The 240,699-nt window shown below is 41.6% G+C and overlaps 1 protein-coding gene and 1 long non-coding RNA gene across 6 annotated transcripts; one reads left to right on the forward strand and one right to left on the reverse strand.

Moving 5' to 3' along the window:
* Positions 1 to 4,917: 4,917 nt before the first annotated feature.
* PHEX (phosphate regulating endopeptidase X-linked) lies at positions 4,918 to 215,042 on the reverse strand. Of its 5 annotated transcripts, none has more exons than XM_072818316.1 (23): positions 214,832 to 215,042; positions 211,797 to 212,084; positions 206,532 to 206,600; positions 197,865 to 198,026; positions 170,262 to 170,348; positions 168,968 to 169,194; positions 160,356 to 160,424; positions 157,503 to 157,619; positions 154,673 to 154,756; positions 153,361 to 153,506; positions 146,675 to 146,768; positions 144,232 to 144,360; positions 111,917 to 112,018; positions 73,712 to 73,789; positions 64,873 to 64,976; positions 56,867 to 56,925; positions 31,677 to 31,731; positions 26,104 to 26,171; positions 22,460 to 22,590; positions 16,148 to 16,213; positions 15,043 to 15,147; positions 10,799 to 10,875; positions 4,918 to 8,264 (listed from the first exon to the last, which is right to left on the reverse strand). In XM_072818316.1, the coding sequence occupies exons 2-23, from the start codon at positions 211,912 to 211,914 to the stop codon at positions 8,162 to 8,164; spliced, it is 2,250 nt and encodes a 749-aa protein (XP_072674417.1). In that variant the 5' UTR covers positions 211,915 to 212,084; positions 214,832 to 215,042; the 3' UTR covers positions 4,918 to 8,161. The 5 variants fall into 5 exon arrangements, with proteins under 5 accessions (XP_072674417.1, XP_072674416.1, XP_072674415.1 ...); XM_072818315.1 differs by having other exon boundaries at positions 211,797 to 212,137; positions 214,832 to 215,038; XM_072818314.1 differs by lacking the exon at positions 214,832 to 215,042 and adding an exon at positions 213,266 to 213,562.
* LOC140628796 (uncharacterized) lies at positions 213,650 to 217,257 on the forward strand. Its single transcript, XR_012026757.1, has 3 exons — positions 213,650 to 213,856; positions 216,189 to 216,361; positions 217,030 to 217,257. It is a non-coding gene; the product is annotated as an uncharacterized lncRNA (long non-coding RNA).
* The last annotated feature ends 23,442 nt before the right edge of the window (positions 217,258 to 240,699 follow it).

Below are 240,699 nucleotides of genomic sequence, written 5' to 3' on the forward strand. Positions count from 1 at the left end.
AGCATCTTCATTATTGGTAGTATTTGTAGAGTAGGTTTAACATGCTGAATGCTTTAAAATGGTTTCATTCAATACTTACAATAAAATTGAGGCACTGAGCTTTCAGTTCCTGAAGAACCATTTATGCTTAAAAAGGCTTTTATTTCTTCCCAACAAACTATGTGCATTAACTCAAACTCAGTCTGCACCATGCCTGTGTGTGTGTGTGTGCAAATGAGAGTTAAAATGTGAATCTCCAAGGACCGAGCTTGGCCCTTGTTGATAAGTAAAAATTTCCTCTGGAACATTCATGACAAATCCACTCTAGCATTCTCCTAAACATATTCCTAGGCAACTCTGGAAGGTGGACAGAGATACATTCCTCTCATCTCAAATGAATTCTCCAAAGACTAAGTTATATGTCTTCAGGAGAAATGGAAAATACCAAATGTTCATGATGCTTGTTTTATTAAAATAACTGTGAAAAAGTAGAACTGGTTTCTGCATAAAACAAAACCTCCCAATATTTAGCAGTTTAAAAAAGAAGCTGTAGGCTCTTTAGTTACAGATATTGCTGGGTAAAGACAATAATTCAGTATAGAACTGTATCTATAGCAGCATTTCTTTCAAAATAAATTTTTGTTATGTTTTCCCATTAGAAAGCAAAATGTAGACTTCCAGTTACTCAGATATCGATCTATACTCCCTCTCACAAAAAAGACACTAAAAATATAAAAAAGGTATAAGCCCACATGGGCAAAAATAATAGATGCCCCTACTAAAAGCAAGTTAAAGCAGCCTGTAGAATACCACAGGCCTCAAGCCTTGGAAGCTCCAAATAAGAGTGAAGGTCAGTAAGCATGATAGGGTTAAAGACAAGGCGACTGCTTGGAAGTCAGTAACTGAAGTCCCATGCTCTCAACTACCCACAGGCAGGGTCACAGAGGCTTTGTTCTCTGGAGAAAGTGACCGGTGGACATTCTGGTTTTAGAAGACTGAACAGAGAGGGCATGGGCAGTCACAGGACTGAACACAGGTAAATTTAGGGAAAATCTATCAACTGAAATGGGGGGATAGCTCAGCCCAGAAATCCAGGACTTAGGGTCATCAAGGTTATATGTTTGCCTAAGGGAGCACTTGGATAAACCTGGATTCAAATCTGGCCCTGCTACTTGCTAGCTAAATACGATCATGGGCAAGTCATTAACTTATAGGTTCCCTTACCTCTAAAATGGGGACAATAGGTATCTGAATGGTTGTAATGATTAGAAAATGAAAATAAATAAAGCATTTAGTGCATACGTGGCACGTGGTACATGTTCGCTGAATGGTGGCTGGCATTATCCATGAAGAGCAGGTTGTAGAGAGCTTTCTGGAGGTCTCAAGATGGAACTACCGTCAAGTACAAACACCTGTAAACTGACTGACTCCTTTCTTCACATTATTTTCTAACAGATGACTCTGGAACATAACGTGAATTCTTTGGTAAGTCACAAGGCAAAATCATGTTTGTGAACATTGTTCCATATGCCCAGTAGAGCATCAGAGAATGGGCTCTGAAGTCAGACAAAACTGACGTTTTTTCTGACTCCTCTAATTACTAATGTGGTGAGTCACATAAGTATTCCTCGCCTGTGAAGTAGAAACAGCAACAATTCTGTGCAAGACTGCTGCGAGGATTGGCTGTAAAGCACGTAAGAGCCTAGTAGAGCACCTAGGATGTGGGGGTTCTCAGGAAATGGAGTCTGTTTTCATCATGAAAGATTACTAGGCCACCCCCCCCCCCCACACACACACACAAATCATTTATAAATGTCAATTGAAAATCTGGTCAATTTTTAAATAAATTAGCTCTGGGCTTATTTTTTTCATTCATCAAATGTCAATGGGGTAGGAGGATTGTGTGACTGTAAGCAAGGTACTGATTCCACTAACTCCTGAATCAGTTTGGAAATTGGCAGGGTGTACTTCTAAATGGTAAACTAGATGTCTCTTCTTGCTTAGGACATCTGCAGACATTTCAGCCCACCTGCCAGCATAAATGATACTGTCTTTCAGGTAGCTTTTACATTGGGGATTGCAACTTAATCACTCAGTTCTTCGTTCTCTGTAAAATGGATCTCAAGCCAGAATTGAGATCGTGGCTCATATTTGGGCACTCGTCTTTGTTTCTTGGACTCTGAGCCTCAATTTGTCTTTCAAGTGGAGAAAGCATAAAATAAGAATATGAAGAATAACTTCTCATCTCATGATGGAAAAGTAAAACAATTTTCATCTAAATTCTCTAAAAATACTAGAAAACAGCACAAGATTTGATTTCATAGGATATTTTATTTACTGTCTCAATGGGATATACTTTAAAAGCTTAGAACATTTGTCTATCTATAGCATAGCCACACAATCTTATATTCTGTTATCTTCCTAATTGAGGCAATTAACAAAACAAAATACACATTCAAATGAAACATGTATCTAAGCCATTCAGAAATAATTAAGATTATAGATCAGGTTTTCTTTCACTGATCACAAATTATGGTAATGCTTTTGTGGTGCTCATTTCCGGGCTCACTTTGGTGTGTTTATTAAAGCACGGTATTGTCAGATCACAGGGAGTATCTCATTTTCATTTTCATATCTCCAATTCTAAAGGGGATTAAATTATCCAATTAAGCTGTTAATTAAAAAGACTCCTACAGAATAAACTGCAGGCTACCGATGGCATTTTAAAATTTTCATTGTGCTGTGCCCAAAAGCAATTTCCCAGAATTCAGATGACCTCAAAGTTACTGTCCCGTATTTCACTTTAGAAGGTGCAGCCAGGATTGCCAGCTGACAGCAAAACCCATTTCCTCTTCTTTCCAGGCACACAGCTGGCCTATCTATCCCAGCTTCCCTGCAGTTAGGTTTAGCCACATGACTGAGCTCTAGCCAATGGAGTATGAGCAGAGGTGACATAGACAATTCCTGGGACCAGACCAAACCTTCCACTCAGGATCTTCCATGGCCTCTTCCCCTCCACCAGCTTCTTGTCAGATGAGCCTGTATTCGATCATGTTGAAAATGGCTGAATCACATGTGGAAGGAACCTGGGTCCCTAAATCACCAACTGGAAGAGAGAGGCTCACTGACCATTAATACCCATTTTGTATGCAATGAAAACAAGAAATAAACTTAAATTGGGTTAAGCCATTAAGATAATGTTTCAACAGCTAGTGTGATCTTAATTTACAAAACACTGAACTTGAGGGACGTGCAAATACCTCAGACCTAACAGGAAATATTCGCCTTCATCAAATTTTGATCAGGTCCACTTAGATATATACCTAACAATTGAATCAGACTCATACTTCTTGTGTCTCATAAAATCTATCATACAGACCATAGCGTGAGAAATTCTAGACCCCTTGGCTCCATTTCCCCAAAGTCCCTCCTTCGTGTCCGCACCCCGGAGCTCGCTCATAAACTGCCATTTCTGTACATCTTTCCTTCTGTCACTGCCCCCTACGTAAGAATTTTTATTTCGAGAATCAGCTCAGAAACTAGAGCAAACTCTCTAAGAGGAATGCTAACAGGCCACACTCAGTCACTTATTACCCACCAATTCTGTAACCCGTCTGGTAGCCATCTCCTTCCTGTACATAGTCCCTACGGCACACCAGCTACAAACCAGTACTTCTCCGGATCTTAGAACATATCAGTGTGGTTCCTTTTTAAGATTTTATTTATTCATTCATCACACACACACACACAGAGAGAGAGAGAGAGAGAGAGAGGCAGAGACACAGGCAGAGGGAGAAGCAGGCTCCATGCAGGGGGCCTGACATGGGACTCGATCCTGAGACCCCAGGATCAGGCCCTGGGCTGAAGGCGGCACTGAACTGCTGAGCCACCTGGGCTGTCCCAGAAAAGATGTTTAAGGTTATCAATAGGGGACTCTACTTACCCTACCAGCCTAACCTCAAGATGCTCCCATAGAATAGTATGAATTCTGTGGTATGCCTCTAGATCTGTCTGGACTCAGGCAAGACAGACAGGCTTGCATTGTCGTGCATCACTCATTGTCCAAAGGTCACTGGGGGATACAAAATCCCAGGCTGCTGCAGTTCTCTAAGTGTGCCTGGGGCAAAGAGGCTCCAGCAGCATGAGCGCAGCTATCCTAGAGAGCCATGGCCACTTAGAGAAGCACACAGAAGGTGAGGTTAGGGTGCTCAGGAAAGGGGACTAGCTGGGATTTGGACAGAGAGAGAGAGCACAGACAGCATCCACCATCCACCAAAGGAGAGTCGAGCAATTCCTTTTCTATGCACCAAACCATAACCCAATCTCCTTGATACCACCACACTTGCCACAAAGCAGGGTGATTCCAACAGTTTATGTATCTGTCTCCCACGTAAGACCAGACTGCTCACGGAGGCCCAGGGACAGCATATAATGTGCTTAAATACAGCTAGTTCCATGATATAATCGAAAAGGTGTTCAGTTATGCTGTGTTGATTGAGTGACTGACTATAAATGGACGAGGTTGTTAAAGAAAGGTGAGAGCGCACAGAGATTCTTTGGCCTGATACTAACTGTAATGCTCACTGTCACTTTTATAAGACCAGCCCTATTGTGGCTGATAATTCCTTCAGAAGCCTCCCTTTTCCTCAAGAGTAATATTCCTGCATAAGCAATAAACCACATCTGCTGACTCATATTCTGGAAGAAAATACAATGACCACCTCGCAAATCTCTCAGTGTCTACAAAGTCACTGCATTCAAATCCCACTTTCCTAAACCAAGGAACCAGGGGTGCGGTGCGTTGTGTACTTTTTGGACAAATAGCACTGTCTAAAACACAACTGAGCATGTTAACAGATACGATCGATTCTAATATTTTTTTTTAAAAGAGAGGAAACATACATACGTACGTACATAAAAATAAAAAGAGAAGAAACAAAATCTTCAACCTTTTATTGTCCTTAAAATGGTTATTCACATTGTTTCACAAGTAGGAGAAGAAAATATAATGACCGTTTAGATAGAAAACGCATCACGCAAGAACACCTTTCTTCAAACCAGTGGGGGCACTGCCACTGGTGATGACAATGTCGCCGCATGACACAATCATATTCTTCCCTCACTTAGTATGCAACTGCGACATTATGTTAAAAATATCAGAGATGAAGCCTATCAAATGCTAAGTGATTATAGAAATACCAAGAGAATAAATGTACTTAGACATGGGGTTGATCTAAGGGATGAAGGTTAATGCAGAGCTCAGCAGCCCAAAGAACAAAGACGCTGCCTTTCCTGATTCTGGGATACTTGACAAAGCAATTTCAAACCTCTCTCCACTTCTCTGGCATGAGCATCACCCGTGTGGTGAGCCATCATTCCTTGTTGCTTTCTAGCGATGCTCCAGGGCTAAAGAAGATAAAATTTATGTGCTATGCTTTAAGCTCCATTGAGGAAAGGCACTGAATAAACTTCAGGATAATTTACGAATCCCGAGGCTGCATTAGTCATGTCCAAGTCTGTCTCATAAAAGGGAAAAAATGGGAATAGGAGGCCAGTGCTGTGTGGTTGGTGAAAAGCTGAACAAACTTGGGGCAATGGTGATCAGCTCAAATAATAACACTTAATAGACCTAAAATCCTTGACTAATCTGGAGAATTTTCCAAAAAAACCTACTCCTTCCAACACCCAGACAAGAGTTCACTGGCGGAACATCTGGTATGTGAATCAGAGAAGTGTGTTATTGGCAGTCCTGGTCTGTGATCCAATACCCCATTTCCGTTTAATTTACCATAATTATTTTTGTAAGACTTTATGGCTCTGCTCCAGGGAATGTGCTGAGCAAGCGCTGCCCAAATCCTGTTTTCTCTCCAGCGGCATATTGAGGCCAGCTTCTCCCTACTTTTGTACCTCTCCTTCCACTGGCATTTCACCTTCTTCCCTCCACCACTTAATCAGCGACTGCTTCCTTTAGCCATCAGTGTGGAAGGAACATGAGTGTCATCTGAAATTTAAACATGAGATGTATTTGGAAATCCCAACCCCACCAGAAAATTGTTCTAGCTAGTAGCAATGATTTGGGCTTATTTTGTGTCGATAATGGCCATTGTATCTTATCTACAACTTTCAGGGTAACTGACTTCGGTCAAGTAAAGTTAATCAGGACAAGGTAGCCACATCATTCAGAAACTACAGGGCCCCAGCTGATCATCAACCAGCTGTCCTCAACCAACAACCGAGTGACTCCCATTTCCAGAGCCCTAATTAGATGCTTGTATCAAACACTTTCTCTGACCTGCAGGAATGTGTTTATTTGGAGTTTAGAAAGAGAAATCTAGAAGGAAAATGCCATTCAAATAAGCATAAGAAAGCGCAGCTGGTTTTGACTGTCCAAGTGCCAGGATAAAACAAGGAGTATCTTGTATGTCTCAACCAAATCAGGATGATTCTTTCAGAGAAAAAGCATGTACACTCCCAGCAGCTCAACCCTAATTCCACTTGCTTTTAAAAACACGAATGAAGGTTGCATTAAGCCTTTGTTTAAAAAAAGGAGGAAAACTGTAGCTGCCCTTTAAAAGTTTGCTCGTTTGGATAGGACGGAGTCCAGGGGAAAATCGCTCTCCTCTAAAGCAGTGTGACTGCTGTCTTCATGATGGGACCCCTGCATTTTTCTCCCTTTCAAAGTTCCCATGGTTACAAAGGACATGGCACACACTTACCTTTAACAAAATAAAATAAAAAAGGACAACAAATCACAGGGGTGCAAAACAGCCTCCTATGGTTAGTCTGCATTTGTCCTTTCACTTTTGAGATTTTCCTATCGGCCCACTTAACCCAAACCGCATATGTGATGAATAATGCAGAGGGAGGACAGCTATTTTAAGAAACTGGAAATGCCAGGTAACCACTTTCAGGCCATTACGATTTTATCCTACACACACACTAATGAGAGATGGAGGAGGTCACTTGAAAGCATAAAGTCCTGAGGATCAAAACCCTAGTCCTGCTCTTCCTTACAGACCCTTTACAAGGCTCGGACAGTGAAAATTATGTTTCTTTGGACTATGCAGGGAATTTTTAATTTAATCAATAGATTTGAAAATATCCTCAATCCAGAAATTTTTCAAAAAGCTTTTTTCCAAAGAGAAGTAGCATTAGCTGAGCCAAAACACAAGGGTACTTTGCATCCACCTCAACATGGTATTTGTTCCTTGGCGCTAAAGGGGAATGAAAGCCATACATCCCTAACGGAGAATTAGAATTTCACTTTCTCAATGCCCGCTTATTTCAGAAACAGAAGAATGCACATATATCAGGGTAATGAGACAAGTAAGAATTGAACTAAAGAAAAGTGTCTGGCAGACAGAATCACTGAGGCTTGGGAAGAAGAGATCAAATGGTGGAGATTTCATCTTCTAGGGTCCCTACCATTGCGTGACTAGAAGTTTTGACTCCTTCTGGCCTTAAAGACACATCCTTTTTCCTTTTTTCTACTTGATAAACAGAAACCCTTCCTCAAGGGCCCTTTTGGCCAGCTTTGTTCATGCTGACTTGAACAGGGCAATCAGCTACATCAGATACAAGCTGTGAGATGCACTTTCATCCCAACAGACTGCAAAACCAAAGGCAAAAAATTGTAAAACGAAACTCCAACACATTTCTAACTTAACTACCACAGAGTGAATAAACACTGGGAATGACGATCCATAAAACCTCGCATTGCGTTCTGCAGAGCGGTAAGGCCTACCAGGTACCCAGGAACACGTCTTCATCACCGACAGGTACAGATTTAATAGACTCAGTTTTGTTCTGGATACATTCTACTTAGGGCCCTTGCAAAGCTGTGGCTTAAAATGGTCTGTACCACTTCACTGTCTACACACTAAAAATGGACAAGAGAAACAATTCAGCAGATAATGTTCTAACAAAAGTAGCCTAGGGATTTATTTTTGTTGGTTTGGTTTTGTGAAGAAACATACTTGCTTGGTTCACTTCTTATATTCCATTTCTTAAGCCCTACCATTTGAGTATATTGTTTAAACCCAACCAACACCCAAATAATGGAAGATGCACTGAAAACAGGAGTCCTCGGAGGAATAGAGGCTGAAGGTAGTGGTGATGAGGGCTCAGTGTGGCCTCTACTGGCACCATACGGCTCTCTGGATGGCATAAACCAGCGGTCCGGCTACCAGAGTCGGCAGGAGTCCATGCCTCTGTTCATCGTGGAATTAGATGGACAGTTAAAGGCTTTCTGGAATTCTTCAAAGTTGCTAACTGCACCATTGACCCTGAAAAAGATAGGTCACAGCCCATGTCATTTAATTCTTCTATATCAACAGGTTCTGGATAAAACTGTAGCAGCCTATTGCTCACAGGGATGTTGCATTCATTTCATCTGTTTATAGGAGAGACAACTGAAGCCAAAAATGGAGAAGTAAATTTCCAAAGAAATTCACAGAGCTGAGATTAGAACCAGCCCTTCCTGAATGCCTGGCATTTGCTCTTATTAATCTTCCCTACACCCTCAAATTCCTATATACAGTAGGACTTACAATTCTTATAAGTCATGTATATGATTGCATAGTCTTGTAAATTTACAGATTCCTATAAAATGTAGGATTAACCAATATTTAGGCTTTCTCATTTTTTTTACTTTTTATGGAAGGTATGACTGATATAAGTGCACACACTTGAAATGTAAGGCTCATCAATTTCGTTCATGTGTATATATCCATGTTACCACCACCCAGATCAAGACATGGGATATTTCTAGCACCTAGAAGGCTCCACTGTGTGCCCTACGAGTAGGACCTCCAAGGATAACTACTAGTCTGACCTCCATTGCCAGAGATTAGTTTTGCCTGTTTTTGAACTTCATATGAATGGAATCACACAGTATAGTATGCACACTCTGTCGTTTCTGGCTTCTTTCACTCAATATTTTATGTTTGTAAGATTCATGCATGCTCTTGCTATCTTTATCTTTCAAGACCTCATTCGATCTACAAAAACACTTTTGCTTAATTCCTATTATGTTTAAAGATTCACATTTACCTAGAATTTGGTCCACACAACAAACTAATGAATGGTGTGTACTCGTTATTGATGAGTAATGCTTTACTGCAGTTAGTTCCAAATTCTGGTGTTCTTGCAAGTTCCCTGACTGCAGTAAAGACTGTGGATTCCTACTCAGCACTTTAATTGGCAGTGGTATTTCCATTGTGTGATTCCTACTGTACTCAAAATCTATAGTTACTGCAGACATCACTAACAAGCCAGCAAAAACTGCCCCCTCATCTATTTCTTATTCAACTGCATGTTCAAAGGTTTGACTAGAGACTCAGCATTCTTAGTTACTATTTCTTCCCTAATGACTTTGTCACCCATGGGCATTTGAAGGAATACACTGGCCTGTATTCAAACCTCTTGGGTTTTAGCTGGGATGTATGAGTAGGAATGCATATTTCATAGCGTGATTCACCCTGGGCAAATGTTAAAGAGAATTTAGCTGATAATTAGTTAAGTACATTCTGCAAATTATCAGCTAAAATCCAACATTCCAGGCAACTAGTCAGTAAGAGGAAATTAGTTTCTAAAATCTTATCTGTTACGTAATTAATCTACTGTGTGGTTTCATCTGCACCAGTCACTGGTGGGAGCATATCTGGGTCCATTAGAGACTGTCAGCACTTTTTTGACAGTTTAGCCCAGTGGGGGAGAATTTTCTAACACAGTGATTAGGTTTTTATGCTATTGGGTAATTTAGAGCCAGTATCTGAAGCATTTCTAAAGCAAGGTTTTAGGAATAAGATTTTTAAATATAGGAGAAATTTTAGATGATTTTCCTGCACTGTGCTGATGGATTCAATAAACATAAAGCTATCCAGATATAACATGTTCAAAGCAAAGAATCAATCAATAAAAATTATTACAGTTCTTGTATTTCCCATTATAATTCTCTCTGACCCCAACTGTAAAAAATCTCCCTCAAACTGTGCTAGGAACCTAGCACTGGGTAAGTATACTAACCTTAATTTTATTTTTACTTATTATTTTGTACATTCTGACAATTACATAAGATTGTAATTCATAATCCTTTTCCCTTCACATGAAGTAACTGTTGCAAAAAATGATTCAAACTAAAGGCTAAAACACAGTTTTGACTTCAGATACGAATTCTAATAGCTAAATATCACCATACATCCTCTTTTGTGTTCAGAGCTATTCAGAAAGCAGTACTCATTCATGTCTGCCAGTTGGCTGCATGAAAGAACAAGAGGCATTAAATAGGATATTCTATAACACAAAATAAACCAGAGCTCTATGTGTTTTAAGGCACAGTATGTGAGCTCTCATCCTTGTCTAAGGAAAGAGACAATTTTGGCCTCCACACTAAAAGTAGGTGTTTGGATAAATCAAATATTTCAGTTTACTGAGCACCCATGGACTGGTGCCTTTCAAAAACTGGAAGATAATAAATGCGAATTAATACTAAAGCTATCATTTGGATTCTAAACTACCTTTGGAGTCTTATACTATCTCATGGATCCCTTGAGATAACACTGGACTAGAGGTATGCATGAATGTCTACTGCAGAAATTTTTTTGAGAGAATTCTGACTAAACTAGCTTCCTACTAATGAAAGAAAAGATGCTCTGTTTCTGTTTGGCCAGATACTTCTGTCTGCAAAATGGAGATATCGCTGTTCACAATACAGGCTTTTGTTCAGATCTCCTATCTAGTATAGCACTGGGATGGCTGAGTCGGGGAGGAGGTGGGAGATGCATAGGTAAAAATTAGGGTCACCATTCTGCCCATTTACCTAAACTGCGGGGGGCTGTGAGCACCAATTTGGATTTGTTCTCGGGCAGCTTCTGGTCTGTAGGAATTGCACCTCACCTAGAAGAGAAAAGCATCCCAATAATTATGTTTCCTTTTCAGTTACACACTTTCTACCACTTTAACTCCTGCAAATTATATCGAAGAGTAATTTTAGACTCAGTGGATGACAAACAGTTTTGGTAGATCAGATAAAACCTTCATCAGTAGCAACATCTATTATTCTAATCCCCAGGGCAGAAGGTTTTATTGTTGTGCATAATTCCACAATTTGAGTAAATCAGGAAGGTTTCCAGGCAAATTTCTTTAATCTAGAGAATAGTGTATATGCCCAGGAATCAGACAATGTATTAACCCAAATGATATAATGCTTGGAATATATTGCCCTTATCAAAGTCAATCATACTCACTCGAACAGGAAAAACCGAATTGAGGATAGTCATGAGAAGTTAGTATTCTGCAACCTAAGTGCCTTGTTTGCCTCACCCTAAGAAGTGATAGATGGCACATTCTTGTGGAAGTTTTAAAAACCTAGCAGAAGTTTCAAGTGTCTTAAGAACAATCTAAGATGCCACAGGAAGGTCCACTGGACATTTCCTTATCTCACTTTCCTCCTCTGATGGTGAACATGTAAACACGTGCTGAGATAAAGGCTCCAGCACCCAAGTCCTTGAGAAATAACCACGAGTGGAGCTCCACCGTCAACTGGCCAGACAGGGAGCAGAACCACAAAAGAAACTGTCCGTGTATTGTTTGTTCCTGCCCTGGAACTGACTTAATCCTGACTTAAAATGTGTCTGGAAACATGCGAAATGCGAAAAGAACTAGGAGACACGAGATGATGGGGGGAATTCCAAGTGCAGGAGAACATGGATGGAAAGACCTATCTGAGGGCAGCCTGGGTGGCTCAGTGATTTAGCGCCGCCTTCAGCCCAGGGTATGATCCTGGAGTCCCGGGATCGAGTCCCGCGTCAAGCTCCCTGCATGGGGCCTGCTTCTCCCTCTGCCTGTGTCTCTGCCTCTCTCTCTCCCTCTCTCTCTCTCTCTCATAAATAAATAAGATCTTTTAAAAAAACAAAGACCTATCTGAGAGAGAAGAAAAAGCAAGGCATTCAGTGTGGCTGGACTGTGGGGTGCGTAATGGGCAGCAATGGCAGACCAGCGGGGAGAGAGGATGGTGCCAGAGTTCTGAAGCCTTGAGCAACAAGCTAAAGAACTTAAACTATATTTAAACATGCTGTTTGAGCAAGAAAATGATAAAATCCTGTTTTTAAAAGAATCATCTGGCAGGGGTGCATAGAGGAAATAAGAGGCTAGTTTGAAGAGTATTTATGGGGCCTCAGGAAGGTTCTCAATGAGTGGCCACTAAATAGATATAAACAGGAATGGAGAGAAGTAGGATAAGGAGAATATTCTGAGGGAAAAAATTAACAGGTCATGGAAACTATGGGGACATACAAAGCAGAAAAGGTGATATAATGCTACTGCTTTTGATGAAGATAAACCATCGAAGTGGGACTGTGAAGATGCTTTTGTAATGTGATTCCTTCATTTCCTCAGAAGCTAGTAGCCAAGATGAAGTTGTTTCTGGCATTTGTTATTACCTCGTTTTTTCTTGTGTTATTTCTTCTTATATTCCTACGTGATTATAAAGTATTGTTATAGTACTGTCTTTGCTTCATAAATCATTTAAGAGACTTCTGAAAACACACTCTGGTTATGACTATTTTCTTAGTATCTTCTCAGGAGGGAAAATAACTTTACTCCCTATAGGCAGACTTATTCCAATGACCAAAAGACTGAAAATCCCCTTCTTCTGTCTGTAGGAAAACCTTCAAGATAAATTTCTCATTAGTAACATAAAATAGATTTCCATTTTTTCCCAAATCTCTTTGTTTTAAAATAAATCAGATATGCTTAGGAATTTTATTTGAAGACATTTCAAAAACTATGAAGGTAATGTTGCTACCAGTTAGTCTACTTTACTAAAGTACAAAAAGATTTTGTGGACTAGGATATAACTAAGATGAGCTTTGATTAAGTAAAAAACAACGGACATTGTACTTTGTCCTCTAAATCAAGGGTCAGCAAACTTTTTCTGTCAAAGGGCACACATTAAGTATTTTAGGCTTTGCAGATCAGAAGGTCTCTGTGTCAACTACTCAATTCTGCCCGTAGCACAAAACTGGCCACCTGTAACACAAAGGAAAGAGCATGGCTTTTTTCCAATAAAATAGTTTTTTACAAAAATGGACAGGAGACCATATTTGGCCCATGGGTCTTGGTTTGCCAACCCCTGCTCTAGAAAATTCTAACTATATTATGTTTGTTTGTTTGTTTGAGTTATCTGGCCCGGTACTGACTGCCTCCCCCCAAAAGTCTCCTTAACTGAAACTGTTCCTTAGTCTTATCCTTTTGAAGCAATTCATCTAAAAATGTCAAGTGTCTTCAGTGTACCCAGCCTCTCTGCTGGATGCTATGGAGATACATAAGAAATATAAGGATCCAGAAGATGAGCTATGGAGATAAGAGTCCTCAACATTTTTAGAATAATCAAGGACTCAACTGCATAGTAATGAAGAGAAGTGAAAAGGAGTTGGAGATTCAAAAAAGAGAGAGAAAGAAAGAACCTGAGTCCTTGGGGAAGTTTGTGGAAAATGTGGAGGAGGGGGAACTTGAGATGGAGCCTGAAAGACAGATAGGATTAAATAATCTGAGGGGGAGGAGTATGAAGGAGGTCACATTATACAAGGAAAATCAAAAGCAAAGCCCCAGGATAGTAATAGGCATAACACTGCAGGGTGGACGTGAGGACACCTGCCTGGCTAAGGGCGAGTCTGGTAGAACTGCAGCAACTCAGAGCTGGTTGCATAGACTCGGATAAGACTGGACGGAACTATGAGAGCCAGCTGCACATGTTTGGCCTCGATGTGATAGGCACTTGGGAGTCACTGCAGTTCCCTCAGCAGGTCAGTTATGAAATAAGAGTGGTATTTCAGGGGCATGTAAGACAGTGGTGGAAAGATGCCAAAGTCAGAAAAACATGCCCTCAGGCTGTTGGGATAATACAGAGTAGAAGAGATTTAAGAGCTAGTCTACAGACAATTAAGGGAATGAGGAAGAAGAGAAGATGAATTTAAAGAGAGGTTAAAAGGATGAAACACCTAGCTTTGGGAACCCATGTCATAAAAATAAGGATAAACAAATGAAGTAAGACCAAAGAATCTAGATATTCTAACCAGGAAGACCCAAAGACCAGGGATGTGTTGACAGCAACAGGAAAACTAAAAAAGAAGGTCATTTTGGTGACTCCAGTTTCACTGATGTCATGTTGATAAATCATTGATTTAGTGTTGTCATATCAGCTTTAAAAAAGAAAAGATCTCAGAAAGGTGAGAATCCTTTAGCCAGACTCAACCAAAGATATGGGAAGGAATCAACTTATCGAGGAGCCAATGCAAAGACTGAGCAAAGGAAGGTTGTGCTGGTAACAACCATGGTCTTATAGATACACCTTTGCCCGCTATGAAGCCATGCATTAGAACCTTCTTTGAACCATCCCTGGCTGCTTTGAAAATGAGGCCTTCACATTGGTGACATAAGCCAGTGCAATAACCAATAGCAACAAAGAATTAGCACTTGCCTCATTAGCCAGAGACTTGAGCTCAGAATTATATCTTTTTGAGTATACATCCTTTTTCAATTTCTGCTCAGAAAACCCATTAAACTCACAAAAGGGTGATACAATTCTCCTTGCTTTTGTTGTTTTCATCTTTCACAGTCTTCACATACTCATTTGGCCATGAAAAACACAGCCTTTAGGGCCCCCCCCCAGGTTGAAAGTGGTGGGATAGTATTTTGCAAAATAAAGGTGAAAAACAGCAAAAGGCAAGGCCATGAGAGCCAAAGAACAAATTGCTAGAAATGGTTATAAAGTGTAATACATACTTTAAGAAGTCAGCATAAATTAAAGAAATATCAAGTGGGTTATGGTAGGGCTTGTAACCCACTTGATAAACAACATCAATAAACCCTGACTTAATCAGTTAATTAATTATGTTCCATAGAACATTAAGAAGGTGAAAAGTATCCTCAAGATAAGCAGCAAGATAAAATTTTAGCTACAATCAAAGTTATACCACTAACCTTCTGTTCTAAACCTTTGACCATGGGAGCAAGCCAAAGTCCCACATTTCATCTCTGATGCCCCTTCATTGGTTTACTCACATGAGCATAACTCAGGAAGAAGAGCTGGTTGTTGTTGAAGATGATGCCCGGTAGGAGAGGCTCCTCAACTCCCTGCCTCTTGTCATTTATCCATTTCCGGTAAGCCTGGTGAGAGAAGCAGAAGGGATGATCCTCTGCAATGATTGTTTTCCTCTTTTCTCACCCAGAGCAGAGATCCTAAATACATCCTCCACCATGTATAAAATGCATCCTGTCACGTTTTCCTTTAACAAAACCAACCCCTGGAAATGCAAATCAATGTTGTGTTGCTTAACAGTGAGGCAGGTTCACCTGCAAAAAGATTTTTACACTCAATAGATACAAAAGCAGCTGGGCCAAAGCATTCACACGTTAAACTACCCCCCCCAAAAAAGCTGTTTGTTTTCTAACACAATAGCAAGAACTATGGAAATAAATTTTGGGGTCAATATATTGGGGCCAATTTTTTATTTTTCCAAATAAAAGGGAGAACTATCATCTTCAATCACCATCATTTTATGAAATGTGTGTTAACCAGAATACAGAAGGAGGTAACCTCAGAACAACAGCCTGGTCTTTACATTAAATGCATTTACCTTTATGAAAATCTGTCCACATCATCCTCATTTCTTGTTTAACCAAGGACCAGAGGATGATGAAAACTTTACTATGGACTCTTACCTGGCCCGCTATATGAGAACCACCTGCCTCTGGCCACAATTGAGAAGTTTGGTATTTTAAGAGAAAATTGCAAGGGCTATCGAGACAGAGTACTCCAGGAAAACTCATATGAACGTAGCCCCAAGGAGATTTCTGTAGCATGCTTTGATATTACTGTGAATGCATCTACTGGAAACTATCCTTTAAATACATGATTCTTAACAACAAATATTATTCTTTAAGGTGACTTTATACCCCAAAAAGAGAAAAAAGAAAAAAATGCAGCTCTATTCATATAATACAGTATGACAGAGTCAATGTGAAAATATAATTCTATTTACAGAAATTCACAGAATTGACAGAAATCTAACTCCTCAAGAATATGTCTGCAGTGTAAATTGAGGTGCACCCACATGGCATTCTATAGTTTAATTTTAAAAATCACAGCAAATGCTGCAGTGCATACCCTAAAAGCTTCCCGTAGACCTCCATTATCAGCAATATTTTCTCCCAGGGTCCGCTTCCCCTTCACCTAACAAGAAGAAAAAGAAAGAGTGTTTTTCAGCCAACTATCATTCAGCAAGAGACATAAATATGATAGCAAGAAAAAGTGCCATATTTTAAAGAGAAAATTACATTCAATAAATCACAGGTAGTCATAATATATTGTGAGATGGCAAACGAACTCCAGCAAGGTGCTCCTGAATATAATAATTTCTATTTTATTATGCTACGCATTTCTTTCTCACCCACCTCTGTATTCTCACCAATTTAGCCAGCTCCAATAAAATGTTAACAATATTCTGAGTGACGCTGGTTTAATGGAGAAAAAGTAGAAATGTCAATACACAGATTACTTTCTCTGATTAATTCATATAATTTGAGTATTCTTTTCAGTGTGCTTGTATTTCCAGACATTTACCATCCACACAGGAACAAAACTTCACCAACCATCAACATTTTACCTTCAGCAACTTCCATAAAAAATTAAAAGGAGGATAGTTCTCATGGGAGACAAAAATCAGACAGAAGTAGCACAGGCCACAAGGTCAAGGTCTGCAATGTGTAGGATAACCAGCCAAGCATGGTGAAGAAATTCCTCTAAACACCTAAAGATTGTTTCTGAAATCCCTAAATAGGCTGGGACAAAAAATACTCCAAACCAATATAGCCCACAAGCCAGAATCAACCTGCTACTTGTTTTAATACAGGATATAGAGTGAAACTGGACTTTACATTTTTCAATGGCTGGGGTGGGGGGATCAAAAGAAGGGAAATATTTTGTGGTATATGGAAATCACATGAAATTCAAATTCGGTGTCCATAATTCAAGTTTGAGGGCAATACAGCCATGCCCGTTCATGTACATATTGTCTGTGGCTGCTCTCTTGCTACAGCAGCAGAGCTGAGGAGTTGCCACAAAGACCTATGGCCCACAAAACCGAAACTCCATATAGTCTGGCCCTCTGAAGACAAAGTTTGTCAATCCCTACATAAGAGGCAGAATAATGCCCACCCCTCAAACCTATCAAAGATATCCTAAATTCCTAGATGTCCTAAATTCCTGGAACCCATGGAAAGGTTATCTTATGTGGCAAAGGAATTCTTAAAATATGATTAAGTAAAGGACCCTGAGACTTTAGCCTGCCTTATCCAGGTGGGTCCAATGTAACTAGAAAGGTCCACGTAAATAGAGGAAAAGGAGGTCAAGAGAGGGTGTCAGAGTGATGCAATGTGAGCTGTGACCAGCCATTGCTGGCTCTGAAGAAAGAAGGGGCCATGAGCCAAGGCATGTGGCCAGCCTCTAAAAGCTAGGGATAGCAACAAAATAGATTCTCCCCTAGAGCAGCTAGTAAAAAAAAAAGCAGCTCTGCTTACACCTTGACTTTAGCCCATTGAGACCTGAGTGCGACACACAGAACTGTATAAATCAGTGTTTGTGGGACACCTGGGTAGCTCAGCGGTTGAACGTCTGTCTTTGGCTCAGGTCATGATCCTGGGGTCCTGAGATTGAGTGCCACGCCAGGTTCCCCGCAGGGAGCCTGCCTCTCTCTCTCTCTCTCTCTCTCTCTCTCTCTCTCTCTCTCTCATGAATAAATAAATAAAATCTTTTTTAAAAAACAGTGTTTGTGTTCTTTCAAGTCATTAATTTTGTGGTGATTTGTGATAGCAGCAACATGAAATCTATACACTCTGCTCTAAACTTTAAATCCATGGATCCTACCTACCCACTCTTGACTTTTAAACTAGCCCAAGTATCAAGTAATACCACAAGTAATATCACCCAGGTATCAAGTAATACCAATGGATAAAAACAAAGTGATTGCAAAAAACATTTCTTTCTGCAATCACCCAGAATGCTTCTGTCCCCCAAAGTTCCCACTCCTGCTCTCACATACATTCTTTCTTTTATGACAATCCCACAAGGTAAGTGCTGTTACCACCACCCTTGTCTAACAAAGTGGGAAAGAAAAGCTCAGAGAGTGGAACAGATGTTGTCAGTATTACACCAGAACCCTTTTTTCCACCAACACTGAGCACCTATTACTATGACTGCTGCAAGCTCAAAAGATTAAGCTTAGCTTAGGGGAGCTGCGTCACCGAAGATTCCTGGGAGGTGATCCCCTACCTACCTCTCAGCAACTGACCAATGTGCACTTAGAATTGTCTAGCCTCTTACTCACCACAATTACTGTGGTGCGATTCAGGCTCCAAAACCTTCTATGGGATCAGGCCGAGGCTAAACTCCTGAAACCAGCATGTTTTCCTCATCCTCTTATAGGTTTCTCCTGAAACTGCTTCCTAAATAAGTCACCTAAGGAACCCCTTCTTGGGTTTTGCTTCCAGTGAACCTTCCCTAAGAGTGATTAAATGAAGCACCCACATTTCACAGGGATTCAAACCCAAGCAGTTTGTCTCCAGAGTCTGGTAATATGCTAGCTTCTCAAGTCAAGACTGCTCTTGACTCCTGTGCTTCTATTTATATCCACTCACACTCGAATTTAATCTCCTTCCTGGTTCCTCTAAGCTTTATCAAAATTGGAGGTTTGGAGAATAGCCTCGCCCCTCTGGGTCCTCCCACTCTAGAGCACCTCAGTAGACCATATTGGCCATAGGTTTGCCTCTCAAGACTCAGGAGCTGCTAACAGTCTGCTGTGGCACTCTACTGGAGCTCTCTCCAGTTCACTGCAAAGGATTCAGGCATAGAGGACCAACATCCCCAAACAGAGCCAGAAAATAAAGCACAGTCCTTTATATCCACAAAGGAAGCCACTCTCTTTTCTCTGGGAACAAGACTAAAGCTGTTTTCTGACAGTTGATTGGATTGATGCCAACACAGGCATCCCCTTTCTATCATCCTTGTGACAAAGCACACATTTGCTGGTAGTTTCGGTATCTGACATTTTAGCTCAAATGGATGCTGTAGAATAGTCTTCCCACCAACACACCATCTAGGAGTAAAATGAACTTAAAATAAGAGAATGACAGCATGATATGGAGGGAAGAATATAGATCTTGGAGTCACACCAATCTAAATTCTAATCTAGACTCTACTATGGGTTTTATCTCTTTGAGCCTCAGTTTTCTTATACATAAATGGGCCAGCAATATGTACACCTTTGAGAACCAGTATGAGGATTAAATTTGTTTCAGATAACTGAAAAGTCTACCGCCCAAGTCTGCATATAACAATCATCAGGAAATATGCATTCCCTTCATCCAAGAAAACTGTTCTAATAGTGCTTTTTGTTCGGTTTGTTTTTTTCCAGCCCCAAAGTCTTTGGCTTTGTTTTTCCCTAGGATGGGGTGCCTTTGAGTATACCACAAAGAAGTAATAATATTAGCTATAATGCATTGCATGTCAGACATTATGATGCTGGTCCTGTACCCAATTTCAGTCATTTAATTCTTTAAACAAATGACTGAGTTCAGAAAGAGTGACCTATTTCACAGATGAAGACTCTGAGATTCAGGAATGTTAAGCAACTGTCCCAAATTCACAAAACTTGTAATTGGTTGAATCAAGATTTGAACCTCTGTCTGACTCTAGAACCCCTCCTCTATGCTTTTCTTGAAGCAAAATATATTCAAGATGTATTTTCACAATTTGATAGTCTTTGAATTGAAAACAGATAAGCAGAAGCACCTATTTCAGGTCTTCTCATGACATAGTTGTAGATCTTTTAAAAATATATGGGTAGAGACATGACTTTCCAGAACAGTGATGAAAGAGCTAGAGATACTATTCAAGGATATAGCCTCTGGTTTCTCTGCCTGGACAAGGAGTGGTGTTCCTGGTGTTCAATATGGTTGAAGAATCAGGAAGACCGTCAGTTCTATGTGGTCTCTTGCTTCTTTTTTTTTTAATTTTTATTTATTTATGATAGTCACAGAGAGAGAGAGAGAGAGAGGCAGAGACATAGGCAGAGGGAGAAGCAGGCTCCATGCACCGGGAGCCCGATGTGGGATTTGATCCCAGGTCTCCAGGATCGCGCCCTGGGCCAAAGGCAGGCGCCAAACCGCTGTGCCACCCAGGGATCCCCAGGTCTCTTGCTTCTGTTACATGCTGTCCCCTTGACTACACAAATTAGGAGCATAGTGTGTGCCTGTGTATTTTAGAGTAAAGGCTTCCTGCAGATCCATATCCTACCAACAATTCTTCATTATTGCTCTCTTATTGTCAGATCCAACAAGAGAAATCTACTTCTATTTTTAAGATTTTATTCATTCATTCATTCATTCATTCATTCATGAGAGACATAGAGAGAGAGGCAGAGATATAGGCAGAGGGAGAAGGAGACTCCCTGTGGGGAGCCTGATGTGGGACTCCATCCCAGGACCCCAGGATCACGACCTGAGCGAAAGGCAGAGCTCAACTAGTGAGCCACCCAGTTCCTAAGACATCTATTTCTTGTAATTATGAAAGCAGGGGCAGCAAATGCAATAAAAAAAGAACTACAAGAAAATATTAATAGTAGGGAGAGGGCATGAAAACCTGATCAAACCAACAAAATAAGGAAAACAAAAAAGAAGTAAAAATAATTTGCAGGAAATAAAATATATAGTGAAAACTATACAATTGTATTGGAAAACTTAAAATGAGCCAAACAGATAAAAAGACATACCATGTTCTTGAACAAGAAGACTATATCATAAAAATGCCAATTCCATACACTGAATATTATTTACCTTAGAATCCCAATGGGATTTTCTTTGGGGGACAGGGTGATAATAGGTAATATGATCTTGGACCATATACAGAAGTATATTTGCCTGAGAATGGCCAAGCACATAAAGGAAGAAAAGTGAGGGAAAGCTTGTATTGACAGATACCAGAACAATCCATATATCCATGGTAATGAGACCTTGGTGTAGAAACCAACAAACAGACCAGCAGAATAGAATACACAATCTAAAAATGGATGTCAATATATAGGAGATTTCTAAAATTTGACAAACATTCAATTCAGTGAGAAAAAATGTCTTTTAGTCAATGATATTGGATCAATTGGCTATCCTTTTGGAAGAAAAGTGAACTCTCACATTAAACCCCATAAAAAAATGTTTTACATGCAGGAAGATTCAAATGTAAAATAACAACAAAAACCTTTCCAGAAGAGCCAAGAGGCTATATATATGATATAGAATGGAAATGCAGAAACTATTTTTTAAGAGAAATAGGTATCTTTGGCTCTATAGAAATGTTTACTTTTCGTATGTCAAAAGATGCCATACATAAAGTCCAATGGATGCATAATATATCTGGGAGAAAACACTGTAATGTGAAGGACAAAATTTTAACATCTGTAATATTTTTTAAAGTTCTCATATATTGGTGAGAAAATAACTGAATAAGTAAATGCTCCTTCATGTATCACTGGTGGGAATATGAATATAGTAACTTGTTGGTGACAGGAGGAATTTCTCCTTGGTGGACATAAAGGATATGTACATAATGAGAGTTACAGCAGCACTTGCTGTGGGAAAAGAAGTGGAGACAAAGTGTGACCTCTCTCAATAAGAGGTTAGGTGACTATGTTAGAGTATGTTCCCACTGTGGACTTCTAGGCAGCCACTGAAAACCATTAGCTAAAGGAGTTTGTGGTGTGTGTCTTTTTCTGGGTGAGCACGGAAAGAGTGTAGCAAGGTGATTCAGATGAATGACAGGTAGGGAAGAAAAGAGTGCCAAGAGGGGGTGAAGGCAAGGCAAGAAAGGAACAAAATTTAATGCACACAAATGGCGTGTAAAAAATTTCATTCTTGCCTTCATGGAAATGTATGCATGTAAATATAATAGAAAATAAACATTTTAAAAGTACATTTCTTTTGTTCAAAGTTCTATAACATCTCTTAACCGATTCAGTCATTAATTCAAATTAGTGAGATTTATTTCAATGAGTTAAACTTAAGTAGTAATTTGGAAGGAAATTTTTAAAAATGATAGGGAGTATAGATTCATAAGAATGTTATTGTTTATGTTTACTGCAATATTTTTTACATTTATCTAAATCTAGGAAAACAAACTAATGTTTAGGCCTGTGATACTCAAATTTGAGCTTGTATCAGAGTCAAGTCACCTGAGGGCTTATGAAAAGACAGACTGCCTGAAGACCAGTGCCCCGCTCCCTCCCTCCAGGATTCTGGGTCAAGAGGGCTGAAGTAAGCCTCAAGAATTTGCATTTCATTTTTTTTTAGATTTTATTTATTTATTTGAAGAGAGAGAGAGAGGGAGAGAACAAGCAGGAGGAGCAGCAGAGGGAGGGAGAGAAGTACTTACATTTAAGCCAGCTTTCCTCCAATAATAGTTGCTATATTGGTTAACCATGCACTTGGTTTTTTCTTTAAACTTTTCTTCTGAGTCAGTAGACCACCAAGGATCCAGGTTTCCATTTTTATCATATTTTCTACCTAGCCAAAAGGAAAGTTAAAAGATATTTGTATTACTTGCGTTCTAGGATTTTTATGGTTTCTGGTCTCATATTTAGATCTTTAATCCATTTTTAATTTATTTTTATGTATGCTGTAAGAAAGCAGTCCAGTTTCTTTCTTTTTCATGTTGCTCTTCAGTTTTCCCAGCACCATTTGTTGAAGAGACTGTCTTTTTCCCACTGGATACTCGTTCCTGCTTTGTCAAAGATTAATTGGCCATATATTTGTGGAATCATTTCCGGGTTTTCTATTCTGTTCCATTGATCTATGTGTTTATTTTTGTGACAGTATCATACTGTTTTGATGACTAAAGCTTTGTACTATAGCTTAAAGTCTGGAATTGTGATGCCTCTGCTTTGCTTTTCTTTTTCAAGATTGCTTTGGCTATTCAGGGTTTTTTGTGGTTCCATACAAATTTTAGGATTCTTTGCTCTAGCTCTGTGAAAAATGCTGGTGATATTTTGATAGGGTTTACACCATCTTTCCAAAAACGACATCTACATGCCCAACAGACACATGAAAAGATGCTCAACATCACTCATCATCAGGGAAACGAAAATCAAAACTCCAATGAGCTATCACCTCACACCTGTCAGAATGGCTAGTATCAAAAAGACAAGCAATAGCAAGTGTTGGTGAGGATGTGGAGAAAAAGGAACACTCCTGCACTGTTGGTGGGAATGCAAACTGGTGCAGCCACTGTGGAAAACAGTAGGGAGGTTCCTCAAAATGTTAAAAATAGAGCTACCCCACAATCCAGCAACCACACTCCTGGGTATTTACCCAAAGAATACAAGAACACTAATTCGAAGGGATACATGTTTATAGCAGCATTGTTTAATGTTTATAGCAGCATTATCTACAATAGCCAAATTATGGAAGCAGCCCAAGTGTCCATCGACAGATGAATGGAATGAATGGATAAAGAAGTGGTGTGTGTGTGTGTGTGTGTGTGTGTGTGTGTGTATTATTACTCGGCCATGAAAAAGAATGAGATCTTGCCATTTGCAATGACAGAGATAGAGCTAGGGAGTATATGCTAAGTGAAATAAGTCAGAGGAAAACAAATATCGTGTGATTTCACTCATATGTGGAATTTAAGAAACAAATGAGCAAAGGGGGGTTGAAGAGAGGCAAATCAAGAAACAGATGCTTAACTCTAGAGAACAACCAGATGGTTACCAGAGAAGAGGGGCTGGTTGCATGGGTGAAATAGGTGATGGAGATTAAGGAGTGCACCTGGGATGAGCAGAGGCTGATATAAGGAGTGTTGAATCACTGTATTGTATACCTGAAACTAACATTACACTATATGTTAACTAACTGGAATTTAAATAAAAACTTTTAAAAAGAAATCTGTACTATTTATGGAAACTAATTTCTTCATTTTCCCTTTCCCTCAATTCAACAGACCTTGAAAAAGCAGTCCCAGTAGCAAGGGTCACTCCTGGAAGCAGCTCCCACCTCCTCACCACTGTCACAAGTTAATTGTAAAAGGCAGTGTGGAGGGGAGAAAGAGGTTTAAAGAAGTTCTTTCCTTCTAAGCAACAAAGAACATTCTAAAAATAAGATTCATCAACTTATGGCATGTACACTGTGAACCAATCTTGAATTCTTTATTTTCACCTGATATGACCGAAAATGTTCTCTAGATTATGAAATGAAATGGTTTCATTCAGAAAGCCCATGGAGGGAGGTGGAGCACCACTACCAGTGAAATTCCAAACGATCCATAGGCCCAGCCCAGTGAGTCATTCACACTGTGAGACCACAGCCCCTGACTCAGCCTTATAGGAACGTATTTCCTCCACAGTGCTAGGAGCTGAGAGACACATAAAACCTCTGTTATGAATCATCCCACAGCCACCAGTGTGCATAGAAGGCCCATCTGTCCTGCTGTGACAAGGAAGGTTGCTCCAAAAAAGAGAACTTGGAACCAGAATGGAAATCTCCAAAACATAATGGAAAAAAAGATTAATTCTACATGTTGTTTTTTGCTACAGGCTCACTCTCTGTTTTGTCTATACCCTTCAAAAAAAGTTTGAGTAGATTTGGACTATCGTTTATATTCAAGATTACTATTGGTTTAAATTTAATTATGCAAAGAACTCTTCACTGGGCTTATACAAAAGTCCACAAAGCAAATTGAAATAATCCAAAGCTCTTTGGCAAGGGTGGATGCCACTACCAACACCCCAAGGAGAGCATGGAGTCACTGTCCTCCACACACTATCCAACCAATCATTAAACAGTTACTAGGTATGTAGTTAACCATGTAACTCTCTGTTCTAAGTATTGGTTACAGAATGCAATTGCCATCATTAGATCATGTCCTCTGAGAATGGCTCCAGAAGGCCTCCAAAAGATTCAGGAGGAGAACTGTACTTCATATTTCCCAGGAAGAAGGCCCCAGAACCGAGAGATCACTACTGGGTTATGTTTCTTAGCTAATATCCTCATCTTAGATAAACATGCAAAGATAGAAAGTGTAGCTCTGGAGATTGTGATGACTATAAAGCAGCTACGTTTTAATAGGGAGGGGAGACACCAGAGAAATAGAAACCCTAAGTGACTCAGGAAGGGCTGCTGGGAGCACAGGAAGAACTGTCCAGAAGGAGAAGAACCAAAAGAGTCTGGCCCTGGTGTAGGCATCCAGGAAAGGATGTTGGAGACCCCACAAGCTTGGAAGAAAGAGGTCCCTCTACACAACCTTGCCTTGTGCCAGCCAGCTTCTTGAATCTGCCATACAATCATAATTGTAATTTGTGGCTAATTCATAAATTTTAGACATTTCATGTGACTCTCAATAATGCTCAAAGGTAAAGGCGAAAGGAGTGTTGATGAAAAATGATGACTCTCAAAGGGTGCTAATTTCAGTAGTTTATGTCATACTCTGTTCTTGTGCTTAAATGTCATCAGGATACATAGCATATTCTTATATATTATACATTATTAGGAAAGTGTAGCCTTTTAACAAAATTCTGAATATATGCCAGGATAGAGAAAAACAGAGCTTAAGCATTGCATAATCCTTGCAATAGTATAATGGGATAAGGCAGCCAAGCTCCAGAGTCCTAACTGGGTGAGTCCTAACTTGGCAGCATTTATAATCATCTTGGGAGCAGAGCTCACACCTCCAGGGACAGCATCTCAAGATGGTGAATAAAAAAATGACAAAGGGGAGAAGCTATGAAGCAATTCGTGTAACACTCGTGGCAGCTATAGCAATCTGATCTAAATGCAAAGCTAATTTCACTGAAATTACAAGGTCTTTTTTTTCATGCTAGCCCATCACCAATGGGAACAATTATTTATTTATGGCAAGCTATCACAGCAAGACATGGGAGAAAGTTTTCAATCAGCAATCATACTACTTTGGATAATCTTCAGTCTATGATGATGCCACTATGCAAAGATAATAGCAACAATTAACATCCATATCATCAACATTATCATAAAAGTGGCAGCTTATACAACGGAACCAGTACTTACCATTATTATCAAATCCGTGTGTAAATTCATGTCCAACAATTACTCCTATAGCTCCATAACTCAGAGATCTATGGTGTAAATATGTAATTTGGAGAAAATTACAAGCATGAATCTCAGAGTATAATCCTTTGATTTTCTTCAGTGAAAGCCAAGATAATCTGTTTTCTAGTAACCACAGTAATAACAACTTAATAACCACACCCACAAAATTATTTTTTAAAAAATCTAAACACACCCTTCTTTCTCATTGAAATGGGCAAAGAAAATAAATTCTAATACTGTCACTATGATCCTATGTAGGATTTTAGGGATATGAAAGAGAAAATTTCTAAAGTCCCTTCCAGCCCTAAGGTTTCCTATGATTCTGTATCTGCTCTAGCCAGTTTATATCTATAAACATTCAAAGCAACAGCAGGGTTTGAAAAGATCCTGCCAGTAAACATACCATTTATTTTTTTTATCTGAGAACCTGTTGAAAAATCACTATAGGGGCACCTGGGTGGCTCAGTTGGTTAAGCAGCTGCCATCAGCTCAGGTCATGACCCCAGAGTCCTAGGATCCAGCCCCACGTTGAGTCCCACATTGGGGGGGGGCGGTTCTTGCTCAGCAGGGAACCTGCTTCTCCCTCTGCCACTCACCCTGCTTGTGCTTGCTCTCTCTCTCTCTCTCTCTCTCTCTCGTCAAATAATAAATAAAATCTTTAAGAAAATCACTGTAGACTCAGAAGTTAGAAGTTAGTTTCCCAAATGTAATCTTAAAAAAGTAACAGATTGAAAGGGATCACTGCTTTCAAAGGTAGTTGCATCCCCTTGCTTCTGTGACAGACAAGCTCACAAGTGAATGGCAATGATCCTTAAGCCTTAACCAGGTTTGGAAATTGCAGAATTGTGAGCCAAGAGTGGTTGTTCGGTAGCACTTGGTCAGGTAGCCATACATAACTGAAACAGAGTATATAAAGGATAAATGAAGAAATCCATAAGGAGGCTTCTGGATGTGCGTGTGTGTCTGAGACCCTCTCTCTCAACTACAAGTTCCATGAAGGCCAAACCCTTATCTACTTGATCACTGCTAAATTCTCTGTACCTAGTATACAGTAAGAAAGCAACAATGATTTAACTAATCAGTTAATTAACTTTACCATTTCAAGGAAGTGATAGGTCTACATGTAACTTATTTTAGTTATTTAACATGTAGATGAGAATTAAAGACAATTTAAAATCCTTGTTATGAGGATTCTTTCTGAGATTCGCAATTATGCTAAAAATATTTCACAGTTGGCGCCTGACAAGTGACATCAAAGTCACCCGGGCAAATGGAAAGGACCCATAAGTGGGAAGAACGAAAATTTTTGAAGCAACATGTTATTACAGGACATAATGATCCTTAACATGCTAATTGTTTGTCTCAACTATACCCAAGGAAGTGCTGGAAGATTTAATTTTTCCCCTTGGTGGCAATTCTTCCCTTTGTTATTTCTTTCCTGCAAGGTAATTTGCATTTGAAAAAACGCTTCCTACTGTTTTTACATCATTGCAAACCTTCATTAAGGAAGTAAGAGTAAAATTATGCATTTCAATCATGGAGCTCTCATGGCAGTGTGGGACAAACTTATAATTTTACATAGTGCTGGTTTCTGCAGCAGGAGCTATCACTATGCAGCCTGTAACATTGCCCCTTTTTTATGCCTTTCAGCCCTGGGCAGAGTACTCAGTCCTCTACAACCCCTGGTCAATGCTGGTGACTGGACAGACCTAGGGAATGAACAATGGAAGCTTATAGCAACTGCTCTGCAATAAATGTCCCTTAACAGGGGCTGCTCCAATGAGCTTCCTATTTGCAAAGGGTAATAAAGAATTCAGAAAATGACTGAATCACTGTAAGTTCCAATTCTCAGTCTCATAATCATGATCCTTTGGACAGGGGACAAGAAAAAGTAATTTTATGTGACTGAGCCTTAGAATGATAATGTTTCATAATGCTGAAGTCACATCTTCCATTTCGTCAATGGACATTACTAAATGAGCATGCCATAAAAATAAATAAATAAACTCAAATGCCGTTTAAAATGTGACTGGCTGGCCAGAAACAAGAAGACTGTTGCAGAGAAAAATCGAGCCTTTCAAAAGTGAAATGGAAAAAATGACAATTTTTCCACCTACTCAATCTCTCTCGTGTTCTCACTACCCCATGGGTTTAACGTATGCACTGGATTTTGCTGTCAACAAGAGGACAGCCAGGCCGCTGCCTGCAGCAACCATGATTTCACGCTGTCAACAAGTAAGGGCTACTCTGTGCCTGATTCAGAAATTCATTAAAATCTCTGATTTGAAAGCGGCTTTCAGGTTATCTACTTCGACTCCTTAGCAGAGGCATGGGCTTCCTTTATAAAAATCCATTCCAATAGTCATAGGACTTCTCCTGGGATTTCCAATGACCAGGAGCTCACGAGGAGGACCATTTCCTTTTCAGATGGTTCTAAATAAAACAGCTCTCCCTAACACTGATCTGCAGTCTCCTTCCTTTGTCTTCTACCTACTGGTCGCCGATAGTCTCTATCTGAATACCCTCTGACCACACCCCACCACCCCCACCGAACACAGTAAATTGTCTGCTGCCTTAACTCTCCTTCAAAAATGTGAAGACACTTATAGGGTTCCCCCCCTTCAAGTGTCCTCAAGTTCTTTCAATTGTTTTTCTTCAACTGTGAATTCTAGACCAGCATTTTCCAAAACACAAGGAAAGGGGAGACTTCAGGAACCTCTGGCTTAAACACATCTAAGTGTTTCTTTCTTACAGAGAACTGCTTGCACATTTTTATGCTGCTGAGTATTGTAATTCTCCAAAACAAAAGGGAGGATGACTTACCTCTGTTACTACTTCGTGGAACACACAATTTGGGATGTTGTCTTAGGCTACTTATGATCCTGATCCTTTCTTCTAGAAACAATGTAGCTTGTCCTTGTCCCCATAATTAGACTCAACAATCAGGGAAGGACTAAGCTAACCAGTGAGAACACAAAGGATACCTACTCCCTGGGTCTGGAGGCTATCCATCCAAAACAGATGTATGGGAAGCCATCTGACTGGACTGTGATTCTCATGTCTTCAGCATCTCCATCTTTCCAATGCCACATACCCCAAAGATGCTTAATAATTATTCATTAAGCAGCTATCATAATAGAGGATGGAAGGCTTCAGTGAGGACACAGAACTTCTTTAGGGAAAAAATACAAATCTCTCTCTCCCACTCAAGTATCAAACATGGCTCAGCATAGGGCTGCACTCATAGACACTAATATTATTTCCGAGGTTTCTATGATTTTGACTTTTAGATCAGAAAATCATGTTCACAGACCCAATAAACACATTCACTGAATCAGTAACTTTAAAACCTAATCAGACTATTTCCAAGTCTCTAGGTGCATAACCACAATAACGGAAGCTCAGTTGAACTGCTAAAGACAAGCAGAATCAAAGAATCCTAGGACATGTTTAGTTTGAAGGAAACCTAGAGGATATTTAACCTAGATCTTTAGTTTTCTAGAAATATATGTAAATTTTTAATCTGAATGATAGGGAAAATCAATTCCAACTATCTGAACGCTAATAAAAAAAACTTTGCAGCTGAGGTTTGGGATGATATTAATGGATTTGGTTAATACAAACAAAGAATTCTCATTTTCGCTAATAGAGTGCTTCCCTAAAGCTTTACTGATGCCAGCTCCTGGTCGCGTCGGCACTCACCGTGTATGAGCACACCAATCCAACAGCTTCCAATTGCTAACACCTGAAACTAGCTGTCTGAGGATTTGTTCTGGCTACCAGAGCCCTCTTGGTTGGGATTAGGCAATGCCAGAGACTTAATACACTTGGTGGCAGCCCTCAAATCAATGTGGGAAGGTGAGCTGGATGCTAAACAACCCGGCTCCCCAGCCACTGAGGTGGGATTATGCTGAAGCCTGTTGTACAGTTCCCCAGCAGCACCGAGCCCCAGCTGCTCACAGTGATAACAGACTGGGAAATACATAGGTCGTAGGTAGAATAATGGCACCCAACGATGTCTGCATGCTAATCCCCAGAAGCCATGAATATGTTATGACATAGCAAAAGGGAATTAAGGTTGCTGATACTCTGAGTTTAAGATAGGGAGATTACCCAGGATTATCTGGGTACACCCAATATACTCACCGGGGTCCTTCAAAGTGGAGGAGAAGCCAGAAGAGGACAGTCAGAAGGAGAGGTGACTACGGATCTATGGTCAGGGCAATGCAACGTTGCTAGTTTGGAAGATGGAAGAAAGGCCATGAACCAAGGAATGGGGGCCAACTCTAGAGGCTAGAAAAGGCAAGGAAATAAATTCTTCCCTACAGTTTACAGAAAGGAATGCAGCTGTGCCGACATCTTGTGTTTAGCCCAGCGAGACCCAGGGTGGACTTCTGACCTACCGAACTATAAGCTAATGAATTGGTTTTGTGTTAAGCCATTAAGTTTGTCCTAATTCTGGAAGCCATAGAAAACTCATACAACACAATTTATTGGCTTCCTTCCCTCCCTGTCTGCCATCTCTGCTCCCCTGCTGGTGTTTTCTGCTGTCACCTCTCATAAGAACTCCTTGAACTCAAATCCTTGTCATAGGGTCTGCTCTTGGGGAAGTCCAAATCAAAATATTGCTACCACATCTCTCGTATGTTTATATGTATGTGATCCCATATGTTTTTAACCTATAAAATATCTCAACTGTCATTTGTCCAAACCGAAACACAAGACCCTAAACTTCTAAAAGCAAGACTAAATTTTCTGCATATTAAAGCACCAGAGCATACAAAGCACATAATAAAAGTGGTGATATTACCAACAATTAATATTATCAGAATTCCCACTATGTAAATTCTTAATTACCTAAGTCCACAATCTGTTGGTATTAATGACCTTTAATATCTCTAACTCCAGAGACTGTCAATTTTTGACCTATTGTATAACTACCCAGATTATATTTCTAAAGACAAATTTGATTATCTTTATTTGTTCAAAACCTTCTATATTTTCTACTGCTTGTTAATGTCCAGGCTCCCTACCTGGCACTCACAGCCCTCCAATATCAAATATCAAACTTCTTTCCCAGATGTCTTTTCCACTACTTCCCTTCATATACTACTTGGACCAGACAAACCAAAATCTTTGCTATTCTGTACACACTTTTCTTTTCTCTTCTTACATGATTTCTTCCATTTCTTCCATGGGTTAGACCCCGCACCATCAACTCAAGTCCCAACAATCCTTGAAGGTCCAAATATTTGTACCATGAGTCAATGCACAAGTGAATAAATGCATAAGAATGAAAGCTCCATGTGTAGAAGTTGCCTCTCCTATCCAGTCATACACTCTGATAAAAAGAACAGGAAAACAAATACCTAAACGACAAAAGCAGGACTGACCCACACCTGGTTCTGCACCATCTCTGTGCTGAACAACCACTGGCTTTGTTTGTTTTTGTGACTTTATATCCTATTCTCTGCCAAACCAGCACGTCTCCCTTACTTATCAATAACTGGCTTCTTCACTCATTTACTTACCGAGGATATTCTGTTCCCCAAAAAAAAGGTTTCTGGAGCTCTCCTGCTGGAAACCCTGGGAGAAAGACAAAATTGTAAGGGATACAGAGATTGATTCAACAATGAGCACCTGGTTCAAGCTTTAGTCTGGAGGTTTCAAAGGCCCATCTGAAAGGTCCTCCTTGTGGAACTGGGAGCACTTTTCACAGATTCAACTGTTGCCAAAATTATATTAATTCAACGGAGTTTGAAATAAGTGCATCACATTAGTTTCGAGGAAACCACTTTGCATGAATACACTACTGGCACTGTCCAGCCTGCTGTGAACTGGGCTCCTTCATACAGTATGTGCAGGAGACTTCCGGCTATCCAGACGCTTCCCCCGATACTGAAAGGGCCAGCTACATGGATATGCAGCCTATGCTGTCAAAGGGGCCCCCCTAGGTGCCCCATTTGCCTGCAGCATTCTTGATACTACCCAGAAACACAGAACTCCCCTAGGCCCACAATGTAAGTTCAGTGAGACTCAAAATGAGTACAAGGTAAGCATGTCACATCTAGGATTGAGTAGATGGAGCCTTGGATAGCCCCAAAAGGGCTCTTTCCATTGGGACCAGGATTTGCTTTGATCACCAAAAGAAAGGCAATGGCATTCTAAGCAACATGAATGACCAGGGCCTTATCATACCCTTTCTTATTTTTGTTACTTTCCTGTATTAACTGAAAATTACATAGAAGGAAAGGGAAAGACAAGGCGACCCCTAGTTCCTTTCCCTTTCAGTCTTCCCTTACTCATCAGCAAGCCAGAAGTAGCAAGGGTGAATAGAATGTATGTGCATTAAGAAATAACATAAAAGCAGGCAGGTTAGCTTCGTGCAGCGTTTCCACTGTCCTGGTGAGAACAAAGTATATGTGCATGTTTAAGCTACAAAATACAAACTGTATAATTTTGGTGATTTGGTGATTCCACACGCATGTCAAAAGCTCTTATATTTTAATTTAAAACTAACATTGTACAGGTGAACAGTAAAATTATGCTGAGGACTTAGAATTTTTATTTTTCTTACAACTTACAATGACATTAAATTGCAAATAAAATTGACAAGTCTAGAGAAAGAGAGGTCATGGAAGGCAGGCCAAAGCTTCATACCTGAGCACCTTTAACTGCTCTTCTTCTTGCTTTCTGAACAGGGGGCCCCATATTTTCATTTGGCATTGGGCCTTACAAATTATGCAGCTGGCTTTGTGCAGACGAGTGGGAGAAATGCTTTGCTTTGGTATTGCAGCTCACCACCAAATTTTGCACCCTGGACTGATCCTAAGAGCTACATTCATAAATCCTAACAATCAGGAAAGAAGACACAACAGAGAGGGAGAGAGGGAGAGAGAGCAAGCACAGCCTTCTGCAGTGTCCTTGCCTGCTTCAGAGCCACTGCTCTAGCTCCCGTGAGACTGAAAGCTCTTTTATGAGTTAAAATGTTTTCTCTTCACTCTCCCTCTCAACATTCTACCTCCTTGCCATGAGAGGATACTATGACACTAGGAGGAGAAGTGAGGGCAGGAAAGCAAGTTCTTAATTTAGAAGTGAAATGTTAATTCTATATACCTATTCTTTATATTTTCTTAATATCAGTTTGAGATTTCAAGGTACAAAAACCTCACTGCAAAACAGAGAAGGATCCAGCTAGTGGTTCTCTGTCTTCCTGCTGCTTTCATATAGAGGAAGACGCATGACTCTGAAGGGGCAACATCATATTAATCTTCATAATTTTTAAACTTCCTTATATTTTTTTTGCATCTTGACATCAATATTCCATCCTCTTTTTCGGTGATCACTTTTAGTAAGTCATTCTAACTTGGAGATATATATGCAAGTACATATTATATATATATGCAAATCACAGTGTTTATACGAAAGTCTCTTCTCACACAATAAATCGTCAAAAGCCAATGATATTTCCTAATAAGAACAATGATCATAAACCAATGTGATCTAATTATGAAATCATTATGGCTTTCCTGCCTGGTACTGTGCCCAGCTGGAAGCATTTATGTCCACTGCCAACCTCTTTACAGGAAGACATCTGACACCTGCATGTGCCTCCATTTCTGCGGCTTTTGCTGCGAGAGGCCCCACACTCGCAGGCCACAGCCATCACACGCCTCTGATCAGCTGTGTCTACTCAGCTTGTCGGGGCCATGGAACCCTACACTGATCAACACAAGAATCTGATGCCCTCAGGGCTGTTTTGCTGAAGAATGGCTTCACAGTGTAAGCTGCAGTTCTGGAGGTGTCAACTGGCCAGAGTGATAGATCAAAGCCCAACAAGGCCAACTCAGCATCTTATCTCATGAAGTGGATACACTGTATTTGCCAAAGGTAGAAAAAGAAAAAATAACTAAATAAACAGAAAGGGAATTTTCTCTTCTCTCCCTTTTAAATAGGCTTTTCTTGTTTGTTTGTTATTTTTTTTTGGCAAATCTATTTTATTTCCTTTTCCACCCATCTCAGCCTCTGCTTCACCAGTTTCACACTTTTAAAGCTTTTTTTCTTTTTAAGCTCCTTTTTCTATCAGTTTATTTATGGGAGGCATCCTCACAATGTAAATGAGTGTCTATACACATACATATGCCTATATCCATATTACATATTACATACAGACACGTTATGCATACAAACATACAGATACATATACATCTGAGAGGAGAGAGGGAGGGAGAGGAAAAAGAAATGTAACTATTAGATTGGCAAAAATTAGTAAATTTAGTAATACGTAATGCTGGCCAGGGTGTAGGAAGCATGTTGGTGTGAGCATAAATTGTTGCAAGCATTTTAATGAGCAATTTAGTCATATCTTAATGCTTTAAATGCCACTTTTAAAAAATGAGTAACTACGTGACAACATGGAAAAAATATCTAAAAGATAATATGGAGTGAAAAAATATTCAGTGAAAAACCAGCATTTAGTTGTGTACATGGTCCTTTTCTGCATAATGTATCTATAAACACATGTATAGGTATGTACAGTCAGTTCTGCTCTAACACTTATATTGAAAAGGCAAATTTACTCTAAGGTGATTGACACACTGGGGGAAAAAATTGGGGCCTAAATGCAATTTCATGTTTGCTCATGTGTAATTTCGTCCTCAAGAAATGCAAAGCAAAAAATGGACCAAATGAACTGAGCCACACAGGAGTACACAAAACTCACACATCCCAACATGGACCAGTTAGTTACCTCAGTTCACCACATGTGTTAGAAACCATAGCCACCCACATCTGGTGTTAAAATTTTCCTTCTAACTTCCGATCACCCTCCTTCAACCACTATACAATAACTCATAAGCTACAAGCCTCCCAATACCCACTCCCACAAGCAAACTTCAGGTCTTTTCAACTGAATATGCCATATTCACTCTAATATTTATGTATTTACTCATTTAATAACATGCATAAGACTGTGCTATCATTTTTCTTAAGATTTCATTTATTTTTAGAGAAAGAGAAGGCAGGCAACAGTGCGAACAGGGGCAGAGGGAGAGGGAGAGAAGCAGATTCCCCACTGAGCAAGGAGCCTGTGCTATCATTTTTATTAGGCTCCTGGCTTTTGTTTTCATGTGTCATAGATAACATTTGATTGTTGTGTCCCTAACCCCATTTTTCTCATAAGCCTGTGGCTTTTATTGCACAATTTTGTATAACACAGTGATGTTTAGGAACAGATATGTCACATTGCAGCAGAGCTAACTGTATATGTACATGTGCACATCTATGTGTATATGGACACATATAGATTCCTGCCAGTGGTCCTCAAATTTTATCATGCATCAGAATTACCTAGAGGGCTTATTGAACAGATCGCTGGGCCCCACACTCGGGGTTTCTGAATTAGTAAGTCTGGAGTGGAGGCTAAGAATTTTCATCTTTAACCAGTCCCCCTGTGACGCTGAAGCTGCTGGTCTGGGAGCCACAGGTCAAGAGCCACGGCCCAATCCCTGCTTCATGTGTACTGTGGAGTCATGGCTACATATGTTCACTGCTGCATCACTATAATTGAGAAAAGTGTGCAACAAACCAGATGTCCAACAGGAGAAAATGACTTAATTATGGCATAACCTACTATGGACTGCTCTGTAGCAAATGAAAAGAGGTAGGTCTTAATATTCTAGTATGGAAAAAATCTCCAAGACGTGTTGGAAGAAAGCAAGGCACAGATACAAATGTATAAATACCATTCCTATTTTTTTTAGATAAGTACCATATCAGTGTAGCACATGAATGCAAATGCACAGTAAAGGTCTGTAAAATACATATCAAAGAGATCATAGTGGCTGCTTCTTGGAGCTAACAGGGACTTGGGGGTAGTGACTGGTTAAAGGGATTTTGGACATAAATGTATGTTGTAAATTTTAACTAGTCAAAGGTAACCAACTTGTGTAATAAAAATCAATTCTTTTAGAAATAAACATGTATATATTATAGAAAATTCTTCTGAAGGTTATACAAAAATTGTTTACAGTTCACTAAGCTTACATAGTAGCATTCTGCTCTTACATTTGTCAACACCAGCAAATTTCATTCCTATTTCAAGCAAAAATACAAATTGTGGTTATGTAATTCAAAGACTAAAATTCGAACAAAAGATAATATTATTTTCTGGATGTTGTAATTAGCCCCATTATTTGTTAGTTCTCTTTTTCAGATCTGCGCCTGAAGCACAGGCCTGCTTTTGGCTTTCTATTTGTGTCAAACCTTCCTTTTTTGCTGGGGTCTCCCCACAATTCCCACATTAGCGAACAACGACGAACTAACCTCGAGGGTTTTCGTTTACAGGACAGACACGTTCACCAAGCAACTGACCATACTCAGTGGGCAACTAACCCAGGCAGGTTCAACTATTTGACCTTTGAAGTCACAAAGTTATATCCTAACTGTAGCTACAGCTTTCCAAGAAAACTTAAGTGCCTCGACATGTTTTCCCCAATAGACTCTCAATCGAAATGTAGATTTTAACAAAATGAAAATCCCTGTCCAGCTCCATGCACGTTCCATTACCCCTGTGTACTCTTAGCCCTCCCTACTGCCGAGGAATAAAGTAGCATATACTCCCTTTCCATGGTAGTGACACATGCTGAAAAGAGAAATCAGATAAAATGCTGGTTTAGATTGGAGTCCTTTGGTCCTAACACTCCTGAATGAATATATTCTCTTTTCCCTATATTCTTTGCATGCTTTCCTGTAACTGCCACATTAAGTTTCATACCCACAGAGGTGTATGATTCAGGAAAGTTATCACATAGCAAATACTTTAAAAGCATTACTTTCCAAAGTTTTACATTACGAGGAAGTTTGAGGGATTTATATATATATATATATATATTGACACTTACAAATGGGGTTATTGTAGGACCATTCTGGCCAGTCTCACACATCTTTTCCTGTTGTATCCACATTTGGTCAGATTTAACAAAATGAGAGGCCTCCAACTTTCACTTGTCAGACTTCAAAACCCAGACTGCTTCTTCCCTTTCTCTGTAGCAAACTTTTGTAAATATACTAACACAACGGAAGACAACTCAGACTCGACTAAATTTGGAAGCAGTTCATTCTTAAATTCAATCTATCTTTTGACTTCTTTAGAGGAACTAGTATTAGTGAATGTGTTCACTTAGGATCCCTCCAGGAGCCTCTGAGGCAGAAGTGGCACATCCAGAGCCAAATGATAAAGGTCAGTTCAAAAGAAGGTGAGAGGGATGGTGAGGGGGTGGGGAGGGCAGGATTCTAAAGGAGAATGTGTGGGCCAAAGTACATACTGACCTCTTTAATTCAATCTATTTCCATACTTGCTATAGCTGCTTTCTCCAGAGATGTACTTGAATTTTCCATTGAGTGCATATCTGTGTCTGTTTTTTTTTTTTTCCACTGTGGGTGTTTGCGGTATTTTTGCTAAGGGGCTGACTGTATCAATACAATGTATTATTATTTTGTCAAATAATAGGATGTTTAGTCTTTTGCATGAATTTATTGATGTACTAACATGGCTTTATTCTAGTACATGTTATGACAGTTATTTTCAAAAGTCTTAAGTGTATGCTTATACTACTGAGCTAATCCTCATATCAATCCACATTTCAGGATTTACTATTGATGTATCATCTTAGCAACACTATTATACTTCTTGGTGAGATTCACTAGTTACTTCTGCTGAGTTGATTATTTTACTTGTCCTATGTAATAATAGGGAGTTCTATAGCTCATAAAATGAACATATTTTAGGACTCTGTTTTTGAAGATGTTAATATATTTAAATATCATGATAAAAACAACCAGGAATAGTTGGGTTTGGTTATGATGATGTAATTTCTATACATAATCATTGACCACTGACATTTACTAAGCACCTATGATATTCCAAGCTTCATAGGGAAGCTCTCAACAATACAAATGTCCCTAAAGGACCTACCATTTAGTGAAGGAAAACGGATATATCAAAAGAAAACTATCTATATTGCAATATCTAAAAAGGTGAACTGATACTATAGCTCTCTAAAGTGTATTTTTTAATTGAAATATGTTTTAAATTCAGTAAAGATGCATAGAGGTATTTGGGGAGAGGGGATAGCTATACACATGTCTACAATAACGAGTAAAAGATATGATCTATGAAATCAGTTGAAGTTTGAGGTAAGAATGGTTTAAAACAATGGTACTCAGTATGTGGTCAAGGTCCAGCAACATCAACATCACCTGGACACTTGTTTCTAACAAATTATAGGGGCCCACCTCAGACCTGCTGAATCAAGAACTCTGGAAATGGGGTCCAGAGTTTTCAGCAGGTCCCCCAGGTTATTCTGGTGCATGCTAGTTGAGATCTACTGGTTTAGGTCAGGACAAGGATTTTCAATCCCAACTGTACATCAGAATACCTTGGGAAGCTTTTAAGAAGTAGACCCATGTCAAAGCCCCTGCCCAGACCTTCTGAGCCATAATCTTTGGGATGGAGCCTTGAACATGAGTATGTTTTAAAAAGCACCTCAGGTGGGACACCCAGGTGGCTCAGTTGGTTAAGTGTCTGCCTTTGGCTTAGGTCATGACCCAGGGTCCTGGGATTGAGCCCCATGTTGGGCTCCCTGCTCAGCGGGTAGACTCTTCTCCCTTCCCCCTCTGCCCCTTTCCCTGCTTGTGCTCTCTCTCTCTCTCTCTCAAATAAATAAGGTCTTAAAAAAATAAAAAGCACTTCAGGTGATTCTAATATACCAAGAAATTCAGAACTCTTGGTTTAGGAAAAATAAGGCACTGCTGATACTTTTAACTGATGTATATAAATCAGCCCTCTTGTCTCATTCTCTCTTCACCACTCCTCAACACTGTGCTTATAACATATAATTAGACATTTTTCTTATAATTTTGCAGACTATACTTTCAAAACTGATACTTTACATGGCTAACAAATTATCATTGTACAAAGGACAGAAATAGTTTTAATTGCAATTGCTTTGGAAAATCCGGAATGAATGCTCACTCTGAGGGAATGAATGTTACATCTTATTCCGGCTTAGTTCTCATAATCAGATAAGCCGGATACCATTCTTCTAGAATCTAGGGGACTCTCAGTTGGGACATGGAAATTGCTGCAATTACAAAGCACTTCTGGTTATATTTTCTGCTGTAAAGGGATTTCATTGTCATCACTGCTAAGATTAATAGTGGCTTTTTTTTCAATTTGGCATCTTGCAGTAGTTTGGTGAATGCCAACCTACCCCTTTCCAGAAAGTATCAAGTACTAACAGCTGTGACTCATGTCAAGGGATTCAGCAAGATGCCTTAGCCATCTGCTGGCTTCCTACAGGTAACCTCCTGCCACTCTATCTATCAGCCTAGAACTGACAAGCAGAAAGCAGCTTCTAAAATCTGTCCTCCATCTTGAAACTTCCTCTTCTGGCCCTTCTGTTCTTTTTCTGCCATAATTACCTTGAGGCTGCAACAAAGAGAACCTCCTCTCCTTTACCAGGGTGACCAACCATCCCTGTTTGCCCAAGTCTGTGGAAGCTCCTGGGATACAGAACTTTCAGTGTTAAAACTAGGACAAGTCCAGGCAATCAGAACTACCTTTATGTAATCACATTGACCTCTTTTGCATTTGCTGCATTTTTATACCTCAGTGGTTCTCAAACTTCAGCATCTAGCAGACATCTGATGGTTAAAATCTTAAAATATAAATTGCTGGGGCCACATCCAGAGTTTGATTCTATAGGTCACGGGTGGGATTAGGTAATGCTCATTTATCACAAGGGATGCTGATGCTGATGATGCAGGAACAATATTTTGAGAACCACTGCTACAATTCAACATCTGGCAGAAAAAAAAATTTCCCCCCACTATAATGCTCAGTATCTCATATTCTACTCTTATTCCAATAGGTAATTTCATACACACAATTGCTGTCCTTAGGTATTCAAAACTGGCACTAAAGGCAGGGATGTTTAGCCCAGGACTGGGATTATAATAGATGTTCAGCAAATGCCTGTCTGGGTTCAATGATCCATAGCTGGGGTTGAGATAATGGTCTTCAAAATGAAAATATGACTAACATTTCCCCTTATGTCAATTCAACAAAAAAAAGTCCCTTTCATCTCCTCCGACAGCATCTTTACAATGCAAAACTCAGTGAAAGAAAACCATCTCATCTATTGTTAATGGAAATATAAATTGGTACCACTTTTCTCAAGAGAAGTCGGGTAAGATGTATTTTAAAATCCTAAAATGGACATACCATTTGATTCAGCAATTCCTCCACACCTAGGAATTTACTCTAAAGAAATAGACAGATTTGCATAAAAACATAGACACAAAACTTATCACTGAGTCCTGTTCTTAAATAGGAAAACAAACAACCCAAGCATCTACTGACAGGAAATTAACTAAAGAAATCAAGGTGCTTATAGTTGGTGAAATACTATGCATGATAACTTAGAATTACATGTAATAAATGGAAGCAATATTCATGTTACAATGTTCAGTAGGGGAAAAAGCAGGATTATTGGATAAGTGCATATTTAGTTTCAATTTTTTTAAAGATGTATTTATTTACTTCACAGACAGAAAGCATAAGTGGGAGTGGCAGAAAGAGAGAGAATCTCAAGGAGACTCTGTGCCAAGCACAAAGCCCAACATGGGGCTTGATCTCATAACCCTGGGATCATGACCTGAGCTGGAAGCAAGAGTTGGACACCTAAGCGACTGTACCACTCAGGGGCCCCTAGTTTCAATCTTTAAATGTGTAGATAAACAGAAGTTTGAGAGGTATTCAATAAAATCTTTAAATGATGACACGAACTTTAACATTTTTTAGCTTAAAATTTTGAAAGACAAAGGATTAGAGAAAATCTTCAGAAACAATCACAAAACACGTAATAAAACGGCAATAAGTACACATCTATCAACAGTCATCTTGAATATAAATGGACTAAATGCTCCAGTCAAAAGGCATAAGGTGTCAGACTGGATAAAAAAAAAAAAAAACTCAGACCCATCTCATCTGTATGTTGCCTACAAGGGCACATAGGTCTTTATTTTAGACCTAAAAACACATGCAGATTGAAAGTGAGAGGATGGGGAAACGTGCAAATGAAAGCCAGAGGAGCAAGTCACTCCTATTGGATAAAATAGACTTTAAAACAAAGACTGAAAAAAATAAATAAAATAAAACAAAGACTGTAACAAGAGACAAAGAAGAGCATTATATAATACTAAAGGGGACAACACAACAAGAAGATATAACTATGGTAAATATGCAACCAACATAGGAGCACCTGAATACATAAAACAGTTAAAAACAAACAAAAAGGAACTAATTGATAATAAACTGTTAATAGTAGAGGACTTAAACACCGCACTTACATCAATAAACAGATTATTTAAACAGAAAATTCACAAGAAAACAATGGCTTTGAATTTCGCACTGGAACAGATGGACTTAACAGATATATTCAGAACACTCCACCCTAAAACAGCAGAATACACATTCTTTTCAAGTGCACACAGAACATTCTCCAGAATAGATCACATATTAGCCCACGAAACCATCCTCAACAAATTCAAGAAGATCCAAGTCATACCATGCATCTTTTCTGACAACAACACTATGAAACTAGAAGTCAACCACAAGAAAAAAATCTAGAAAGACCACAAATACATGGAGGTTAAACAACATGCACTAAACGATGGATGGGTCAATCAAGAAATAAAAGAAAAAAATACATGGAAACAAATGAAAATAAAAACACAACAGTCTAAAGTCTTTGAGAGGTAGCAAAAGCAGTCCTAATAGGTAAGATAGGATGTGAGGGCGATCTGGCTGCGACATCTGTCACCCCATTGATCGCCAGGGTTGATTCGGCTGATCTGGCTGGCTAGGCGGGTGTCCCCTTCCTCCCTCACCGCTCCATGTGCGTCCCTCCCGAAGCTGCGCGCTCGGTCGAAGAGGACAACCATCCCCGATAGAGGAGGACCGTTCTTCGGTCAAGGGTATACGAGTAGCTGCGCTCCCCTGCTAGAACCTCCAAACAAGCTCTCTAATAGGTAAGATACAGCAATACAGGCCTACCTCAAAAATCAAGGAAAATCTCAAATAAATAATGTGACCTTACACCTAAAGGAGCTAGAAAAAGAAGAATAAAACCTAAAACCAGCAGAAGGAAGGAGATAATAAAGATAGAGCAGAAATAAATGATACAGAAATTTTAAAAACAATAAAACGCCAATGAAACCAGAAGCCGGTTCTTTGAAAAAAAAAAATCAATGAAATTGATAAATCTCTACCCAGACTTATCAAGAAAAAAAGAGAAAGGACTCAAATAAATAAAATCACAAACGAGAGAGGAGAAACAACAATCAATACCACAGGTATACAAACAATCATTAGATAATATTATGAAAAACTATATGTCAACAAACTGAGCAAACTAGAAGAAATGGATAAATTCCTAGAAACACATAAACTACCAAAAATGTCACAGGAAGAAATAGAAAATTTTGACAGTTTGATAAACAGCAAAGAAATTGAATGAGTAAACAAACAAAAACAAACAAAAAAACTCCCAACAAACAAAAGTCCAGGACCAGGTGGCTTCACAGGAAAATTCTACCAAACATTTAAAGAAGAACGAATTAAAAAGAAGAAGAAGAAGAAGAAGAACGAACTATTCTTCTCAAACTATTCCAAAAAATAGAAAAGGTAGGAAAACTTCCAAATTCATTCTATGAAGCCAGCATTATCCTAATACCAAAACCAGATAAAGACACCACTAAAAAAAAAAGAGAACTGCAGGCCAATATCCCTGATGAACACAGATACAAAAATCTTCAATAAAATACTAGCAAACTGAATTCAACAATAAACAAAAAATAATTCACTGGGATCCCTGCGTGGCGCAGCGGTTTGGCGCCTGCCTTTGGCCCAGGGCACGATCCTGGAGACCCGGGATCGAATCCCACGTCGGGCTCCCGGTGCATGGAGCCTGCTTCTCCCTCTGCCTGTGTCTCTGCCTCTCTCTCTCTCTCTGTGTGTGTGACTATCATAAATTAAAAAAATAATAATAATAATTCACCATGATCAAGTGAATTATTTCTGGGTTACAAGGGTGTTTCAATATTTGCAAATCAGCATGATACATCACATCAATAAGAGAAAGGATAAGCAGCATATGATCATTTTAATAGATACAAAGAAAGCATTTGACAAAGCACAACATCCATTCATGATAAAAATCCTCAACAAAAGTAAATTTGGAAGAAACACACCTCAACATAATAAAGGCCATCTATGAAAAACCAATAGCTATCATCCTTCTTAATGGTAAGAAACTGAGAGCTTTTTGCTAAAGATCAGAACCACGACAGGGATGTCCACTCTCACCACTTCTATTTAACATAGTACTGGAAGTCCTAGCCTCAGCAATCAGACAACAAAAAGAAATAAAAGGCATCCATATTGGTAAGGAGAAGTAAAATGTTCACTGTTTGCAGATGACATGATACTCTACATAGAAAACGTGAAAGACTCCACCAAAAAACTGCTAGAACTGATAAACAAATTTAGTAAAGTTGCAGAATACAAATTCAATGTACAGAAATCCATTGCATTTCAATATGACAATAATGGAGCAGCAGAAAGAGAAATTAAGAAAACAATCTCATTTACAATTGCACCAAAAATAATAAGTTCCCTAGAAATAAACCTAACTGAAGAGGTGTAAGACCTGTACTCTGAAAACTGTAAAACTCTGATGAAAGAAACTGAAGAGGACACAAAGAAATGGAAAGACAGCCCATGCTCATGGATTGGAAGAACAAATATTGTTAAAATGTCTATGCTCCCCAAAGCAGTCTACACATTGAATGTAATCTCTATGAAAATACCATCAGCATTTTTCACAAAGCTATAAAAACCCACCCTACGATCGGTATGGGACCACAAAAGACCCCGAATAGCCACAGGAATCTGGGGGGAGGGAGAAGCAAACCTGGAGGCATCACAATTCCAGACTTGAAGTTATATTACAAAGCTGTAGTCATCAAAACAGTATGGTACTGGCACAAAAACAGAAACGTAGATCAGTGGAACAGAATAGAAAATCCAGAAATAAATCCACAACTATATGGCTAATTAACCTCTGACACAGCGGGGCAGAAGATGCAATGGGAAAGGACAGCCTATTCAACAAATGGTTCTGGGAAAACTGGACAGCTACATGCAAAAGAAGGAAACTGGGCCACTTTCGTACATCATACACAAAAATAAATTCAAAATGGATGAAAGACCTAAAGGTGAGACCTGCAACCAGAAAAATCCTAGAAGAGAGCACAGGCAGGCAGTAACCTCTCTGACATCAGCCATTACAAGTTCTTTCTACATATGTCTCCTGAGGCAAGAGATGTAAAAGCAAAAATAAACTACTGGGACATCAAAATAAAAGAGCTCCTGCACAGCAAAGGAAACAATCAACCAAACTAAAAGACAACCTATGGGATGGGAGAAGATATTTACAAATGACATAGCTGATCAAAGGTTTGGATTCAAAATCTATAAAGAATTTACACAACTCAACACCCGAAAAACAAATCATCCAATTAAAAAATGGGCAGAAGACATGAACAGACATTTCTCCAAAGAAGACACCCAGGTGGCCAACAGACACATGAAAAGATGCTCAACATCACTGACCAGGGAAATACAAATCAAAACTATAATGACCTATCACCTCACACGTGTCAGAATGGCTAAAATCAACAAGACAAGAAACAATAGGTGTTGGTGAGGATACAGAGAAAAAGGAATCCTGACGCACTGTTGGTGGGAATGTAAACTGGTGCAGCCACTGTGGAACACAGTATGGAGGTTCCTCAAAAAGTTAAAAATAGAGCTACCCTACGATCCGGCAATTGCACTACTGGGGATTTATCCAAAGGATACAAAAATACTGATTTGAAGGTGTGCATGCACCCTGATGTCTACAGCAGCATTATCTACAACAGCCAAATTATGGCAACAGCCCAAATGTCCATCAGCTGATTAAATGGGTAAAGAAGAGGTGATATATATATGATATATAGTGGAATATTATCCAGCCATAAAAAGAATGAAATCTTGCCACTTGCAATGACGTGGATAGAGCCAGAGAGTATAATGCTAAGTGAAATAAGTCATTGAGAGAAAAGACAAAGACCATATGATTTCACTCATATGTGGAATTTAAGAAACAAAGCAAATGAGCAAAGGAAAAAAATAAGAGAGGGAGGCCAACTAAGAAACAGACTCTCAGCTCTAGAGAACAAACTGCTGGTCAGCAGAGGGGAGGGAGTGGGGAGGATGGGTGAAACAAGTGAGGGGATGAAGGAGGGCACTTGTCCTAATGAGCACCAGGTGATGTATGGAAGTACAGAATCACTATATTGTACACCTGAAACTAATAGTACACTGTATGTGAACTAACTGGAATTAGAATAAAAACAATATTTTTGCTGGGAAAAAAATTTTAGCTAAAAATTTTCTAGATTTTTCTACAATAAATATTAACTACTTTTGTAATAAGGGTAAAAGACTACTGTTTCTTTCAAGAGAAGACAAGTGAGATTGTGAGCACCAAGATAAATTAGTGAACTTTCTCCCTGGCTTCCCATCCCCCATCAGCATGGCACTGTGCCAGCTGCCCGGGGCCTCACTCTGGCTCAGAGCCAGGTCACCTGCAGGGAGCGTCCCACTCACACCCCACCTCTTTCATCAGACTGCCCCTGACAACCATGCCATGCTTTCTGCTACCAGCCCTACAGGGAAGCTGCAGTCCTGTGTCTGGAAGCAGCATTTGTCCTGCCCCATAAGTATGTTTTCAGAAGTTCTCTGCAGGTGGCAAATGTGTCTCCCTCTAGGCATTGGTCCTGGGACTCACCACAGTAACAGGAACGCCATGAGATTGCAGGGCTTTCCAGGTGAGGGCACCTTTGTCCTCCAGTGCCAGTACCCAGAATGCCATTCTTAGCTGCCTCCTTGGTCAGGCCTCAGTGCCAGGGCTGAGGGTGGGGTAGGGGGTGGCTGAGAACAGACTATCTTAGGAACTCCAGAGTCCTTGACTAGACCAGGGCGAGAACGTCTTAAAATAATTGTAGCAGGTGTCCCACAACCTTGCTAATTGCATCACCTGGCAATTTTGCAACCTATTCTAAGTTTGTTTATGGCAACTTTGGCTCATTTAACCAAACTTCTTAAATCTCATAGTAAATTTTATGAAGTAAAACCTTTTTGGAGTACATGTAAATATTCTTTTTAAGGTAGCTTATGGCGTCTCTTAAATAACACCTGTTCCACTCTACCCAAATCCAAGGATGCACAGAGATTATGGGCACAGCTAAAGGGCCTGCAGAGAGCAGCCGCCTTTGAGGCACTGGTAATAAACTGCTGCTCCAAGGCCACAGCCCATTGGGACGTGGCATTGGCAGGACCTGGGAACCATCTGACCCTCACTTCCTAGCTGTCCTCACATCTTGTAGTGTCTTATACTCTCATACTAGACGGAAACAATCTTCCCACCACATGGGTGAGGGTATGACATAATGAGGATATACCTCTAACATATCTATTATGCTCTTACCCTTTTCAGAGTGTGTTCACATGTCTCATTTCATGTAATTCTCACTTTTCTTATGTAGTACCAAATAGCATGGGGTGAAGATTAAGAACATGCAATCACAGACACTGGGTTATATTCCCAACTCTGCCATTTACTAGTTGTGTGGTCTCTGGGAAGTTACTTAGCCTGTCTGAGCCTTAATTTCCTTTTCTTTTTTTTTTTTAATTTCCTTTTCTGTAAAATGGGCCCACAAGGCCAAGCTTATGGAGCTACTGTGAAGATTGGAGGTAACATATGTTAAAGTCTCTATCACAAGGCTTGGCATATTAACAGCTCTTGGTGAAGAGGAACTGCAGAGAACAATCATAGTCTCCATTTTATGGGAGTCCTTGCAAGCATCGACGGATAAGTTAGGAAACCAGCCCCTGTATTACTGCCACATGGTTACCGGAAGCAATCTTTTGGGATTTAACTTATCCACTCCCTACTCTCATCATTGTCACTGCCTAAATTTAGACCCTCTCCATCCTTCTCTTGAACTATCTGCCAAAATCCTAAGCAGTCTAAGTGATCTCAATCTTTTCCCTCTCCAAAGGATGCCATGAGATTTAAGACAAAGGAAACAAAATTTAAATGTCTTGCTTCCCAAAGAAGATGAGACTAGCTCCCTGTGGCCTGTTTCTCAGAGTGGCTTACAAGGCCCTCGTCTACCTCTTCCATGTGTCATCTCCCACCATCTTCTCCCCCATATGCAGCCTATACCCCAGCATCTGTGCCCATCTCACCATCCTAGGGATCTTCTTTGCCAGGCTGGGCTGTCACCTTTGCACCACCAGCCCTCCTTCCTGCGTGGCCCAACCTCCCTTATTTGCCTAGAAAATGTCTTTTTTTCCTTTCAATACCTATTCAAACGTCATTGTCAAGGGATTGTAAAGGGATCTCAACTCCCCCAGATTAGTTACCCCTCCTCTGCGGCTCCCACAACAGCAGAAGGCACACCCTTCTGCTGTACACTCACCATGTCTTATAAATGACTGGCCACACTTCTGTCTCTCCCAATTTCTTGAAAGTAAGGACTCTTAACAGCTAAGATTTATTAAATACCTACTAAAAACCAGCCTTTCACTTACTGTATATCCATTATCTCCTTTCATCTTTATGACAACTCTACATGACAGTCACTTCACTACTATTACCTCTATTTTACAGGTAATTATACTGAGGCTTAAAGATGTTAAGTCACTTGCTGAAGGTTGCAAGTTATTAGTGGCCAAGCCAGGATTCAAAATCATAGTCCACACTCTTAACTACCACAGTATACTACAGCATACAACCTAGCAGCAAACTCAGGATCTAGCAAGTTGTAGTGTCTCTGTTAGTTCTCTCTTGATGAATAACAAAATATTCCAAAACATAGTGGCTCCAAACAACAAACACTATCTCACAGTTTCTCAGACTCAGGAATTTAAAAACATCTTATATGGGTGATCCATCTCAGGGGTTCTCATGAAGTTGTTGTCAAGATGCCAGCTTTGGCTGTGGTCGTCTGAAGGCTTGGCTGGGCTGGAGAATCTGCTTCCAAGATGGTGTGCATACATGGTACTGGTTATGGGCAGGAGGCCTCCGGTTCTTCACCTGTGGACCTCTCCACCAGCTTCTTGAGCAACCTCATGACATCCTTGCTGGCTTCCTTCCAGGGTGACCCATCCAAGAGAGCAAGGCAGAGGCCACAATGTCTTTTATGAGCCAGCCTCGAAAGTCAGACTCCATCATTTCCACAGTATCCTATTAGTTACAAGAGTCAGCTTTATTCAGTGTTAGAGGGGACTACTCAATATTGTGAATGTCAAGAAGAAGAATCATTGTGGGATCCACAAATACTAAGGGAATAAACGGGAAAAATTCCTAAGAATTGCTATGAGTGTCAGAGTCTCTTCCAGATAATGCGAAATTTGGATTCGTTGATTACTTCAGTTTCCTCCCTTTTACCTCCAAAACCATGGAAGATTATTCCCAAATTGTCCCCAAACAGAGTGTCAAATGGATTCAAGGCTTCTCTTTCATTAAATTCTGCTAGAGGCCACGGTGAGTATTTGCTAACTTGGCTTCTACTTGATGGTTTTAGGCAGAGTCAACAGAGTATAAGAAATTCTCTTAGTTTGAAATATAATCATTTCCTTAACAGCAAAACAAATCTATGTTTGATTTCAGGATTAAAACTATAGTTTGATGCCAGCATAAGCCCAGCCTCTGGTCAAAGGCTTATCTTCTTCAGCAGAATGTCTGTGATTAAACTCGGAGTAACCAAATCCCTTGTGTATTACAACAAAGATAATAGTATCATTGGTTTTAGCCCTTAGTCCTTGCTTGTTTTCAAGCCAAGATTTTATTTGCTTAAAATAATTCCTTAATATGATTTAAGACATATGAAGATAAAAACTAACATTGAAATGAAGCATTTTACAGATACACATTGATACTGAATACAACAAATGAATTTTATTCAAAAGACCAGTCTGTGTTAGTAGAAATGAAAGCCAAACAAGAGCTGTTCACTCTACCACCCTTTCACCCCTAGTACCACAACCTGATTCGATCCAAAGTAGTTTGTAAACTGGGTCAGAATACTCTTCAAGTCTCCCTGGATGCCAAGTACTTGCAGTGCTCTACACCAGGGGCTGGCAAACTACAGCCCATGTAAATAGTTTTACTAAAAACACAGCCATGACTATTTGTTTATGAACCATCTATGGCTGCAGTGGCAAAGGTGAGAACTGACAATAGAGAATGTATGGCTTGCAAAGGCAAAAACATTTACTATTTGGCCCTTTACAGAAAAAGTTCACCAATCCCTGGTCTACACCTCTGGAGGTTTGGCCTGATGTAAGCTATTATAAGCCCAAAAAAGTGTACGCATGTTATACGTTGTTATAAAAATTTCTATGGGGGGAGTGAGTGTTACTGTTTACATATCATATCCATATAGTAATAGCACAAATTTTAATGGTGGAACACAATGAGACTCTACACTTGTATCACCCCTGCGACCACCAATCGCACATTTCCCAAATCAGGAAAATGTTTCCGGTGCCCCCTCACAGCCAATATCCCCAACAGGGGCAACTATTGTTTTCAATTCCATCACTTAGATTCAGTTGCCTCTTCCTGAACTTTTTATGACTGGAACCATACAGTGTTTCGCTGAGCATTAAGTCAGCGGCATTCTTACAGATTGTAGCATGGAGCAGTTTACTCTTCCTTGCTGTGTAATATTCAATCATATGAATATACCACAATCTATCTACCTATTCTTTTCATGGACATTAGGCTCTTTCCAGGTTTTTGCTATTATGAACAAAGCCCCTATGAACACTCGATGTTCACGTGCTTTGGTGGGCACCCAGATTGACATACTTTATGAAGAGTGGAATTTCGGGGTAACAGGAAGTATCAACAAACTGCCAAACAGGTTTCCACATTGGTTGTACTTTTAAAAATACATATAAAATACTGCCTGAATTTAAAAGTCCTTTGAGAGGGGCACCTGGGTGGCTCAGTGGTTGAGCACCTGCCTTCGGCTCAGGGCGTGATCCTGGAGTCCCGGGATCAAGTCCCACAATGGGCTCCCTGCATGCACCCTGCTTCTCCCTCTGCCTGTGTCTCTCATGAATAAATAAATAAAACTTTTTAAAAAATAAAATAAAATAAAAGTCCTTTGAGAGCCCAAGTCCAAAATCTGCACCACCACCATCACCACCCCCCGCCAGTTTTCACAGCTGTTCATCCTAGGGATTCTGGGCGTGCTGGTTTTATTTATTTATTTATTTATTTATTTATTTATTTATTTATTTATTCATTCATTCATTCATTCATTCATTCATTCATTCATTTATGCATGCTGGTTTTGGATACACAAACCCTCACCCCAGTGATGTGCTAGCACTTTTCAAATTCATCTTGTTCCATCCTCACCAAAAATGCTAGGTAACCTCAGTGTCGGGCAGAAGAGGATAACAAGGGCCAGGGCCATACAAGTAAGTCAACGGCACACAAGGTTGGCCCTGTTTCCCCACAGTGAGTAGGAAGACCACTCGTGCAGTTATCACAAAGCTGGGAAAGCACAAGCCTAGGCGACAATAACCCCAGATCCTTGTTGTCCTCTTTAACCACCTTATTGGTTCAAACATTAAATTCTGCAACAGCTCCTCTGCAGAACTCCTCCTGTAGCGGGGCTGAGGTCATTATTATGTTACACCGCACTCTGTGTCTGAAGACACTGCTACCCAGCTTGACGAGGGTAGAAAAATAAGAAGCTCCACCACCCTGCAAAATTCGAACACTGAAATATGGCCACAGGTCATAGGGTTTCAGACAAAGGCATGAGTTTGCAAGCAAACAAAAACCAAACAAAACCAAAACCAAACCTATAGGCTCTTGTATTTCCTACTCAAGTCTCTACTGTGAGCGGAAGCAGACGTAAGTGGCATAAATCAGAAAATGATAACGGGAACTGAATGAAATTCTCATAAATCACGTTACTAAGTATAGTTACATCTTAGATGTGAAACTCAATTAAACAGATGGCCACATGCTGTCAGAATCAGCCCCTAATCAATAAAGATGTTCATTTCAGAAAATTACCTCAATTTTTCACTTCTTCAGTGAAGGAAAAAGAAGGCAGTTGGGGGTGTGGGCAGGGCCGGGGTGGGGGCGGATAGTGCCAGGAAACCCAGTGGGGAAATGTCTAAAAAGGAACTCCACCTGTCTTAATTTGTAGTCCAGAAAATCAGAGGGGAGAGAGAGAGAGAGAGAGAGAGAGAGAGAGAGAGAGAGTCACCCAAAGGATTCCTTGTCATCTTGGCTGGGAATGTAATTTACAATGAGAGCAAGCACTGGTCATTAGGAAAATAGAAACAGCTTGAATCTCTTAATTAAAACACTGCTTTAAATTGTTCATTTCAAACCCCTCTGTTCATGAGCTTTCCAGAAACCACTGGGTTACCCTGAAAGGGCTACTTCTACAGTAAATCTGTGATAGGATCAGCTCTTTCCAGACAAGAAAAAGGCTGAGCAGGGGTGAATTCCAGAGGCAGAATATTTTTAGGGATACTTAAATCCCCAAAGCAGCCATAAGCATTCACTGACATTAGAAAGTGAGTGTGGGAAGAATCTGTGAACAATCTATCTCGATGCCACTAGATTGGGGAAACAAAGTCTACCAATGCCAAGAGGTGATAAAAATAAGAGATGATGAAAACACTCCTGTACTCTGGAATACTCTTTGCCACCCATCCAGTGTTATCTGCTAAAGTTGAGCATTTGCATGCCCTACAGGCCGGTAATTCCACTCCTAGTATATACACCATAAACATTCGTCTCAGGGGACATGTACAAGAATATTCACAGCAGCAACACACTCTTCATAATAGCAAAACCCTGGGTGGGAGAACACATAGGTCTGTCGACAGATAAAGTCTGTAGTATAGGTAAATAATCTGAGGTACAGTCAAGCAATGGAACATTATACAGCAGGGAAAATGAAGATCCCATTGCCACATGCTACATGGTTGAATCTTAACAACATGTAGATTAAAAAAATGAAGTTGCTTTAGATTGCATGCAGTATGATAACATTTTATTATGCTATAAAAATAAGTAAAAATAAACTAATGGTTTAACACTTATTTTAAAAAGAAAAAACCATAAACATGATGATCAGAAAAGTAGTTACCTCTATGGTGAACAAGATGAATGGGATAGGGAGAAGCATGGACAGATGCAGCGATTTTGGGAATGTTCTAGTTCTTGGCTGGGTGGTAGGTTCAGAGGAATATAATTTATATGTTTTAACATGTTATATATATTCTTCGGCATGTACCAAATATTACATAATAAGACATTTTCTTTTAAAGTAGATAAGCACTGAGGGGGGCACTTGACGGGATGAGTACTGGGTGTTATGCTATATGTTGGCAAATCGAACTCCAATAAAAAATATACAAAAATAAATTAAATAAATAAATAAATAAACCCATAGGAGCCAGTCTAGTTGAAAAAATAAAATAAAATAATAAAATAAAATAAAATAAAATAAAATAAAATAAAATAAAATAAAACAAAATAAAATAAAATAGATAATCTAGTCCAAATCCAGGAAGCTTCTGGACCCAGTTCTACGTTGGGCCCAATTTGACTCCTGCTGGTTTCTAGACTCTGTCTGGAAGACAGCCCCTAACAGAAAAGCTGGGGAGCTGAGATTCAGGCTAAGAGACAGACTTATCCATCAGCTCCAGAAACAGAGAGAACACATTAGCTCAAGGAGCTCAGCAGGCATCGGCTTCAATAATGAAAAGCAAGTTGAGGAGCAGGGTGATGCAAGATTCTGGCAGCAAACCCACAAGAGCTCCTCATGGTCAAAGCTGAACACGTTGAGCAACGAAATAGAAGATGATAGCATTGGATTAGAATCCACAGAATAAAATAAATATCCACGAGTAAATGGACAGTCCCTTCCTTACAACAGAATTCACATTAATATAAATGGAAGGAAAGAAATGGAAATCTACAGTGAGCAAACAGTGCAGGGACACTTGCTACATACAAGTTTTACTAATGGATGCTCAAATCAGTGAGTGAAAGACTGGGGAGAAACAGGATACAAATGGTCTCAGAGACATAGTTCCCAAGATATTTGCCACCTAATCAGTCCAGGGGAATAGCAACTTTATGGTGGGGCAACCCAGCAGAAACCACCTTCTCCACGTGATCAAGGGTAACATCACATCACCAGCACTAAGACACACAGCATAAACCTGATGATATTGATGCACAGTGGAGGGCACAACGTCACTTCCGCGACATTCATGCCCCAAATGTATTAATAAACTCCAGTCCAATCATGCAAAAACACTAGACAGGCACAAATTAAGGGACCTCCCACAAAATAACTGACCAGTACTCTTCAAAGCTGTCAAAGTCGTGAAAGACAAGAAAGACTAGAGAAATATTTTACTCTGTAGGAGGCTAAGAAGAAATGACTAAATGTAATGTGGGATCTTGATAGGATTCTGAAACCAAAAAAGAACATGAGTGCAAAACTAGTGGCATTTCAGTAAGGCCTTGAGTGTAGTTAATGGCGTTATACCAACGTTAGTTTTCTGGTTCTGATGTTGCTCTAGAGTTATATGTTGTTGGGGTGGTTGGCTGAAGGATATGTGAAAACTCTGTGTTCTAGTTTTGTCACTTTTTAGTAAGTTTAAAGGAATTTAAAATAAAAAATGGGGGAGGGGGCGCCTGGGGGAGGTCGGTCCATTAAACATCTGCCTTTGGCTCAGGTCACGATCCCAGGGTGTTGAGATGGAGCCCTACATCGGGCTCCCTGCTCAGTAGGGAGTCTGCTTCTCCCTTTGCCCCTCCCCCCCACTCACGTGTACTCTTTCTCTCAAATAAATAAATAAAATCTTTCAAAAGTAAAATAAATAAAAAGTGGGGGTTTTTAAGAGAAAAGGACAATCTAAAGAATCTTCTATTCCTCAATAGATTATTCCAACTAATATTATAATTCATATATAATTTTTATTATAAATAACAGTTAAAATTAAAATCTCAAATATCTTGAGGCACCTGGGTGGCTCAGTCAGTTAAGCACCTGATTCTTGATTTCATCTCAGGTCATGATCTCAGGGTTGTGAGATTGAGCCTTGTGTTGGGCTCAGTGCTGGAAATGAAACCTGCTTAAGATTTTCTCTCTCTCCCTCTCTCTCTATCCCTCCCTCCCCCATTCATTCTCTCTCTCTTTAAAAAAATAAAATAAAATCTCAAATATCTTAAGTTCTTATGTAACATATGCAGCTTAGTTCACATTTTATAACTACATCAAAACATCATGGTGCACATGTTAAATATACACACTGTCAATTAGACCTCAATAAAGCTGGAGGAGAAAATAAAGCAATGGTATTTTCATGATAATAATGAGTAATTCTATAGTAAGGAGTGACACTAAAAATATCCAAAATATGTAACAATGGATTTGGTTATACAAATTAATGTAAAAATCAAAAATTACCACCATCTGCTTGTTTTTCTTCTCTTCCTTATGCTCTCAGACCAGTCCTTCAGAGACTGCCTTTCTCAAAAGTGGCCACAGGAGGGCGACTCTAACGAGCTACGCCTGCTGGGAGTTGGCAGCCACAGCTCTGAAGCTGTCCTCTGTGGCCTGGGAGTCCTGCTAGGATGAGGGCCAGCAGAGAGGCTCTATGGAGGGTAAGGCAGGGTGCCTCACTGAGAAGGTTGCATTCAAGCCAAGATCTAAAGGATATAGGAGCACGAACCATGCAGATCACTTGGGGAATTTTTGAAGGCAGAGAGCCCCTGGTATAAATGCTTGGAGACAAGAATCTCATGTCCAAGAACAGGCAAGAAGCCAGTGTGGCTGGAACAGAGGTCAGATCTGCAGCAGTAAGAGGCCTAAGGGCCATTACAAGTGATCTGGCTTTTATTCTGAATGAGAAGGGAAGCTCATAACTGGTTCTGAGCAATGGGGGGAACTGACATGATTGTAAATCAACTTAAAATGGCTGCAATATTCTTATATTTAGAACAGATTGAAGGGGAATTGGGACAGAAGCAGGGAGGCCAGCGAGGAAGCTCTGACAGGTAACCAGTGAGGAGGATGGGGGCCTGTGGCCAAGGGTGGCAAGTCATAATTTATAAGTTCCATCACCCACATTCAATGAAGTGCACTGAGATAGGCTTAAAACCATGAGATTAGAACATCATCCCCAAGCAAGGGAGTGAAGATCAAGACCAGAAGAGGTGCAGGAGGGACAAGAAGCCAGCAAGGACTGGAGCAGGGGCGGCACACTCACCCCACCACAGGTCACTGCCAACCTGAACTCAAATGTTTGTCGTTCCCATGAATGTCTTCGTACTTTCACTACAATAGGATACACCTCTAGACAATATATACAAGTGTTTTGCACGCTCTTCCACTTCTGAATACGGTATCACACTCGGCATCTTTTCCCCAGTTGTTTTTTTCCCCACGCAACCAATATTTGTGAACTTTATCTGTGTAAATACATATTGCTCCAGGTCATTCATTATTCACAGCTATCTGGAATTCCTTTGGGTGAACACGGCACATTTGAGTCACATTCCGGCAGAGGGACACATAGGTTAGCCCCCTTGTTCTGCCATTATAAACAATAGTCTTATGAGCATTCTCACGTGGGCCTCCTCAGGTGAGACCTCTAGGGCAGCGGTTCTCAGGCTATGTCAGCCACCCGGAAGCCTTAATAAAATAGATTTCTGAGCCTCATGTCCAGGGTTTGCGAGCAACAGATCTAAGATAGAGCCCAAGAATTTGCATTCATAACAAGTTCCCCTATGATGCCATTGCTATTGGTCCCAAGACCACACTGAGAGGCACAGCACTAAGACATATGCCAGGAGTGCAAATGATAGTCACAGACACGCATGGACATCCCCAGCTTTTCTAGGTACTGCCGACTGCTCTGCAAAGCAGGTGAGCCAATTTACATTTCCACCAGCGTAAGTACGTGCTGCCAACACTTGGTGCTGCCAGATGTTTAATTTAATCTGATCTTTAATCCTTTTTTAAATTTATCATGGCATTTATAACTATCTACTCAACACAAGTAAATAAAAGTAACTTAAGACTCTCCTAGGGTCAATCGGAACATTTCCAAGCTTTTCTTTATAGACAGTCCCTCGGGTTCTGTCGTGAGCCCAGCGGTACCCACTTATTTTTCCCATCAATCCGAGAAACAGACAAATCATTTGGACAAAATCATTAAGACCATGATGAAAGAAAAGTGGAAACTTGCTCCTCTTCAGTGCCAACTGCAATGTGGTTTTATTTATTTGTAGTTTTTTTGTTTGTTTGTTTGTTTGCTCAATAAGATGAAGGGAATGAGGAAAATCAGGCATATGGGGAAAGACACTGAAACTTCCCTCATCAACATAGCTGATCACTTATGGAGGGAAATAAAGAAATCATAGTCAGGGAAGGGTTCCTTCTATTTGTACCAGGTTAACAAGGAGACAAGCCGGGTACTCACGAATCTGGTTGGTGGAGGCGCTGTAGAAGGCATTGACAGTCGTTGGATTCGTAAACCACCTGTAGAAAGAGAAGCAAATACCACCAGGCAATCATCATTATCTAGGCAGGAGAGCAGCAAGAATGAACACAATGTGGCAGGATTTATTAGCAAATAACCAGGGAACAATGGGGAAGTGGGGCACATGGCCAAATTATCACCTCAGTTTAGGGTTATTGCTCTGTTCAATGAACAATCCCATCCTAAATTGAACAGGGTTCAATGAGAATATATTAACGTGCCTGGTCATTCACTGTTACTAACTTAATGGAAAAAGTATCAGTGCTTCTGAAATAGCTTTAATGAGAAATTCTAGACTCTGAAGGGCTCTCCCCATAGACGGAAGCAGCAACAAGCTGATGTTCAGCAGACCCTGGTCAAGGAATCCATGGGACAGCTAAGTTTCTATGCTGCATCACCTCTGAACTGTCCGTTACAAGTTTTAGATTGATGACAACACAGAAGCCCATGTCAAGAGACATGATTAAAGCATAACCATGCTACCCAGGGGATGTGTCTGCTCCAGTAGAGTGTTCACTAATTTAAGCACCAAAAGATGTCATGGCTCATCCTTGCCTCTATCACTAAGTAGCTGGGTTGTGTTGGAATAGTTGCCCACCTTCTGGGGGTTTGGTTTTAGCTCTAAAATCAAGGTACTGCATTAAGAGATCTTGGGAGTACCTTCCAGCTATCAAGAGTCTACATTCCATTTGAAATGCAGAGATTACTTATATCAGGGCTTGGCAAATTTTTTTCTGTAAAGAGTCAGATGGTAAACATTTAGGCATTTTGCAGGCAAAGAAGCAAAAAATCAAAGATGTTACGTAGGTACTTGTACAGTAAGAGAAAAGCTTCCACAAAATGTTATTAATGAAATTTAAAATGTAATAACCGAGTAGAATTTTTTTAAGACAGCCTGTTAATGAGAAGAGTGGAATTCTTTTGAGGCAGAATAACATTCTGCTTAATTGGGATTTAAAGTTAGTGCTTCCTGTCTTAAATCAACTGCAAACATTTATCTCTAAAATTCACCCTGAGCTCACGGGCCGTACAAAAACAGGCATCAGCCAAGATTCAGTCCAGAAACTGCAGCATGCTGGCCCCTGACTTAGGTGCCTGTGAGTTTCCACCCTTTGTGATAAAACCCAAGTAAACTGTCTTAAGCTAAATTATTCAAAAGAAATGCATATAAATCCCCTTTCAGAACAATCCTTTTACTAGTCTATATCTAATAAAAGAAGTATGACAAGCTAATAATTTATGTCAGGCTAATATGAAATTGGTAGGAAATCCAGGTGTTGATTCTTGTTGACCCGCACATACCATCTCCCTATAAAGAAGTCTATGAATAGGTCATTCTGTTATTATCATTAGTAGTAGTAGAGGCAGCAAACATTCACTGAGCATTCACGATGCCCTAAGGACACCTTATTCCTAGGGTTTTCTTCCCCAAAGCAAATATAAGGAATTACTAACCTATCTCATGGATGAGGACAGTGAGACTTAACAAGCCTTATATACCTGTACAAGTTCTGGTCTGAACTTCAAACCCAGTTCTCTTCAGCATTATATTATACTGGAGACATTACTGGAAATCAAGAAAACAAGTGACTCCCCTAGTCTAGACTAAAACTTATACTCCTTTCCATAGATTGTGTACTCTTTTCCTTCAGATTTAGGAACAGTATTTCAATAATCCCTAATGTTTAGCAAACAAACCTGCCACCTGGTCTACTTTCTTGAGGAAACAAGTGGAGGGGAAAGCACCTCTACTGTCCTAATGTAAGGTTAAAGCTTAAAATAGGGAGATTATCCTGGATATCCAGGTGGGCCCAATCTAATCACTAGTCCTTAAATAAGCAGAGAACCTTTCTTCTGTGGCTAGAATCCCAGAGATCCAATGGAAGAAATCAGATTCCAAGAATCAAAAGGATTTGACACATTGTTGCTGGCTGAGAGGTAGGGACCATGGAGCAAGGACCAGAGAGAAACCTCGAGAAGGGAACAGTGGCTCCCAACCGACAGCCAGCAAGGAAGTAGGGATGTCAGTTCTGAAACTACCAGGTAGTGGAGCTGCCAACAGCTCAATGAGCTTGGAACAGGATTCTTCCCAGAGCGTCCAGCTATGAGCCCCGCCAGCTGACACCTTGATTCCAGCCTTATGAAACCCAGATCTGAGGTTCCAGCCAAGCCATCCTGTATTTCTGACCTACAGAACTGTGAGATAATACATTTGTGTTTTGAGTTGCTAACATGGTAATTTGTTAGAGCAACAACAGAAAATTAACACATTACCCAAAGAACCCAGTATTTCTATGTCTGAAGTTTGAGTCAAGAGGGGAGAATCCAGGTGCCTCTCAACTTGGCTTCTAAATGACCCCGGACTGAAGCATAATATTGAAAAGATGATGTGTATTCCTAGAGCTCATTCCTTTTCTTCCCCTCCCTCCCACCTCCTCCCTCCCTTTAGCAAAGAATGAACTAGGATAAGGGTCCCTGCGGGAAAAATGCTTCTAACCGCTGATGGACAAAGGTGGACAAAACAAATCAGATGGGGCCTGAAGGGGCCTCTGGAGCTTCAGCGATAATACCTAAAACATCTTCTGTCAGACACAGGATCTCACCTTTCCTGACTTCCCAGAGCTCTTGCTGCCTCTAAGGTATGTTTGGAGGCTTGATTATACCCAGAGCTGATATTAAGTGTCTGCACCAGTAGATCCTACCACTTGTGGGTGCTCATTATTTCTTCTTATTGGTCAGTGCCCATGCCAAGCTGGCCTTTAATATTTTGTCTGTCTCCCTCATTATATCCAAGTTTATTCTATATTTGGTTTTACTATTCTCTAATACAAAGCTACCTACTCCAGTTTTAATATGTGTTTGCAATTTTTTTATACTCCTCCCATTAAGAAGTGGAGTCTAAATCCCCTTCCTCTGGATTATGGGCTAGCCTTAGTGACCTGGCTCTACAACATAAAATGCATTGGAAATGACACCAAGGGACTTCCTATGCTAGACAATTAAAGGCAGTACAACCTCCCCCCAGTGTACAGACATGCTCCCTTCCCCCCTTTTTCTCAGGAACTTACTCTTTGCAGCAATTCTTGTTTTACGCCTGTAAATCTTGGAGTGTTTTGTTACGGGGCAGTAAATAAATGAAACACTGAAGACTTCGTTGTCCATAGATTAAGTTGTAACCACTGGGTGTATTGCTATATATACATCTACTTGAATAAACAAAGAGTGTCACTCGAGTGCTTTAAATTCTTCTTACCATGACTTTAGGGGGTTTCTGCGGTCTGTGTTTGGGGAAGGATTTAGTGGACAGGGTATGAAGAGGCCTCATATAAATTTCAAAAGAAAAATATATGGGGTTGTAATTATACTGGACACAGAATACACAAAAGGAGTCTAATAGTAATAATGAAATACAATTGTCTAAAGACAAAGACACTGGTACCCTGATTTCTATGGAACATACAGAATAGATATACATCAGGCTAAAGTTTTACATTTTACCTATCAACTCTTAAAGATAGTTGCAGGAATATGGAATGGCAAAACCAAAGAATATTTATTACTTTATTTCTAATATCATATAGATTATATCCTTCCCATTCCAGGCTATAGATAATGCTTTTGCAAATAAAAATAATGGGCAAAACCATAATTTGTGTTAGATATCTGTTATATTTGTACATATTTTTAAATATTTATTTATTTTTATTTATTTTAGAGAGAGAGAGAGAGCAGGGGGAGGGGCAGAGGGAGAGAGAATCCTGAAGCAGACTTCCTGCTGAGCATGGAGCCCGACTCAGGGCTCATTCCAGGACCCTGAGATCAAATCTGAGCCAGGATCAAGAGTCAGCCACTCAACCAACTGAGCCACCTAGGCACCCCATATTTTTTACATATTTTTTAAAAGATAGAGAAAGAAGATCCAGACATGTTTGGTCACAACCAAATGAGAGTGAGTTAATAGGGAAGCTGATTTAAAGTCATTTCCATAAAAAAGGAGATCCTAAGGGGAAAAAATTTTTGACTCAAGCCAAGCAATAGACTAAATCCTCTATTTTTAAGCAAGCTGATGAAGTGACAATTCTTAGAACTAACCCTAAGTGTGTACCTTCAGGGATGACCATCCAATTAATCCCATTCTTGCTAACATTTCCCAGTGCATTAGAAACTTCTTAATGCACATTAGTTCAGCTGAAATGGATTCCATGAGAATGAAAGATAAACGGTATTTATCTCCTATACCCACAAAGAAGCAAAATGTTATTTCAGGGCTTCATAGAAATATAATCACGATGTGCTATTCAAAGTAAACTAGTGTAGTGGAGCTACTCCAGAATCATTCCCACTAGATTAACTCATCAATTTTCAAAACGAAAGATGTGAATTAAAGCCAATGGATATCATGAAGCTAAAATTTCCTACGATGCCTGAAAAGGAGTGGCCCAAAATTTCTTTTAAAAAGTTGACTATCCTATCACTTTACGACACAAAGAGGACCTTAAATTTTTTAATGTTGCTATCTCTGGAATATATATATAATCTGAAGAAATAAGAATTAGTACTATTGAGGGGCATCTGAGTGGCTCAGTCAGTTAAGCATCCAACTCTCAATTTTGGCTCAGGTCATGATCTCAGGGTTGTGAGATCAAGCCCTGGGTTGGGCTCTGAGCTCGGTGGGGTCTCTGCTTGAGATTCTCTCTCTCTCTCTCTCTCTCTCTCTCTCTCCCTCCCTCCCTCCTTCTGCCCCCCCTTGCTTGCATGCACGTGTGCACGCTCTCTCTAAAATAATTTTTTTAAGGAAAATTATTAGTACTATTGCACTGATTTTCATTCCTGGGTAACTTTTCCAGAAACATTAACCAATTTAATGTCCTTCTGAAAGAAGTATTTTGACAGAGAAGAAAACTAAACAAAATCACACAGTTCACCTAAGCCCACAAAGTTAGCCAGCATTTTTCCAAGCATAAATAAAATATTAGAAATAGTCAAGGCCCTTAGGCCTAACAGTCCATCAGTATTTTATGATATTAAAGAGGACACACTTAGGGATTTTTCAGTTAGCAACCCACACCTTGCTATGCACCCAAATGAAAAACATTTTGAAATTAAAGAATTACCTTGACAGCACCTCTAATATTGAGAAGCCCAAACCCTGAAAATTCTGAAAAATACAAGTGACAAAAATACCTTGAATTTTCTACAAATTGCAAGAAGAGTTTGAAACGATGTAAAGTAGGTCTGAGAAACAACAGGATGATTCACACAGATCTGTGACTATCATACTACATGTAGATGGCTCATCAGGATATTGGAAAGTGTTTGCTGAAGTCGTCAGATTCAAGAACCTACTTTTAGAACCCTAAATCTAAACTTCCTATTGAATAACTGAGGTTAGGAATGAAGCGAAAGGAATGGGCTGAGAGATACTGTGATGACAGCAGAGAACCACGGACAGGGAACACAGAGCTTTAACACAGTTATCTGGCATTTCCAAAGAAGTTTGAAAACCTTCTAGCCTTCTGTGTTCTTTTGATTGGGGTCAGGGATGGGGCAGGGGAATAGCTCACCTTCGGCCTACTCCTTAAAGTCAAGCACACGTAACTAACTTTGCGAGTGTGTGTTAGAGGAAGGTTAGAAGGGCAAAGGGCAGATGGGAGCCATGGGTAAAAGGGAGAGGCAGTAATCACAGTGTAAGCCAAAGGCTGGTACAGGGCCGAGAATTTCTAGAGTCTAGAACAGAGCAGGGAGTTGGAATGGAGAGTAACAAGAGACCCAGAGAACATAAAAAGAGCCAGCCAAAGATCTGGAGACCAGAATATCAAGCCAAGGTTAAAAAGTGGGCCATAAAAAAAAAGTGGGCCACAGAATCCAGGCTTCCAGCTAGGAGGATATGAAAAAGTTAGCAAATCCTTTTCACAACAATCAAGTAGAAAACTGGGCAAGATCATCAACAAACAACCATTTTAGGGCCCTGGGAACTGATCATCAAAGCCAAACAACAGACTGAAAATGTTTAATTTTGGAAAATCACTAGAGCCTGGGATTAAGCAGACCAGGAGTCTGTAGCCTTCTCACCAGGGACCATTCCCCTCCCTTCCGGGCCAGGTCAGTGAAAACTTGGTTTTATCAGGATACGCAGGGCTGGCTGGAAAATCAGCAGCTTTGCTGCCACAGGGGGTGAGCTCAATTGGGAGGGGAGGTGAAAACCTGCAGCCCTGTCAGCTACAAGTGGCAAACTTGGTGGAAAACAAACAAGGAATACCCATAGCTCTGCTTGCTTGAAGTTACAGCTCCCACTGGGAAGACTGAGAGATGAGCTGGAAATGTAAAGGGGAGATCTTGGAAATGGAGGAGTCGAGGAAGGGTGAGATAAGCTCTCTACACGTGCCTGGCTGACTGGGACCCTAGGCACGTATATGGGGGAGACTCCCAGGCCCATGGAGAAATGTCTTCCCCGCCCGCACACAGATCAGCTGGCAGAGAGCAGAGGCCCTACACACTCGAGGTGTTTGACCCCAAGGTCTGCCCCAGTCCCTGGCCGAGCACGAAGCTATGCAGACAGAGGGGCAACCGCGAGCAAGACAGGCTAAAAAATAAAAATAAGATTTTAAAAAATGAGCAGAGACATCCCTGGCCACATCCTATGGGGGAGAGAGATTCTGCTGTCTAAATGGAGGAAAGTTGCTTTTTAAAAAGCCTCAAGAAAATAAATCAGAATCCACAGTTGCTACAGTATATTATCTAAAATGCCATTTTCAACAACAAAAAGGAGGAAAAGAAGGAGGGAGGGAGGGAGGGAGGAAAAGGAAGGAAGAAACAAGGAAGAAAGAAAGAAAATCACAACAGAGAAACAGAAACTAAAAAACAACCAAATGGAAATTCTGAAATTGCAAAGTACAATAACCAAAATGAAAAATTTGTTACATGGGTCAAAAGCAAATTTGAGAATACGGAAGAAACGATCAATGAATGTGAAGACAGAGCAATAGAAATTATCCAATCTGGAGAACAGGGAGAAAAACGGGCGAGGTGGGCCCCAGCAGAACCCTGTCAATAGCAGGCAGAGCAAAAAGTAATCCAGACCTTGTATGTAACACTGCATCTAGTGTACTGTCAAGGAATCACATTTTTAAAAATGGAATCTAAAGGTGAGCTGAAGAATTTCTCAATTGTAAGCCTCTCATTCATTTGTTAAATGGGGATGGTGCTATTTATTAATAGCACCTACACCTCACAGAAATGACGAGAGGATAAAATTAGTGGTAACAGGTGAAGCACTTCCAGGCACACTGTGAACATAATCCTTGTTAGCTGCTATCAGTATCATCATCATACACATTTTGCTAGGGAAGGAAATCATGGCTGGCCCTGGCCCAAAAAGATCCTAGGGAAACTTTCCTACCTATAGGGATAGTTCCTATGGGCAGCTGGGAAGAAGGAGAATAAATCATAACCACTACGGGAGAAAAGTAATGGAGCCATCAGTTCTTTGACATTTATTACTTTGACACAATCTTCTAGTTACTTTTAAATTATACAGTTACTTCTACATTTGTAACCATACTTTATTTTTTAAGCATTTGTTCTTTTTTAAGATCTTCGAAAGTTTCTACCTGAGTGTGAAATTCTAGGGAAATTTGTTTTCCATATACATATATTCATAACTACATCTAGAAATGACTTGAACGTATGCATCCTAATAAGCCTCCTTGCAACGTTTTGGTGCCAGGAGTGGGGCAGCCATTCTTAGAATGAAGAACTGATTCATATGATACCTGAAAGAAGAGTTATCAAAACCTAACATGGGTTTGGCCAAACCCAGGTAACTGGCCAGCCAGCTACTCTGACCAGAGGGGAATTACAAAATTTGACCTAATGAGACTTCACTACCCACCAGCATATCTATTTCTTTTCATTTTTGGGTTTTTGTTGTTGTTGTTTTTACTCACTCTGTTTTTGGAACCGCTTTTCGCAGCCAGAAGAAATCAGACTGTGCTAAATACTTGCGGGTTTGCAGGACATTGCCGAAGTAGTCAGATTCTGAAAACTTGATCTGAATAAAACAAACCACAACCATCATTGTTCTAAGTGCAGACAGAAGAGGGCTATGAAAAAAGCCTTCAGCACACAAATGAGCAACCAAAGGAGAAGCTGCACTCCTCAGGACACCTCTTAGCGGTCACCAGTTAACCCAGTATCCACAGAGCCATGAAATTTGATCTCAGTGATTTTCTTTTAAAATAAAAAGCCCCCAAATCGATATGATTATTTCTGCATCACAGTTAAAAAAAAAAAAACAAAAAACAAACAAAAAAAAAAAAACAAGAGAAGCTGTAGTAATTTATGATGCATTTCATTTGCTTTATAATTGAAAAATCTACTTCAACCTTTGCAGGACTTATTCTCTTAGGTTTGAAATTTCTTGGCTCACATGAGTCCTTGATCTTTTATAAAATGTGTACTTTATTTATTTGTCACATAGGTTCTTCTAATAACATTCAGTTTAGTCAGCTAAAACCTCATTTAGCTTATACATGATGATTTAGTCAAATGTTAAAATCCAATTTAATGTAATCAGCATTTGTTCATGAAGGGAAAACAATGAAAGTGATTCAGAGACTTATTTCCCCCGCTAAGCACAATGGAGTCACTAGAATTATTTCATTATTAACAGAATTTGTCTAATACCACTCAAAAAAATTCTCTGGTCTCTAAAAATTAATGAAATTACAGAGGCAAATCATAGATTACAGCTTGCATAGAAAAACAGAAAGTTGATACGTCATGACAATTTGTGTATTAAAATAGGGAAACAGACATAAATGATTCTTGAGTTCTTTTCCTTTTTTGGAAGGAGAACGGCAAACACTTTGTTCCTATAGGCATCAATCTACAAAACTAGCAGTACTTAACCTAAATACTGTAAATAATATCTGTGCAACAGTAAAAGCAATGGTACGTAGTGATGTCTAATTCTTTGATCTGAAAATGTATTACTGTGGCAAATAAAATAAGAAAAATACATGTTTGAATAAGCAAATAACCCAGAGTAATCAAATTCTTACTAGGCATAATTTCTTGGTAAGTTTAAACCATACTCTTTTAAAAGCAAAAATTAAAATATAACAAATGCATGTATGTGAAATCCACAGGCATTACTTTATACATTCTGAATATACACACACAATTTGTTGGTTATAGATTTGACAGTCACCTATTTGTCGGCCAACCCCCCGCTCACATTTATCTCTTCCCTAACATCCAGTGGATACTCAGTATGTCTGCAGAGTAACTTTTGTTAATGATTCATCTTGCTCTTTCCAAGGGATCAGGCCAAAATATAAGGGAAGGAGCAAAATAACTAAAAGCACAGGGAGAAAGGCAGGCAGGAAAGTATCGATTCCTGGCATTTTGGTGTTGACCAACCAGTTATAAAGATATGACTTTAAGTTGTCCCTCCTTCAAGCTTCTTAGTGGGGGGTGGCTGATAAATAAATTGTGGTACAGTCCCATGATGGAAAACAACACAGCAGGTTAAAAGAATGGTATATAGGCATGAACGTGAAATAATCTCAAAAGCAATGCTGAGTGAATAAGGCAAGTGGTACGTATGAGCAAATTTAAAGTTGTAAATCATGTGAAATGATACTGTATGTTGTTTATGGATATGTACCTATAGAGCAAAAGCATAAAGAAATGCATGGGAATAACAAACACTGAATTCCAGATAGTGTTTATTCATAGGGAAGGAGGCAGGCAGGAAGAAAGGACATTAGGTCAAGGCAGATTATCAGATGAGTTTCCAGTGTATCTACTTTCTCCATCCATTTCAGATGGATATGTGCATCATAAAGCTAACACAGCAACATTTAGTATTTGTGAAAGCTAGAGATGTTCGAAAAAGGACTTTACATACTTTCCCAATGTTTGAGGTACTTCAAAATAAAATCTTACAATTAATTGTATTTAAAAATAGAAGTTTATACTCAACCTCAGAGGAAAGAGAGTAAGCTCCTTGTTTTCACAAGCAACCTTAACCAGCATCCTAATGCATCCCTGGGTCATGCAGTTAAAAGATGTGTCCGCTTTTCAACCCTTAGCCTTTTTTTAGCTCTTGGTCCCAAGACAGCTCTGCCAGGACCTTCAGAATATGATTGTAACTGATGAAAAATTCAGATAGGCTCTTGGGTTCACACCACTTTCTGGGAAATTCTCTCAAAGGAATTCCCTTCAAAAATACTAACTTTTCTTTTTGGTAACATCAGTGGGGTCAGTTGTTACTTTTGGAAGAGTTGACTAATTGGGATACTTTCCTGTTCCTTTTGGGAAAAAACCCGAAACCTTGATATTCAGGTTATTCTACAGACATTAAATGGAACGCCATCCAAAAAATTTCCTAAAAAAGGAGAGCCCCAAGTAAAAAAATAATAATAATAACAAATAAAAACAGTAAAATAAATAAGGTTTTATCATTGCCATAAAAATAATCATGGGGAGCAAAACTCAGAGGCAAGTAATTACAATTTGCCAACAGCTTATCTAAATTTAGGATAATTTTTAAATTGCTTTAATAATTAAACAGAATATTTGCTATTTCTTGGCCTAGTTTAACTGAACTATTCCATTCATTTAATGGAAATAAATAAAGGGGTAGAGGTAGAGGGGGACAAAATTTTACTTTTTCCTGTGACACAGGTTCAGTGTTTGGGGGAAGGGAAGGGCCAGCCTGTTACCCCCAAATGACAGATGGGGGAGAGAGCTGAAGAGATTATGTAACTTGCCAAAGCCATATCGTTCAAATCAAGAGGCTCCTAATTTCAATGTTCTCCTTGGTCCTAATAAGAAAACTGGTGATTGAACAGAAACAGTACAGGGAATGAGGAGACGAAGGTAAGAATTAAAGAGTGGAAGAGGCAGTGATTAAATAGGTGATGAAATAAGTGATTAAACAGTTTACTTAACATCATGCAGCTGTTAAAATAATGCTAATTAGGCTAGGGAAGACAAGGCCAAAACAAAGGGTTAATGGTAAAGCTCAGCATACAAAATTACCCAGAAGCATCAATCTCAGCAATGCAAAAACAGAAAGACAAAATAACATGTGGCAACAAAAGCATGTATTATTATGTTCCGGTACCAATATTATGGGTGCTTTCTCATTCCTTTTCTCCAGTTCCCAAATCTTCCACCAGGTGATAATACTTTGATAGGTATACATATTTCAACAGGCCCTTGAGTGAAAGGGGAAACAAATATGAAACCTAGCTACCCCTGGGAAAGTTCCGCTCGTAGAGAGAGAGAGCAACAAGGACAAATGCACACGAATATTTGAAAAGCACTTGCAATCTTCAAAACAAAAATGTTTAAACTCTGCAAGGGACAAAGATTTGCTCAGATGCCTCTTGTGCTATCCATTACTGGTGAAAACATAGGTCGGGGGATCCCTGGTGGCGCAGCGGTTTGGCGCCTGCCTTTGGCCCAGGGCGTGATCCTGGAGACTCAGGATCGAATCCCACGTCGGGCTCCCAGTGCATGGAGCCTGCTTCTCCCTCTGCCTGTGTCTCTGCCTCTCTCTCTCTCTCTCTCTCTCTCTCTCTCTGACTATCATAAATAAATAAAAATTAAAAAAAAAAAAACATAGGTCGGTCAGGTTGACCATTACGTCTCCTGAGTTTTCTATTGGGCGGTCTTTGGGAAACTAATTGGGGCTCTTGTGTCATTTCCTAAGAGTGGCTCTCCAGATCCTAAAATTCAGGAGAATCTGAATTTCTCTTCCTGGAAATCCAATCCGGGGTACCAAGCATCAAGTGTCACAGACAAAAGGGATAAAGCTGTTACCACCCCTTGAAGGTGAGGAACACGTAGTGAGGGCAGAACAAGGAAATGAGTTCAGCTTCTCGGTAGGATAGGTACATGTTGATAAGACACTACAGGAGCCAACAGGATGAATAGATTCTAGAACACTTTTTAAGTTAAATCCATCTCAAGATACTCAGAGATATATCCAAATATCTTCAAGACAGATTTTATGTTAGGCACCCACAGAATTTTCTAAAAACTTAATGAAATTCAGATTTTATACTTATGTTTTCTCTTATTTATAGCAAAGTAATATGCAAGATTGCTGCATTTAGACAGCTTTGTCCATAAGTATTATGTGTGTATACATATATACACACCTACACAGAGACAATGTTCAAAATGCTTAACAACTTACATATAGGGTACACTGTGGATGAGGCAGTACCCACAAGCAGCCACCTCAGGGTGACTCTGAGAAGTGCCAGCTAGCATGCCACCAAGGAACCAGGTGCCCTGCAGCTACCACATGGAGAGAGGGGAGGACTCGGTCTCCTCTTGTGAAGGGGACACTCAAGATGCAGGCTAGTGTGTGGGGGTTACGGAAGATTGGCTCAAGGCTGGTAGGTACCAGGGCACTCCCCTCCAGCGCCCACTCTTGGCTCTTCTGAGCCATGGTGGTCAGAGATAACTTGATAGAACTTAGGGCAATGTTCTATTTTGTTTCTTTACCTATTGAACAGAATTGCTTCAATATTTTAGCAACCTGTTTTTCTGGGGCATATGAGCTAAATATCATCTCACTCTTGCACAGTGGCAGTAGCACTCTCTGTCACTGATACACACACACACACACACACACACACACACACACACACTCCACTGGCTAGAGCAGACCAAGACCCACCTCAGATAATATCATGCAGGTTCACATGTCTGAATATCTCTACATGCGTATCGATATGTATGTATGTGTTTATCACTCACCAGAAACATTGATCTTCTGTGAAAAAGTACCCAGATCCAATTCTCCTAAGTAAATAGAGGCCAGCTGGGACTCTGACTTCACTCTTACTCCAATTCTCCATTGGCTTTCACAAGAATGAAATACCTAGGGGAGCTGGTTATTTACCCACTGTCTCTCGGCTACATGCCCACCCTTTTACTCTGTTCTAGAATGATGGGGCTGGGAATCTGAAAACTTGATTTCCCAGGCCTGAGTGCCAGTTGGCTTCCTGCCAACAGGAGGCGCTGGGAGGCACTGGGGGAAACCAGCAGGTGGCAGGAAGGGAAAGGATGCTGTGTTTGTTCACTTTCATTCTCTCTCCTCTTTCTTCCGACAACGATTCTAGAAGAATCTTTAGCTCCTCTTCCTATTAAATCTCCCCTCTCTGAAATACCTAGTGCCCTTCTGGCCTTCCCGATTAATACAGCAACCTTTCTACAACTGGCATCAATTTGATCTTGAGTCTATTTTCATCAAGGACCAGTGAAGGAACACTTTGAAAGGCTAATCTGAAAATGGACTGATGCCTATATGTTTAAGCCAACCAGCAGGCTCTCCCGCATGCTACCAGCGCTTGACATAAAGGGCATTTCCTCTCTCCCTGCTCTTTTCAAAGACTGAAGTAAGATTGTTGTTCAGAAATACTTGGCCAGGTATCTCGGTTTACCTTGTCAATCTGGGGTGGGGGTCAGGTTTCTTCTCTAATTCTTCACATTTGCCTCCAAGTTCTTTTCCATTTGCCTTTGTCTCCACATGAGCCCAACTTCAGTCTTCAGCCTTTCTCCTTGACCTTCATCTGATCCGTCACCTAATCTCTATCCTCTTTCCTTTTGCCTTTCTGCCTGATGAAGCATATCTTCACTTGTGTCAAATAAAGTAAGCTGTTTGTCATTTCTAACAGCCTCTCGTGCTCAGAGCTTGTATTACCAGAAATTTCTCACAGACCCTATAGTAGTCCTTATCTACATGTTTCTCAAAACTGAAAACACAGCCTTATTGTATGCCAGGAACACTTTAATCCTACTGCTGTTCACCTTGGCGACACTATTACTGTCTATCACATCAAGCATCCTTTACCTACATTCAGGTTGGGTTTTATTCATTTTTTTCTATCTATTTCTGAATACAAATGTATTTTTATGTCAGTATTGGGATGTTTTTTCACCGTCTGTTTTTTGAAAACTGTTACAAACTCTTGGGTGCAACTGTGTCTGCTCTGGCAGTGAGTCAAACAAAAGCCATTTCTTGACAAAAGTGCCTAAAAATTCTGGTGTGTAATGGCTTCAGTTCAGACCTTGGAGAAACAAGGAAACCTACCTAATACTGCAGGCTGCCTGGCATCTGGCTTCTTCTCACAAAAGATACTGCATTCAGCGAGTATGTACATTTTGGGCACTCACTTTAGACAAGAGCAGACTGCCAACGAAACCTGATCAACTCAATGTTGTGAGTGAGCCCTGAATGCTATCCTATTTGATTAAAGCTTGAGACTGTTCCATCCGTACAGCCTTTTAAATCAATTTAGGGCACCTGGATCCTGCATGAGGCAATTCATAATGACTTTTCCACGCCAAAATAATCTATAGTACATACAAATTGAAGATGTCATAACTGATGCTTATATTGCGCTTACTGCGTGCCAGGGTAGGTTTTAAACATGCTAAACATGTTAACTTATCTGATCTTCACAGCAGCCTTATAAGGGAGGGATTATCCTTCTCAGCTTCATTCTAACATGAGGAATCTGAGGCACAGAGAAGCTATATAACCTACACTAGGTCACACAGCCAGAAAATGGCAGCCTAAGGATTTAACTCCAGGCGCCTTGATCCCAGGGTCCGTGTTCAGAACCACAACACCAAAATGCCTCTCGCACCTTCTCATCTGCATCCTTGACTTGGAATAGTTGCCAGGCTCATCCAGGCTCCCCTTCCAAGGCATTCTGTGCTGGTGATGCTCTTCTCAGCAGCAACGGTGCTCATAGTGATCTACAAAGTTAACAACTACCACTCACAGGGAACCTACTTATGTGCCTGAACATTATGCTAGGTGCTTTTACATTTACATACTATCATTTAATCCTCCCTGACAATACCGAGACTTGCTTATTATTATTTCTAGCACCCAGTGTTTGGGAAGGTCTTTGAAGACTTGACTACAACTCAACCTGTGAGCTGGACCTGAGCAACTAGAGGCCCCCCACCCCCTCTCCTGGGAATGCAGGTTCTGCTTGCCTTTCTCGATCCCAGGGGCTGCCCCAAGGACACAGCCCTGAGACAGGGATGTGGTGTTGAGCACACCTGCATGGTATACATGACAGAATTTAGTTATGGCCTCTATACAAACTTTTAAAATCTGGTAGGCAGGTGCAAGGAGGGATCCACTCATCTTGCTGACTTTGTATGAAGTTCCCTTGGCTTATGAAACCCACCACCTACCACCCCAGAGTGGTCTGCTCCTTTCTCCAGTCTCTCCCTGCTCTCTAAGTACAGGGAATGGTTCCAGATTACCCCCAGGGAGCTCCTGAGGAGCTTCTAAACCAACACCCAACAACCCAAGGGAAGCAACTAATCGTGCACAAGATCAGACAACTAGTAAGTGGAAGAGGAAGAAGCACTCTAAGGCCTGTGTTCTTAACTGCTTGACAATATGGCTTCCCCTCCCCTTTTCTCCCCTTCGGACCAGCTCTGGGAAAGCAGCCCCCACCAACTCTTCAAACTCACTGCTCTTCCTCCTAGGTAGGTACCTGACAAGGACCTTGCAGAACCCCTTCTCTGATTACAGGGAGAACTTTCTGGGCTCAGATTTCAGTGCTGGCTCTGGCACTCTGCAGGACACTGAGGAAATCACTTAACATCCTTGAGTCTCTACATCCTTTTCTGAAAAATGGGGATAACCACCATTTACTTCAGAGGATTACTGTGGGGCTTACAATATAATATACTTAATGTGTCAAGTGTGTCGATATATTTTTGGGGTTTTTTTTCGATATTTTTAATAATCATAATAATACTGAGATTTTTCAGCATCGAAACATACAAGATGGGTTAAAGCAAAATTATTTTCCCTACAGAACAACTGGAGCAATACTTTGGAAGGCTGTATCTTGGAGCCTCATGGAGAAACTCTGTAATTAAAGCTTTCTCTCTCTTTTGAATAACATTATAAAACTCTAATGTTCGTCTACAAAGCTAGGACTGCTTTTAGATGTGTGACTTGTCAAACCACAATTTTAGGAAAGACCTACACCTCAGAACTTTCCTTATTAAACTCTAAGAAACCACTTTTTCAAAAAAAAATGTAGTGAATGGTAAAAACAGGAGGTTCTGTGAGGAAGAAAAGTTTTTTATTAGAACTATTTGTAGGAAAGGAAGTAACAGTGGCTGTGATTAGAAAGGCCTATAATGAATGTATCTACTGAAAAATACATGCCCCCAAATATTAGAATACAAAAGAATTATTGCTATTCCTCCATCAGTAACTTACTGCAAATATACAGTCCAACTCACAATAAATTATAGACTCATATGTATGTGCATTTAATCTGCCAAAACACTCATAAAGTTAAATGAAGTTAACTCCCAGCAGGCAGATTTATTACTAGTCATTTAATATGAATGAAGCACATAAAGAATGTGTAACAACAAACATCATGCGTTTTACATTAGAACATGCCCACTAATTGTAAAGTACTCAGTTTGCTTAATTCTTTCCTTTATGATTAAATCACACCAAATGTAGGTCCATTTGCTTTATGGCACCCACTCAGCTATGCCTTCTTTCTGACACTTCCTTTATTTTGAATCTTCTCTAAATCTTGTGATACGCCTGGCATACTGAGGCTCCTATCTAGCCAAGGGATGAATCAAAAGTTGCTGCTTTCTGGCACTACCTGGTTTAAGTGCTTGCACTTGGGCTAGTTGAAAGACACGAGGCCAGTAAAAGTTGCCAAAAACCAAAAATACAGTATATTTAGCACTTACTGCTTTGAGGTCTTCATTAACATAAGTATCATTCATTATGAACTCAGGATAGCCAACTTTTGCCAAAACAGCTCTTGCCTATAAAAAGGAAAGAGAAAAACGACATCAGTACTTGTATCGTTAATAATCACACAACATAGGACACAATGCTCATCTGAAAACTCTCTTTACAGAGTGCCTAGTATATGCAACCCACTGTGAAAAAAAAAACACAAATTTTTTTTAATTTAGTCCCTGCCCTCAATATATTTACAATACAGTGAGTGTAGCAAACAATATACAGTAAAAATAAACAAAAGAAAATGTTTCAAAAGAAAGACGATATGGTTATCAAATTCCACCGCAGAGACTAATTCCTCATGAGAAAAATATTTAACATAAGTGACCAAACGGAGTCTTAGAGGATGGCTGGGATTTCCACACGCAGAGGTGAGAGGAAGGACGTTGCAGGGGAGCACAAGTGCAAAACCAGGGAGCAGCAAATGAAGGTCATGGCCCAGGGAGGGTAGTAGCTTGCTGTAGCTGCGCTAGAAATTCTAGCATGAGGAAGGGAGAGCAGAGAACAACATAGGAAAACTGGTTTGGGCCAGTTCCTAGGGAATTCCTGAATGCCATGCGGAGAGTCTGTATTTTATTTTACAGAGAGGAGAGAATGAAATGTCTTTAGCACAAGTGAAATGAGATGAGTCACCCTTCAGCAAGATTATCATATAACCTTGAGAATGATGGCCAGAATGCCAGAAAGATTGGAAGTAGGGGGTCCAGACAAACTTAGATGTGCCATAACCATCCTTTTGACAGACTGATGACTCCCTGTGTTCTGTAGCACAAAGGGAATGGAGGGGTACACGGGAGCTTAGCTTGCATAGCAGGGCCTGGCCAACTATGGCTCCTGAGCCAAATCTACTGTCCCCTCTCTTCCCCACCCCACCTCCGTTTCTGTAACATTCGTACTGGAACACAGCCAAGACCACTCAGTTGCAGGTCATCTATGGCTGCTTTTGCACCACAATGGCAGAGTTAAGGAGTGGGAACCGAAACCCTGTGGCCCCAAAACCTCCAACAATTACTATCCGGCCCTTTACAGAAAACGTGTGCTAACTCTTGCTCTAGAGCAACTTCATGGTTCCATATGAAAAAGAGTCTCTTTCCTCTCCCCAGATTCTGGGTTTCATAAAAACAAAAGAGTGGCTTACTCAAAGAATAAGTGCATGGTAGGGAGGATCTGCCTACCCCCACCCACCTCACAAGCCAGGATCCCCTTTATTGCTTCTGTACAGCCTTCCCCAGCATCTAATGTTCTTTTTCTTTTCTAATGGCCGGTGCTTGAGACTCTTAGAAGGCCTGCTCTAGGGTTACTGGAGCCCCTTGCTGGCACGAAATAGTTCCTGGGTGTTTGCCTTCGATCCCATCCCCACCCCTACCCATACCAGCAGCCTTCAGCCAATGACCCACTGCAGCAGAGTCGGAAAACTCCCCTCCTCGGCCTCAATTAAGGACAAACTATGAGGTCTACTTTGCACTCCAGAATTCCCCTGACTGCTCTTGTCTATGGCTTCCCCAGAACTCTCACCCTCGCCTGTCTCTTACCCTTCCCTGGCTGGCCTCCCCTGTTCCCTGCCTGGGCTCTCTTGGGAACACTTGCTGAACAAATCCTAAGCAACCTGCACACACATCCTCACCTCCAGCTTGGCCTTCAGGAAGCCCCAACAGAAGACACCCAGGCAACCCCAAACACATCAGTTTTATTCCAGCACAGCAAAACCAGGGACCTGCTCTTGGTAACGAGTTTTTTCCTTTAGACCCTTTCAATTTTCCTCACCCAATAAATAAATAGAACAAGCTAGTGCATTTTCCTTATCTTCGTTGAGATAATGCAAATATTAAGTATCAGCATAAACCTGAAACTCAAGACTCAGAGAGGATTTTACAAGTGCCGTAGGACACAGTCATAATGGGTTTTGCTGTTCCAGACTCAAATATAGCACAGATCAAATTCTGCCTTCAAAACCCTGCAAGTTACAGTGAAAGCCTGATGTGACCTAGATAACAGATAACTAGCACTTAGGACTCTCCCCCAACACCTGAATACCTCCTAAGTCTCTAAGTTACCTTGTTTCAAGACTGATGTATCATTTCCCTTATTGTACTTAATTCCTCGTCATATTTTATGAGCTAACCCAAGTCACCCGCATAACACAGAGCAAATAAAGAGCTCCAGATAGTTACCCCCCAAACGAAGAAATATATAAGCTGAGTCATCCCCAGTTGTTTTCTGAACACCGGCCTTTCTGGAGCATTCTGATGAATTATGCATTGTTTTTCAAACCTCACGCTCTGGGACCCCCACTGCACGATGGAACTTCACAGAATGTATTACCTTCTACACTGTACATACAGGTCACTGAATCCTCTTTTATTATTTATTTAGCCATACCATGACTTGAAGAGAGCCAGAAGAGAGATACAAAGAAGCCCTAATTCATCTCCCAAGGACACATGGATAGGATAAGGTAATAATACTAGTAGCAACACTGCCAACGTCAAACAGTGCTCCTCTTCCCCAAATGTGCCCTGTACATATGCCTCCATTCAAACTCAAGTGGTCCTTCTGTCAGACGGTCTGTTGTCAATTCCACATCATCCCACCCCACGCCATTCTACATTCTTCCCTGAAGAAGCTTCAGAATGCCATCTCCAGAAATCCCCAGGGGCCTGGCTCCAGGTCTGAATCTGTCAATGAGAAGCACTCACAGGAGACTGGAGAGGGAGAAGAGGAGACACCATTTATTCGCTTGCCATTGGCAGCTACAGGCAGACACAGAGGCATATGCAGACAGCAGACCGAGCTGCCAGCAGCTGCCAGGCAGTCTTCTGAGAAGATCCCTTTTGTATGCGGGCAGCAGTTCACGGGGTGGGGGGGGTGCCCTTCATTCTCCCACCCTCCCAATGATTGCATAAACCTCTGATTCCCCGTATTAAACGTCTTCCTACTTGATACACTTAGAAGGGCATTCACTTACCTGCATGAACTCTAATGCACCCTTTAAGGCAGATAGTGATTGCATCACTTTTTAACTTCTCATGAACGAAATGAGAGAAGCACCAAGAGTTTGGTGGCTTGTTGAAGGGTAAAAGAATTGGTGAGACAGGCCTGGAATTAATTACCCCATGGGCTGGTTACAGGGACAAGAAGGAAAGGCAAGTCCCACGGCAAATACTGAGAGAAGAGTGGCATCAACAGGTAACAGACTGCATACTATGTTCTGCAAGAAATATTTCCTAGGCTGCTTGTGGCTGATTAAGAACTCCAGAGTTTTCTGTAACCGCTGCATGCATCTCCATCTCTTATTCACACAAACTTCAGGAAAGGGACTGCACATGACAACCAAACCTCCTTCCTCAAGGGAAGAGGCTCGAGCCACTGCTGATCTTCATTACCTCTGTGACCTTGGGCGAAGTACTTACTTTTCTGAAGCAAATACTGCCTACTGTCTACTCAGGATCCATCCTCCTTTCTTTCTCTTTAGTATCAGACTCCAATTCTGCTCAGGGTGACAATGGAGCAAATGAAAAAGCTGCATCACCCAGCTTCCTTTCCAACTAGGACTGGCGATGGAAGGAGTCTGGCCAATGGCATATAAGAAACTCCCTGTTCCACTTCCAGGAATCCATGTTTTAGAAAGGACATATTTGGCTGGCATATGCTTTCTGCCCTTAGTCCAGGGCTTCTCAATCTCTGCACTGTGGACATTCTGGACCAGGTAACTGTTGTTGTGGGAAGTGTTCTGTAGACTGTAGGCTGTTGAGTGGCATCTTTGGTTTCTTCTACACACCAGTTGCCAGAAAAACACTCAAGCCCAAGTCTGGACAACCAAAATTGTCTCCAGTTATTTCCACATGGCCCCCAAGGGCCAAAGTGCCCCAAAGCAAGAACTACTTTAGCTTTTCCTCTTCTTCTCTCCTATAATGCTGACTCAATGCCAGAGGTAGAGCAGGCACCTTGTACCCACAAGGCACCAAACGAGAAATAAATCTCCATGCTAAAGATGCAGGAATGAGGAGCTGATGGCATGTGGAGCCCCTCGTATCAGCCCTGAACTGCCTCCCTTTCCCCTCCATGACAGGAGGAAAGCAAACCCCTTACTGAAGGCATTATATATCATGTTTTCCATTAGCTGTAGCTGAATGTAATTCTAATATAGCATCCTTTTTCATCAGATGCAGTCTGAGAAAAATATAGTACCTAGTTTAGAGGGTCGTGTGAGGATTCAGAATGACATAGGGATTCAGAATGACACAGCATGTAACGCACTTTCTTATGCCTGATGAGAATATGATGAAGAAATGCTGACTGCAGACTACACAGAGAAAATAGAAACATGACTACTTCTTCCAAGGATTTGGAGTTACTGTCACGTGCCTGTGTAGAGGGTCTTTTAAGTAAGTTCAGGCCAGATTACACCCTTAACCAAATGCCTAAAACTCCCTTGTGGAAGAATGTTACTCTTTGGGGCCACACAAAGTGATGAGAGAGAAGGGCTGCTGAAGCAACCCTGTGATCAATGTGGAGACAGATGTTCCCATGAGATTCTTGGGGCATGGTGGAAGACTGCCCAAGCAAAGCCCAACTCTAAGCATGAGCCAGGAGAACCCAGGCTATTCACCCCTCCAAAAAGGTCCAAGGACTCTTTAAAGGACCACTATTTGCAAACCTCAGAAAATGGACACAAGAACCACTGTAAAAGCTAATTCTAGAAAAGATCAAAGAAAAAGGCCACCTTTCGTATTTGTCATATTGGTTTCTGCCTTCCCTTCCTTTCTTTTTCCTGTATCTACTCCTCCCAACACCTAGCAGGCGCTGGGGGTGTTCATACCACTTGTTCCCTGATCATACCCAAGGTGCCTTTTCCTAGCAATACACTGGCTCCAAAGTCATCTCCCCCTTCCCTCTTCATCCATCAAAACCATTATTCCCTCAAGGCAGCTAATCCATTAGCTGTCACTTGGGCCTTAAGCTAATTTATAATAAAATGTGAGTGACTAATAGCAATCTAATGTATTAACCTTGCAGAAATATCTGTATTTAAAAGAGTAGTTCATTAACCAAAGGGATAAATCCAATTATAAAGGAGGTCTTTATAGCTGAGAGAACCTTCTTTCTGCTATTACTCAAATTAAGCCAATGGCCTATTACATGTAATCACCATTGTGTTCCCCACATGCAACACAATGGCAGGCACATAGCAAGTGATCGATGCTCAATAAATATTGATCCATATAATGAATAAGGTGGTTGATAAACCCACTCTGACCAATGTCAATAAATTATTAGAAAATATGAAAGGTTACAGGTTAACACATGACCAAGAACATCATTTAATGCTGCTAATATCAAGGCACATTTCCATATTAATGAATCTTACCATCAATGAAAAAAAGTGGAGGATAAAAGAGACTTTGTGAGAACCTAGGAAACTTTCTAGAAAATGGACCAATGTTTAAAATCTATTGGAATTGGGGTGTCTGGGTGGCTCAGTTGGTTAAGCATCTGCCTTTGGCTTAGGTCATGATCCTAGGGTCCTGGGATCAAGCCCTGAGGCAGACTCCTTGCTCAGCAGGGAGTCTGCTTCTCCTTCTCCCTCTGCCTCTTGTTCCCTCTGCTTGTACTCTCTGTGTGCTCTCTCTCAAACAAATAAAATCTTTTTTAAAATACTATAAAATCCATTGGAATTGATTTGATAACCAAAATTGTTTTAATATAAGGTATTCCAATCAATTAACAAATACTTATTGAGAAAGCACTTCTAAGCTCAGGATTTTCCTTAGCTAAAGGAACATAAAAATATATAAAGTGTATTTTAAATACTTGGTCCACAGTCTCACTTTGTATAAAGTAAACTGAGGAAAAACATTATATGATAACTTGCCATTACTGCTAGTAGAAACTAACAGCAGTGCCTTAATTTTCTGAATCTCTGTTTTCTCATCTGTAAAATGTGGATACGTTTACTTCTAATACAAATACAATGAAAGAAAGAGTTGACAGACATATTTTAATAATTAAAGAACCAGGAAAGGAAAAGTTGGTTGCATCACCTAGATCAAGGGTGAGCAAACTTTCTCTGTAAATGACCACATAGTAAATATTCTCAGCTTTGCCAGCCATATGGTCTTTAATGCAACTACCCAACTCTGCTGTTGTAACCCAACTCTGCTGTTGTACCTAGGAAAGCAGCTGTAGATAACATAAATGAATGGCTGTGTCTGTGTTCCAATCCGACTTTACTATGACACTAAAATTTGAATCTCATATAACTTTTACATATCATGATATATTCTTTTTTATTTCTTTAAACCATTTAAAACTGATAAACCCACTCTTAGCTTGTGGGCCATACAAAAATAAGCAGCATGTGAAATACAGCCCAAAAGCCATACGTAGTTTGCTAGGCTGATGTAGATAATTCATTGAGAATGGGTTGTTCATTGAGTTGCCTCAATTGGTGGCACAAGGCCTAATACACAGTAAGTGTTCAACAATGCTTGCCAAATTGATTGATTCATGCTGAATGATGCAGGGGAGTGAGCATGTATGCGCATGTGCAAGCATTTTTAGCTGCTTTTTGGTTTGGTTTTGTTCTAACACTAACATATACATACAACAAATCTTAATTGCTTAGGAGTTTATTCCCTGCCCTAAAGTCTTAAGGCTAGAGCTCTAAAAAATTACAATTAATTCTATAGAGACAACAGAGAGTTCATAAAGTGAGAATTATTACATTGAAAGAGAGAGAATAACTACCACAAATGAACTCAGAAAACAAGGAGCAGGGCAGCCTGGGTGGCTTAGCGGTTTAGCGCTGCCTTCAGCCCAGGGTGTGATCCTGGAGACCCAGGATCAAGTCCTGCGTCGGGCTCCCTGTGTGGAGCCTGCTTCTCCCTCTGCCTGTGTCTGTGCCTCTCTCTCTCTTTCTGTGTGTCTCTCGTGAATAAATAAGTAAAATCTTAAAAAAAAGAACAAAAAGAAAAAAGGAAACAAGGAGCTTCAGAAATTTAAAACACAATGTGACTTCAACACTCAAGTCACCCCTCCTTCTCAGAATCTTCCACAAGGTACACTACGACTTGATAGTGCTGGTGGGAAGCAGGGAACCAAACATAATTTTCCCTTATTTGGCTGTGGCAGTGAAACAGCATCTAATTTTGACACAGATGACCAAACTGATTTGAAGTCTGGTTATGATGACGGCTTTATTCCTGAATTTTCAAAGCCACTTAGTCTTAAACTGATTGGCAGAAAGCAAGATGGAAAGCTCATTTGTTTTAATCCCCCAGTGACTTGGCTGTTTAGGAGAGTCAGGTAAATTCTCAAATGTCTTGCATGTATTACATCAAAGGAATCACTTTAATCACTTAATTAAACAGCTTTGTGTTTCTGCTACCTAGTTAAGTCTCTTAGCATATTTTTTCTTTTTTATTATTTAACCAACATAAGAAAAAAAGAAAACTGATGATCAATTGCCCTTCTACAAACAATTTATAGCATGACTTTCTTAAGCTTGCAATGGCTTTGAAAGCTTCAGTCAGGCTTCATCACACTGAGGCCTCATTTTCTCTGATGAGTTCTGTAATAACTATTAAACATCAATCCAAATTCTGAGCTTTAAGCATCTGAAAGTTCAGGAGACTGTACATGAATTACACTATCCTTCAAAACAATGGCAGTTTTCATAATACCAAACAAATGATTGACTAGTGTAGATGCCTTGGCTGGAGATACGATCCTAAGCAGAGCTGATGGTATTGATGAAAATTAGCCTGGGGAACAGGCTTTAATATCCTCTAGGGCTATCTGGATCCCACAAATAATAACAATGCATTTATCTGAAAAATCAAATTTTATCTTCTCAGTAAGAATGGCACTGATTTATTACAAGTCATGGAAAACTTTAATTCTGCAAATTGCTTTTGGGTGTGGTTCACAGGCTCATGCATCATGCTGGTGTGGAGGATGAATTAAGCGCCCCCATGAATCAGAGGGCTTTATGAGTGTAAGTCACAGTTGTGATTTTACAAGAGCTGGAAGACAGGAATGCTCAGATTTCAGCTCTTCCATCCTAAATCCTGCCTGAGTAATGTCCTAGTATAGCAGACAATCCCCATTTCTCGCCAAACACGGACAACATTCTAGGCAGCATTCCAAATCACAAACCAGCTCCATCCATCCCTCTTCTTTTCTTGACAACACCAACTCCATGTATCTTGGAGGTGGGCAGTTTTTCCAGTCTGAAAAAAGGAAACTACACAGGCATGGGTAAGCTGTAATTTAGCCAAACTGGCACTAAATATTTCCCCGGTGTCTTTGGGATGGTCCTCTCACTTGGATGAGCACCACACGCAACAGAGTTAAAGAAAGAAACCAAAAAAAAAAAAAGAAAGAAAAGAAAGAAACCAACATTTGGGTTTTCTTAGTAAATAAATGGAGCAGGGAACAGCAACAGAGTTAAGAACCCAAAACCATCCTATCATTAATCCATACAACAACATCTCCCCCTCAGGGTAGGTAGGTGCAATAGTGCCTTAAAAACAGACTCAAGTCTCATGTACTCCTTTTAAAAGAAACAGTCCACAAAACTAAAAGACAACCTACAGAATGGGAGAAGATATTTGCAAATGACATATCAGATAAAGGGCTAGTATCCAAGATCTATAAAGAACTTATTAAACTCAACAGCGAAGAAACAAACAATCCAATCATGAAATGGGCAAAAGACATGAATAGAAATCTCACAGAGGAAGACATGGACATGGCCAACAAGCACATGAGAAAATGCTCCACATCACTGGCCATCAGGGAAATACAAATCAAAACCACAATGAGATACCACCTCACACCAGTGAGAATGGGGAAAATGGACAAGACAGGAAGCAACACATGTTGGAGAGGATGTGGAGAAAGGGGAACCCTCTTGCACTGTTGGTGGGAATGTGAACTGGGGCAGCCACTCTGGAAAACTGTGTGGAGGCTCCTCAAAGAGTTAAAAATAGATCTGCCCTACGACCCAGCAATTGCACTGCTGGGGATTTACCCCAAAGATACAGATGCAGTGAAACACCGGGACACCTGCACCCCAATGTTTCTAGCAGCAATGTCCACAGTAGCCAAACTGTGGAAGGAGCCTCGGTGTCCATGGAAAGATGAATGGATAAAGAAGCTGTGGTCTATGTATACAATGGAATATTCCTCAGCCATTAGAAACGACAAATACCCACCATTTGCTTCGACGTGGATGGAACTGGAGGGTATGATGCTGAGTGAAATAAGTCAATCAGAGAAGGACAAACATTATATGGTCTCATTCATTTGGGGAATATAAAAATTAGTGAAAGGGAATAAAGGGAAAGGAGAGAAAATGAGTGAAAATATCAGTGAGGGTGACAAAACATGAGAGACACCTAACTCTGGGAAACGAACAAGGGGTAGTGGAAGGGGAAGTGGGCGGGGGGTTGGGGTGACTGGGTGATGGGCAATGAGGGGAGCACTTGGTGGGATGAGCACTGGGTGTTATGCTATATGTTGGCAAATTGAACTCTAATAAAAAAATTTTTTAAATAAATAAATAAAACTGAATAGGAGAGTAACTAGATCATATAATTTAAAAAAATCAATGTCTTTCTGTACTTTCAATCACATATAGTAAGATGCTCAAAAACTTTTTATAAATAGAACAGCTGCTAGATCTTCTCAAAGGAATATCCTAAGTCTCAATTAGCTAAATCCATTTGCCAAGATGATAAAAGCCCAAGAGCTGGAATAATCGTATATTGTAGTTAGGCTTTTATATGGGCTAAAGTAAATGAGATTTTTCTCTGTCTCTCTCATACAGGGCTCTACATCAGGTCGGCAAACTAGAGCCCACAGGCCAAAAGCAGTCCACCACCTGTTTTTGTAAATAGTTTAACTGGAACCCAGTGAAGGGGCCCAGAATATGCCACCAAGTCCTAAGAATTATTTTGAACTGAAGGCATTTGAGACTCAACAGATAGAAGAGGCTTTCTCTGCACGTCCCTTACTTGCCTAAAAGCAGAGCCATCTAAAAGAATTCCATGGTCATAAATCCCCTTCAATGGAGGCTTCCTATACCAGAGGAATGACTCCCCTAACCAGAGATAAGAAATCACATAAATAGACCTTACTAAAACAAACTTTACTTTCCATTAGTTTCCCCCATATATTTCTCAGTCATTTCCTATCATTTACTGTTCCTTGAAATCCTAACCCACTCCCCTTGTTCAGATGGTATATAAGCCCTAAATTGTCAATGGCGTTTTGAACTACATTTTGAGCTACACTTTCTGTAAGCTCCCAGCTACTTAAGGGAATAAACTTTGTCTTTTTTTCTTGCTGACCTGCCTTTTGTTAGTTTAATTCTCAGGCCCCCAAATACTGGGCCCCAAAGGGTAGAGGAAAAGTTCCTCCTCTACAACAGCTGAGCTTATTTATTTGTCTCTGTCCACTGCCATGCTGTACCTGCGGAGCCGAATAACCACAAAAGAGACTGCAGGGCCTGCAGAGCCTAAAATACTTCCCATTTGACTTGTGGCTGTAGTAGTTTGCCAACACCTCTTCAAGATAACAGGTTCCCAGATTTTTCAAAACAGTAAAGACAGTAAGGGAAAATAAGGGACAAAGTGTTAGTTTTGGACAGTTTCATCACGATATAAACATGTGACTCAACTTATAATGCTTCATCTTTTGTTCAGGTAGATGCTTGAATTTCAAAACAGAGCCAGCATAAAAAATATTAACCCAAAGCAGGAGCTAATATCATGGAAAAACCGAAGAAAAATGCAAATAAATTATTAAAAATTATTTTCAAATGTCAAGATCAAGGGACTTAGAAATGCACATGCAACATCTAGTCCCTAACACCTGAACATTTCTCGGGTAAATTTAATCAGCTATTTAATCCTCCTTCAATTGTTGAATTACTTATTTAAATGGGAGGCAAACTGCAGATTAACTTAAATAAACATATCCTATTCTTTCATCAACAGTTCAACTGAGGGGGAATTTGTGGTCATTCTTTCCATTAAGGTTTGCCTTGGACATAAACCATTTTTCACCAGAGTAAAAAACTTTTCAAGCACCTCCCTCATAATGTGGGAGCAAAGATCAAATGAGATAACCTTAAGGAACAATTAAATTAGACCAATGTGAATTGTCATGTAGTTTTTCTATAAGAGGGGGATGCTATAGGGCCAATGTCCATACATATGGCTCATTCCCTCAACACTGCAGCCCTGCAACACGGCTTCTTACAAGGCTGGGTCCTTGGACTGGCAGCAGCAGCAGCAGAACTTGGCAGCCTGTTACAAATACAAATTCATGGACCCACCTCAGACCTACTAAGTCACAATATTTCTGGGTTGCAACCAGGAATCAGTGCGACCAGAAGGCAGGGTTTCTCAACCTGGGCACCAATGACATTTGGGCCAAACTATTCTCATTTGTGGGGTCCTGTCCTGTGTGGGATGTTTAGCAGCATCCCTGCTCTCAATCTAGTAGATATCAGTAACTCTCCCCACCTCCACTTCGTAGTTATGACCATAGATGTCCCCAGACCTTGACAAACGTTCCCTGGGGGTACAATATCACCCTGGGTTAAGAACCAGTGTGGTAGGGGACTCTCTCAAGTTCGTGCTAGACTGCTAGATGCCCTAGATGTGGTACTTACCAAGGCTTCCAGACCCACCTCTGAGAACCCCTGACATTGTATTATCCATCCAGTCCTTCAGGATTCCTTAGGCATCTCCCTAGCGGTCACCACTATCATGCTCACGGCAGTACTTTATGAAGAAAACACCATGATCTTTCCCAACGATTTCTGAACATGCCTCAGGCACTTGCAGTTCTACCTAATTTCCGGCCAGTGCCACCTAAATCCCCAGATAACAAGGGCAGACAATTAACCGGCCACTGGAAAATGCTTTGCACCTCCAAGTCAGGATACGAATATACCCTCAAGATCTCAGAGATGTTTAGATTAAAAGTTCTAATAACTTTTCTCTCAGTAACTTGGCAAAAATCTATTTTAAGTACTTCGAAGCATCTAAAAAGCCACGTTAATACAATTACAGTTCACTGAAAAATTAGCATGCAATTTCAGCTTGAAAGCTAAAATCAGTCATAGCAGGGTAATATTCCATTTAATTATAAAGATTAATTCAACCTTCATTTATTTGTGCATGTGTTTGGTCTTTTCATTTTTCAAAGAACACCCAAGATTCAAATGCCATCTGGCAGAGCTGCTGCACAATCGTCAGTAGCATCTATTAGACTCGTGGATTTCGCTGCAAAGCAGGACTGATGAAAGGACAAGGGGAGGGAGAGAGAAGAGGGAGGTGGAAGCAGTAGACACTCGATTTAAAAATGAGTGTTGGGATCCCCAGGGGGCCCGGCGGTTTAGCGCCACCTTCAGCCCAGGGCCTGATCCTGGAGTCCCAGGATCGAGTCCCACGTCGGGCTCCCTGCATGGAGCCTGCTTCTCCCTCTGTCTGTGTCTCTGCCTCTCTCTCTCTCTCTCTCTATCTCTCTCTCTGTATGTGTGTGTGTGTGTCTCTCATGAATAAATAAATAAAATATTTTTTAAAAAAATGAGGGTTTTCACCACTCTGACAGGACTGCATCACCCCACTCTCTTTTGTTACCCGCCATGCTACCTGCACAAACGGTCCCCAATAACAAGTCCTGCTATCCCTACTTTTTGTATTTTCTGTAACAGCCAGGTGAAGATTCGAGCAGTGCTGTGAATAACAGCACAAACTCCCATTATGACATCCACTGTGTTTTTCAAAATGTATGTTACGACTGCCTTAAAATTTGGCCATAGTCCTATGGTGATTAAGACTGACCACGTTTTTCACCGTAACATCCACTCAATAGCCAGTCTTTTATGGGATGATTAAAGTCGCTAAATAAGTGCTGTAGATTGGAAAACGCCTTTCTCCATTTTTACTGAGCTGTAACACACACAAAGTACACAAAGATTAGGTGGACAAATGAAAAACAAGTTTTAAGTGCACACACAGGCCTGTGTTAGCAGCTCCAAGACAAGATTTAAGACATTTATAAACACCCAGAAGGTTCCTTTGGGTGCCCTGTCTGTCAACAACCCCTAAACCCCTAAGATAACCACTCTTCTAACCTCATCTCCACAAATTAGCTTTGCCTGTTCTTGAGCTTCAAGAAAAGTGTATACTCCTGGTGTCTGGCTTCCTTCACTCAACAGTACACCTGTGAAATTCATCCACATTGTTGTGTATAGCAGGAGCTGAGATACATAGTTTAACAAATTACATCCCTGTCCTCAAGGAGTTCATGGTTGATCATATATGGAGAACAAAATGCAAAAGGGAGGGAGGGAGGGAGGGAGGGAGTGAGGAAAGGATGGATAGGAGGGAGAGAAGGATGGAAAAAGGGAGGGAAGAAAAAAACACTAGCAGAATGTAGAGGATGGGATGGGAAGGGATAGGGAGAGAAAACCTTGTGAAAAAAGGTCAACTTCAAAGAGGAGATCTCAGAGCCAAGATGAATTAGTAACAACAGAAATAACATTTTTAATAATAACAGAAGTAATGTTCTTTGCTGAACCCTTACTACGGACCAGGTACTGGGTTAAAGGCTTCACTTCTTCATCAGATTTAAATTTTACCTCAACTCCACCAGGTAGGTACAAATCATCTCCATGTCACCACTCAGGGAGCTGAGGCTGAGAACGGTCTTGAAGGTCTCCCCAAGGTCCTCTCCTGAGGACATTTCAGAGCCAAAACCAGTCTCTTAACCCAGATTGATTTAGTTCTCATCTGACTTCAAAAAGTCCATGTTTCCCCATCATAATCTTTTGAGGGATGAAAAATAATACTCTATTATATGAATACTATTCACTTTTATAAATCCAAATGAAATGGATAATGTGTAATGTACAGACCACCTCTGCACCAGTAACCATATTCAACACGCCCAGATAAATGGCCTTTTAAGTTATAAGAATGACAAGACACATGCAGACAGAGTTTAAGAAGTTTCTATCCCTTTCTGAAATTATAGCACTGAGCTTTTGGTTCTGGACACCAATGGAAATAACTTTCACTGAGAGCCCCTGACAGACCAAGAGTTGGCCAAGAGGGGAGGTCAAGACAGAAAAGGAAAGGCAAGAAAGCATTTATAGTCTAGAAATATCAGAGCATCTATTTTTTAGACCAGTCAAGGTAATGAGATAAAGATTTCACTAGTAGAAGGAAGGTTCCAGGGAATGGGGTCTCAGGGAGAGAAAGATATCAATCTCATGAAGGAGATCCCCTGGAAAACCAGCCTGAGAAATGGACTCTAGCATGAGCATTCCTGGCCCAAAAAATTCTGGCCTTTGTCTTCCCATTTGTAAAGAGAAGCAACATCTGTCCCTTAGGGATTTAAACACTGTCATAAAGGTAAATGAGAGCCAGTTTCATAAATGGAACCAATTAAACTTAAAGCTTTCCTAAAGCGAGGCACCTGGGTAGCTCAGGTGGTTAAGCTTCTGGCTCTCCATCTCAGCTCAGGTCTCGACATCAGGGTTGTGAGTTCAAGCCCCATGTTTGGCTCCACGCTGGGCATAGAGTCTCCACAAAAAAAAAAAAAAAAAAAAAAAAAACAAAGACAAAAACAAAACTGCTATAACACTCAAACCTAACTAGCTTTGGGGTTAAAAATGAAAAATGCACCATTAGCAACAGACCAGGAATATTTGGACCTTACCCCAAAAGCCTATGGGATGGAACATGGGCCTTCTGAGCAGAGTACTTGGTTCCAAATTTGGGTTGCCCAAAACTCACAATTTTGTCCTGCATTGTCTGTTTGTGAGGATATATCATCAGCAACATGTAGCTTTCTGCTGCCAGCATAGCCAGAACTATGAGCATGACATATGTCAATGTGAACTGTGAGAGTCCACATCCCTTGTTGTTCTCTACCTCTCAGAAAGCCATAATAGCAGCCTCCATCCCCTCAGACCAGACTCCAGGGTAAGCGGTGGAAGACAGATAAAGGGAATGCAACCCAAATCTACCATAGTTGCTCTACCTCCACAGCTCAGCCATGCTTATTTATTCTGGGATGCCCATGGGTCACATTGTGGAACAAATCTTAGCTCTGTTTTGATCTACCTCTGAAAAGGCAGTCCAGGGAAGGAAATCAGAAAGGCCACCTATCCTCAAGGAAAAACAATGAGCCACAGCCAAGGGACAATGTGGGCTATTTGTAAACAGCAGCCTAAATGTCATCATCAATTATTCATCATTGGACAAAGCAAATGAGTAACCTCTTATAAAACCACTTAATTCGTACTCAAGATTTGGCCCAACAAAAGAGGAAAGCAGCAAGGTGTTGCTCAAAAACTTGAGACTAAGAAAACTTCAAACCAGGTCGGCAAGCCATGGCCCACATGCCAAATTCTGACTGCTGTCTAGCTTTGTAAATAAAGTTTTATAGACACAGTCACATCCATCTGTCCATTTATTGTCTATGGCTGTATCATGCTACAAGAATAGACCTGACATGCACTACAAAGCCCCAAATGTTTGCTCTCTGGTCTTTTATATGGAAAGTTTGCCAACCCCTGCTCTATACTCTCAGTACTCAAAGTGTGGTCCATGGTCCAGGGGCATTGGCCTCACCTTGGAGCTTACTAGAAACACAGGATCTCAGGCTCCACTCCAAACTTACTAAAAATCTGCATTTTAACAAGGTCCCTAGGAGACTGGTGTGCACATTCAAGTTTGAGCAGTACTATTCTAATAGGGCTCTGCTTCCCAAACTTGACTGCCTCATTATTTGTAATAACCAAGACATGGAAACAAAGTAAGTGTCTATTTATGGATGAATGGATAAAGAATTTGTGGTATATATATACACAGGGAGATATTATCAGACTTATAGTTACCATTAGCAAGGGGTGGAGGCAGGAGGAATTGGAGGAAGGTAGTCAAAAGGTACAAACTTCCAGCTATAAGATAAATAAGTACTAGGGATGTAATGTACAGCGTGCTGACTGTAGCTAACACTGTTGTATGATATGCAGGATAGTGGGATGCCTGGGTGGCTCAGTGGTTGAGCCTCTGCCGTCAGCTCAGGGCGTGATCCCGGGGTCCTGGGATCGAGTCCTACATTGGGCTCCCTGCAAGGAGCCTGCTTCTCCCTCTGCCTGTGTCTCTGCCTCTCTCTCTGTGTGTGTCTCTCATGAATGAATGAGTAAATAAATAAATAAATAAATAAACAAACAGGAAAGCTGTTAAGACAGTAAATCCTAAGAGTTCTCATCATAAGCAAAGATTTTCTTTCTCTCTTTTTTTTAATTGTACCTATATGAGATAATGGATGTTAACTAAACTTATTGTGGTAATCATTTCCCAGTATGTGTAAGTTGAACCATTAGGCTATACACCTTCAACATATATACAGTGAGGTATGTCAACGATAGCTCAATTAAACTGGAAATTTAAAAAACCCTTGGCTGCTTATTGTGTTCACCTGGGGAGTTACTTTTTAACTACTGATGGCCTGGGTCTGAGGTGACCCAAGCCAGAAAGTTTGCAGGAGCTTCCAACATCTCACAAGGTCACCCCGCACAACTCTCAATGTCATTAGATGCTAAGAGGGGACACTCAAATAAGCAAGTAATGGTTAGGGAGGGAGGAAGACTTGGTAAGAGAGGAGGAGGAAAGAGACTTTTTCCTCTTCTATCCCATGGTTTCCTCATTTTAAAAATGTTCTCTCTGTCTTTTGAATGATTTTTAATGAAAATCAGAGGTTGCTTAGAACCAACCAGAGGACTTCACTAAAACACAACTTATTACAGATCTATACAAACTGCTTTGCCAAACTGTAGCTTGCATTTTCAAAAGCCTAGAAGAACTAGTCAAATTATTCCATAAACCTGCAAATTCATTTTTGTAACTAAACAGCACAATTAAACAAAGGCTCTGTTCTGTGGCCCCAAAGGACACAACTTCAGGATCATCCTCCACTTGACTCTGCTCTGGGACAGGTACATTCAGCTCATTAACTTAATCTTTACAAACTCCTGGGAGAAAACTCTCATTAGCCTACATGGTTACGTCAATGCTAGGAACACTAGAATATACCAAAGGCAAAAGATCAGCCCCCTTTACCTTAGGTCACCAAGGACATGGAGTGAAGCATGGCCCTTGCTAATACCAAGAATCTTTGGTTATGGAATACAGGAAGTCAGTGTAGGGGATGTCTATGCTGAAAATTAATTTTATTTACTAAGGAACTCAATGTCAAACTGAAAAAAATATTTGTCTATTAGGATGGGGTTGAGTTCCTTGAGATTTAGTCCAACTCTGGCCTCCAAAATCTAATAGGAACTTCTTATATCTATGAAGGAAGATCTCACAGACTGAGGCTGGGTCCTTTCTCCATCACAGTTCAATAACTAGATTACTCAAATTATTCTGTGAGTCAATATGTATATACTGGCCTGGAGCTAAGGAAAAGAAACCAGTCAATAATAAGAAACAAACCAACCAAACAGAAAAATAGCCAAAATAATAATAATAATAATAATAATAATAATAATAATAATAATGACACTCAGTGGTCAGGTGTTAAAGACAGAAGGTAAAAATAATTCCAAATTCTCTAATGTAAATAACGAGAAAAGAGAGGCAAAGGACACTGATTGCAGGTAGGTAGTTTCCAAATGTGGTTGCCAACAGCAGCTCATGCCTCTGTATGCTCACATTTCCCCCTCAAGCCAAGAGATGAAGTCTTCCTTCTGCCCTTGAATAGGAACTGGCCTTGTTCTCAGCCTTGACCAAGAGAAGAGATAGCAAAAGAAACCTGGGACTTTGGAGCCCAGATGTTAGAAAGACTGACAACTTTGGCTTCCTCCCTCTTGGACCTTTAGCCTCCCTTTAAGAGTATCATGCCACCCTGCTGGAGAAAAAAAGCCAGAGGAGGAACACTGAGGTGCTAGATATGAGTGAAGAAGCCACTTCAGATGGCCAGCCATAGCCAACATGTGAATACAACTGCATGAGACACTCCAGGTGATGCCAGGAGAAGAGCCATCCATTTCAGCTCCAGCCAATCCACAGAATCATGAGAAATAATAAGGTATCTTCCACTTGATGCCAGAAAGTTTTGGGGTGATATGGTACACAGCAATAGATAACCCAAACACGGAGCACTGCAGTAGGTAAGTCATTCTACCTGCATGAAGAAAGATAAAACCTGCTCTCTTCCCTCTGGCAACTGACAGATCCAGATTTAAAACAAATAGTACACAACTCCAAAATCTTCTATGAGGAATCAATCCTTCCATCAATTCATTTTCTTAAAAAAAAAAAAGGAATTTTGTTCATTTGAAACACCAAGAATGATAATATTTAAAATCCAAATAACTTTTGTTTTGCAAAGTTATCAGAGCTTCTGTCCAAATACTTTGGTCATGCCATTTTTTTTCCTAACACTGCTTCCCCAGACGTTTCTAACCACCAATCTTTACCTTTTTTCCCCAGTTTTGTTCATCCTTTTTTCTCTTGGTGTTGGGTTGTTTCTCTGGCTCATAAGTGAGATTCTGTGAGAAGTGGATTTGCTGTCACGCCCTCAGACTGCTTTTACCCAGCTATGCTAGGGTCTAGAAAATGACAACTCAGAACACCAGGTTAAATACAATTTCTTTCTCTTCACCCATTTTCCACTATCTGCCTGTACGGTCCTTGGGTTATTAATGGAACTGACATTCCCGTACAACTGACTGAGCAGGACTAGCAGCCAGATAAGAAGGGAGCCGCTGACAGCAGCAGACGCCACCCCAGAGATAGCAGATAAGCAGATGCGTCACGGCTATTAGTTTCATCTTGGGCCAGAGAGGAGCATCACAAGATGTACACAAAGAACTTGAATATTCCTAATGAACTCTTTTCCCATTAAAGTAAAAATCAATATATCAAGATGGATTCTTTTTCACTATGTTGTACACATGAAACTAATGTAATATCGTGTGTCCAATATACTTCAATTCAAAAATACTAATTTAAAAAAGTTTTTTAAGTGATTCTTCTTTTATCAAATCAAATTAAACATACATTTCTAAGTAAATTCCTAACATACTCAATTTGTATTTGGACCAAAAAAGAATAAACACAGGCATTAAATTTCTCCCATTCATCTCCCAAGAATAAAAGTAACAAAGATTTCCCATAGTATTTAAAATGCAGCTCTATGCTTTGGGCCTCTGGAATTTCATTCTGAGGCTATCATGGCCTTTTCCCAACTGCTTTCAAAGTCCTACAACCAACCAATCCCTCAACCTAAAATAATAACTAATAAATTCTTAAAAACTAAATACTTTTACAGCACTGTATTCAAACTGTTACAGGTTGCTGATATTGTCAAAATCCTTAATTTTTAAATACTTACTACTCCTACTTTGGTCTTTTAATATAGTTCCGTTGTTCCACAATGCTCAAATCAGTTCTATTCCTTGACACTACCATAATTTTTTCATATATAACTAATATAAATATATACTTACTTATATTCTTGATGAACAGAGAATACAGTGATTAAGAAATTATCAAAACCACACAATAAGTATTACATGTATGTCCACTTACATGAGTTAGTGCCCCTTACAAATGATAATTCACATAAATTTCTAACTCCTATTTCTGCTGATGTGTTTATTACTGAAACTCAGTATTTCAAGTTAGTAAGGAGTCTTTCCTCCACCAAGACAAAAAAAAAATCAATATATTGCTCATTGGTAGAAGTACTAATTAAGGCAATGATTTATAATTGTTCAAAATAGTTTGTGGTTAAACAGAGCTTGAGCATTAAAGAAGATATCTTATCATGCCAGGAAGCAAAGACACTGTCAGAAACAGTGTTTCAGGAGTCACCTGAAAATTCCCTAACAGGAAAGCTTCAGGCTGGCCAGCATGGGACAATTTGTGCTAAAAAAGAAAAATGATTAAACAAATCAAATACATAAAACTCCCTGAGTTTATCACGATACTTAAAAAAAAAAAAAACAAAACAAAAAACTGCTTTGGACTTCCTGGGAAGATGGCAGAGTAGGAGGAGACTAAGCTTACCTCATCCCACTGATACAACGAGATAACACCCACACCAGTGTAAATAACCCTGAAAATGACTAGCAGAATAGACTCTCCACAGCTAAATGTAGAGAAAAGGCCACACCAGAGACAAGAGGGATGGAGATGCCCTTGGGAACTAAACAGACCCATGGGACTGTCTGCAGGAAGAAGGGACAATGTGGCACAGAGAGAAGAGAGAAACATACCCTCACACAAGAAACTCCAGGCAAGGGAAACCCACATGGGGAAGACAAATCCCCAAAACACGTGAACCACAGTAATAGGGTTCACACAACACAACACACATACAAAACACCCCTACAGAGTCAGGCTCTGGTGAACAGGGAACATTGCACTGCAGGGCACTACAGCACCTCTTCTTCATAAGGCCACTACTTTCAAGAGCAGGAGACATAGCTGATTTTCCTAAAACATAAAAACAGAGAGTTTGACAAAACAAGGAGACAGAGGAATATGTCTTAATATTAATATGTCTTAAATGAAATAAAAGAACAAAAATCACACCAAGAGAGCTAAATGAAACCCCAATAAATAATATATATGCCTGATAGAGAATTTAAAGTAATGGTGATAAAGATACTTGACTTGAGAAAAAAGTGGAGGACCTCGTGAGACCCTCAATAAAGAGACAGAAAACATAAAAAAGAACCAATCAGAGATTAATTCAGTAACTAAAATAAAAAATATACTTAGGGGCACCTGGGTGGGTCAGTTGGTTAAATGTCTGCCTTTGGCTCAGGTCATGATCCCAGAGTCCTGGGACAGAGCCCTGCATTGGGCTCCCTGCTCCATGGGGAGCCTACTTCTCCCTCTCCCTTTGCTGTTCCCCTGGCTTGTGCTTTCTCTGTCAAATAGGTAAATAAAATCTTTAAAAATATACATACTAGATAGAATAAATAGTAGACTAGAGGAAGCAGAAGAGCAGATCTATGACCTAGAAGACAGAAAAATGGGAAGCAATCAAGCTGAACAGGAAAGAGAGAAAAAAATAAAACATGAAAAGTGCCTTAGGGAAAGGAGCAATACCATGAAGTATAAAAACATTCACATTAGTAGGGATTTCAGAAGAAGATAAAGGGGGGCAGAAAAATTCATTTGAAGAAATATTACCTGAAAACTTCCCTAATCTGAGGAAAGAAACAGAAATCCAGATCCAGGAGGCCCAGAGAAATCAACCCATGGAGGTCCACAACAAGACACATAATAATTAAAATGGCAAAAACTAGTGATAAAGAGAATTTTAAAAGCAGCAAGACGGGTGCCTGGGTGGCATAGTTGGTTGAACATCCAACTTTTGGTTTCAATTCAGGTCATGATCTCAAGGTTGTGAGATTGAGCTCCATGCCAGGCTTCGCACTCAGTGCAAAGTCTGCTTGAGATTCACTGTCCCTCTGCCCCTCCTGCTCATGCTCTTTCTCTCTCTAAAATAAACAGATTTAATTAATAAATAAATAAACGCATCAAGAAAAAAGAAAACAGTTACATACAAGACAATCCCCATTAGGCTATCAGTGGATCTTTCAACAGAAATTTTGCAGCCAGAAGTAAGTGGCATGATATATTCAGAGTGCAAAAAGGAAAAATTCTGTAGTCAAGATCATTCTATCCAGCAAGGTTATCATTCAGAATAGAGGGAAAGATAAAGAGTTTCCCAGATAAATAAAAGTTAAAGGAATTCATGACCACTAAACCAACCTTACAAGAAATCTTAAAGGGGAGTCTTGGAGTGGAAAGGAAAGACCATAAATAAAAGAAAAGTAGGAAACACAAAAGCAGTAAAATTAAATAGATCTATAAACATGGGCAGCCCCGGTGGCTCAGCGGTTTAGCGCCACCTTCAGCACAGGGCGTGATCCTGGAGACCCGGGATCGAGTCCCATGTCGGGCTCCCTGCGTGGAGCCTGCTTCTCCCTCTGCCTGTGTCTCTGCCTCTCTATCTCTCTCTCTCTGTGTCTCTGAATGAATAAATTTTTAAAAATCTTTAAAAAAAAGATCTATAAACATAAACAAACATAAAGGAAGTAATCAACAGTAATACAATAATAGAAAGGAACTTTAACACCCTACTTATATCAATGGATAGATCATCCAAACGGAAAATCAACAAGGAAACAGTAGCTTTGAACGACACATTGGACCAGATGGATATAACAGATATATTCAGAATATCCCAAGCCAAAACAGCAGAACACACATTCTTTTCAAGTGCACATGGAACATTCCTCAGAATAGATCACATTTTAGGCCACAAATGAAATGAAAACACAACAGTCCAAAATCTTAGGGATGAAACAAAGGCTATTCTAAGAGGGAAGTTTCTATCAACAGGCTTATCTCAAGAAGCAAAAAAAATCTCAAGTAAACAACCTAACCTTACACCTAAAGAAGCTACTAAAAGGACAAAGCTCAAAACCAGTAGAAGGAAGAAAATAATAAAGATTAGAACAGAAATAAATGAAATATAAACTCAAAAACAACAGAAACAGATCAATGAAAACAGGAGCTGGTTCTTCGAAAAGATCAACAAAGTTAATAAGCCATTAGCTAGAGTGCCTGGGTGGCTCAGTCAGTTAAGCATCTGCCTTCAGCTCAGGTCATGATCCTGAGGTCCTGGGATTGAGTCCCACATCAGGCTCCCTGCTTCTCCCTCTTCCTCTGCCTGCTGTTCCCCCAATGTGTGCTCACTCTCTTCCCCCACAATATTCTGTTAAATAAATAAATAAAATCTTAAAAAAAAAATAAGCCATTAGCCAGGCTCATAAAAGGTGGAGGGGGGGGGGGAGAAAAGAGAGAACTCAGACAATATCAGAAATAAAAAAAGAAAAATAACAACACCACAAATAGACAAAGGATTATAAGAGAATATTATGAAAAATTGATGCCAACACACTGGACAACCCAGAAGAAATGGATATCCTAGAAACCTATAACCTCCTAAAACTGAATCAGGAAGAAACATTTTTTAAAGATTTTATTTATTCATGACAGACAGAGAGAGAGAGAGGCAGAGACACAGGCAGAGGGAGAAGCAGGCTCCATGCAGGGAGCCCGACGACGTGGGACTCAATCCCAGGTCTCCAGGATCATACCCCGGGCTGAAGGTGGCGCCACACCACTGAGCCATTGGGGCTGCCCGAAACAAAATTTAACAGACCAATTACAAGCAATAAAATTAAAGCAGTAATTTAAAAAGTCCTAACAAACAAAATTCTAGGATCAGAGAGCTTCACAGGCAGATTTTACCCAACATTTAAAGAAGAGTTAATACCTATACTCAAACTATTCCAACAAATAGAAAAAGGAAGAAAAGATTCCAAATTCATTCTATGAGGCCAGCTTTACCCTGATACCAAAACCAGACACAAACACTACAGAAAGGGGCACCTGGGTGGTTCAGTCAGTTGAGCATCTGACTCTTGGTCTGGGCTCAGGTCATGATCTCAGGGTTGTGGGATTGAGCCCTGTGTTGGGCTCTGCACTGGGTGTGGATCCTGCTTGGGATTCTCTCTCTCCCTCTACTCCTCCCTCTCTCTAAAAATAAACAAATATATAAAAAGAATGTAAAAAAAAAAAGAGAACTACAGGCTATGGTAATAAAAAACAGTATGGTATGGACAAAGAAAAAAAAAACACATAGATTTGTGTAACAGCATAGAGCCCAGAAATAAAGCCATATTTATATGGTCAATTAATCGTTGACAAAGGAGGCAAGAATATACAATGGGAAAAAGATGGTCTCTTCAACAATTGGTGTTGGGAAATCTGCCTGGACAGCTATATGGGGAAGAATGGTACTGGACAACTTTCTTACACCATACACAAAAATAACAAACTCAAAATGGACATGCCTGGGTGGCTCAGTGGTTAAACATCTGCCTTTGGCTCAGGTTATGATCCCAGGGTCCTGGGATCAAGTCCCACATCAGGCTCCCCGCAGGGAGCCTGCTTCTCCCTCTGCCTATGTCTCTGCCACTCTGTCTCTCTCATGAATAAATAAATAAAATCTTAAAAACTCAACTTAAAAAAAACTCAAAATGGATTAAGGACCTAAACATGAGATCCAAAACCATAAAATTCCTAGAGGAGAGCACAGGCAGTAACCTCTCTGATATTAGCCATAGCAACTTCTTTCTAGATATGTCTCCTGAGGCAAGGGATACAAAAGCAAAAATAAACTACTGAAACGTCAAAATAAAAAGCTTCTGCACAGCAAAGGAAACAATCAACAAAACAAAAGACAATTTACAGAATGGGAGAAGATATTTGCAAACAACATACCTGATAAGGGATTAGGATCCAAAATCTATAAAGAATTTACACATCTCAACACCCCAAAAACAAATCATCCAATTAAAAAATGGGCAGAAGACACAGACATTTCTCCAAAGAAGACACCCAGATGGCCACCAGACACATGAAAAGATGCTCAACATCACTGACCATCAGGGAAATGCAAATCAAAACTACAATGAGATATCACCTCACACCTGTCAGAATGGCTAAAATCAACATAAGAGACAATAGGTGTTGGTGAGGATACGGAGAAAAAGGAATCCTGACACATTGCTGGTGGGAATGGAAACTGGTACATACCATAGAAAACAGTACAGAGGTTCCTCAAGAAATTCAAAATAGGGGCACCTGGGTGACTCAATCAGTTAAGCCACAGACTCCTGTTTTCATGCTTCAGGATTCTCTCTCCCCCTCTGCATCTCCCCGTACCACTCGCCCGTGGTCACTCTCTCTCTCTCTTTCTCTCCCTCTTCTCAAATAAATAAATCTTTTTTAAAAATTCTTAAGATAATTACTACAGGTAGGATCCAGTAATTTCCACTACTAGGCATTTACCCAAAGAATACAAAAACACTAATTCAAAGATATATGTACCCCTATGTTTACTGATTATTCACAATAGCCAAATAATGGAAGCAGCCCAAGTGTCCATTGATAGGTGAATGGATAAAAACGAAGTGGTATACACACACACACACACACACACACACACACACACACAGTGGAATATCATTCAGCCATAAAAAAAGAATGAAATCTTGCCATTCGCAACAACATGGATAGATCTAGAGAGTATTATACTAAGTGAAATAAGTCAGAGAAAGGCAAATACAATATGATTTCAATCATATATGGAATATAAGAAGCAAAACCAAGAAAAAAAAGACAAACCAAGAAACAGACTCTTTTTTTTTTTTTTTTTTTTTATTTATTTATGATAGTCAGAGAGAGAGAGAGAGAGAGAGAGAGAGAGAGAGAGGCAGAGACACAGGCAGAGGGAGAAGCAGGCTCCATGCACTGGGAGCCTGACGTGGGATTCGATCCCGGGTCTCCAGGATCGCGCCCTGGGCCAAAGGCAGGCGCTAAACCGCTGCGCCACCCAGGGATCCCAGAAACAGACTCTTAACTGTAGAGGACAAACTGATGGTTACCAGAGGAGGGGGTGTGTGTGAAACAGGTGACAGGGATTAAGGTGGGCACTTGTCATCATGAGCACTGGGTATTGTATGGAAGTGTTGACTCACTATATTGCAAACTTGAAACTAATCTAACGCTGTATGTTAACTATACTGGGATTTTTTTTAAGGATTTTATTTATTTATTCATGAGAGACACAGAGAGAGAGAGGCAGAGACACAGGCAGAGGGAGAAGCAGGCTCCATGCAGGGAGCCCGACGTGGGACTCGATCCCAGGTCTCCAGGATCACACCCCAGGCTGCAGGCGGCACTAAACCGCTGCGCCACCGGGGCTGCCTGGGATTTTTTTTTAAATCTGCTCTGGCACCTTTAGAGATATTAAAGGACTAACTCATTATATAAATCAATAAAGACAGACATTTTTGGTGCCTTCCAGCAGTTTATGTCAGTATAAACTTTGCATCAGCATATTCAAGTTGTGGATAAGAGAAAATCTTTTCTATAGAACAATTCCAGCAGACAGAATGACAGAACTTGAAAATCACTAGTTGCAACACTTAATGAACTCATGTACCTATGCAATATTATCAGTGACCATGAAAATAATTAGGACAGTGGTTTTCAACCCTGGATGCACATTCGTATCTCCTGAGGAACTTAAAGAAATGCTGATACCCCAGGGAGTCTGGCTGCCATTGTCTCTGGGGTGCCACATCAGCGTTAGGATTTTCTTAAAAGCTTCCTAGGTGATCCTAAGACACGGTGGAGAAAGAAGATCACTGCGTGAGGTGACAGGTTGATGGGTAAGTTAAAATGGAAGAATCAGGCTAACAACACCCAAACCCACTGATCAAGCTCCTCAGAGGAAGTGGGGAAGCCCATCATCACCAGCCTCTGCACGGTAGGCTGCAAGGGAAAGCACACAGCAGGGCCCGCCACGTCCTCCTGCCAAAAGAAAATTGAACCTGAATCTCATCAAACCTCTAGATTCAATTAACAGGAAATGTAAAGGACAGAAGAACATGTTAAAAGAAAACACTAGGATATAATCAGCCAAATCAAGATTGCTGAAAACTCTACCAAATGATGCAATTTTTTTAAGAAATAAAACTCCCAGATAAAACAGGAGTGGAAGCTCTTAAAGTTTTTGAAGCCTTGAAAGATGGACCTATTAACTGCAATATGTGCACTCTGGATAGTAATTTGAACCAACTTTTTTAAAAAAAGAAACATTTTTTTAGATAATTACAGAAAACTGCATAAGGACAGGCTACTAATTAGTGAGTTTTTATTAATATTGGCAGGTATGTTCACAGTACTGCACTTAGGTAAAAAAGAATCCTTACCTCTTGGAGATATATAATGAAGTGTTTATAGTAAAATGATGTCAGGGATTAGCTTTTGAATTCTCAAGCATCCAAACAGGTGGGGTGGGGGAGTGTATGAAGTCAGAATGACAAACACTGGTGAGAGGCTGGTGGAGGTGGCTGAGGAGGACCTGGGGATTTGTTAGGTACACTTCTGTGCACATCAAAAAATGTAATAAGATGTTTAAAAATTTTTAACAAAGTCAGTAAAAGTCCACTTTGTACCTCCACCCCCAAAGAAAACAATCTAATTGGCATCAGCTTCTCTTTCCCAATTTTAGGACACTGTAATGGCACATCACATTATTTGGTGAGGAGGAAATAAAAAAGCAACTCAAGGGAAAAAAATGAAAATGTCATCTTACTAATACTGAGCATTTGTTCTCTGCCAGTCACTGTACATACCTTACTTATTTAATCCTCCCAAGCACTCTGTGAAAATGATAGTATCTCTGTTCTCATTTCATGGCTGAAGAAACCACGTCCTCAAAAGATGTGCTTCTTGTCTATGTGTTTGGTGGAGCCATGATCCTTACCAACGCCTGCCCAGGGGCCACAGAAGGGCATGCCAGGCCATGTTACGTTCTGAGCTTGTAAAAATCAACCAGCCAGCCATAATTCTTCCCTTACAGGGGTCACTTCCACTCAGTAATCTCTATTTTAGAGTTTTTTTAGTCATAAATAAACATACGATGCTATTTCAAAAGTTCAGAGAAGACACGAAAGACTTCACTATCCAAAATGTTAAAAAAAAGTATATTCCGTTATTCTCTTTCCAAGACTATAAATGAGGAAATGGATTAAAAAGGATGAGAAGATATATGTTACAACATGGGTGAACCTATAAACATTATGTTGAGTAAAAGAAGCCAGACATAAGGGACGCCTGGGTGGCTCAGTGATTGAGCGTCTGCCTTTGGCTCAGGGTGTGATCCTGGAGTTCCGGGATCAAGTCCCACATTGGGCTCCCTACATGGAGCCTGCTTCTCCCTCTGCCTGTGTCTCTGCCTCTCTCTCTGTGTCTCTCCCGAGTAAATAAATAAAATCTTTAAAAAAGAAAAAAAATAAAGATAAAAAAGGAAGCCAGACATAAGAGGCCACATATTCTATGATTCCATGTATATGAAATATGCAGAATAGGTGAATCTATAGAGAGAAAGCCAAATGATGGTTGCCAAGGGCTGGGGGGAAGGCAAGAGTGAGGAGTGACTACCAAAAGGTATGGAGTTTCAATTGAAGAGTCAGAAACCTTTTGGGACTAAATAGCAGTGATGGTTGCACAACATTGTGTAAGTACTAACAGCCACTGAACTGTAGACTTTAAAACAGTTAATTTTATGTGAATTTTACTTCAGTTTTAAAAAAAAATAAGAAAAAAAGTATGAGAAGCTAGGGGAGGAAAGAACTATGAAACAGAAATGATAAAGATTTAAAAGTTGTTTGGAAGACAGACTCAACAGGATTTGAGTGCTTCCAGTTGGCTGGGAGGGAAGATTGAGATTTCTGGTTTGGGAGTCTGAAGAGCTGGCTGTACCCCAGTGAATGATGTAATCTGTACTGAGGATCACACGAGACCTTAGAAAGAATGGGAGCCCAGTGAATGTTCAATTTCATTAGCTTTCTATGTTTTTTAGAAGAACACTAGAGGGGCACTTAGGTGGCTCAGTTGGATAAACATCTGATTTTGGCTCCAGTCATGATCTCAGGATCCTGGGATCAAGCCCTGTGTCTGTTTCTCCCTTTTCCGTCTACCCCTCACCCCGCTCGTGAATACTCTCTCTCTCTCTCAACTAAATAAATAATCTTTAAAAAAATAAAAAAGAACACTAGTAAATCAACGAATCCCTAAACACAATATAACTGGGTTCTATCAAGTCACAGCCAAATAGCTCATGATCTCTGAGCAGGCAAAAAGGAGGAAGTCGATGACAGTTCCACAGAGTTGTTCAAAGTAGAACAACTGGACTAAAAATCTACTGGTTAATGAATTACTTAGTGCCTAACAAAAGACCCACCATTCTCCATGAATCTGCTCAGTAAATGAATCTAGAAGGAGTCTCCAAAGGATAGGCAAAGACACCAATTCTGCCTCCATTTTGTAAGCATGCTCACTGATAACCGAGAAAAGCAATCAAATAAAAAAGCAGATTACTCAGATAATGAATGATTTAGAGGTGGAGACACTAGTTGACACACGGAGTAACAGACTTGAGATTTTTAACAGTTTTTTAAAAACATTTTATTTTTTCATTCATGAGAGACACAGAGAGAGAGAGAGAGAGAGAGAGAGGCAGAGACACAGGCAGAGGGAGAAGCAGGCTCCATGCAAGGAGCCCGATGCAGGACTCGATCCCAGGACTCCAGGATCACGCCCTAGGCTGAAAGCAGGCGCTAAACCACTGAGCCACCCAGGCATCCTCTTAACAGTTTTTTTTTTAATGATTTTATTTATTTATTCATGAGAGACACAGAGAGAGAGAGAAAGAGAAAGAGAGAGGCAGAGACACAGGCAGAGGGAGAAGCAGGCCCCATGCAGGGAGCCCAATATGGGACTCGATCCCGGGCCCCCAGGATCATGCCCTGGGCCAAAGGCGGCGCTAAACCACTGAGCCACCAGAGCTGCCCCTCTTAACAGTTTCTTAAGATCCCTTTCTAAGCAGTTAGTTTGGAATTTAGGGAATGCTTTACTTATGCACAAAATGTTTATCGTAATAATATCATTAACACCACAACCTAACCATCCAGTATGGAGAACTGTTTAAGGAAAAATACTCAATAATAGTGAAAATTCTATTATAAAAACTATGTAGCAGGAGAAAGGTTTATAATATAAACGAGAAAAAAGAAATCAAATTCATATATATCTAATGTTATTCAAACCTATGTACAGGGGAAAAGCCCAAGTAATATATCAAGATGTTTGTGGTGGTTGTGTTTGGATGATAGAACTAGCAAGAATTTTTTTCTTTCTACTTTTATGCTTTACTTTCAAAATTGTGAAAGTTTCAAAAATTGTGCTCATACTTTCAATGAGCACAGATTTTTATAACAAAAATAAACATACAGAAGATCCAAATATATATATATTTTTAAAAGCTGAGCCATGAACCAAAGGTAAATGGATCTAAAAATAAGAATAAATATGAAGTTCTAGGATGAGGGTTTTAAAAAAAAGCCAAGATTAGGACTGGAGCAACAGGGCTTAACAACAGTTCCTGAGGGATAAAAAAAGACCTAGAAATTAACTGACTGAAAATTCGTTATGAGCCAACAGTGACATGGCTGAGAGGAAAAGATAACCATAATATAAACTTCAGATTTTTTAATATAATTTGTATGCAAAACAAAGGCAGTAGTAATATTCCCATTGTGTGATGTGAGTTGGACTACATCTAGAATATTGTGTTCAGCTTTGAACTTGAGCTTTAAAAAAAGACGGTGAAACCTGGACAGTAGCCAGCAGGATGAAGCATCAGAACCACAGTGCGGAGCAGTGATTCCCACACTGGCTGCATGAGAATCACCTGGAGGGCTTATAGTTCTAGTTACTTCCCAGGTGATGCTGATGCTGGTCTGCGGACCACACTTGCAGAGACCCACTAGCACTGTGGATAAAAGCCCAGAACAGACCACCAAGGACAGAGTCCCAACCCTTCTGCCTACTGGATGTATGACCTTGGGCAAACCTGCTGGCACTCAATGTGCTTCAGTTTCCTAATCTGTAAAAGAAAAAAATGTGACCTGCCTCATACCAGATATTATGGCATTAAAAGTAGTTAATATTTCTAAGGCCTTTAGAACATCCAGCCTAGCATATAATGTTTGTTAATTCATGAGAAACACTAAAGACATTTCATCTGAAATAGAAACACATTCAATATCTTCAGATATTAGATGGCTTCTCCATGGAAGACTCATTCCTGCCTACTTCCTGGGACAGTCAAGGGTTAGAAATGACCAAGAAGGAGCCTTTGGATCTCTAGCAACAAGGACTTTTCAGCAGGCACAACACTGGTGGGGCAGATGGCCCGGGGTGGGTTCTGATACTCAGGGCGCTGCCTTGTGAGAAATGTGAGAAGGGATTCCTGTAAGGGGTAAAACAACCATTTAATGGATGTTAGCTAGTTCTAGTAACACAGCCTTGGGATAAGGCAATCTTCACCTATGATCACCAATAGTTGTCAGAGCGTTGGCCCAAGACCAACGGTATCATTGAGAACTTGTCAGAAATGCAAATTCTGAGGCCTCACCTCAGAGCTCCAGACTCAGAAATTCTGGGGTGCGACCTGGCGATCTGGGTTTAACAAGCCCTCCAGATGCTGCTGTGCACCTTAAGTGTGAAGACCAATCAGCTACAGCATCACACAAAACAATACTTCCATGAGGCTCTAGGATACCAAAATTCGATTAAACTCATTCTAATAAGGTATCAGGCATAACAAGCTTTTGATAAATGTATGTATCAAACTCCTTACACCAAATATTTGCTTCTGTGTTTCAAATATATACACCGAGGGTTACCAGAGGGGAGGTGGGTGGGAAGACGGGTGAAACAGGTGATGAGGATGAAGAGTACATTTATCATGATGAGCACCAAGCAAGGTGTAGATTTGTTGAAACCCTACATTGCACACCTGAAAGTAATAGAACACTGTATGTTTACACTGGAATTAAAGTCAAAAACTTCATAAAAATAATAAAGCAAAATATGTATCACAAAGATAATGCTGAATTTGTTCAAAACCAGAAAATCCACACTCCACAAAGAAAAGCAGGGTGCTCCCCCATCACCCTCTCAGCAGGGGCCGTTCGCTATTAATTGCCCATCGGGGGATGCAATGAGGAGGAAGGCAGTGTTCTGACATGGAGCACCAGAACACCTAAGGGGTGAGAGGTACCTCAGAGACCGTGGTCTACTGTCAGTGACCTTCCCAACCCAGACCAAAACACAGTGACCCAGATACACACATGGAACCTCACTTCCCATCTCTCTCTCCTCACCAGCCAGTCCCACCCAAAGCCTCTCCCCGGCCACAGGACAGCAGCTTAAAAGAAACAGCTGAACACACTTAGAGAGACGTTCTCATGCTTCAGGCCTTCTTCTAAGTACTTCCAGTATATTAACTCCTGCATGAACAAGTCTCTGAGGTAGGCACTCATCTTCCCATTTTACAGGCATAAAAAGTGAGGGTCAGAGAAGTTAAGTAACTTCCAAAGATCATACAACCAAAAGGGGCAGACACTGGCTCTGAGCCTGAGCAGTCTTTCTCCACAGTCTGTAGGCCTAACCTCTATACTGCACTTCCTGTTGAGGCCAGTTAGAGAGGAGATACAAATATGAAAGCTACTACCTTGCCAGGATGTGCACGTGAGAGAAATGGAGAAGCACAGGGGCAGAGATAGGGAGCCCGAGAACGCCAGCTAGCTCAAGGTGGCAGCAGTGTGGGCCCGAGGTCTACAGGGAGTGGGGAGGGACGCTGAGAGATGTCACACACTATTCCGTCAACCCCTGTGTGTCCCTGGGGGAGCACTGGAGTAGAGGCAAGGACCTGGCATTCTTGAGCACATGCAAAGAGCCTTGAATTTGGAACAGGGAAGGGCAGGAGACAGTGTGACAAAAGCCCCTCCCTGTGTTTTCTTCCACAGGATAATTTAAAACAAAAATGTGAAATGAAGCTAGAGTGAAGGTAGCAAGGGAAAGGGAGAGCTGGGTGCAGAGCTGTTGAGATCTGCAAGGAAGAGCCAGAGGAAGCCCTACCCGCAGGCTATAAGAACATAAGCAGTGACACGAAGTGGGGACAGAGTGGGCAGTACCCAAGTCAAGTGCCCCCATGCGTGGGTTTAGGCTCCGTAAAATCTTCCTCCCCTACAGCGACAGCCAGGAGCACTTTGTCCCTCCATTGCATTAACTAAAATTTCTCCCCATCTGTCCAGCACCCATGTTCCAGCTCTCATCTCCCAGGACAGTGAAAGGCCCTACAGAGAAAGGAAGCCACGAATCATCTTTGAATCTGCGGCTCCTGCCCCAGCACCTGGCACATCACTGGTTCTGGAAACGTTTGTGCAACTGAATTTACTGAAGTAGTATTCACACTGAGATGCAGTGAAATGTGTTGTCACCTTAAGGCCAGTAAGGATGGAAAGAGCACACACCCCAGGCTCTCTGCCCTAGTTGAAGATCCCCAAGAGCAGAACCCGAGACAAGGATTCAAGTACAAGCAGTTCATTTGGCAAGTGAAAGCAGCATCAAACACCAGGAAAGGACTTGGGAAGTAAGCAGAGCAAGGCAGGCTGTCAGTAAAGGGCATCTTCCGGAGCCAGCTGTCCATGTGAGCAGGAGGAGCTTACCCCACTGGGGAAACTCCAGGAGCCCATGGTGAACACAAACTTGAGGGAGGAGGGGGCACACACAGCAATTCCCATCAGTCACTGGGAGTGTTTATTCCCTAGACCATTGGGCCCTCTGTACGAGTACTATTAGCAGGTTCCAGTGAAAAGAGAAAGCTCTTGGCAATGTGCACGGGCCGGCAGTTGGAAGCCAGACAGATGTGCAGTAAAATGGTCAAAGCAGGCAGTGGGCCTCCCACTAGCACCCCAGAGCTCAACAGGTCTAGGGGGATGCAGGAATTCGCATCTCTAATGCATCTCTCCCCTCTCTACCAGGAAAGACTAAGGTGACTCACCAAAGACAACTTTAGACCCTATCAGCCTGGGGATATCAGCAGACTAATCTACGTTCCAGACTTCACTAACTAGCCTGTGTCTACCATTAGTTTCCCATATATTTACCTTCCTACCATCTGCTGCCCTTGGAAGTCCAAAACCACTTTCCTTTATCATTTCTCTGCAAATTTTTTGTTCTTTGTTAAAGATGCTATGTAAGCTGAGGTTCTAAGCCACCTCTTTGAGTTACTCATTTTTCTGAGTTCCCTCATGTATGTATGAAATATACACAGTAATAAGCTTCTGGTTGATTTTCTCTTGTTAACCTACCTCTTGTTACAGGGGCCCAGTCAAGTACTTAGAGGGGTAGAAAGAATTATTATTTTTCCTCCCCAAAGAAGACAAAGCCAAAGAGGTGAGATACACTTTTGTTGGCCCTCTGTAGGAAAACTCTTCCCCCCTTGCTCTTCCCCACCAAGCCTGTGTCTTGGAGTTGCATGCCTGTGCTGATGGAACCATACAGTACATTTCTGGAAATCCTCTGTACCTGCCATGGCCAAGGTTAAGGCCACTCGCAGGATCCTGAGGATGCTGCCTTCCTAGCATTTCCACCCAGGTCTTTTTTCCTAGGGATGGCCAGGCAAACATAGGTCCCAGGAGTAAAGAGCACAAATATTTCAGAAAGCTTTTGGATACAGAACTGAACTCTAGTTGGGGACCAGCCGAATTCAGGAAGCTGCTTCTCCTGATCTGACAGAGCTCGCCAGCAGAATCTCTGCTCCTGCCACTAGGGCAGCCAAAGGCAGTGCTGCATCACTTCCTGCCAGGCCTCAGAATCACTATGTAGTGACCTTGAGATTCTCCTACTCTGTTCTGAAAAAGGCAAATCTTCCAGAAGATACCCCCCAAAATAATTTCCATCACCTTACACTCATCCCACATCTATGATAACTGAAAAAATAACAGGCTTCCTGTCCTTTGCTGCTAGTTTACAGTAAAAGCATATGCTTGCAGGAAACAGAATCCTAAACAAAAATTGGTGTTTATTTCACGATACTAAATTTCCAGTTGAAACCTATACCATCAGTTTCACAACACTAAACCACTCGTGACCCCTTAAGAGATGAGAGGAGCAAGACAGGGAGACTGAGATAACAAATTTACCCTTCCCAGGAGCAGAGGCATCCTCGTTTATCTTTTACAGTAATCACGCCTAGTGAAGAACACAACAAAGTCACATCCCCACACTTCCATCTTGAAACCAGGGGTCACTGCCACACAACTCAAGGTGCTAGGCCTCAAGCCACAGCAGGTATCTGGACCCTCCACACTCAGGAGGCCCGGCACTAGGGAACACTTAGGTCAGCACCCAATACAGGAGGTACTGGCATTTGTTGCAGTCCAGAACTTCATGGTTAGGCAAAGAATAGCCTCTCTCCCTCGCAAATCAGAACATTTTTCCAGCTTTCCCAATGGGTTGCCAAGTGACTCAGCACTGGCCCAGTGTGGGCACTATTATTGATGAGAAATCTTCCGCCTGGGTGATATACTGCATACAACACATGCCCAAAGAACAGTGCCAAGTCATACCAGGAAGTGCAGGCAAATTATTCACCTCCACTTCGAACGTAGGCAAATCCTGTCTTAATGCAGAGGCTACTCTGTATCAAAAAGACAAAGCTCTAAGATCGTCAGAGATTTCCAACTAAGATTCAAGGAATTAGTAGACAGAACCTCTCCTTTCTTGTTGACTATTAAAAGGCAATCAAATTGAGGACAGCAGAGAAAAAGGGCAAGAAAAAAAATAATTTTTCAAAAACCACCCCAGAGCAGAAAGCTGCATAAATGCCTTCGGCTTCCTACATGTTGTCTTTGTGAGTCTACGAGCTCCGCCCAGAGGTCATTTCCAGAACTACATGTTCATTTAACTTGAAAAACAGAAAATCTGCATCTTCTGGGGGCCAGAGCCCGACATGCCTTGGGAAAGTGCTGAAAACTCTCAGACAACATCCCCTCCTTCTTGCCTTTTAATAAAGGAATGTCCCTGAACTCTGAAATACAGGATTTACTCAGAGAGCCTGGTGAGATCCAGGAGGAAAATTTCCTTTGATATTTGTACCTGTCAAGGAACAAGTTGAGTTCCTGGCAGGTTGAACTCAGCTCAAAGAAAGCAGAGTGTTCAAAGAGTACTTTAAGAAGAAAAAGTGACAGCTCTCATTGAAATAAAATATAAGACTGGAGAGCAACTCAGGGGGCAAACAGGAACATGTCTAATATTAGAAGAACTGAGAATAATGTGTCTTCAAGAAAGACCCATGGGCCACTTGCCTGGAAGACCCAACTGTAAGGTGCCCATTCCTTGATGCAACTCAGAAGATCTCCCCCTAAAATAACCAGTCATACCTCCCAAAGAACTGACTGCAGTCTCCAGAACAGTCCTCTGGTATCTATCCATTCATCACAGGCACACAACCCTCATCACTCCACCCCATCCTCCACACGGGTGACTCTCAGGCCACGAGGGGTCAGGCTAGGATAAAGAGTCCCTAGCATTTGGAGTTCTCAACTGCCCAGTGCAAGACAAATTCTGTTCGAGATATCACAAGCTAGCCCAGCAAATAAATGAAGCCTTCAAAAAACAACAATATGTTAGTGCCAAAAGTTTCATCTACCATCTGGAGAGCTTCTCATCACAGCCCGCGTGCTCCTGCCTTCATCAGCTTGCGCCTTACATGACTTAAGACAGCTCTGACAGATTCTCGAGGGGAAAAAATCCAACTTACCCTTTGTCTTCTAACACCTGCCACCCCCGGCCACCCAAGTTCTTTCTCCACTGCAAACAGTGAACAGCCTTTTCATGTCTATTGACAAAAATATCTACAACAATGTTTATCCATTTCAGGAATATCAAAGCTCTAGAAAACACCCTTGCTAAACCTCTGCACATTCTCATTTCAATAAGGCTAAGCATTCCCAGAATGTTGCCCTCTGTTTTTTTGTTTGTTTGTTTAATAGACTTTATTTTTCCGAGCAGTCGTAGGTTCACAGCAAAATTGAAAAGAAAACACAGAGATTTCCCATAAAACCCCTGACCCCACACATGCATAGCCTCTCCCATTAACAACCTCCCCCATCAGAGTGGTACCTTAGTTCTAATCAATGAACCTGCATTGATACATCACGACCACCCCAAATTCAGTTTATATCAGGATTTACTCTTGGTGCTACACATTCTGTGGGTCTGGACAAATGTAGGACAACATGAATCCACCATTATAGTACCATACAGAGTAGTTTCACTGTCCTATCTTCTCCCTCTTGACCATAGGGCAAAAAGATCTGTACTCAGCATGACTCAGTAGGACTCTAAGCAGTGTTCCCCAGGCCCGTAGAGCAATAAAAACTGACTAAAGTCACAAATGTTCCAACTGCACCCTCAATCCACTGAATCAGACCTTGCAAGGGAGGGGCCCAAAGAGCTGTTGAGCATTTAGGCAGCCCAGGGGATTACTACCATCAGCAAGGTTTTAAAATACCTCTCTAAAGAAGAAATGTTCTGGGGCACCTGAGTAGCTCAGCGGTTGAGCATCTGCCTTGGGCTCAGGGCGTGATCCCAGGGTCCTGGGATCGAGTCCCACATTGGGCTCCCTGCAGGGAGCCTGCTTCTCCCTCTACCTATGTCTCTGCCTTTCTCTGTGTGTCTCTCATGAATGAATGAATGGATAAATAAACAAATAAAGAAAGAAGAAGAAGAAATGCTCCTAGTTCAGAGTCTCCCAAATGCAGAGCAGCGTCCATGAAGAATGTGGGAGGTATTCCCCACCCACTTGAGCTCCAGCTCCACCTGAATACCTAGCGTTCAAGATGGGTCTGATTCTTGGTTTTGAAGCAGCATGGCTGCTAATACCTCTCTCACGTAGTCCTTCATCTTGTCGCATAGTACCAGAAAATGTGACAAGGCCCACCAAGCGTCCACTTCTATTAAGAAACATTTTCATATTCCTACAGCCTGGTCTACTACTGGTCTGCAGTTTATAAGCACGCTGTTTGGATCATTAGAGCAAGATGACGGGTTAGGAAGTAGACTTGCTTGGCTGTGGGCAAGGCTCTTCCCGAGGACATTTGCACATGTTGTGCCCAGAGCAGAAGGACACACAGCCAGTATGGGTTTTTCTTCTTCGTGCCTTGAGGGCTCTCCTGCCAGCTGCTCCCCCGGGCTCCCCACTGCTATGCATTCTCCCATAGCCAATGAGGCCCCATGGCAAAATTCGCTGGGCAGCTGGCCATGTGGCTCTTAGAAACAGCAATTAAGAGAGGAGGAAAGGCTGAATCACAAGGTGCTAGAAATGCAGTTCAAGAAAGAAGAAAGTCGGATCTTCTTTGCTCTTACCTCCTGGTGATGAAATCTGTATGTTCACACCGAAACAGCCACCTGACTCTGGGGCCATTCGGAGTCAAGAGCTCAGTCAATATAAAAATCAAGTACACAATATTAAGCATGAAAATCCATTAAACCAAAGTCACATATATATTTTTAATCAGAAGGAACCCTTACCTTCTCTTTGGCTTTCCTTTTTGTCCCTGCATCCATCCACTCATTTTCTTTCTCCAGCATGTCAATAAAGGCCCAACGAATACCCTCAATCAATTCCTCCATCTACAAGGAAATATCCAAAGAGACAGGTCAAAACCAAGAAGCTCCAGACGTTTTCTGGGCCATGAGAAACAGTTCAGCACCAAACATGGTGGCAAACAGGTTCCTTTCAGCTTGACTCCAAGCTCTGGCAACATTTCTTTTCCCGGGAAGATGCCTTTCCCCCTACTCCCCGCGCCCCCCCCCCCCCCCCCCCCCCCGCCACCACTAGAAGATAACTAATCATTCCTTCGCAGACAATGGTTTGATGGTCCAGTTGTAAAAAGATTATGTGGAGAAAGGAAGTCATCACAGGTCATGACAACCTAAGACCCGGCTCCTAAATTAAGCCATCCTTATCAAGGGGGCAACTAATTTCAATAGTTAATAAGGATCTGAGAGAGACACGCAAAAGCACAGGCTGTGTGCTTCAGGCGGGTGTTACAGAAGCAAGTGAGCGAACAGCTGAAGGAGACACTGTTAACAGGGAGACAGACAGGGAGAGCCAGCACCCCAGGAGACTCTCCCCCAGTATAATTCAGACTCCTGTCAGGACCCTAGCTTTTCCCAAAATGAGTGCCAGCGGTCAGACCAAATGCTTGCCCATTCTCTGTAATCCTCCTTCTCTCCTCTCTACTCCCTTGCAGTTTAGAAAAGTCTTAGGTTATTTCAAATCTAAAATGGTAGGTCTGGGGACGCCCGGGTGGCTCAGCGGTTGAGCGCCTGTTTTCAGTCCAGAGCCTGATCCTGGAGACCCGGGATCGAGTCCTGCGTTGGGCTCCCCGCATGGAGCCTGCTGCTCCCTCGGCCTGTGTCTCTGCCTCTCTCTCTCTCTGTCATTCATGAATGAATAAATGAAATCTTTAAATGATAAATAAATAAAAAATAAGATGGTAGGTCTGAAGGGGGCTACTACAGCAAAGCTGACTCCTGAGGGACCTGTGCCAGTGTTTTGACAGTAAGATCACACACCCACACTGATGCTGTTTGCCCTGGCTTTTCTTCCAGTGTTTATGGGTCAGCAGAGAGAACTAGGGGAAGAGAGATGCTGACGCCTGCCCTCAGAGGCCCACACAGAGCAGTGTGGGAGGTCTTGCCCATTTATGGGTACAACCCCCTACCACCACCACCAAATTCCATTCTCTTGCAGAGATGCCTTCATTTTCTTGGTAGGACACTTAAGAAAGAATAAATACTAGGTTTGGCACCAGGATTAAATTTTTCACTTAGGATTAGGGGGTTGTAAATCCATTTTTAGCATTAATTCTAGAAGGAAAGTTTAGACGTCTCCTTGGTTCTATAATGAATTGTCGGCACAGAGCTTGAAATAATTTTTTTCTGTTTAATAGGTTTTCAGCTATGTTTTCAGTTCAATAACAGTTGTAAGAGAACCAGAACTGTAAATCAGTGGGCTGGGTTCCATCATATGTAAATAAGAACAAACAGCAGATGGAAGGGGGTGGGGGGAACTTCACAGCTATTTTTTCCCAACTAAGTAAAAACATTAAGGGAAATCTCAACTTGGGATTGGGGCATGGCTGAAAACATGCAGTAAATGAAGAGTCATGGTCCTCTAAAACGATAAAGTCAGTGGTTGTCAACCTTGTCTACACACTGAGATCTCTGAGGGCGGAAAGTCAGGCTGCTCCTGTCGCTGCTGCAGGGTGCAGCCTGGGCTGGGAGTCCCAAAAGCCCCCCAGGTGAGTCTACTGCGCAGCCAGGGCGGAGCCGCAGCGGTCTAGAAGGGGGGGGCACCTATTTTACAGATAAAGAAAATAAGAGTCAAGACAGTCCATGATCTGTTCCAACCACAGAGCTAAGTGACAGCTGTGATCTCAGAACTTGTAGGATCAACAGAGGTGTGCCTCGTAAACAAGGGAAATGCCAGGCAAGTAAAAGGGAATCAACAGAGAGATGCAGAAGTCGCAATTTCAAACAGAAAACCCACACAAGGAGGATGTTAAAATGACAAGAAATTCTCAGCAACTAGATTTTTATGCCCGTTCAGCCACCAGCACCTCTAAATTTTTATGACCTCATCACACAGCAACACATGTCAGTCTGCCTGTCATCTTCACATAAAAGATGAAACAATATCTTCCCAAGCTAATGAGGGAGGGGCAATCAGGGTGAGAAAAAAGTGGGCAAATTAATTTGAGATGGACTCAGTAACCAAATCAATGGAACCAGGGTCAGATTCCTCCCCAGGCTTCCAGTATGGGCAGCTAGGGGAATGCTACTGCTATTTTCTAAGACTGGGGATGCTGGAAGAGAAAGAGGGCTGGGGATAAAAGCCACACCTCAGTGGGATGAAGGGTGCATGGGAACTGGAAACAGCGAGTGTGGACAACTCGGTCAAGGACTTTGTCTAGCATCAGAGGGCAAGAATTCCTGGCCCCTTTGAGAGTCCTCCTAGCTGGACTAAGAATCAAACTGACATGAGACAGGTTAATAGGGGAAAATCAAATTGAAGAGCGTATGTATGGGAAATCCCCACAGATGTGGAAATTCCAAAGGTTGGCCAGATGAGGTCTGTATGTCATTCTAAACTAAGGACAAAGGGGTAGGGGGCCTAGGACTTCAGGAATGCACTTCACCGAGCAGTAAGAAGAGCAGGTGTTTGGTAATTAGATGTCTGTCCCGTGGGTCACTCAAATAAAACTTATCTCTGCTAATAACGCTTACTCTGGGAAAGACTCCCAATTTAGATTCTTCATTGTGGGGAAGGGACAGGCAAAAGTTTCTCTCAAGCCCTTCAGCTCAGAATAATCTTAATGCCAAAGCAGCCCATCTTGGGGTAGCCTGCCCTTTGCTCCTACACCATGAAAGACAGAAAGCAAAGACAAGGCAGAGGGAGATGTAGGGTTAAGAGAGAAGACTGAGGGTTTGGGGTTTGGGTTGCCATGTGTATGTTTGTCACTGTTGCTGCTGCTGCCGCTTCTGTTGTTGTGGCTGCTGACCATGTAAGAGATGTGACTGTGTCTAAGTATCACTGGGAACTCAACAATAAGAGAACCAAAGTGATTTTAAAAATGATTCAAGGACCTTGACAGTCACCTTCCTAAAGAGAATTTACACATGGCAAGCATAAGAAAAGATGCTTCCCATGAGAGGTCATCAGAAAAATGCAAACTGAAGCAATGAGATATCGCTACCCACCCATTAGAAGGGCCCAAATCCACAACACTGCCACCACTGAATGCTGCTGGCAAGGCTGTGGAGCAACAGAAGTCTTCTTCAGTGTTGGTGGGAATGCAAAATAGCAGAGCCACTTTGGAAAGCCATGTGGCGGTTTCTTACAAAATTAAGCATAATCTTACCACGGGATCCAGCAACCGTGCTCTTTGGGGTTTACCCAAAAGTCAGGAACAGATACCAGCACAAAAACCTGCACAAGGATGCTTACAGAAACTTTTTGGAAGACCCCACCAAGATGTGCTTCAGTCAGTGACTGGATAAACTAACAAACTGGTACTTCCAGACAATGGAGTATTATTCAGCCCTGAAGAGAAACGAGCTAGCAGGCCATGACAAGACATGAAGGAGCCTTAAGTACATATCACTACGTGAAAGAAGCCAATCTGAAAAGGCTACATTCGGTGTATTTCCAACACTATGATATGGTGGAAAAGGCAAAACTATGGAGACAGTAAGAAGACCAAGGGTGGCCAGCAGTGTAGAGAGAGCAATGAATAGGTAAAGCACAGTGAGTTTAAGGCAGTGAAACTACTCTGTATGATAGCATAAGGATGGATACAGGTCACTATGGTTTTCTTCCAAACCCACAGAACGTGTAACACCAGGAGTGAACCCTAAGGTAAACTATGGACTTTGAGTGATATGTGTCAATGTAGGTTCATCATCAATAAAAAAATACATACTATTCTGAAAAGCAATGTTGATAATGGGGGAGATTCCATATGTGTGAGGTCAGGGGATATATGGGAAATGTTTTCCTCTCAATTTTGCTATAATCATAAAACTGCTGTAAAACAAATCTTTTTAAAAATCTAAAAGAAAAATATTGATAAAAAGGATTCAGTGAAGATTAAGAGGTTGAAAATACAGGGGTTGGGCTCTAACAAGGCAAAGGGGACAGGATCCAGAGAATATCTAGAAGGATTCACCTTAGACAGGAGGCAGGACTATGAGAGAAGGGTAAAATGATGGACAGGAATACAGAAGAATCTTTCAATTAGATGGTGGAAGGTTGAGGGCTTAGCACAATGGTGTATCTTTTCTCCATGAAATAAGAGCAAGATCTTCTGCTAAAAGGGAGGTTTCTCTTTAAAAATTCAGTCTCTTCACATATGGCTATATGCATCCTGGCGACATGAACCTACTGGTAGGAAGAGAGCTATTTACAGATGAGAACAAGGAGGGCAACGAAAGGTTTGCTCTCAGTACCCTAGCCAACATGTGGTGATAACAGAAAGCACCTAAAGAATACCTAAAAAGCTCAACATGTCCCAAGGAAAATGCTTGGAGTAATAAGGAGTATGAAAATTAACCTGCTTTCATTGTGGTTTAAAATAAATGATTTAATCAAATAGAACAAAATAAGCACTACGCAAGCCAAAAAGATCTTTGGCAAATACATGGTTTGGAATTTTTGGACTTCCATGGAGAATCTTAAGATCATGCTGCTCCTCTTTGCTTTAGGGCACTTTAATGAAGTATGTACCTATTATGAAAATGAGGCTGGGGCGCCTGAGTGGCTCTTGGTGTCCAACTCTTGGTTTCTGCTCAGGTCATGATCTCTGGGTTGTGACATCAAGTCCTGCGTCAGGCTCCGCACCCAGCTGGGAGTCCGCTTCAGATTCTCTCTCCCCCCTGCCCCTCCCCCACCTCTCTCTCCCCCTCCCTCTCTTAAATACATACATACATAAAATGAGGCTGAGTGCTTCCAGATACTGCTCTCTAAGCAGCATGGTTTTGTAGGTCCCCCCCCCTTGCCTTCCCTAGGCATTACAATGGCTCTTGAAGTCACCAACATTTTCAACATTTTGCATAAATGCTTAAGGCTCTCAGTCTCTACCCTGCTGACTGGCATTTCAAATGGAAATCTCTTAAGACAGGGCCAGGGCCAAAGACAGGCTGCCCTAAAATGTGCCACTTTAGCATACTGATTATTTTAAATAAAAGTCACAAAAGAGACAGCCTCTTCCATCCCCCTGAAAGCAGGAAGTAAATCTCCCCTGCAAAAGGTGCCACCCCCGTCCCAGGGGGTAGAGACATCCTTACCACCAGAGATGGGAAAGTTAGAGCTGAGAAGGCTGTGTCAACAGCTCATGTTACTTTTTACTAATTTACTACCCCAGCCCAAATTCTGTCTAGCATTTCTGACTACTGAAGCTCCCAAAGTTAAGTTTCCTTTGTCCTGTCAATTCCTGGCAGATTTACTGTCTATCTATGATTATAAAAACTGCCTGGTCATTCCTTTACATCTCCGTTTCCTTAGAGGGTGACGGTGCCCATGTAATAAAACTTTGGTTTCTTCTCCTGTTAATCTGACTCATGTAAATTTAATTCTCAGTTCAGCTAAAAGACCTTGAAGGACAGAGGAAGAATTCTTCCTTCGTTTCAAGTGCAAAAAGCTTTCTGCCTATTGCCAGGACACAGAATGACATAGTTGACGCAGGTGGCTTCCTTCCTCAGCTTCCTTTCGCTCTCCCCACTCATCTCTCCCAGCACCACCTCAGTCTTTCATAAATCCCTTCCTTGGTAACTCAGCCTCTCTATGGCCCCTTCACAGATGTCAAAACCCAAGCCATCACTCCCCTCTCAGCCCCCCTGTGAGCCTCCTCTGGCTTCAGTTCTCATCCTCTCAGGTGCCAACCCCACCCCTGCCCCGGGGCCCCCTGGCAGGTTCTGCTTGCTTTCTTTTTTGCAGACTGTACAGATTTATTGTGTGACATTTTCTGTGAAACAGGGCTGAGCCACCCCAGCAGAGTTCAAGAACAAGTGAAATCTTTTATGGTGATTAATGTCATTGGTTGTCACGTCAATGCAAATAAAAGAAATAATGAGCTTAGCATGTTGGAACTAGGAAATCACTGAACACTTCTGATTTTTACCTTTAGTCTTCTCTGCAGCATCACATAATAACATCACCTTCAGCTAAGTCATGTTCCCTGAGGCACAAAAGCCTGCTAGAATTTCAAAATAAGGAAAAGAGAGTATTTCTTCACCAAACCTTGACCTAATGCCCCCACTAGCCAACCTGTAACACTAATAGAAATCACTTAAGGTGGAAGTCCTAAGTTGAAGTTTTCCATAGAAAATATTTTTTAGAGACAAAAATAAAAATATGTAAAATTAACTCAAGTGTTTTTATGGTAAAATACGCCATATTGAGCATGAGGGCCCTCCAGGCAAAGCAGTAGTTTCCTAAGTATCTATTTATTTCAAATCTCAGGGATCCACACTGAAAATATAGTTCATTTGGGGCACCCGGGTGGCTCAGTCGGTTAAGCATCCGACTCTTGATTTCACCTCAGGTCATGATTTCAGGGTAGTAAGATTGAGCCTTGTACCAGGCCCCATACTCAGAGGGGAGTCGACTTGGGATTCTTTCTCTCCTTCTCCCTCTGCCCCTCCCTCAGTGCTCACTCTCCTTCTCTTTCTCTCTCTAAAATAAATTACTTAAGTAAATCTTTTAAAAAAAAGAAAAGAAAATACAGTTCATTCAGTTGGTCTACGGGCAGCTGTTAGTTCTTTTCCTCAACCACTGCTATTTAAAAGTGGTTCCCCTTTTCAGGCTTTGCACTCCAGGATTTTGCCCATAGTTTTCTATATGAGACACTGGAGAGTCACACATGCATATGCATGCACCTGCTGCCCCTCCATGGAAAGTTTTGTTTTTTTAGCAAGAGACTTCTACCTTTGGAAATTTTAGGTTGTCTTATCTACTTCTCTTTTGACCTCTCCTTACCATTTTCCCCATCGCATGGACATAGGAACTTTGTGTTTTATATAAATGAATCAAGATTGTTCTAGTAATGCATTTGAAGGAACGTATGCCACTATTGCTCCAAGGAGTCAGTCTATCCCATTGTCAGTTACAGTTTCCTTCAAAGCTATGTCTCTAGCAATAAAAAAAAACCTTGTATGGCCAGCTCAGATCCTTCCTCACATCCATGAACCCAAAACTTTAAACCCATACTTTCAGTCCCTTCTCAGACTTCCTGTTAGGCTTATGATTAGAATACAGGTGTATGTTTAATTGTCATTTACATATATTTGGTCTCCACAACAAAATCCCTAAGCTTGAAAATAGGAATCACAATTTAGATCAAATGAGGTGATGGATATGTAAATGTAGGGGCCACTAGCAAGCCACCGAAATGGGGCAGTTTAGCATAAACAGTATTTTAAGTCAAAAACAATCAAAACCAGGGACACTTGGGTGGCTCAATGGTTGAGCATCTGCCTTCAGCTCAGGGCATGATCCCAGGGTCCCAGGATTGAGTCCTGCATCGGGCTCCCTGAAGAGCTTGCCTTGCCTCTTCTTCTGCCTATGTTTCTGCCTCTCTCTTTCTGTGTCTCTCATGAATACATAAATAAAATCTTTAAAAAAAAAAACAATCAAAACCCAGCAGACTCAGGAAAAGCTCTTTACTTCCCCTTCAACTGCCTGCTTATACCAAGAAGATAGCTTTTCAGAGATGCCTCTTTCCTAAAAAACCTAACTGCATAATAAGGCAACCTATGTCTTCCAAACATCTGCTCTAACTTTGTGTTAATAGTCTTTGTCCCCTTTGTGTCCTCAGACTACACCCTCTCCTGAGCTCAGATAAGCTTCCTGGTGCCTCAATGTCTTCGGTATTTCACGGCTGTGTGGATTCCCCATATAGACAAAACTAAACTTGACTTTCTCCTGTTAATCGCTTTCATGTCAAGTGGATTCTTGGTCCAGCTAGAAGGATGATGAAGGGGAAAGGAAATTCTTCCTCCCCGATGGCGGGTGTAGTCAGCAAGACACAACTCATGCCAGACACAGTTGCAGCAGAGAGATCCTTGGGACATCAGACAAACAGCTGGCAGAAGGCAAGATTTCTTACCATGTCAGTCTCCTGTAATCTCTTTGTGGAGTCTGATGGAGCAAGAATGCGGAGAGGCCTTCTTCTCTCTTTCTAAATTTAGATTAGCAGGAAAAAATATTTGTGGAGCTATTTCCTTGGGCTTAGAAACTCATTGGTTAAATTTGGTAGAGTACTCTTTGGTTTCTGATCCATTTCCTCCCACATATAAGTCTTTGTTTTTCTCTGTGTCTTTGTGTCATTTTTCACACAAACTTCGCCATGGGTTAATGTGCACATGAGGCAAAGGCTATTGCTAAGGGACATTTTGGAGGACGAAGCCATAAAACTGGTGGACACAGATGCAGCACTTAAAAGCTGTTAGAGTGCTCTCTACCTAACTCAGAAGTTGGTCATGGAATGGGTTAGACTGACACTAGGTCACCTGCCAACCTCAAGAAAACTTCTGTGCAATAGGGGGTACCCTGTAAAACAACACACAATCCCCAACTCACAGCACATCTCTCGTGGGTATTAGTGTGACCCTAAAAGACCCAATGCTCAGCCTAAACTGCTAATGTGCATACTAGACAAACTTTGCTATGCATTATGATTTTTCCTTTTGTTGTATTCAGTGTCCTAAGAGCTTGGTTTTGTGACCAGTGAGAATGTTCTCTTTGGTCTCCATCATTCAAAGGGTGCACTTACCAGGGTGCACCTTGGTGACCAAATAGACCAGGAATCTGAGTCTCTCTATCTCTCTCCAGCTGTGCCAGCTCTCAGGGACGTCTGTCATGAGAGGCTCCAGCCCAGAGGAATCTCTGCTGCCTCAACTTTTGTTGCTTGGCAGTGCTGGCAAATCTCATTTCAGAAGCACCCGCCCCATGTCACAGATGAGCTAACTGGAGGAGGCTTCTCACAATTTGATGAGGACTGGAGACATTGTTTTCACCACACCATCCTTACTGCCTGTACAAGGTATAGTTTTAATTTCTTAGACTAATTTTTGGGAATAAACTTTTGGATCATGAGGCCTGCCCTCTTTGGATGCCTCTTAAGTCTTCATTAAGCCATTAAAAGGCTTATTGTGGTTTGAGTTGCTATTCACATATCCTACTCGCCAATGGCCAGATGATGGATTCTCTAAATTGGCTGTATTTAATAGAAAAATATGCTTTATAGAAAGCTCTCAATTCTCTTATTAGTATACTGGCTATTCTTAGGGACTCCCTGAAAAGACAAAAGAACTGAAATCAAGCTTAAGATTTAAAAATAAATGTCCACATCCAACCGAAGTCCCCCTTCTTAAAATCTAGCCTCATCTGCCTGTTGTAACTTCCCTTTCCCTATGAGATTTACAGGGAGTGTTCTAGCCTATATTAAATTCTAGGTTCAAAGTATACAGGTTGCTCATGTAAATGCTAAAAGCCAGGAAACGAATTTAACAAAACCACCTGAGACTGGCAATAAGGCTTGCTTTGCTCCTACCTTCCAGGGCTCTGTAATCTGGCTCTGCCAGCTTCAGGCATTCCTATGCAATGTCCTTTGCCCGTATATCTTAGACCCCCACCCCAAAAGAATTCGTGTCCCTAGACAGCAGCAGGGCTTTTCAATTATAAAGTCCTTTTACCTCTGCTTTCAGAAGAGCCTACCAAATTTAGAAAGGAAAGATTAATGACTATTCACAACTCTTCACAGAGGAAACAGAACCAAACTTTAACCTACCCCTCCTACAAATGATCTGCAAAAGGCCAATATTCATGGGCCAAGGTTGAACTGTGTACCTGGAAAAAAGGCTTTTGTTAAAATGCTTTATACAGACTTGACAAAGACATAAATCTCCTGATTCTCATTTTTTTAAAAATGTATTTATTTGAGAGAGACAGAGTGCACATGTGCACACATGGAAGTGGGGCAGAAGGAGAGGGAAAGAATCCTCACGCAGACTCCTTGATGAGTGCAGAGCCCCAGGACCCAGGGCTCGATCCCACAACCCTGAGATCATGACCTGAGCCAAAACCAAGAGTCAGAAACTTAATCAAATGAGCCACCTAGGTGCCCCTCTTGATTCCCATTTTAGTTAAAAGTTTTTCTTGATATAAAAAAGCAAATTTAGTTTTTAAAAATGGGCCAGACCCTTGATTTTCAGACCATGATCTAATTCTTTAGGAGATTAGAAACAAATGTGTGGGGACGCCTGGGTAGCTCAGTGGTTGAGTATCTACCTTTGGCCCAGGGCGTGATCCCGGGAGTCCCGGGATCATGACCTGAGCCGAAGGCAGGCACTCAACCGCTGAGCCACCCCGAGATCTCCCAATAAAATCTTTTTTTTTAAAGAAAGAAACAAATGTGTGTTTTACAAATCTCTACAAACCCAGAAATGCAACTTTAGAAATAAGTCCTAGCCTGCCCAGCTTTATCACTCCTCCAAATGCACCTATTTCTCTCTAAATATGTGCAGAAATATAAAAGATCAGGATATTGGAACAAAATTTTCCTGTACTTTTCTTTAAAGGGCAAATTTTAAATAGCAATCACTCTGAAAAACTGGAGAGAAAAAAAAAATTTGCATTCTTTCTTTGTTTCTTGAAATTCTAAAACCTGCCATGCCTTTGAAATTTGTAAACACAGCCCATAATCACCTGAGCCTAAGAAAAAAAAAGGGTAAGATGTCTTTTTTTAATGATTTTATTTATTTATCCATGAGAGACAGAGAGAGAGAGGCAGAGACACAAGCAGAGGGAGAAGGAGGCTCCCTACAGGGAGCCCGATGTGGGACTCGATCCAGGACCCCAGGATCACGACCTGAGCCAAAGGCAGACGCTCAACCACTGAGCCACCCAGGTGCCCTAAGATGTCTTTTTAAAGTACAAACTGCTCAAAGAGTTCTTGTGCCCAGACTCTAGCACCCCGGATAACAGGCAGACACACTCCAACTCTGTATCTTGGAGAAAACTCGGATACTTTCTCTGGACGTTTATGATGTAAATTTTCTACCTCCATCATCTCTACATGTAAGAGCCATTCCTCAAAATACAAACATTAGGAAGACTTTTTCATCAGAAAAAAAAGAGAGGGAGATATTTGGAAATTGAGCTTTTATTGTTCTCTCCACAACTATCAGTAAAAAGAAAAGCTAGAAGATTTTTGTTTGCATCTTGTCAGTGTGTGTGTGTGTCCACATATGTTGTTAATGTAAGATATTATCTCTGCCTCTGGATGACTGTGCAAAAATGAACTTGTAAAAGAGCTCTATGTAGTAGGTTTGAGGGCGAGTGCTTATAAGTTTGGGCATCTAACTCTCAGAAAGACAGAAGCCAAGCCAAATGTTTTTCGAGTTCATGTGATCTGGGGGAATGTTCAGTATTAGAGCTAACTCAAGATTGCTGGTTTAATTAATGGACATATCTTCAGAGTTACCAGCATAAAATATAAAACTAATCCTGCCTGTGTTCACTACAAGATGAACAAATTCATTTTCTCTGTTACAACATTTACCAGGGAAAAAACTTAAAGTAATGGGTAACTTTGTCTAATGCCTCATAAAGTTTGTTGGGCAATTGAATGGAAGTGTTAAGAATAAGTACACTAAGCTGATGAAAATAAGACAAAAAGGTTTGTAGGTAAATTTTTAAGTTGCCTCCAAAAGCTATCAAAAGCTTTGGTAACCTGAAACTTTAAAGTTTTGGTAAGTTAAATGATAAGTTAAATCATTTAACATCTAGATCATTTTCAAATAAGATAAAATAATGAAGCATTAAGTACTACACCTAGCTTTTGTCCTATGACAAACTAAAGACAAACTTGGATCTGTTAATAAAACATGTTTTGTGCCTTATTGAAAGGCTGTACTATTAAAAAGCGCATGTTTCTAGAAATTAGAAAATGTATTCATAAATTTAAATTTGTCAATTTAAAGACTATTGACATAACAGTTTACAAATGTTTACTACTTCGTTTTTGCTAGAAATTAAGGTTTCCAAGAATCTCTAGGAATCCTAATAAACATAGTTATAAGTACTGGAAATAATAAGGGGAACAACCCTATGCAAGGAAAATAAGATGTGTGTTTTGGGTAAGAAGTAGTACAAGGAATAGAAATACATTTTTGTTGAGGGAAAGAAAATAATTTTGTCCTAAAGTGAGGCTGGTTATTTAAAGAGGGAAAGTAGGACAAAATCTGAATGTAAAGAAGAAAGTTGTAAAAGATTTATGGAAAAAAAAACTTGGAAAGAAATTTGATGTGTGGTTGGTTCTGGCTAAGATTAGGATAAATTTAAGTAAGTAAATGGGTTTAATATCAAAAAATAAACTGGTACAAAATTAAAATTTTGTCTTTGTTAAAAGGACAAAATTTTCCTGAACTACTCTTTTTTTTTAAGATTTATTTATTTATTTATTCAGGGAGAGAGAGACAGAGACACAGGAGAGGGAGAAGCAGGCTCCATGCAGGGAGCCCGAAGTGGGATTCGATTCCAGGTCTCCAGGATCACACCCCGGGCCGCAGGCGACGCTAAACCGCTGCGCCACAAGGGCTGCCCCTGAACTACTCTTAATAAGCAACTGTAAACAAAATTTTTTCTTTGCCTTTAAAGTTATCTACCTAGAGAACTAGGATGATGTGTTTTGTCAAAATAATTTTCTACATTTATCAAGTCTTTGATTACTTAAGAAAACTGAGTTTAGCACCTGCCTTAGGTCCAGGTCGTGATCCTGGAGTCCCCGGATCGAGTCCCACGTCGGGCTCCCTGCATGGAGCCTGCTTCTCCCTCTGCCTGTGTCTCTGCCTCTCTCTCTCTCTCTCTTTCTCTCTCTCTCTCTCTCCTTCATGAGTAAATAAATAAAATCTTTAAAATAAATAAATAGAAAGAAAGAAAGAAAGAAAGAAAGAAAGAAAGAAAGAAAGAAAGAAAGAAAGAAAACTGAGCCTTAATGTTTAAAGAGCTAGGGCAGCCCTGGTGGCTCAGCGGTTTAGCGCCGCCTTTGGCCCAGGGCATGATCCTGGAGACCCAGGGTCGAGTCCCATGTCGGGCTCCCTGCATGGAGCCTGCTTGTGTCTCTGTCTCTCTCTCTCTCTCTCTCTCTCTCCTCTCTGTGTCTCTCATGAATAAATAAATAAAATCTTTTTTTAAAAAAAAGAGCTAAATTGTGCCCACAACTATGTAACATTCTGCATTTGCCTCTGAAATCTTTTTATAGTCACTTTGGTTAAATGGATAATTACATATTGTTTCATAATAATATATATGTGATCCCATTTAATCAAATATACAAACATTTTAATATTTTTTGACATGCTTTCCAAAATCCAACTCTTTTGGCCACAATCTGAGGCATTACAAAGGGCCCATGGAACATTTCAAAGATTCTGTGAGACATTAATTAGGCTTATTTGGTTTGTTAAAGTACATGAGAAGCATTGTCAAATAAGTGGTACCAAACCCTCTTAGATTTTATTTGTGTAGATGTGTTATTAAGATAAGTGCTCTAAAAATGGTATGAAACTCCTAGAAATCAGATGTCCTGGTATGTTATTATCTTAAAGTGCTGTGTGTCACAGACATAACCAAATTTCCTTGTCACCTGCATTACAATGAACTCTAATCAGATCTCTGACCATGGACATTTTTAAATCTTGTCATTTAATTACTGTTTTACTCTGATGCTGTTACAAATGTGCATCTTCACTGAGACTCATAAAAAGAAGTCTAAGGACAAGTTTCTGATAACCTTAAGATCGTAAAAATGAACTATGTAAAAATTTCCAGAACTAATGGAAAAACTGGATTTAAGCAGAATAGTAATTAATAACATGGCACTGAATGAACTGAGGAGGATAACTAATTTTTATGACTCTGTTTAAAACATTGCTGATTTCTTTTAAAAAAATGCTTTGTTTTTCCAGATTTAAGGAAATTTTTCTCTTAAGCTGACTTACAGCATTTTGATAAAATACACCTTCATGAACAAAATAAAACATTTGTCTTTCTCTCCCTACCTGATCCCTCCAAAATTTAGTAGCTCAGGAAGGATTATTATATTTTCATGGCAACATATTTGCATAAGCTCAATAAGAATCTGTTCTCCTTATGACATGACGTAATTGGAAACATTGGTTATATTACCAAGGCTTTGACTAGAATGTCCTATTTGAAAGAGACATGCACAGACTCAGATATGACCAGACAGCTTTAAGGAACTAAGGTTGACTTTACTGAATCAATAAAGCCGCTCAGGAAATGTCAGCCTGATACCTTGCTTACTAGGTGAATAAAGAAGGTCACTTTCTGGCAGGTACAAAACCTCAAGATATTTAGGGGACCTCAAGAGAGAGGAATTAACCCAAATCTATAGGCATTGCAGGCGACATCTGATGGCAAGTATTTGGCTTGGCTTCTGGCCTCAAAAGGCTGTTAAAAGTTCAATCTAGAGATTCCTCATAAAAAGCTCCAGCAAAGCAGGTTTAAGAGGGAAAAAAAAGCGTTGGCCATCCTTAGCATCTGAGTAATTCCCAGGGCCCAGCAAATGGACGAGATTTCCAGAGCCCTGAAGACAAAGGGTGAAATCACAAAATATGGACTCATTTTCCACTACCCCTGCACTGGCCAAGCAGCTGCCAAGAACAAAGGCTGCAACTTCCAATACCTCACAAACAAATGCAGTATTGCCACAAGAAGTGATTGCTTCTCTGAGGTGCCCACAAGTATATTTGGGGAGAAGCTTCCAGAGAAAGCCAAGGAGTACCTGTCCTTCTATGAAACTAGAGAGATTGCATGAAAGAATGTGGATGCCAGAAAGGAGGCAATGGTTCAGACAGAAGAAGTGGCTGCTAAGATTGCTAGGAAGCTGAAGAAACAGGAGAAGAAATACATGAAGAAAGCAAGCAACATCTGGCTGCGAGCACTCTCTTGTCTTCAGAAAACAGCAGCAGTACCTCTGAGCGATGGACAAGACAGGTGAACGGCCCAAAAGAAAGCAAAAGCAAAAGCCCCAGAAGGCTCCTCAGGAGAATGGAAAGGAGATCCCATCTATCTCTGTCTCTTTCTCTAAACCCAAGAAAAAGAGATCTTTTTCCAAGGAGGAGCTGGTTAGTGGTGATCTTGAAGAGAAGGCTGGCAGTGGAAGCCTCCCCAAGAGGAAGAAATCTTTCCCTGAAGAAGAACCAGTTAATGATCTTGAAGAGGCAGGAAGCAGCAGTGTCCCCAAGAAAAAGATAAAATTCTCTTCCAAGGAGGAACTGCTTGCTCAGCAGCAGATCTGATGAAGCTGCTGGCAGCAAGAGCAGCAGCTTCAAGAAAGAGAAAAAGTTCCAGAAGCTATCCCAGGAAAATCAGAATGGACATTTCCCCCTGGTGGGGACAAAATCCATGGTGACATTTCCCAACTCAATCCATCCCTTAGAGCTCAATAAAAACAAATTCACAAGAAAAAAATAATAAAATTAAAATTAAAAAGTCCTGGGGCACCTGAATGGCTCAGTCAGTTAAGCATTCAACTCTTGATTTCTGCCCAGGTCATGGGATCTCCGGGTCATGGGATTGAGCCGAGTCAGGCTCCACACTAGGTGTGGAATCTGCTTAAGATTCTCACTCTCCCCCTCCACCTGTCTTCCCCAAAAAAGTCTTATGGTCAACTGCTATTCTTGCTGCACTTATGTAAATGATCAAGCCAAGGTTTATTGAAACTAGGCTTTTCACAGACAAATACAAATTAGGCTATCTTTGGTAAACAGGAGGGTGATATAGAGAAAATGTGTTTCGATAACACTTTTGAATAAATATTAAACTCTAGTACTCTTCATTATAAACTCACCCAGATCCCGATTCCTTCTAGTTTCCTCCAATGCCTGGCTATAACTCTCCAAACTAATGTTTTCAATTTTTCTCCCATCTTTCTGAGTTGGATTCATTTGAAAACCAAAACTGCCCTTTCTCCTAAAACCCTGCAAACAAATATGAATGACTTGATGTAAACTTCAGAGAAATCTCCAAAATCTCACATATAGGCAACCTTCACATCTGTTGCTCTGTGGGCCTTTCAAAAAGATCACCAGAGACATTCAAACCACAGACCAGGAACATCAGACTACCACTGGCTGCTCTCACTCTATCTAAACAAAGATGCTTCAAGCTTGACATCTAGAAAACAGCTCACCTAGCTATTCTCAGACTCAAAGTGGTTTCTAATTTGATCCAATCATTAACCACTGTCTTCGTTTCCATACAAATGCCTCTTGTTTAATACCTGATGGCTTGGCCTAGCTTTGAGAACACGGCTGCATCACTGCCTCCTAATAAAATGAGTTTAACTGAACTGACCTACTGTCAGGAGTACGAGACTGGTTCAAAGAGACGGAACAACCTACCAACTCACCTTCTACTGCGTGAAGGAAAGTTTTAGAAGAGGAAACTGTAGGGGCCGAGGGCAGGCCATCCCAAGATGGCCCACTCTGGCAGGAACATTATTTTGAGTCAAAAGCAATCAAAACCCAGCACATTCAGGGAAAGCTCTCTATCTTCCCTCAACTGTCTGCTTATACCAAGAAGACAGCTACTCACAGAGATCCCCCTTCACCTAAGAAGCTTATTCGCATAATAGGGCCACCTTTGTTTTCCAAACATCTCCTCTTACATTCCCACAAAATGGTCTCCCTCCCCGCCTTTTTTTAAATGTAGCCCTTTATTTTTTTAAAGATTTTATTTAGGGATCCCTGGGTGGCACAGCGGCTTAGCGCCTGCCTTTGGCCCAGGGCGCGATCCTGGAGACCCGGGATCGAATCCCAAGTTGGGCTCCCGGTGCATGGAGCCTGTTTCTCCCTCTGCCTGTGTCTCTGCCTCTCTCTCTCTCTCTCTGTGACTATAATAAATAAATAAAAGTTAAATAAATAAATAAATAAAATAAAGATTTTATTTATTTACTTGACACAGAGAGAGGGAGCACAAGCAGCGGGAGCAGCAAGCAGAGGCAGAGGGAGAAGCAGGCTCTCCAAAAAGCAGGGAACCCCATGTGGGGCTCGATCCCAAGACCCCGGGACCATGACCAGAGCCAAAGGCAGACACTTAACTGCCTGAGCTACCCAGACACCCCGGTCTCCCTCCCATTAGTATTGTCAGACCCTTACCCCACTCCTGAGCTCCTATAAGCCTCGTGATGCTTGATTATCTTTGGAATTTCATGGCTGTATGGATTCCCCCCTACTTATGAAAATAAATTTGATTTATTCCTGTTAACCTATCTCATGTCCATAGCAAGAAGGACCTTGAGGGGCAGAGGAAATTCTTGCTCCCTGACGTAAGCAAACTTAAAAGTGTTCTGCAAATTTTACATTGTTTTACGATTTCATAGCTCATGTGATATGATTTTTCAGATATAATTTCATTTCTCGTAAAATACATAGCAGATGCTCAATAAATACAAGTTGATTTATCCTTTTCAAAACCTCTGGTGGCAACTAGCAAAGAAATAAAATTGAATCTGAAATTGAATCAACTATCTTTCATCTATGCTAATGTATAACAGTTATTCTAGCAGCTGTTCCAAAAACAGACTAATGGAAATCAAATGACTTGGTAAGTTAGCCCAGTCCATTCTGACAGGGAGGATGCTAAATGGTACAGGACAGATGACTAAAAAATGGTTTAAATATATATATATATATTTACTGTATATATATATACTGTATATCTGGTAGAAATAATCATGGGCTGCTGGAGTTCTAAAAAAAGGAAGAAAAAGAAAAAATCTTCAAGGTTTATTGTGTGTATTAATCTTAAAATTACATAATTTTAAGAAGATTCTTAAAGCCATAATGTTGAATAGGTTTTCTACTTTAATATATTTAGAAATTATAAGTATCTTTTTTATAAATTTATTTTTTATTGGTGTTCAATTTGCCAACATATAGAATAACTCCCAGTGCTCATCCCATCAAGTGCCCCCCCCCAGTGCCTGTCACCCAGTCACCCCCACCCCCCGCCCACCTCCCCTTCCACCACCCCTAGTTTGTTTCCCAGATTTAGGAGTCTCTCATGCCTGTCTCCCTTTCTGATATTTCCCACTCATTTTTACTCCTTTCCCCTTTATGAGACCATAAAATGTTTGTCCTTCTCCGATTGACTTACTTCACTCAGCATAATACCCTCCAGTTCCATCCACGTTGAAGCAAATGGTGGGTATTCGTCGTTTCTAATGGCTGAGTAATATTCCATTGTATACATAGACCACATCTTCTTTTTTTTTTTTTCTTTTTTTTTTTTATTGGTGTTCAATTTACTAACATACAGAATAACACCCAGTGCCCGTCACCCATTCACTCCCACCCCCCGCCCTCCTCCCCTTCTACCACCCCTAGTTCGTTTCCCAGAGTTAGCAGTCTTTACGTTCTGTCTCCCTTTCTGATATTTCCCACACATTTCTTCTCCCTTCCCTTATTTTCCCTTTCACTATTATTTATATTCCCCAAATGAATGAGAACATATAATGTTTGTCCTTCTCCGACTGACTTACTTCACTCAGCCCTTCTCCGACTGACTTACTTCACTCAGCCACATCTTCTTTATCAACTATAAGTATCTTAATAAGATAGATTCCAAAATCTCCGATCTCCCCCACTGGTGCAGAGCAGGGCAGGTTTCCTTCCATTGTTATCACTTGATTAGTGCATGTAAAAAATGGGAACCATTATCAATAATTTATATGGTTAACCCTGAAAATAAAGGCTGCAGGAAGTTTCTAAAATGTCTCTTTCTGGTAATTGTCACTTTACTAAAAACAGACACGTTATATAAATCAATGTACTAACAAATACTAAATAATTGTTTATACTGTAACCATTTAATAAGATGAGTTTGAACTGGCTCCTGATGAAAATATAATAGTGGCATGAAGATAAGAAGTAAAGAAGAGACCCATATTGAGAAGGGAGAAGGGCAGCCCTGGTGGCCCAGTGGTTTAGCGCCGCCTTCAGCCCGGGGTGTGATCCTGGAGACCCGGGATCGAGTCCCACGTCGGGGTCCCTGCATGGAGCCTGCTTCTCCCTCTGCCTGTGTCTCTGCCTCTCTCTCTCTCTCTCTGTGTCTGTCATGAATAAATAAATAAAATCTTTAAAAAAAGAGAGAGAGAGAGAAGGTAGAAGTAGTTAAGCCGGAAAAACTAAGGAGAGTTAGAAAACACTGAGGTTTCTGGCAGCCAAGCAAGCTAATAAAACAAATCATACCAGTTTGTTGGGATTAACAAACTTGCATAGCTATTAAATATGTTGGCAAAAGAAAAAAAGATTATCAAGCTATTTGGGCCACAGACATGCTATAAAGCATGTTGATCAGTGGTGCAAGAGTTTTGCATGTCCTTTTATCAAAAAGCCTTAAGACTGAGGTGGAGATAATAAGGAGGAAGATCCTATTTACTGGATATGAACAGAAAGACTGTGTTCAAATTTTATAACTTGTCTTTTCCTGCTTCCTACTTTTCTGCTCTAAGAGAGAACTAAGCAGAGACCAGAATAACATTGAGAAATCAACCATTCTCATGATGGTGTAGCCTTTGTCTGTGGGTAAACTTCCCCCAGAAAGTAACTGCCTGGTCACTTCTAAAATTCAGCTCTACTGGAAGGCATAAATACTTTTTTTCAGTGAATGAATTTTTAGTACAGGGTCTTCTCAGTCCACAGGTCTGATTAGATCTGCTTGACAAGACTGTGGCTGATAATGTGTCCAATGTTATCCAAGACCAACAAGAAAAATGGGCCAAATGTGTCTTGACTGTGGCAAAACACTCAAAGACAGAGGCAAGGGTGGTGTCCACACTTATTTCAAAAGAATTCCCTATGAGCTATCTAAATTACTTGTTTTGCCGGATGTCATTTTGCCAAAGGTTGCTTAAAAAGAGCTGTCGGGACTGGGGTCAGATGATGACCTTTGTTGTAAAAAGATTTAGCCCACAGAGAGTTGTGAAACCTGGATCTGTTCTAGGAATTATATTTGGCTCCTTGAGCCGTTTCCTGAAACTCTCCTAGGAGCCAGATTTAGCATGAAATGATAGGGCAAGTTCTGGAATGTGGCCAGGGCACTAGTATTAAAAGGATCTTTATCCCAACTGCAAGCTACTATAATAGGCATGGATGGAGGATGAGGAACAGCAATAATTCCCACAGGCACCTCCCTCACTCTCACTCTTTCGAAGAGAAGTTAGAAAGAAGCGATTTCAATGCAGGAGAGCTGCCACTGTCTATGCCAGGACTTTGACGGTATGAATTCTCTCATTATGATTAATCTCAGGCATGTCACATAGTCCTAACAGAGGCTAACATTCACTGGGCACTTACTACGTACCAGGCATTGTGCTAAGCCTCTTACGTGGATTACCTCGCCAGGTCCTCCCCACAAACCTCAAGTCATCTTTGTATCCCTATCTGTGATTCACTGTAATGATGGCTTTAATTCTCCACCCCTTCCTTGGTCCGCACCCTTTGCTGTGTGACTTTGCCATTCCTCTCACCACAGCGCAGGTTCTGCTTCACCTGTCTGTCAATTGGGACTGATCCCATGGCTCGCTTTGGCCAACAGAACGTAGACCTGACATGATGCCAGTTCTGCGTCTGGGCCTCAGGAGGCCTCACGTGTTCCTGCTTGCTCACTTGCACCTCTGCCATGGCTATGAGAACACACCCAGGCGAGCCAGCTGAAGGAAGTGAGACAACTGGAGCAGGGCCACGTCATCCTGCTCCCCTCTGCCAAAGCCAGCCCAGACCAGCCAAACCCCAGACATGTGGGAAGCCCAGCCAAAGTAACCAGAGCTGCCCGGGGGACCACCAACTGCCTCCAGATGTACCTGCCATAACTGCTCATCGGTGAAGGCCGCTGAGGTTCTGTGATTGATCATTACACAGCATTAACGTAGCAGTAGAAACTGGTGCACCATTTATAAACAGGAAGACAGAGGCGCCAAGATGTTAACTACCTTGCCCAAACTGGTAAGAGTACAGCTGGGCTATGAGACGCTAATGCAGCTTTGCAGGAAACGGGATGCAGTTTCCATACAAGGCCAATGTTCTATAACTATGTGAAAAAGCCTTTTAAAACCCAAATCATTTTGGTTTGCCTGAATTCAGACAGGCCCTCAGCCCAGAACCAAAGAAAGTGACCTTGACATGACAGCTAATACCAGTGAGCAGACAAACGGAAACACAACACAAGCACGTTGTGTTGAAGGGAACTGTATCTTTATCTGTACAAGGGCCGTCCTGAGAATAACCCTCATGAGTAGCAGCAACTGCAAGGAACAAAGACCCCTCAGGATAAGGGCATCCCTGTAACGCGTGACACTGACTTTCGTGTGACTTCTGCCACCATTAGAGTTACGTCTCATTTACTCGACCACTGAGAGAAACGGTGAGCAGGGGGATTGGAGAACTTCAATATTTATGACAGGACATCAATCCAATTATCTTGGCTAACTAATGAGGTGAACTCCTAGTATATGGAAGTTGCAAGTTCAAACTCCACCACTGCAATGGGACCCATGTGGGTACTTAAGTCTCTGGCACCAGCTGCAGCAGTATGGGTTGGGAGGGGAAACCTGTTCGGGGGAGAAGAACAACTATCAGAATTGGTTACACAGCAGCTCAGGAAACTGGAAGATACTCTAGGTCATCGATGGCATTACTTGGGGACATGAACAATGTCTTTACCAGAAAGGGAAAAAGAAAGAAGCTACTACAGTGCAAGAGAAAGTATTGAATCGTTTTACACAACTAACTAAAGTCTTAATTCTTCAGTTAATAAGGTCTAAATCTGAAGTGTAATAAAAGATTTGTTCCGCTTTAACTAGATTAACCTTCTGCATACAGAATGTTTTAATGTATAAGAAGGGACTAGTGACTTTAGCTTTGATTTCAGAATTGATCAAGATTCTTTTCTTGACCAAACCTTAGTCAGGTTCCTATAAGCCCTCTTCTTGACTAGGCCTTCACCTTGCCCCCCATCTTGTCCTTGCCAAGTCTGCATAGCCCAGTTTTAGCAAGAGTCCTGGTCAGTCAGTTTAGAGACAATCTGCTACCCTTGATATCAGAGCACCCTCTGTATCTGATCAAATTCTCCATCCCCCACCCTTGATATCTGATCACACTGGCCTGCCTTCAGCAAAAGCCCCCTTATCCCTAAGGTCTCATCTTAGGGACCTCCTAAGGTCCACTGACTCCATCACTCTGCTTATTGGACATAAATCCCCACTGGTCTTTGCTCTATTCAGAGCTGAGCCCAATCTCACCCACTGTGATAGTCTTTGAATGTTTTGCAATAGTACCGAATAAGTCTTCCTTACCATTTTAACAAGTATCAGAATAATTTTTTTCTTTAACAGGATTTACCCTGTAACAAAAAAATAGAAAATATGACCTACCACCAAAGCATGCCTACTGGTAGAGCTGAGATACATGAATAAGTAGAGTTTGGGGACACAGTGACTATAATGAAATAAAATGACTGGGTTTAATACACAAGGACTTAGCACATACAAAATGTTCAAATGGAAACCAACTGCACTGAATTTTCTAGAAACTATAAAGCTGAAAGATCTTTTTTTTACATTAATACTTAATAAAAAATTGTTCTTTATATTTTTTAATAAAATAATTTTTATTGGTGTTCAATTTACCAACATACAGAATAACACCCAGCGCTCATCCTGTCAAGTATCCCCCTCAGTGCCTGTCACCCACTCACCCCCACCCCCCGCCCTCCTCCCCTTCCACCACCCCTAGTTCTTTCCCAGAGTTAGGAGTCTTTATGTTCTGTCTCCAAAAATTGTTCTTTAAAGTACATGCTCACATTTCTGTGGTAACTGAAGAATTATGAACATTTGTAAAAAGCCTTTTATTTTAGGGAGGCACTTGATGGGATGATCACTGGGTGTTATACAGTATGTTGGCAAATTGAATTTAAACTTAAAAAGGGGGGGGAGACTTTTTTGATAAGAAAGCTTCCAGAGCCTTGAGTCACCATTCCAAACATCAGGGATCACTCCTCATAATGATGTATGTAGAAAATACTGGAAATTGAGCTCAGTGTAGACTGGGCCAAAGATAAACCTAGAAAAGTTGCTCTCGGATGAAATCTCTCATAGCATCTGAATCAGCTTGTTTCTTATTATTTTCCTCTTTCTTCTGAAAATTATATGAACATGAAAATACAACATCAACTGGTTGGACTTAAGTTTTCACTATATTTGTCTTTAAAAATATTGAAGTACCAGAAGCAAAATCTATTTCAACTGTTTCCTATCTCTAACACACTAAGAAATAAACATGTGCCTTTTATTTTTATAAGATCTTAATATAAGAATAAGTAATTTTCTGATAAGGGTGAATTAATTATAAAATAAGCTACTTAGAAGTCTCCTCCTTGGGGTGCCTGGGTGACTCAATTGGTTAAGCGACCAACTCATGATTTCAGGTCAAGTCATGATCTCATGGGTCATGAGACTGAGCCCCATATTGGGCTCCATGCTCAATGTGGAGTCTGCTTGAAGATTCTCACTGCCTCTCCCTCTGCCCCTTCCCACTTGCATGCTTGCTCTCTCTCTTTCTTTTTTTTTTTTTTTTATTTTTATTTATTTATGATAGTCTCACAGAGAGAGAGAGAGAGGCAGAGACACAGGCAGAGGGAGAAGCAGGCTCCATGCAGGGAGCCCGATGTGGGATTCAATCCCGGGTCTCCAGGATCGCGCCCTGGGCCAAAGGCAGGTGCCAAACCGCTGCGCCACCCAGGGATCCCAACTCTCTCTCTTTCTAAAATAAATAAATCTGGGGCACTTGGGTGGCTCAGTGGTTGAGCATCTGCCTTCGGCTCAAGGCATGATCCAGGGGTCCTGGGATCGAGTCCCGCATCGGGCTCCCTGTGTGGAGCCTGCTTCTTCCTCTGCCTATGTCTCTGCCTCTTTCTCTGTGTCTCTTATGAATAAATAAGAATCTTTTAAAATAAAATAAAATAAATCTTTTTAAAAAAGTTTCCTCATGACTAATTTCCTCGTTCTAGACATAAAATTGGCAAAGATTTGAGTTTGTTTGTTTTGTATGAGGAGCAAGGGAATAATGCACTAGTTTAAAGCTAGACTGTCTGGGCATGAACCCTACCTAAGTCAATTTTAAGATGCTATGATTTGGGATTACTTAAACTCTTGGAGCATCAGTTTCCTCATCTGGAAGATGGGGGCAGTAAAAGCAGATATAGGACCATTATGTGTATTAAATGAGTTAACATGTTACAAGTACTTATAAAAGTACCAGATATCCAGTTAAACCTCAGTAAAAGTTAGCTACTTTATTAATAACACCATATTTTTAAAGCATAAAACCCTTACCACTGCAGTCACACTAGGCCCATGCTAACCATCCCCTTTCCTGGCTCTTGTTGGTATCTTCACCTACCCTCCATGGATACAGATACTTACCTGGGGCATTTACTGATATATTATAGATATAAATCATTAGCAATAATAAAAAAGGAAGAGGTATCTGGCTGGCTCAGTAGATAGAGTGTACAACTCTTGATCTCAGGGTCATGAGTTTGAGCCCCATATTAGGGGTAGAGTTTATTTTAAAATTAGTAATAGAAAAAAATAAAATAAATAAAAATAGTAATAGGGGTGCCTAGGTGACTCAGTTGGTTGGGTATTTGACTCTTGATTTCAGCTCAGATCATGATTTCAGGGTCCTGGGATCGAGCCCCACAACAGGCTCTGCACTCAGCGTGGAGTCTGCTTGTCCCTCTCTCTCTGCTCCTCCCTCACTCATGTGCTCCTACATGCACATGTGTACTCTCTCTTTCAAATAATAAAAGTCTAAAAAATACATATTTTTAAAAAATAAAAATAATAATTTAGTGAAAAGAAAATGGAAAAGCAAAATATCAAGTAATACTTTAGACATCCTTCCTCTTCCTCCCACAGACACACACCTAATCTTCTCCTGTCATTTAGGTCATGAACATACAGATCAGAGTTTGTCACCATAGGATTAGAACATCTTCTCTATTTATAGTAACAATACATCATGGATTCTTTGAAGAGTCTCACTTTTATATCCTGTGTGTAACTTTTCACAAAAGCAACTTGTTAAATATTTAGCTAATATGCTATATTTTTAAATTGTACACGGTCTTCTAAATAATATTTTTAAATTTTAAAAAGGTCTCTAAGAAACAAGGTCCTTGTTTTTGGTTCTGAAGACAGAGGAGGGAGAGAGAATATTAGTGTAGAAGACACAAAATCGTATCCCCAGGACATATTTTGTTTGGCCTTCACAGTATTGACCAAGATTTAAAATATGGAAGATTTCACATAAAAATCCCTATTTCTGACTTCTCTCAAAAAAACACAAAGAAACATAGTTTGGTTTTAAAACACACACACACACACACACACACACACACACACACACACACACACACACACCAGAAGCCTAGCAAGGCAGGCATCCTGATGAATACAGCCTGAGCTGAATCCTGGATAGCATATTCATTCCTATTCACCACTACTGTGTCCCAGACACCAAGATCCAGAGGCAATTACCTCTCATCACTGCACTTGCCCTGGTTTCTGCTGATACCTAGCCCGCTCTACTTCTGTACATTATTTAATGTTACTGCCTGTGAGGGTATTTGAGCTTAAAACCCCAGGCTTTCAGCTTGACCAAGTCCTTCGCAACTTCAAGACACTGAACCCCTTTAACTTGTAGACTCCACTCCACCCAGTCTGTGAGCCAATGAGAAGCAAGACTCCCAGGTGCTAACCGCAGAGTAGCATCTGGAATTTATCTCCTCCTCTACACTGTACACTAGGGAACCTGAAACATCCTCACCAAGTAGCAGCCTGACTCCAAATCCAAATCCCAGTTCCCAAGCTGTGAATCCTGGCATTGCTTGAGTCCTTCCCCACTGATGTTAGAGCCCTCCATGAAATCCAATTGGTCAGGGACCAATGATCCTGCCTTTCCAAACCTGGCTATAGCCTCACTCTCTCTCCCAAGGACTAAGCACCATCACACTGAACTCAAGAGATCCCTTTTCGAGTCTTTAAAAGGGCACTGTACAATATGGTAACTACATGTCCAATACGGTAGCCACAGTGGCAAATGAACATTTGAAATGTGGCTAGTCTGAAGTGAGATATCCTGTAAGTATAAAATACACATGAGATTTCAAAGATTTAGTTTGAAAGACATCATATAAACTATCACATTAATAATTTTTATATTTATTATTTGTTGAAATAACATTTTGGATTTATTTAGTTGAACAAAATATATTAAAAATAATTTCACCTGTTTCATTTTACTTTTTTAATGAAGCTGCTAGAAAATGTAAAGTTACATATGTGGCTCATATTCAAGATCTTTTGGATAGTTCCACTCTAGGTAACAAAGACAACTACTGTCCAAAGAGTTCTGCAACTATTCTCACTCTGCTGGCCTGTCCTGCAGCCAGTCCCACATGGGTTAAGGCCCTGTCCCACCATCAAAAGGCACAAGATTCTTCCCTATGCCTCTTTAGGGAGCTTTGTATTGAAGAGTTCTCCTTTTTCTACATGTTATTCCCTCCCATTTCTAATTAAATCTGTAAAACTCCCATAGCTGTGTGAAAGCGAATTAGTATGAATGTGTGTGCGTGTGTGTGTGTGAGTGTACACACACAGGCACATGCACATGCACACTTGCCTATGGGAAGTAGAAAAGAAACAGGAACTTGGAATTGTGTGTTTTCCCCAGTAAAAAGGAAGAGAACCCTGGCTGGTGGGGGGCTTTCTCCTCTACAAAGGAAACCTCAAAGTGAACTGCTCTCTCCTGCCCTCTATAACAAAGGATGCCAAGCAGAGGTAGCTGGGCCAAATCTACCATTAAGAGACTATAGAAACAGACACTGAGGCGAAGCAGGATGTCCCTTGGAAGAACCTAAGTACCAGTTTCCAAAGGAAAACTAATCAGTTCAAGGGAAAAACAAAACAAAAAAAAAACCAAGAAACTGGAGGCCCCCACAGAGGGTTTGACAAAGTCCACTTAAATCAAACTGAACATGGAAATTTTCAATGAGTTGAAAAACTGAAGCAGTTAATTGCACTAATGCAACAGCCTTTGGTAAACAAGGTACTGACGTCTGAGTCAACAGCCTACCCTGCTCACATGAGTTGCCAGGGTTGGGATTCTGGTGGTAACTGTTTGCAGGTAAATGAATGACGCAAAGGCCTTGTTACTCCAAGTGTGGTCCCTGGACCAGCAGCATCAGCACCACTTGGGAACTTGTTATGCAAGTTTTTGGGTCCTAACCCAGACCTAAGATAAAAGGATCCTTGGCAAAATGCAATGGGATTTTGCATTTCTATAAGAAGATCCTCATTTGATTTGTGTACACATTAAAGTCTAACAAGTACCTGAAATTTAACCTTCGAAGTGTATTCATCTGCTTAGCAATCTTTTTTGTAAATAAAACAATGGCAGCCCTCCTTCGGAGTTAGAGTCTCTGGAATTTGTCCCACTGGGGATCTTTCTGGTTTTTTCTTTGGCCTATAGTTAATAATACAGAATGTTTTTCAAATAAATCAGTGGTTCCAGGTGGTTCTTGGATGAGAGCCCTGTAACAAGGCTATAAAAAGCCAGATATTTCTCTTATAAGTTTCCAACTTAAGTATTCCCTGAGGCAAATAGCTTTCGCTTAAGGGAGGAAAACAATTTTATGTAAAATAGATGAGTATCTGTAGTATCCCACTTCCTCCATTGTCCCATGTATATCAAAATAAGGGGGAAAACTGCCAAAATCAACTTTATTTTATAATATTACACCCTAACACATGAAAAGGGGACTTTCACACCAAAACTGAGAAAAACAAATTAATTCAAATACCTTTCATATTACTTAAAATTATTCTACTGCCAAAAAAAAATACGAAAAACAAAAAGCCTCTGTTATGCTTTAATTGTTTTTATATCCTTCCCAGGGCTTATAATGTTACCACTGTGATTATCTGATAAATTCTCAATCCACTTACTCTAAGCAAAGAGTGAAAGAAAACGCACAATGGGAATATTGAGTATTTTGAAATAAGACATTAATTCTCCAGTGGAATTATTTGCAAGAAGGGGACGTACAGGTTCAAATAGTCTCAAACGTGGCAGAAAATTCCCCCAAAGAATAAAAAAAATCCAGGTAAGTATACTTAGATTTAAGGTATTCCAAGGCAAACTTCAGCAAATACATGGTTATGTGTTACATATTGCAGGGGCCAAGGGCGAGCCGCCCCAAGATGGACCACTTTGGCAAGATTATTTTGAGTCAGAAGCAAACAAAACCTAGGGGATTCAGGAAAAGTTCCTTACCTCCCCCTTTAGCTGCCTAAATTTACATTGGAAAGGAGAGCCTGTACTCAAGGAAGACAGCTATTAACAGAGATTCCTCTGTACCTAAGTAGTCTACGTGCATAGCAAGGCCACCTTCCTTTTCCAAACATCTCCTCTCACCTTCCTACAAATGCTCTCCCTTTCCTTTGTGTTCTCAGACCACTATCCGTCTCCTTAGCCTCATGGTGCTAGTCTCTAAAATCTCATGTCTGGGACACCTGGGTGGTTCAGTGGTTGGGCACCTGCCTCTGGTTCAGGTCGTGATCCCAGGATCTGGGATCGAGTCCCCCATCAGGCTCCCCGCAAGGAGCCTGCTTCTCCCTCTGCCTGTGTCTCTGCCTCTCTCTGTGTCTCTCGTAAATAAATAAATAAATCTTTAAAAAAATAAAATAAAATTTCATGTCTGTATGGATTCTCCATTCACATAAAAACTAAGCTTGGTTTTGTCCTGTTCATCTGTCTCACGTCAATTTGATTCTTAGTCCACCTAAAAGGACCTTGAGGGTCACCTGGGTGGCGGTTGGTTAATCATCAGATTCTTGATTTTGGCTCAGGTCATGATCTCAGGGTCATGAAATCAAGCCCTGCAACCGCTCCCTGCTGAGCAGGGAGTCTGCTTGAAATTCTCTCCTCCCTCTTCCCCTCCCTCCACTCACATGTGCGCATATGCACTCTCTCAAATAAATAAATAAAATCTTTAAAAAAAAAAAGAAGGATCTTGAAGGGCAGATGAAATTCTTCCATCCCAACAGTATTAACACATAATACCAAACAGTTCATACTATTTACCAGCACATAATACCAACTATTTCAACTATCATGATGTAACTGACTTTATGTGTTTGCCTTTAAAATCAGTGTTTGTTGACCACCTGCATCCAAGCTGCTCATATATTCGTATCTGAATGGCTATAATGGCTCATTATTAATGAAATATACCTAACATATACCTCTTTGACATACTGATTATTTGGGGCTGATTGTTTTTGAGAAGCTACAAACAAAGGAATCTCTCAAAACAGAGTCGAAATTACCCTTTTGTGAGAGAAATTAGCTATTTAGGAGGGAAATTTCCATTGTAAGAGTATCTTCCTCCCTGTATCAGGAAAAGGAGGATGAATCTCATCTCTAGAAACTTTGATCAATGGAGAAGAGCATGGACTTGAATCTGCAGAGTAACCTTACTTTTGTCTATGGTGTTTTTCCTGGTAACCTCCCAACACTGGCCTGCTCACCCCTGTGCCCACATCTTCTCATCTTATTTTTCCTTAGCTAGGGATGGTAATTAAGGTGGCGTGGGCCATTTCTGGGAGTTCCTCAGTTTTCCTGGGTCTCTCCCTTATATACAGGAGGTAGCCACATTTATTAAACTTGTTTTTCTCTCATTAATCTGTGCTTTATCACAGTGGTATCTCAAGAACCTAAAAGAGGGGATGCCTGGGTGGCTCAGCAGTTGAGGGTCTGCCTTTGGTTCAGGGCATGATCCTGGGTCTAGGGATCGAGTCCCACATCAGGCTCCCTGTGAGGAGCCTGCTTCTCCCTCTGTCTCCACCTCTCTCTCTCTCTCTCTGTATCTCTCATGAATAAATAAATAAAATATTTTTTAAAAAAGAACCTAGAAGAGTAGAGGGAAATTATGTTTTCCTACCTACATTAGTTAATTGTGCCTAGATATTTTGCTTCATGACATTTGTAAACTATAACTCATTGCAAAGAAAATACACACCAAAAACTCCCCACCATAGCTAAATCACAAACTCTGATTCAAAATTCACCCTCTCCTCCAATGCAGTTGAAAAAAATGAAGAACAACACACTGGTGAAGGTTGAGGAGTCCTGAAATTCATGACCTCCAACTTCATCTAGACCATTACTGTCTCTGGACAACCATGCTTCCTCAGTTTACTTACTCTCCCACTGCCCTGGACAACTATTTCACACCTTCTCCTCTCTCTTCCAACCTTAAACCCCAACCTCTGTCCTCAAGTCAAGACTCATACACTACTGCCTCCCTGACATCTCCAACTAGAAGTCTGATAACCTCTCAAATTCAACATGGCCACAACTAACTTCCTGATCTCTCCCAAATCCAAATCTGGTTTCCCACAGCATTCCTCTTCTCAGTTAACAGCAACTCCATGCTTCCACTGAAATCAGACTCAAAGCTCTTATTCTCAGATCCCTCACTAAATCTGTCAGCAAATTATGTTGGTTCTACTTCAGAATGTATTCAGAATACAACCCCTTTTCACAACTTCCAGGGCTACCACCTGGTCCAAGCCACCATCATCTGTCATCTGGTTCCTCCAATTGTCTTTTTTTTTTTTAAAGTAGGCTCCATGCCCAGCGTGGAGTCCAATGTGGGGCTTAAACTCACAACCCTGAGATCAAGACCTGAGCTAAGATCAGGAGTCAGACACTTAACCAACTTAGCCACCCAGGCCCCCCTTTCTTTCAACAGTCTTCTAATTAGTCTCCCTGCTTCTGTCCTTGACTCCCTATAGTCTCTTCTCAGCATAGCAGCAGGGTGATCCTTTTAATATAAGTCAAGTCACATCAGGCTTCTGCTCAAAAACCTGCATTAGCTCTCCACTGCTCTCAGGATAAAAGTCCACAATGGCCCATAAAACCTTACAGAACGCCACCGTTCCTATTACTGCTCTCACTGCAGCACCTTCTTCTTACCCCCACTCACTCTGCTCCAGCCACATGGACCTCCCTGCTATTGCTTAAGCACACCAGGCCCCTCCCAGCCATAGAACCTCGCTATTCCTTTGGCCTGGAACACTCTTTCCACAGATAACTGCCATATCTAATTCTCTCACATCCTTCAAATCTTTGCCAAATATCATCCTCACAGTGAAGCTTTCCTTGACCACCCTATTTAATCCTACAACCTGCCCCACACACCTTCACCTTACAGCACTCCCAATTCCTCTCTACTCTGTTCTCCTTTTTCTTTTTTCCAGGGTCCTTACAACATGCTTGCCTGTCCCCCATCCCAAAAGAATATCAACTCAGTGAGGTCGGGGATCTTTGCTCTGTTCTCAGCTGTGTCCCTAGTGCCTGGCATATAACAGGTGTTCAACAATGCTTGTTGAATAAATGAATGAAACTAAATCTCATGTTTTATTAGCAGATACATCTGGTTGGGCCATTATTGCCATTACAGCAACTACAAATCATAATAGATCATAGGTATAGGAAATCTTATTACACTGCTCATTCCATTTTTGTATATGCTCAGGAATTTCCAAAATAAAAGGATTTTTTAGGTTAACAAAAAAAATAAACACGGAGCATTGTCTCTGAAATACATGTCACACTTCTGAAGTTTCCAGAAAACAGCATAAGTAGGAAAAAACCCTGCATTTTATTTCTATTTCTAAACCATTTAATAGTTGTTAAATATATTACAAATCACTTCATCTCTTGGTCTCTAGTTTCCTCATCTCTAAAACAAAGAGGTCTGACTAGAAAACCTCTACCCTTTGTAATGACAACAGTCTAATATCTAATCATAAAATTATCAAGACCCTCTTTGTTCCTAAGCGTTGACTTCACACATTTAACTTCTACAGGAGAAATTCAGACTCTATGTGACATGATTTCATGCTTTTCTCTTTTCTAACTTGTCTTAATTTAAATGACTATATTCTAGGTTTGAGTTTGTAGTTAATATTGTACTGCAGGAATTCCTCTCTGAAGCCAAATTATTATCTATCTAGATTGATGGTTTCAAGAGCTAGAAGGCTGCTATTGGCCGGCTGGCCGTGCCCACGCCAGACCTGGCAGCCCATCATGGCTCTTACCAGCTGGGGAGCAGCACTTACCATCTCCTTCTTGTCTTCCTGGAAGTGTACATCCACAAACATTTTCCCCACGACATAAGGGAGGGCACTCTCGATAAAGTTTACACATTTGTCCCATTGAGGCAACAAAGTTGTGGTCCCCTGAATTACCTGTGGGAGATAATTGATCTAGATTGAGTTTCACTGGGATAAAACCTATGGCTAAAAAAAATTCACAAAACCTGAAGAAAACAGGCTAAAAAAACATTGCATACCCCAACCCATACATATGTGTCAGATGGTAGGGCCGACTGTGAAATCTGTCCTAATTCTGATTGTTCCTTGTTATCTTTAAAACTGAATGAAAATATTCTGATGGTGGAAAAGTATGTATTTATCCTTTCCTTTCAGTTTTCCCCATTAAATGAATGATTAGGACTATGGCATAGCGTTTCTACAGTTAGCCGGGAAATGAGTGGATGCTGTCCAAGTGTCTAGATAGTCTTTAAATATCTATTGGGAACTGAAGTTCCACTAGGAAAGGTCTAGTATCAATGGGTGATCAAAGTTCATGCCCAGAGAAGGTTTCTTTGCTCTGGGTAGTACACTTCCAAGTCCAGAAACAACATGGTGCACTGTGAACAACCCAAGAAGCCTATTTACATCATAATGTAGCAAAGGACACACAAATAACCAAGTACGAGATGCCTGGGTAGCTCAGCGATTGAGTGTCTGCCTTTGGCGCAGGGCGATCCTGGAATCCAGGATCAAGTCCCCACATCAGGCTCCTTGCATGGAGCCTGCTTCTCTCTCAGCCTGTGTCTCTGCCTCTCTCTCTCTCTCTCTCTCTCTGCGTCTCTCATGAATAAATAAAATCTTTAAAAAGAAAAACAAGTAACCACGTAAAAAACAGATGTAAATGTTTTCCCCATCTGTCCCAATTAAGCCATTACAAAAAAACACAAACAAGGAGGTTCCAAAGCAGGACTTGGAAGGCTCAAAGGTTTACTCTTGGTGATGAAAGTAAAGAAGTAAATAGCGTCTAAAATGCCCTTGGAGGATGGAAGTTGAGGGCTCAAAGTGCAAACTGGAGGCAAGCAGCAAAGAAGAGGGACCTGAGCATGGTGCGGTGGGTGGGGGGGGTTGCTGCTTGCACTGCGGCAGACCTGGACTGCTGGCACAGTGCAAATGGGCTCCACACTTAAATTCATCTGTGCTTCCTTCCCCTGCTTTCTGGCAACACGACCCCTTCTCAGACATAAGGAATCAATCTATTTTTTAAATCTCTAGAGAAAGAGATCCTACAACTGGCTTTGGCAATTCAATGTTATATTTAGCTCTTTACACTCAAGAAACATCTCCTCATACCTAACCTTCCAATTTTCACACACTACTTACACCATTCTCTCCTATTCTCTTCACAGTAGGGTTGAAAAGCAGCTGGGTACTATCTTTTATGTGATCCAGAGGAGTTTAAAAATATACACACACATATATAAGTATATATGTAACATATAACATATGTTATATGTATAAAATCTACTTGTTTTGTAGCTTAACCCTTTGATATGACCTCAATAAATATAGCTGTTTTATACTGTTCTCTGTAAAGCTCAATAATCTAATGATTTTGAGGGCCAAAATATATTCAAAATAACTGTTACCCACCAAAAATTCCTGTACTCACCTGTTTCTCTAATAACCAAAACATCTGTTAAATGAAAGTACCGTTATAAAACTTGTCATTCACTTCTAATTGAGAGAAAAATAAGTTGTAAATACATTTAAAATGAAAAAAAACCAAAATCATTAGGTCCTCTATTAATGGGAGAATTATTCAGACAAAAGCTTGTGAAACAAAGCCAAATAACACCTGTGTAAGTGAGGGAGTGAACATCAAAGAACCAGGTGAGGGGGAGAGAAGCAAAGTATTTCAGGCAGTTGAGCCAGGTCCCCAGGGAGACTAAGTTTAGGCCTCTTCAGCCTAGCAGAATTAGGATAAATTCAAAGACTGAATGAAAGTTGAGATAAAGTTAAAGACCAAATTCTATCCCTAAATTAAAGATGAAACTTTACCATCTAATACATATATCATGCATATTTTGAATATTCTGAATCCTGAAAATGAAAAATAGTTACAAATATATCACTAAGATACATTAAAACTGTAATGACAGTGACCCAGTTAAAAACATTGGGGAAAATGGGAATAAGTTGATAAGAGGGAGCAAATGCAACAGGATAGTCCCAAATATTGCCCCAAATATCTTTATATGCCCTCATCAAAGTACAGTTTGAGTGTAATTTACAGTACATAAGGTTTAACCTAATAAAAAGAAATAAATCAAAAAAATTAGAGCATGGGCTGCAAAACTCCCTCTGTCCCATCCATAAAGATGATTTTTATTGGATTAGTTAATATACAGACTGTTTCGGCATGTAAAGATATCCAGTGATGTAACATTGCAATCTTCTTCAATCTTACCCGTGAGAATTCGAGCCACCTATACTGAAAGCGCCTGCTAAGGTTTGGAATTCTGGAATAAACCATCCTCCACACCAAATAGTTGGCAATGGTCCTGTTAGCAGAGAAATGCACATTTATTACAATTAGGTTGATATCCGATACTCTGCAGAACACCTTGGGGAAAAGTGTTGGCAAAGCTCCATGGAGGGACCCCCTGCTCATACAAAACTGCAGAACTTGCACTTGAGAAATGACATAAGATGATACGATGTCAAATAGCTCAACCAAAATTGGCTTTTCACCACTTAATACAGATAGATGAAATGAGGATTCCAGCCTGAGGCCTCAGTGTGAACGTTTTGCTTCCCCTCTCAGGGCATGGAATCCACTGTTGCCTAGCTCTTTATGTCTAGAAACTGTCTATACCCTGGAATTATCAGGCGATTTCATAAAATGCAGATGAATTCTTACTTTTGGAAACAAACAGCAATATATTGGCCAATATCAATTATGTAGATTTGCACCTTGGTTCCGTACTTATATGAGCTTGAGCTTCTCATTTAAACTTGCTGATTTGATCTTTTCTTGTCAGACAACAAGAATGATCCCTACCTTATAGGGTGGTTACTCTGAAGTTAAAATAAATAACAAAACCCTTGATAAAGGGTAAATTCCAGATTTTTTAAATTGTCATTAACTTCCAAACGTGTGAATAACCCCATACACTCATGTAGTGCCCATAACAGATATTGTTAAAAATCCATTACATTTTGTTAACTGTAACCTTTTTCCTTTTTTTATTTTTTTAGATTTTGATTTATTTATTCATGAGAGACAGAGAGAGATAAAGAGAGAGGCAGAGACACAGGCAGAGGGAGAAGTAGGCTCCATGCAGGGAGCCTGATGTGGGACTCAATCCTGGGATTCCAGGATCATGCCCTGAGCCGAAGGCAGGCACTTAACCACTGAGCCACCCAGGCATCCCTGCCTTTTTCTATAAGCAAAAGATGCCCTGACCTCAGAAGGAAGTGTGATCTAATTTCTAACTCAATAGTGATGATGAATTTTTAATGACCCACCCCCTCCCAGTTGCACCATTACCATGGTAACTAATAACACACATTCCTGCAATGACTCTTGGGTCATCCGGCCATGTAAGATCCATGTGACACGATGATGATATCTGGCCCATTAAGAACAACCAACTCTCTCATTTGCATGGTGCTCTAACCCAGGGGATGTGCATTCTCAGCAATTAAATACATTCCAGTACATACACCCAGCATTTATATAGTTATTTTAACTTATACGGAGAGTTAACAAAGTACTTACATATCAAGAATGCTTTTAACAAATATAGAAATAGGAGTTTCAAAAGATAAAATGAAATAAAGGTATTTTCCAAAGTTCAAACACTATTAGTTAATTCTTCAAAACACATTGTCCACAGAGGATGAGGTTACTACAACAATAACAGTGGATACAAATCCCCATTTCATAGAGTGTTCTTGACTATTTCAAGACATTTTGAACATATTTTTGTCAGATCTGGTTAGACCACCATTGTTTTTTACCTTGTCAACTGGCTAACCAAGGTAGCATACCAGACTGGGAGAAGGCTCGCTTCTGCCATTTTTTCCTGATGTTCAGTTTGTTCTTATGTTATTAGTAATAGCTTCAATTTCGGTTTCTTGGAAGAATTTTTTAAGCCACTTGTCCATTTTGTGGGGGTTAAACCACTTAATTCATAAATCTACAGTTATATAGTAAATGGTTGGAGATTATTTTTTAAGTATATCAACTGAAAACAAAACAGTGAGAGTGACAGCACCCATCCCCTCATGTGTGTCATACAAATCAAATGAAGGGTCCATGACCATCTATATAGGATTCAACAAAGCCTCATTCCTTTTTTCACTGGAAAAAAATAAAGATCTATAAAAATTCTAAAATTTTCTTCTCAGACTCAGTGAATCATGTGGTGGTATGCACACCTCTCCTCAAGACCACCACTCTCATCAGCAAAGGCTAGCCCTCTTTTCAGGCTACTATAATAAATATGTGGTTGTAGGTCATTCCTTTGGATCTTCTGAGTTCATGGTCAGTGGATCTCCAACTTAGTAGGATCACTTGAGGAGTTTAAAAAGTCCAGATAAATGCCCAGGACACTCCAGAGCAATTAGATCAGAATCTCTAGGATGGGACCCAGCATAAATACTGGTTTTTTTTTTCAATTTCCCCCAGCTAAGTCCAACATGCAAACAAGTTGGAGAACCAGTGTAATAAGCAATGGAGGGTAGACCACATAGAAGCGGGTCTAAGGGTGTGATCCTGGAGACCTGGGATCGAGTCCCACGTCAGGCTTCCTGCATGGAGCCTGCTTCTCCCTCTGTCTGTGTCTCTTCCTCTCTCTCTCTCTCTGTCTCTCATAAATAAATAAATAAAATATTTGAAAAAAAAGAAGCGGGTTTAAAGGCTCTGTGCTTTTTCCCTAAGCTACACAGTGATAAATTAATGCCTCTAATTCAGCAAAGATTTCCCAGCCAGTCAAAAGTCCCCAAATGCTTCATGGAAATATGTGGGTATGAACAAAGAATAGTGTGTGAGGCCTTCGTGGGCAAGGCATTACTAAGACATAGCAAAACAAGACCTCTGAGAGCTGGAAGATGGAATGCGGGGAAGCTCGCACAGCAAGACAATGGCACTGATGAGCTGCTCCAGTGTGTTATAAATATACTGACAGAACGCTGGGGAGCACAGCTTTGGAGTGCTAATATTACCAAGCCAGAAACAGATCTGACCATAATGAGTGAATCACTGCCACTTAATGCTCAGATATATCAAAAAACAAAACAAAAATCATATTCAGCAATAGTCCTTGAAAATAACACATAATATCTTTTTTTTCAAAAAGCATTTTCAGCAGTATGGTAATTTCCCCAAATGGCAATAAATAAAGCAGAGGAAGGCAAAACATCTCAGGAGAGAACCCACCATTAAGAGAGCAACGTGAAATCATTTCCCAAAGCCTCTGACTGGGAAGCTTTCTTTTTTTTCTTTAAAGAAACCCTTGCTGCCCCTTGTCAATTAGTGACAGCTTACGTTTGCTTGCGATTCAAGAGATCATTAGGTACCTTTTTTTGATGGTCATGACAATGCCATGGGATGGTTATTATTATCCTCATTATCAGGTGAGGAAAACGAAGGTCAGAGTTCAAGGGACTTGCAAGTATGTGGCAAATCCAGAACATTTGGTCTTCAGATTCCAGAGCTTGCATATGCTCCTTTACATCAAACTACCTGAGGAAAGCCAAAAAGGTCTCCTCAAAGGTTCCCAAAGCTAAAGAGATCTTCCTAAATCTTAGAGACTACTCAATGGTACATCTAAGGCAGTGGTTCCCCAAGTGTGTCCCTGAACCAGCAGCTTCAGCAACACCTGAGAACTTGTTAGAAAATTCCTAGGCCTCACCCCAGATCTAATCAATCAGAACTATGAGATTGGACCCAGCAGTCAATTTTAACGAGCCCTTCAGGGAATGCTGATGCTTGTCAGGTTTGAGAACCACTGGTATAGGAAAACTCTATCTCCTTTCTACACACACAGCTAAACTAGGAATTTCTAAATCCCAGATCAGGGCTTCTTAAACTTTAGTGTGTATGTGAATCCCCTGAGGATCTTACCAAATGGCAGATTAGGATTCAGTAGGTCTGGAGTGGAGCCTGATTTCTGCATTTCTAGCAAGCTCTCAAGCCAGGCCTATACTAGTCTCCATGGGTCATACTTTAAACATAAAAAAGACCCAGATCACCCTCAGCAGCACTGCATTCTGTAAGAGGTCCACGTAACAGCATATTTTTCAGGTAAGCCTCTAGGAGTGTATGTCTAACAAGAATCACCTCACTTTAATGTACACTGTGCTTGCTTTATATTAAAATAAAACTGAAGACAGAAAAGATCACAGAGGCTTGGTAAAATGTCCGAGGGTTTGCTTTAGGCCACGCCACTTTAAAAAAAAAGTACTGATGTAGATGATCTGCACAAGGCCAGGCCCTAGCAGGAAGAAGACCCCAAGCAAAATCTGCCTACCCTCACCCTTCCTCAGCCTCTCCCATCCTCCCATTTTGCTCCTCAGACCAAATCAGACGGTAGACTATCAGGCATCCGGAAATCAGGAGAAGGGGAAGAGCTGAGGAGAGGATGGAAAGGGAGCATCTAAAGCACCTCCCAACCAGGGACATGCTAGTAAATGTTTCACAACTGGCTTTCCAAGGGGGGAAAAAAACAAGCAAATGTGATTGTAGCATTAGCCCATTTCCATGGCGTGAATATTCCTATTTCAAACGGTTCACATGAGATCACTCAACAGGGAGTTAGGAAGGGACATGCATAACTTGAGGAGCAGGGCCTATCACTGCGTCTCACAGGCCAACTCCTCGGGGGCACAGGGGGCCTCCAGCTTGTGCCTCCAAATGGCCCTGCCTGGCCACCCTCTGTCTGCAACTGCAGGGGCTGATGCAGTCTCTGCAACCACCTCAGCTCTCATTGCTCTAGTTTTGTGCCCTGCACCGCCACCTGTCAGGGGGTCAGGGCCACTGCCCCCACAAGAAAAGCCAGCTATCACCAGGCAGGGGCCATGGCACAAGACGGGGAGCAGAGGTCAAGCAATGAGCAGCTGCTACCAACCAACCCAGGACGGTTCTGTAACCTTGGAAAGGTCAGAGGAACTATCTGCAAAACTAGCTGTGAAATGTCGGAAAGGGGTCTCTTTTCCATACAGGCACATGCATGCAAGAGACAGGTTGTAGAAATGAGGGTGACTCAGCTTAATCTCAGCTGCACCCCCCTCTTCGAGGCATGTCCTGGGGCAGTCACTCTACCTCAGCTGCTTCATCTAGAAAGTGGGAACAACAGTGGTTTTCTTGTTTTAAAGACCATAGGTAACTGTTAGCCATAATGGTGATTAACATGAGCAGGTCTTCAAACCCAGTGAGCCCCCCCAAAAAAACTAGCTGAAAGATTCCCCTGGGGTGCTTGTTAAAATTCAGATTGCAGCGCCTCACCCCAGAACTACTGTTTCCGCCTCTATGGAGGAGGAGCCTTGGAATCAGTATTTTTATCAAGGGCCTAAGGTGGTGCTGCTGGCATTACTGGTCCATGGAACACACTTTGTTGCTTCCGTTTTTTTTTTTAAGTTTTATTTAAATTCTAGTCAGTTGACATAGAGTGTAATATTGGCACAGAGCACACTCTACCCCCACACATACACTTACCTACCTCTAGAGTCAATTTTCACTTAGAAAATTTTTATAGAATCACTGCTTATCCCCAAATGGTAGAATTTTAAGTAAATTTATTATTTCTTCTCTTTTCTGTATGCTTTCCACAATGAACATGTATTGCTTTCATCATAAAATATCATTTTAAAAGGAAAAGCAGCTCTTTAAGTGTTACCATAGGTAGGGATGGATGCTAAATTTTATTTCTAGGACTATTGCAGGAGTCTTTTTTTTTTTTCTTTTAAACACAACTCTCGGCAAGATAGCCCTAAGTCCAAATACGAAAATGTGGTTTTTAATTATGGTCTGGCAACTAGCGTAGTAAACTGCCTCTGTAAAGCTACTTGACCTTTCTGTGCTTCATTTTCTGTAGGCAAATCTGAATGGCTTCATGAAGATGTAAAATTCTCTTTCATGGGCATTTTTAGGATCCTCTTGTTTGTAGTGCTTAAGTAGCAAAGCAACCAATTCTAATACATTCTTTAAAATAAGAAAAACCACAGGGTGCCTGGGTGGCTCAGTCCCTTGAGCATCTGCCTTCTGCTCAGGTCCTGATCCCTGGGCTCCAGGATTGAGCCTCTCCGCAGGGAGTCTGCTTCTCCCTCTGCCCCTCCCCCCATTACTGCTTTCTTTCTCCCTCACCTGCTCACTCTCTCTGAATAAATAAAAATATTTTTAAAATAATAATAAATAAATAAAATAAGTAAAATCAGAGGTGCCTGGGTGGCTCAGTCGGTTACGGTTAAGCAGTTAAGCCTCTGACTCTTGATTTTGGCTCAGGTCCTGATCTCAGGGTGGTGGGATTCTGTGCTCTGTGCAGAACCTGCTTGTCCCTCTCCCTCTTCTCCTCCCCCCCTACCAGCCCCATTTGTGTTCCCCTTCTCTCTCAAATAAATAGATAAAATCTTCAAAAAAGTGAAAAATAAGAAAAAACAGACAGTTCCTGAGATTGTTTCATCAGTACAATTTTTCCACAGCCCCAGAGTACTCTTATCCAACACAGGAACTTCAGTATATTGCAACAAAGTGACTTATTGGCTAAAAAGAAACCGGGGGGTGGGGGGGACCAGCAAAGGACCAAGAATGAACTGGAAAAAAAAAGAGATGTTCATACAGAAATCTCAGAAAATAACATCATTATATAACTAGTTCCTTAGAGTAGGAAACAATTTAGGCTTTCAGAGAGAAAAATATGAAGACCAGAAATAAGGGGCCAAAACACTGTGTATTTGCTGCTATCACAGCAAGTAAATGACAGCAGACGATGATTTTAGCCAATTTGTCACGAAGGGCAGCACGATTTTCCCCCGAAGACTCTTTTGAGGTAACTTTCTTTAACAACAGTTCTCCAAGGATGTGAGAGGGAAGGCCTTATAATTTAAAAGGAAAAACAAAAGTCACAGTAAAATGCACAAGAAAGCTCTTACTTCTTCCTCTCCGAGCCTAATATCCTAAATAAATCCTTAAAGTACTGCGGGACACGGACGACCACGTTCTCTGAGGGGCCAATGTCTTTCAGGCCGGGGTAGAGTCTGGTATCGATGACCTTCTTGATATAGCCCAGCCAGTCAAACTGAGGAGAGAAGGACAAACACAGTGAGGAAACATCTGCTGGGCAGCGAGCAAGGAGAAAGGCAAGTAGAGGTGCCTGGACATGCGCCACTGCTTGTCATTTCTGGCCAGTTAGAGACGTAACTGCTCAAATCTAGAAAAGAAATGACTTGTCACTGCTGCCCAGACCTACGACCTGCATCACTGACTTCCTATGCCCGTGCCTTCTGTACCATCTGCCCCCCAACAGCACACTCCCTCCTGCCCTCCGCAGCACCCCTTTATTCTCTCCCCTCCCCCCCACTCTCTTTCCTCCCACTTCCCTCCCTCTGGTGCTTGCCCTCACCCGCCCCTTGACCCCCCTGCACTCATTCACTCACCTATACACACAGATGCCCCAGTACAGGGGACACTACTGGTCCCCACTCTGGGGCAGCTTTTCTTAGAAGGGGGAAACTAGGAGCAACAAAGAGGAATATGTGACCCCTCCCCCAGAGCATCAGTCTCTTGGCAGTTTTTAACTGGCTACCCCAAAGTCATTTCCAACCTTTTTCTTTTTTTTTTTTTCCCTTACCTGCATCCACTATTAAAATGGAAAACCAGTCACTCACTTGCAGCTTCCCCTGTAGGCAGGGATGGCCACAGGGCCCCAATCCTACTCTAGACAGAAAGGGAAGACATCTGAGAATATGCTGGAAAGGCTTTGGGTTTTTTCCTGGTACAAGAGACAGACAGGACTATCACTGGCCCTTCCCCTTTCTTCCTGGTTGATGGCAGATGTGATATGGGGAGCTGCGGAAACCACCTTACAACCCTGAGTCATCAAACAGGAAGCCAAAAAGCCAACACACTGAAGAGAGTGGAGTGGAAAGGATGAGAACCTGAGTCTCTGACAACACAAACAGCAAAAGCAACACCCACAGCCACCTAGAGCTAGACTTTCGTTATGTTAGAAAATGGGCTTCAAGTTTCTAAGCCACTCATGGAAAGGTTTTCTGTTCCCTACAGGAGAAAGTATCCTAATGCACAGACAATGGATATTTTCTGTGGAGACTGACAAACACGATGATAACCAACCAGTAAGAGTGACAGTCGGTTTTCCACAGGCAAAAATTTACACACGGATGACAGACAATCGCTTGTAAAATGACCAGTTAAGATAACATTTCCTAGATCATTTTCACCAACCTGGGGAATCATAGCACTCAGCTGGGAAATGTTCATTTTGTTGTACATGGCCTCACTGGTTCGGTTTTCATGTGGAATCATTATCTGTTGGAAAGAGGCTTTGGTTATTTTTTTTCAAATGAACCACTTCTTGATGCATGACTATGTTCTCTTTGTGCCAAAACATCTGCCTAGTATCATAAAGTTCTTCAAGATTTTGGTACAGTGCTGAACTTGAGAGAGAGAGAGAGAAAAAAAAAAGACATCACTTTAGACAAAATTAAGATTAGGACAAATAAAAAGAACCTTTCCTGTCTTGCTCAGTGTGAAAAACACTGCCCTCAGTACAAAAATAACTTTCTAAATCCCTTCCTCACCTATAATGTGGATGGACAAAAATCTATTACGGGCTCAGGTCTGACAGCCAAAGTGAGATTAGGCAACTGAGACAAACATCCCACCTTCACCGTCTTCGGTATCCAGATAATGACCCGAATAGCTCAGGAACCACAGGCCATCCCTTCATCCCTTGGGGCACATTTTCACTAAAGAGCACTAGACTATCTGGATACCACTGCCAACTGTGATCATTCTGTCAACAGCTGATTACCTCCCCTCCCCTCTTCCCTCTGCTTTCTCTGGCCTTGAGACACCACCCCTCCCACCCCCCACCCCTATCACCACTGCTCGGGGAATGAGTCCGGTTCCCACTTGAACACATATTTCCAAGTCTGCATCTCCAGCCTTGACTCCTGACGCTCTTTCTAATCCCAATATCCATGCTCTTGGCCACTGTGCCAACACCAAATCTAAGCGATGCTGATTCTAGGAAAAGGAGCAACGATTATCTTCCTCAAGGGCCATCTTAATCACTTCCATGGATAGCAAGTAGCTCCCCATACCCCTAAATCACACCATACTTTTAAGGCCCTCTGTCATCTGATGCCCTTCCATTAAACTTGCCACCTTCTACCTCACACCTCACACAGGACTCTCCTACGCTGGCTCCCATCGGCCATCAATGCTCCCAGAGTTTGAACTATGATTCAAGACTTTGCCCAAGATTCATTTTCTCTGTCGAGCCTTTCCAATTAAACTCTACTTGGCTCCACTCACAAGGGCCACTCCATCAACATGACCGCCCCTTGTGCACACTTCTTTCTAGCTGGCATTGGTCAAATGCACACTTCCATGGCTGTATTTACAAGGACCTTTTTGTGCTTGGCTAGGTTGTCCTGTCTCTCTCCAGCTTCAGAAGTTTCCCTGGCACTATGTGTTCCACAATTTTCAATGACCTCAGGGTGTAAAGGATGGAGGTAAGAGTTAACCAGTTGGCCAAAAATCCAAGCACCACAGATTTTTCAAGACAAAAGCACACAGGGCTGAGTAATAGACATCTGCCCCCATTTTCTAAAGGCTTCAGTGCCCTCAGCTTCTCCCCCTCACCCTCCACAGGAGAGACTTCATGAATCTTACTAACAGCCTCCTGGCTCTATCTGAATCATTGCCTCAGAGAATGTCCACACTCCTCCCTCCCTCTACTAGGGCTCACAGCCCCGGATTGAAGCCCTTTGGCCTCAGAGCTGTTTTCAGCTCTCTGCCAACTACTTCCCCCCACCCCATGGATTTGTCACTTCATTTAGCCTCTCAACAATTCCCAGTCTTTCCTCAGTCCAGCTGTTTTTAGTTCCCTTTTTGGTCCAAATCCCTTGGCCTTCCCCTGCTATATCAGAGCTTCAGTCCAAATTAGAGCTCTGGGTCTCCTATTTGCCTGCGAAGGGAATCCAGATGGCCTCTAGACATGGCTTAGAGGCCCAGTCTTTGCCTCCAGAACATCTGCAGCAGTGTTCACACAGTCTTCAAAGGTGACATGCACGAATGAACTTTCTGCTCGGCAAGTAGGAGTTTGGATAGAGGTATGTATGTACATCACTGCAGCTGAGAGAAACTAATTCCTCCTGACCCTCATCAATCATTCCTACTCCATACCTCAACACCCTACCACCACTCTGCCAAACACAAAACCAACCAACACCTGGACTCACATGCAACGAAGGATTTTTACCAAATTCTGTTAGAAAAGACTACCAGCCCATATGCAAGACTTTCTTGATAAAAGTATCGTTTTTTTTCCCACCACAAGGTATCCCCACAAGCAGATTTCACATTTGTTCTTTCTGGTCCTGAGAATGTATAGGGATTTTATACTTTGGTTCTTCTACAAAAGAAGGGATATTCTGAACAAAGGGACCCAGTGAGTATTTCTCATTATTCTCCCTCAAATTTACTTCTTAGATCTCTACCATGAGCCTGAACTCAAGATGACTTACAAAGAACACAGCATGTGACACAATGACATTTAAGTGGGGCAAGAAAAGAATGAAAACCAGGGTTAGGTACGAGGTAGCACCAGAATGGCAGCTAAAAAATGCTTACCAGCCTGTCCTATACACTTTCTATATCAAATTGTATATCCAGCATCCAGTAAGGGTGGACAGACTTCCCAAAGCCCCGACCTTAGCTCATACTGCCCCTGAGGGGGGATGGTATAAAGAGCAAACTAGATTAAAAATGACCTTCCACTCTAGCCAAATCAATATGGATTTAGTAACTAACTGTTCTTCTGTAGGAACCACACAGAAGTTTTTTTAGGAAAATAGAATCAAAGGGTGTCCCTGATGCTGCTCTCTGGCCACAGCCTATGGGCCTTCTCCCTGTTACTGCCCAGGGGGACATTCTGAGTTCTACAGGACAATGCCACAGAATGCAATTTATATATATTTTTTCACTCAGGATATACTTCTTTTAAAATAAGGAAAAGAAAAGAAGGTGATTTTCCATGAAGACTTACCTCGGCTATCTTACTTTCCAGTCTAAGCACTGATTTCATGTCATGCTCCGCTCGGGAGCTATTAGCTCCCAAAAGCACAGCCGTATCCACCATGAACTTGTAAAGGGCATCCCGATACTATAAGAGATAAAGAAGCAAGTGACCATGACAAGAACCTATTAGAAAGTATGTTCAGGGACAGAGAAGAGCAACAACAGCAGGTGGAAATAAATGCTCTTGGTTTCCACTCTATACTCAAAGTATGGTTCAGGCATCAGGCAAAGCCACCCGCCCGCCTCCACTTTGGGAGAAAGAGGAGTGCCAGCTACTTGGGTATTGTTTCCATGACAGACAGAGACACCAGCCACCAAGGATCAAGAGAACTAGTTTTCTGGCAACCAGTGATCTTATAGATACATGAAACATCACCAAATGAGCCCAGAATAGAAAGTTAAAGGTCAGACTCCTCTTTCCAGGCAAGTGAAGTTTTAATAAAATAATGGGAAAGAACTGTTGCTAAAAGCAGGAGGCATGATCCATGAAGACTAGTGGAAACTGTGATTTATTCTCCTCCAGCTCAATCTACCCACCTTCACACAAAGCAATAAAAGACCAGTGACTGCAGCCCTATGCCTCCTCAGTTTTGTATGGATTTTACAAAGTTCTCCTCACTACTCAGGGGGGAAAAAAAGAAGAGAGAGATGATAAAGAGAAACCTAGCAAATACAGAGTTTCCTCCCTGCATGTTCATAAACCCATCTTCAGGCTATTCACATGTCATTGGGAGAGGGACCTTACTGTGTGGGAACTGTGGAATCTTGTTGAGGTCTCCTCTCCTTTCAGATATATTTGTGAGAGCTCAATACACCACATATCAAACTATCTCACAGCTATGCTATGCCACTAAGATTTCCTAACATACATCTTGATTCTACATGCTCTCCTTGCTCTGTTTATGACCTCGAGACATAAACAGTGCTCTCATATAGCAGGGCCTTAATAAATATTTTTTAATCAGTAAGTATTGCAAATAGTCTTTTTTTAAGACTTTATTTATTTAAGAGACAGAGGGAGAAGGAGAGGGAGAAGGAGAGGAAGAAGCAGACTCCTCACTAAGCAGGGAGCCCTATACAGGGTTCTAGTCCCAGGACCCCGAGATCATGACCTGAGCCAAAGGCAGATGCTTAACTGGCTGAGCCACCCAGGCACCCCTGCAAATAGTCTTAATTAGAAACAATGTTTTGCAATTCCCAGTTCAATTTAAGAAATTATTTGTTCAATCAATACATGTATAAGATGTCTCGCTAGGCATTCTGTGCTTATGAGGGGTACAGATGAAAAATTACATAGTGCATGAGTCTGGTTCTCAGTGTGTGATCCAGTGAGGGAGATAAACATGTAATTACTAACTGTAACATTAGAGAGACCAAAATAAGTTCCTTAACAAAGCTACCAAGTGTTTGGAAACTCTGCTTCTCAAGAAGTAGAGAATAATTCCAGCCTAGAGAAATCAGCACAGAGCACTTGGAGGAGACAGGCTCAGGGGCAGTGAAGAGTCCTCCTGTGAGGTGTGCAAGCTGCCTTTATTGAGCAAAAAACACAAGTAGATGAGGCAGCAAACATGCTCTGGCATCATGGCATGAAGAGGCCTTGAATTCCCTCTAAGGAAAAAGCATGCTGGGAGCTATATCAAAATAAAATAAAATGAGAAATAGAAATAAATAAATAAATCAAAATAAAATAAAATAAAATGAGAAATAGAAATAAATAAATAAATAAAGGCTACTTGTAGTCGAGGCGAGAGTTAACAAGGATCTGATCTAGGGCAGGAAAGACAGAAGGAAGGGACAAGATGAACCAGAGATTTTGAAAGTAGAATCCACAGGACTTGACTTATTGGTGATGGGGGGTGGGGAGGATTTGAAGCCTGGCTGCTGATAGGGTGGTGACCCCAACAGAAACACAGGTGCCCACAGGTTGGCAAAAGTTCATTTACCTGCTTTCAACCATACAAACACGCCAGCCTTCTCTGATAAGTGTCCTCATCCAGAAAGTTGCCTAAGATCTTACCCAGCTTCCTGCCCCCCAGAACCTTCCAGATACAGGGCTTAGCATCATCAAAGGAGCAGGGACTTCCACTGTGACCCAACATTTCCCCGTCTAAGTTCCCACTTTCTTAGGCTGGCCCAGAAACCAGTGAACTCCTAGACAAGAGTCCCCTGGGTCTGAGGCTCCTTTGGAAGTTCAACCATGTTTCCGAAATGAATTGAAAGTGTCAGGAATGAAGCAGCTCTACTGCAATCTCCAGGAAACTACTACGTTTCCCAGCCAACCCAAGAAGTCTATCGGAACTGATCCCATCTGGTTCTCATTAACCTTGTATTAACCTGTGGCATCTGTTAAGAAAACAGATTCCTGGGCCCACTTCAAGTCTCCTAAATTGGACTCTCCTGGGCTGCAGCCCAAGAATCGACATTTAACAGGAGGTTCCCAGATGATTCTTAAGCTATACAATTTGAGAACCATTGGTTGACTACTTCAACCCTGTCAAATCCCCACACTTTACTTCTGCAATGTACAGTGAGCTCTCTACAGTCCTGAGGAAAGGCTGCAAGCTCAGTTTTGGTCACTTCATTTGGGTGTGCTGCCTCTCCAACTCGATCATGAGGGCACTGAGCCTTGATGCCCAGACTTCCAGAAGACAGGGAGTGCCGTGTGTCTGACTGAATAAAAGGCCTCTGCTTCCTGCATTGGAAATATGGGCATCAAATAGCAACACCATTCATTTCCAGTAAAAAGTCAGGAATTTTAGAACAATTTATGAACCCAACAACAGTCTGAAAAGGCACCGTGGTGAATGTGAGTAAAACTTACAGACTTGGCTTCTGTGGTATTATCCAGGTAGTCTTCCCTCACAGCTAGGGAGAGAGTTGCTTGGTCCAGCTGTTGAAACAAAACAGAAAGTATTCTGCTTGTTATGGAAATTCTTACCAACCACTCTAAGGAGAATCATGAAATCTGCATCCCATAGTGTGAGTCTCTGTCACCATCACAGAAACAGTTCACTGCACTCAGAGCTACACGCAAGTAAATACGTCAGCAATGGCAGAAATTATAAAGTGTCAGAGACCCGCCCCTGTTTCATGGATTCTAACCCTTTTGAGGTTCTACAATCACTGAGTAGCATCAAAGCTATCTGAGTTGAAATAGGTCTCAGAGATGATTTGGTTTTCCCCCTTCTTATGGAGAAACAAAAGCCAGAGAAATCATGTGACTTTTCCAAGTAACACAGTTGGGCAGAGCTCAGAGGAGAACCACTGTCTGGCATTACCAGATCCAGTATTCTTCACATTGCAGTATTTTACAAAATGCCAACCTGGAAAGAGTTGAACCAGATTTTCTACCCCTAACATAGTGTACTGCATTAATTTTTTTTATTTTAAAGGACTCAAACGATAATTTTGAGAAATCTTTGCAAAATTTAGAACTTTCTCTGGAAAGTTTAGGGCAGGTGATAAAAATACAAATAATAATCAGACAACTAAATAGCTAGAATGATCATGGAAAAGTATAGCATAATTTCTTGAATTAAACAATTTCAGCATCATAAAGGCAATCAAAGGGAAAAGACTGTTTTTGAAGAAGATGCTACAACTGAACATCCATATGCAGAAAAAGAAAGAAAAAAAGGAAGGAAGGAAGGAAGGAAGGAAGGAAGGAAGGAAGGAAGGAAGGAAAGAAAGAAAGAAAGAAAGAAAGAAAGAAAGAAAGAAAGAAAGAAAGAAAGAAAAAATGAACTGTGACCCATACCTCACATCTTATACAAAAATTAACTCAAAATGGATCAAAATATAAAACTATGAAACTTCTAGAAGAAAACAAAGGGGGAACTCTTGTGACCTAGGGTTAGACAAAGAATTATTTTTTTAAGATTTTATTTATTTATTTGAGAGAATGAGAGAGAGAGAGAGAGAAACACGCGCACAGAGGGAGACGGAAGCAGACTCCCCACTGAGCAAAGAGCCCAACTTGGCACTCCATCCCAGGACCCTGAGATCATGACCTGAGCCAAAGGCAGATGCTCAACTAACTGAGCTGCACAGGTGCCCCTAGACAAAGAGCTATTAGACGTGATATCAAAATCATGATCCATAGAAGAAAACAGAAACTAGACTGCATCACCATGAAAAACTTTGCTCTGCATATGACACTGTCAGGAGCATAAAAAGACAAGCTGCAGAGTCAAAATATTTGAAAATCACATACATGAAAGAGGATTTGTACGTAAAGAGCCCTCAACATGCAACAGTAAGAAAACAAACAACTCAATTTAAAAGCAAGCAAAAATCTGAATTCACCAGCGAAGATATGAAGATGGAAAGTAAGTGCCTGAGAAGATGCTCAATGGCACTAATAATTAGGAAAACGTAAGTCCACTTGACGGGATGAGCACTGGGTGTTATACTATATGTTGGCAAATTGAATTTAAATTTTTTTTAAAAAGGCAAACGTAAGTCACAAACAATAAAACACCACTCTGTATCACTAGACTGGCAAAAACAAACAAACAGAACCTGATAATGTAAAAGCTGTCCAGGATGCAGAAAAACTGGATCCCTCACACATTGCTGGTGGGAATACAAAGTGGCAGAGGTACTTTAGAAACCAGTGTGATAGTTTCTTAAAAAGTTAAACACACACTTACATATGACCCAGCAATCCCACTCCCAGGTATTTAAGAGAAATAAAAACAATGCTCACACAAAAACCTGCATGTAATTCTATTCATAATTGCCAAAAACTGCAAACAACCCAAATGTTCTTCCTCTGGTGAATGGATACAGTATGGAACACTAGTCAGCCATAAAAAGGAATGAGCTACTGGTACGTGCAACTGGCAGGTTTTACTCACATTCTTAAAAAAGGCAAAGCTACAGGGACAGAGGATAGTGTTTAAGGATGAGGAAAGTAGATGCCCTACAAAGGGGCAACATGAGGTAATTCTGTGAGGGGTGATGGAACTGTTATTTCTTGACTATGGCGGTGATTACATGACTCCATGTATTTGTCAAAACTGATGGGGGGCCTGGGTGGCTCAGTCTGTTGAGCATCTGCCTTCAGCTCAGGCCATGATCCTGGGGTCCTGGGATTGAGCCCCACATTGGGCCCCCTGCTCAGCGGAGAGTCTGCTTCTCCCTCTCCCTCTGCCCCCTCCCCCCTGCCTGTGCTCTCGCGCATGTGCTCTTTCTCTCTCAAATGAATAAAAAAAATTTTTTTTAATTATAGACCCGTTGGGGCACCTGGCTGGCTCAGTTGGAAGAGCATACAACTCTTGATTTCAAGGTCATGAGTTCAAGCCCCATGCTGGGGCTTTAAGGTTACTTAAAATAATTATAGACCCGTGCATCACAAAAAGTTAATTTCACCATATGTAAATTAAAATAAGTATTTTTTAAGCTCTAGAACCTTCTCTAAATCTATAGCTGTTCTTCCTTGAGTTTCAGCAACTCGCTAAAAACTGAATAAAACGGATCCCAAAAGCAGATTTAATTTTAAATCTGATTCACAAAGAAAAAAGTTAAGTCAAATAAAAAATATAGAAAATCTAAGTAACAAATCAAAAATTGGTAGCATCTGAGTAAAAACTGAATCCTAAATGCCCATATCATTAGTTTATACAACTCTTTTTAATGTATCTATACTAGTTCTTCGTCCTTTTACTATAATCTCAAATATTTTCTTTTTTAATACGTAAGATATATATAGGATCACAGTTTTCCACGAAAATCTCTTTCATATGCAACAAATTCTACAAAGGCCAAGGTAAGAGTTCATGATGTTATGAAAAATTCAAGGAAAAACATTGCTCTTGTTTCAAAAAAGAGATTTTCATAACATCCATCTTGCCTGCATGTATTACTAAAATCCTTAAAGTGTTGTGTTCAACCATCTTCTCTAATTGGCCCCAAACAACCAAGTCATAAGCCAGCCTGGCTTCATCCTACTAAAACTCCCAATCTACCACCATTTCTTCCAAAAATTAAGTAATCCAGGATCATGAAACACAATATTATGATTAAGATGCTTTGGCTTTCAATTAGATCTGGACAACTTGGAGCAAGCTTTAGAGCTTCAGTCTCATAGGAAAGGAAACTAAGTAGACAATATCAAGAAAGCCAAAGCTTCTCTCTAATGAAATGAAGTTAAATCCACTTATTGTAAAAGTTTAGATGACTCAAGTAAAGTTACTGGACCTTTTTTAAATCTTCACATTGTTATGGTTTCTAGGGAACATTTTAAATACACGAAACAGAGTAAGGTCTGTCAACTAACACTCTTTAGAAGCATACAAACCCTTGAGGCAAAAGACTTTCTCAAGAGACCAACATTAGGACACTGTGTTTGTTATTGGAGGTTTTTTAATCCCTGCATTTACAAATGACCCAAACATCCCAAGTAGGAAATAAAATATGTGTTTAGGAAATCTGATATATTGAACTGAAAGATGAATTTTTTTCTCTAACTGCAACAAACCTCAGATTGGGAAACAAAGCAATAACACAAAAAGAAACATCTGACAAATTATGATTTAGGAAAAGAAAAGACAAAGCAATTAGAAAAACTTTATTTCCAAGAGGGTCTCTCCTTGTCATCCTTACAGATTTTGCTCTAAGTCAGACAAAAAGCAGGCCACTTATTGATGACTTTAAGTCACTGTTTCAGTAACATATACTGAGACTACCTGGTCTTCCAAATGTTTTTTCAGGATCCTTTATATTCAAGTCCTTTATTGTCCCTTAAGTCCTCACTCCTGTTATCTCCTGACATAAAATAAACCCAAACACATGTAGCAAACTATGTTTGGGGGTGTTGACTTCTGTTGTGTCCAGTATTTTTGAATTTCCTTTCTCCCATCTCAGCCTGGGGCAAATCCTGGGCCATCTTGCCACAGGGCAGCTCGACAGAGGACCACTGTGCACTCACCAGACTGCCTGTCCTTGGCATGGAGACACCTGTGCCCACTGGAAGGTACCACCTGCTCACCCGAAGAGACTGCTGCAGTGCTGTGCCTTCCCCAAAAGAGTCCTTTCTCTTAATCCCGTGATTCATGGGATTAGAAAAGGTAAAAACACTGAAGAAAGTGGAGTGTGATGGAAAAAAGAAGTCTCCTAACTCTGAGAAACGAACAAGGGGTAGTGGAAGGGGAGGTGGGCGGGGGGATGAGGTGACTGGGTGATGGGCACTTGACGGGATGAGCACTGGGTATTATGCTATATGTTGGCAAATCAAACTCCAATAAAATATAAATATAAATATAAATATAAATATATATATATATATATATATATATATATAAAGAAAAAGTAAAAACATTGAAGAAAGTGGCATGTGATGGAAAAAAGAAGACTAAGTACATCGAGAGAGGAGAGTCTGGGGATAGAAAAAGTTCTCCCAGAGCAAAAAGAAGATCTCCTAGGCAGCCAAAGACGTCCAAGTTCCTCATGAACAGAGTGGCCAGTCACTGCCCCTCCAGAGTGGCAGGATCTCAGAGGGCGTGGGAGGCTCGGGGCCCCAGCAGACACATACCTGAAGAGCCTACAAGGGCTGGGGTAAGGGCTTTCTTCTCAGAAACAAGTCGCTGATGAGTGGAGGATCTCCCACTACCCCAGGAGAAGGCTAGCAAATGGGCCAAGAGAAGGTGGGGAGATGCCTAGATGGGTTCAGCTTCCCACTACAGGGCGGCGTGGAGCTCAGACAGAGATGAAGCTGACACTGCCTATTTCCCACACGTGAACTTGAGATCCCAGAGCTATGTTGGTACCAAAACTGAAGAGAGCCAAGTGGTTCTCCAAATGCTTCTGACCAGTTGCCTTGTTGTGCTTTAAGGGAAGGGCACCTCTTGTCATGTGCTACTCTGTGCCAGTATCTATCCTGGAAACGGGCGCTAAATTCCTCTCATTTAAACCTCACAGCAACAGTGAAAAGCACATTCTAATTCACCTGTCAATACACATGAAGAAAATGAGAGTCAGGTGAAGCAACTTGCCCAAAGATATTCACTGAGTCAATCATGAAGCCAAACCATGAAACTTAGTCTCTTTAACACCAAAACCTCTTCTTTTTACCACTATGCTAGTGGTTTTCAAACTGTGCTCCATGAAGCTTAAAAGGTGCTCCAGGGGCTTGAAATATTTAATCAAACTCTGTAAAGTTTTAACTGTTTCTAATAAAAGCAACGTTCACAAATTCTACATCATTGGCAGTCACCAATACACTACTTTTTGTCATCAGGTTCGTTGGGTTTTATGCAGATCTCAGAAGAAAGCTTCTCCTACCACATCTAGGCACAAGCTTGAACAACCTCTTACCGTGTCATGATTGCAAAGACTGTAGCTCTATTTTGTTAATTCAGGTGTGTGACTACTCGTTCACATAATGTGGTACAAACAGAGACGTAACTAAAGCAAACGTGTGCTGCACTCAAGTACCAAGCTGTGCTCAAACACATCAGTTTGGAACAAGTTACCATGCTGGCAAAGGAAAGCAGTAAGTCCATGAGTGCCTCCTCATATTTGGAGACTATTCTATCATTGACAGTCCAGTTTTTCCAGGGTCTGTTTAATTAAATATCAAGTATGCAAGGCAAGCTGTTAAAAATTGGTTACTGTGTTCCTCTATCCCCCATGTTTCCTGTAAGCTGATATTAAGACTAGAGGCTTGATTAGATCCAGGTTCATTTTTTTTTCTTTCCTTTGAGCAGGACATCATTGGTGATGGTGTATACCTCCCACTGCCTGGTATCCGAAGGTATATAAAATGTGGCTTCCCCACTTTGAACAAGGCTACCATTGTAGCCAAAAGTGGGTTCTTTTGATGTCAGTGTGATCTCTCTATCATTAGTTTTCCCCCATCAACCATTTACCGAATGGTTTTAGCAGCTATAGATGGTAGCTGCCTTGATCGTTTATCTCATTAGAAATTTTTTAAGTGATAACTTTAAGAATTTATTTATTTGAGAGAGAGTGAGAGAGGGAGCATGAGCAGAGGCAAAGGGCAGAGGGAAAGGTAGAAGCAGGCTTCCCACTGAGCAGGGAGACCGACACGGGGCTGGATCCCAGGACCCTGGGATCACAATCTGAGCCCAAGGCAGATGCTTAACTGACTGAGCCACCCAGACGATCTCTAAATGGTAACTTTTTATTCTATTCTTTCTCCTGCATTTTTAAAAAGATATTATTTCTTTATTTGACAGAGAGAGAGCCCACACAAGCAGGTAGGGAAAGAAGCAGCCTTCCTGCTGAGCAGGGAGCCCGACGCAGGGCTCTAACCCAGGACCCCGGGATCATGACCTGAGCCGAAGGCAGACACTTAACCAACTGAGCCCCCAGATGCCTCTTCTTCTGCATTTTTTAAGCTGTGATTCTCCTATAAGCAAGAATTTTCCCTCATTGTCTATTAGGTTGCCCTGAAATCAGTCAAATTCACAATGCTGTAGATTAAAATCCACTTATCATTCAAATGTACATGACATTCTTATTTGGAACCTGAATCAAAGACCAACTGTTTAAAGACATGTTTGAGACACTCAGGAAAACTAAAAAAGAACTAGGTGTCAGATGTTAATTATGGAATTATGGTTACTTTTTTGGCTGTAAAAATAGTCCTATCCATTAGATAACGCTGATTTACCAGGGCAATGACATTATATGTTGGATTTGTTATAAAATGTTCCAACATCCTTCCAAAAAGGAAGGGGTTAGATAAAACAAGAACAGCCAAAAATTGCCAATTGTTGAAGCTAGGTTGATGAGTACATGGGATTTTATTGTATTATTCTTTTTATTTTTGTATTATTTTCCACAATAAAATGTTTAAGGAGATTAATTCTTAGAGTAGGTCCAGAAATTGGTGAAAAATGAAGTGATTGCTATTTGCAACTACTTATCTGTGTGTAAATCAAGACCTTCTATCGCCCAGGGGCATCTGGGTGGCTCAGTCGGTTGAATGATTGACTCTTGACTTTGGTTCAGGCCATGATCTCGGGGTCCTGGAATCAAGCCCTGAACCAGGCTCCCTGCTCAGCGGTGGAGCGTGCTTCTTCTTCTCCCTTTGCCTCTCCCAACATTTGTGTGTGCTCTCTCTTTCTCTCTCAAATAAATAAATAAAATATTTTAAAATTCTGGTATACTTGTTTTTAAAGTGAGTAACCTATCAGCATGAGGCGATCAACTGGATCATTACATATTATCACTGCATCTTGAATAGCATGTCTTACCAGATGGCATTAGTGTCTATCTCAGTGCTATGCTCTTGTTCCTTCACCCAGCATGAAAATACAGCTGTCTCTGGAACTAAGAATTTCCTCCTGAGTAGATGGGAATTCTTCCGGTGACTAGAGATTTCCTGAGACTTCCATTATCTAAACTATAGCCAGGCAAACTACAGCCTGCCGGCCAGCCTGCCACACAACCACACCCATTCATGGGTATATGGTCTACAGCTGCTTTCCCAGGTACAAAAGCAGAGTTGAGTAGGTGAGACAGAGACCATATGGGCCAAAGAGCCTAAAATATTTACTATCTGGTCCTTCACAGAAAAAAAAAAATTGCTAGCTTCTTGGTATAAATCAAAAAATAAACTTCATGGTGTTGCTTTTTAAAAGTTGACTTAGGGGCACCTGGGTGGCTCAGTGGTTGAGCGTCTGCCTTTGGCTCAGGTCAGGATCCCAGGGTCCTAGGATCAAGTCCTGCATTGGGCTCCCCACAGGGAACCTGTTTCTCCCTCTGCCTATGTCTCTGCTTCTTTCTCCGTGTGTCTCTCATGAATAAATAAATAAAATCTTAAAAAATAATAAAAATAAAAAAATAAAAGTTGACTTACAGCAGAAGAGGGTAATATACTCTACGATGGGTTTTATACTTCTACTTCTACGATGTAATGATCAATATATCACTAATATTTTCTGCTTTGACAAAGAATGGAATTGGGAGAAAAATCAGCAATTCAATAAAATTTTCATTATTAGTCAAAGTAACTGTGGAAGCAAAAAATACAGTGGGATCAAAACACAACACAATTTGAGAAATGTTATTTGAATCCTTGTCAAGCTATTTCACTGATGAGTCTTTCATTGTTGCTCCTTTGTCATGAGGAGGTTTGGGGAAGAGCAGAGTTCAGAAAGTCTTTGCAACTTGCTCCCCACTGGAATTTCGGGACCCCACACAAGCTCAGAGTAGATATTTGAGGGCCAGATCAGAGATGACTTGAAACTCACACACCAGCTTCCTGAAAGGCTGACAAAACTGGTTAGTTCATGATTTACACTCTGCAAATCTGAGAGGAAGGGGAATATCCTAGATCCTAATGTTTAACAGGATTTTTATCCTCTGATTTCACTAAGGTAGGATGATTCTCTTTCTCTGGAAAGACATCCCAAAAGGCTAACATTGGACTGAACAAACAGGATGAACAAGTCCTCACTATACCTTTAAAATGTGTTCGCTGGACACCTTGTCATCAGGGGACACATACAATCGGATGAGGACAGAATTGCTGTATTGACCACGAAATGCCGCAAGGGTATGCAAAAGACTAAACTTCCTCTCTGACCAAACTCCTTCAGGACCGATGTTAGACTCGAGCACAGGCCAGCGGAAAGGTGAATGCCGCAGGATGTGTAGCAATGGTTTGGCATCGGCTTTTTCAATCGCTTCTGAAAAGGAGCAAATACGAAGGAAGAGTTAGAATTGCAAACTGGATGACCAAACCACCAAACCAGAATGCAGGTGTATCTTCTCAAGAGAAACTTCCCCAGAAGGCCCCAACTGAACATTTCAGCTGTTAGAAGCGCCGTGGATTGGGCATGACCACAGACATAGGACCGTCTATGACCCACACTTCAGTGTGACTGCCTGAACTCGGTCTTCTAGCCAGGATAGCTGACTAGGGAAACTTCTAGGTATTCCCCACAAGAAAAGATGGGCTCACTATAGCCCAATGAGCAATATTAGGCTGAGAACACTCTAGAAGACTAAGGAACAATCCTAAGTAAAGGAAACTACTCAGCCAAACCAACCACTCCCCCAATACATGTGAAATAATGCTTCTAGACTCTTTTGTCGTCTTTTACTACCCTCTTCTAGCTCACCAAATAATACTCCACATCCTAAACAAGTTAACACACTTCCCACAGGCACTGGCTTCTTCCTGTAGTGTTCTTGAGAAAACACACCAGATTAAATGGCAAGTGTTACCTTAACTCTAATCAGACCCAAGATGCCAACATAGGCCAAAGACACCCACCTAAGGTGCCTGTTAGGCTGATGGGGAAGTAGAAGGAGCCAGGCCCACCTGGGAATCTGGATTTTCCTAGACCCCAGTGAGGTTCTATGGGATACAGCAACACTCCCAAATGCCCTCTCTCCCAGGCTCCTTTTCAGACCAGACAGGGCCTCTGGATTCTTATTTCTGTACCACAAACAGTGGGGTTTGCCTTCCTGACCCTCCCCAAGTTTCTCATGGAGTGACTGATACCTAAAAAACCCAAGCCATAGAAATAAAATGCTTTTCCTATTTTCTGCATCAAATCAACCATAGAATATTAAGACAAGGAGAGTCAAAATTCAGTCTTTGAGAAGTGTTCCTCTCCTCAAACAACACTTTTAAACATTAATCGAATTCTTAGTAGTTCTCATTTCCCTTAAACAATATCTTTAAACATTAATAGACTCTCAGAAGGATAGGGTGTTAAATATTTTATTTATTTTCTTTATTACTCACTCTCATTCATGCAAGATGAATAAAGGATTTTGGCTTTCTGTATAGCTTCAGTGTCCCGCCTTCTACTGATAGATTTCTCCAAAAGTGCTAGGAAAATTAAGAAAGGATTCATTAGTAGCCATCCCTACATGGTGCCAAGTTAAAGGTCATTCAATAACCCCAGTCTTGGTCTCCAGAAAATCAAACGTAAAGACAGACAACCCTGGGAAAGACACATCTATAAAAGATATACAGATGGCAGAACCAAGTCTAAGTTGCTTGAGGTTCAAATTTTTTTTAAAAAATTTTTTAACCTTCTCTTTTCCCAGGTTCTCCTAATTCAGAGAAACCAAAAGTTTAATTTCCAACTCAGACTGGCCCTGCTGCAGGGGTTAATGTTTTCTGCCACCTACATAAAAAAACAGAATTCATTTATTCAAGAACCAAAAATAACTGAATTCTGTTCCTTGTTTCTGCACCGAGTAATATTCTCAAAGGAGGCAATTTCATCAGGGTCGGGTTTCTTAAGATTTCTTCACAGCCCAGCCTCTCAGGGAGGTCACCTGGAAGAAATTGCCCATTAGAAGTTTTATTCAATGTTGCATAAACATGCTGTGGACATGAAAAAAGTTGTTTAGACGGGAAATGGAGAGGCGAGATTGGAAAGCCTACCCAAATTGCCTGAAAACTTGTCCATTTACACATGTGGAGTCCTGCCCGTTTAAATGAGGTCATGTGTATGAAATAGCTGCCAGCATAGACATGAGCCCACCCAGAAAATGATTTGCCATTTATAACATCACTGATGCTATTGTTTGAAGTTGGAAAATGACAGCTGTCACTATTAAATAGAGGAGGAGGGAAAGGCAAGACTCAATAAAAACTACCCTCCCCCCCAAACACACCTTGGATGTACTTTACTGTATTAATTTACCTACATGAAGCCAGGATGAAGAATCCCCGTGCAGCCCCGTGGCACTGCCTGCATCGAGCTATGTCAAACTGCCGTTGTCAAGGCATTTGGAGTTTATTTCTGAAACAACCTAGCAGCCTCCAAATGACGGCACAACAGATGCTCCCACAGTACTCTGAATAGCTTCAAGACACAATGGAGAGTGCTAATCAAATTAATAAATAATTACATATTCCCTGAAGAGGAACCTCTACTTCTACACCAGAAGTCCTACCTTTCAAAAAATGATGCAGTCCAGAGCTCCTGTCCAGAGCACCTGGACATCAAAGAAGTCCATATAACTACACGGATCCAAATAAAATAAATTGAGTTGGACGTGGGCGTTTTCAATTGTTTCAACTTGTTTGGTGTTTTTTTGTGTATTATCGTAGCAATAAAAGCAGGATAAGTAGCCCCAAGGACAAGAAGGAAGATTGGTTTTGTTTCTGTTTTTGTTTTTGTTTTAATATTTTATTTATTTATTCATGAGAGGCACACAGAGAGGCAGAGACACAGGCAGCAGGAGAAGCAGGCTCCCTGCAGGGAGCCCGATGCAGGACTCGATCCCAGAACTCTGGGATCATGCCCTGAGCCAAAGGCAGATGCTCAACCACTGAGCCACCCAGGCGTCCCTGTTTTTGTTTTTTATTTAATAAGCAGAAAGCTCTAAAACCATACTCACATATAAGTTCTATTCAAATCAAATCATGTGCCCTTTCTACTGTCACTAGATTGTTGGGGAGATGCATTTGGAAGTAAATAATCCAAATTCTATTTAGGGATGTGATGTTATTCCAATGCTATAAACACTCCACAGATTGCAAACAAGAATGCCCTGAGGACTAAAAACAAGCCATGGGAACAAAAGAACTCAAATAGTAAATATGTACCTGAGTGTGTACCCAAGACAGTGTGTGTATCACAGAAGGTAAAAAGAGGACATGTGATGCTAAGTAGGGCATTCCCAAAACCTTAACTGTGCACAAGTATCAGTAATTAGTTCAGGCATACCCCAGAGATATCATGGGTTCGGTTCCAGACTACTGCAATAAAGTGAATATTGCAATAAAGCAAGTCAAATGAATTTTCTAGCTTCCTGGTGCATATAAAAGTCACTATACTATACTGTATTCTATTAAGTGTGCAATAGCATTATGTCTAAAAACAACAATGTAATACCTTAATTCAAAAAAAAGTACTTCATTGCTGGCACCTGGGTGGCTCAGCGGTTGAGCGCCTGCCTTTGGCTCAGGTCCTGATCCTGGGGTCCTGGGATCGAGTCCTGCATCAGACTCCCTGGTGGGGAGCCTGCTTCTCCCTCTGCCTATGTCTCTGCCTCTCTCTGTGTCTCTCATGAATTATTTTTTAAAAATACTTTATTGCTACAAAATGCTAACCATCATCTGAGTTTTCCAACAAGTTTTTCAACAATATTATTTTTGCTGGTGGAAGGTCCTGCCTAGATGTTGATTACTTTTGACAGATCAGGGTGGTGGTTGCCAACGGCTAGGAGGGCTGTGGCAATTTCTTAAGACAACAATGAAGTTTGCCACATAGACCGACACCTCCTCTCAGGATCAAGTTCTCTGTAGCATGAGATGTTGTTTTATGGCATTTTACCCACAGTACAACCTCTTTCAAAATTAGAGTCAATCCTCTCAAATCCTGCCGCTGCTTTATCAACTGAGTTTATGTAATATTCTAAATCCTTGGTTGTCATTTCAACAAGCTTCATAGTGTCTTTGCTAGGAGGAGATTCGATCTCAAGACACTACTTACTTGGGGTGACTGGGTGGCACAGCTGGTTAAGCGTCTGACTCTTGGTTTTGGCTCAGGTCTTGATCTTGGGCTCATGAGATCGAGCCCCGCATCAGGCTCTGTGCTCAGTGCAGAGTCTACTTGAGATTCTCTCTCCCTTTCTCTCTGCCTTCCCATTCATGCTCTCTCTCTCAAATAAGTAAATAAATCTTAAAAAGAAAAAAAAAACTTTCTCTGCTCATCCATAAGAAAAAACTCCCCATCCATTCAAGTTTGATCATGAGATGACAGCAATATAGTCACATCTTCAGGTTCCACTTCTAGTTTTCTTGCTATTTCCACCACATTTGAAATTACTTCCTCCCCTGAAGTCTTGAACCCCTCAAGTCATCTATGGGGGCTGGAATCAGCTTCTTCCAGATTCCTGTGAGTGTCAGTATTCTGACCTTTTCCCATGAATCACACATGCTTTTGACATCATCTAGAATGGTGAATCCTTTCCAGGAGGTTTTTTATTTACTGTCCCCATATCCATCATGGGAATCACTATCTGTGGCAGCTATAGCCTTATAAAACCTATTTCTTAAATAATAAGACTTGAAAGTCAAAATGACTCCGTGATCCATGGGCTGCAGAGTGAATGTTGTGCTAGCAGGCATGAAGGCAACATCAATCTCACTGTACATCTATCTCCATCAGAGTTGGTGACCAGGTGCAGTCACCTCTTTTTCTGATCTGTAGGTCTCAACAAGAGGTTTAAAATACTCACTAAACTATGTTGTGAACAGATGTGCTGTCATGCAGGCTTTGCTGCTCCATTTAGAGAGCACAGGGTAGGTTTAGCCTAACCCTTAAGGGCTCTAGGATTTTCAAAGTGATCAATAAGCAGTGGCTCCAGGGTAAAGTCACCAGGGCTGCATTAGCCCCCGACAAGAGTCAGCCTGTCCTTGGAAGCTTTGAGGCCAGGCACTGACTTCTCCTCTCTAGCTATGCAAGTGCTACGTGGCATCTTCTTCCAAGTAAGGCTGTTCCATCTACAACGTTCAGTGTAGTCATCTTCATGAATTATCTGAGCTAGGTCTTCCGGAGAGCTTGGATGTCTGGGTAACTGGATAAAGGCAGCTTCCCCTTACATGATGGCACCAGCTCCTCCCCTTAAACTTCATGAATCAACTTCTGCTAGTTTCCGACTTTGCTTCTGCAGCCCCTCCCCTCTCTCAGCCTTCACAGCATTCAAGAGTTGGGGCCTTGCTCTGAAGCAGGCTGTGGCCTAAAGGTCTCTATCCTGTGGCTGCTTTGACTCTCTGTCCAGACCCCCCGCAACTTTGTCCGGATCGGCAATAAGCCTGTTTTGCTTCCTTATCATTCGTGTGTTCACTAGGGGAGCACTCTCATTTCCTTCAAGAATGTTTCCTTTGCACTCACAACTTGGCTACCTGGTGCCAGAGGCCGAGCTTCCAACAAACCTTCTTCACTAAGCTTAATCACCTCCAGCTTTTGATTTAAAGTGAGAGATTTCACTTGAACACTTCCAGGCCACTGTAGGGCCATTAATTGGCCTGATTTCAATATTGCCGCATCTTGGAATAGGGAGGCCTGAGGAGAGGGAGCAAGATGGGCAAAGAGCCAGTCGACGAGCAGTCAGAACGCACACAACATTGATCAATTAAGTTTGCCATCTGTATATGGTTCGTGGTGCCCCGGAACAATCACAACGATAACATCAAAGCTCACTGATCACGGATCACCGTAGGAAATAGAAAAATAATGACCAGGTTTGAAATATTCCAAGAACCACCAAAATGTGACACAGAGACATCAAGTGGGGACCACACTGCTGTTGGAAAAATGGCACCAAATACATAGGCTCAATGCAGGGTGACCACAAACCTTCAGGTTGTAAAAACTGCAGGATCTGCCAAGCCCAGTAAAGGGAAGTCCAATAAGGTGAGGAATGGCTGTATGTGTCAGAACTCTGGCTTTGCAGGGCACCGGGGGCGGGGGGGGGCTCAGTGGTTGAACATCTGCCTTCGGCTCAGGGCGTGATCCCGGGGTCCTGGGATCGAGTCCCGCATCGGGCTCCCTGCAGGCAGCCTGCTTCTCCCTCTGCCTGTGTCTCTGCCTCTTTCTCTGTGTCACTCATGGATAAATAAATAAAATCTTTTATTTAAAAAATCTGGCTTCCATACTAGAATATGGCTTTTATTTATTTTTTTAAGATTTTATTTATTTATTCATGAGAGACACAAAGAGAGAGGGGCCGAGACACAGGCAAAGGGAGAAGCAGGCCTCATGCAGGGAGCCCGACGCGGGACTCGATCCCGGGGCTCCAGGATCACACCCTGGGCTGAAGGCGGCGCTAAACCGCTGAGCCACCCGGGCTGCCCATGGCTTTTATTATTTTTTTTTTTATTTTAAATATTTTTATTTTATTTTAATTTATAAATACTTTTATATATTTATATGTTTAATATTTACATATAAATATTTATTTATATTTATTTATAAATAAAGATATTTATTCATTTATGGCTCAACCGCTGAGCCATCCAGGCATCCCAGAATATGGCTTTTAAAACAAATTCAGCTACACGGGTTACTTGTCATACCCTTTCCCCGTCTCTCCTCCTCATGCCCAAGCAGGCAGGAGAGCATTGATATGCAGACAGTGATGTGGCAATCAGTTGGCAGCATCCATTTTATGTATCTCTGTATTTGAATTAGAGGTAAGAGGAATAAAGTCTAGCCTGGAGAGTAATTAATGAGCAGAAAACAAAGCCTGCCTATCAAAGGCAATTACTCAGGTTATTAAAATGTCCCTAACGCACTGAGAAGGGCTCCTGGGTCACCCACGCAAGGGCATTCCCATCATCATCTGTGTTGCTTCTTGGACAATGTCTCAACCTTCGCCCCTTTCTGGGTATTCTTAACCATGTCACAACAGAAAAGGAAAGCTCCAGTTCATAAAAATCTCTAGTGTGACAAACCTGAGACTACAGAGTCAGTTTCTAAATGCTTCTGATCATCCAATTTGAACATAACCCATATTACGTATTTTTTTCTTCTCTAAATTAGCCTTAATCAAATAAAACTGTTTTTCTCATAAACAGATAAAATAGACATATCAAGGGGGTGGGGCTTTCAAATCACACCGAAGTGGTTTCCAGTTGCCACTTGCTGCTTCTTTCTAGCTGGAAGTAAGCAAATTGTATCACTTCTCTAAGCCTCAGTTTCTTCATCTGTAAATCTGGAGCATAACAGTGCCTATCTCCCAGGGTTGTGGTGAAGAGCAAACATTTGAACGCAAAGAAACTCCCTCTGTCGGGACGCCTGGGTGGCTCGGTGGTTGAGAGCCTGCCTTGGGCCCAGGGCGTGATCCTGAAGACCTGGGATCGGGTCTCCCATCAGGCTCCCTGCGTGGAGCCTGCTTCTCCCTCTGCCTGTGTCTCTGCCTCTCTCTATGTGTCTCATGAACAAATAAATAAAATCTCTAAAACATAAAATAGAAAATTTTTAAAAATTAAAAATTAAAAAAAAGAAACTCCTTCTGTCAATGCCCGGACACCCAAGTGATCCATCAATGGGGGCCCAGTCAGCCGTTCACAAAGCTCAAGTAATCAAGCCTGTTTCTCGTGCTTTTCCCTAAATGTTTTTTCCTCCTCCTTTCTCAGGCTATTGGTAGCTGAAGGCCACATGCTAACCCGAGACACGGCCGCTCCATGTACAGGACTGTTTCACAAACAGGACCTGCCCGAGCCACCTGGCCGAGCCCCATGTTCTCCACCATAGAGACAACGCCCCACGAAGAGGGATATTCTGCAGTGTTAACCTTGTACAAATATTTTGTTCGCATTCCTCTTCTTCAACAAGGCATTTTCTTGTGTTGAAGAAATTTTCATGTGTTTCTAATGAGACTATAACATACATACAGAAAGGTACACTGATCATAATTTGAAGGATTTTCACAAAGTAAACACACCCACGTAACCAATGTTATGACCAGAGCCCTAAAAGCCCTTTGTGCTCCCTTCCAGTCACTACTTCTGATCAAGACCACAAATACTCTCATTAAGGAAGTGCTCCCTCAAGTCGATGTCCCCTACCTCTAGGTAATCTACCTTTCTCTTACTGATTTATAGAATTTCTTTATATATTCAACACCAAGTCCTTCGTTGAATAGCAGTATTGTGAAATCTCCCCTTGGATCAGCTTCACTTTCACCATGGCATCATTGGGTGATGAACCAAAATTCTTTATTTTAATATAATCCAAGTTCCCCATTTTATTCTGTGTGTGGCTCGCATATTTGGTGTCCCATTTAAGAAGACTTTGCCTGTCCCAAGGTCATGATATTCTCCTCTGTTTTTTTACAGAATCCTTATTGTTTCACATTCAGATCTACAATCCATGTAGAACTAGTTTCTAGTTCATGGACAGCCATGCCTTTGTAACATAAGCTTGGCTCACAGGGACAACCCGAGGGAGAATTTTCATGAAAATATTTTTGATCATTGGGCCCCAAGTACTGTGACGTAAAAAGTAATCTTGGTACATAAAACCGGCATTAACAATGGCTAGCCTCCATTAAACTGAGTAGTCTGTGGGGCAGGGGCTGGGTCACAATCATCTTTGATCAGCCAGGGCCTACTGCTTAGCATGGTTGGTGCTCAGTCCACATTTGCAGAGTTGAATTCCTGAAAAAGTTAAGTCTGAGAGTTTTTCATCTAACAAAAAAGGAACTGTGAGAAGTTGGACTTCTTCTATCATTGCTCGTTATAATCAGCAACGCCCCAATTATGCAAAATCCATAATCTCCTTCTCTCCCATCCCAGTCTCTGTATCATACAGTGAAATCCAAGAGTTACTTCATCAGTTTTCATGAACACCAGTTTTTAGGATGCCTAAGTTTCATCATACCAGTGGTCTCGAATTCAATCACCCACTTCCTAGTCTTCATCTGTGGGTAAATACTTAGTTGGCACTCAACTTCCTTTAAGCTCAGAAGCTGAGACAGGACCACCAACCTTACTCAATTCACCTCTCCTGCTGAGAAAGGGCTTTTACTGAGGGATCTGGAACAGGAGAAAGAATTCTGAAGGATGGACCAGACTCCTGAAGACTTGGCAGTCCCTGGTAAGTCAAGAGCTCACAACAGTCCCATGCAGCTCAGGCCAGTCATCTGAAGTTTCCACAACATTTAGGACCTTCTCACCTAACACTGTTTTCAAAAATTTCATATGCACAAAGTTTCAGGCCTATGAGCAAATACCTACCAAAAACCTTGGTGCTGAGTTGATGCCATTTGAATGAGATGGCTCGAGGGCACAGGAAGTCTGTCAAAACACACTCTTTTGTGTTCTTTCTCCCAACCCTGCAATCCTTCTCTGTGCCTGTTCTAAAGGGGATCCTCAGTCTACCTGCTAAGAGACCAATGGATGCTGAAGCCATGTGCCTGATTTGCTTAATGCAAACAGTAACTGCGTCCTAAACCTTCATGTCACGTGTCATCAAGGTGAATTCTCAATCTCTTGGTAGATTATGCCAGCATTTCTCCCTCAGAAATCAGGGAGAGTGTCCTCTTAATTCTAGCTCAAAGGAAAAACAGGAAAAATCAAAGCTTTGGAAAGTCGAATCCACATTCTAAGGGAAGGTATGCCCTTCCACACCAACATAACAAACACATTCTCTAGAAATATATATATTTTTAAACCTATTATATCATGGCCTGGTTTCTCCTCTGGTGGTACTTAAAAACCACCTTTGGATGGTCCATGGTAGACTGTCACCTCTAATCTTACTATTTTTAGTCCTTGTTGATTTTCCAGGCTACAGACTTCAATTTGGTTTCCAGGCTCCTCAGTTTATTTACCGTACTGAGAAATTTCATTTTTCTAACTCACACTGCATGGGTATTAAACTCTTAGGCAGCTGGACCTGGAGACTCTAAATCAGCTTGCAAAGCCCGTTGTTATTCTCATTAAAAAATAAAATTCAAGTTAACTAAGTCATGGTCTGTGGATCCCATAGCCCTCACGAACGGTGTGACACCCAACTCTGCAGTTCCGCCGCCCAGAGCCAGTCAAGCATGGGATTACCTGAGTCTTTCTGACACACTGAAAAGACAATAAGAACTGATATTTCTCATTCTTCTGGGAAACTCCCACCTAAATATAGGGAGAGAAACTGTCAGAATCCTTTTCTCTGTTCATTTTTTATCATCATCTTATAAATGATAATTGTTGGCTGGCATCAGCTTAAGAAAAAGGGGCAGAGATTATTTTTAGGGGCACTAACAACCTCTAACTCATCAATCTAAATCACGGGTTACCAAATAACATAAAAATCCCCCCATTTAACACAAAAGACCTCTTTGCCCATAATGAAATCGATTTTATAAAACTGCCAGACTTACAAAAGTCTAATGGAAGGTAACTCTTTTATTATGTTCACTTACAAGTGAATTTATAAGGATTACACTTATCAGGGTTACACTTCAAAATAATTTAAACTAAATTTTAACATTACTCTTTGACAGCATAGAATTACAATGAACCTGCCAATATGATATTTTAACTCATAAAAATAGCTTTCCTAGTTAGATAATTTGTATCTTAGCAGATAATTCAATGTAAGGCCTGTGGTGAATTTAAAGTCACTAAAATCCATCTTCATTTTTTTTCCTATACTAAAAACCCTAATTACATATTTTGTCCTGCCACTTTCTAGCATCTTAACATTATAAGGGAAAGGTCATTCATGGTTATGTTTCCCTGGCAGGGGTCCTTCCTGAGCAGTCCTGAACATCCAAGGACCCAGTGGTGATAGCATTCATTTATCAAACACCTGCTCTGTGCCAGGTGTATTGTACATGACCTCAATTAATCCCCCACAAACCCTAAGAAGCATGTATCACTGATCCCATTCTACTCCACTCCTGAGAAGACCCTAAGAACCTGTCCAAGGAAACTCAGGTAGTAAAGGTTAGATCTCTGAGTTGGGCTCAGGTCTCTTAACTCCTGTTCATTCAACCATCAGGTACCCAGCAAAACTGTGCAAGTCGCTTTTGTGTGTGAGAACAAGGTCCCCAAGTGGTTAAGCCTGAGGCAGCAATGCCCTCATGGACTTTAATGGAGCTCTCAATCTTAACTGGAAGGCATTCCCTGGTGACACTGAGACATGTTTTTGAAGTCGTGCACCAACTCCGTGCTGAGCCATCTACCACTATGCCCTGTCACCCCATTTGTAACCAGGGAGACACACTCCTGAGGCACCTAGCTAGCCAGGGAACGGAAGCCTAGTGATGTTAGGACAGGACAAAGCTGGCTGGTCCCTAAGGCTTGACTTTACATCATGTCCTGGTCTAAACCAGTGGTGTCCAAACTTGAACAGGCCTTCTTGATGCCTATGATCCCAGGAAACATCGCCAGCCCAGATTCCCTCCTCCCCCATTCCCCATTCCGCTCAAAGTCAATGCTGATTGCCGATTTCCTCACCCAACAGCTTCCTTTTAATTAAACGTCACCATTCTCCAAGGAGAGCACTACTTTGCTTTGTTCTATAGACGCTCTCTGTGTTATTGCCCCTTTTAAGTCTAAGTTAGTTCCTCAGTTCTGCAAAGCACAGCTTTAAAATTTCCTTTCTCAAAGGTGAAATGCAATAGGGGTTTAAGGTGAGGGTTGATTCACTGGTTCAAAGAGCAAAACAACCCCCCCCCCCAAAAAAAAAAAACTACATGATGCCAGGAAGACTTCCAAAGTGAAAAAAAAATACAGGACAGCTATTTTCAACTCCAGCTTATACCACACCCTACGGCAAGGAAGAGTGGGATAAATATTGCATCCCTCAAATCCTAAAAAATCTGAGCTCTAGACTTGACAATTCCTCCCTCATCTGTGAAAGCGGCATCAAAACACTGTAAACATAGGTTTAAAAAGCCACTTCCCAACTAACCCCTGTTTTCACTCCCACCTTCCATGAGGAGGTAAGAGTAGCAGAGGTTCTATTCCCAGCTGTTCAAACTACAGTGTGTGGTCAAGAAAGGCTGCCTTTTTTTAAAGACTTTATTTATTTGAGAGAAAGAGAGAGAGAGAGAGAGAAACAAGCAGACGCTGTGCTCAGCACAGAGCCCAGAGCCCGATGTGGGGCTCAACCTCAGGACCCTGAGACCATGACCTGTGCTGAAATCAAGAGTCCCACGCTCAACCAACTGCGCCACCCAGGAGCCCCAGGCTGTCCTCCTTAAATGGGGTTTCTAGCAGTGAGGGATTAGGAACTGGGCTCTCTTCTCTTCTCTATCCCAAAGAGGAGAAGCAACAGCACCTTTGACAGAAGCCAAAGGAGTGAAAGGGCTAACAGGAAGACAGGAAATTTCCATGCCCACCGGCTGCTGCTGTGGCCTCGGCAGCGGATTCTGGGGAACCACCTGGAGGTACCAGGCAAAGTACATTTCTAAGTTCAAAGAGACCAGGGGCTACAGAGAAGAGACAATGGCCCTGCACACTGACCTGAGGAGAACACAGAGAAAAGAATACCCAGTAATGCTTGGGGTTCTCTCTAAGAAAGAAGACAAACTCAACCTTCCATTCAGATCCCAAGCTAGAAAACAGAACAGCGCGACAGGGCCTTCTGAACTGGCCTCCACACATCAAGCCATTTTCTACACGCAGCCAGTGTGTTCTGGCAAAAGCCATCACACCCCTCAATATGACATGTACAAACGGTCTCCCAGTGCCCGGGGACAGAGGCGAAAATCTTCACACGGCCTACAAGGCCTGCACGCTCTTGGCGCCTCCTCTCTCTTCAATCTTGTCTTTTGTCCCTTTTCCCTTTAAACTCTGAGCTCCAATCACATTGGGCTTCTTGGGTTTCCTCAAAGGCACCAGCTGGACAAAGCCTCCGCTCACGCAACTCTTTCCGCCTGGGTTAAAATTGGAGACATTTGAAATGTTAGACCCATAATCTGTGGGGGACAAATTATATGGCTGGATTGGCCCGGGCTAGTCACATAATTCCCCTGACCTTTGCTTCCTTGGATGTAGGGCAAAGACAGAAATAAACAATGATGGCCAACAGCACCAAATTAGAGTGAGGAACCAGAGAGAAAACAAATGAGAGGCTAAAGGAATAAAATTAGTAACAAGAAATGTTTGGGCCTTGGGGAAGTGAACTTAGGAATTCAGAATAGACAGCAGGGAGGAGAAGTCGTTTCATTTGGGACTTAATCGAAATGACCACTGTAGGAAGCAGACTTGTGAGTCTACCAGCACATACTTGCGTGTTTCTCTCAGAAATAACGGTTCCCACACCTACCTCAGCTGCTGATGAAAATAAAAGACCTTCTCATTTTCTAAATTAAAAGGCCCATACATGTTTTAAAAATACCCCTCATTGTGTAAATATGAACACCACTGAGCCTTTCCAAACAAACATTTCTTATTTGTGACAAGCTATTCTCCAACCAGCATATAATTAATTTTCCTGTTATGGGTAGTGCCTTTTTACACGGAATGTTCTCTTGACACTTTAGAGCAAATAGTCCATCATTACTAATTCATTAAGCATTCAAAGAGATGCTATTAATCACAATGAACTAATGTGGTATTAATGGGTAGGTTATTAATCTGCAATTACATGCAGATTTCCTAATAAATTCAAGTTGCCCAAGTTTTTTGAGGAGGAAGGCAAGGGAAAACGAAATGAACAAATCTTTCAGAAAACAAATTAAGGGGAAGAAATCTCTCTCCCTGAATCATAAAACAATACACACAAACTTCCTGTGTTCTTTTTGTCCTAAGAAATCTTTGTTTTGACCCAATATAAGGACATTTCTAGTATATAGATTTTTTTAAGATTTACTTATTTGTTCATGAAAGACAGAGAGAGAGGCAGAGACATAGACAGAGGGAGAAGCAGGCTCCCCGCAGGGAGCCTGCAATGGGACTGGATCTTGGATCCCAGGATCACACCCTAAGCCAAAGGCAGATGCTCAACCGCTGAGGCGCACCCAGGCGTCCCATCTAATATATAGATTTTAATGGAAATCACAGTTATAAATGGAGAAAAAACAAGACCACCCCTGAAGAGGTGAGTCTCTTCAGTGACATACCATGTCCTTGGACATCCTAAAGCCTGGCCACTCAACACAGGGTCCCCAGACCAGCAGTGTGGGCATCACCTGTGAGCTTGTCAGAAGTGCAGACTCTTGGATCCTTTCTCAGACCTACCGAATCAGAATGTTCACTTTACCAAGATCCCCAGGTGACTCATGTACACCCTCAAGGCTGGGAAGAACAGTATTACAGTCTGGCTCTGTAGCTGCATACCAGAGTCGAAGGGGGAAGGGGGGGTGTTTGCTTAGACGCCACTGCATGGTAAAACCTAGGAATACAGAGGTGGGAACGTCATGCAAATCTCACTGAGTATTGTTTAAAGCACAGAAATGAGGTGGATGTGTCGAGCAGCTGGGGAGGCTGGATTATCGGAAATACAATTTACATAGCATATTTCATCTGTTCTAAGCAGCATATTTTTTTTCCGCTTCTTAATATCTCTGAAATTGGAATCCATCTTAAACCTGTCAGTCAGGTACAGTCACGGCCTGCCCTGGTGGGAACCTGAGCGAGCAGTTCTCACAGTGGGCCCTTGAAACAAGTTGGCTGCACAGCCAGTAAATGGTCACTCAAAACGTCTACAGAAAGATTTCAATACGATTGGGGCATGAAATGAAAACTTAGTGCGTATCCAAATAGGCAATCGTGGAGGACACTCCTGGAACTGATGGAGAGCACTTTTTTAAGAAACGCCGAATCACTGCTGCTATGGACACAAAGATGTTTTGTGAAAAACCCAAAGCACTGCTGACTTGAAATCCAAAGGACTGTGCAGAAGTTTTAAGGCTACTCTAATCAAGCTCTCCTGCTTGCATTTTCCTTTTAATTAGTGCAAAAGAGTAAAAGAGTCATATGATCAAAGTTAATGTCTACAAGAACTCTTTCAATGAACATAAAGCAAAAATGCCAGGTGAAAGGAAGGCACCATGTAGTAGCTTCGTCTTGGCTGGCATATGTGAAGTAATGGGGCATCATAGAGTTGGCGGTATTTCTGATTCAGTGCTATTAACTCACTCAAGGCTAGGGGAGACTCAGCAATGTGTGTTCGTTCTCTTGCTTAATTTGAAGTCAAATCCACAGAACAAGATTGCATATAACTAGAACATCGCCATCACAGGAGACCCAGCATTTTTCATTCTGAAAAAAGAATTATATACGTCTAGAAATTTAAGGCTATTTGGATTTAAATAAAAGAAAGCAATATAAAAATGTCTCGAAATGACTCCAAAAACATTTGAAGAACAAGTAAAGCTCTGGGCGAGGTGAGATATTCTGAGTCTTGAATCCTGGGTGTCACATGCACACCGCAGGTCTGGCCGAGTGCGCAGGCAGGCGGGAGGCATCTGGCAAGAGCACTTCCATAGACGTCCTGCCACACCATGGGCTGCGCAGCCTTCAGACCTCAGCCGGAGCCACAATTGCTTGTTCTCCTCACCCAGCACTTCCCACATGTTCCCCACCAGACATGTTTCATTCTGGCAATGACCTACAGCTTTCAAACCCTAACTTGCTCTTCTCCACAGTTTAGAGTTTCCAGATGGACATCGACACCTCTGACCTCAATTAAAATAACAGACCTCTAGGTCTTAATTTACTTGCACCGTTGTGTATCCAAACCAGTGTGTAGATCAGGGGGAAAAAAGAAATCCCTTGTCTTTTCCTTTATTATTCTGAGACTTGGCCAAAAGATTGGGAAATGTAAATCGAGAGAAATTAATAAGTTAAGGTGCTGCCCGGCATTCTTTAATGTCAACTAGCAAAGCATATTGCCAGAGCAGTAGTTTTGAATGGGTCTCAGCTCAGAAAACTCAGGGAACATTCTCCAATGGACATTGCCTACAGTTCATGACTCCGTTGTTTGGTTTTCACCCTTTGAGTAGGTTCTCAAATTTGGCTCCACATTAAAGTCACCTGGGGAGGGAGGAGGGGGTGGCTAAAGATCCAGAAGGCCAGGCTCCACCCCAGACCAATTACATCAAAAGTCGTAAGGATGGGGCCCAGGCATCTGTGTTTTTTAAGCTCCCTCGTGATTTCGGTGTGCGGCCATCGGTGAGAAGCACGGCTCTAGAACAGCCCCATCCACTACAGAAGCTGGGAGTCATGTGAGGCTACTGAACACTGGAAATGCAGTTCATCTACATGGAGATGGGTAGCAAGTATAAGAAGCATACCAGAGTCCAAAGACTTAGGAACGAAAGAATGTAAACTGTCTTGTGAACAAGTTTTTATACTGATTACGTGAAATGAAAATTCTTTGGATATGTTGGGTTGGACAGAATCATGGGATTTTACCTGGTTCCTTTTTTCCTTTTCTAACTCAGCTGTTGAAAAATATAAAATTAACAGGTAATTTGCATTTGTGACTTCTATTACATTTCTGGACAATAGTGACTTTATAGGTCCTTCGCTGTGTGAATATGAATGAAATACTTAACCTCTCCAAGCCTCCGCTTTCACAACTATAAAATGGAACAATACCATCCTCTTAGCTTGTCAAGATTTTTACCAGGCGCTAAGGGTCAAACCATCTGAATCCAAATCCTAGCTCCACTGCCTATCAGCTATGTGATCTTGGGCTGCTCGATGGGACTGCTCAGTGCCTTTGCTTCCTCATTGACAAAATGGAGATATATCTTCCATCTTATGGACATGGTGGGAGTTCACTTTAGACAGCTCAACTAAGGATATTATTAAACAAAGTCATCTCTATACAGTGCCTGGCTTCCTAGGCCCTTCTCCATGTCATGCATTCCTAGGAATTATTTTATAATCATTAAGAGCTCATTTTATAGCAAGGAGTAGAAATCCTGCCCATTAGTAATACACTGGGGGAGAAATAGGCATTTTGCCACACCTTAAAGATGCCCAACCCATCCACACCATCAAGTTGCAGTCTCAGAGATGAGGGTGAGAATACAGCCAAAGCCATCTCATCAGGGAGATCGGAAATGCAAGGGCGAAATTTTCAACTCAGTTCGCGGTCACCTTGTGTGCAAGCAACTTTTTCATTTTTCTGGTACCTCAGTCTTGCCACTGACCAATGAGGAGTAGAGTAAAGGTAATGGACTGACCCACTTCTCTAAAGACACAGGTTTCAAGGTCCAGGAGATCTGAGTCATCTGCTTCTGCTGTGAAATCTGGATGACCCTTGGAAGTTCCCGCAAAAATCCCACATTCTCAGCTCCATTATCATTCCAGCTTGTGGCAACAACAGCAAGAACATGTGGGGACTTGGAGGAGCTTCAGGAATCACTGCCACAGCTCACGTGGGTACGCCTCGGAACTGTCACCACCGAAACCAGCTAGGATTTGTCTTCCCTTTCCAGTCATCATCTTTCAGGAAGTGGCTTTTTAAAAATATGCAACCCTTCTGAACAACTGCCAAGTAAAATACACTTACACACACCAACCATGCAAAATGGGGCCTGGGTGTGGAGAAGCTGGGAAGTGTCCCTGTAGGTGTATATGTGTCCTTCTCAGGAGGCACAGGTCCTGTGCCATCAGTCCGGCCAGAGAACTTATCTTTAGTCAAAAGAACCTAAATTTAGTAGGCAGTCTTCTAAAGTAAAAAATGTTTCTTTCTTCCTACCACATTCAAGCTAACTGGCAGGAAACTTTTCATAACGTGTTGCAATACTTAGGCCACAAAAATGCCCCTCGTCTGCTTCCCCTCTCCTTTGTTTCAGTCCTTATTCCAGGCACAGCGTTTCCAGGCTGTAGCTCCACTTCTCGGGAAGCTCAGCATTCCCTGTTACAAGTAAAAAATCTCACCAATGGATTTCGACATCTTTCATTGGCCCATCTCACTCCTGTTGCCTCTCCCCAAGACCTTTCAGTGCCCCCCTCCCAACAACGCCAAGTTCCATGGATTTGGTCTTTCCCTTGGGACTCTTGTTCATAGCACCTCCAGAACTATAGTCCCCTCTATCCCTACCCTTCCAAGCTCAACCAAGAGTCCCTGTCTTCAAGGATCGGATAACAAGCAAGGTCTTTCATACAACATGTATTATGTACTTGTGAATGAAGACTCTACTTTGTGTGTTACTGTCTTCAATCATTTGCGTTGCATCTAAGTATTTTTAAGTAGACCACGGCAAAAGCTGTATTGTCTCTAGCTGGGCATTGACTTTTAACTCTCTGCTTTCAGAAGAGGCTTGTGACAACACTCAGCAATTTCACCTATAAATATATTTATTCCATGGCATAGGTAATCGCACAAAGCCTGCACTGTAATCAGTTCGAGGTTTGGTGTTGGCACAAATCTCCAAACACAAAACTCTGGCTTCACCTAATGTCCTTATAAACATATATGAGCTGTTGGTAATGTGCTTATTACCCAGGGATTCAAGGGTAATGTGGACTGTTCAAAGATTTGGGCATGAGCGGACCCATGGTGTCACGTAATAGCCAACTCTACTTGAAACACCTAGATGAGGATGCATCAAAGGGCTGGAGTTTAGTGAAACTACACCTTCTTGAGGCCTGCCCCAGCAACCTTTACCCAGGCAGTGGTTTTTTGTGCCACACATTCCCTGGACAGGCTCTTAAAGCCTAACGATCATTCTTAAAATAATGTTTATGAATACACAGGTTTACAACAGAAACCAGTCATTCTGAAGCACAGTTAATAAAACAGTTGGTTTACTGTTTGTAACCATGATATCTGTGCTACTTCCTTAAGTCACTAAATAATACGATGCAGTATTGGGTCTAACCATTGCTGTGATTCTGAAATGGTGATGTGTGTAGATAATATTTCAAGATACTTGCAACATCTATATCAAGACCAAAAAATCATGATTCCCATTGGTAACGGTGTCACAGCCAACAACACTAGAGTTTTGCCTGCTTTCATAATTAAAGAAAATGCTAAAGTTCCACCAGAGGTTAGTGAAAATAAAGGTGCATCTTTTCCCCTTCAAGTCCCTGGAATTCTACAGGCAGCCCTCTTGAGGTAAGAATCCCCTAGGCAGAAAGAAAAGAAAAAAGAGAAGAAAGGCAAACAGGTGAGAACAACAAAAAAGTGACATCTAAAGAGGATGTAGAACAGCCTAAGATGACCCTTTCCTCGTTTTCACCAATTCCACTTGCCTCTTCTCTCTTTTCCTGCAGGAGGGATTGAAAACTCATGTCCCCCCAACCAATGTGTCGTCCAAACAAACAAATTATCAAAATCCTGCAGGTCTGAGGTCGCGACCAAGGTCTGCCAATAAAAGCTAGGAACACACACAGATGTCCTAACCTACTGTTTCCATTTCCAGGCTCCTTCCTTTCAGGATCAGCGGCCTTATTTACAGGCACCGTGAGACTTTCGGGAAGAACTACACTGTACCATTTTACTTTGCTGGTGCTGCTAAAGTTTTGTAATCAATTTGTCATTTTTCATGTGGCCAGGAATCTAACATGTATCAACCACCTACTACATGCCACTAGCTTTCAAAAATGTTAATTTCAAAATAAATAAATAAATAAATAAATAATTTTTTAAAAAATTAAAAATGTTAATTTCATCCTCGTGAAATTAACAATAATAGCAGGTGTTATTTATTGAGTTCTGTGCAGAAGACTTTTGATGCACCTCATTGAATCAATCCAACAGGATCACCAGATAAGAAACTCCGAGTCAGAGGAAAGCGGTTTGCCAGCGGTCACAGAGCCAGGAAGTTCTCTTTGTCCTTAGTATAACTGACACAAGATCACGCCACCAGAGAGCCTTGGAGCCCCAGGAAGGGCTCTAGCCTGCCTCACTGTCCATTCCCCTGTCCTGCCTCCCTGAGGCCTGGAACAGAAATGAAGAACAACTGACAATTACCCTTCCCCTCCCATCAGGGGCAAGCACCAGCTGCATCTCAGGACTCCTCTGGAACAGCACGTCGGGCCCTAGGCCCAGATGGAGGGGGAAAAAGAAGAGAAGAGCAAGCCACCCCTCCCCACTGAGTCAGCCAGCCACTCACAGAGGGCACAGTCTTTCTCTCCTCTCCTTACCAAGTATTAGTAAGCACCAACTCTATGCCAGGCACGATGCTGGGTGCTGAGTCACAGCAGAACCCAAAAAGACAGGCAGAGGTAAGACAAACAGCAAGCAAATACACAAACAAGATAATTCGAATGGTTATGAGTGCCACAAAGAACACTAATACAGTAACAGGATGAGGGACTGGAGATGAGAGTAGGGAACTATTTTTAGGGACCGTGTTCTCTGCCCCTTCTCTATCACTAACATAAACTTGAATTTATACCCACGTAGCTCACCTTTCCAATGGCCTATTCGTGGCTCTAGAGCAGCATCGACAGAAACATTATCTGAGCTATATATGGCATTATTCATTTCCTTGTACATTTAAAGATAAGAAAAATGAAACAGGTGAGGTTGTTTAATAATATATTCTAACCAAAGAGGTCTTAAAATACTATCATTTTAATATATAATTGAGGAAAGGGCACCTGGGTGGTTGAGTGTCTGCCTTTGGCTCAGGTGGTGATCCTGGAGTCACCGGAATGAGTCCCACATTGGGCTCCCTGCAGGGAGCCACTTCTCCCTCTGCCTGTGTCTCTGCCTCTCTCTGTGTCCCTCATGAATAAACACATAAAATCTTTAAAAAATGTAATTGAGGAAATAAATCATCAACTTCTTGGTGAAATATTTTACATTTTTTTAAATGAAGTCTTTGAAATTTAGTGTGTATTTTTTATTTATACCACATTTCAAGTCCAGCTAGCCATACTTCAAGTACTCAAAAGCCACCAGTGGTGGTGAGGGGGGTTACCTGGGTGGCGTAGTCGGTTATAACATCCAACTCTTGGTTTGGGCTCAGGCCAGATCTCGGGGTTGTGAGATCAAGCCCTGCATCAGGCTCCACTTTCAGTGCAGAGTCTGCTTGAATTTCTCTCTTCCTTTGCCTCTGCCCCTCCACCTCGCTTGTATGGTCTTTCTCTCGCAAATTAATATATAAAATGTTTTTTAAAAAGTCCTGAGTAGCTAGTGGATTACGGTACTTATTAAAACATTTTCTGCTGTTCAGATGTTTAAGTTCCACATGCGTAGTCCTGAGGGTCTTATTAATCTCTGCACTTCTGTATCCTCCTGTGTCTAACACAATGCCTCTTGCTAGATATGAATGAAAAACTATAAATTTTAATTGCTATTGCTACTGGCAAGGATTTTATGACCAAACAGACTTAGAAAAAATCACAAGACAATGAATGTTGAAGCAGAGAGAAACAAAGAAATAGGATCTTTAATGATATGGTGCAGCTGCTGGATCCATCCTTACCTGAAGTCTACATATTATCAGACACTTTGGTTCCTTGAACCAGAAAATGTTCTCTATTTTTAAGCCAGGTGGAGTTGGGATTTTTGTTACCTGTTACTGAAAGCAACTGGTGCCAAGAAAAAAGTAAATGCCAAGTCAATTGTCTTGACTTCACAGATTAATTAATACAGCCACTATGTTGGCAAACTGAACTCCAATAAAAAGAAATTAAAAAAATAAAAATAAAAAAATAAAAATAAATTAATACAGCCAAAATGCTGTACATTTCAGTCTATTTAAAGTGAATGTAAAAAAATAGAAATAAAAATAAATAAAGTGAATGTATTTCCCCAAAATTAAAGAGCACATAACCCAGAATGGATCTAATGAACAGATCTGGTTCTTGTCAAGTGCACCAAACTTATATGTAATATCAACCACTGTGGCAGAAGAGCTACGTGAAAGCCACAGGAAAAAAAGATCAGATCTTAAAATCAAATGCTTGGAGCAGAGAAAAGTTATAAAGACAAGGGCATGCACTGGAAGTAGAAAGGGACACACCAGGAAGCCTAAAATGCTATCAGAACTAGCGGACCACAGCTTTGACGCATGATGGCCGTTCTCATGGCCTCTTCACTTCCTTCAGCTATTTAGAAAAACATATTCTAGAGCTACATACACATTTTTCAAAGAGGCTTCAGGAAGAAATTCATTTGTCTGTTTGAGGTGTTTCCTAACAAGAAATTGCTAAACTTTTTAAATCAGACTTCTTTCCCTTTCCTCACACTCTACACACCCCCACCCCTACCCATCCTCAAATGGTGTTCTGAGAGTAGGAAAAACACAGACAACCAACAACAAAAATTTTTTTCAGGTAAAATCATTTTGTTTCACATTCTAAATGTCTTCTAGACAGGCCCAAATCTTCACGGGCCACCTCTCTGTGCATGCAGGACTTAGGATGACATAGGTAGAATTTGGCAATTTGCTGCTTCATGTGTGGCCACGTGAAAAAGAGCCAGCATGGTCACAAAAACAGGAATCTGCTCTGAGTGGGCACCCTGCCCCCTGCCATTTATACAGCAGATTGACTGAGATTTAACGGTGCTGAGTTTTGCCAAGAATAAAAAGCCAATCACCACAATGGCTGGTTGCTCCCTAGCACTTCTCCACCATATCCCCATTTTTTTTTCTAGTCTGACGTTTGTTTCAAAGAACTTAATGGTGTCAGAGCTCAGTTTGGTACATCATAGTGTGTTCGTGGTGCCAGGAAAATGGCACCGTTCACTGTCTTCAATCGGCTGAACTTCCTAATTATCAAATGACTTTACAGAAGCTAAAGTTTCCAGTTGCCCATTATCTGCAAAAGATTATTTGGCTAGGATCATTATGGCAAAAACAAGATTTGGAGGGGTTATTTAATTATGAGAACCATCTGAATCTCAGCCAGCAGATATTTACAAATAAATAACCCATCTATGAATCATAATCATCTTTCTTTGCTCATTAATGCGTAGACCCTACTTCATCTTATTGTTCTGCTGGTACTGTCTGTGCTTGAACATAATAATATACTGCATTTCTTTACAAAATATTGGCAAAGATTGCTATTCTACAACAGAGATGAGCTGGCCCTACCTTGAGTCATCTGTCTTCTGTTTGACACAAGTGTTCTATCTCACTTATTGCCTCATGTTTCATAAGTGCTCATTTGCAAAATTTTCATCTGCTCGTTCATAAGCAACACATGCTGTGTCATCCTCACGGTCACATGAAGACAAATTTGGGAGGTTTTGTGGGAAGGAAATTTTGAGACATTCAAACACATGACTATATTCGGCCTTCTTTAAAAAAAAAAAACCTGCTTCTTGGAGAGAATAAGAAATAATTTTATCTTCCAACTAGAAATCTGAGTCTTATATGCCATTTAAAGAAAAAAATCCACAAAGCCAGGTTGCTGACTTCAATAGAGGGCAATTTTTCATCAGCCAGGTCTGTCAAATCCATTTTATTTCACAAATTGGACAGCCGTATCTGTGTGTTCTCTATCAGCCATAAGAAAATGGTATTCTTTTGATTGGTAGTATTGGGTTTTATTTTTGGATGTTCTCTCTTTTTATCAAGGGTGAGGAAAAAGATCTAGACAGTATTCAATATTTTTGAAAGCACATGATATTTACAAACGATAAGACCAGAATAAAACTTAAAGCATTTGGTAGACATTACTTCATGAGCCTTAGAACTAGCTGTGAGACGAAATGGAGGCACAGACAACAAACATTTACTCTCAGAGGGCCTGCTCTATGCCAGGAACTGGCCTGGGATAAAACATGATCTCTGAGGGTCATCTCCCCTAGTCCTCACAAGCCCTACGAAATGAGTTCTTTTATCCCCATTTGGAAGGTAAGAAAACTGAGCTAGGTGAAATAAGTAGTTGGCCAAAACTGGCACAGAGGAGAAACATAAAGGAACCAGGATTCAAATACAGGTCTGCAGCTTCAGCACTCATGCTCTGAGTGGCTTACAATGAGGGGAAAAAATTCTGGAAATAATCTAAATGGCAACATGGGAATTGATTGAATCAACTGTAGTATATCCACACAAAGCAGTCATGGCAAAGGATGATAAAGATCTATTTTAATTGACGTGAATAGATGTTAACATGTCAAATGAAAGGACATTATAAAAATAGAATATTTGATCCTTTTTGGCATATACATATAACTTGATATGTATATTCACATTTAAAAGGTTATCACTGGGTGGTAGGACTTGATGTAGATTCTTTTTTGACTTGTTTTTACTTTTTTTGTTTTTATTACTGAAGGATAATTGGCATACAATATCCTATTAGCTTCAGGTGTACAACATAGTGACTCAACAACTCTGTACATCACTGAACACTTAACGTGGTAAGTGTAGTCACCATACAATGTTGTTAGGGTATTACTGACGATAGTCCCTATGCTGTACTTTTCATCTCTGTGACTTATTTTACAACTCAAAGTTTGTACCTCTTTATCCCTTTCATCTATTGTGCCCTTCCCTCCATCCCCCTCCCTTCTGACGATCACCAGTTCTTTCTCAGTATATAAGAATCTAGTTTTTTGGTTTGTTCATTTGGTCTTTAGATTCCATATATAAGCGAAGTCGTATGTTACTTGTTTCTTCCTGTTATTCACCTACAGTCGACGTACAATGACCCTGTATTACCTGGATGGCTGGATGATGGGTACACAGACTGTGAGACACGCAGATACACAGAGATAGAATATGTAACAATAGGTAGTCATCTGCAGCACATTTGAAAATCAGAAAAATATCTATCTATAAATCTGCTTATCTATACTTTTATAGATATATCATTTTCTCACTATATGTATAAATGTATACTTAGAGACAGATGTGATAAGATATACATTAATAGAATGGAAGAATAACATGATAAAACAAATGTAACAAACTGGTAATAATCAGGAAATCTGGATAAAGGGTATATGGACATTCTTGTGCCATTCTCTCAACTTTTCTCTAAGGCTGAATTATCTCTAAATTTAAAAGTTTAAAGAACTAATACATATTTTATATATCAAACACATACATCTAGTACAAGATAATACTAACTTAAAAAGAAACCTTACTCGACCATTTGCTCTCTTTCTTGGAAGCCAGAGCCCCAGGATCAATTTTTGAGTTCATCCTTTATAGTCCTTGTCACACTGTAAGCTGGGATTTACTTGATTGTGTCTTTCCCAGAGCAGAGAAATATACGGGAAATCTCCCATTTTGTTTCATAAGGCCAGTGATCTTGATAACAGAGTTTAACAAACCTAGCACACAGAAATCCACAGACCAATCTCAGTCATATACATAAACACAAGTATTTGAAATGAAATATGAGCTTATTCAACTTTAGCAAAGTCTGAAGAGAAAATAATAAACTATTCACAGGTAGGATTTATTTCAAGATTATAAAGTTAATTCAGCATAAGAAAATCCAGAAAAGTTAAAGAGATACTCCATCTGAATCTCTCCATAAACAGCAAAGACATTTTCTTGAGTAACGCCTTTTTGCAAACTAGGAGTAATAGAACACAATAAAGAACACCTATTCAAAACAAAGAAAAAATATATTTGGGGACTGTGGGGGAAATAGCGGAGGCATCACCAACCAAGCTAGGAATAAGAAAATTACACTCAGTGTCATTGCTATTATTCAACACTGCTCTGGAGGCTCCAGCCAATACAGTAAAAGGAAAGGGAGAGACAAAAAGTCTAATTATTTCTTAACTTTAGGACTACTTATCTAAAAAATTCCAAACAAACCACCAAAAAGCTATTAATTAATAAGACAGTTCTAATGAGATCCAATAAAGATACATTAAAACTTGACGACGGGCATCAGGAGTTAGCAAACTTTTTCCATAAGGGTCAGAGGGGCAATAATTTAGGCTTGTGGGTCATACGATTTCTGTAGCAACTACTCCACTTTGCCACTGTGGCACAAAAGCAGCCATCAACAACGCCCAAGTGAATGGATGTATGGTCCCCCAGTGAAACTTTAATTATAAAAACAGGAAGTGAACTAGATTTGGCCCACAAGCCATAGTTTGCTGACCCCTACTTTACAATACCACAAAAAAAAAATTTAAGAACACAGTTGATGAAGAAGATTTACCATTTAAAGCAGCAAGAAAATATATAAAGACCTAGAAATAACTTTCTGCAGGGCAATTCAGTTGTATGCATGCATCAAAAATTAAACTGTGACAGCTCTTTCAATACAACGATTCTATTTCTAGAATATACGTGGATACATATTACAGTGCTATATATGATAAAAAATATATCTATTAACATTATCTATGTCTATGAGAAATACATCATTTTTAAAGCACATGACAGACTAGTAGGCCTGATTTTATCTAGGTTTTTCAATAGATGAATGTGCACATGAGGTCTTACATATGTGCCCACAAATGGAAGTTGTGTAGCCAACTGCTTCATTAGCAGTTATTTCTAGGGGTGAATTTAGGAGCAACTTTCTTCTTACTTTTTCTATTTAATTTTTGTTCCTTTTTACTTTCCCAAATGAGCTTAAAAGTAAAATTTTTCATTTTTAAAAGAAGCAAGCAAACAAAAAACCCACGTGCGACTCTCAACAATTGAGTTTTATTTCTACGAAGTCTTAAAGATCTCATACACAGTAACCTCCTCAAAGAAAAAAAAACACAAAAAATAAAAAAAGTTAAAAAAGTTAAAAAAAACACATCAGTGTACTGATTTTGATTTTTACACCCCTAGGAAGGGCTTTAAATTATTCTAGTTGCTTCATGCCCTGAAGATAGAAATCTTCTGGCTCTGACTAATATGTAAGGAGCACCCATCTGCAAATCTTAGCTTTTTCTTACCCTTCAGTGTCATTTCTGCATACATAATTGTGTGTATGCACACACATGCACCTGTGCACACATCTCTCTGTCTAGGAAGAAAAGACAAAGGAGGGAAACAGGAAACAGGCCAGAATGGTAGATGAAAGACCAACGTGAATTAATATCATACAGGGAAATACTTATTAGTAAATTCTTTTCTCAATAGGTATTATTCTATAGTACGGGAGCCTCACCTGCTGGGTTAGGGAAAAACTGACCTTATTACAAATTCTCTTCTTCTAATTTATGAAACTTTTAAGTCTTCCCAGAAAATTTAAGTCCATACAATTTATATTGGGAAAAGTTGTGAAGCTTAAGTACATTTTTCCTTACAACTGACAACAGGTTTCTAATTACTGCGCCAATAGGTACAGTTGTTAAAACATATATAAATTGATACATTTAATTTTCATGCACTTAAAATCTTGGGAAAATGGAGATGGAGTAGAAAGAAAACTGATGATTCTTCTAACTTCTCAGAATTTCTTTCTGGAGTTCAAAAGTCTCAAATATCCAAAACACCCCAAAATATCCAATGGTGGAAAGAAGGAAACATACCTTGTTCACTTCACATTTGATCTGAAAGTTTCTTATAAGGAATATCTTTTTAAAAAGCTCTAGATCCTATTATTTTACACACTGGATGAAAAAGAAAAGCTCTAGATGGTTTAGTTAAGCAAACGCAATGCTTTAAATGTCAGGTTATGGCACCGGACTACCTCACACCAGTAGAGCAAGAAGCTTCTTGCACTAGAATAGTGCTCTCTCCCTGGCCAGAGATGTCCTCACCCCCATGCCCAGCCCTGTGACTACATTACCCTATAGGGCAAAAGGTACCTTGCAGTGAGATTCAGTTAAGGATCTTGAGGAAGAGTCATTCTGTCACAGAGCAGGGCCCGCTCTACATAAGTAGAAGAGCCTTTTCATAAAAGAAAGAGAGAAAAGACGTGATGAGGGAAGTCAGAGGTCAGCTTGAAGAGAGATCTTAAGATGCTCCAGTGCTAGCTTAGAAGATGTATAAGGGGCTACAGGCCAAGGAATGAAGGTGGCTTGCACCTTCAGGGGCATGTATTCTCCCCATCGAGCCTCCAGAAGCCCTGCCAACTCATTTAGACTCTTAACCTCCAGAATTGTAGGATGATAAATTTGCATTGTTTAAAATCACAAAGTAGGGGCACCTGGCTGGTTCAGTGGTTGAGCGTCTACCTTCAGCTCGGATTGTGACCCCGGGGTCCTGGGACTAAGTCCCATATCAGGCTCCCTCTGGAGAGCCTGCTTCTCCCTCTGCCTGTGTCTCTGCCTCTCTCTTAAGTGAATATATAAAAATAAAATTGAAAAAAAATAATAAAACCAATAAATAAATAAATAATAAAATTCTCTCTAGGTGTCATGTGGTTTTTTCTATCAAAAATAGAAAAAAAAACTATTTTTGCCTTCTAAAAAAGTTACTTTATCTGGCCTTACAATCTCCCTGCTTCCATCCTAAAGTGCCTTCCACCAGTAAAAAATACCTAATGCAAACAGAAGTGCCTCTAGTAAGAGCTTCCAATTTTTGAAGTGTGCACACACACATGCACATATGTATGTACACATATGTGAGTACGTGTGTGTGAGCCTGTCATTATTACAGAGGCCATGGGAGAAAAGAAAGTCCCCCCAGAGCCAAGTCAGAAGTTAACAGGAACAATATGACAAATACAAGGTCATCCAAAGTTCTCAAAAGACAATGAGGTGTTAAGTATATTTTGTAGGCATGAAAATCCAGGACACAAATAAGCAAGTGATGAAGTTTGCTCTGAACACAACAAATAAGTATATTGATAGAAAATAACTTTCATTAACTATTCCTGTGCTCCCAATCTCAAGGAAATGCTAGCTATCCTTCAGCAGAACTTATTATTAGCTAATACAAACATAACAAGGCCTCTGCTAGGCTTGTGTTGGAGCTCTGGGAGACTGAAATCCCACAATTTTCCTTTCAATCTTCCATTTTTAAAAAATCTTGGAAATGAATTTAGGACAGTTAAAGTAAGCAGGCATGCTTCAAATCCAAAACTGTGTTTTTCTTGTCAAGTACTGCTCTCTATAAAGTGCGTCACCAAACCCCAGTAGAAACTTACCCTTCAACTTGAGGTCAACGTTATGTCTCAGCCAAGGGTAAACTCCATAGCTTGGCATATCTTCAGGAATCGGATTATTGTTTATCCAGCCATCACAAGCAAACCGGAAGAAATTATCACAAGGGTCCACAGAGAAATTTACCTTACTCAAGATGGCAGCAGCTATTTAAAAAGAAAATCATAGGATTAATGACAAGCACTGAACACCATGTACTGTTCTCTTCCAAATTAAACAACCATTTCCTATCAACCAGCTCCCAAGCCTTGGCTTTTACTTTTCCTCTCAAATGACTCCCTGAATCAGCTTCACTATATTAAATTACTGCATTCAGATTGAGTGGGTAAAAGCTTGGTGGTATTAGTGTTAATGGTTTTTGCAGGCCTGCCCCTGACATCTGCACGGCATGGGATAGGAATACAAATGGAGTCTATGGTAAACTGTCTGCAAAGATGTGTGTGACATTTCCTTCCACCCCTCTCATCCCTCTGCAAGGTGACTTTGCAACTCATCCCATCAAGTGATAGGATCTATTCTCCCTGCCTTGAATCTGGGTTGGCCTTGCAACTTGCTGTGACCAGCAGAATATAGCGGAGTAACTTTTCTTGAGTTTCAAAACTAGGCCTTAAGAGGACCTTACACCTTCCATATTAACTCCCTGTGAATGAAGCTCTAAGCCCTTTGAAGAAGCCTCCTGGAGGAGGTGAGGCCCCCTGGAAAATAACCCAGTCGGCACCAACCGCCAGACATGTGACTGTAGCCATCATGGACCTTCCAGGCCAGATGACCCTCTTGCTGAATGCAGCTGTATGAATGAGCCTAGGCAAGAGCAGCAGAGAAACCCCCCCAGTGAACTCACAGAATCAGAAGAAATAATAAATCACTTGTTTCAAGACTCTAAGGTTTGGGGGTAGTTTGTTCTGCAGCAAAATCTGAGTGAAACTGAGGCCCATAGGTCATATTGAAATATTTAAAAGATATATTTACAATATATTTCCATAAAAACCTCAAAAGCCAGGTATGAATTCCTGAGCCCTTGGATATTCAGTGTAGCTCTCAGAGGAATGAACCCCTGGAAGAGACCTCCCCACGGGCCCTACAGGGAGGTTCAGGGCTCTTTAGCAGGGAATTCTGGGTTGTAAAAGGATAGGGCTGCTGACCTGGCCCCTGGATTAGGGGAGCGGCATGGCCAGAGGAGAGCAAAGTGGAGCATTCTAAATGAGGGCCCAGGGCAGGGGCCCCTCTCACCCAGGCCTCAGGGCAGAACTGAGTACATGTTTAAATTAACAGAAAGACACAAACGACTGATTTGCCATTTCTTCCTCTTTCATAAGCACACACATGATTACACATGAAACACAGTCAACGAGGAAGCTTGTGCATACTGAAAGACGTATCTATGAGCTTTAAAATAAATCTTTCATTGAAAAATGAGAAGGTTCTTGGAGCACCTGGGTGGCTCAGTCAGTTGAGTATCTGACTTCAGCTCAGGTCATGATCTCAGGATCCTGGGATTGAGCTCCGCATTGGGCTACACGCTCAGCGGGGAGTCTGCTTGTCCCTTTCCCTCTGTCCCTCACCCTGCTTGTGCTCACTTATGTTCTCTCTCTCTTTTTTTAAAAGATTATTTATTTATTTATTTATTTATTTATGAGAGACGGAAAGAGGCAGAGACACAGGCAGAGGGAGAAGCAGGCTCCACGCAGGGAGCCCGATGTGGGACTCGATCCCAGGTCTCCAGGATCACGCCCTGGGCTGAAGGCAGATGCTAAACCGCTGAGCCACCCAGGGATCCCCTCACTTATGTTCTCTTGCACCCGCAGTCTATCTCTCAAATAATATAGTCTTTTAAAAAATGGAAAGATTCCAAAATTCCCAATACTGAACTCCAACTCTCTTTCAACTGTCGTATCACTGCTGGCTACCACCCTAACAAAAAGATATGCACTAAAAAAAAAGACAGCCAGTATTTTAATAACATTGGAAAAAAAACATTCTGAGTAATTTTCACACTTTAATTAATGCCAGAATATATTTATTTGAAGTAATGAAAACCCAATGAGTTTTCAGCTAAATATGAAGGAATTGCCCAAATAAAAGAAGTACAATCTGCATATATTTATATATGCTGATTATCAGTTTGGTTACGTGTGTCCTCCAGGTTTAAAACTAAGGCTAGATATTTTTCTAGCCTAGATTTGCTATGAAAATTTTCAACAGCTTTTTGTCCTTGATAAAGTGAATAATAGAGAAATATCTTAGTTTCTATAGGACTTCAAAATCTCCAGCACTTTCCCCCACCCCAAAAAAAATCAAAGCAAAAAAACTAGTTGAGAGGGGCACCTGGGTGGCTCAGTAGGTTAAGGATCCAACTCCTGATTTCAGCTCAGGTCATGATCTCAGGGTCAGGAGATCGAGCCCCACGTCAGGCTCCACACTTAGTGTGAAGCCTGCTTCAGATTCTTTCTCTTCCCACCCCCCACTTGTGCTCTCTCTCTAAAAAATGAAATAAAAAACTAGTTTTTGAAGTTTGATAAATTTAAAACTGGCTTAATATTTTCATCTTTGTGAATTATGTCAATGGTCTCCAATTACATTTTTACTTGCTGCTACTATTTATCATCAATATTAGCTAGGACAAATGCAAATAAGCTAGGACATACAAAACCTTTATTTCAGTTTATATTTATAATTATTCTGTCTGTGTGGCCACAGAACAAATCTGCTATGTGACACCCCAGGGGCAATGATTATACAAGTCTCAGTGCCACACAATATTTACAGTCACAGAAAAGAACCCTCACACACATTTTTATTCACTTAAGCACATTGTTTTCTGGCCACCTTCCCAAACTTCTCCCGGCCCCCAACCTAAAATGTATCCTCTCTATCTCCTCAGTATTCTTGCAGGTACCTACAAAATTGCAAGATCAGCTCTGACCTCAGCCTTGACATAGAGTGGGGAAATACATCACTCACACAGAATTTGGAAGTCAGCACACTGAGTGGGAAAACTCTAGTTTCAACCTCCCCATTCATCATTCATCATTCACAGCTGGGCACAGAGCTGCACTTTCTGTCGGGGAACTGAGACTTCAAATTGCAAGGGACCATAGTTGTCAAGACACCACAACTCCTTTCCCCCTGCTTAGTTCCATGGAGAAAACTCAAAGAGGCTTGTTTTAATAAAGAAACATGATGATCAAAGAAAACTATGAAAGGTCAGATTATGTGTTCTCTCAAGTTACTGCACATAAGGTAAGTGGTTATGGGGTCTCCCACTAGTGTTTATATAGAGATGGAGGCACCACACCCCATGTACCAGACTGAGTTCTTAAGTTCAATCAGGGCTCTAAGGATAAGGTGGTGGTAATAGTAACATTATTAATATTGAGAATTCCCTCTGTGCCAGGAATCATGGTAAGCCCTTTTCAGAAAGTACAGCATCATCTGGAGCCAGACCACCTGGGTTTAAATGCCGGGAACACCATGCAAAAGCTATGTAACCTTGGACAGGTTACTTAACCTCTCAGTTTCCTCATCTGTAAAAAGGGATAATAACTGTACCCCCACAAGATCTTCATGAGAATTAAATGAGTAAATACATGCGAAGTGTTTAGAACAGTGTCAGGCACATTGACAAATAAATACAGTTGCCAGATAAAATACAGAATGCCTACTGAAATTCAAATTTCAGATCACTGATGGCTTTTATAGTTTAAGTACGTACCCAACATTGCAGGGGACACAGACACAAAAACAGCAGTTGTTGTCTATCTGCAATTCAAATTTAACTGAGCATCCTGAACATTGTGTATGTAGTTAAAGTGGCAACCATACATACAAACGTTTGCTATTACAATTCCACAAATACTTATGTGAAACTCCTGAGTTGCGAGATTTTTCAGAGCTCATAGGTTTTCAGATATTAGAAAGCTAATACAGTGCATATACCACGGATGATATACTACCCCCAGCAATGTCTGGAGTGGCACTCCCGAAGCAAGCACATTAATAATTCCAGAAGAAACGTATGCGTATTTTCCTAAGTGGGATAAACCAAGTCCACAACAGTCTCACATGAGGTAGAATCTAGCTCTGCCATCACAGGAATTGAAATCAGGTCCAGTCTTGCCAGCTGACAGGATGTTTTCTGGGTCTGGGGTTAAGAACCACACACTGTGGACTTGGATTAGTACCACAACAAGCACCCTTATTTTCTTCTATTCTCACATCTCATATGCTAAGTAAAAACGGTGCTCCCGCTTTACAGATGGAAACAGGAGGCTCAGGACGGTTGTTTCACTGACCCAGGATCATGTGGCTTTTGAGTGGCCAGATCACGCTGCGAACTGGAGTCAGCCCGTCTGCCCTTACCTGGGATTAGCATGTCCTTCCTCGTTGTTGTCCTTCTCCACCTCCTACTTCGAAAGAGGAATTAGGAGGAAACGGGAAACAGAGCTACCGAGAGGAGGAGTCTGACAAAGGGGTGGCACCTGCTCGGAAGCGCTCCAGGACGCAAACGCTTCTACCTTCTGAAGTCCTACCCCGCACGCCCACTCACACATGCGGCCCCATGCACGCACGCATGCACACACCCACGCACGCACATACCCCACAGGCCTACTCACACACGTGGCCCCATTCACGCACCCACGCACGCACACACATACCCACGCACGCACGCACATACCCCACAGGCCTACTCACACACGTGGCCCCATGCACGCACACACGCACGTACACACATGCCCCACAGGCTTACTCACACACGCGGCCCCATGCACCCACGCACGCACGCACACACATACCCCGCAGGCCTACGCACACACGCGGCCCCATGCACCCACACATGCACGCACACACATACCTCACAGGCCCACTCACATACATGGCCTCATACACGCACGTACGCACCCATGCACGCATGCACACATATACCCCACAGGCCCACTCACACAGGCAGCCCCATGCACACACGTACGCACCCACGCACGCACGCACATACCCCGCAGGCCCACTCACACATGCGGCCCCATGCAGGCACGTTACGCACCCATGCATGCACGCACGCACCCACGCACGCACGCACACACATATCCCGCAGGCCCACTCACACACGTGGCCCCATGCATGCACGTACGCACCCACGCACGCACGCACACACATACCCCGCAGGCCCACTCACATACATGGCCTCATACACGCACGTACGCACCCATGCACGCACGCACACACATACCCCACAGGCCCACTCACACAAGCAGCCCCATGCACACACGTACGCACCCACGCACGCACGCACATACCCCGCAGGCCCACTCACACACGCGGCCCCATGCAGGCACGTTACGCACCCATGCATGCACGCACGCACCCACGCACGCACGCACACACATATCCCGCAGGCCCACTCACACACGTGGCCCCATGCACGCACGTTACGCACCCATGCACACATGCACCCACGCACGCACGCACACACATACCCCACACTCTCCCCCCGCGTCCCCCCCGTGCACGCAGGCGCGCGCGCGGCTCCCTCACCTTTGCGCTGCTTCTCATTTGAGACCTTCCTGGGGACACGTTTCTGCACTGTGTACCTAACAGCTGTTCTGCAGGCCCCTAAGCACCGTGAGGCTCATGTTACACTAAAGAGGCTGAATCCTTGGTGAGCCTTTCGTCACAGAAACAGAAAAAAAATCAGTATTTTTTTCAATATTAGAAAGCCATTCACCAATGTGAAAATAAAAAACCTGGCAGCAAGGCAAAACACACTAGCTGGCAGGAGGCGACATTATCAAATGGCATTCTGTAAGTTTTACTCTTGCATTATTGATTTGTAATAAAGAGACAAAACTCCTATAGTAAGTGGCTCTCCATACAAAAAGTTGCCCAAACTGAAACTGCAAATTTTTTAGTTCAAAAGTCTCAATTTCACACACCTGCAAGGACTCAACCTCAGCAAAATCACAAGGTGACATGAAGTCTAAAACATGACCTCTGACAGCCCCACCTGGTGCCCCACTCTACTTCAGGTCATCTTTCCAGGGGGAAACTCGAGGTCAGCTGCTCAAGCTGGAAACAGGGAAGGTACGGGAATCCCCGAATCGTGCTCACCCTTCCCGGGATGAGATGGAGAAGCTGAAAGGGTCGTCTAGTCACCAGACACTAGTAGGTCTATTGTTAGAAGAAAGCAAGACAGGACCAAGGCCAAAGAGTTAAGCGGCTCCGCCTCATCACACCAAAGCACTGATGCAGAGCAAGGGACATGAACCTGAAGCCCAGCCTAGTAGCTAACTCAGGACGTGACCTTGGGCAAGTTATTTAGCTTCCAGAAGCCTCCATATCCTCATCTGTAGTTGGGCCTGGGGAGAGCACTGGCATCATGGGGTTCTTAGGAAGATTTTATGAGACGACACGTGTAAATCACTTAACACAATGCCTGGGTAAAAATTATATCTTGACCACTTAAAAATAGGACCAAAAAAATGAGGGAATTGTCTAATCCATTACCTTTGTATAAGGCCTCTGGATTTAAATTTTTTTTATTTGTGATAGTCATACAGAGAGAGAGAGAGAGAGAGAGAGAGAGAGGCAGAGACACAGGCAGAGGGAGAAGCAGGCTCCATGCACCGGGAGCCCGACGTGGGATTCGATCCCGGGTCTCCAGGATCACGCCCTGGGCCAAAGGCAGGCGCTAAACGGTTGCGCCACCCAGGGATCCCGACCTCTGGATTTAAAAGCTCTTTCACCTGAGTCTTTTCAATCTCAGCAGCTGCCATTGCCAAAAATCTAAGCATCACTCTTGATTCTCTGCTTTTTCTCACAACCCACATCAAATCCTTCGGCAACCCTCTGGCTCCTAAACCCTCTACACCCTGCCTTTCCATCTCTAGAATTCAAGAAAGCATCGCGTCTCATTTGGCTCACCAAAATAACCTCCTGCCTTCTTTGCAACTTGCTCCCTATGGTCTCTTCTCCGCTCAAAAAGTGAGCCTAGGTCTCCACAGAGAGATCTTTTTAAATGCTAATAAGATCATGTCTCTGTCTTTACTGAAACCTTCCAGAAGCTTTGGAACACACTGAGGAAAAACCCACCCTCGCTGGCACCTAGCTTCCCCACTAACCCTCATCACATGTGCTCTGCCCCTTACCCAGTAAGCTCTTCGGCTCTGGGACATTTGCCCCAGCTCTTCCCCATATCTGGAAAGCCCTTTCCTTGATCTTCACAAAACACATCCCTTCTCATCATTCAGGGTCATTTCAGCATCATTTCCTCAGACTTTTCTTTTTTCTTAAGATTTTATTTATTTATTCATGAGAAACAGAGAGGCAGAGACATAGGCAGAGGGAGAAACAGGCTCCCCACAAGAAGCCCGATGCGGGATTTGATCCCAGATCCCGGGATCAAGCCATGAGCCAAAGGCAGATGCTCAAACACTGAGCCACCCAGGCGTCCCTTCCTCAGACTTTTCAATCTAGCCATCCTGTCACTTGCTATCACATTCTTCTACTTGAATATTTTAATTTTCTGCATAACATTACCACCAGCCAATATTTTTATTCCAAATTAATCACCTTGTGTTTAGTGAGAGTCTTTACTTCCCCTACCTGGTCATTCAACTTCACTGCTGAGTCGGTGCCTGACGTGGAATAAATATTGGGCAAATTAATTCATTAAACCCTTAAGGACGGGACGCCTGGGTGGCTCAGCAGTTGAGCATCTGCCCTCGGCCCAGGGCGTGATCCTGGGGTCCTGGGATCGAGTCCCACATTGGGCTCCCTGCATGGAGCCTGCTTCTCTCTCTGCCTGTGTCTCTGCCTCTCTCTCTGTCTCTCATGAATAAATAAGTAAAATCTTTAAAAAATAATAAAATAAAATAAACCCTTAAGCCCGAAAGTGAAAGGGCCATGTGCTTAACTAATCCTTACGACTTTCCCCTTGGAAAATACGCTCCTATTTTTAAGCCCACTTAAAGAATGGGAAGGGGGCTGCAACCTGGGTCCTGCAAATCTAGGCCTTAACCCTATTTCCTTATAGAGGGAATATAATAACTCTGCCAAAACCGAGGCAACTTTCAACACTCATATTAACTGTGGAGTACCCACTCATACATGGTCATCTCAAGAAAAGTTTGACTTGGAAGGACCCAGAGTGATTTCAGGCGACAGTGGAGGCAGGGATTTAGAGGATCCTTGCTCAGATGCAGACAGATCGAACCTATGGACCAAACGATACACAGAGACTCCTTAGGGTAAATAGGGACCCATATCCAGCTGAGGCCCTAGGAAGGCTGACGGTCTCTCTGTTCGAGTCTTTTTTTTTTTTTTTCTCTGTTCGAGTCTTAAGAAAAAGTCATTTGGCTTCCCAAGCCCCTCCCGATTTCCTTAATGATGACTTGGAATACCGCACAGCTGTTTTGTTTTTTTGTTTGTTTGTTTGTTTTTTTGTTTTGTTTTTTTTTTTGCAAGGAAGAAGAAAACAGGAAACCTACACTCCACAACTTCACACTGAGACTGGAAGGTAAACTTAAAATTTCATCAAAATTGCATTTTGTACTTGGTAAACCTCAAGCAAACAGAATACTAAAAATATCACCTGTTTTCCCTTCCTTTCCCCAAGGTACCATAATGATAACTTGACACAGGATGGAAAACGGACTTACCAGCTTCAATGCATTCTGGCTTCAGGCAGTACTCCTGTTTAGCTTGGAGACTTAAGAAACCTTGACTCACTGAAAAAACAAACCAAAATAAAGAAATGACTGGCTTGTAGCAGACCACCATCAGGTAACCCACAGTCAGGCACATATGCTAGACATTTGGTATCAGTTCATCCTTCTCAGCATTGACACGTTCAAAAATCCGGTTGGCTCAGTGCCACGGAACCAGACCGGTCACAAGCTAAGCACCTTGGCGAGACTCGGCTGCTCTGAAATTCGGTTCTCTAAAATATAAGATGAGTGTGTGCAATCAGACCGTTGCTTCTCAGAGTGGGGTGCCCAGATACCAGGAGCAGCCTCCCCTGGCAGCTCTATAGAAATACAAATTATTGGGGTGCCTGGGTGGCTCAGTTGGTTAAGCGTCTGCCTTTGGCTCAGGTCATGGTCCTAGGGTCCTGGGATGGAGTCTAGCATCAGGGTCCCTGCTCAGCAGGGAGTCTGCTTCTCCCTCTGCCTCTGCTCCTGATTTCTCTCTCTCTCACTCACTTGTAAATAAATAAAATCTTTAAGAAAAAAAAAGGAAGACAAATTACTGAGCCTTATTGCTGACCTGAATCAGAAAGTCTGGAGGTGGGGCCCAGACATCTGCATTTTTGCAAGCTCTCCAGGTGATTCTGATGCACAAATTTGAGAGCCACTGGGCTAGATGATCTCTAAAGTCTCTTCCATCTCCAATTATCTATGATTCAAGTCTCATAATTTCACTCTTTTTGTTTACAACTATGTTCTTGTTTTAGAGATGGGGGTGTGGGGAAAGAACCTTACAACTATGTCATTTGGAGCAAATCCAGGCCGGAAAGAGAAAAAATAGCATGTGTGGTAGCATTTAAAGTTCTGAATCTTATCTAAACCATCCATAGATGCGGGGGGGGGGGGCATACACTCTATATTATTCAGTCATCTAGCAAGAGAGTCATGATTTGCCCTATACCTCACATACTCTCCTCCCACCGAGCTCAGCCCAGCTACCAGACAGATGCAGCTTGTGGACCAAGCTTCCAACTACTTCCTCCAGAACAAAACAAAACAAAAACTCTGCAAGATGGAATTAGCTTTTCACCAATGGCTTAATTTTCCCCATCTGGCTGGCAATATTATCTAAATGGATTTCTGCAGAAGTACAGAAGGGTGCCCTATTTGTAAACTCCAGGCAGCACCTGGGCATTAGCAGATGTGAGTTTAGATTTCAAAAATATTTTTTTTTTGGTAACCAAGGAAGTTAAGGGAAATTCATTAATGCTGTACTCTCTGAGCAGAAATAAGGAATCATTTGGAGATCCGGCTGTGGAGAGATGGATGGTGGGGGGTGAAGGGGAGACAAGGCCTTCTGTGGCATCCTCAGATGAGAAGCAGAAAGTGGCGATACCTATATTTCTGCTAGAGATGGAAGACCTGTACATCTCTTGCCCGTGTGGTGATCTGTATTCTAGATTCACCCATATTCTGAGAGGAGCCTGCTTTTTCTTTGGTCTTTTCTCTGCAGCCATCCTCCAAACAACCTTTTTACTTTGTTATATTACAGATACAAGAAAATTGCCTATGGAACATCTCAGGTCTATTTTTAAGAAAAGAAGTATCTTAGGGGCACATGGGTGGCTCAGTCTGTTGGGCGTCGGACTCTTGATTTCAGATCGGGTTGTGATCTTGGGGTCTTGGGATCAAGCCCTGCATTGGGCTCCATGCTCAGTGGGGAGTCTGCTTCTCTCCCTCTCTCTGCCCAACCCCCCCCCCCAGCGCTCTCTTTCTCTTCCTCTAAAGTGAATAAATAAATCTTTTAGAAAAGGAAAAAAAAGAAAAGAATGATCTTAGCATAAAGATGTGTTTTGATTTCTTTAAAGAGCAAAGAAAAATTAGATAAAAATATAAATGTGCAGCATAAACATTAGTATGGAATATTTCATTCCGTGATGGAACCATGGGGGACATATTCCCTTCAGTCCACCTCTATATGTTTACCAAAAGGTCTTTAATGAGCCTGTGTTATTTTTTATAATGGAAAAATAAACTTTATTATAAATAATACTGTTATGATTCTGGACAGTACCATCTTGATACTAGCTTTATTCTATTCTTTTAAAAAGCTAATAAAATGGGTAATTTAAAGGGTAATTGCTTTCATGGAAAAGAATTCTTTTTTTTTCCATGGAAAAGAATTCTTGACCCAACCCTCTAAGGAAGCAGAACTAGATATCTTTATCTGAATATGAGTAAAAAGGAGGTTTAAATTAAATTAATTGGGATGCAGACAGACCTAACCCCTCAAGGAAAAGCAGTATGTCCATGGGGGGATTAAGATCCCACAAATAAATAAGAATCAACAAGCCCAGATAATGTGAAGGTGAGGGTGAATGAAAGTGGGACAACAAAGAGAATATTTTTAATATAAAAAAAGAAAATGTTACCTTTTACTGGTTAGATGCTTTAAAAAAAAAAACCTTAAGGAGCAGTTTGGTTTCTCATTTTAGACTTTTCTATAACCAGTAAAAATGACTTCAGAATGCAGTGTGAACTTCATCCACAGTTCAACAGCCTGAGAATGACCATATAGTGGGGGGTCAGCAAACTATGGCTCATGGGCCAAGTCCAGGCTACTGCTGGTTTCTGTACAGACCGTGAGCTAAAAATGATTTTTATATTTTTTTAGTGGTTGGAAAAAATCACGAGAAGAATAATATTTTGTAAAAATGATCTGAAATTCAAATTTCAGTGTTCAGAAATCAAATTATATCCAAATATAGTCATGCCTATTTGTGTACATATTTGTCTGTGGTTACTTTCTTGCTCCAACAGAGTCAGGTAGCGCCAACAGAGACTGTAGGGCCCAGATAGCTGAAAAGGTTTACTATCTGGCCCTTTACAGAAAAAGTTTGCCAACTATTACATTTGAGAAATAGACTCTGGGGGGTGGGGAGAAGGAGGAGGAGAAGAAAGGACACATTAAAATAAACTGGTTATAGGCGTATGGTTATACCTGCCATTTTCACTTCTAGTTTTCTAGCTTCTCTGAGACCACCCCAAGGCTAGTGGCAGTCGCTCTTACTGTAGAAGGACTAAGGTTTAGGAAAGAGATTAGCCCAGAGCCTAATATACAAAGGGGTAAGGAGGGATGCTAGAAATTGCAGGCATGTGCCTCAATTTGGACAGACAGAAAAATATCAACCAGGAAGCGCCTTGAAGAGAAGAGGACTTAACCAGAATATTGTCACAAAGGGCATTGCCTTGCAGGTGCCTGGAGATTTTCAGACCAGGACTTCGCTGAGTGCAGGGTGGAGGTGAGTAGCAGAGCCAGGGGGGCTGAGCAGGGAAGAAGGGGGGTGGGAAGGAAGTCTGAAATGGTGCAGAGATGTTTGACAGAAACCTACAAAAGAATGTGCGTGTATCTGAAAGCAAACATCCCCGAATATCTATACATCCAAGTGGACGTGGTCAGCTAGAGCGAGGCTCCTCAGACTTTAATTTGCTAATGAATCACCTGGGGATCTTATGAAAATTCAGATTCTGAACCCATATGTCTTGGGAGGGAAGCTCAAGCTCCCAAGTGGTGCTGATGCTGCCAGTCCACAGACGGCACAGAGCAGTGAAGGTGTAGAGAGGCCACACTTCTATTCTCCAACACCAGGAGAACTCCTCTTAGAAATCTGCAGTAAGAGCCAGGTTACTGGGCACACTACAGTTATTTTTTCCTGCTTGACACAGGCCCCCTTACCCATAGCATTGCTTGGCTTCATGAATTTTACTGTGCTCTAAAAACTTTAGAGCTGAGTTCCAAAGAATCATCTCCTCGCCAGGAACAAAGATGTGCTGCCACTGAGGACATTCCAACCAAGATGTAACAGCCTCAGAATCTAGTAGTTCTTAAACGGTGGAATTTCAAAATGCTTTGAGCAGCAGTAACATCATTAAAACGATGTTTATTTTTACATAAACAATCATCATTTGGATTTTTATGTTTGGGAGTGTTTGCAAAACCCCAATAGTCTAACTTTGTACTCACTTCCCACATAGTATGTAGTTCCTTGGCATGCCCATATCTTTGAATTTCAGGATAGGACACATGTCTGAACCCCAAGTGCTGAGAAATCTCAGAAAAGTTTCTGAGAGCCCCAGGTTCAGTTGCAGGAGTAGGACGTTTCGCTGTACCAGAAAACAATAAACCTATCTAATTTCCTAAATCTGCAGCCACAGAAAACATGGAAAGATGGTTTACTGGTTTTAGCAGAGTTTTCAACCACACAACCCCAACTCTTTAAAAGTTTAATCACTGGCTTTCCTTTGCCAAAATAAACATGGCCTCTTGCAACCTGTACATGCCAAAGAATGTTTCCAGACTTGCTACCCTTCAGATAGCACCTAAAATTGCCTAAGTATAGGGCTGGTTCCTATATAGCTTTCAAGCTAATGAAATAGCAGGGGCTGTATGAGGAAAATACAAAGGATAAGAATCAAAGATTCAAATGCCTACAGTTTTAGAACATCCGTCTCCGTCTCCCCTTTCCAGGATATTTCAATCGTATTCACAGAATATGCTTTTCATCATATATACTCTCTGGGTACATCATTCTCACCAAGAGTCATTAAAATCATTGAATCACAATACCCTTCAAACGTTTGGAAGGAAGACCTCTGTTTTCCTTCATATTAATCTTTAAATCTAGAAAGGCAGAGTTAAAATTTCATCCCACCGAGTCATTGGATTAGAAAGCCATTGAGGAATATCATTAAGGTGCATGTTTAAAGACTGCTTTGTATTTTTTAAGTTAAATTTCATGGTTCATTCAGGCAAACAGCAACAAAAGTCAAATGGAAAAAAATTCCAGCGTGGTTTTGATCACAAGGTGAAGCCTTTCCTCACAAAATAAAGGAAAGTATCTGCCTATGAATTCACAAACACTCATTCTGCTAAATGTAAAATGTAACACATAAAAAAGACATTTGCCCAGTGCAACCGAATCTTCCAGCCACCGGAAGCCACCTTATACCCATTTGACATCCTGGACTATACATTGGGTGCTTGCGTGCATTTATTTATTCGGCTTCCTCAAGAAAAGTCTCCTTTGCCTTTTGCATATTTAATAGCAGCTAAGGATACACCACCTACTAACCCAGGCAAACAGCCCTCCACCTGCATCCCGACCAGGTTTGCCAGAGCAAGTCCCAAGAAACTTAACTGCACTTGCCCTGTTCCCTGGCCTCCAGTGCCCCACTTACCTAGAAAGAGGATCATGCCCAGCACCAGGGTGCCACCAATGAACACAGCCAGGGCGATTCGCGTGCCTCTATTGGCTGTCTTCCCAGTCTCCGCGCTGCTCCCCATTTCTGTCTCCATCAGGAGGGACGTAGAGGCCACGCGAAGAGAAAGTCACTTTTTGTGGTTTGGTGGCTGGTCTCAAGAGTCTGTTAGGCGTTGACATCCAAGGTTCTCTTGCTCTTCTACTAATAGACAGCTTTAAAAATCCCGTCAGGAAATCTTCCCTTGCCACTCTTTCTCAAATATTTCTTCACAAATGAAATAAAAGAAACCCAAAATATTGGTTGCCTTGGCTTTCCCCCTGACCAGACAAAACAAACAGTGGTTGCTTTATCTTGGTGTTCTCCCCCCCAGCAAAGTCCCTCTCAACCGATTATTTGGCAGGCTCTTCTCTCAGGCGTTCTGAGTGTACATGTTTTACTATGCTGCTGAACAGATGTTTTAGCTATTTAAATGTATAGTCACTTAGGGAGGAAAAAAACAATTGTCTTTATCAAAACTGGATTCTCATCAAACTCCCCCAAACCACTTTAAGGTCTCGATGAATCACGCAATTCTTTTGCAATAATCATTCTGCTTCCCTGAACTGTCTCCATCAAAGATATTGTTTCTGTGTGCAAGTCCCTTTTTAAAGCCCTCTACGAGTTCCTGGGATATCCTGGAGCATTTTATTTTAAGAACTTTGTGCATGACGGCATGTGCCAAAAATCAGAGTCCTAGTCCAGTGCAGTGCAAAGTAGCAATTAAGACAACCTACAGAGGCTGATGGTTTGGACTGGAACTTTTTTTAAGGAAAAGGAAAAAAGCACTTCCTCTCTGCGGTGCTCAGAACTGTACAAAAGACCGGTGAGTGTTCAAATTATTATTAGCGACCACAGAAGATACGGTAAAAGATTTTTTTGCCCTGTGTCTTTTGATAGGAAGAGCCCTCGGGTATTTGGCCCTCCAGCCCCACCAAGGCCACCTTTGGTTAGTATGGTTTTCTGTTTACACAAAACGCCCATTTCAGTGGATTCTCCGGGATAAAATCAAAGGCGATTGGTTTCATTGGAAAGACTGAGTTGATGACTGGGTCTTTGATTTGTTTAATTGTGCTAACAATTTAAATTATGAAAATCTGCTTTATTCATGGGGAAAGGCAACCGAGAGTCCAGTGCTATGGATTTTATTACCCAATGAAATAGATAGCATTATTTCAGGTGCCTGAGTGGCTCAGTCGGTTGAGTGTGTGCCTTCAGCTCGGGTCGTGATCCTGGGGTCCTGGGATCGAGCCCCACATCAGGCTCCCTGTTCAGCAGGAAGCCTGCTTCTCCCTCTCCCTCTGCCTGCAGCCCCCTACTTATTCTTTCTTTCTCTCTCTCTCTCTGTCAAATAAATAAATAAAATATTTTTTAAAATAGCATTAATTCACAACACAATTACTACTTACCTGTTTTTGTTTTGCTGGAGCTCATAGGACAGTGGGAATGGGGGTAGAGGATTCGTGTGAAAACCAATAGAGCATAGTTCTCATGCAAAACATGTGCCCGTGGCCCTGTGGGTCACACCGGAGCTCAACAGATGCCGTCGAGCCCAGGATAACATAGCCACCTGTTCATGGTGCTATCTGGCTGGTCTTGGTCAGGCCTTACATCCTCAGCATGGGTTTCTTCCAAGGTTTTAGACTTATTCCAAAACACACCTTACGTTCTGCTCATTTCATGTTGCCCCAAAGGCAGAAGAGCACAAGTTTTTGTCCAAATTGTGACATCATAGTGTACTTAGATATTATGTGCTCATTACCCGTTGATGTTATTTTGTTGTTGTTATTCTAGAACACATCTTAGCCTTTGGCTCCTAGCATGGGGTTCTCCCGAGAGTTTTTAGATTTGACTCCATAGAACCGCTTAGACTGTGAACTCTATGAAGTTAGGAATCATGTCCATCGAGTTCAGCCCTACAGCCCCAGCATCTACAGTTCATGGCCCATAACAGTGAAGGGAGAAATAAGAACAATGAGAATCGGATGAGTTAGGTCCAGGTACTCACTCTTTTTTTTTAATTTTTATTTATTTATGATAGTCACACAGAAAGAGAGAGAGAGAGAGGCAGAGACACAGGCAGAGGGAGAAGCAGGCTCCATGCACCGGGAGCCCGACGTGGGATTCAATCCCGGGTCTCCAGGATCGCGCCCTGGGCCAAAGGCAGGCGCTAAACCGCTGCGCCACCCAGGGATTCCCAGGTACTCATTCTTCTATTAAAATACAGCTTTGGGAAACTCAGATGCTATTGTCTGGGGGGTCTTTTGGCTTCCTAATTCCTTCTAAATGCTCAAATGATAATGATATATCGCATAGGTATAGCACGTCCATTTCCCATTTTAACCTCATGGTAAACTTACATGCTTGATAACAAAGGTATTTTTTTTTTTTATCTCTGGTTTGCAGATGAGAACCCAAGGACCAGCCTCAAGCAGCATAGCACACACAGGGAGGGGAAAGTGGGCAAGGGGATCAGTGCCAAACTCTGTATGTCTGCGGCTTGACAAAGCCCCCTGCGCACAAGGGAGAGGACATCCACCCAGGCAGGACGCCACTTCCTCCCACTTTGCTTTCTTCTCTGAATCTCTTCACACCATCCGGGTCCAAACTGACATGCACTGGTGGCTGCAGGTTGCCAGCTGCGGGGCGCCTTCACCCACCTTGGAATGGAGATTTCCCCAGGGGTGAGGGCAATGGAGACTTGCCCTGAAGCACCTATTCCTCACCTAACCTGAATTCATGCATGAATTCATTCCTGAACATTCAATTACAAACTGAAAAGCCATTAAACCAAAAAATACTTCCATTAATTGTAACAGGAAAATTATCACGCATTCCATCCCAAATGAAGAAACACAAAAGCAGATAGAATCAGGTATTAATTGAACAATGATAACAAATCTATAAAAGTAATAACTTTCGAGGCATTGAAAATAACTACAGTTATTCATGTAATGCGGTTTTATTTTACTCACCAAAGGAGTCAAGAAGACTCGAGAGCAGGTGGGGGATTGGTAGAAGAAAGGGTGCTGGTGAATCACCCATTAGAAGGTGCATTCTTCATTCTGTGCCATTTTCTGTATTAAGTTTTCAGCGTTTTGGGAGCTGTTGATTATCTTGCACTCAAACTGCGTTTAAAAATAAGTTTGTAGCACATCAGGGGCGCCTGGCTGGCTCAGTCAGTGAAGCGTGTGACTCTTGACCTCAGGGGTGTGGGTTCAGGCCCCATGCTGGGTGCAGAGATTACTTAAAAATAAAATCTTAAAAAAAAAGAAGAAGGAGAAAAGAAAAAAAAGTTGTAGCACAGAAAAAAAAATCAGAGCAAAAAAAAAAGAAGTTCAAAGTAGAGAGAAATAATGAGTGCTTACAGGAGATAAAAGCAAGGGTCTGCAAACTCGGGCACATGGGCCAAATCCAGGCCACCACCTATATTTGCAAATAAATGTTATTGGAACAAAGTCACCCCCACTCGTTTACATATTGTCTATGATTGCTTTTATGCTACAAGGTCAGAGCTGAGTAGTTCTGCAGCACAAATATGGCCCGTGGAGCTCATTTAGTCTCTGGCCCTTTATAGAAATCCTAAAGAAGATGCTGCCTCTTATCCTCACCTACACAGCACGCACACACACACACACACACACACACACACACACAGCAAAATGTTCACCGGCACTTGACCAGCTTCCCAAAATTGTTCTACTTGATGTTCTCTGAACACAGGCTGTTATGTCAGAGAAATTGGTCAATGTGTCTTTGTCCGAACTTGTAATATTTAAACTATGGCATATTATTTCGTGTGCTTTGGGGGTGAAGTGTCATTCTAGGATAAAAAAGGGGGGATGTCAAAAATGTTCTCATTTGTCAAGAGCCATGAAAATTAGTTAACTGAAAAGTCACTATGCAGGTATGTCTGCTGAATAATGTTTCAATTCAGAACTTCCAGGACTATTTTGAGCTTTAACGGCAATCAGTCAACAGAACCGACAGAAATTTCTTGAGCATTTCTTGGGGGTCTGGGCCTGTGCAAGGCCCTGAAAGGGCAAATGAAGAAGCCATGTCAGGGGCTCCCAATAGGTAAACCGGGCCAGTTATAAAAAAATCCCTTGGGCAGCCCAGGTGGCTGAGCGGTTTAGCGCCGCCTTCAGCCCAGGGCCTGATCCTGGAGACCCGGGATCGAGTCCCACATCCGGCTCCCTGCATGGAGCCTGCTTCTCCCTCTGCCTGTGTCTCTGCCTCTCTCTCTCTCTCTCTCTTTCTCTCTCTCTCTGTCTCTCATGAATAAATAAAATCTTTAAAAAATTAAAAACCCCAATGCCCTTGGCAACTTAGTTACAGAGCACTAAAGGCCTAGAAGTGTCCAGAAAAATAGTCATGCCTGAATGACAGGGGAAGATTTCCTGGAGGACCTGCAAGAATGGACAGCCCGAGGGGAAAAAAAGGCCAAACCCCAGCCGCCCTGGGACTCGCCTGAGCATTTACATCTCTCCCTGTAGGACTCACAGGTACAATTATTGATCCAGAGAGAAGGGAATCCTGCAACCTCGGCCCCACCTTGGTGGCCAGGATGACAAGCCAAGCAGTCTATGTGCTGGGCGAGTGCATCTGCTCACAACTCGGATGTGCGGGGTCTTCTGTTTCAGGCAGTAAAATCCCATGTGAGCTACGGTTTCAGTGAGAAAGAAGGAAATGATTCAAAACTTGAAAAATGTGTTCATCCATCCCCTGGAAGGAGGAAGGAGGAAGGAGGGAGGGAGGAGAGGGAGAGGAGAGCCGAATGGCGCCAGCCCAGAGCTGCACTACGGAAGGTTCAGGTCCCAGGCCTTCCACTGATGAGACTCATTATTTACATTATATCTGATCTTTTCCAACATCTTTCTTAGCTAGGTGTTCTGTCTCCTTTCACAGATGAGGAAACTGAAGTTTGAGGCTATTAAGCAATTTGCCCAAGGTCACACAGCAGGTATTTGTCTTAAGGCCTGAGAGGTTTCAAATGCCAGCCTCTTTCTCTGTGCCCTGTTACTTGATAAATTTGCTTATCTGCCTCAGGTAATTAGTGAAGGTAGGTACAGCATGTCAAAATGACACTTGAGACCTAGGGAAAGCGATAAACTATGCCTCCTCTAATTCTCTTGTTGAAAAGACTAATTAGCAGGTTTCATTTCCTTAACAGGAACAGCAGCCATCATCACATACAGGGGGAAACCTTTTCTCGGCTGGGCATCAAGAGTAGCCATACACGAAAAATCTTCCGGGGGCACCTGGGTGGCTCAGCAGTTGAGCGCCTGTCTTCAGCCCAGGGTGTGATCCTGGAGACCCGGGATCGAATCCCACGTCAGGCTCCCGGTGCATGGAGCCTGCTTCTCCCTCTGCCTGTGTCTCTGCCTCTCTCTCTGTCTCTCATGAATAAATTAATAAAATCTTTAAAAAATATATCTCCCAATTTGCTGCTACTCATAATTGAACATTAGGAAAGATATATACATCTTTCCATCCATGTGTTGTACTGTTCACTTCTGAGCCTCAAGGGGGATTTGATTTCTTGATTTTCTCACATCACTGGCCATCAGCTACTATTTTTTCAGTGCACACTCACTTCGTGCGTATTATCATGGGTCCCGTGGTAGAGGAACCTTCTGTTGTACAGATAAGGACAACGAAGCCGGCACAGGGTAATGTTCCCAAGGTCGCACGATGGGCAAATGACTGAGCCCAGCTGGAACTCAAATCTGTCGAGCTCGTTTTGAAAGGTACCCAAGACTCATTTGAAACGGGTAGAGGAAGATGACAGACCCAGAGAAAGGCTTTGAAAGGAGAGTTTATTACTCACGGTTTTCAAGAGGAAGGGGCACACCACGTCACACGGGCCACACGGGAAAGCACCAGGGCTGGTCAGGCGGCAGAAGGAGCAAGGGTGGGGGGTGAGGGGAGAAAGAGCAAGGGGAAAACACACACAAAAGCCTTTTATTATGGTTTTCAAGAAAGAAATGGTCAGACAGGTTAAGCCCCCCCCGCCCCCCGCCAGACAGGCTTAAGAAAGGAGAGTTTGAATAATCTCAGCAGGTGCCGGTCTAGAGGAGCGTCTCTAGTTGTCCACCAGCTGGCCCTGGGGTGATCTAAGTTCTGGGTGGCTAGCGTCCTGGACTGCAGGAGCTTGAGAAAAGGAGGCAGGTGAGGGTAGGACTCAGGATTGGTTGGTTTGCATCGGAAAGGCATGCTACAAGGCAAGTCATTTACTATCTCTAGGAATGAGGCAACCCCACGAGGGCTAGGCCTTCCCTGGGTCCACAGGCCCAAAGATGTCAGAGTCCTAAAACAAAGAAAATTTAAAACATGAGTAACACAGCTCCGAAACCCTTCAGACCTTTCCCAAAGCATTCCACTGCATAGCATTCTATTAAACTGTAATAACTATTCCTCCAACTGGTGCTTACATGTGACCGATCAGATCCACCCTGACCCCGATCAGATCCACCCTGACCCCGATCAGATCTACCCTGAAACCCTTGGTTAGACAACTAACCTATACAAGTTTGTATGCCTTTGATTCTTCACAGCCAACTGTTGAAGGATGACTTACTCAGATGTTTAATGAAGGCAAGACGCTTAAAGAAGTGATTCTCAGGTCGGTGTGGCCAGGCACCAGAATCTCCTCGAAGGCTGATTTAAACCCAGATTACCGGGTGCGATCCCTCGAGTGTGTGACCCGGTAGCTCTTGGATGGCCTGAAATGTGTATTCTAACAAGCTCCCAGGTGACGCCAGTGCTGGGGCTCTGAGGACCACATTCGGGGGACCGCTGGCTTAGAGAAACCATCACATCTCTTCAGTAGGGCAAACCGAAGAACTAACAAAAACTAAACATTAAACTTACGTAGCGAACCTGGGGATGACATTCAAAATATTTAACAATATTCAAATGACGAAAGCGCCAGGCTGCTATGCTCTTCTGAAAAGAACATTTGTTAAGTGGAGAGCACAGGGCGCCAGATCGTGAGCTGTGGTTCAACCAAAGACTACGGAGAAACTAGAACGAGAAAGTTCTTGCTTACAGGTCCTGCAGGACGCACACAGCATGCCCCAGCGGCCGACGTGGGGAAGTCAAGGCAGGGAAAGTACACAGAGGCAGGACCTGGGCATGAGCCGTCATTCCAACCCATGGCTGGAGGGCTTGGGGTTCCCAGGCTAAGGCCCAAATGGTCACTTCAAACCCCAAACAGAATTGTGATAAGCTCCGTGGAGCTCGTATCTCAGGGGCACCCTGGGAGGCGAGGGAGCCCGTTCCTGGATCATGAGGGCTGCTGGGGACATCCTATCCGGAACCTGCACTTGCTTGTGACTCTGCGCACTGTTATCCGGGGTGTGCACTTGCACGAGGGGCAAGGGTCAGTCTGAGGTCTCCACAGGTTGCTTTTTGGCCTAACAAAATGGATGTCGAGGCAGCAGTACCGTGGAATGGCTTGGCTAAACGCTCCAGAGAGGCACTACTTCTTAGTGGCTGGATCTGGAGGGTTCCAGGAGAGGGGCTGGGGTGGATGCGGCTGCGAGGAGGGCCTGGAGCAGGAGCAGCCACCGAGAGGAAGGAGGTATTTGAGCAGTTAGCAACAGCTGCGGCTACACTGCCATGAGCCAACTGAATTGCAATCCTGAGTCAAATTTCAAGTGGACTTATGATGGTGCTTAAAAACCCTTCAAAAGCTGCTGTCGGCCTTTGGGGAAATGTCAAAATGCTTCACATGACATCCTGCGTGACTGCACCCCTGCAATCGTCTAGGCTCACTTTGGTTGGCCCGTCAATTTACCCGCCACACACCAGTCATTCTCAATGCTCTGCAAGGTCCCAGACACAGCGAACTTCACCCAGCCTTTGTGCTAAGAAAGAAAAGAAGGAAGGGAAGGGAAGGGAAGGGGAGGGGAGGGGAGGGGAGGGGAGGGGAGGGGAGGGGAGGGGAGGGGAGGAAAGGAGAAAAGAAAAAAGAAGAGAAAAGAAGAGAAAAGAAAAGCATTTCCTTAGAAACTCAGATTCATCTTTTGAGACTCAGTTCGGACTCCTTTAGAAAGCATAAAGCCCACTTCTCGTCAAGGTCATGGGGTGACCTGTCATATCACTCGGATTGTGTGACAATGATCTCTGTGGGAATCCACCCCCTTAGACCACGGGCAAGTTGAGGGCAGCCATTTACCATATTGCTTCAATTTCAAGAGGGACTTTAACATCTCTAGAAGGGGGGTGTACCTCTTGACAGTATTTTTCTTTCTGGACGGTACCTAGTATTGGGGTACATCTTATAATCAATTCTATTTTAGATGCCACAAAATAAGCTTTTCTTCTTCCCTGTACCCACATCTCCTTGGGCAGTACTGAGCTTGTAGTCTATGCTTTGGGTCTCAGCCTCACTCTGACCTTCTAGCATGTTCAGTGGCAAGCCCACAGACTTACATTTTCCAGGCTCCCTTGCCAGCTGAGCTCTGGATTCTGTCAGTGGGAGGCATTCATGGGCTGGAGGGACGTACAAGTCTGCTTTGGTTTTTTTGTTTTCTGCTCCTGATTCTACCCATGGCTCCAGCAGGCAACAGTGGGGACAGAGTGGACAGCAGCAGAGGCATATGGCTGCTGGGGCCCATAGACTCCAGAAGCTTCTGCGGGACCGTAGCTCCTGGAGTCCCAGTGGGCAGCAGCTGCAAGGGTGAGTGTTTCTGTGGACTCGGGGTCAAGATCTTTCCTCCTTTGGTAGCAGTAGCAGCTTCCAGAAATTATGGAACTCTGAGCACCAGTGTCCCCTCTTTGCTCCTTCTGTCAATCGGTTCCAATGCTTTTAGAACCAATTCTCCATATTAAATACACTCTCTTTAAGACAGTAGAGTGGTTTCTGCTTCCCCAGCTGAACACTGACAGCTACAGTTCCCTTCCCTTTCCTTAACTGAAAATGCCCATTCAGGTTGATGCACGCGCACAGCACAGAGGCGACGGTGGTTAAGAGCATGGATTCCCAGCATTCACTGCCACTTACTTCTATGTGACCTTGAGAAAATTGCCTAATCTCTCAGGGTTTCAGATTTGTCATCTGACAAATGGCGATAACAATAATCTCCGTCTTATAGAGTTATTATAAGATGAAGTGCTTAAAATGGTGTCTGAAGACATGTTAGGCATCATGATTATTGTGCTTCTTAATATTTTGTATGTTTTGTCACACATAGATATACCTGTAGATGGCTCCTAGTATTTGTTTGTTTCTTAATTCTTATTCAGGACTGTCTATGCCTATGGGAAGTATTCAGTGAGGACCTACTGAGGGAGAAAGAATGGAATGGAAAAGAAAGGGGAGCAGAAGAGAGGATAGAGGAGAGGAAGAGAAGAAAGGGAAAGCACCGAGGGCTCAGAGCAGCACCTACTTTCCAAGAGGCATGGAATTATTTCAGGATTTTAAGAATCAGCATAGCCAGGCAGGTGCTTACCAGCCAAACATCAGCCTGGCTCCCTTCCTCATCCATGATCTCAGAGTCACACCAACTCCTACTCTCCCCCAACACGAGACGCACAGATTAACTCTGCCAAAGACATCGCAATGGTTTTCTTTTTGCCTGGAAGGTATGCCTGTCCTTCATATCTGGAATATAAAATGTGTACAAAGCAACAAGACAGATCACCAGAGAGAAAAAGTGGACCAAAGATGTGAAGAAACACCTCAAAAAGAGGTTTTCCAAGTGACCAATAAACATTGGAGAAGCAGCTCAATCTCATTAGTCGTGAAGGAAACGCAACTGAAAACCACAATGTCCCCTCTTCTCTGGTCCTTTCTCTTGCTCTTCACCACAGATGCTGGTCACCCTCCAATCCTAGCTGGTCGTGTTCCTACTGGCAGGAAGAATAACCAAGTGTGAGCATACACCTCTCCGCTTCCTTCTGTCTTTGAGCCACTTGAGGGCTTCCTCATGCTCTGGAGATCTTTACACCCCTGGGACCTTATAGAGAAGGCATTTAACATTGCAGGATGAATGCAACTGGAGTCTCAAAAAGATAACAGAAGGCAGCCTGCAAGGGCTGGGTTCAGAATGTGATTTTGCAGCTGGGATGAAAAGAAAGGTGGTAATGGACCTTTTCTCTGAAGTTACTAGACATCACCAAGGATAAGAAGGAAATCATTTCTTGGGGTAGCCCGGGTGGCTCGGCGGTTTGGCACCTGCCTTCGGCCCAGGGCGTGATCCTGGAGACCTGGGATCGAGTCCCACGTTAGGCTCCCTGCATGGAGCCTGCTTCTCCCTCTGCCTGTGTCTCTGCCTCTCTCTCTCTCTGTGTCTCTTATGAATAAATAAATAAATATATATATTAAAAAAAAAAGAAGGAAATCATTTCTTGTTCATGTCTCCTCTACCGTAACAACTCACCATTGAATTCTTTAATGTCAAGTGTTCTCTGGGTACACTGAACCTGGTTTCTATCAAATGAACATCTATTCTTGCTCTCTAGAACTTTCTGCCAATAGAATACTCAGTGGAAAAGAAAAAGAAAGGATGGATGCCCATTACAGAGGGCATCTTCTACAAATGGGGGAAGGAAGCAGAGATAAGATTTTCAAATTTCAACTGATTATTTTCAGTTTCATAAAGCTTTTGAAGTTTTTGGACACCTGGCTAGCTCAGTCAGCTAAGTGTCTGCCTTCAGCTCAGGTCATGATCCAGGACTCCCAGGATTGAGCTCAGTGGGGGGTCTGCTTGGGATTCTCTCTCCCTCTCCCTCTGCCCCTCCCCTGTTCATGTGAACACTCTCTCGGTCTAAAACAAATATATTTTTTAAAATAAATAAATAGAGCTTGTTTGAGACAATATTTGACATTCTTCCAAATATAGCTTAATGAGAACTCACTGTCCATATTTTTAGACATATTTATGCAGTTCCCCAGGCTCATACCTACACTGCAGGATCTGAGATCAGAGTACAAATGCAGGTCCATCCATATACCATTTAAAACCATAAATCAGGCTACAAACTGTTAAATACATTCTATCCTCCTAACTTGTAAATATCCCACTCATCCATCTGAAAGGCCAGGTTCCAACTCAGAATTCTCAGACCCTGTAAGGTTCCATGCCAAAAATCTGTTGGCGCACCAGGGCCCTCAATCCACCCCCTTCCCTCTGCTCATACCCCCACCAGCAATAGCACCCTGACCACCCACCAGAGCCCAGGCAGAGGCTTCCATCAGGATGATGGGATGATAAACTGAGAAAGAGACCCCTGTGGGCCCTGGAAGTGTGCTGAGCAGTTATTTTTTTATGATTTTATTTATGTATTCATGAGAGACACACAGAGAGAGGCAGAGACACAGGCAGAGGGAGAAGCAGGCTCCTTGTGGGGAGCCCAATGAGGAACTCGATCCCAGGACCCCAGGATCATGACCTGAGCTGAGGGCAGACACTCAACCACTGAGCCACCCAGGTGCCCCAGCAGTTTGGGCAGGAAATTTCAAATCTTGGGGATACCAACTGTGTTCTAGAAAGGGACTCGGGCACACATCCCCTCGGCACTGCTGACCACCCCCCCCAGTGGTGAGGGGCACAGCTGTTAGGAGAGCCTGAGTGGAAGGATGCTTGAAACCAGGACCCAGGGCAGGGCTCCTCTTGCCCAATCCTGAGGGCAAAACTGTCACCCTTATCACACAGCTTACAAATTACATCCTTTCACATCCAACCTACCCAAAGAGATTTAAACTACAAGAATTTTTTTAAAGAGAAATCTAGGTGTTGGGGATGAACTACCTACTGCAACTGAAAGCCTTGACAGCTTAAGCAAAAAAGTAAAGACCTCCGTTAGGCATTCTTAAATAAAGTATTTCTGCAAGTTCGTTTGTTGAAGGAGACAATGTTGTTCAATATGTCCAATTCCAGGAACATTCCATTGTGTTAGTATTGTACAAAATTCATCAGGTAATGTGTGAACTTCAAAAAAATTATATAATACATTATACAAATAAGGAAGATCATTTGTCTTCGTAAGGAGGTGATAAATACTACATTACAAAATAGACTGCTTCACTGATATTATTAGCCACGAATTCCATTTGCAGTTTACCGCTCAACTTAAAGGCTTAGCAGTATTTAACTGTAGTAACCCCCAATCATAACCACTCAGACAATCAATTCTGTTTAATCACTGATGTTTCCGTAATGGGGAAAAGGCTGGATTATTTTTGTTTGAAGTTAGCATAGCAAGTCCCAGAGTATGGTATAATTAAGAACAACTGTTTACTTTTTCTTAAATTCAACACCCCTCACCCCCACCTCAAAAGCTAGACATTAAAGTACTAAATATAATGATCTTGGAAAACCAAATTGCTATGTTCCTGGCAGCCCTTCCCTGGTTTCCCTTAAACATTTCTATCTGAAATGATGATGAATAAAAAAAGAAAAAAAGAAACCTGGAAAATACACAGCTATCCCTTCACTGTATCTTCCACCTAACCATCAGAGTTTCCGTTCGAGTACTGAAAAACAGCCCTTCCCTCCTTCCTCTGTCCCTTTTTGGCTATTTTAGATTGTTACCTGCATGGTTTCAAATGTCCATGGGACACACCATGCAGGATCATGAGACACCAGCCTGCTATTTTATGTCTGTTAGTCTCCCCAAGTAGATTGGGGGATGTTTCTGAGGGCGTTAAGTCATCTTGGTATGTTCAATATCCCCGCCACGCCTGACACATGGAAGTAGCCACAGAGTTATTGAATAAACAAATGATTATCTTTTTGCCCTCGTGAACTATGTAGTACTGAGAATTATTCCGGCATAAAGAATGTCAGAGTCAGTTCCCTGTGGAAGCGAATTAACCCAGTGTGCTACTACCACGAGGTTTAGAATCTAAGGATTAGAAAGTCTAGATGTAAGATCCTGGACGATCCTATTCAAATCCCACTGGATAGAGAATGACCAAGAATGCTCAGAACTTGGTGGCAAAGACAAGACTGACAAGGCAGGCCCTTGTGAAATCTTTTCTAAGACACACTTCATTGTAATTGCATTTTATAATCATCAGGGGACTATGTTTGACAACACTTTGAGTAATTACACACCATGGTACTTAATACAAGGTTGTTTTTTAAGGGTGAAATAAAAAAGACATCAGATCCCGGAAAAGCTTAGAAGGGAGTCATTCCGCATGGGCTGGGGACAGGTGAGCATGCAGTTGCAGGTGGCAGCTGATGCCTTTCTTCTACCCCCAGCTACTCTCTCTTAAATGTGTCTGCACTCTGTGAGCTGCCTTTGACCACTCCAGAGAAGAGCGGAGCTATAAAGTATAAAGACAGATAACTATGTGGATCTCATCGCTTACTGAAGCACAATTTACCAGCCTTTGAATTGTTCCCAAGATACAGCTCTTTTTTTTTTTTTGGCCGATTTCACATGCTGAACTGTTCCATCCATAACTTAATAAACTTAGATGTCACTACCACATTTGATGAAATAGTTTGTGCACAGAATCTTCAGTAACGTGCTATAATGTAGGTGGGTAGCCTATGAAAACTGATCCCACGCAACTTAGCTATTAATTTAAATGTTTAAATTAAATGTTTAAAAACAAATTATAGGGGCATCTGGGTGGCTCAGTTGGTTAAGCGTCTGACTCTCAGTTTAGGCTCAGGTCATGATCTCATGGGTTGTGAGATCTGCACTGGGCAGGGAGTCTGCTTCAGATTCTCTCCCTCTTCCCCTCCTCCACTTGCACACGCATACACGTGCACTCTCACTAAAATAAATAAAGAAATCTTTAAAAAATTATAAAGTGGGCCATCAGAAAAAATAATTTCATCTAGAGTGTGATCAACATCTTTTCCTTTTTATAATATTCTAGAATAAAATACAATTCATTGGCATTCTGTGGCCATCTGTATATCTTTTTTAAAGTACATTTTTGGCACAGCCCTGTCAAATATCACTTTCTCAAAGTCCAAAAAAGCTGTTGGACTCAGAAACAGGCCCATGAATAAATGAATAACTTAATGTAGGACAACAAAGGCATTTCAAATCATTGGAGAGAAAAAAAAAAAAACAAAAAAAAACAAAAAAAAAACAAATCATTGGAGAATGAATGGACAATTTAATCAAGGGTATTGGGACAAGTAGTGATCAAGATGGAACAAAGCATCCTCACAACTCCTAGCATACCAAAAGCAAAACAAAAAAATCCCCGAAAGACCCTTCCTCACGTCCTACCAAAAAAAAAAAAAAAAAGGATGCCAGATAAATGAAAGAATTAAGTATGAAAAGCAAAAGTTTAAAACACTAGGGGAGGCAAAAAAAATATATATATGTATATAGGATGAAGCTAGGGAAAAGTTTCTAGAACAAGACCAATAAACACAAATCATAAAACAGACTGACAAATAGGACTATAATAAAAAAAAAAACCTCATGTGCATCAAAAAATACCATGAATAAATGAAAAGATAAAGCATGGCCAAAGCTGGTCTCCTGATGATAAAATGTAATTAAAAACAAAGTGCAACTAAGGACGCCCGGGTGGCTCAAGAGTTGAGCGTCTGCCTTCGTCTCAGGGCGTGATCCCCATCCAGGGATCGAGTCCCGCATCAGGCTCCCTGTGTGGAGCCTGCTTCTCCCTCTGCCTGTGTCTCTGCCTCTCTCTGCGTCTCTCATGAATAAATAAAATCTTTAAAAAAAAAAGTCCAACTTAAAAATATTTCACAAAGGCAGAGTGGGAGTAGATACTCTTAACAATACAAGCAATATAGTATTATTATCCTGAAGATATAAACACAACAGATCAACACAGAAATAAAAGGCCAGAAGACAGGCATTTTTGCAAAGAACACTGGCTAGCCAATTAACTTATTAAAATGTAAAAAAACAAAAAAAACTTATTAAAATGTGCCCAACCTCATTAGTAATTAGGTAAATAAAAACATAAACCATTACCATTCACACCTCCAGAGCAGCAAAAATTTTTAATTCTAACAAAAATTCTAACAAATTTTTAATTCTAACATTGGCAATGGAGCAACTTCAACTCTGATGTCCTGATCCTGTGTGAATTGATACTTTGTGTAAATTTGCACTTTGGAAATCAGTTTGACATCTAGTAAAGTTGAAGCCTGAAGAAGCAACCATGTGAGAAGGTACTGGAAGAGCAGTTTGTTTTTAAATGTATCTACCACTGAGGTGCTATTTCGAAGAAAAGATATGTATACAATGGAATATTCCTCAGCCATTGGAAACGACAAATACCCACCATTTGCTTCAATGTGGATGGAACTGGAGGGTATTATGCTGAGTGAAATAAGTCAATGGGAGGACAAATATTATATGGTCCTCCATATATATATATATATATATATATATATATATGGTCCATATAATATTTATGGTCTCATTCATTTGGGGAATATAAAAAAATAGTAAAAGGGAATAAAGGGGAAAGGAGAGAAAATGAGTGGGAAATATCAGTGAGGGAGACAGAACATGAAAGACTCCTAACTCTGGGAAACGAACTAGGGGTGGTGGAAGGGGAGGTGGGCGGGGGGTGGGGGTGACGGGGGACTTGATGGGATGAGCACTGGGTGTTATGATATATGTTGGCAAATTGAACTCCAATTTAAAAAAATATGTAAATAAATAAATAAATAAATAAATAAATTTTTAAAACCAGATTTATGTATGTTAAGGATATGGAGTTTTATGGTAGATGTGGAAAATAATTCCTGGCTATTTCACTTTTAATGCTACCTTTGTTTACTTTTTTGAGATACACATACCATTAAACTCACCATTTTAAATGGTACAAAAAAAAAAAAGAAGAATTGTAAAAGTAAAGGCCGGGAGCCAAGCAGTAGGGGTAGAGGGTAGCAGATAATTAAAGGGGAGTTGTAGGTCACCTGATAAATGTTGCCAAGTACCTTTCTAACTTCTGACGATGTTATTGGCCCTTCACGGGCCGTGTTGTGTTAAAGGGGTGATGTGTTCAGGGAGCTCTTAGGCGCCTAACAGAAACCCACAATGATGCTACTTTCCGACTTCACCACTGCTTTCCCAGTAACAATAATGTAGGACTCTGATTCTTCCCTGAGGAAGAATTCAGTTTTGATGGCCTGTGGATTCCAGCCAGGTTAAATGCACCTGTTCCTTGGAAGAGAAAGCTGGTCACGTCACTTTCTTTGGTTGCTAATTTCTCTGTCAGTGCCAAGTTGAAACCCAAACTAGTCACAGTTCTGCTACACTGAATCACTTGCTAAGTCTTTTGTACTTTACTGGATCTTTCCTACCCAAACTACCAGATGTGCTATCTTTCTGATGATTTACATCCTACAGAATCTTCTTCGATCACTTAACACTTTCATTCTCTTTGTTCAGGACTGCGTGTCTGCTCCAGTCTGGGGGTGTGAAGCTCATCAGGGCTTGCTTCCTACTCTCTCAGAGCTTATATAATAAATATCTAACCTTACCTGATCTTAACACACAAATATTAGATCACCCAAACCTGCCTTAAATAGAGTCCTTCCAGGACCCATCAAAAAAAAAAAAAAAAAAAAAAAAAACCTAACTTCCTTACTGCCTCCACTTAATTATCATTTAATATAGCCGGTTACCTTGAAGATGTGCAGAGAAATTGGGAGAAAAAAAATGAGCATTTGGGAGAATTATTGTAGTTTTTAAAAATTAAGTAAAACCAAATCTGATAACTGTTCTTGGGGAGTATAAAGACTGAAGAGGGCATAGCACTTGGGTTCCACCACATGATTTCTTTTAAAGGCAGCAGGGACCCGAAATACTTGAGTTTGGCTGCAGTGGTATCAATTAAGATTTCGCATGACTCATTTTTGAAACTTGATTCTTGCTGGTCAATAATAAGTTAACATTTGGGGACGCCCGGTGGCTCAGCGGTTGAGTGCCTCCCTTCGGCCCAGGGCATGATCCTGGGGTCCCGGATCGAGCCCCACATTGGGCTCCCCGCAGGGAGCCTGCTTCTCCCTCTGCCTGTGTCTCTGCCTCTGTGTCTCTCATGAATAAACAAATAAGATATTTAAAAAGTAATAATAAAAAAATACAAGCTAACACTTGAACCCTTACTCTGTGCCAGGTACCAATCTAAGCCTCACAATGATCCAGGGGACAGTTGCTGTGGATGGAATGTTTGTGTCACCCCAAGTTCCTATGCTGACATCCTAATCCCCAATGTATAAGTATCAGGAGAGGGTGCCCTTGGGAGCTGACAAGGTCATAAAGGAGCAGCTCTTATGAATAGGATTAGCACCCTCATCAAAGAGACCACAGAGAGTTCTTTGCCCCTCCCACTACATGGACAAAGAGAGAAGAGGGACATCTTCGAACCAGGAAGCGGGCTGCCACCAGATAATGTACCTGCCAGACCTGCCTCTAAGGACTTCCCAGCCTTCAGAGCTAGGAGGAATAAACTTGGTGTTTATAAGCACCACCCCCACCCCCGAGTCTACAGCATTTTCTTCTAGCAGCTCAAATGGATGAAGACAGGGTCACCATTATTAGTCCTATTTTACAGATGTGCAAGAGGGCCAGTATTCCAGAGCCAGGATTTGAAACCAGTGGTCTGGGCCCAGGGCCTCTGCTCAAAATCACCTTTGCATTCTGTTCACAGGAGCTGGCATTGCTTGTCGTGGAGGTGATGGGGTAAACTGTAACATCACTAAGTATGTATGAAGCACTACTGACTTCTAGATCTGGAAATTTCTAATGGTTTCCCAAGGCAAGTCGTGAACCTGCTACTAAAAGCAAGGAATGGAGAGAAGTAACAATGCTGCCTTGACTTCCGTGTGCAACAATTCTCAGTCTTGGGTTTCATGCTCCCTAATTACCAAGAAAATGTTTGCCAGATGGCACCTTTCCTAAGTTTCCTGAATGATGTCCCTTCCCGGAAGCCACAGGCGTATGGCATCTCATAGCAATGTAGCCTAGCTTTACAATTCTCAGTACTAGTTTACCTCATGAGGCACCTGCTAGTGCTTTGCTTTTGTCCTTCAAGATTTTGCCATCTCTTCCCTAATAAGAGGTCATCTGTTGACGGCTTCAAAGTGCAATAAGGGATTTTAAGATTCAGTCTTCACAGGGCGCCTGGGTGGCTCAGTGGTTGAGCATCTGCCTTTGGCTCAGGTGGTGATCCTGGGGTCCTGGGATCGAGTCCCACAGCAGGCTCCCCACAGAAAGCCTGCTTCTCCCTTGGCCTATGTCTCTGCCTGTCTCTCATGAATAAATAAATAAAATTTTTTTTAAAAAAAAAGATTGCCTTCACATATTTGCCACTCAAGATGGACAGTCTGTGCTACTACCTCTGAAAAAGACATTTTCCTATTTCCTTAAACACCATGATTTCGGGAGCACCTGAGTGGCTCAGTCGGTTGGGCATCAGACTCATGATCTCAGCTCGGGTCTTGATCTGAGGGTTGTGAGTTCGAGCCCCGTGTCAGGCTCCACAGTGATTGTGGCGTCTACTTAAATAAAAAAAAAAAAAAAAAACAAGGGGCACCTGGTGGTTCAGTCAGATAAGTGTCTGCCTTTGGCTCAGGTCATGATCCCGGGGTCCTAGGATGGAGCCGGGCGTCGTTGGGCTCCCTGCTCAGCAGGTTATCTACTTCTCCCTCTGCACCCCCTCCATGCCTCCACTCTGTCTCTCTGAAACAAAAAAAAAATCTTTAAAAACAAAACAAAAAAACCCAAACAAGAAGCAACAAAAACACTACAAGTTCTGGACAGGGGCATTAAACACTCCTTGGATTTTACATTAAATTCTTAAGTTGGAAGAAAAAAATTCTTAAGTCAGACTGAGTTGTTCTCAATTCTTCACCCCACTGTCATCCCTATCTTTGCTGTGGCTTCATGCTACCAGAGCGAACTTCCTCACCTCTCTCAGCCTTGGGCTTGGCTATGCCATGTGCTTTGACCAACTGGCCAGTGACAGACATGGAACAGAGGCTAGAAATGTACCCACACCACTGCGCTTGCTCTCCTGTCTTCCACCATGAGAACACGTCTCAGGTAGCTCAGCAGAGCCCTGCCTGGATCAACTGAACCCCAGCTAACCCCTCACAGGTGGGGGAGAGAGAAATCAACACTTGCTGCTCCAAGCTGCTGTTGAAATCTGAAGTTTGTTTGCTAGGCAGAGTTATTGCAGTAACAGCTAATACATAATAAACCCTCCTGCATTTGCCATCCAGTTATCTTGAAGACCACCTATATTCGTTCCCTGGGATGAATGTAACAAAGTACAAGCTAGGAGGGATCCCTGGGTGGCTCAGCAGGTTAGCGCCTGCCTTCAGCCCAGGGCATGATCCCGGAGTCCCAGGATCGAGTCCCACGTCAGGCTCCTTGCATGGAGCCCACTTCTCCCTCTGCCTGTGTCTCTGCCTCTCTCTCTCTCTCGCTCTGTGTCTCTCATAAATAAATAAATAAAATCTAAAAAAAAAAAAACCTCTCATGAATAAATAAATAAATAAATCTTTAGAAAAAAAAAAACAAAACAAAGTACAAGCTGGGGCTTAAACAGCAAATTTATTGCTTCACAGTTCTGGAGGCTAAAACTCTGAAATCAACGTGTCAGCAGGGCCGGTTCCTTCTGAGGGCTGTGAGAAGAATCCGTTTCATGCCTTCTCCTTAGGCTTTCCTTGGCTTGTAGAATAACGTTCTCCTGTCCTCACAATGTACTTGTTTCTGGTCCCAAATGTCCCTTTATAAGGATACCTGTCATATCAGATGAGGGCCCACCCTAATGACCTTATCTTAACTTGACCACCTGCGAGGACCCGATTTCCAGACAAGATCACTGGGGGTACTGGGGATTGGGACCTCAACATCTTTTGCGGAGGACACAATCATAGCATCATCCCAGATATCCTTCTGGTGGGGGGAGAAATAAGACTGGAAGGGCCTGATGGCCTTTGGCTAAGGCCAATCTTTTTTTTTAAATTTTATTTATTTGAGAGAGAGAGAGAGAATCTCAAGCAGACTCCATGCTGGGTGGGGAGCCCTAAGTAGGGCTCGATCTCAAGACCCAGAGATCACAACCTGAGCGAAAATCAAGTGTCAGACACTTAAATGACTGAGCCACCCAAGCACCCATGAGTTCATCTTTTTGTATAGCCGTAGCTGGGATAAATATTAGGGTTTGGTGTCTTCTTCTCAACTTCTGGTGTTTTATACACCACTTGTATAAATCACCTCCATCCCTCCCCATCCCCTAACAAAAACCTGTGTTTTCTTTCTAGCCTTCACTTTACTAAGTCTTAACACTTACTCGTGTGTGCTTCCATTTCCTGCAGCCCTCAAGAGTTTGTCCTGTTGCTTCGAGCTGGTGTTTTAATGCTTATTTTTCTTTGCTCCTTAAGAGGCTGCCCACAGGTTTTCTTCTCTACACAATGCTCTGAACAGACTCCAACCTGTCTTCTATGACCCCCTACGTAGAGGCTGCTGGGGCCAAAGCGGCCAGTAAGTGCTAGTGAAAGCTCTTAATAGGTCAGAACTGAAGCATGTAACCTCTAATCCTTACCCTTATTAGTCTCTGCATTTTGAATAAACCTGCAAAAGATCTGACCTCCAACTGAAATTTGTTCCGATTTTACTCTCCACAGAAATAAACAAACTCAACCTATGCCCATGAAATCAAAGCACAATCCAGGCTTCAGTAAGTTGCATGTTTAGTTGACTAAGAAGTATAATCCCTTATCCTTGTGTTGAGAACCTTCTAGCTGTCAGGGCAAGGTCTGCACACCAAACGGGGTCTCCATCTCCTTTCGGAATTGAGGACGACTCCGAAATTTCGACACTGTTCCTTTCCTTGCCTCGGAAATTTCGACACTAAATGGCTTCCATACACTGCCAGTTTTTCAAATGCTGGGGGTATAAATACCTTTTGGTTTGGGGAGTACTGGGAGCTTCAAATCAAGCCCCAAATGAATGGTTTATCCAACTGCCCTTTTAACAAAATCCACGAGAACATTTCTAACCCCTGGATATCAAACAGAAACTCACTTTAGCAATTCCCATAGCAAGATCTAGGACTTTCCAGGCTGCCTGGAACAGTAAGTTGACATTCAAGACACTTGGATTCAGCCGTGGACCATGCAACAGCTTTCTGCATTTTCCTACAGGGCCCCCCATCTCTCTTTCCACTCACCAGCACTGACATCAATGGACTGGACCGTGAGAAGTGCGGAGCCCTGGGCCCTGCCCCCAGACCTCCTGATCAGACTTTTAAGGACATAAAATCAGGTAATCCTTGTGCGCACTCAAGTTTGAGAAGCACTGCCCTCCTTTTTCTATTCCTGTTTCTCAGCAGTGAGACAACTACTATTCCAGTTGAACCTTTTAAAGTCCTCAACCAGCTTTCCTGTAAAACTAATTAAATAGCTTTTTAATGTGATCCTACTTGTAAATCTAAAATAGTACAATACGGGGCTCTGTGCCTTCAGTAAAGAGGAGGCTTTGGGCTCTCCCTCTCCTCTGCCACACACGCGGGGAAAGAAAACCGTAAACCTCTTCTTGCCCTGCATCGTCCTAGCAGCAGCTCAGGAACAAACATCATACAGCAAAGAAACAGTGGGGTCTTTCAAGCAAGATTTTCACCGAGACCTTTTCCTGCTAAGCCAGCAGGACCCACAAGAACCCGAGTGGATGGAGGGCCAACTGGCACACCACCCTCTTACTCTTGCTGGCGTGTCTTGTTTCCACCACAGCCTGGTCTCCGGAGGGGCCCCTGGCGGGTACTGTGTAGACACAAAGAGCCTCAAAAGCAATTTAGCCATTAGAACTTCTGCCTCATGAATATCACAGGTCATGGTCTTCTGTACTAGATCTTCAAAGCAGAACATGCTTATTTGGGTCCCCTGAGCCTTATTCCTCTTAGATTTTTGGTTCTGGGTCCAAAAATCTTGCCATCATGTCCATCAGGCAGACAGGAGACCAATTGTGCCAGGAGCACTCTTTCTTATTTTTTTTTTAAGATTTTACTTTAGGGGCGCCTGGGTGGCTCAGTCAGTTAAGCATCCAACTCTTGATCTCAGCTCAGGTCTTGATCTCAGGGTTGTGAGTTCAAGCCCAACACTGGGCTCCATGCTGGGTATAGAGCTTACTTAAAAAAAAAAAAGACTTTATTTTACTTTAAGCAATCTCTACACCCAATGTGGGGCTTGAACTTACAACCTCGAGATCAGGCATTGCATGGTCCACCAACTGAGCCAGACAGGCACCCCTCTTTTTTTTTTTTGTTTTACTTGGAAAGAATTTCAAACTTAGAGAAAGTTGCAATAAGAACTTGAGTAACTTTAACACTAATACAATACTTGCACTGAAACTACCATTCATATTCCAACTTGTCAATGGATACAGTATCCCCTTTAAGCATCCTTCCTCCAATATGGGACACAGAGTAGGGCCAGGTAGCACGTTTTGTTGCCACATCTCTTTAGCCTTCTTTAGTCAGAAAACCTTTTCACAGCCTTGTGTCTTTTGACATGAGTACTTTTAAAGAATACAGGCCTCTTTAGAATAATATTCTCCAGATACAGGACTGAACAGGTGGTGACAGGAGCTTCTCGGGGTACTAGACGCACACATGTCCATCTATCTCCCCCTTGTTGGTGATTCTGATCACCTGAGCAAGGTGTTCAATCTTTCCCCTATCAAGTTGTTTTCTCCAACAATGCGTGGGAGGCTGAAGAGGGCACCCCTCTGGATCTCCACATCCTAATCCCAGAAGCATGTTTATCCGTTACCTTCCGTCAACGTTACCTTATATGGCAAAAGGAACTCTGCAGCTGTGGTAGGGATCTCGAATTGGCAAGGTGGTGGATTATTGGGGATTATTATGTAATCCCAAAGGGGCTTTACCACTGGGACGCAGAAGAGTCCAAAAGAGAAGACAGCCTGAAGACTGTAGCAGAGACCAGAAGAGCATACTACGGGGTTGGCTCTGAAACAGAAGGGGCCAGAAGCCAGCACACGCAGATGGCCTCTAGAAGCCAGAAAAGCAGAGAATGGATTCTCCTCGAGTTTCCAGAAGCAACCAGCCCTGCCCACACCCTGATTTGAGCCCCATTAAGACTAGTTTCAGACTTCTGATCCCCAGAACTCTAAGATAAATGCATGTCATTTTAAGGAAGTTTGTGGTAACCTGTGGGAGCTGCTCTAGGAAACTGATAGACAACTCAAAAATAAGCAATCTGTAAGGAGGCGTTTTACATCCACATAAACAGGCTCCTTGTCAAACTTTCCCCCAATATTTTACATCAGAGGGTGACTTTTGCCTGATTCAGTCTTCACTGTCATGATTTCAAAATGCTAATTTTTCAACTCCAGCAGTCACAACACTTAGTTGACACTCAGCATTCTATGATAAGCACCTTATCTATTTGTATATTCACCATTTATTGGTACATTTGTTTTCCACACACCCTCATCACTTCCAGTTTTTTTCAATGGCTTAAATTTCATTATAACTATTTTAGTGTGCAAACCCTTCTAGATGAATTCACTGAAGCCAAGGGCCAGGCGATCTCATGGCCTTGCTGTCTGGTCTCCATGGACTGGCACTGGGACCCAAGCCATGGCCCCAAGTAGAGGCCTGGCACAAGAATTCCACCCAATGGGAGGGAAATCACCAAGGATGGAGACATTTAAGAGCGATGGAGTTGACAGTGGACCGCAAACAAACAGGAAATAAAAAAAGAAAACTCACTCACAGAAACAGCTGGTGCCAAAATGGCCGCAGATCCTCTTGTTGTTCCAGTTTTGCGGTCTGAACGCTGTACACCTTCCTGAGATTCTGTACTTCTTCAGCCCTTTGGGGCACCAAGAAAGAACCCAAAAGACACAAGCCCTGGTGAAAGGCCCCTTTCACCAACACAGCACTTTCACCTAGATTGAGATGGTACCCTTGCTCGGGAAGGGTGGACATTCTTCCTCCTTCTATGCGTGAAGACGCAAGGACTTCTCCCTTTCTCTTGGACTGCTTTTCTTCTTGAACATACCCAACCCCGTGTAACGTCTTCACACCAGCCTACTTCCTCCATGGGAATTCTAAGAATTCCCTTTTATGGCGCACTTTAACCTCCTAACTACCTACTACATGTGCAAAGCGTTACACAAACGTGACCAAGATGAACCAGCTCATGGTCGTTGGAGCTTACATTCTAGCCATCATCCCCGAGTCTGGGCTGAAGAAACTGCTTCGTCTGCCCCCATACTTCAGTTAAAAACCTCCAGCTCTTACGTGGCAGTCAAAACCCAGACTGAGGTGTACTCTTTCTCACCAGGACACACTGTCCCTTCAGACATTGAACGTTTAAACATATGTGGAGGGGATCCCTGGGTGGCTCAGCGGTTTAGCGCCTGCCTTTGGCCCAGGGTGTGATCCTGGGGACCAGGGAACGAGTCCCGTGTCAGGCTCCCTGTATGGAGCCTGCTCTCCCTCTGCCTCTCTCTCTCTCTCACTTTCATAAATAAATAAAATCTGTAAAAAATAAACAAACATATGTGGACGATACATAATAAAAAATACTTAAGATGCCTTGAGGAAAAATTAGAAACACTGAGTGTGAAGGGCCCCAAGCAATGACTGTAAGGGGTATGTCGGCAGAAGCTCTCTCTCGGCACTGGGAGGACAGACGGGGAGTTTCAAGTTAACTCGCACAACTGGAAGCAGGAAAAAGAGTGGTCTAGAAAGTAGAAGCCATGGAATGTAGCCCAAGGAACATTTCTGTCCCTCTGCAATGAACTTGGACTGTCCACATCACTTTAGCGAGAACCAAAATTACCAACATAATCATCAACCTATCAGGAGCAATCTCTCCTAAGTTAACACCAGAGTCAAAGCCCTCGTCTACAGACATCTGCCTGTTGCCTGTATTTACAATCCTGGGTTTTCGTCTCTAGCCAACAGGTAGGGACAGCCCTCCAGTACTCCCTCGTTGGATATTGGGAAGCTTTTGTCAAAGCAGACCTGGCTTGTTCAGCTTGCTTTTCCAGGGAGAGCCCCCCCCCCCATTTATTCTGCTACATTCCTGAGCAAAAGTGGCACAGAGAGGGGCCTGTTCCTTTATACCTCATCATAAAGAAACTGCTCACCAAAATGGCCACCACATCACTGGCTGCTGCCCAGGGACGGCATCTGCATTCATGAGCTGGCCAGGGCATCTCCCAGACCCCCAGATACAGGAGATAAGCATATCTGTCCAGTCACATTTATCGTCTGATTTCCCAGGGAAATCACATCCAAGAGTATTCAAATAGCTTTCCAAAAGCACTGGGCTATTTCTTGCCCACGTTCTATTTCTCATTTTTGAAATAATGAGTAAAGCAGAAATCAGTGGAATGACAGCACTAGGTAATTGAGATTTTAAATGGTTCTGGCCGAGAAGAACAGATCTGCCAGCATTGATTTGAGGTTCTGACACCAGGAGAAAAGGGACCCAGCTACCCCTCCCCGTCGCCTAAATATAATCAAACAATGGAAGCAAACACCGGAGGCCAGAGGTCCTTAAGCTGGGACCTATGGACAGAACGGTGTGCCCCTCAACTTGAATGGCAAAACAGTTCTTCTTTACTTTCACTGACCTCTAATTGAAATTTAGCACTTTCTTTAAACATGAACATAGGTAACAACCCGTACTGGCAGGAACTAGGACTCTGTCAAGAAGAGAAATCAGATGTACTCTTAACCACATTTCTGTTGCTACAGATCTTATAAATATTTATGTTCATTACTACTCCAGAAACTATGGTACCTGATCCACCACCAGATCCAGCTATGTAGGAAGTTATTACAGCATAAATATTAAGTCATTTAAAAAAAAAAAAAAACAACGTAATTCATTTCCTTGTAATCAATCATATCTACTTGACGTAAAAAACAGGTTTCTGAGAAGGGGCTTGCAGACTTCACCAAGCTGCCAAAGGAGTCCAAGGTTTAAAAAAAAAAAAAAAAAAAGGTTAAAAGCCCCTGTCATAGGTTTCCAGAGAGCCAAAACTGAATGCTGGGTTCAAATCATGACTAGCTATGGGACCAGTCGGGCACATTTCAATTTTTGACTGCTGGCCTACACAGTGATATTCACCGAGTTATTTTAAAACTAAACGAGAAAATGTAAATAAAAGTGGTTTATTAGCCCAAATCACAGCAATATAAAAGATTTAGTACAAAGACACTCAGCAACAGGGTGATAGAGGTTAAATGTTTCTTCATGGCCACATAGCAGCTCCTATCAAACAATGCAGCCCAACTAACCTACTCCAAGTGCTATTCCAAGACTGGGTAAGGAGCACAGCTGTGGTGTAAATCAGCAGACCGCTTCCTTCACGAAGGGCTTGCTAAGAACAAGAAGTTCAGCCGAAGTCAACAAAGTACTTAGAAAATGAAGAACTGGTTGAAAAAATACACTTTGAAAAAAACAGTAGTTTTTTGTGGTGATGGTGACTTGTTCTCAAGTCTCAAATACAGGCCAATGATATATGACCTCACACTCACACTTCTTTCACCCAATCCTAGGAGTCATGGGAACAGAACAAAATTCATCAATGAGACAGATACAAACTCTTCCATCAACAATGGTTAACGCAAGCAAGGGGGGGATTATTCAAGTGCACAGGAAGTAGTGGGCACCTTTTTGACATCAGCACCACTCTCACCCAGTAAAAACACTATTAACCCAGCCTTCCTCCAGCCCACCATTAATCTAGCTTTCAAAATTTTCAATCACCCTCTCCCTCTGCTCTTCCTTCAGCTCACTTGCTCTCAAATAATAATTTTAAAATTTCATTAAAATGGGGGGTGCCTGGGTGGCTCAGTCAGTTAAGCGTCTGACTTGATTTTGGCTCAGGTCATGATCTCGGGGTCATGGGGCTAAGCCCCATGTTGGGCTCTGCACTGAACAGGGGAGTCTGTGGTTCTCTCTCCCTCTACTCTCAAATTAGAAAAAAAATTTCATAAAATATTCAATCACATTTGTAGGGGAAAGCATTTTTAAAAATGAACCAATCCTTGAGATCTGCTAATGTGCTGAATGGAATTTCTATTACAGCCAGAGGTTTGTCTTGAATTAAAAAGTGGCTGTATGATGACGGTATATTGCTTTAGATTGTATCAAGCACAACAGCCATTAAAGTAACAGTTTAGATCTTATAACATTTCCTTAAAATGCAGCAAAAGTAGAGGTCCTTTTTAGCTATCAGGGTTCAGTCTGCATGCTTCATTTAAAACAATTATAAAGGGACACCTGGGTGGCTCAGCAGTTGAGCATCTGCCTTCAGCTTGGGTCGTGATCCCAAAGTCCCGGGATCGAGTCCCACATCAGGCTCCTTGCACGGAGCCTGCTTCTCCCTCTGCCTTTGTCTCTGCCTGTGTATGTGTGCGCGTCTCTCATGAATAAATAAATAAAATCCTTTAAAATTTTTAAAAATAAAAATAAATAGGGGGATCCCTGAGTGGCTCAGTGGTTTAGCGCCTGTCTTTGGCCCAGGGCACTATCCTGGAGTCCCGGGATCAAGTCCCACGTCGGGCTCCCGGCATGGAGCCTGCTTCTCCCTCTGCCTGTGTCTCTGCCTCTCTATGTCTACCATGAGTAAATAAATAAAATCTTTTAAATAAAATAAAATAAATAAACAAACAAATAAATAAATAAATAAAACAAAGATGCTCAAAAACAATCAGGCTCATCCTTTCTCCAATACAAAGACATGAGTAGGGTCGGAATCTACACCACCACCACAAAGCAAGTATCTCATTTGCTTCTTGCTCCCATGCAGCACTCCCCTTACTCTCTCCCGATGCATCCCCTGTGGTCTGGCACAGCCCCAGTCCGTCTCAGTTCTAACTCTCAGCTCTGGGCAGGACCTGTGTATCATCAGACTCATCAGTGGGGTTTAGCCTCAGCACCAAGCTAGCCTTCAAGGACAAAGTTATGCCCACATATTAATAACACCATATCCAGACAGCAGATAGACTTGGTTTCTTTTCTAAAATGGGAAAAAAATCCAATTCCGCTAAGCTAAGATGGGGTCTAACAGTTACAATACCACCATTTCTAATCTCACACAGTAGGCAAATACGCCTCTGGCAAAGCATAACGGGAGAGTTTGAGAGGGTAGGTAGGATTCTGTCTACCAATGCTGTTTTTAAGCTCTATGCACAAGAAAAATATTTGCTGAAAGCCAATCTAGTACCAACATGACTAACTCTCCCTTTGTTACTGTTTCTTCTTCCATGCCAACGTAGTAAAAAAGAAAAGTCAGCATGCACTCTTTTTTTTTTTTTTTAGAGTATCCATTAGAGGGGCACCTGGCTGGCTCAGTCAGTAGAGTATATGACTCTTGACCTAGGGGTCATGAGTTCAAGCCCCACATCAGTGTAGAGTTTACTTAAAAATAAAATCTTAAAAAAGCAACAACAACAATACGATTAAAAAAAAGAAGAACATCTGTTAGATAAATCTATCTTGGGAGGAAGAGGGATGTTCCAGGTTGACACTTAATTCTATCTCCAAACCCACACTGAAGATTTTAATTTCTAATGCTGTGCTCACTACAAATTCACCATAATGAACTCATGCCCTTGATAAAGCGTAAACCTTTTAAAAAAACAATATAACCACTGATGTCTAATAATCTGAGTCAGCAGACCCCTCCCTTTGATGTGGATTGTTATCCACAAACACACTATCAAGCTGTTAGTTACCCGCACTCCCTTAGGAGAGCGTACACTGCTCTCGTTGCGGGTCTCTCCACAAACTATCATCCTATCCCTGTGTCTCTAAAAATCTTAAAAAGTTTCACTGCGGCAATCGAAAAGGACCTGTATTTCCACATCCGATACACCAAT

Source organism: Canis lupus, chromosome X, assembly GCF_048164855.1.
Source record: "Canis lupus baileyi chromosome X, mCanLup2.hap1, whole genome shotgun sequence".
NCBI lineage: Eukaryota > Metazoa > Chordata > Mammalia > Carnivora > Canidae > Canis > Canis lupus.

Bases quoted from the DNA above. Each gene is read 5' to 3' on its own strand.
- PHEX (XM_072818316.1), bottom strand. From the start codon at position 211,914: ATGGAGACAGAAATGGGGAGCAGCGCGGAGACTGGGAAGACAGCCAAT. The intron at 157,620-160,355 runs GTAAGTTTTACT...TATCTCTTATAG, and splicing joins ATACCACAGAAGCCAAGTCT to TATCGGGATGCCCTTTACAA. The intron at 144,361-146,674 runs GTAAGATTGAAG...TATCTCCCACAG, and splicing joins GGTGGCTCGAATTCTCACGG to GTAATTCAGGGGACCACAAC.